At 38.3% G+C, this 286988-nt stretch overlaps 5 protein-coding genes across 14 annotated transcripts; 3 read left to right on the top strand and 2 right to left on the bottom strand.

The window, feature by feature from the left end:
- Positions 1-9522: 9522 nt before the first annotated feature.
- On the bottom strand, positions 9523-13596 carry BTG4 (BTG anti-proliferation factor 4). The gene is made up of 4 exons (XM_019715260.2): positions 13407-13596; positions 12797-12934; positions 11750-11948; positions 9523-9774 (listed from the first exon to the last, which is right to left on the bottom strand). Exons 1-4 carry the CDS (start codon positions 13577-13579, stop codon positions 9592-9594), a joined length of 693 nt encoding a protein of 230 aa, XP_019570819.2. The 5' UTR covers positions 13580-13596; the 3' UTR covers positions 9523-9591.
- Positions 13597-24058: 10462 nt separating this feature from the next.
- Positions 24059-62452, top strand: HOATZ (HOATZ cilia and flagella associated protein). Of its 3 annotated transcripts, none has more exons than XM_019715328.2 (7): positions 24059-24285; positions 28984-29127; positions 30675-30713; positions 31192-31262; positions 59502-59561; positions 60162-60214; positions 62270-62452. In XM_019715328.2, exons 2-7 carry the CDS (start codon positions 29037-29039, stop codon positions 62325-62327), a joined length of 372 nt encoding a protein of 123 aa, XP_019570887.1. In that variant the 5' UTR covers positions 24059-24285; positions 28984-29036; the 3' UTR covers positions 62328-62452. The 3 variants fall into 3 exon arrangements, with proteins under 3 accessions (XP_019570887.1, XP_074191611.1, XP_074191610.1); XM_074335510.1 differs by lacking the exon at positions 24059-24285 and adding an exon at positions 28512-28749; XM_074335509.1 differs by lacking the exon at positions 24059-24285 and having other exon boundaries at positions 28823-29127.
- A 2813-nt stretch (positions 62453-65265) lies between these two features.
- Positions 65266-83990, top strand: LAYN (layilin). 2 transcript variants are annotated; one of them, XM_019715326.2, is made up of 8 exons: positions 65266-66585; positions 67205-67228; positions 69432-69729; positions 73260-73417; positions 77785-77817; positions 78977-79060; positions 81288-81390; positions 82986-83990. In XM_019715326.2, the coding sequence occupies exons 1-8, from the start codon at positions 66501-66503 to the stop codon at positions 83347-83349; spliced, it is 1149 nt and encodes a 382-aa protein (XP_019570885.2). In that variant the 5' UTR covers positions 65266-66500; the 3' UTR covers positions 83350-83990. The 2 variants fall into 2 exon arrangements, with proteins under 2 accessions (XP_019570885.2, XP_019570886.2); XM_019715327.2 differs by lacking the exon at positions 67205-67228 and having other exon boundaries at positions 65269-66585.
- Positions 83991-125276: 41286 nt separating this feature from the next.
- On the top strand, positions 125277-251811 carry SIK2 (salt inducible kinase 2). Of its 2 annotated transcripts, none has more exons than XM_019715263.2 (15): positions 125277-125583; positions 136805-136921; positions 139315-139378; positions 210161-210322; positions 223004-223128; positions 223567-223690; positions 225046-225266; positions 226826-226978; positions 232809-232973; positions 241686-241914; positions 242381-242665; positions 242809-242972; positions 243725-243832; positions 244449-244540; positions 245258-251811. In XM_019715263.2, the coding sequence occupies exons 1-15, from the start codon at positions 125449-125451 to the stop codon at positions 245868-245870; spliced, it is 2757 nt and encodes a 918-aa protein (XP_019570822.1). In that variant the 5' UTR covers positions 125277-125448; the 3' UTR covers positions 245871-251811. The 2 variants fall into 2 exon arrangements, with proteins under 2 accessions (XP_019570822.1, XP_074191609.1); XM_074335508.1 differs by having other exon boundaries at positions 232884-232973; positions 245258-248562.
- PPP2R1B (protein phosphatase 2 scaffold subunit Abeta) lies at positions 248558-286033 on the bottom strand. 6 transcript variants are annotated; one of them, XM_019715267.2, is made up of 17 exons: positions 285875-286033; positions 284977-285067; positions 284477-284577; positions 280712-280944; positions 280236-280383; positions 275335-275490; positions 275006-275120; positions 274514-274584; positions 274024-274158; positions 273216-273389; positions 270925-270985; positions 266932-267086; positions 266429-266571; positions 265964-266055; positions 258007-258128; positions 249628-249788; positions 248558-248706 (listed from the first exon to the last, which is right to left on the bottom strand). In XM_019715267.2, the coding sequence occupies exons 1-17, from the start codon at positions 285986-285988 to the stop codon at positions 248682-248684; spliced, it is 2097 nt and encodes a 698-aa protein (XP_019570826.2). In that variant the 5' UTR covers positions 285989-286033; the 3' UTR covers positions 248558-248681. The 6 variants fall into 6 exon arrangements, with proteins under 6 accessions (XP_019570826.2, XP_019570832.2, XP_019570828.2 ...); XM_019715273.2 differs by having other exon boundaries at positions 249688-249768; XM_019715269.2 differs by lacking the exon at positions 249628-249788.
- Positions 286034-286988: the final 955 nt, after the last annotated feature.

The raw sequence follows: 286988 nt of genomic DNA, 5'->3' as shown, positions 1-286988 counted from the left end.
AGGAAGATCTGCTCAGAATCAACTCACTACACCTAATTCCTCCATTTCTCCCATCTTACACTGACCTTCAGTTCTCATTTCTTCGCTGCTAGAGGTTGGTCACTTAGTCATCTTAAGCAGTCATTCAGGTTAAATGATTAGATTCACCATCAGGCTAAGTAAGTACCAAATCTGTCAACCTTAAAACTCTTTCATTTAGTTACTATCTCCATGAAAATCACCAGCTGCCTTCATAGCACAGATACCAATAAAATGTTACTTGCCCATAAGAATGAACTACGAACTGGGAATTCTTATACAAAGCACATCCCCTAATCAATGCATAATAACTTTTTAAGATTAAAGACTTCTCTAGTACTTTGAGAAGAAGGTAAATCTTTGTTGTAATAAATACTGAATGTGTGTCCTCAAGAATTTTATTTAGTTATTCACATAAATTATGAAATATATTTCCTCGAGATTAGAGTGAAGATTAATTATGCCAGACATACAAGACTATTTAGGACATTTAGGCCAAAAGCCCAGGGCCTCTGAGAGAGGTGGTAAAAAAAATGTCATGCAGAAATTAAAGATCTTTCTTTTGTATTCTTATTCTTGGCTGAACAAGGCATCTACAAAACCATGATTCTATTAACTTCCTGGCTGATTTCTTGGGTCTTCAGTCTGATTCTATTAATACACTAACAGCTGTAGGCTTTTAATAAGCACATGCTTTCTGATGGAAATGCCAGATTACAAGGCAGGGATCATGTTCTCCTGCCTGCTGCATTATGTATATTTACTGCTGAATCTAATCAATAGCAATTTCTTCTTTTAAGTTTTGAGATTCTAGTTATCTTTAAGAAATTAGCTTGTATGCACATACATATACACACACATGCACAGCCCACTGACAAGGAAAAGGACAAGAAAACTTTAATAGATACAGAAGCCATATTTTACCAACTATTAACAGAAAGGATCCTTCTCCCCAAAATATAATAATTGTTTTAATAAAATTTTGTTTTTAATTTCAAAAGTGGTAATATACTTCTGCTTCCAAGAAGGTGAAGTAGGCATACTTTTCCTTCCTTCTCCCACCAAACACAACTGAAATCCCTGGACATTATATAAAAACAAACAAGAATATTCTGAAAGGTATAGAGAAGAAAATACACCAACTAGGGAACCTGAGAACCCAAGGCAGGATATGGTCGTGAACTCCACAGATTTTCTTTTTCCCTCATGTATTCCAGACTTGGAAATCAAAAAGCCAGCAACCCATAAACACTAATGGGTACAGACCAAAAAAGTTCCCCTAAAGCCTGCTTTCTCTAACCAAAGGAATAAGAAAGGAGCAGCCTAGCAAAGCACAAAACTTTTAGACAATAACTGCTTTTCTCCAGCCAAACATCACAGACAAACAAACAACCAACAACAAAAAAGAACTGTCTCCACCCACACCAGCAAAAGATGAGTGGGGAGTCTAGACTTTCCACCTTGTCAGCCTGTAACAAGGCATCCCAACCTCCTTCTATGGTACCAAGCAGAAAGATGGGACTTTCATCTTTTTATCCCCAGAGGGCAATAACAAACTCCCTCCACTCATGATGTCAGTCCACATGGGAAATCTAGACATCTATCAACATATGGAAGTAATAAGTCCCCTCACCACCACCTCCCTGCTGGAGTGGCATCAGCAGAAGCCAAGTGAAGAGTCAAAACTTTCACCATTGCTCATTGGTAATGAGGTCACCTCACCAAAGTAGTATTGGAAACCACATGGGGAGCTGGAACTCCTATACCTGTCCAGCAGGTCTGAGGAATCCCTTCCTTGAGTATTAATGGAAGCCAAGTGGGGAACATGGACTTTTATCTCCCATCAGGCAATAACAAGTCAACACCTTCTGGTTCTGCCCCCCTCACTGGAATGGTGTCAAAGAAAATCAGCTTGCACAAAGTTTAAATAAGATTCCAAGTCTTATAACATAACATCAAAAATGTATTTATACAAGACAAAATAAAAAAGGATATAAAAGAACTCAATACTATCAATCAATAGTACTAATTAATATTTATGGAACATTGTCCCAAACAACAGCAGAATACATTCTTTCACATGTCCAATGAATAGTATCCAGATAAACTATATCATCGGTTATAGAACAAATTTAAAAGACCTGAAAACATATAGAGTATATTTTCCAACCAGAATGGAATCAAGTCAGAAATCACTAACAGAAAAATACAGATAAATCTCAAAACAGTTAGAAACCAAACAATACACTTCTAAATAATCCAAGGGTCAAAGAAGTCTCCTCAAAAAAAAAAATTTTAAATACATTGAACTGAATGACAATGAAAAGTTAACATATCAAAGTTTATGGAACACAGTTCAAGTAGTGCTGAGAGGGACATTTATAATACATATATTAGAAAAGAGAAAAAGTCTCAGATCAATAACCTAAGCTTTTCCCTCAAGAACCTGGAAAAAGAAGAGTAAAAAGCCAAAGCAAGCAGAAAAAAGAAAATAATAAAGAACAGAAATCAATAAAATTAAAAAGAGAAAAATAGGAAAAAAATCAACAAAACAAAGAGCTGTTTTCATTTGAAAGGTCAATAAAATTGACAAACCTTTAGCAAGACTAACAATGAAAAAGAGAGAGAAGATACAAATTACCAATATCAGGAATCAATGTAGGCATATCACTACAGAACTTGCAGACATCAAAAAGATAATAAGGAAACATGAACAACTCTACAAAACATAAATTTGACAGATCAACTGGACCACTTTCTCAAAAAACACAAACTACCACAACTCACCCAATATAAAACAGATTATTTGAATAGCTTTATAACTATTAAGGAAATCGAACTCATAATTTTGAAATTCCCAAAGAAGAAATTTCCAGGCCCAGATGGCTTCACCATATAATTCTACCAAACATTTAAAAACAGAATTAACACCAATTGAAAACAAACTCTTCCAGAAAATAGAAGAGGGATCACTTCCCAAGTTGTTTTATGAAGTGTTTATAATGTGTATATATATTATATTTATGTATATTTATAACATGATGATATTACGCTTATACCAAAGACAGTACAAAAAGGAAAACTACAAACCAATATTATTCATGAGTATAGATGCAAAAATCCTTAAAATATTAGTGAATAAAATTCTGCAATATATAAAAATAATTATATGTCACAATCAAGTGGGCTTTATTTCATAGATGCAAAGTTGGTTCAATATTCAAAAAAAATCAATGTAATCACATATCAACGGATTAATGCAGAAAACCACAAAATCATATCAGTGGATGCAGAAAAGGCATCTGACAAAATTCAAAGAAGCATTTGACAAAATTTGACTCATTTATGATTAAACTTTCAGAAAATAGAAATAGAAGTGAACATCCTCAATCTGATATAAGATCATCAACAAAAATGGTAAATATCTGCTTAACAGTGAAAGAACGACTGCTTTCCCCTAAGATTAGAACAAGGCAAGGATGTCTGTTCTCACTATTCTCATTCAGCCTAGTGCTGGAAGGTCTAGCCCCTTCAACAAGACAAGAAAATAAAATAAAAGGCATCCAGATTGAAAAGGAAGAAATAAAGCTGTTCCTATATGCAGATATCATTATTATCTACTAGAAAATCCCAAGGAATCTACAAAAAAATTAAAAATTAAAAGCTTTTGGAACTACTGAGTTCAGCAAGGTCACAGAACAAGAGGTAACCATACAACAGTCAATTGTGTTTATATACAGAGGGTCCAAAAAAATGTATACACATTTTAAGAAAGGAAAAAAACTATTAAAACTGTAATACTCAATACATACCAATAACAAAAGATGAATACAAGTCACGTTTGACTTCTGCAATTACAAGAGGTGCTCCAGACACTTCTGATTATGGCAAACTACTACTTGAGCTACGTTGACCAAAGTGTCCATTTGTATACATTTTTTTGGCACCCCATATATTACCAATGAACACGTGGATAAATACCAAAATTAAAAATACAACAGGACTTAAAACTACTCAAAAATGACATTCTTAGATGTAAATCTAAAGTACATGTACAGGACTTGTATGCTAAAAACTACAAAATGCTGATGAAAGGAATCAAAGATAATCTAAATACATGGAGAAATGTATTGCATTCTTGGACTAGAAGACTCAGTGTAGTAGAGGTGTTGATTTTCCCCAAATTCATATACAGGCTTAAAGCAATTCCTTTTAAAATTTCAGCAAGAGATTTTTTTATAGACATAGACAAGATTATTCTAAAGTATTTATGGAAAGGCAAAGGAACTAAAATAACTAAAACACATTTTTAAAATGAAGAATAAAGTGGGAAGAATCCATCCACTCAATTTCAAGATCTTTATAGCTACTGTAATCAAGACTGTGTAGTATTGGCACAAGAATAAACACACAGATCAATGGAACAGAATATAGAAGACAGAAATAAACCCACACATATACGCCTAACTGAATTTTCACAGATGCTAAAACAATTCAATGGAGGAAAGATAGCTTTTTCAGCTAATGGTACAGGAGCAAGTGGACACTTACAGAAAAAAAATAATGAACTTCACTAAAGTCTCATCACTCATATAAAATTTAACATTTAACATTTTAACAGTTTGGATCACAAACTTAAATGTAAAACTATAAGACTTTGAGGGGGGGAAAAAAAACAGAAAATCTTCAGGATCTAGGGCTGGTTGGAAATGTCAGACTTGATACCAAAGCACAATCCATAAAAGAAAAAACTAATGAATTAGAGTTAATCAAAATTAAAAACGTTTGCTCTGCAAAAGACCCTATTTAAAAGGTAGAAAGATATGCTACAAACTGGAAGAAACTATTTTCAAACCACATTATCTGACAAACGACCAGTATCTAGAATAAAGAACTCAAAACTCAATTGATTAAAAAAGTAAACAATCCCATTTTAAAAATGGCCAGAAGACATGCACAGTCATTTCACCAAATAAGCTATACAGACAGAAAATAAGCACGTGAAAAGATGTTTGACATCACTAGCCATCAAGGAAATGTAAATTAAAACTACAATGAGGTGACACTATTTTTTTTACTTTAGCCATTCTGATAAGTGTGTTGTGATAACACCAAAGGCTGGTACAGATATGGAAAAACAAGATCACTCATACATTGCTGGTGGGAATATAAAATGGTACAGCCACTCTCTAAAACAGTTTGGCAGTTTCTTAAAAATCTAAACAGTACCATGTGACCCAACAATTATACTCTTAGGCATTTATTCCAGAAAATTAAAAATTATGTTCCCACTCTATGTACATGAATGTTTATAGCAGCTTGATTCATAATCCACAAAACTAGAAACAACCAGTTATTGTCCTTCAATAGGTAAATGGTTAAATAAATCATGGTATACCCATACCATGAAACACTACTCAGAAATAAGAAGGAACAAACTACTAATACATGCAACGACCTGGGTGAATCTCCAGAGAAATATGCTTAGTGAAAAAAGCCAATCCCAAAAGGTTACCTATAGTGTAATTCTATTTATAACATTCTTGAGGTGACAAAATTATAGAAATGGAGAACAGATTACTGGTTGCCAGGGGGTTAAAGAAGGGATGAGAGTGGGAGGGAAGTGAGTGTGACTATATGAGGTGTGATCAAACAATGTGGTGAATGTTTAAATAAATAAAAATTATTACAGTAAAAGATACATCACCATTTAATACCCCTCAAAATACTTCCGCTCATTTTGAACACACTTATCCCGTCATTCTTGGCACTTTCTGAAGCAGTTCTGGAACTCCTCTTTCGTGTCTTTAGTTGAGCTGTCATGGCTGCCTCGATGTCCTGAATGAATTCAAAAAGTTTACCTTTCATGGTCATTTTGATTTTGGGGAAAAGCCAGAAGTCACACGGTGCCAGATCTGGTGAATAAGGTGGATGAGGACACACCATAATGTTTTTATTTGACAGAAATTGCCGTACCAGAAGTGATGTGTGACACGGAGCATTGTCATGATGGAGGATGAAGTAAAGACACTCACAAAGACGACTTCCAGAACTGCCTCAGAAAGTGGCAAGAATGATGGGATAAGTGTGTTCGAAGTGAGGGGGAGTATTTTGAGGGGAATTAATGGCAATGTGTCTTTTACTGTAATGATTTTTTTAAAAAACATTCACCATATTGTTTGATCCCACCTGATAAAAGGGATGTTTGTGGGTAATGGAAATGTTCTTTGTCTTGACTGAATCAATGTCAATATTACTATGGTAGAGTTTCACAAAATGTCACCATTGGTGGAAACTGGGTAAAAAGTATGCAGGATCTCTTTATTTATTAACTGCATGTGAATCTACAATTCTCTCAAAAGTTTAATGTTTAAAAAAGAAAAAAAATAGTACATACTCATAGAAAATCTCAAAATGCAGCTTAGGAAGATCTAATTTGGTTATTATACTGATATACTAATAGATACTAATATTCATTTATTTGGGACTTTTCAACTGTATTGACTACTTTTAACCACAGCAAAAATATATATATGGTTCATTATATTTTCTCCTATACATTTGCTTCAGGGCCAAATAACAATTTCTAAAGAATTATACAGGGCTCTAAAGCTTTGGGCCAAATCCTACAACAGTGATGAAATTGATTTCTTCCTGAGTACCAACTTAGAACAATTCATTTTAATGGCTATCTCTAGTACTGTGTTGCATAGAATTTTGAGGCAATCTCTGCACCCAATTAAGAATATTGAGATTGATTAGCAATGTCCATCATTGGCATGGGGTAGAGGAGTGGTAAATATTTACCACAGATTTATCATCTCTGTTGGCTGGAATAAGGTTTTTTAAAACCAACCCCACAAACTTCAAGAGACACTTTGTTAATAAAATCCTCTGTGCAAAGGTTCTTAGAAATCCATAGTTCTGTTACAACTAAGTATTTTGTTACATTTTACATATAATAACTATTTTATACAGTTCTTTCACTTTTCAGTCCAATAAATTGTACATGTGAATAACACCTACAGAAAAAAATCACTAATTGAAATCCAAAATAACACCATTATGAAATAAATAAGGCAGAAGCAAGAAACGCTAGACAGGACTGAGAACCAAACTGGTGGAATGAAGGCTTAAGACAATTACAGTTTTTAAAAAAAGATGAACGATATTAAGGCAATGGGATAAATTATAGTTATAACAGACAAAAAATGATCCAGAATAAAAAGAGTTGGTATTCCTAAAATGAATGGACAAAGAAAGTATTCAAAGATAATACTGCAGAAGTTTGCTCTAGAAAAATTAAATCTGCAGGTCAGAAAGTGGCACAATGTTTCAGGAAAAATTGATACAGGATGATTGACTAAGACATAGGCTCCAAGTATAGGCATACCTTAGAGATAGTGCAGTTTTGGCTCCAGACCATGATAATGATAAAGCGAGTATCTCAACAAAGGAAGTCATGATCTTTTGGCTGGTGGAGGGTCTTGCCTTCCATTTGTTAAAAAAAAAAAAAAAAAAAAAACGGCAACACCTGTTAAGCATGATAAAGTGAAGCTCAGTAAAATGAGGCATGTCTGTATAGACAGTTTTTCAGACTGACAGTCAAAGGAAGTCACCTAAAAATGTAAGTGTACATGTTTGTTCACATGGCAGGGAGTTGGGGAAATCAAGGTGGTCTCGGACGTCTCCACAGCAACGTATAATGCCAGAAACATAAGATTAGTGTGACGTCTACGAGTTTTTGTTTCTTCATGTGTTTGTCTCTTTAGTTGTTAGTGGTTGCCAGAGGGTAAGGGGGGAGGGGGTGGTAGATGAGGGTAAAGGGGGTCTAATATATGGTGATGGAAAGAGGACTGATTCTGGGTGGTAAACACACAATGTGATATGTAGATGATGTATTACAGAATTGTACACATGAAATCTATGTAACTTTACTAACAATTGTCACCCCAATAAACTTTAATTAAAATAATAATAATAATAATAAAAGATTAGTGTGATGTCTACAAAGTTATAAGGGAAAGAAAGTATGACCTAAGATTTTAGTACTCAGCCAAGTTGTCTTTCACAAGTATTAAAGGACAGAGACCATCTCAGGCACAAATAAACTCCCAGAATATAACACCTATGAGCCATTTATGAAAAAGCTGCTTAACAATAAAATCCAGCTAACGAAAGATGAATCAAAATAGATTTCACATACACAAAAAGTTTATTGTTGAGCACTGAATCAGTTTAAATATAGAACTAAGAAAAAAAACAACTGTAGGAATAATTGTTTTAAGACAGAACATAAACGTTAAACCTTGACATTAAAAATGTTACATATTTGAAAGTTGCCAAGAAAATGAATCTTAAAAGTTCTCATCACAAGAAAAGAAACATTGAAACTGTATGGTGATGGATAATAACTAGACTTATTGTGGTGATCATTTCACAATCTATGCAAATATCCTAATTATGTTATACACCTGAAACTAATAAAATGTATGTCGATTACAACTCAGTTTTTTAAAATGACAGGAAATAAGGGACAAAGAAAAAATTAAGAGTGCTAATTTCTACAGCTTACCTAGCAACAAATAATCAATACTTTATTAAAAAAAATAATTTTTTTAAGTTTTAAAGATTGTTCCAGCCTCCTGGTGTTTTCCTTTAGAAAAAAATAAGCATAAAGAAGTCTTTTAGGAAATAAAATACTTTGTGATAGAAAAGCTTATGAATATTTCAACACTTCTTTCAGTTTCACTTTAGGTTTCTTCCAAGTAAAATAACATTCTTCCAGGAGCTCCTGTAGTATGGTTTTCTTATTAAATTATCTGTATATAGTTTCTTACATCTGTATATATAAGAGGATGACTGGAAAGATGGTCACCATTTAATGTTAATGGCAATTTCTGGCTGGATGGGATCAATTTTTACTTGCTTGGTGCTGTTTTTCTGCTTAGCTTGAATTCTTCATGATGAGCATGTATCACTTATAAAATTTTAAGTCATAATTATTAAGGCTATGAAGAGGTTTAGAAGTAAACTAATTTTTTAAAAAGGGAATTTTGTATCTTAAAGAGTCATTTTCAAACAAGCTGTCACTGCCCTTACGAAATAAAACAGTGACGGTACATAGGTAATAAGTAGAATGAGAATACTATATTATGTGGCTCACTCACTCCTAAATGAAGATTTACTTTTTTTTAATGGCTAATGAAGAAACATAAACTTGTAAAATTTTCTTGCAATAAACTGAAGTAGGACTATATTAAAAACACAGCACATTTATTTAAACTATTACTTTTCATAATTCATTGAATCTTATCACAGGTCAATATCTTCATTCTATCACCTTATTGGGTACACTCATTAGTATTACATAAAACTTCATATAAAATTAAATAAGAATTAAAAGTACAGCTAAGAACATAGTCATGATCTGTGTGAGAGGATTCACCACCATGCACCCTAGTCCCTAATGTGGTTATTTTTTCTGGGCCTCTCAACCTTAGACTAGTTTTGTTTTAGAGAAAATAAAGTGGCTCCTCTGAGCTCTTTCCCACCAAGTGCCCAGCCGCTGCATTATCGATTTGTGTTGACCCAGTGGTACCTGTCCACCCGGTGTACAGCAGCAGGCCTCTGACCCTTAGGATTCTTATGCAACGCAAGATAAGCATTTGCTAGGAGGCCCATATGGCCATCCACCATTTTCTTTTTGCAGGGGATTTGGAACCAAGATTGAAAGGGTTGTTTCAAGTTTTCAACCTGGAAAAAAAAGGGGGGGAAGGTGTATGAAGATCTTTTGTAAACTAATAAACTAGCTCTAAGGATTAAATAAAGCCCGTAACTCAGAAGTTAAACTTTTCAAAAGCATAAGAAGTACAAATGAATAGAAATAAAAGTGGATAATCATCTTTGGAAAATTAACTAGTATTGGGGGTGGGGTATAAAGTAAGTCACTTCATACCTTTTAATAAAATCAATTTTTTAATCCAACTAAAATTTTTAAAAACACATTTATGCAAATTTCTATATATTCTTGAGTTCTTCCCTACCTCACTCCACCTCACTGACCCAACCCAAAACTGCCTAACCATGATCTCTGGGACTGAGGTCTAGAAATATTCATTTTAAACATCTGAAACGTTCAAAACAATATAGATGTTTTGCAGACCATATTTTGAAAGGATATTGCTCTAGAAGAATATAGCTGACTATGGATCTGAGCTCTAGATGGAAGATGTGCTTTCTAAGCATAAAAATAGAATTAAGGGCAAATACTTCACTACCTAATTTTAAACTTGTAACACATATAGAACTATATATAAACTACACACACACTCACACACACACACATATATACATATTTATGGTTTAGAAAACTAAACAAGCTAGAGAAGAAATATGTGCCAGTAATATGACAAGGAGTTAAAATATTCCTAAAGTATTCCTATAGGAATATAAAAAAATATTCCTATAATACATTCAGACCTCAAATGATAAGTGGGTAAAGAAGACAAAAGTCATAAGACAGTAAATACCTAAAACATTTCGGGACATAGAGATTTTTTTAATGTTCAATTTAATTAATAATATCTGCAATAGATAGTATTGTTATCAAACTATTTTTAAGTGAGAATACCCAATTTTAGGAAAAATGGTAAAGATTATCACACAAAGCTTGTTACACTACAAATAAATACAACTTTCTAGGAGGTACTTTGGCCATATATTGAGAACGAGTAAAATGTCCATACCCATGACCCAGTAATTCCATGTCTGAGAATCAAGTCTCCAGAAATAATTTAAAATTCAGACATCTCTGTACAAGTTATCAGCTTTTTTATATCACAACAACGTGGAAACAATCTAGATATCTGCCAATAGTCGATTAACTAAGTAAATTACTAGGAAAGTAAATGAATATCAAAATGTTAAATAAAATTGCTTTAACATGTTAATACATAGGTATTAATTTAAGAAAACATATAAACAAATATTAGGTTGGTACAAAAGTAATTGTGTTCTTTGCAATTTTTTTAACCTTTTAAATTGCAATTACTTTTGCACCAACCTAATATATACGTACAAAATGTCAACAGAGGTTCTCTCTAGATCAGTGTTTTTCAAACCATGAGTTGCCGCCATTAGTGAGTCATGAAATCAATTTAGGTGGTTGAAGTCAATTTAATTTAATACAAAGTGTCAGGGGCATTGTACCTAGCAAGGACAAGTATTGTTTCATGAAACCTATTTCCAAAATATAGCTAGGCATATCTTTCTATGGTTTGTGTTGTTGTTTTATTTTTGTTTTTTAGCAAAACTGCTCTGTTAATGGGATTGCAGACTTTTGACCATTTCTTAATATTCCAAATTTCCTGTGAGAGGTATGCTATTTTCTATTGTCAAAAAAGCCCACTGATTTTAATATTTAATTCTGAAGAAATTTAAATGAAAGAAAACCTGTTCAAATACTATATGGAAAAATAGGCCTGCAAAAGATGAGATTGATCCTGAGCACCCAGCCAAGTAAAGGAACTACATATAGAAGAAAAAAACAGAAAAATCATTTTGTCAGAATATTAATATTGTGATTTTAATCTTTACAGTTTTGCTGTTTCCATGTTTTCCAATTGTTTGTTTCTTTGCTTTTATAGTGAGCATATTCTTTTCAGAATTAGAATAGAAAATAATTAGAATAGAAAACAAAAGTATAGAGAAGAACTGGAACACACTTTACCTGATAAATACTCTTTGGATTGCTAACTTTAGGAATAATCTGAGGTTCTTTGTTACAAATTTCTTCATCGGAGGAAGTGCCAGAGGAGTAGTCCAGTGTGGCTCTATTAACAGCATAACTGATTTGTTGGGAGAGTTCCCATTCTTCCCACCTGCCTTTGAAAGAAGCAACTGTAAATGGACGATTTTTCTCACCATACCTAAATAGGAAAGGAAAATAAAGTATTCAATAGGGATTCAACTTCTCAGTTTTCTCTCTAATATTTTGTGGCGATAACTCAATAACTTACAAAAAGTTATTTTTAAAAACAAATTGAAATGACTTGACAGCAAAGAAAATTGAGAGACATTATCACCTTCAACTACTACACTGTCATAATTAGTGCAGGTATTCTGTAAGAGCTATCTTGGTTAATTGCTCAGGTAAAAACAAAGACTAGTTTGTTTGTTTTTAATTAGTTTCAGGTGTACAAAACAACATAATAGACATTTACACCCCTCTCCCAATCTACTACCCCTCTGACATCATATATAGCTGTTACAATTCCATTGACTCTATTTCCCATGCTGTACTCCACATCCTGTGACGATGTATGTATTAAATTATAGTTGACATTTAGTGTTATTGAACTTCAGCGTCAGGTGTACAGCGCAGTGGTCAGGCATCTACACTGCCGATTTGGTAAGATTAGTTTCTTTTGATTCAGGTAATGGACTCAGTTGCCCTGTGGTAGATAACTCCTCTTGCCCTTTGATTCTGCCTATAATACTTAGACATTATAATTTACTCTTGGCAATAGGGTGCAGGCATTAAAATCAAATTTAAAATATTATGCAAAGTCTTTGTGCTTCCCACTCCATCCACTTCTACTGGAAGTTTTTTGTCTAATAAAGTTTTATCTAAAATCTTAATCACCCAGTGCCCTCAATGCTAATCCAAGGCTTTAGAGCATCATGTTTCACAAAGTTGTACAGAGCTGACTAAATAACCTAAGGTTTTCAGGTGTCACAGAGCACACAAACTCTTAACTCCAATGAGAATACTCACCTACAGCAAACCTCAAAGGGATCTACCCATATGGTCATCTCCTCTGGAAGTCCCAGGTGGGAAAAATCCACATTACTTTCAGCACAAGCCCTTTGTAGAATGGGATCTTTATTCTGATTATGGTTTATCCTGATACACCTTTAAAAACAAAGAAAGGGAAACAAAAACATGGTAACTGATGCTTTAGCAAAAGAATCATGTTGGAGGCATACTGCTCCAATATACACAGCTCCCACCTCACCCCTACCTTCTGCTGATCCCTTGCCCACCCTCCACAATTTTACAAGAGTAAAACATCCTCAACTTTTCTCACAGCAACTCAGAATGTGGGTTGCATCACTAAGTCACACAATTAGTTCACCGAATGTTCATTGCATATCTTTCATGGTAAATACAAGTTAAAAATTGTTTAATCCACCTCACATAAGGGTTTTTTTCTTTAATTTCAACCACACTGTCACCTACTGCATCTCTTTCTTTCAAGCCCACCTTCAACCAAATAAATGTAAGCCCATAAAACTTTCATTACTTATAGATTGCCAACACAATCATTGCTGATGGCATTACTTGGTTGTTACTTCCCTTTGCCATACTACATACTAGCTCTCACCTGAAGGCTTGCCCTTTAGAAGGGCAATCAAAGTGCCAGTGACGTCTGTATGTTTCAAACAAGATAGTCATCAGCTTTTCTGCAAAGTTGTCTATTTGCTGTTTACTCAATTTACCATGTTTTTTCACCAATCTTGTGACAAAGCAAACTGTTGTTGCAATTTCATCTCTCATGATTCAAGAAAAATCTATGAGGAGGTCTGCAACCATTAAAAGGAAGCAAGAAGAAATTAAAAAGAAACAAGGGTCTAATTTATCAACATGTAATTGCCATTTGGAAATTTTATAAACCTTAAATTTAAGACAAAAATCATTTGCTCATCCTTAATGAACTAAATAAGCACATCAATACTATCAATCAACGAAACAGCCAAGAATACCAATTCCTCAACGAGCCAGTTTTTAACGATTTTCAAAGGAAAAAAACCATATTTTTTAAAACTTTAATACACTTAAGAAACAAATGAAACATCATTATGCAACTTACATTTTAAAAGTCCTGATATAAGACAGTAATTACACCAAGCACCACTGTTTAAAAACGTAGTTGCAGAGAGCAAAAGCATTTCAGGATACAGTATCGTTCTAAATTGTGGCTCTTGGGTTGCATGCTTTAAGTAAAGATTAAGATTAATCAAACATATTATACTTGCTAGCAAAAACTCTTTAGCCCCAACAAAAAGTGGGCCAGAGTTAGAAGACCAACTATGCTTTAAGTTTCCAATTCTCAACCACACCTGTTTGTTACTTTTAGGCTGAAATTTATATAAGCCTGAGCCCCAAAGCGTGATAGGTATTTAACCTTACACAGGCGCTGTCTTTTAGGATAATCAGATAGTTTTTTCTAGGTCTGCGTGAGAGTGCCCCTTGGTATATGCAGAGTGGGTTCTTGAAGGTGTTTAAAGATTTTGAAACCAGATTAGTATCTTCCATTTTTTTATTAAAGTCCTATCTTTTTGACAGAGATTGAGAAGCAAGCCTTCTCCTTCCATAACCTAATATCCTACATTCCAATAATTTCATCTCTAATTGTAACTGTCAACATATTAAAGAATTTTGTCTTGAATCTTTTATAAAACTTAAGACAACTTTCTTTGAACAGTCATTATGTTGACTACACACATTTTTTACTAAATGTTTATTTGTAAAATAAATAGATTTCAGAGTTTATCTAAGTGTGGGTCACTGACCACCTGCTTTGGACTCACCAGGCTGTTTGTTAAAAATGCAGATTCTTGGATATTATCCCAGATCTACTGAGTCAATACTTCTAAAAGTGAGGCCCAGAAATCAGTATTTAACAAGTTTCCCCAGGTGATTCTTATACCCACTAAAATGAAGAACCACCACACCTAACATATAAGTGTTTGACACCCACAATAAGTGGTCATTCAGGTTCTTAGACGGTAGAAAAGAATTCATTCTCTTATAAGGAAGCCCATTTCATCTCTAAAAAGCCGCAAACACCAGGCAGTCCTTCCTCCCTACAAGGAGCCAAATCCACCTCTTTTATTCTCTATATGTGCAGCCTTGTTTTTCCCTCTGGATACATATGGATTATATCTAATCCTCCACCACACAAAGGCAGTTCAAATACTATTCAGCCTTCTCTGAGTCTCCTCTTTGGGGGGCTAAGTATTCTCAACATTTTAATGGTTCTTCCTATAGAATTTCCTATAGAACTGAGACACTTTACCATACTGGGCACTCACCTTGGGCTGAGTTTCAGGTGTGTCAGTAATGCTCTTTTAAAGTGTGGAGCCCAGCATCACACACAACGCTGCAGAATCACACACAATCACCTACTCTGCCATTCCAGAACAGAGTGGGACTGGCCCCTCCCTTGCTTTGAAGACTCTATTTCAACAATGCAGCCTCAGGTGGGCAGTCACCTTGTTGGCGGTGGTGTGACACCACTGCCTCACAATGAACAAATGCTATTGTTTTGTGGCATCTTTCCCTTCCTGCACAGCACGATGTTTAAGAATATGGGCTTTGGAGTCAGAAAGACCTGGGTGTGAACCGCAACTTCCCAACTCACTATCTGTGTAAACTTGAGCAAGTTTCTTAACTTCTTGAACTTTCAGTTTCCTGTCTGTGAAATGGAGGGATAACAGCGACCTCATAGGGTTGTTACCAAGATTACAACCACTAATGTATTAAAGCATCTGACCTAACTACTAGTTACCTAGTAGTTGTAATAGGAAGGCAGTATAGCAGAGCACACAGTTAAGAAAACAGCTATGAAATCAAGCATCATGGAATTAAATTCCAGTCCTTCCGTTTACCAGAAATTTGGGTAAGTTTTTCAACCGCTCTAATCTTTAAAATCTCATTTGTAAAAAGAGGGTAAGAAGTATACCTAAGGCTTTGGAATTAGACTGCCAGATTTGTATCCTACATCAATCTACGGTGTGACTTTAACAAGTTATTCAACTTCTCTGTGCCTCAATTTCCTTATGTATATAAAGAAGAGAATAACAGTGTCCACATTATAGGGTTGTTATGAGAATTAAGTGTAAAATGCCTAGAACAGCACCTGGTACTCAGTAAAAGCTCTATAAACGTTAGATATTACTACATTAGTAGTAGTACAATTACTGTACTACTACTATTATCTTATGAGGATTTTGTCAATGTTAAATTATAAAATTATATAATGCACTTAGCAGAATGCCTGGATATAGTAAGTACTCAAAAAGTGGTGGTTTTTTAATTAATATAAGTTTATAGCTATCATTTTAGTATAAATCTTTTCTAATGCTTTGTGGATTAAGTGGAGCATAAAAGTACATATTACACCTATATCTATCATATTTCATTGTGTTAAATTTAAACTATCACTATAGGGAACTGAAATTATTTGTGACCCCGATTTTGTCCTCCAGTAAATTCTCTTTTTGGCTACCTGATGTTTGTAAATTTGACAAGAAATCCACCTGTGTCCTCCCACAAGTAATGAATAAACAGGTGAATAGGATAGAGATCAAGCAGTGTGCTTTGACAAAATCCTAGGATATGTTCCTTAAACACAGTCACTTCCACTCAAACAATTCATTCTGTTATCACCCAGTGAAAGCTAGTCAATGGTAAAGATATCACCAATTGCCTTGCTGCAATCCGCATACACTATTCCTTTAAACTACCAGTATTATAAAATCTAATTGAATAAAAAAGAAGACAAGTAGTTTAACCTGGTATGCCCCGTTCTTTAAGAGCCCATGCTGCTCCAAGTAATCCCAACTTCCATAATAATTAGAAACCATCTATTTGGCAAGATGTTTCAAAATTTTGCCCCACTTGAGGTCAAGATCATTGGTCTATAATTTAAGGTTTATATCATCTTCCCCTTGTGAAAAAGCAAGAAAATATGTAAGTATCTCTAGTCTTAGTGCATCACTTTATGAAATATTCATATTAGAAGAACATCATTAATAAAATGCGTAGTTACTATCTACCAACAGGTCAAAATTTAGGTACATTTACAGTGGCATACATGTATGAATCTGGCACTTAAAATCAAAGCTCCATATCTTAACATCTGAGACTAGAAATCAGAGCCACTTTGTTTTCATATACTTATATAAGTTTAAAATCTTGTACTAATATAGCACAGTCCACTATTATGTATGTAAAGTTAGCATTCATTTATAGGATTTCAAACTCGAATGTAATATTTACAGTCTGCACCCCATAACTCAATTGTTTTTAAATTTTCATTTGCTTTCATGAAATGAAGTCAAAAGACATAACTTATAGTATATCTCCACTGTTCCCTGTGGTTATGGGCAAATTAATTAATCTTACTGTATTTCTGTTTTGTCTAATCATCCCTGTATCAATTTAGCTGCTCTGAATTTTTTAGAAAAAAACTAAATAAGATGTCTCAGTCTATAATATGAGCAAATATATAGCATGAAAGACAATGGTAAAATAAATTTCTCCTTAGAAGTTCAAAATGAATGAAAAATCAAGTTAATCTTTAGGATTTACTATGCTTATATTCTACTAACAAGATGAAAATGATATCTAAAAACAACCACACACACAAGAAGAAATATTTCAGGTGCCTCTAGAACATATTGGAATATGTTTATTTTTAAAAAATCATTCTGTAGCCCAATTGTTTACAGTAGTATTAGTATTACTATTTTGAAACTATTGTCTATAATATATAATAAAATGTAATTATAATATTATATAACATATAATTTTGATTGTTATATATAAATTTTTATATTTATAACATTTTATATATTATAGATAATAGTTTCAGAATACTAAAGCTAATATTACTGTAAACAATTAAGTTTACTAATTGTATTTACTAATTAATACTATAAACAGCAAATACATATCTAAAGAGGGAGAGAGAGAGAATAGGATAGGGTAATACAGATATTTATTTTAATATTTTATGAACTAAAATTTTCAACGTAAGGAAAAAAGGATAAAAGTGTAATATCAAAGAAATTAAGTAAACTCCTATAATGTTAAATTTGAAAGGGCAATATTAATATGAATTTGTAATATTTTTTCTTTTCAAAAATATGTATTCGAGTTTTGTCCAGTGAAAAGGCCTACAATCGACAAACAATCCTAACACTCATTTTGTGGTCTCTAAATACCATTTCCCTCTTTTAAAAAAGAAACTCCTTAAAGAAATAGCTGATTCCAGTTCTAGTTCAGGTAATATATTAGATGAGCCTGGAATGTATTTTACCAGAAAGCAAGGAAGCTATACAAAATCAAAAGGTTATGTCAAAAGACAAAGGAGCCTACATGAACCACTCCCATAGGCCAAAGACAAGTCATTCTGAACATGGTTATAGACACTGTGGTCCTTCGACCAGTTCCCCTCTTCAGGGTCAACACAGTCATCCTCCAATTTCTGTAACAGTCAGATACTATGGTTCATAGCTGCATCCCTCACTGGGAATTCCTCTCAGAAACTACCTCAGAATAAAGTTATCTGTCCCTTCCCCAAGGGGTAGCTTGCAGTCCTTGACTGGCCATTGTGGGGATACAAATATCTGGCCCCCTTGCTTCAATTTGCAACAATTCTGAAGGGCCATTCATCTCCAGAGCTTCCCCGAAGATAGGCGGAGGCCTCAATTGCGACCATGTCACTGATCCAGGTGTTTCTCTGCTCATTTTTATCTTTCTCACTCCCTTTTGGGTAGATCTCTCAAGAGGACTCCCCAGTAAAACTTCTGCATGCAACTCCCATCTCAGAGCCTGTTTCTAAAGAATACAATCTAAGACAGTTTGTACCATGAAAGATTTAAGAAAGCTGACTCTAAAATGGGATTTTGGAGATGGATTACTCACCTGCTGACTGGAATACAAACCTTATTGCTAGTGGTAGTAGAATATATGGATATGGATGGCTCCTGGCATGCTGGAGTGGTGTAACTGTTAAAATTTTCATCAGTGATACAGATGAAGTACAGATATTAGGGGTGCATTGGCTAGTGTAATATCTTTGATGCTTAAGAGGTATGAGAAATGGTAATATAAGAACTATGGAAATGGATGGCTGAGCACCTTGATATCTAGTAATGACATGATTTAATAAGGCTAGTTCAATTCAATTCAGTAAGTATTTAAGTATCTCTATATACCCAGAACATATAAAAAGAAAATAAAGTTGCAACTAGGACCTTAATGATCTTCCTCTTTCACTGTATCATTTATTTCAGCTTTCCATGATACATTTCTTACTCTCCCCATTCAATTACAGGAATTCCCAAATTGCTGCACTTTGGAATTACCTGAATATCTTTTTAAAATGCTGATGCCTGACTCCTACCCCCCAGACATTATGATTTAATTGGGGTGAAGTGCAACCTGGGCATCAGCATTTTTAAAAGCTCCCCAACTGATTATAATGTGCAGCAAAGGCAGATAATCATTAAGATAGATATCGCCTAGCTATCAAGGAGATTTTAAATTTACACTTTTGATTGCTTAGTAATGCCTTAAGCTTAACAAAGATTATTATGACAAATTTGCATCATTTATTCTCATTTTTTCTAGCCTTTGCTGGAATAACTTTTGCAAAGATTATTTTTTAAATTTATGTTAGAAATAACAAAATTGGAAATCAGGACAATTATATATTGCTGAAATAAAATTTGCTTCAGAACTAAAGGCAACATATGAATTAGCACATACTCAAATTTTTCCTTTTCAAATGATCAGTGTTTGCATTTATATTATTAAAAAGATATCAGGTATTTAATAATTCTTTCATTATTTCACCTTCCCGGATGACATACTATTCTATTGCACTTTGAATTGGTGAAATACGTCAGCTGACGAGGCTTTGAACCCTCTCCTACCATTATTTTCTCCAACAGGCCCAGGCAGGCCTTGGAAGTTATGAATAGAACAGTAGGATAACAATGTACTTAGATTTCAAGAAAGAACAATCAAATACAAACTAAACATCATGCAAGACTTCCTTCAGTTACTTGCTTATATTTTAAACTCCTTATTTAAATCACCTCCTACACATTAATGACAACTATACCTTCTGTTATAATTAACATTCACTCAGTGACTATTTACTGACCATGTATTACATATTAGACACTGCTAAGTGGCCACTGAAATTGGTTACTGAAATTTGAAGGTAAAAAACAGCTTTTCCACTGTGTTTATGTGGTGTCTAAAATTCCCATTACAAGACACTTATTCCCTTGATTAAGACATAATCTTTCCAGGATTTCCCTTTGAAATTGTCAAGTGAGTTATCCACAGTAGAACAAAAGGATCATGTTCTGTCTGGAGATGTTTGTAAGAGGGGAGGAAGCCTGGGGGAGACACCACAGAAAACGGGAAACACGAGGTGTCTGGCTTTTAGGAATGAGCAAGAAGAACAGAAGGAAAGAGAACATCAAAGACATATTTTACCTTCTTATTAAGCCTGTAACAGAGAATCAAATGGTACTAAACGTGAAAATGACCAAAATGACCTTGTACAAATAACAGTTTCCAGAATTGCATTTCTTCATTTTAACTGAGGGAATTCAACTTGATCGCTAAGGTATCTTCAAGCCCCAAGGTACATCAATGACGGTAAACCTTGAAAATCTGATTCTACATTTGTCTTCTTGATTTTATCTAAACGTCAGCTATAAAATGAAAATATTTTTGCATATAAGAGTTTAAAATAGGCAAATAATTTATAATTTAAAATATCATCTACATTGAACAATTAAATTCACTAGGCTTTCGATGTTATAGCCAGTCTTATAATCAGACCTATTGGATTTCATTAGCTTTACTTCCTTAAGTTGCAAATTACATTCCTAGGCTCATCTATCCATTCACTAGTGCATGTCATTGTTAATGAATGAAAAAATATAGACGTTTTAGCAAAAATCCCAGTTCTGACACACTGTATTTTTTTGATAACAGCAAGTATGCAGCACCATTTTATATGGCAATAAACTATTCTACAACCCATGCATGAACTCAGTCCCATTATGTTCAAACCACCTTCAGTGAGTTATATTAATTAGTGAAACAAAATTCATATGCCAAAATGTTACCTAACAAAATTGTACAGTCATGCAATATTGAACCCAAAAGAAATTAAGTTTACAGCTGCCTAATCTACTAAGTGAAACACATTTACTGATAAATTAAATGAACCTTAAACTATACGATGATTCTTTTTCATAGTTACCACACAAGTGCTTTATTTACAACAAGCATTTTTCCTACTTTATTTGTATTTCCCATGTGCATTACTGTGCACTCATAATGTAAGTGGCATTGTGCTAGAGAGTGCAAATATGTATATATATCATGCACCAACCTGGAAACCAAGATAGCCCACTAAAGATAATTCAGGGTATAAGAAAATGCATACACAGTGCTCTGTACTAATACAATAAATGTGTTATATGTACCAGCACACTCTGTTATTATAATAAAATGCTTTTCTTCAAAATGCAATTAGATGTTGGGGAATAACACTCTCCTACTAATGGAAGACACCAATTGTAGAGTGAATAGATTAAGTGCAAAGGGAGTTAGAGAATAATTAAGATGAGCTAAGGTACCAAGAAGATTTTACCCAAGAAGTAAGATTTGAGCTAGAGATTTAAACAAGCTATAAATGAGCTAAGAGGGGAAAGACAATGTGATGAAATGAAATCCTTGAGACATATTCTATGGATATAGAGGAAATAAAGATAACAAATGAGAGCTATGTAATTTTTTAAAACTAAAACATATAAATTTCACCTAGAAAAGAAAAAGAAATAAATGAGGAGAGCAAAAATCAAAACAAGAATAAATAGACATAGAATGATGCTTTAAAAAAATAGCATAAAGTATTTTTGTTCTTGTAAATGAATTCATTAACAAGATAATCAATCAATGTCTTCATTTTGGCTTCATAGAATTACAGAACACATCTGAGAGCTCTTAAGGAGCTTTTTCTTCACTGTGCACTACACTTTCAACCGTGCACCAGACTACTTGTTTGATGTACTGAAACCCTTAAATTATCTCAATTAACCTTAAAAATCTAGTCGAGGTCTTTGGGAAAGGTGACAGAGGCAGCCATGTAGTGAGAGGCAGCCATGAAAGTTATTCTATTTATTAATAGCCTAGAGAAGTTCATGGACACTTTACCGACTCATGAATAAGGCACTGAGACAAAACGTTCTGGCAGAGCCAATGCAGCCATCTGCTGCCCTGTGGCGAATTCCACTGACCAAACCTTGTGATGAGATGGTGCCTAGGCAGCAGTTACCCTTGAATTCATATGTGTATATGACCCCATTTAAAACAGCTTGGCTCTTATGAGAGTCCTCTCTTCTGCTTCTCCTTGTGGGCTAACCCTTCTCAAGGTTTACTTCTTCCTGCCAGCCTCTAAACAAGAGATGGATGCTTCAAAGTTGGTCCTGAGCATTCTGCTTTCCTCACTCTGTTCCCTATTCAAGAAGAACACATTGCTGTGAGTCGCCTACTCTGTCATGAGTGAACCATAGCAGGTGCTGGGGGCTCAGTGAAAAAGAAGACAACGTAGCTGTCTTGGAGATCTCATTTATCCTAGCAACTTCAACTATTAAACAGCTTCAGAAAACTGCGAAATCTCTGTTTTCAGTTCTGGCCTCTTTCCAGAGTTCCAGCTCCATATATCTAATTCCACCACAATGCCTTTCCCTTACCTAAAACTAAACATGCTTAAACCTAAACACATCATAATTAAGTACCATCTTGGTACTTAATATAATTACATATAACTATCTAAATAATACCTAAAATTATATTGTACATATTAATAATAATTAATAGACAGTCAGCCCTCCATACCCATGGGTTCTGCATCTGCAGATTTACCCTACCATGGATCAAAAATGTTTTTTAAAAATGTTACATTGTTGCTGACCTGTACTGTGTAGTTAGGCCTAGGATGCTTATGTCTATACTGAACATGTACAGACTTTTTCTTGTCATTATTCCCTAAACAATACAGTATAACAACTATTTACATAGTACATTTTAGAGAATCCCTACACTGGGTTCTCTAAAAATGTAAATATGCAACATGTTTGCTCCTACTGCTAAGCCATACATAACTAAGGACTCAAGCAACTTTAATTATAAAGCCTAGTTTTAGATTATCTCTGATTTACTAAAAGATTAATTTAATATTTTCATGTTGAAAGCTACATTGTTGATTAATCAATAAGTATATACAAGAAGTTAATTAAAATCCGGTGCACTCTTCCTAATGAGAGTACAATGAAATGAAATCAGAAGTATAAAATTATAAAAACTGCTGGCAATTCATTTTAGCTACAAAGAAAATCTCCTCTCATAATTAAACAGATTCAGTGATGTTTAGTTCTTCAAAGGCACTTAGCTGACTTCAATCTAGTCTTTCTTCAACATATAAACTAGTTCCTAAATGTATTATCATGAATGTTAATAAGATAATCTGACATTTATTGATCTATATAAAAACCAAAACATGGTTTTATATTTCCTAAGAAAATATGGCTTTAAAAACAGGTTTAAAAGAAGCCACTAAACTCCAATAATTTCTAATCAGTCTGATTCATCATTTCTTACTCCCTAACAACATCCTTCAAAAGCTATGGAAGACAGAAAATGTTCAGATGGTGTGTTCGTATGTGTTGAAAGGAGAGAGCGTGTTGTCTCCATCTTTTATAATTCCCAACTCGCACCACTCTAGTCTTTTATGTATGAGTGGTAAGTTTAGCCAATATAAATTTGCCAAAGCTAAAGCAGAAAGTATTCATTTTCTATACTCTTCTTGGTTTCCTCCTAATCACTAATCTCACCTCCCTTCCTTAGTGCCCCTTCCCCATCTTCCTATTCACCAAAAGCCCAGAAATTAAATAAAACAGTAAACAATTCCACTGCAAGGTACCTTCCTGGTGCTGTCTAAAACAAACACAGTCTTCTGTTTGGGCATTTTAAACACCACAAGCATTCTTACTTAGATTAAAATCATGGGTCTCCCTGGTCTCCAGGCATGCCTAGACATGAACCATAAAGGGAATGAGAGCCTTGGAGTTTCTCTAGTAACTGCAGGCCAAATCAACAGCAACCCTAAGAACAAGCATTCTCTCTCTCTCTCTCTCTCTCTCTCTCTCTCTCTCTCTCTCTCTCTCTGGGCCACACATATTTTTTCTCATTATTTCACTTTTTTGTACTACATACAAAATAAACTGCATTTCAAACAATTTATTGCAGTGGGCGATGCATCTTGATGATTTTTATATATGAGTTTTCTTTATTTTTTATTATCTTTGAAGAAAAGTTTTAAAAATCTAAATTTCAAGGCATCTACTGCAGCTATTGCCTTGGATGGCAACAATCCAGTTCAGGTAAGACATGTAAGATGCAATTAATAATCATAGAACATCAATCAGGAAGAGATATTAAATCTTGTATTGGATAAAAATGACTAACAATTTGAAAGAATAGAATTGTTTTTTGTAACTATGTCCTAATCAAGAGTTAGAAGTTGGTATGTTGCTAATGGAATGGAGGCTATTTCATCCCTGATTTTATTTATATGTGTATATTTAAATATAAAATACAAAATTGGCTCTACAGTTCTCTCTAGAGAGCTCAGAGGTTAATTAGCTCAGATTTTAGTGTTGCCTGGTATGGCTTGCTATATTGCCCATGTGAAAGGACAGTGAACACTTATGTAATGTGCCGTATGGTACTGTGCCTCGCCCAAACACAAGGTGAATACAAATTATTGCTAGTTGTAAGTAACCTGTCTTTTGCAATTTAATTTTACAAGTTAATTTTTACAATTAACATTTTCTGTACTGTACATTCTATACTTCACTTTGGTTTCTTACTCTTCACTTTGGTGGGCACAGAACAAACGATGAATTTGGCAAAAAAAATATGCCTTCATATTCAATGATAATGCTGTAACTTACTCAAACTCATCCTTGGGCACTTCTGGTGTTTTAATAGTGTGAGTTTGGAATCTGTGTCGAGTGATCTAGATCACCGGCCCCTATCCATGTTACTAGTGGCATCTATGGGACTATTTGCTGGGTTTAGGGACTCAATCTACCAAGGATGTAAAAAAAAAAAAAAAAAAAATGTATACAAGTAGACACTTTGGTCAATGTTGCTCAAGCAGTAGTTCACCATAATCAGAAGTGTCTGGATGCTGATGGTAACGACTTTGAGCACCACTTGTCAAACGTGACTTGTATTCATCTTTTGTTATTGGTATATATTGCGTACTACAATTTTAATAGTTTTTTCCTTTCTTAAAATAGGTATACAGTTTTTGGCACCCTATGTATAGCTGGGAAGTTTTCCCTTGTGGAAATAATTTAGAACTAAGCTTTCAGGGTCAACAATGGGTGCACTACACTGGTGAAGATTTCCAGTTGAGTTCCACAAAGTGTGTAAGCAAAGAATATTCTTTATCCTCTTGTGATTCATTCATTGAAGGAAAAAGGAGGGGAGTAGAGTAACTAAAGGAAAGAATTATTAACAGAAGTCTCCCAGAAATCTTCTGCAACTGTCTTCTTTGCCCAATCTACTCCAAATACACATATATAAACACATCTACATCACTAAACGTGGAATTGTGAGAATAAGAAACCATAACTGGTCACAAGACATTGTTTCTCTGGCCTCCACAGTCCTTACCCCAAATATCCAAATTTAGTCTTGCTAAAGGACCTACTCAGTGTCACCTCCATGAAACCTCACTGACCAATTACAGTTCTCAATGCCCTACCCTTCTATTTCTACCCAGGTTGGTAATATATTATGTACTGTCTTGATCGGTAAAGTGTTCCCTTTGTGTTACCACCTAGATTGTACATATGGAGGGTGTAATGTATGACCTTGGGTGCTGAACACATAGCAGGTATTTAAATAAATATGTATTGGATGTAGGAAGAGTTTTGTCTAAAGCAGACCTTGAGAGTACAAAACTGTGACCTTGATCTCAAGAGGACCACACTTTGATCCAACTAATGGGCTGGATGGTTCACTATCTGACTAGCTGATCCAGCCTTCCACCTCACTGCATAGTCCTCCAAGACTATAACGGGAACCCAAGGGGAATGCAAGGGTGCAGATGGGGCTTTCAAAGGCAGTCCTCTGGCATGTCACAGGGTACCCAGATCTATCGCCATTTGGAAAATTCAGTCTACAATTTGGTGCCTAGCAAGCTGTCTTCCCCGTGGGCATGAAAAGTGGGCTTGTGGGGCTTCTTGAGGAGGGAGGAGGGGAGAAGGAGCTCTTTGTCCTTAGCCATATCAGGTAGAGAAACTTTTCAAGAATCTGTGCCTTGGTCTCCTGAGCCTCTTCATTACAGGGACCCGCCCTCCGCCCCTTCTCGCAGCTTCCTCCCCACCGCTATTCCGCCCCTCCCCCACCCTACCCCAACACGCCCGCCCCGCCCCTCTGCCCGCGGGGTTCCAAGGGCGGTTGGCCGGCGGAGGCCAAGATCACTACGCTTCTGGGAGCTGCGGGGAGCACGGGGTTGAGAAAGCCGGCTCTAGAGTTTGGGCTGGGAACTAACTGCAGAGAAGTTGTCTGGAGCCGATGGACTGGGAGTGAGGGAGGTGGGAGGCTGGCCCGAGAAAGCTCACGGGAAAGGAACTGGGAAGGGAACCTGGCGGGGAGGGCCCTGGGAGGTGCGGGAGACTGCGGGACAGCGGAGGCCGGGAGCCGGGACTCCGCGGCTAAGATGAAACCGGCCAGCTGAGCGCGCCCGGGAGTCACCTGGGGCTGGGGTCCGGCCCCGGGGGTGCAGGTCCCCTCTGAAGCGCCGCCCGCTGGCCGTGCCACGCCAAGTGTGAGCGGCGAGTCCTGCGGGGACAGCGCAGCCTGCCCGCCGGGCGAGAGCCCCCAATGGGCCCGGGGGCGTCCTCCGAGGACCCTTGCGCCCAGGCACCGGCGGGCATCGCCCAGGTGAAGTGTGGGGGCTAGGCGGGCCCCAATCCAGGGCTTGCGGCTTGGGGACACCGCGTCGGCGCTGCGGACCGTCAGGGAGCTGCAGCCCACGGGCGCCCGGTGCTCGGTTTGTAGGCAGTGTAATTAGCTGATTGTACTCTGGTGCTTACAATCACTAACTCCACTGCCATCAAAACAAGGCACAGCATCATCCGTCGCCCCGCCGGGAGGAGGACGCCACCCTCGGTGACATACGGCCGACCCGAAGCGTTTGAGAGGAGAAAGCTGCCCTTCGGGATCTGATGCGTCAGCATTTGGTCGGCATTGCGCCGCTCGGCGAGCACGTTGTCCAAGTGCGAGTAAACGCTCTGCAAACTTCGGCGGGCTGCTGCTTCTACATACACTTAAACTGTTCCCCTCTCTAAGAGTAAAAGCAAGAGTGTGCAATCCCGTGTAAGGAAAGCGAAATCTGTGGAGTTTAATGGCTTCAATTGTAAGATATTAGACTTTTAAACTGCTGGGAAGAACCCCCAGGTAACGTTTAATGCTGTATAGCTGTGATTTATTGTGCCTATTTTTATTTAGTAGGGCATTCACGAACCCACCAACTAAAGTGAGCTACAGCTGAACAACGATTTGTCTCTCACAATGCATGGGGGCACCAATTTAAGACTGCAGTTTGTGATGAAAGTAAACCTTTTTTTTCCCCCCTGTGAGTCTAGTTACTAGGCAGTGTAGTTAGCTGATTGCTAATAGTACCAATCACTAACCACACGGCCAGGTAAAAAGATTTGGGAGTTCATCCAAATAAGCTACCTGTGCACATCAATGTGTTTGGGGGTGGGGGTGGGGGTGGGAAGTTTGGAATAGCTAATATTATCGTTGCCTATTTATCAATAGCTCAGCCAAGAGAGAAATCAACATTTTAACTTCTAAATATACAACATATGTAAGATATACGTATTTTTATATATTTTTTCAATATTCCTTCAGGCTCTTAACCAGAAAATTTTCAGATTGGGGAATAGGAAATTTTCCTTAGCTGATCTATGCTGTATAAACTTGTGATTATCAACTTTTGAAGCATCTTTTCTATGAGACTGTATTAATATTTTCAAAGAATAAAGTGCCATAACACCGTAAGTTGTTATTATCCTGTGTCCATTTCCTTTCCTAAGTTGCCTTTTGAGGATCGCCTTTGAGGATCATCTCAATTCCTGCCACAGTAATTACAGCTTTCTTTTGGCTGAAATGGTTAAATCGTTCCTAGATTAACAAAATCTCCTGGGAAAGCTATTCACAAGCACTTACTAATATTTTTATAAAACTACATTAACAAAAGTTTTCATAATTTATTTTCACGAAGGGACTGAGTCCACTCATCAAATATGTTCCTTCTTTTAAGTAATCATTTCCAACTGTTGCAGTCTAGGCAGCTTTCAGTGGGACTGATTAGTAAATACAGTTACAATCTAAATCAGCTTCTTTCCTAAGATTTGTCTTTAAATGATTCAGGGGGGAAATGTATAACAAAAACTGTATTCATGGTTACCTATTGGCCCAGTTCATACCTCCAGCTCCCAATCGGATGTTAACCGCCCTATTCTTCATCCGAAGCAGACCCAGAGCTTCCCTGTAGAGGGTGCTGAGCTACGGCAATCTGGTGTGGAAGGGGAGATTGCAGCGTGGAGCTAAGGAATTGAACGCTTTATTAGATGTTTTTGGGGGTATGGCAGCTGGAAAACAGGGAAAGCGAGTCGAAGAAGGCTGACTAAGGATATGAGAGCTGAAGTGCTCCCCCACTGACTCTAACAGGACAAGACACGCCCCCGAGTTGATGTTTCAACTCTCCTATCTCGACTCCAACGCTAAAGTTGGTCCCAAAGCCTGTGATCACTGCACAAGTGGGTTTCAGATGGCCCACCAGTGGTAGATGGACGCAAACATCTATCGAGGAAACTAAGGGCTTCTGGGCGGTTGTTGTCAACTTGGCGGTTCTCCAAGGGGCGGGGCTGGGAGAGGGGCGAGGGAGCTTGGAGAAGCGTCCTGAGTTGCCATGGAAACAGGGCCCAGTGCAAGTCCTAGCAGCGGAAAGGAGTCCTGTGAAATTTGTCCCCAGGGATTACTGGTGTTCACAGGTTCTTCGGAAGAGGACACCAACTTGGCCAAGCAGTTCTGGATCCGGGCGTCCATGTACCCTCCTAACGAATCCCAGTTGGTGCTGTCCAGAGGTAGCACTCAGCGCCTGCCGGTGGCACGGTCCTCTAAGAGCAGTGCACATGGTGAGTAGCTCCCTCTAATTGATGATTTCTACTTCCGTCATAACGAACTTGGAAGCCCCTCCCAAGAAAAACTACTCAACATAATCCTTTTTTCTGTCAATTACAGTTGACATACAATATTATATTACTTTCAGGTGTACAACATAGTGATTAGACATTTATATAACTTAGGAAGTAGTTACCCCATAAGTCTAGTACCCATCTGACACCATGCATAGTTACTATAATATTATTAACTATGTTCCCTATGCTAATCTCGTCACCTTTTTCACCCAATAATCCAGCCCACTCACATCTGGCAACCACCAGTTTGTTCACTGTATCTATGAGTCTTGTTTTTTAGGTTCTGCAAATAAGTGAAATCATATGGTACTTGTTTTTCTATGTCTGAATTATTTCACTTAGCATAATACTCTCTAGGTCCATCCACATTATTGCAAATAGCAGATTTCATTCTTTTTATGGCTGAGTAATATTCCACTGTATATATGTAGCACACATCTTGATGCATTTGTCTAGTGAACCTAATTCTAAAACAAGTATCTTTCATTTCAAGTATCTAAAACCCTATAGAAATAGTTCTTAAACATTCTCAGCAATCCTTCCACCCCCAAAAAGATCAGTGGTATCTTTGTTACATCTAAAAGTATAAGAGATACTTTAAAATAAAGTATCCCTTAGGTTATGGCATCTATTTGGCCAAATGGTATAGAATAATCTGAGGAAATGTTTTATCGTGGCTGAAAGGATATTAAGGATAGTTGTTTACATAATTGAGTTCAAATATGAAATACCTAAGGAAAGTTGAAGGCAGAGTCAACCTTAGGAACCAAGTTCCCTGACCTGTAAGATCTTAGTAAGGCCTAAGATGTGAAAACTGTTATGCCAAAATAGTATTTCATTGTGTATATATACCACATCTTCTTTATCCAATCATCTATCAAAGGACACTTTGGTTGTTTCCATGTCTTGGCCACCGTAAATAAACCTGCAAGGAATATGGGAGCACATATATCTTTATGGATAAATGTTTTCAGATTTTGGGGGCATATATATGCAGGAGAGGAATTGCTGAGTCATATGGTAATTCTATTCAAAAAGATGAAATAGTGCCATTATGCTAAACGAAATAAGTCACACAGAAAAAGTCGAGAACCATATGATTTCACTGATATATGGGATATAAAACTGAAAGCCACAAAGGAACAAGACAAACAAAGAAACAAAAAACTCAATAGACACAGACAATAGTTTAGTGGTTACCAGAGGGTAAGGGGGGCGGTGGTAGATGAGGGTAAACAGGGTCAAATATATGGTGATGGAAGGAGAACTGACTCTGGGTGGTGAACACACAATGTGATATATAGATTATGATATATAGAATTGTGCACTTGAAACCTATGTAATTTTACTAGCCATTGTGCCCCAATAAATTTTAATTTAAAAAAAGGAAATTGTTATGCAATTTTTATAGGTATAGAAAGTTTAAATACCTTTAATGCTGTGGTTTTCCAATGATTTCTTTACTTTACTTTTATATTTTTCAGTGAAACGTTATTTGCAGTCTTTTTTCCTTGAGAAAAACAGTAAGTACCAAGTTTTATGCCTTTCAACATCCCGATTCTTAAATTCTTCAGGAAATGAGTAGAAAGTACAAGGATACAACTCTATATGTTGGCATGACTTTCTGAATTGCATACCAACACCCTGCCTCAGAAACCGCCCTATTTATCCAGAGGAAAATGCCTCAATTCCTATAACATGTTGAATAGGAATGTGGAAATTAGAATCTCTGATAGTGCTAGTATGTTCTCTTCAGAGACCTTTTCTTGTCTCTGAACTCAGGCTTACTTGTCTTCTAACATGATCGGAGTTTCCCTGCAGCCGTAGCTAAGTTCATATCCAATTATATATGAATCTGGTTTATAAAGTTTCAAGACAGTACGTATTTGTGTTTACCTTCCTGCTATATCAATCTTTCAATCTTTGTCCAATTTTATATCAACATTATTGTAAAATCATGATAAAATCACTTCAGATTGAATTTGACTTTATTTCCTTTAGAGGGCACAGATGTCATTACTGAAACCCTAAAGATTCAGGAATCTGAAGAGAAAGAAAAGTATCTCCGAAAGGTAAGCCAATATTTCAGAAGGTCATCTGATTTTCATTAAACTTTGTAAATAATCCCAATTATTCTTTTTTAACATATGTATATAAAAACTTTTTACTTCTGGTGTGTCTGCCTGAGCAAATGGAAAAGATTTATTCAAATTTTAATTAAGAAAGATTAAGAAATTCTATTAAACTTTGGCTATTCTCAGTCTCTGCAAAAGCCCAAGGATGTATAGGAACAACAGAATTAGAGGAGAAAGATGGATTCACAGACTTTCCATCCAATAAGGCCCCGAACCATATACGATGTTCTAAGACCAGAAATATTATAAGAACAGGAAAAATTTAATAGAATTGACTGTCTTAGTATGTCAAAATTAAATGATCAGAGGAATGAGTCTGTCATCTAGAACCATTTTCATCGCTAAAGGCTGAAATCAAACACATTGGTATTGTCAAACCAAGTGAACATGTCCTTTTTGGGGGGCAATATCCTTTGTTTGCTTTTCATGATGCAGGCACAGCCTTTAATTCAGCAATTAATGCAGTGATTTATAGAAACACTTTGTTTAGTTAATGGACAAATTCCATTCCTGTAACTGTTCCTGTGCCATAAAAACAAAGACAGAGGATTTGCTTTGGCCTAATGTCTTTAATCATTGGACATATTGGCAAACACTGAAAGACTTATCGGGAATTCTACATAAATTACAGAACAATACATTTAAGTTTACTGATCATATTAATTCACTTTGTGGACTATTGGTGATTCCTCCAAACAAATTAGGTGATTAGAAATAGTCAGCATTTTCTTCTCTCTTGAGGATATTAGGTACTTGAGGATAGAGATATTAGTTATATTTATACCAGGACTTGACAGGAGGGAGGGAGCCTAAACTTCAGTGAGGTAAAAATCATTAAAAATTACTTTTTCAGCCTTTTTTGAGTTAAATTTTCATTTAATTTCATTTTTGGAAGGGATTAGAAGTAAAAGTTAAAGACAAACTGCTATCAATTTTTATCATCTTTTGTCACACAATTAAGATAATATGATATGAGTTACAGGTAGATGTTCTGCTAATGGACTATTATATTAGTAGCCTAAAATTTGGGTTCCTTGCCTCAGAGTCTTCTATTCACTTACTGATTACTTAATTCCACAGGTATTTATTGAGAACCTGCTCTGTGCCAAGTACTGTACTAGGTTCTGGGAATGCAGAGATAAGGTGTGATCTCTGGTCTCAAGGAGTTTACAATCTGGTGGGAGAGATAGCCAATTAAAGTCAATAATTATGAGATATTATTATGATAGATTTGCAGAACATCAAAATCAGGCTTGAGGAATCAAGAACTCTTCCCAAAGGAGCCGAGTTGCAAAGACTGTATAGAGTTGACCAGACAAAAAATAAGCAAAGCAATTCTCCACACTGGTTATCTTCCTACAACCCAAATCCAATTATGCTGTTCTCCTGCTGTATTAGTCTACTAGGGCTGCCAGAACAAAATACTACAGAGTAGGTGGCTTAAACAACAGAATTTTGTTCTCTTACAGTTCTGGAGGCTGGAAGTCTGAGGTCAAGGTGCTGTCACAGTTGGTTTCTGATGATGCCTCTCTGCCTGGCTTACATAGATGGCCACCTTCTCATTTTGTCCTCACATGGCAGTAGAGAGCTCTGGTGTCTCTTCTTCTTCTTATAAGGACACCAGTCTTACCATATTAGGGCCCCACCTTTATGATTTTATGTAACCTTATTACCTCCCTAAAGGCACTATCTTCAAATACAGCTACACTGGGGGGGGGGGGGGTTAGGACTTCAATATTGGAATTTGGGGGGTGACACAATTCAGTCCATACACCTACTTTCAGTTTTTTTCTATGGCTCTCCAATCACTCTCTTCCCCTATACCTCTCCCCCACCCACGATGTAATATACTCTGTACAGTTGGTTCTCAACCACCAAAGTGGTGAATGGGTAAAATATAGTTTTGCTAAACCTAAACATATATATTATTCTGTGGTATCTGCCAAATTATACATTATTTTAAGTGGGTCCTGCAATGCAGTATAGAAGATTCTATTTTGAAAGTAAAAGAAGCCTAACAAAACAGCCAGCCAGAGGGGAAGAAAGAGAATGTTACTGAAACTATGCCTTGTGAGTATATAGGAAAGCTTAGTCAGTACTGCACAACACAGTTCTCTTCAAACAATCCCATGGTGCAAAGAGCAACCAAGAGAATCCTGCAATAACTGAATACTTTTATAGATAGCCTCAGATATTACTGTGATATAGTATTCCTACCGTGTTTCCCCGAAAATAAGACCTAGCCGGACAATCCGCTCTAATGCGTCTTTTGGAGCAAAAATTAATATAAGACCCAGTCTTATTTTACTATAATATAAAATCGGGTCTTATTTAATATGATAATATGGTATGATATGATATGATATGATATGATATGATATGATATGATATGATATGATATGATATGATACTGGGTCTTATATTAATTTTTGCTCTAAAAGACGCATTACTGCTGATTGTCCGGCTGGGTCTTATTTTCGGGGAAACACAGTAACAGTCAATTTAATGAGGGCATGCCATGTGCTATATAGTAAGCTGAGAAGTTTATATGTAGCAACTCATATTCTCCTTAACACAGCCTCATGATGATTATCCCCATTTGATCAAACAAGGTTTAAACGACTTTCCAAAGTTCCCACAACTAGGAAGTGACAGAGCCTGCATTCAGAGCCTGTATCCTAACTCCAAAGCCCATGACACTCGTTGTGTGTAATGATTGCTGGCCATGGCATTGTTCAGGTATGCTGCCAAATATTCTAAAATTCAAAACTGCAGTATGAATACAAGTGTGAGAAACACCAATCCCAGCCCTGCAGGACTATAAGCTGTTTCTTCAACATGCAATGCACTTTGATGTCTCTACCTAAAACGCTCCCCCATTTATCTTCAAGGCCCAGCTCAAATACCACATTCTCTGTGAAGACTTCACAGAAGTGACCTAGAGACGAGCAGATGAATAACTTCCTTCTCTATGCTCCCATAGGAGGTCCCATATACCTCTCTCCTAGTATTTATCACAGTCTCTGATCTGTGTTACAGGTAATTGTGTATGTTTCCATCTTCCCTGCTTGATTACAGGCTCCATAGTATAGAGGACTTTGGAGACAAAGTAGGTTTGGAAGTCTAACTCTGCCACTTACTATTATATGACTTTGAGCAACCTATTAAACCCCTGTGAGGTTCAGCTTCCTCAGATAAAAAAGTAGGCATGATAAAAACATCCACCTCATAGAGTTGATATAAGATGTAAAGTACCTGGCCACAGTTTTCCCTCAACAAATGTTCATTTTCTTTTCCTCTGTTAGGACAGAGGTTATTTCTTATTTGCTTACCCCTAGTACCTTTCCAATTGTTGAAACTCAAATATTTGTTTATTGAATAAATATATGAATAATTGAATTAATGAGTGAAGGTATGCTCTATAGTGATAGTTCCCTTTTGTTTAGCCTTTCAACATATATATCCATCTGGCAAATTTTATAGACTGATAATTTTTGCAGGAATACTCCCAAAAGCTAATCTATTTGCAAGTCTGCTTTAGGACCATTTTAGCGCATCACCTCTCTTCTCAGTTTTGTGTTTATCTAATGGGTCTATGTATGATGAGAGGAAAGGTAACTCCCTGTAATTATTAAAACATGAAATCTATTTTTGAATACCACTATTTTTCTTAATTCATAGTACTCTCTCTGCATTGCTACCACCCCATTCTAGAAGTTTTAGCTTTAACTAATAAAACATTTATAATGATTTATTTAAGAGAATCTACATGTTTTGACCATCTACATTCACAAGTAAATTCCTGGTATAATTTTCATTTTTAAATGGGAAAAAATATTTCCCATCACTTCTATTAAAGGTTTTTTCTTCCACTATCTCCTTAAAATTAATGAAAATTTTAAAATGTATTTTCCATTTCTCCTAAAAAGTACCTTTATAGCTTTTTCTCCTCAACTGACATTGATTTTTCAATTGTTGAAATTGTTTGAAACTTTAATGTTATCCTCCATTTTGGAATATTTTCCAGGTATACATTATAAATGCTTTTGGTTAGTGGACAAAATGCTATTAATCACAACTTCTATTTCTGTGATGGGTGTTCATGGCAGAAAATCAAAAACAATTGAGTCTGTCAAGATTAGATGGCTTACTCTGTCCATAAAGGGAAACTTATAGCACTACACTGGACCATTATTCTTCCTTTGAGAGTTCTAAAGTAGTCTCAAAACATTATAATAAATGAATAGTCAGCTCATTCTTTGAAATCATAAAACTAATTTGCTTTCTAGTTTTGCCACCTTTAAGAAAGCTCTTTAGATGATTATCTCATTATAAAAAGAATTATAAATGATTCATTTGCTGGGAGAAAGAAAAAGAGATGAAAGCAGTATTTTAAGGCATATCTAGGTGACATATTTGGAAATGTCCATCTGTAATCAAAGTTTTAACAAGAGGGAATATAAACTAAAAATATTTACAAGGAAGTTATTCAATCTGCAGATCAACATCTCAGATAAATAATCTGTCCTACCATACAACCTATACAACCACTACTGACCATAGTGTAAGTCTAACACAAAAGTGAGTTTGCTTTATGGAACTGCTGTGAACCAGAAGCAAATAGTGCTACAATGAGGACATTCTTAAAAGAAGAATTTACAAAGCTTCACAAAAGTGCATTTTATGCACTGAATCATGAAAGTGGAAAACTTTAATGTTGTCCTTTGTTATCCTACACTTTCAAAGTAGAAAGAGGGATACTCAGAATCACTATAAGTCAGTGTCATTGAGCCAAACCATATATGTAGGGAATTTCCTTAATGTCATTGCCAGGATGCCTAGATAAAGAAAATCCTCCAAGACGTCATCAAAATGCCAGTGTGAGGTGAGCCTTTGTAAATCTCCCCTGGAATTTACAACTAATCGGACAACTATAACTCGACAAAGGACTCCCTGCACAGCAGACGGGCAAGACGAAGAGGCCCACTACTGAATTCACCTAAAGGTGGGCGAATCGCACAAGCGGGAGAGGTGGGAAGGGAGAAGTGCAGGAACGGAGCCGAACGCGGGTGCAGGACGCAGACCTAGTTCAATGCTCCGAGCTCGCTGCATCCTGGAACTACTGCAGCTGCGGGAGAGGGAAGAACTCGGACTGTTAGGGCACCATTTATGGCCCACAGGGCTGAGGGGGCAGCATATAACATGGCTGAACCCAATGCTTACAGCAGAGACCTCAGAGAAAAGCCTGAGGGAAGAAAGCTGAAAACAGTGGTTTAAGCCCTCACTGCCGAGCAGAGAATGGAAGCCTTAGGCACTGAGACTAGCTGCCCCCTCCTTACCCTTCCAGAGCTTGCCCGACCCCACCTGCCCAGTGCTAGAAGCAGAACAGTAGCAGTGTCAGATCAAAAGAACAGAATATTTGCTGTTCTGAGAACTGTGGACGGCAGACACAGATTTGCAGCCCAACTAGTTCCGGCAAACTGGAGGGAGTTATGGAAACAGGACCAGCTGTGGTGGTGGTAGCCGCCATTGCTCTGGGCCACCTCTCACAACTCACCCCTCCCTTGTCCCCACCTATCTGGGTGAATCCCTGCAAGAGTAAACAGAACTGCTGAAACACACGGGCTCTGAATCTGGTGCAGAAAGAGCTTTGGAACTTCAAAAGCTCTCCGCATACCCACATGGACACAGCACCCTGTGACCCAGGTGAACTGTTAACAGAGGAGAAGCCTGTCACCCAGGGAATCCCCACATTATGTGAGAGGCTGGAATAGTGCAGAGAAAACATAGCACTACCATGTGAGAGAGAAAATAAGACTGCAGTCGGAGAGAAAATAAAGCATTCTACCAACAAGTACTGGAAAACAGAAGAAAGACTTCTTCCTATCAACCTGTTGCAGAAGCCACTCCTGTAGATGTCTAGGAAGATAAATAATAAATCAATAATTGTCATGAATGACCAATGCAACAAGACAGCTCAGAAAGAAAGTGAAAAGTCTCCAGAAAAGGAGCTTAAAGATATGGAAATATGTGACTTAAATGAAAGAGAATTCAAGATTGCAGTGCTGAAAAAACTCAACAAGATGCAAGAAAACACAGAAAGGCAGTTTAATGAACTCAGAAACACAACCAAAGAGCAACATGAGCATTTTACGAAAGAGACTGAAATTTTAAAAAAGAACCAAATAGAATATCTGGAGATTAAGAACTCAATAGAAGAAATTAAGAAAGTCATGGATGGACCTAGAGAACATTATGTTAAGTAAAATAAGTCAGACAGAGAAAGACAAATACCATATGATCTCACTTATATGCGGAATCTAAAGAAAAGAATAAGTGAATGTACTAATCAGAGACAGTTTTGGAAACATGTAGGAAAAACTGAGGGTTGCTAGAGGGGCGGGGGGTGGGGATAAGGGGAAGGTGAGAGGTTTAGAAAATAGTCGGTAACCACAAGATGACCACAGGGTTCTGAAAATTAATTTGGGGAACGTACAGAGGGATAGTGGATGGGGGGAGGGGGGTTCACACAGTGTGAGGGATATAAATGAGAAACGTCTAAGTTTTGCTTTGTCTTGTGCACCTGAAACTAATAATATAAATAAATAATTAAATAAATAAATAAATAAAATAAAGAAATTAAGAAAGAAATAGCCAACTTAGATAGTAGAGTTGACCAGATGGAGGAAAGAATCAGTGACATCAAAGATAGAAACCTGGAAATGACACAGATAGAAGAAGAAAGAGACTTGAGACTTAAAAGAGATGAAAGAACTCTACAATAACTTTCTGATTCCATCAGAAAGACCAATATAAGAATAATGGGCATACCAGAAGGAGAAGAAACAGAGAAGGGAACAGAGAATATATTCAAACAAATTGTCGATGAGAACTTCCCAAACTTGCGGACGGAACTGGACCCTCAAATCCAAGAAGCAAATAGAACACCTAATTACCTCAATCCCAACAGGCCTTCTCCAAGGCACATTTTATTGAAACTGTCTAAAATCAATGACAAAGAAAGAATCCTCAAGGCAGCCAGGGAAAAGAAGACGGTAACCTACAAAGGAAAGCCCATTAGATTATTATCAGATTTTTCAGCAGAAACTCTACAAGCCAGGAGGGATTGGAACCAAATATTCAAACTATTGAAAGAGAAATTATGAGCCAAGAATAATATATCCAGCAAAGGTATCCTTTAGATATGAAGGAGGAATAAAGACCTTTCCAGGCATACAGAAGCTGAGGGAATTTTCTAATACACGACCTGCACTACAAGAAATACCAAAGGAGGCTATTCGACCACCATCAACAGGGACAATTTGTGGCAACCAAAACATAAAAAGGGGGAGCAGTAAAAGCCTGAACAGGAATATGGGAATGGAGACAGTAAGCTTGCAGAAGAAAATGGAATACTCTAAATATCAAACTTTCTTTTACATAAACTTAAGGGTAACCACTCAAAAAAAAAATCCAGAACTGAAATATATACTGTAATAAAAGAAGTAACAGAGGGAAACATCGTAGAATACCACCACACAGAAATAATAGACAACGACAAAATGGCAAAGAAACAATGGAGACACAGCCTTACCAGAAAACTAAAGATAGAATGACAGGAAATCCTCACATATCAATAATCACCCTAAATGTAAATGGACTGAACTCACCAATAAAAAGGCACAGAGTAGCAGATTGGATCAAAAAACTAAACCCAACCATATGCTGTCTCCAAGAGACACATCTCAGCTACAAGGACAAGCATAGACTCAAAGTGAAAGGGTGGAAATTGACACTCCAAGCAAATGGTACCCAGAGAAAATCAGGTGTAGCCATAATGATATCAGATGAAACAGACTTCAGGGTGAAAAAGATAACAAGAGACAAAGATGGACATTTCATAATGGTAAAGGGACTATACAACAAGAAGACATAACAGTCATCAATATTTATGCCCCCAATCAGGGAGCACCAAAATATACCAAGCAACTACTAACAGAACTAAAGGGAGAAATTGACCAAAACACAATTATACTAGGGGACTTAAATACATCATTGACAGCTATGGATAGATCATCCAAACAGAAAATAAATAATGAAATAGCAGCCCTAAATGACACATTAGATGAAATGGACATAATTGACATATATAGAGCACTTCATCCTAAAACATCAGACTATACATTCTTTTCTAGTGTACATGGAACATTCTCAAGGATAGACCATATATTGGGACATAAAATCAGCCTCAGCAAATTTAAGAAGATTGAAATCATACCAAGCATATTCTCTGATCACAAGGCTTTGAAATTGGATATCAACTGCAAAAAGAAAGCAGGATATAACACAAATACATGGAGATTAAACAACATACTTTTAAAGAACGACTGGGTCAAAGAAGAAATTAGAGGAGAGATCAAAAGATACATAGAAACAAATGACAATGAAAATACATCCTACCAAAATTTTGGTGATGCAGCGAAAGCAGTTTTAAGAAGGAAATTTATATCATTACAGGCCTATCTCAAGAAACAAGAAAAATCCCAAATAAATAACCTCATGTTACACCTTAAAGAACTAGAAAAAGAAGAACAAGTGAAACCCAAGGTCAGCAGAAGAAAGGAAATAACAAAAATCAGAGCAGAACTAAATGAAATAGAGAACAAAAAGACAATAGAAAAAATTAATGTGACAAAGAGCTGGTTCTTTGAAAAGATTAACAAAATTGACAAACCCTTGGCTAGACTCACTAAGATAAAAAGAGAGAAGACACTAATTAACAAAATCAGAAATGAGAAAGGGGAAGTTATCACGGACACCACAGAAATACAAAGGATCATCCAAGAATACTATGAAGGACTATATGCCACCAAATTCAATAACCTAGAAGAAATGGACAAGTTCTTAGAAATATATAGCCTTCCTAGGCTGAACCATGAAGAACTGGAAAATCTAAACAGACGATCACCAGTAACGAAAGTGAGTCAATCATCCAAAACCTTCCCAAAAACAAAAGTCCGGACCGGATGGATCTAATACCAATCCTACTCAAACTCTTCCAAAAAATTGAAGAAGAGTACTCCCCAACTCATTTTATGAGGCCAACATTACCCTAATACCAAAACCTGGTAAGGACAACACAAAAAAAGAAAACTACAGACCAATATCTCTGATGAATACAGATGCAAAAATCCTAAACAAAATTCTAGCAAGTCGAATGCAACAATGCATTAAAAAGATTATTCATCACGATCAAGTGGGGTTCATCTCCGGGGCACAAGGATGGTTCAACATCTGCAAATCCATCAATGTGATACATCATATAAACAAAATAATGGACAAAAATAATATGATTATATCAACTGATGCAGAAAAAGCATTTGACAAGATACAACATCCATTTATGATTGAAACACTTAATAAAATACGTATAGAAGGAAATTACCTTAACATAATAAAGGCCATATATGACAAACCCTCAGCTAATCTCAAAATTAATGGTGAAAAACTCAAGCCCTTTGCTCTATGTTCAGGAACACAACAGGGCTGTCCCCTATCACCTCTGCTTTCAACATAGTATTGGAAGTCCTTGCCAGAGCAATCAGGCAAGAGAAAGAAATAAAAGGCATCCAAGTTGGGAATGAAGAAGTTAAATTCTCACTCTTTGCGGATGACATGATGCTATATATAGAAAACCCTAAAGACTCCACCAGAAAGCTATTAGAAACAATCAACAAATACAGTAAAGTTGCTGGCTACAAAATCAATGTACAAAAGTCCATTGCATTCCTATATACTAACAATGAAATCTCAGGAAAAGAAATACAAAAAACAATTCCTTTTGCAATTGCAGCAAAAAGAATAAAATACCTAGGAATAAACTTTACCAAGGATGTGAAAGACCTATATGCTGAAAAGTATAAGACATTTTTAAAATAAATTGAAGAAGACACAAAAAATGGAAAGACATTCCGTGCTCATGGATTGGAAGAATCAACATAGTTAAAATGGCCATATTACCCAAAGCAATATACAGATTTAATGCAATCCCCATCAAAATCCCAATGGCATTTTTTAAAGAAATAGAACAAAAAATCATCAGATTTGTTTGGAACCACAAAAGACCCCGAATGGCCAAAACAATCTTAAGAAAAAAGAACACTACTGGAGGTATCACACTCCCTGACTTTAGCTTGTACTGCGGGGCTACAATAATCAAAACAGCATGGTATTGGCAGGAAAATGAAAACATAGACCAATGGAATAGAATTGAGAACCCAGAAATAAAACCACATAAATATGGACAGATAATTTTTGACAAAGAAGCTAAAAACATACAATGGAGCAAAGACAGCCTCTTCAATAAATGGTGCTGGGAGAATTGGATAGCCACGTGCAAAAGAATGAAACTGGACTGCTATCTGTCACCATGTACCAAAATTAATTCAAAATGGATCAAAGACTTAAGCATAAGACCTGACACAATAAACTGCATAGAAGAAAACATAGGTACTAAACTTATGGACCTTGGGTTCAAAGAGCATTTTATGAATTTGACTCCAAAGGCAATGGAAGTAAAAGCTAAAATAAACAAATGGGACTATATGAAACTTAAAAGCTTCTGCACAGCAAAAGAAACCATCGACAAAATAAAGAGGCAACCAACTGAATGGGAGAAGATTTTTGCAAACAGTGCCTCCGATAAGGGGCTAATATCCAAAATATACAAGGAACTCATGAAACTCAACAACAAAAAAACAAACAACCCAATTGAAAAATGGGCAGACGACCTGAAGAGACATTTCTCCAAAGAGGACATACAAATGGCAAATAGACATATGAAAAAATGCTCAACATCACTAATCATCAGAGAAATGCAAATCAAAACCACAATGAGATATCACCTCACCCCAGTCAGAATGGCTATCAACAACAAGACAAATGGTAACAAGTGTTGGAGAGGCTGTGGAGAAAAAGGAACCCTCATACACTGTTGGTGGGAATGCAGAATGGTTCAGCCGCTATGGAAGGCATTGTGGAGGTTCCTCAAAAAATTACGAATAGAATTGCCATATGACCCAGCAATCCCTCTCCTGGGTATCTACCCAAAAAATCTGAAAACATTTATACATAAAGACACGTGTGCTCCAATGTTCATTGCAGCTTTGTTTACGGTGGCCAAGATATGGAAACAACTGTCCTTCGATAGATGAATGGATAAAGAAGTTGTGGTATATATACACAATGGAATACTATTCAGCAGTCAGAAAGGTGATATAGGAACATTTGTGACAACATGGATGGATCTTGAAAGTACAATGCTAAGCGAAATAAGTCAGACAGAAAAAGCAGAGAACCATATGATTCACTGGTATGTGGTATATGAACCAAAAACAACAAAAGAACAAGACAAACAAATGAGAAACAAAAACTCATAGACACAGACAATAGTTTAGTGGTTACCAGAGGGTAAGGGGGGTGGGGGGTGGGAGATGAGGGTAAGGGGGATCAAATATATGGTGATGGAAGGAGAACTGACTCTGGGTGGTGAACACACAATGGGATTTATAGATGATGTAATACAGATTGTACACCTGAAATCTATGTAATTTTACTAACAATTGTCACCCCAATAAATTTTAAAAAAAAAGAAAAGAAAATCTTCTTTGGTGTCAGCATTGATCAGGACTGGCTTCCCAGACAAAGCTAAATTTTCTCAGTAACAGTGTTATCTGGCTTTGTTTTAATTTTGCTGTCCTGCCCTATTGTAATATTAACAAAGTTCCTTTTTGCTCATAAAACATATACCGCTAGGAAGTGGTGGATTTCTCCTTCACCAACAAAAGATACTTAGTCATTTAAATTCTTTTTTTCCCTAGTTTGTCAAAAAATTCAATTGGAATAATCGTAAAAGCAGACTGTGCATTCATCGTAAGAAGCAAATATTTTGGTAGTAAATGATAAAAGATTGTATAAATATGAATTACTCTTTTATATCATCTACAGTACGACTTTGTTTTCAAACATTATTTAATCTTGGGGAATGTTTTCAGTTGACAGATGAGGTTCCCCTCTTACTCTTTAGTCACATCTGCAGTCCATGAAAACTTACTTGGGAAAAGGAATGAGATTTGGGATCAAATAGCTAAATTCATTGCCCCAGAGTTGGATAAGGCCATGCTTCCAGATGCATCTGTCTTTTTTCCAAAGATCTGTATACTTTATCTTCTGTACACATTCACCTTAAGAACAAAATTAAAACCCAAGGTGCAATTGGACAGGGACCCATACTGATTATCTGCTTATAAAACATGGTTGAATGAAACTATTAAATGCAGAATGAAGCAAAAAAAAAAAAAGGATTATGTATTTTTTAAAATAAATGCAGAACTAACAATTTGATTCCAGTTACTGAAACCTTATTTTTCCAATTAGTAAGCACCTTAAAAGCAGTAGGGCAAATCAAATAGGATTTATTGGAGAACTGGATTATTCTGCGGATCAAATGACTCAGAAAAGAATCATGACATACCTGAAATCAAAACCATAACTACCTGTTCCCTTTGCTTCTTCAAAGGCAAGATGAAAAATCTGTGGACAAGCTATATTGGAGCCAGATAATAAAGTTAAACAATTTCTGTATCTATATTTACTTCATCATTTTATCATTTTTTTATGATAAGTATGTTAGTCACGTGAAGTGTGGTCAAGAATGCCCTCAGTCCTTGAAGTGATACAGTCATTTGTCTATTTAGCTCTTGAGATTTTACAGTTCCCCAAGCCACTGTGTTGGTAATATAGTCAATCCTCATTTTTCACGGGCTCCATATTTGCAAATTCACTTACTAGCTCCAATTTACCTGTAACCCTCAAATTAATCGTCATGGTGCTTTCATGGTCATTGCTGGATGCTCACGGAACAGTAAAAAGTTTGAGTTGCCCAACACACATTTCTAGCTGAGGTTGAACAAAGTGATGCTCTGCCGTCTTCTTTCAGCTCTGATACTATGAACAGATTTCCTTTCTGTGGTTTATTTAGTGCCACATTTTTAGCTTTTTAAAAATGATTTTGCTGTTTAAAAAATAGCCTCCAAGTGCTGAAGTGCTATCTAATGTTACCAAGAGCAAGTTGTGATGTGCCTTATGGAGAAAATATATACATTAGATAAGCTTTGTTCAGACATGAGTTATAGCTCATGGCCATGAGTTCGATATTGATGAATCAACAATGTATTTTAAATAAGGTGTCTTTAAAGATAAACACACATAAAACAAAGTTATATATTGATCCATCAATGAAATGTGACCAAAGGCAGGCAGGAACCTAGGAGCAATGGTTCAGTATTTGCTAATTCAGTGGCCACAGAAACTTTATAAACCATAGCTACCACAAATGAGAATTGACTGCACTAAAATTGGTTGAATCATAGTTTAATAATAAAGTCTTTCACTGTCTGACTGCTGCTATACCTCCTCAGCCTCATTTACCACCATTCCCCTTTAAGTGCAATTCACACTATAGCCGTTTTGAACAACTTGTAGTTCCAAGAACCCACCAAGTTGTTTCATACCTCTGTGACATTGAGCGTACCATTTCTTCTACCTGAAAATGCCTTTCTCCCATTCTTCCCATTTAGCTAATGCCTACCTGTACTTAAAAGCTATTCAATGGTCACGTTCAAGTCTTTTCTTACCCTCACCTATTCCCCGGTCTGATACAAATGGCCCTTCCTGTGTCCCTAGGACCCTGTACATTCCCCTGTCATAGTCTTGACATATAGTACTGTGGTATATTTCTCCTGCAGGTTCTGCATTCCTTAAGGAAAAGGATCATGACTTCTTTGACTTTATAATCACAGGGCCTTGTAAATAGTAGATGATCTTCTAACTTACCAAATAAATGTTTACAAAGAAGTAGGTGGCTGATTTAACTTAATCTCAGCCAGGATCCTGCATGATAGCCCAGTTCCTCAAGTTAGATGGCATATGAGGTACTGATTTAATAGGAGGACAGTTCAAAAATAGCGTTGACCAAAACTCAGTCATTTGTCTATTTAGCTCTTGAGATTTTACAGTTCCCCAAGCCACTGTGTTGGTAATATAGTCAATCCTCATTTTTCACGGGCTCCATATTTCACAGACTCATAGGTACTAAGCAGACATGTAGTCAATTGTGCAAAAGGATGTGCAAGCAACAGACAAGAGTGAAAACACAGTCTGTTGGTCACAGAAGAAAGTCACAGTAGATGAACATTGTATGTTCTTTGAAGGAAGTGATACCAAGAAAAGACAAAAGACAGAAATATAAGGTCATGGTGCCCAGGTTCAACAGCATGTAAGAGGAACCTTGACATAGGAATTTGGATACAAGGTCATGAGTGGAAAATAAGACAATACCACTGTCCCAGAGTAGCTGGGATACTGTACAAGGAAACAAGACAAAGAATTGACATGGGACAAGACAATATTCCATATACCAGAACTTTGGTATGAGAGAGGACTGATTATACATAAGAAAGAAAAGTCCTAGAAGCATATACCTTTCCCCCAAACTACAGTCACATTCCTAAACAATTGTGTATTTCCTAGTGCCATATCCAGAAAATTACTTTAGAGTCATTGGTATACAAGACAAACAAATTGACAAACTATGGTAATTTGGGGGATGGGGGCAAGCCAAAAAATATTGTTCAAAAATCAATTTACAGTTGATTCTATTGTTGAGATAAGCTCTGTTAAATAACTTTTTTTAAAGGCATATTTTTTCATTGTAATAGTAATTCAGTAATTTATTCAAAAAAACTTAGAAGTTATTTAGGATAGTACAGTAGTCCTCTCTTACCCATGGAAGATGTGTTCTAAGACACCACCCGAAACCACAGATAGGTCTGAACCTTATCTATACTGTTTTTTCCTATGCATACGTAAATACCTATGATAAAGAGTAATTTATAAATTTGGCACAGTTAGAGATTAACAACAATAACTAATAATAAAATAGAACAATGATATCAATATACTGTAATAAAAGTTATGTGAATGTGACCTCTCTCTCAAAATATCTTATTGTACTGTACTCATCCTTCTTATGATGATGAGGTGAGGTGATCCAATGCCTACGTGATGGATTAAAATGAGGTGAATGACGCAAACATTGTGACACTGCATTAGGCTACTATAAGGGTTACTTGAACACAAGCACTGTGATACCATGACAGTCAACCTGATAACCAAGATGGCTAAGTGACTAACGGGAGGGTATCGTATACATCATGAGTACACTAGACAAAGGGATGATTCACGTCCCAGGTGGAACAGATTGGGAAGGCACAAGGTGTCATCATGCCACTCAGAACAGGATGCAATTAAAACTCATGAACAGTTTATTTCTGGGATTTTCCATTTAATACTTTTGGCCCAAAGTTGACCGAAGGTAACTGAAACCATGAAAAGCAAAACCACAAATAAAGGGGGACTACTGTATATCTAAATTTTGAAACTTTCATTATAAAGGATAAATTTTTAGAGAACTGAATAAGTAAAAACAGAAAGGAAAAAGATTGTGCTAGGGACTGGGGTATAATGATGAACAACAAAAAACATGTTTTAAAGATACAAACTCAGCCCTTACATGAAACTTGCAATCTAATCAGAGAGACAGGTATTTACGAAAGAATTATACATGAAGTCATGCGAACATTTACTAGGGCAATATTGATCTAATCAAGTGAATCAGGGAGGATTTCTGCAAAGATTAAGCTGAGATTAGAAGGAAAAGTGGGCATTAATTAGGCCAGGAGGAGGGGGTGGAAGGAGCATAGGGAAAGCATTCCAGGCAGAACAAACAGCCATGCAAAAACCTTGTGCTTTGAAAAGGCATAGCTCATTTCAGAAGCTGAATGGGCAGTGTAGTAATGTGAAGGTTCGGCAATAGTAAGGACAATAAGAAGCCATGGAAGGGTTTTAAGTCAGAGGATGACAATATCAGATTTGGTTGAAAAAGTTCAGGAGACTTAATATGGAGAATGGATTGAAAGTGGGGAAACCAGAGTGGAGGCCATTGCAATCATCCAGTTGGGAGGTGATGGTAGCTTGGATTAGGAAAAAGTAGACAGATGTGAGACGTATTTAAGAAGTAAAATAGCTAGGACTTGAGTAACATTGGATATGGAAGGTGCGGCATACCAAGGTATCAAAGATAACTCCTGGTTTTCTGGATTGCTTAACAGGATGGATGGTGCCATTTTTTGAAACAAGGAACATTATGTGAAGGTCAGGTGTTGAGGTTTTTTGGAGGGGAGAAGGGGTTAAAAGTTCATTTTAGATTTATCCAGTTTGAGGTACCTTTGAGATAAGCAAAGATAAGCGTATTTCAGCTGTCAAATAAGCCTATAAATATATGGGCTTGAAAAGTATGGGCCAGAGATGAGATGGAGTCATCTGAATGGGGAATCTGCCACCCCCTCCTTCTTACATCCTAATGGGCAAGACAGGAAAGATATATCTGAAAAATGAGGTCAGTCCATTTCACCCATTCATCATATCTATGTAACCGTTAACATGATGAAAACCTTATTTATTTGTTTGCTAAGGACAAGCCTTGATAATTACTGCAGACTGAATCATCAATAACATATAATTCAATCATATATAGAAGTATCCTTCAAATATCTATATTTAATTTAAAATGTAATGTTTAATTTATGCTCATATTTTTTCAACATTAAAATTTAAATCTCACTGCTATTTTTAAAAAATGTTCCTTTAGAACAGCATTAAAGCAATTTTTAAAATCACTTACACTTTTACTTTCATGCATTTGTTCTGTGTAAGTATTTTAAAACAAGAGCTATGCTCTTCAGGTAATTATTATTGGTTTTCCATTAATATATATGTAACAGAACTAAGAAAAAAATGTATAACATAACCAAGAAAATACACATTTTTCTCCTTCAAAACAGATAAATTCATATTTTATTGAAACCTACATTTAAGAAAAAAATATATCAACTCCCTCTTATGTAATGACTGATATGTTTTTCTCATTTTAGTAAGCTGTCATTTTTTAAATGAAAATTACATATGACAGAGCTGGGAATTGAGCCAGGATCAAGCAATTTCCAGTAGGTATGGAAAGGTGCTTAGATATGCATTTTTTTCCTGCAAGTCAGACTTCTTCCTCCCTCTGATTAATAATCCTCTAGTATCTTTCATCAACTCTCATGGATAACTGCATTAGGTCTACCTTCTAAAACTCAGATTACTGCTGGAGAAAGCCGTTTCAGTGATTATTAGTCTGCCTTTTAAAGTGCATAGTAGATCATTTAAGACCCAACAGTTCTGTATCTTATTGTAGTAGATATACAAAATTTACTACATGGAAATTATAGAATCTACATAGCAGATTTCAATTAATAGACACAGGGAATGATATTAAATTCACAGAGGAAATTCATAGTTAAAGCATTCTGTTATCAGAATCAACAAGCTACAAGGTCCATACTGCCTGTTGGAATCAATCTCAAATGTGATAGTTTTTATGAATACATAGTTTTACCTTAAGCCAATAGTAATTCTCACCTTCCTCAAGATTGCATTTGAAACAGAGACTAGAAATGGAACCTATGAAGAATTAAGACTCTGTGTAGAATAAGAATTAAAATTTCCTAGTGATCCTATTGGACATTTAACCCCCAATCAATGGCATAGAATTAAAAATTAAATTCTGGAGCCGTAAGAAAAAAATTAGACAATGTTCTCAATCTTTGTGAAACCATAGAACCTTGGTTCTGTTTAGGTAATATTCTAAATTTAGGGTGTAATTCCCATTTTATAGTCAACTTATAATCAAAAATCCTATCATAAACATTTAGTTTATATTAAATAAGATCATAGAAAGCTCATCAATTTACAAGTACCACCATAATTCAACTATTGTTTACCCTTTAAAATGTCTTTTTAGTTTTCAGTTACTGTTGACATTCAATATTATATTAGTTTCAGGTGCACAGCATAGTGGTTAGACATTTATGTAACTTACAAAATGATCCCCCCAATAAATCTAGTCAGGTGGGTACTAGTCTAGTCTAATACCCATCTGACACCAAACACAGTTATTACAATGTCATTGACTGTATTCCCTATGCCACACTTAACATCCCCATGACTATTTTGTAACTGCCAATTTGCACTTCTTATCCTTTCATCTTTTTAACCCAGCTCCCAAACCCCCCTCCCATCTGGTAACCATCACTTTGTTCTATCCATAAGTTTGTTACTGCTTTGTTTGTTCATTTATTTTGTTTTTTAGATTCTGCATAGAAGTGAAATCATATGGTATTTGTCTTCCTCTGTTTGACTTATTTCACTTAGCATTATACACTCTAGGTCCATCCCTGTTGTCACAGATGGTAAGATTTCATTCTATTCATGGCCAAGTAATATTCATATATATATATATATATTTCTTTATTCATTTGTCCATCAATGGACACTTAAGTTGCTTCAATATCTTGGCTATTGTAAACAATGCTGCAGTGAACATAAGGATGCATGTTTTAATTAGTGTTTTGGATTTCTTTAGATAAATACCCAGAAGTGGGATTGCTGGGTTATATGACAGCTCTATTTTCAATTTTTTTGCGGAACCTCCAGACTGTTTTCCATAATGGCTGCATCAATTTTCAAGACCACCAACAGTGCACATGTGTTCCCTTTACTCCACATCCTCGCTAACATTTGTTGTTTATTGATTTATTGATGATAGCCATTCTGACAGGTGTGAGTTGATATCTCATTGTGGTTTTAATTTGCATATCTCTGATGATTAATGATGTTGAGCATCTCATCTCTTCATATGTCTATTGGCCATCTGAATGTCTTCTTTGGAGAAATGTCTTTTCCTGTTCTCTGCCCACTTTTTAATTGAATTATTTGGGTGTTTTATTTAGTGTTAAGTTGTATAATTTCCTTATATATTTTGGGTATTAACCCCTATTGGATGTATCATTGGCAAATATCTTCTCCCATTGAGTAGGTTGTCTTTTTGTTTTGTTGATGGTTTCCTTGGCTGTGCAAAACTTTTTAGTTTGATATAGTCCCATTTGTTTATTTTTCTTTTGGTTTTCCTTGCCTGAAGAGACATATCCAAAGAAATATTACTAAAAGCAATGTCAAAAAGTTTACTGCCTATGTTTTCTTCTAGGAGTTTTATGGTTTTGGATCTTACATTTAAGTCTGTAATCTATTTTTAGTTTATGCTTGTATATGGTGTAAGAAAGTAATCTAGTTTCTTTTTTTTTTTTTTTTGGTATGTATCTGTCCAGTTTTCCCAACACCATTTATTGAAGAGACTGTCTTTATCCCATTATATATTCTTGTCTCCTTTGTCATTGATTAATTGATCACATATGAGTAGATGTGGGTTTATTTCTGGGAGCTCTATTCTGTTCCATTGATCTAGGTGTCTGTTTTTATACCATTAACATGCTGTTTTGACTACTATAGCCTTGTAATATTGTTTGCTATCAGGTAGCATGATATCTCCAACTTCGTTCTTCTTTCTCAAGATTGCTTTGTCTATTTGGAGTCTTTTATGATTCCATGTAAATTTTAGGGTTCTTTGTTCTAGTTCTGTGAAAAATGCCATTGGTGTTTTGATAAGGATTGCACTGAATCTATAGATTGTTTTGGGTAGTATGGACATTTTAACAATGTTAAGTCTGCCTATCCATTAGCACAGTATATGCTTCCAGTTATTTGTATCTTCTTCCATTTCTTTGTTCAATGTCTTGTAGTTTTCTGAGTACAAGTCTTTCACCTCCTTGGTTAAATTTATTCCTAGGGTTTTTTTGGTTGTTTGTTTTTTTATGCAATTGTAAATGGGATTGTGTTCGTAATTTCTCTTTCTAATAGTTTGTTATTGGTGTATAAAAGTGCAAGCGATTTCTGAATATTAATTTAATACCCTGCTACTTTACTGAATTCATTTATCAATTTTTATAGTTTTTTTGGTGGAATCTTTAGGGTTCTCTCTATATAGTATCATGTCATCTGCAAATAGACAGTTTTACTTATTCTTTTCCAATTTGGATGACTTTTATTTTTTTCTTGTCTGATTGATGTGGCTAGGACTTCCAATGCTATGCTGAATAAAAGTGGTGAAAGTGTACATCTTGCCTTGTTTCTGATCCTAAGGAAAATATTTTTAGTTTTTCACCATGGAGTATGATGTTAGCTGTGGATTTGTCATATATATGGCCTTTATTATGTTGAGGAATATTCCCTCTATTCCCACTTTGCTGACAGTTTTTATCATAAATGGATGCTGGATTTTGTCAAATGCTTTTCTGCATCTATTGATATGATCATATGATTTTTTATCCTTTATTTTGTTTATGTGGTGTATCACATTAATTGATTAGTGAATAGTGAACCAAATATGCATTCCAGAAATAAATCCCACTTGATCATAGTGTATGATCTTTTTAATGTATTGCTGATTTCAGTTTGCTAATATTTTGTTGAGGACTATTCTTTACCCTTTAACCACTTTTTGCAAAGTGCTCCATGATACCATAAAATTAGTAAATTAACTTTGAACTAAATTGACTGTAAACTGGATTAGCTACCGCCACTGTGTATTCCATAACACACATTTTCTACTAGAATACAAATTTTTCTGTGACAGTAGAGACTGTATTTGTCTTCTTCACTATGGTTAATCCCAATTAATTCTTCATTTTCAGAATGACTATTGAATGAAGAAACTATTCTGTCAATGCCTTTGTTTAGGTGTAAGTGTACCAAAATCTCTAGTATGTGTTTGAAGCAGTATAGCCAAAAAAGCATATGGAGTCAAACAGAACTGGGAGGCCAGGTACTAGTTAGTTAATAGTTAAGTGACCCTGAGGAAGGCTGTTAATTTTTATGTGGTTGAGATCCTTCTATCTGTAAAGAGGTAACAATAATGATATCATATCTACCTCACTGTGTTAAGATTAAATGAGTAATCCTTCACACAGGCCTGAAATCCAGCAGTTACTCAATTAAAGTTTGTTTTTATCTTCTCTGTGTTCCCTCTTTTTTTTCACCCATACTGAAAAAATAAAATTTTAGCAGGTACAAAACAAGCTTTAGTATTAGATTAAATGTTTTCACCAAATTGGTAAATCTCAAAGGGTGATGAGTACATTACTAAAGGCATGGTCACCCAAGTATCCACATCCTGATTAAAGACAGGATCAAGATTGACTTGCTCATACTGTTCAAGAGACTCTCATGATATTTTCCCTTAATCCTCTTTGTTTATGAACTGCAAAAATAAAAATTAACACTGAAGATATATTTTGAAATTTCAACTATGGAGCAAAAATGTGTGGGCAAAGTTAATTTAACCCTTGCAGGTAAATAAAAAGTAATGGAATTTATCATAATGCCTCTCTCTACAAGTGTAGATTAAGAAGTGAATGTCATAATGATTCTGAAGGTCTGGATCAGTGGTTCTCAACCAGAACCCTATCAAAAATCAAGTGTCAAAGGAATATTTTCAACTACACACAACCTTTGCAACAGTTCTTGGAAACCTAGAAAAAGATTCTAGTATAGACACTAACTTACTGAAGCCAAGGCACTATTAGAAGTAGTGAATCGTACAGCAAGTAGACCCAAGTAAACACAGTTGATAAGCTAAATGGTGAGTAAAATTAGTTGAAATGATTAATATGGCCTTAATCTACGTAAGTGCCATACGTTTGATTTGCTTATTTATTTTGGTTTTGTGTTTGAGTAAATGGGATGGGTCTGTTTTTTATTTCTTGAAATAATTTGGTAAGTTATTTTTTTCTAGAAAATTGTCTGTTTCATTTACATTTTTAAATTTATTGGTGTAAAGGGTTCATAGTGTTTTTTAAACATCTTTTTAATCTCTACCAGCGCTCTAGTTATAACCCTTTTCATTTCTAACCATTTGTATCTTTTTTTCTTAAGTAATTATGGCAAAGCGTTGTCTATTTTAAGTCTTTTTCCAAAAACCAACATTTGGCTTTATTATCCTCTATTGTATTTTGGGGTTTTATATTATTAGCTATTGATTTTTATTGCTTCTCTCTTCCATTTTGGGTTAGTTGTTTTCCTTCTACCTTCTTTCCCTTTTCACTTGTTTCTTAATTTTCTGTTTTATCTCTTTTCTAATATAATCATTTATAGCTATGAATATCTCTCAAATTACTATTTTAATTGTACCTCATAAACTATATAGTATTTTCATTATTATACCATTTTAAGTATTTTTAAATTTCTGCTTTGATTTATAATTTGTCTCATGAATTATTTTGAAGTATGTTCTTTAATTTTCAAATGTTAGAAGTCTTAAGTTATCTATTTTTTATTTCTAATTTAATTATATTGAGATCAGAAACATAGTTCCTATCTTCTACTAAATTAAGTTTAAACAGAGATATCTTTATGTCAAGGTCCTCAATATGATACCATTCAACTGTCCTACCCTTTATACCCCTATTCCCCAAAACACACATTTTATCCTTGTCAAGCCAGGCTTATAACTATCTTTAAGCACCTTTAAGTTCATTTGTACCTCCATGTCTCCATTTATTTTTAATTGGACTGCTATTTCCTTTTCATCACTGAGCATGCTTTTTGTATTACCGGTATGATCATTAAACTAGCCCACTGCTTCCCTAGCTGCCTTTTTCCCTGTGATGCATTATTTTTAAATCCTTAGAAAATTGTTTATTTTGCAGCTTCTTTAATTCTTCTAAAGTTTTTATGTTTTAAATTTTTAAACTTATACTAAGATTCAACAATGGATTTGTAGAAATATTATCTCCTTTTATGTGCTTTCTTATTCACATTTTCTGATGTTTGTGCCAAAAGCATATATTGCATTTATATTCAATGGTAAGAATAAATATATTTTTAAATTTACATTTGAATTAACGTATTTCTCCCAGTGCTTCTTAGTCTGTTTTCTTCATGGTTTTTTTTCCCTTCCAGACCATCTGCTCCTCTCACTATATAATAATATTTTTGAGAACTAGCTACATAGCATGTAAACTATAAGTCCTTTACTCACATTCTCCTTTAATCCTCAGAACAATTCTGCCTGAGAAGCATTATAATTATCTCTATTACAGTTAGGAAGCTGAAGCTGAAACATGTAAGTGACTTACTTATTTAAAGTCACACAGCTAAAATATAGTGAAGACAGTTTGAACCAGGTCTATCTGACAATGGAGCCAAGGTGCTTAACAACTATACCACACTGGTATCAAGATTTCTAAATTCTCTAAGTACTGGGATGGTTGCCAAGTAACTAAGCAAAGAGCTGATTTTGGAATCAATGCAATACTGCTCTAAGGTATTCTTAAGATTAAATTCAATAATTCAGCTTTTATACTATAGTCAAGAGAAATTTTCTTTTGGTAATGTAGATAAGTAATCAGAGAAATAAACACTACCAGATGCTATTTTTGATGAATGTTTCAGTCAAAAGATTTCAGCAATAATACAAGGAAGAAATGCATTTTTCATATGCAAACCAGGTCTTAAGAAGAAAGGACCTTTCTTTTAAAGTCTAGTGTGTATTAAAAGGTTTTTTTATACCTGAAGATTAACTAAGGAGACAGTTTATAATATACTAGAGAATTTGTAGACAGAGGAATTTGCACTTCATAACTCAGGGCAAATAATATCTTAGATATCTCTCCTTTCTTCCTTCCAACTCTATTCACCAACTCACCCATAGGTCAGAGGTTGAATCATCAGAAATCCTCCATGCCTGTACACAGAAGGTGAGCTATCCATCGTTCTCTTCTTCTTCCCACTCTTCCAAAATTTGAAAGCACTGAAAGAAAAAATTTCTCTCATCATCATCGTCACCACATAATATTATATCTACATTTATTAAATATGCACCATATGTCATGCATTAGGTTAAGCAACGTTTGTATGATTTCCAATTTTCACAACAATCTTTTTTATAGATGAGAAATCTAAGATTCAGGGAAGTGGTTCTTAGATTTACCTTAGATCACAAACTTTTAACCTGTGGATTGATTATTGATTACAGGTGGAGGGAAGAAAGGAAGAGCGAGGAGGGATAGTTAACATATTATTTGCCATCAATCACATGGCAGAATTGGGATTCAAACCCAAATGTATTTGACTCCATTAATCTATGTTTTCCCCCAAGTTGTTTGGGTCTGAATAGCCAAAAGTAGAGAACTAAGCAATTTAATTGTAGAAGTGACACTAAAATTCATTATCCTTCTATGAGACACTAAATTTATAAATTATCATACCCTAATTTCCTGGAATGAATTTTTATTCCATAATTTACTTTTTCAAGAATAGTATATAAATATAAATTAAATGTATAGAAAATATCCAATATTAAAATATTGTAACTATGAGTTCTGACCCCCTTTTAGTATTATTTTTAAAATTAATATATTAAATGAGTAAAATATTATAAAATTCCACTAATGAACACAACTAAAACACTATAATTAGAAATAAAAATTCTTTTTTTGTTTTGAAATTAACAATTCAATTATTTATCCCTACTAATAAGGTAAATTGTAAGGATTTTCTCTTACCACTGAATTTAGTTATCCTAGCAGAGACTTCTTAGAATAGACAGCAGTGTTTTAGTTCTGATGACACAGTTGTTTACAGTAGTTTTATTATTCATTTCCAGGAAACATGTCCAGGAAGCAAAAATCAAATCATATTTGAAAGCTTTGTTTCTGGTATATTACATTATATTATGTATATTATATTATGAAACTGATTAGACACTAAAAATCATTATAATAAAAAAGAATCTGAAATAAAAATAAAAAATTATTTTTTATTTTATTATTTTAGAATTATCTTGTAACTAAATATTTGTCTATTTTTATATTATTATACAAGCATTATGACAACACAACTTCCTATGGCTACCCAATGGTTGCACAGAAAATAATCATGTAGTTTTGTTGATAGGGGATTTTCAAAACTAAACTTACACCTGTTTAATTTCATTTTATAAAACTTTTTTTTTTTTTGCTTAGGCTAATGATTGCATATTAGACAATGTAATGATTTCATTTATACATCAGGACTCAATTCAATTCAAGAAAAATTCATTGAGTATCATATACAAGGCACGACTAAGCTCTAAGGAAGGATAAAAAGATAAATAAGATTCTGAAAGGGACATGGTAGCAACTATGAGATAACGCAGGGAAAATAAGATCAGTACCATAATAGAGGCATACTCGTAAAGAGCTACGTAATCACTGTATGGGGGCAATTGATTCTAATTGATTACATGTGTAATGGAAAAGTTGGAAACAAAACTAACATTGAATACATACATTGAAAATATCCCAAGTCTTTATCTGCAGACATAATTTTTTTAAATCCACAGCAAGTTGACAAATATTGTGAAACTTAGTTTTAAAGATACCTTGAATTTTTTTCTTTCACTAACTGATGTATGATGGTGAATATTCAAGTAAACAGTAGAAATCTTGTCCCAAAATGAGTAAAATAAAAACTCTGTAGGCTCATAAAAGGCAAGATTAATATGACTTGAACAGAATGATGCAAAGCCAAGGCACTGGTGTACCTGGCCCCGCTGCTGGTCACTCCTGGCCCCCAGCATGGGCTCTTCCTCTCATGTGCCTCAGTGGAGCATGCCTGAGGTTTGCAGCTTCTCTCACAGGCATCAGGACTGAAGAATCATCTTGAAGAATAACTTAGCAAGGCAGCACCTTCTAACAGGGTTTTGTACACCCTGTTTCCTCTGCCTCAAAAGCTTTCTTCCCCATTCTGTCTTTATTGTTATCTGGTGACTACCACTTTCAGGTCTAACCTTGGACATGACTTCCTCTGGGACATCTTCTCTGAGTCCCCCAACAGATACTTATGAGGTGTGATCAAAAAAAATGGTGAATGTTTAAATAAAATTTATTGCAGTAAAAGACACATTGCTATTAATCCCCCTCAAAATATTCCCCCTTGCTTTGAACACACTTATCCCATTGTTCTTGCCACTTTCTGAAGCAGTTCTGGAAGTCCTCTTTTTTGAGTGTCTTTAGTTGCACTGTCATGGCTGCCTTGGTGTCCTGAATCATTTTCACTTTGGGGAAGAGCCAGAAGTCGCACGGTGCCAGATCTGGTGAATAAGGTAGATGAGGACACTCCATCATGTTTTTATTTGACAGAATTGTCATATACCAGAAGTGATGTGTGACATGGAGCCTTCCCGTTGTGATCACCTTATTCACTGGATCTGGCACCGTGTGACTTCTGGCTCTTCCCCAAAGTCAAAATGATTCAGGACATCAAGGCAGCCATGACAGTGCAACTAAAGACACTCAAGAAAGAGGACTTCCAGAGCTGCTTCAGAAAGTGGCAAGAACAATGGGATAAGTGTGTTTGAAGCGAGGGGAAGTATTTTGAGGGGGATTAATGGCAATGTGTCTTTTACTGTAATTTTTTTTTATTTAAACATTCATTGTATTGTTTGATCACACCTCGTACGTACTGTAGTCTGAATTAGGATCACTCTTCCGTTCTCTAATTGCACTCTATGCTGACCCCATCGTAGCACCTTTAAAACCATTTACTTGTCTTTTTCTCCATAAATCTGCAATCACTTTGCAGGCTGGAATTGTGTTTTTTCAGTCCATTGCACTGTAATGTGAAATTGTAGGTGCTCACTGTAGATTGAAATGTGTCCTTCAAAGAAAAATATATTGAAGTCTTAACCCCCTGTGCCTCACAATGTGATCTTATTTGGAAACAGAGTCATTGTAGATTAATTAGTTAAGAAGTTAATACTGGAGTAGGGTGGGCCCCTAATCCAATAAGACTGGTGTCCTTATAAGATGGCCATGTAAAGACAGAAACACACAAGAAGAAATCAATGTGACAACAAAGACAGAGATTGGAGTTATACAGCTGCAAACCAAGGAATGCCACAGATTGCTGGCAAGCCACCAGAAACCAGGAGATAGCAAGGAAAGACTCTCCCCTACAGATTTCAGAGGGAGCATGGCCCTACCAACACCTTGATTTTGTACTTCTAGCCTCCAGAACTGTAAGATAATAAATATCTGTTGCTTTAATCCTCCCAGTTTATGACACTTTGTTACAGCAGCCCTGGGAAAATATTGCAGTGCTCAATAAATTGGAATGGACGGATGGATGACTTAGAATTTTTACCTGGCTATGACAAATCTATGTCTACTCTCAGTTATTTCTTGCTTCTAGCCGAATCTAAACAGAGCTTCTTTCATTTTATTTGGCCATTTGAAGCTACAAGTTTTATTTTTCAGATTCTTAGGTTTTTCTTTTGTTCTCACCTACTCCAGATACAATTTTCTGCCTGGCTGTCTCCAAAACTGAACATAACTGAATTCTATAAAAAAAAAATTTGTTCCTATATTTGCCTCTTTTTATATAGTCTATGTCTTGATAAATCTTCATGCCTGCACTAAATTAGTTGTTTACACTTAGGAAAACTTACCTCAGAATGTGCATATTTGTTATCTAAGACAGAGGAGAGGTGAAAGAATAAGGCTGTGTTCCATATGCAAGCTACTAAGAAGAGCCCTGTTGTCGTGGACTTAGGCGGTGGTATGCTGTTTGAGCTTGCTGATTTTGTATCTTGCTACTAACTTAATGGCAATTTAGTGTGGCGGTCAATAGCTTGGGCTCCATTGTCAAATACAGCTGGTATAAAATCCAGCTCTGCCACTTAATAGGTTGGGTAAGCTATTTAACCTTAGTAAGTTTCCGATTCCTCATCTGTAAAACAGGATAATAGTAGTGTCAGACTTCTGAGTTATTGTAAGAAAATAATGATACAATGTATATGAAGTCCTTAGCAGATTCCATATAGTAAAGTCTTAATAAAAGTTAGTTATTGTTAAATGGGAGGAAAAATAACCTTCTGAATTATATTGTAAAGCAGCATCCTTTGGAATAAAAACTAGATTGTGTTACAAATGAAAAGTACAAATCTATCACGGAAAAAAAAAATTAATTCTGCCAAAAAATACAAGAAGGAAAATGGAAAAAAAAAAATTCTACCTTCGATGGACACAAAGCTTTATTAATGCATCAAAAGACTCACCCACTTTTTATTCCCCCTTTAAACAGGCTACAAGGAGAGACGAGATTCTTCAACTCTTAAGAAAACAAAGAGAAGAAAGGATCTCGGTGAGACATAATGAGGCATTTGGATAAGTCTATCTGGGGCCAGTGAACTATGGCAAATTCTCAGAAGTTTTATAGATTGACCCCTTAAATCTAGATACCCATGGTCTAGAGCTTTCTATATACTAAAAGGGCGCAGGCTATAGACATCAGAGAATTTTCTAATCCTTTATAAACACCAAATATATCTCCAGAATGTGTAGTTCTGCTGGCATAGAAATGAGGTGTTACTGTCAGTGGGCGTATTGTCACATACTATAAATCTGTAGTTTATTAACATGAGCTACTTCAGTGTTAATATTTGTTTTTCAGTGATTGATCTTACTTAGATCATACAAAAACAAATGCTAAATGAAGAGGAACAAACAATAAAAACAATATAGCACCCCGTAAACTTATGAATGTACAAGCACACACTCTCCTGAATGAACCCCAAATTCCCTAATCTGGGACACTTCTGACCCCCCACAGTCTCCAGATTTAAGAAGCTAATCTGTATAAACTCTGTGATAATTTTACCTCAGGTTCTTTTCAAGTAAGTTAATTTTAGTCAGTGCAAGAAGTAAAACTTCCTTTTTCATTTTTTTGCTTTGTTTCTTTTAGAAAGAACTGGTTTCCCTTCCTTATAAACCTAAGGCCAAAGTACACAAAGCAAAGTAAGTTTACTTCTGTCAAATATTCTCACCTTTCTAGTTCCCCCATAAAGAAGCACTTTTTTCTTACTCATTTTGTCCCCTACCCTCAAATCCTCTAAAAACCCACCCTCTGTTTTAGAGATTTCTTTCCTTGAATAAATTTTCTTCTCTTCGTCTACATTAATATTTGTGTGCCCACTTCCATATCTGGGCAATATGCAAGCACAAGTTGGTATAAAAAGGAAAGTAAATCAACCTTGAATCTCTGACACATTCTCTTTCCCTCCTTTCTCATCCTGGGTTATTGTATTCACCTGTCATCACTCCCTCTCAGCTCCCCTCTTCCCTACCCACACCTAGCCACACCATCTTTAGCAAATCAGCAGGTCTTCTAGATTATCAATTCTGATATCACCAGTGGCATACCTAAGGTTGCTAAATCTAAATTCATGTAGCAAAGGCTTTAGCCTCACAGTGACAGGTTAATAGCCTTATCCCTGGAATAATGTTAGAACAGGACCAGGCACATGGTCTAGAAGAGTTTAATCAGCTACCGCTAATAAAATTTTTAAAAATCTGTCCATTTTTGTATTATGACTGAAAACCCATATGGCTGACTCAACATTAATTTGACAAGTATTTATTTGCATACTACCTTAACGAAAAAATAGAAAGTAATAGAATTTTTATTCTTATCTCATTAGTATAGAGGCTTGCTCCCTTTATCAAATGTTATTAAAGAAAAATGAATGTGTCTATACTAATTTTAATAACTTCTAGAAAAATGGAAAAATCATGTAATCACCTGGCTAAATTGTCTACATAATGCTCAGTAACTTAATTTTGTACTTTTTAGGCAGATGATTAGACATAGCTTCTAAGGGTGGAGCAACAGTAGCCCACCTGAAAGATTCATTTACCTGATTCAAACAATGCATGAAGAGTGCTACGTGAATAGCATCAACAGATATGTCTGGATGCCTTGGATTTCTGTGCATATTTTTATAGGAATGATCAGAATATTTCTGCTGTTATGCATGGGGATCCACCTAAGAGTAAAACACTACTTCACAGCTTGAACAGATAATGTCCTTAATGATTTAAATGCTTACCTAATTCCTTTTGTGTATCAGCTTGCCCATTCTCTCTCCTCTTGTCCTGAAGCCTTGACTTTCATCCCATTATACTATGAGATCTTCTTCCTCTGAGCTTTTTACACAGTTACCATCTGTATCCTTCTTTTGGCAATTGACCAGGCACTTCTTTCTGCCCATATTTTATAAGTATTTAATTCTTATTATCTCCTGAGTTGTTATTTAACTTTTCACGTGGTTTTAACTCACAAGCTCCAGGAGAAACTAGGTCACCAAAGTGCCTAGCACACTGCCTACATGTAGGAATTCAGAAAATATTTGTAACAAAAAAAAATTATTTCAAAAAGATCAGGTAGTTGAGTATTAGCTAATTTAGGAAATGATGTTTTTATAGTGCACATTCATTTATAAACTTTTTCATATTTTGAAATATTTTAGACACAATTGTAAAAGCTTTAATTTGCCCTCTTTCCTCCCTCCATTCTTTCCTGTCTGCCCCAAACCCCCCTACATACACAGATACACCCTTATCATTCCTTCTCCAACAGATCTTAAGACAATCCAGGTCCCCTTCTGTCAGAAAGAAAGAACTAGAAAGTGTGTATATAATAAGATTTTAGTAGCAATATGTTTATTATCCACCCCAGGAATATTTGCATTATAAAGAAGGCTGACTAGAAGGAACAATGGGTAATCCAAAGAAATCAATTACCAATGATGAACTCTCCCACGTTTGACTTTTTGGAGAGTAAACTATATTTAGGGTTAGGCGGTCTTCTCCCATGCCCTTCAAACCACACTCCACAGTACAGACTGCTTCTCCGTATAAGTTTATACACTTGGTTGCAAAATCTAATGCATATTCAGAATCCAAGACAGTAAATCTTTATTGGGGAAACTTTCAAAAGTTGTTTTCATGCTACATTGTGTTCACAACTACAGAGTTCTGTGTCTTGGAACTGATTCATGTTACTGCCAACAGGAAAGTGATTCCAGAGTCCGATAAAGAAGACCAAGAAGAAGTCAAAGGCTTGGATTAATTTGATTGACACATGGTAGAGGATGGTTCACTGATCTTCACTTTTGAAACAACCTGCTCTTATAGCAGGATTATTGGAACCACTTAGTTAAAATAGGCAAAGAAATAAAAGTGAAATATGCAACACTTCTAGGAATTTTACCCGTTATTGGATACTGGTGTCTATTTTACTTATTGGGTACTACTAAATTTGACGCCACACAATAATCACCTCTCATTTTATACATTCTTAAACTCCTGTTTATCTTGTTTTCATTTTAAGGGTATTTCCAGAATTGCTATATTTGATCTATATTATGAATATCAGATAAACAAGAAATAGGAGCTTTATGTACCCCAACTTGTAGACCACCAGTAAAAACAATTAGTAAGGAAATAGGGATGAAAGGGTAGTCCTGAAAACTTGAAAGTCTTCTTACTATTAAAAAAAATTACAAAATTTGGTTTATTCAGTTTCTGGAACATGTCTGAAGTCAGAAATGAATTGCTTCTAGGTCTGTAAATAGCTGGCTTAGCATTCCTATGTCTTACACACATGTACGTAATACCAATGCCAACCTCCCTCACTTTCAAAGGTCATTCCCTTTGGTATATTTTGGAAAAAAGAAGGTTAAGTATTTCTCCCTTCTGCATTGTCCAACTGGCAATCCTACTCAGGGTTATATGCTCTGCTCCAATGCTCGCAGCTCTATTTAGAACAACCATTCATTTTTCTCCTGACTGCCACCTTCAACTCCTGGACATAACATCCGTAAGTGCGGCTCCCACTCCACAGTGCCAACAGAGGAATGGGTGACCCACTGGTCAGAACTTAATCACAGGGACACACCAAACTGCAAGGAGGCTGAGAAATAGGCTTGAAATGGGTGTGGAGGGGTATTTGTCTAGTTAAAATTCAGGACTCTATCACTAAAGACGTTTAAAATGGATATTAGTGGACAACTAACGGTTTCTGCCACAACACTATTTGAAGAAAAAAGTCTTTGGAACATAAGGAAGGCAGTCAGGCCTAGAAAAGGGAAGTTTAGAAAGTTATGAAATGACAACTCATCTCAGCAGTATCAAGAATAAAAGGTATCCCATCAGGATGATGTGTTTGTTTGCCAGACAGATAGATCTCTAATGTAAAGATGGACATAGCAGATTTTCAAAGCCTAAACTTTCGAATCATGTAACTAATTCCCTTTGTTCTGATTCCATGCTCGCTAAGAAATCTTCTGCCCAGAGGGAGAGTATGCGCTTAACAGGCCAATGCAAACATTGGTTTACCTGATAATTATATTTCTCAGTATGTAAATATAATAATCTCTTAGATTGGGTGTAAGCTTCTCAAACTAAGGATTGGACCCTGGACCAAGATAATTTTACCAAGAAAAATTCCACTTTGTGAGCTTTCTTGGCAACCAGCCTTCCCCTGATAGCCCTTCTCTGCATTACCAAGTGTAATGGTTAGGTATTACTCAACAACACTTCATGGCAAAGTGATGTAAAACAAACATTTATTGTTGTTCACACATCTGTCAGTCAGCTGGGGGGCTGGCTGATCTAGGCTTGGCCAGACAGCCCTGCTTCAGGCTACGGCACCTAGGGCAGGTCTGCTTCCCACTACGCATCCGTTGATTGAGGCAGTTCTGCTCTTTGTGTCTTCTTTGGGAAATGCATGGACCAGTGTGATATCTGAGCTATGTTCCTCTCAGAGAGTAGCAGAGAAGCAAAAGAACAAACAATAATATGTGAGGCCTTTCCTAGCCTCAGAAACTTCTTGTTGATTCTATTGGCCAAACAAGTCACGTGGCCAAATACCAAGACAATAAGTGGGGACATATACTCTGCCCCTTTAGTGAGAGGAACTCAAAGTCACGTAGTAAAAGGTATGGATACAGGGTGGTGTGAAGAATTGGGGTTATTACTTCATAGACTGTGTAGATGACTGACCAATATGCTATATAGCTGAAGTTGAAGTAGAATAATATTGAATGTCAACTGTAATCAAATATATATATATATATATATATATATATATATATATATATATATCCATGGGTTGTGGAGTACAGCATAGGGAAGATAGTCAATGGTATTGTAACAGCTGTATATGATGTTAGAGAGGTAGTAGATTGGTGGGGGAGGTTATCACTTTGTGAGGGGTGTAAGTATCTAACTATTACATTGCTTTGTACACCTAAAACAAAACAAAAAAAATTGGAGTTGTTATTGTAATCTACCACACTAGGTTGACTGCATACCTTAACAAAATCTATGTGGACCAAGGGCCAGGGTATCAAAGGGAGAATTCAGGGCACAATCTAATTAATTGGGCCAAGGAAAAGCTTCTCAAAAGCTTCTCTAACTTGTAATAAATGTTGTAATATTGGAACTAAATATTTTGCACTTGACATTAAGTGCCCAGCTGTCTACATACTTGACTATTTCTTTGCCTTATCAACCCTTCACAAAACTCTTAAGGTAACTTTTAGTCTTAGGCAAAAAAAAGAAAAAGTTTGAAGAAAAGCGGGACTGGAAACATATCAGATGCGAATTCAAGGGCTGCTTTTCACCATAGCTACTCTCTTTGATTGTTGTGATAATCAGGAGTTTCTAGAAAGAATGTATGTTGGATAAGAGATATTCTAATTCAGACATAAAGATAGGCTGTAAATGAACTTGCCATAAAGTGAGTTCTCAGCATGCTGATGCTACTGTTTTCTGCAGTAGCAGAGCTTCCCCATATTACAGTGTTTCCCCCAAAATAAGACCTAGCCGGACAATCAGCTCCAATGCATCTATTGGAGCAAAAATTAACATAAGACCCAGTATTATATTATATTACATTATATTTACTATGTTAAATACTTGGTCTTATATTATAGTAAAATAAGACAGGGTCTTATATTAATTTTTGCTCCAAAAGATGCATTAGAACTGATTGTCCGGCTAGGTCTTATTTTCAGGGAAACACGGTATCAGCTGGTATTGAAAAAGATTCCTCCTCCCCTCCATCCTGTATTCAGGCCTGTTTGTCTAGAACTGCAGGGGTTCAGGTGAGACCCAAACCCAGTAGTCAGCAGCCCAGATGGACTTTCTGCTATGCTTCATAAGAGCATGGTGTGGGGGAAAGGCAAGGAAATCACACCCACCTTCTGCCACTTATACCTTTAGTTTTTGGACAGGAGGCTCACACTTTATTGTCTTAATATATTTGAAAATGTTTTGCTTACTACTATAAGAAGCAAGTGTAGAATGCAACTACTGTGGGAGTTTAGAAGGAGCCCACACTGAGGGCTGGGTTGCTGAGGAAAGCTTTCCCAGAAGAACTGGGATCACTATTTGGGCAGGGGGGAAAAGGCGGTGATTCATCTCCCTTCTAATCACAAGTCCAAGGCTGAACAATCACCCCCACCTCCTAACATGTGCCCCCAAACAGTAGTACAGTATTACTTCCTTGCTGATTTCAGGGTCACCCTTTGGCTTCTGGTGGAGCTGCTGTCCTCTCAGCCAGAACTCCAACTTAGCCTCCTTCTCTGGACGCTATCGGAGCTGTCCCATAACTTGCCTGGCCAGTAGGCATATTGCCTACCTCAGCATCTCATTTCTCAGCAGCACTCCTTACTCAGGGGTAGAGCTGAGCGCCTGGCCTGCAGCCTACCCAGCCTCAGCTAGGAGTCAGTCCCTTGCCTCTCCCGTAGGCCCGCACTGCAGAGCCTGGAGGGCTGGGTGAATTTGGCTATGCCCCCAGGAGTGGGGGTGAGATGAGGTCCTGTTTTTAGCCACAGTGCTCTCTTCCTCAGATTTTAGAGAAGTCAGACGGGGGTTTCCCGGGCCCTGCGCTCTAGGCAAATGCAGGAGCTGCCTGGAAAGCTCGGAGTGGGGCGGGAAGCTGGCTCCCCTCCTCTGCTCGCTCCCCTACCGCGGGTTGGGTGTCTGGCGCCTTGCTTGCTGGAGTAGGCTATCGGGGGCGGGGCAGCCCGAGGGGCTACCCTCTCCGCAGTGACGTCCCAGGGGGCGGAGGGGCGACAGGCTGGCTCCGCGCCCTCCCCGCCTCCTCCGGGTGCCGGGCCCGTCGGTCCTCCCGAGATGTTGCTGCCGCCGTTGCAGTTGTGGTGCATGCCGCTGCCTGTCCGCCGACTCCACCGGGGTAGCGCCCGTGTGTCCGAGGGCGCAGTAGAGCCGAGCCATGCAGCTGGGAGCTGCGCTGCAAGCCGTGCTGCTGGCGGTGCTGCTGGCGGAGCCTGGGGGCGCGACCGGTCGTCTGCAAAGTGGTGAGTGCGCGCGCTGGGGAGGAAGGTGGTTCCCGGGAGGGCTCGGCTGATACACCCACGGCACCCCAGCTGCTGATGACCGTTTTCAGGGATGCCGCGCCTTTTCTCTGGTAGTCGGCAGAGAGAGGGGCGCCCCACCCTACTAGTAGACAGCCCTCCGGCGTCCCCTGCTTCTAGAGGAGCAAACTCCCCGCGAATGTGACCCGCGCGGGTTCCCTGTATATCCTGGATAGCTCGAAGTGCTTTCCCAGCCCAGGGTTACGGGAATTCCGGAGACGTAGGCTGGGTTGGACAGTGAGTAAATGTGCCCAGTAGGCGCCCCCTCGGCCCGCTCCACTGAGCGGCGAAACAAAACCGCTACCCCAGCGCGGGGCGGGTTCACCAACTCCCTTGTCCTGCCCCCTGGAGACGGAGGGTATAGTAGGGATTCTGGATCGAAGGTGCCGTGGGAACCCAGCCGGTTACTCCCGGTATCTTCTGTGGGGAGGATGGCTGCATGCAGCGCCTGGAATACGAGCGCTTAGAGATCGAAAAAGTAACCTGGTTAGCGCGGGATATGCCCCGCCTGACTCCGGGAGGTGACTCTCTCTGCTTCCTTCCTCTTGTCGTGTCACTGCAGCCTCGGACTTGGACCTCAGAGGAGGTACAGTGCTTTGACTTCTTGCCTCTTCCATTCGTTCTGCATGTCGGGGAGAAAATGTCCGGGCTCCTTTCTCAGGTCCGCCTCGCAGGCGGCAGGCTCGCGGAAAGGGATGGAGAATGAAAACCTACACTCGGTGATCCATGCTTCCGCTGCTGACTAAAAGAATCTAAAGCTGGTTTCAGGATAGGGTGGGGTGCGGGGCAGCGAAAGGGGAGGGTAACTGAATTAGGCTGCTTGGGTTAGGGCTGCATGGATTCTGTCCGTGGCGGTGGAGGACCTCCCGCCCTCTCGCCCTTCCCCTTCCTGCAAACGAGAAGAGAAAGACACTTCCTGAAGGCAGGGGAACCAGATGTGGCCCTGGGCCTCCTTCCAGCTCTGGCACTCACCAGCTGACTTGGGATGTATGACCAGGCTGGACCCACACAGGAAACTCCCTTAAGGTGTTAGGTTTTCCCTTGGTAATCCGACGGTGGGAAAGCGGGGACTGCCAGTAAATTTAACTCCAGTTTATGTTTTGCTGGTGGCCGGGATGAGGGTTCCTGGGACTCATTCATTTGTTGCTGCCCATTTGGAGCCACCTCTAAGCATTCATAGAAGCTGGGCTGACCCAGCCTTCTCCGTAGACAGTAGCCCAGCCACAGACTCTTTGGCGGGTGGTCGCAGTCTCTCTGGAACACTTCTTTAGTGAGAATGTCCCGCTTTTGAGGCCTTCTATTTTCCTGGTGGACCAGTCATGTTAAGTATTCTCTACTTAGCAATAGCAGAATGACAGACCAATGAAGAAGATGCAAACCTCTTATAACTTGTTGCTTATTGAGAATTTCTTTACCAAAGCGATGAAAGAAGAAATAGAAAATAAGAAATCACAGGAGCTTTCTGGATTATTTGTAAGTGCTCTGTTCCCATTTAGCACTGAAAATAATGAATGCTATCTGGCTCACTGCACTGCTGCAAAGCAAGTTAGGAAAATGAGAACATTCCATGAGTGCTGGGAAGAGGTTCCCAAACCAAAATCCTTTATCCCTTGCTCTATGGCAGCAATTCACACCCACAGCCTACGATTGGGCTCTCCAATGCAAGGGATTTCCCTTGTTGCAGTTTGTTTTTCACTTTGTACATCTGGATCCAGAAACATATGCTGTCTGCTCCTGTGGGCTAGGAACTGGCATTTGTTTCTATATTTCCAGCACCTAGCACAGTGCCAGGCACAGTGTACATTCAGTACATGTGATTAAACAAAGGAATAATGAGGCTAATGTTTCAGGTGCAGCAAGGCTTCAGGCACCCAGACACAAGCCAGGTGTGTACCAGTGAACAATTTATTTGCACCTCAATAGAATCCCATCTATTTGAAATGGTCTTCTGCCCTTCAGGTGTCAGTCAGATGAGACACGTTGCATGGGCTCCCAGAGCAACCTGAGCCTGGGGTGGACTGGGAAATGGGCCATATAGTTCAGTGGTTACCGGCATGACTTTGTTATTAGATCTGTGTTCTGACTCGGGCAATGCTGCTGAGTGACCTTAGCCAAATTACTTAATTTCTCTAAGCCTCAGTCTTCTCTTCTATAAAATGGGGCATAAACAATACCTACACCAGAGCATTACTATGAGAGTTCAGTGAGATAAAGAATGGGTGTAAATGTAAAAGCCCATAGCATAGCTCATGGCACATACTGAGAGTTCAGTAAACCTTAGCTGTTGTGTTTAGGCAAGACCAGTAGCAGAAAACCCCACGGATCTGATGCTCATAGTTTCTGCTTATACCATAGACTAGGTGAATTCTCAGTCCTGCCACATAGGCAGAGGGCTCCAGGGTAGAGAAGCCCACACCCAACTTCAGAATGGCTCTCTTACCTGAAGGAACAACCAAACAGAGATAACTCACTTTTAGCCACACTGTCACCTGATTTGTATGCCTTCCTCTACCTCTCTTTTAAAGGATAGTAAAAAAATGTCTGCTTTTCAAGAATTTGTAATGGAACAAACAAAACATAGAGTCCCTACACAGTATAGTTTAACTCACGCATCTCCAGGTTGAAAGGGGTATTAACTTGTTCAGAGAACCCTTAGGGACATTGTAACAGTCCACTGGTGAGTAATCAGAATTCCTGCCCAGGGATGGCTTCATTCACAGGCTTCTAAGCACCCCTGCCCTGGTATATCTGAGGAGACACTGAAATATATTGGCTTCCTTTTTCTCTAGGGCAGCTGGTCTGCCGGGGAGGGACAAAAAGGCCTTGTTATAAAGTCATTTACTTCCATGATGCTTCTCGAAGACTGAACTTTGAGGAAGCCAGAGCAGCCTGCCGGAGGGATGGGGGCCAGATAGTCAGCATCGAGTCTGAAGATGAACAGAGACTGATAGAAAAGTTCATTGAAAACCTCCTGGCATCTGATGGTGATTTCTGGATTGGGCTCAGGAGGCGTGAGGAGAAACAAAGCAATGGCACAGCCTGCCAGGATCTTTACGCTTGGATCGATGGCAGCACATCAACATTCAGGTAAGTATGTTGAGCCCACAGCAGCTAACTCACTTGACATAACTCGAAAAGGAGGCAGGCTGGATCACTGCCAGGTCAGTGAGGAAGAGGAGGACTCACTAGGCTGATAATAGGCTGGTTGACATCAACTCGCTGAGTCATTTTGTCTCCCTGATTGCTTAAGGCCTCTCGCTAGATGCTTTCTGGTGGCTTTAATATGTGATAGAGTCTCATACTTTATGCCTGCTGCCATATCTATTCACATCACTCTGTCCAATGGCTCCCTGTCTCCAATCTTCCACTCTTTCTCCTTTAAGAAAGATTTTTTTCTGCTGATCAGCCGGCCAAGCTCTCTGCCCTACTCCTGAGTCTATCTATTCTCACCTCCAATAACTACTCTTCCCATACAAAGAGGTTAACTAGGTGCACTAACCAAGCTCTGGCCATTGGGAGAATGTCCCCTTACCACTTCGTCTTTCAAGGCCACCTCTGAGTGGGGCTATAGTGCAGCTGTTGTCCATTTGGAGTTGTACTCCCATACTTGGCTGACCTACCCACAAAGCAAGCTCAGGCTGCGTCTATCTGCTGGGTGTAAGGGATTCCCTTATGCAGCTGTAGGTGTAAGCTGAGAGAGAGGCTCTGGTACAACAGCGGTAGATGTCACGGCCATCTGCTCTGCCCATTCGTACAGTGCTCTTTGGTCCTGTATATACCTCTTCCATCTTACAATGGACCTATGACTAGGTGTGTCTGACTATACCTCACTCATGATGGGCAAATTGGATTGCATGGTCTCTTGGTGCTCCTTACCTCGTGGTAAGCCAGGAGTTGTTTTACAAAGGGTGATCTTTCTCAGTTACAGATGACATGGCCTTACTGCAGAATCCTAGGTGTCTGTATTGTGATTCTCTCACTGGGGCTTGTCACAAATTCTATATGACAGTCATTATTTTCCCCACCACTGGTACTTCTAATAGTCGACTTGATCATATGGCCCAAGTGACAAGACAACTTGCACCACAGCCTAGGCCTGCTTCAGAGTCCTTTTCTGCTCTGGACCCCATTCAAAGATAGCTGTCTTTTGTGTCAGCTGGTATATGGGCCGGAGCATTATTTCCAGGTGTGAAATATGCTGCCTCTAGAACCCAAATAGGCTTACTATGTGCTACGCTTCCTTCTTCAAGTTATTGCATGAAATCCCTTTAATCCATAAGGGATGCTGTGGCATTTCCTAAATCACTAGACATGTACACATTTTCATGAAATGGCAGGCCCCTAAATTTTCACAGGGTTTATCCCCAACCCTTGCAGCACATGAGTCTTACTTACTAAGGCCTCCAATGTACTAGCTACTTCTTGTTCATCTGACTAAATTAGCATGGTGTCCACAAGATAGTGGATGAGTGTGATTTTCTGCAAGATGTCTAGGCAGCCCAGGTCTCTTCACACCATATTCTGACATAGGGTAGGAAAATTAGTATAGTCCTGAGGCAGGACCATAAATGTATACTGTCGCCCATTCCAAGTGAATGCAGACTATTTCTGATTATTTTTCTGATACTGGTTGAAAAGAAAGTGTTCACCCAATCTACATACTAAGTACTGCTCTAGCAAAAAGGTAGGGTGCTCACAGCTACAACTAAGACTTCTACTTGGTTGAGTTTATGCTACTCCAGTATCATCCTTCAGGATCTGCCTTTTTTTCTGCAGGAGCCAGACTAGTGAATTAAATAGAGATATGAGGGGGAATACCACCCTTGCATTCTCTAGATCGTTAGGGGTGGCACAGTAGGGGTGGCACTGTCATCTTCCCCTGGATAAGATATTGTTTTGATTTTACTGTCTTGGAGATGGTGGGGAAGAGTGCAGTTTCAGAGGCTTCCACTTGATCTCCTCCACTATTTTAACCCTTTCCACATAGGCTTTCAATTCATATATTTGGGGACTGGGGAATTACCACTAGGCAGAGTCCACTGTGAGCTGGTCCTGGGCCAGAACTCCACTTGATACCTGGCCTCAATTGGTGCTCACTCTAATGGGTAGCCTTGATGACACTTCAAGTCTTTGGGCATCAATGTTAACTTATACCCTGTGTCCAACAGTCTTTATAATATTGGGTATTCCTCTTTCCCCAGTGTATGGTTATTTAAATAAGTGGTCCTGGGTCCCTTTGGGAAAACAGGGGAAATCATTACCAAGTGCATCTGCAGGGTCCTCCCTCCCAAGAACTTAGTCTCTCCTTCCATCTGTAAGTTCTGAGCCTGAAAACTGGCTCAAGTCCAGAAACTAGGTGCCAGGTATAATATTCCATCCATTCCATCATCTGTGAAATGAAATAGCATGAAGGCATAAGGCCAGTGGGAAGGAAAATGGGCAACACAGGGTAGGAGGCCCACCAATGGGATTGTGAAATGGCCTGGAGGTAACTAATGAGAGCCCAGCTTCAGCCAGGGCCCCCAGCTATCCAGGCATAGTGTCCAAGCAGCTTTGCAAACTCAGCTGTTGTTCAGGCACATTCAACCCAGTGGGTAGAGCAAAGGATCTTCCTTTTAGTGGACAGCAACACAGCACTCAAACAGAGCTATAATGGGGTGCTACCAGGAGAACTATCTCTTAGCTGTCTCCTAAGTGGGGGCTCTGACAAGAGTTAGGCAGAGCAGCAGGGCCCAGCTAATAATCTGAGCATCAGATAAGATCTGAGTGCTAGAAGGAAACAGCTCAGGTGGATAACCAGGCAGACTAGAGAGCCCAGCACTGGGTCAACGCATGTGGTGGGTGCTCACAGCACTTAGACTCTCTATGGAATCCAAAGCCTTTTACCAGCACTCACATATCCAACTGAGTGGCAGCATCATTTCATTCCAAGTACCACTGGATAGTGGAGCTGAGGCTGCTAACGCATCCATCCAGGAGTTAGGGAGACAAAGACAAGAAATCTATCAGTGGAGGTTTACAGAAGGGCTCATGAGCCTGACAAAGTGGAAACAACTGCAAAAGACTTTGTGGGCCCCCTGCTCTTGTCTCCACCCCCTCACCTGCTTTGACAGCCTCTACATTTTGGAAAGTCTTGCTCAGATGCTTGAATTTTCCATCTGCTTCCCAGGGCTGGGAAGGTAGTTATAAACAATTAAAAATGGGGAGATGGGTAGCAGGGCAAGCTCTGGGTGAGGTTAAATCATGCCTCTTCTCAGTGCATCAGTTTCTAAAAATAGAAAAACAAACCCAGTTATCAAAAAGCAAGAAAGAAGTAATATCGTCCAGATAGGACTGCTAGCTGCTTCTTCTCATAATTACTTTGCAGACATCATATAGTAATATATTCTTCCCTGCAAAGAGTTTGAGGCAAATGTCAGATGATTGACTGTGATGTCCATATTAGAAAGTGTGTGATTCTACTTACTGGCAGTACTTCTATTCCTCTCTTTCTGTGTATTGTGTTCTGAAGCAGAATCTTAAGTTCATGGCACAGTGGAATTTTGTGGGAAATTAAAGGCTTTGAAGTCCTGTGGTACCTTCTCCAGTTGCCTCTATTGTTGACTCCCTTCCTACAGGAACTGGTATGTGGATGAGCCTTCCTGTGGCAGTGAGGTCTGCGTGGTCATGTACCATCAGCCATCAGCACCCACCGGTATTGGGGGCCCGTACATGTTCCAGTGGAATGATGACCGATGCAACACGAAGAATAATTTCATTTGCAAATATTCCGATGGTAATGAATCCTCTCTCAAGTTATGTGGCTGAATTCTCAACTTCCTCTCTCATTTCTCAAGCAACTGCTAGTTCCCAGAATTTGTTAAGTAGTCCCTAAGAAAGCTTGCTGCAAATGCCAGCAGTGTTAAAGAATTGGGAACTCTTACAGAGGGAAATGTAATAACACTTTCTCATTGAGGAGTAATTCTAGCACAGTGGAGGAGTATCAGATGCTAAGAGAAGGGATGAAGAAAAGAAAGGGGCTGATTTATATATGATAAAGCAAGAATTATGAGAACTTCAGGAAACAAAAAGCCCTCTAAGTGTACGATTACAAATTCTTATTCTTTCCACATGTGAGGTTGGCTGTAGGAACTTGGAATAAAGAAGAAATATGAGAGGAAGCTGGCCATTGTTCCTGCAAGTCTTCTAACAGCCATATGAGATTATTTTCTGGGGCTTTAAGGAAACCAGAGGAGGTCGATGATAAAATACACCAGTTTCACTGAGACTGCGCAGAGAGCAGACAATTTAATGATCAGGCTCAAACTCCCAGGCCACCTTCTATGTGTGCCTTGCAAATTCAACTGGCATTTGCTTATAGATCTGTTAAGGGTTTGGGCTACAAGACTGTAGTCTCATTCTACTAGAGTTTCCCAAATTCCTCCATTATAACTGACTATGATCTAATGATTTTTGATCTGTTCCTGAAGTTTCTCATCTCCGTGAAGCCAACTGCTTGGCTCCAATTCTGCATCCTTTCCTGACCGGAGTAGAATGACTTGTTAGTTATATCCAATTGGTGATTAAATAATTCTATCATTTAAATATTGTTTGAATTGGACTATGCTTTTGCTGAAATTTTTGCTGCTAAAAGGTTTCTTTCCTCCCTTTTCACCCCCCTCGGATGAACTCTTTTCTCCAGAGACTTGGCCCTCTCCACCACACAGAACTGTCTTAGGCAGGGAGGTTGCAAAGACGGAGGCTGGCTTAGTAGGTTACCTTTCAGAGCAATGAAAGCAAGATATTTGTTACACACTGGCTTCCCATCACTTTGGTTCATTATATCCTATTAGTGCCATAATTTTAAATTTTGTACTTTTTAAACATTTTTTAAAATGTGAGATTATGACAGTTGTTTTCATATCCTTTTTTCTCTTTTTTTTTTTTTGGATTCTGAACCTAGTTCAGTTTTTTGTTTGTTTGTTTGTTTGGTTGTTTTTTTTAAAATCAGATTCTTCATTACTTTTGCTTTTACCTGTATTAGACTGAGTCCTGGCAGGAAAAAGATGTAAGGGTTTAATGAGGAGAGTATAGTAAAAGGATATTTGCAGAAGTATGGGCAAAGAGCAAGAGAAGTGCCCGGGGACTAGCTATGATTGAAGCTGTTACTACCCATAGGCCTAAAGGAGTGAGGGGAGAGAATGGCTTTAGCAGAACCCACAGAAAGCTTGGAGTCATGAAAGAGGAGCCACCCAAACAGGAGCTGTAACCATACAATGCAGCTACTGTCAAAGCACAGTGAAGTGAGAAGGGGACCTGGGGAATAAATACTGCAACCTCTCTCTCCTCCTGCTTTCTGATCTCCTGCCTCTGCCTCCCTTTGATTAAGACCAATCAGAAGCCAAAGGACAAGGGAGCCCCAATGACACAATCCATAGAGGTCAGCCTTCCAGGACACAGAGAACAACTAGAATAGATCTGGCAGAGGGAGATGGGCACATAGCAAAAAACTAACACCTTGCCTTTATCTGGCCCCCCCATCCTCAGGTTAAGTTCACACACCTTAGCCTGCCATAAAAAGATCTGTGATCAGACCCTTGCCAATCTCCAGTGTCATTTCTCACCACCTCTTCCCCCATCCCACCTCCTCTGCACTCTGTGAAGTTCCCCAAGAGTTCTTAATTGCTGTTTCCTGTGCTTGAAAACCTCTTCTTTCTCCGTGAACTCATTCTCACCTTTCAGGTGTAGGTTAAACATCACCTTCTCTCATAACAACTGAGTGCAACAGGTGATTGTGGGTTGGATTCTGGATGATGATGATGATGATGATGATGATGACGTGTATAAAGGGCATTAGGAAAATTGGGAGAATTTAAATAAGGTCTGTAGGTTAGATAATAGGATATCAATGCTGATTTCTTAGTTTTGATCACTGTACTGTGGTGATGTAAGAGAATGCTTCCCACCCCCACCTTCTAAAATAGACATTCAAGGGCTGGCCCGGTGGCTCAGGCGGTTAGAGCGCCGTGATCCTAGCTCCAGGGGCTGCCGGTTCCATTCCCACATGGGCCAGTGGGCTCTCAACCACAAGGTTGCCAGTAAAATACACATTGAAGTATTTAGGAGTAAAGTGTAACCATGTCTTCAACTTACTCTCAAGAAAAAACTTATGCATGTGTCTGCATATGTTTTTATACATATATGTGGCTCTATGTAGACATAAATAAAAATATATAGAGAGATAAATATAGATATATACATAAAGAGAATAATTAAATAAATGAAATATGATGAAATGAGAACATTTGGGTGGAAGACACATAGAAATTCTTTGTACTATTCTTGCAAATTTTCATAAATCTGAAATTACTTCAAAATAAGAAAGTAAAAAGATAATTTCTTCCGGGAAACATTCAAGGGCCCCTCAAAACGAGGTTAGGTGTTCCTCCTGTGAGGATCCTAACTACACACACACATACACAAACACACACACACATGGTACTTTAACTGCCAGTGTACAAGTTTGCTGTTTACAAGTTTGTCCCCTTCACTATAGGGTTGGCATGAGGTCTGGAAACATACATGCTTGACCAACTAATCCTGCCACTTGATGGGCTCAGGGAAGTTCATCCAGTGTGGTTCCAACAAGATGGCACACCATCCATTATGCTAGAGTGGCAAGAGACCAGTTGAATAACATCTAAAACTAGATTTGACAACCATGACCACATGAAGTAGGTGGCATGCTAGCCAGATCTGAACACTTGATTACATCTGGGATATGCTAAAGGCACAGGTGGACACAGTGAAAATCAGAGGCAAGTCATCAGAGGTAACCCATTGCAGATGCATTGCAGGACTGAAGGAAATGATGCATTAATGTGCTGTTTACTGAAGTTGTTCCCAATGAATTGAACCATGAATGATGACTAGATCATACATGTAATTGAGTATACTATACATTGTAACACAATATCACAAAATCTATATTTATTAATATTGTCCTGCATTTCCATATTTTATGGCCAAACTGTAGTATATGAGAGTCTTAGAGGGATGGGACCATTTCTCATTTGCTATTGAATATCCACTACCTAGCACAGAGTTTGTCTCCTTGTGATTTTAACTTTTATTTGAATATTTTGTTCAAATCCCAGTTTAGCTGCTTATTAGCTGCAAGATTTGGACAAGTTATTTAATCTCCTTGTACCGCCGTTTCCTAGTGTACAAAGTCAGGACCTAACTCAAAAGGCCATTAGCAGGATAAATTGTGTTTATTTTTATAAAGCAGAACGTGATGATGTTTCCATTAGATAGTATGCACTATGTAAGTGTTTTTTAAATAAATTAATGGATTTGCATCACCTCTACAAACTCACACACTTGTGAGAAGATGATTGCGTTTTCTCTTGAATAGCCTTGGCATCCTGGCCTTAGGACTATGAATTCTAAAATCTTGCCCTTAAGAACCTCATCCCTATGAATCCCAGGGCATCTGATTAGCATAAGAGAGTGACTGCCACTATAAGAGGTTGACACACTCCCAGCCAAAAGTGCAAACATTTGACGTAAATTGTCTGTGCAACCTGACTTTCCCAAGGCTCTGAAATATTTAAAATGACTCAGGATTCTAGATCACCAGTCTCTGCCTTGGGGCTGGTTGGTGATCTATTTAGCCCCTCAAGTGTTTCCATGGCTTGGAGATTCATGTTTGTCACTTTCTAAAACATCCCCAGCACGAATTGTTAAAATGTCTTGGGTTGCTTTAAAATAATCCAGACCTCAGTGTAGTTGGGGAGAAGTAGGGATTCTTGTTGAAACTATGTTAGCCATATGTTGATAAGAGTTGACGCTAAGTGATGGTACACAGAAGTTCATTATACCAATCTCTCTATTTTGTGTATGTTTGGAAATTCCCATATTTGAAAGTTTCAAAATACTTTTAATAAAGAAAAAAGTGCCAAGCAAAGCTAGGGGAAGGCTAATTTTTGCGCACAAGTGATTCTTTTGACTTACTAACCCCATTCCTGGCATCAAGTAACACTAAGATAGTTTATTGGATGACTGAATGAGCAAATAAATGGATGCCACGATCGGGCCTATTTCATTCAGATGGCATGGAAAGTTAATTATTATCTTCATTTTTGTTTCTTTCTACAACAGAGAAATCAACAGCTCCTTCTACGGGGCCCGGAGGTAAGCCTGTCTTTTGAGATTTGCATTAATTTGGGCTATTTCAAAGCCCTTCTTCATAGGTTTAGAACCATATCTCCTTTAGACCAGATTATTCAACAGAAAAACCACTGGTGTTAACCCAGACCATTTGGACAGGTATACGAGGTCTGACAATTAAGTTCGAGAACTCATCCTAGAAAAAATGCTACCTTGATCACTATGGTCACCTTTGAAGTACTCCCCTTGGGAAGCTATGCACTGATGCCAGCACCTAGTCTACCCTTCAAAGAAATTTTGGAACTTTCTGGAATGGCCATCAGAGCTGTCAACGTATTATCCTTGATGTCCTGAATGTCATCAAAGTGTCTTCCTTTCAATATTTCCTTTATCTTCGGGTAAAGAAAGAAGTCACTGGGAGCCAGATCAGGTGAGTAGAGAGGGTGTTCCAATACAGTTATTTGTTTACTGGCTAAACACTCCCTCACAGATAGTGCTATGTGAGCTGGTGTATTGTCGTGATGCAAGAGCCATGATTTATTGGCAAAAAGTTCAGGTCGTCTAACTTTTTCATGCAGCGTTTTCAGAACTTCCAAATAGTAAACTTGGTTAATTGTTTGTCCAGTTGGTACAAATTCATAATGAATAATCCCTCTGATGTCAAAAACAGCAACATCATTGCAACAAGTTCGCAAACTGAATTGTCAGCCCTCGTATGCCACACCCAGCCATGGTAATCTCACTCTCTACTGTTGTCTATTTTTCAAAGCTGTAAAGGAATAGTTGAAAATTTGATTTGGAAAGTTACTCATCATTATTGACAATATGAAAGGAAGAATTTGATCTAATTAAACAAGAAGTGAGCCAAACTGATAATTTATGGTTCTAGAAGTGAGTCATTGGCTCTTCACCTTAGCACCTCAGTACTTTGTGTGCCTTGATGTCAACTGCTGCTGGATATTCCAGTACATGATTCTTGGCAGCAAGAGTCTCACCAGAAAGATGAAGATAATTCAACCTCTACACCAACAAATTCTACCCTTTACTTTTCTATGTTTATAAATGGCACTGGTCACATTGCTACTGCTTTTTGGCATCCCACCTTGAACATGGTAGGACCTCAGGGAACATCTGGATTATGATGCCTTTCTCCAGGTTCTCAAGTCCATGTGTCTGTCTCCAGGTGAAGGAACAGAGCCAGCCATACCTATACTTCCAGAAGACATAGAGAAAGAAGAGGCCAAAGAAACATTTAAAGAAAACAAAGGTATATTCAGAAGTCGCCTGGGAAAAATAGATAATGGGACTCTCTTGATCACAAATTACCTATGGTTGCATTCCCTATTTTCTTCTTTCCCACAGCTACTTAATAATGGAACTAGACGACATTTATGACTTTGCAAAAATTCTATTAAATGTTAGATTTCATCAGAAATATGCAAATGAAGCTATCCTAAGATATTGGGGAGATTAGACTAAACAGGGGGTGAAAAATCTATGTGAAGTCAGAGCCCTGGGAACCACCCAGAAGTGATGGGGAGGTGAAGGGGGCAGATACTGAGAAAACGGACATAGAGAAATAAGAGCAGAAAGACCCAGGCTATGATGCATAACATCCAGGGTTAATATTCATTTGTGAAACAAATAGAGAAAGTGGGCAAAAACATTTTAAAAGTTAAATCACAAAAGATTTTTTAAAAATGGGGTGATAAATTGGAGTGTTAATCGACTTTCAAACTTGACTCTCATCTTGAGTTTCAAGAGGAAAATCTGGGTTTCTGTCACCGGACAACAACAACAATAACAACAACAACAACAAAAAACACTTAATTTCTCTGTGCTTCAGTTTAATCATTTGCATAACAGAAGTAATATTTTTCTCACCTACCTAAGAGATTGTGTCCATAAAATGAAATAAGATATTGCAATACTGCAATTACATTCTGACACTAACCACTCCAAGTTATTGCAGACCCTATAGGTTAAGGGGCTCAGACCCCAATAACAATGCCTTCATTTCAGACATCAGCCACAAGTTCTGAGGGTCCCCAGGCCACCCACACTTCTGATTAAGTGGCTATAAATCGAAGGGGTGCCCACAACCCCCTCAGGTCCATTAATTTGGGAGAACAGCTCAGAGAACTCAGGAAAATGCTATAGTTATGACTACATTTCAGTATAAAGGATACAAATCAGGACCAGCCAAATGAAACACATAAAATGAAGTCTGGAAGGGTCCCAAATGAGGAGCTTCTGTGTCCTCTCTCTGTAGAATCAGGATGCTTTTTCATGCTCCTGACACATCGATGCCTGCCCCAACCAGAAAGCTCCATTGAGCTTTGGTGTGCAGACGTTTTATTGAGGTATCAGTACACAGACATGATTGATTTGATTATTGGCCATGTAATTGAACTCAGTCTCTAGGCCCAACTCCCGTCCCACCAACCTCCATCCTGAGACATCTCTGTGGGCATAAACTCTGATATGGTCTGAGGGGCTCATGAATAACAGTCACTCCTATTATCTGATAACTTTCAAAGATTTAAAGCCTCCCTCCCAGGAACCAAGGGCAAAGGCCAATCAAATTCATTATAATACAACAAATATGTGAAATATGTGAAATAATATGTGAAAATGTTTTGATAAAAGTATAAAGTGCTAGGCAGAGGTGGCAATTTTATCTTGTTATTAGTGTATTTAAAGTGGGTTTTGTTTTGGGGGTCTTTTGTTGTTTTTTGGTTTTTGGGGTTTTTTGGTGGTTGTCAAGTTTGCAGCCTCACAGAAAAACAAAGCAATAGCCTCTGAATGGCCGGGAATCTTGGATCAGTGGGAGTAGAAAAGGGGTCAGTCCCCAATCCATGATTTCTCCCAAAGCCACTTGTGGAAAAATTCTCTGGTTCTAAGACTTAAAGGATAGGAAAGATCAGGAAAGCAGACTTCGAAGCATCCACCACAATCACTGCTCATGCACCCAACTGGATGCAGTTAGCCTTAATCAGAAATGTTGGGAAGGTTCTAGTCTGATTCATGTTCTTCATGTGACCTTCCTTTCCTGGTAAAAACTCTAAGACTTCTGGCTTGCTTCTTCTTCCCCCCCTCTCTCCCCACCTTGGGAACTATCGTTTCTGGCCTTAGAGTCAAAGATATCCACACTGCCCAAGCAGACTGTTTGTTAACGGAGAAGAAGGACAAGAAAAGAGAAAATCTATTTCCTCTGGAAAAAAAAATTTAATAAACAAAACTGCCCTTCTGATATTTTGCATGAGACCCAAAATTTTAAATTTCTTTTCTCTACTATTTAGGATATTGGAACAGGTTATTTAAAATGCTCATTTATTGAAACTGGGAAGACTTTGCTAACTGGGTAATTGTGTATCTCTTTCCTTCTAGGAATGTGCTCTTTGGAATACTCTATATTGATTATGCTTTTTGAAGACTGTTTTGCAGCACACAAAAACATTATTAATACTGATAATGTGTGTTTTTCTTTTCAGAAGCTGCCTTGAATCTTGCCTACATCCTAATCCCCAGCATTCCCCTTCTCCTTCTCCTTGTCGTCACCACAGTTGTATGTTGGGTTTGGATCTATAGAAGGAGGCAAGTAAAACCTTCATCGCGTAAACGTTTGTGTCTTCTGAACTCTTTAAGATTTGGACAATGCCCTGTTTACTTCATTAAAAGTCATGGCAGCTCCAGGAGAACCACCACTGCAGATATAAGAGTAAATTCTCTGCCGTGCGCAAGGCATTCAGAAATATGAAGCATTTGTGTTTAGTTGTGATTAAGAGAATGATCTTACATCCTTTCATTTTTTGTGTGGAAGATTTTAAATGACTTGAGGAGTGAGACTGTGTTATTCACCTCCTGTGTATCCACTCATCACTCCTCAAAGTTCTCTCACGAATGTATGCTTTCACTCCAAAATTTTTATTGGGTGAGTGAAGGAATGAATAGTGAACCATAGGAAAAATGACTGTTCAAGGCATTCTGGCAAACATCTGAAACTAAATCACTTTATTCAAAATAAAATAGCCAAATCCTTTTCATTGAATTTTCTTTCAATTGTATACATAACTATAGATTGCTACGAAATAGCTACACTAAGTAACCTAGGGCATCTCTGTTTATGGATCATGTGCCACCATTTTTGAGGTGCCCAGAGCTCTTTTCACCTACCTTTTTATTCCCCATCATCATGGTATACATAGTAGAAGAAGGCTGGTGTGCTCATTCTACACCAGGGAAACTAAGGTCCAATTTAAGATTTGACACCCTTTGATGACCAATTGAAGATGAATTAGTAAGATTCTGGTGTAGAACCTACTTCATTTAATAACAATTTCCTTATAGGATTATTAGAGTTAAAGCAGTTAGTACATGCAGAATAGGCATGTAGTAAGCACTCAAAAATGTTAGCCCTTCCTATGATCATTTTTATTAGGTAATTCCTTTTAATCAGAAAATAGAATTTATTTCAAAAAGCTACAAATATATTTTCCAACTGCTTACTCTGCAGTTGGTTCTTGATTTCTCTTCCTTACTATTTAGCATCTCACCAGGATTTGGGAATTGTGACTCAGAAACTGAAGTCTATCTCAGAGGTTTTTAATTTTTTGTGTGTGCCACAGATCCCTATAGCAGTCTGGTGAAGCCTATGGCCTCCTGCCCAGAACAATATTTTTTAATGCATAAAATAGACTACATCAGATTGAAGTCGAGATGAGTATAAAGTGTGTTAAGGCATCTATTATAAATGTGATGTGATGAAATATCTATGATTTCTGTTGGTGATAAAGTCAAAGATATTATTAATTCTACTCTGGTTTGTTGCCTACATTTAGAATTGAAGGGCACACTAAATTTCACTTAGAGATGGGTTTTTAAATGTGATATTTCCTCCCCATCCAATCCTATTCATGGACCCTCTGGGGGCTCTGGGGAATCCCAGGATAAGCACCTCTGCTCTATGCTCTGGCAGCAGTGAATGATAGAGACACAATGGCTTTGATCATAACCACACTTTCCTGTTTGGTTACCACGCCCCACCCCAAAGCCCTGACTTGTAAGTTCAGGTCGGTGAGAAGGGCAGCATAGTGACTGCGGAATGGCTTCCTCCCGCCTGACCAGGAGGCACAGGGACAGTCTGAGTCCCCTTGTCTGAAATCCTCAGCCCTGGTTTTGTTTTGTCCTAGGAAACGAGAGCAGCCAGGCCCCAGCACAAAGGAGCAGCACACCATTTGGCCCTCTTCTCATCAAGGAAACAGTCCGGACCTAGAGGTTTACAATGTGATACGAAAACAAAGTGAAGCTGATTTAGCCGAGACCCGGCCAGACTTGAAAAACATTTCATTCCGAGTCTGTTCTGGAGAAGCGACTCCTGATGACATGTCTTGTGACTATGACAACATGGCTGTGAACCCATCTGAGAGCGGATTTGTGACTCTGGCGAGCATAGAGAGTGGCTTTGTGAACAATGACATTTATGAGTTCTCTCCAGACCCAATGGGGAGGAGCAAGGAGTCTGGATGGGTGGAAAATGAAATATATGGTTATTAGGACACACAGAAAACAAGAACTAACAAGAATGGGAAAGAAAAGAAGCAAAATTCTCCTATTTTCTATAAGGAAAACACTCAGATAGCCTATTAAAAATGCTAAGATCAGGTCCTGGGGGTGAGCATGTGATCTCCATTAGCCCCTATTGACTCCCAAGTTTGGGCTATAGCCCTTATTCCAGTCCCTTACCCAGCTCAACTTTATGAGGAAGTTCCTTGCTGAGGGTCTGGCACATAGTTGAAAATAAATGTCAATTGATTGGTTGTATCTCACGTTCAAAGGACAGTGCTTCCATTGGCAGAGATAGACTATAGATGTAGGACTGGAAACCCATCCCTAGGTTCTGTTTTTCTTGCTCTACACAGTACCACACATGATCACAGAGAGATGAAAATTAGAGAAGCTTTCAAAGCCCATGTATGCTAGCACTGGGCTGGCCTGTGCATCAGCAATTCTTATATCTTTTTTTTTTCTTCAAAGAATTGAATCAAATAAAAAGCAGGAAGCACAGTGTTAGTCAATCTGTGTCTACAGTCCTTCCTCTGTATATGGTCTCAGGGGACCTTTTTTTCTTTCTCACACATCCAAACTTGGAAATACGCAACTTGTAAATACTTTAGAAACTAAAAATGAAATTTGAATCTTGGCTTCTAGGCTTATTTGTATTCCCAACCCTGATATTGTACATTGTTCTGTTTGTGTTTTTTCCAGTAGAGCATCAACATAATATTACTAATAATGAAAATAATTCTTCCTTTTTGTTTTAGGGACCTGACTATTTCTAATACCTTTAGACTCAAATCCAGAGAAATGTTTCATAGCCTAACATCAGTTATTCACCTTTCAAAGGTCTGAAAGCCATTATTTAAAATTACTAGCAACCTCTGTCAGTTGAGTAATCCTATTATTTTAACCATTCTTCACATATCTTATTTTTGAAGAGTTTGTAACCTTGCTTCACATATGGAGTGCCAAGCTAGATAAAATGGACTAGCCTGGGTCAGAGCTGTATGGAATGCAGTGGATTGTATTCACTGCCCGATAACCCTGCCCTACTAGGGCAGGGAACAGGGTGGATACAAAAACATCATGTACGCCTGCTTCAGGGAAGGGTGTTTTGTGGAATTACAACATTTCAAGCAAAAACAGTGACCATGTGGTCTAAAGGACTAATTCATTGCTCTAAAACACCAAAGTCCCTATTTTGTGTCACACATCTTGGCTCTGTGATCTGTCCCTTTATCCTCCTCTGTGCCCCTCAACTCTGGCCCCTATTAGGCTACAAGCACCATGAGGGTAGGGATTGTATCCACCCTGTCAGCACTGTACCTCCTACAACCAAGAAAAACAGTACCTTGCACAGGGTAGACAGTTAACACCTGTTGAATGGATGAAGAATTCATCTTTCAGGCTGATACAAAAGTCTAAATATTTTAGCTTAAAAGTTTGTAGGACCTGTTTTTCACAATCCACCGGATGGGGGAGGCAATTGGGTCATTTTAGTTTGAAAAGCACTCCTACTGCCTAGGAAGAAGGGGGCGCAGTAATAAGTAAACGAAGCTGGTGAATTGTGTTAAGAACTTATGTTAGTCATGTCACTAAAACTTGAAATGAGGACCCATTCTTAAGGTTATAATCAGAATAACCCGTTCAACATCTTCCCTTTGTCATTAGTGTGGTATCTCCACTGGGACCCACAGATCTCTTCCTTCTGGGTTTGCACACAGTCAGGCTTACCCCGTATTTAAATTATTCCATTTCTTTTTCCTCAGATTTACTAGCCTGAATTTATCCAACTCCATTTATATCTCTGATAATTGCACTTCACTAATTTAACTCACTTTATTAAGTGTTTGTTCTGTTCAAATTAACCCTGAGCTTATTCATCCTGGTATGGTTTTTAAATTTTGTAAACCTGTTTCATCATTTAAAGAACCATAGTTCCCAGTTTTTTTCCCCCACTGTGACACATACAACAGAAGAAATGTATGCATCAAATAATGCCTTGGGTCTATCCACTTAAATTTATTGACTACTTACTATGTGCCATACACTGTGTTAGATGTGACACAAAGCCAGCTTTCAGGCCAAGGCTTGGATAAGTTTGGTTGCAGGTTACATACATTTCCCGACATGTTAGCTATAAAGCTCTTTGTTTTTCTCATGCTATTCATTCCTTTATTCACAAAGTTTAAGCATACCTACTTTGTGTCAAAAAATATGCTAAGTGCTAGGTGTGTAATGGTAAATAAGATAGATACAGGCTCTATCTCATGGAGCTTACATTTGAGTAGCAAAAGAAGATACATTAGCACATAAATGAGTAAAAAAGAATTTGCTATAATGTGTTTTTTGGGTTTTTTTTGTTTTTGTTTTGTGTTGTTTGTTGTTGTTTTTTTTTGGTCTGTATGCAACTCTTTCTATTCTTCCTCTCTTTTCCCTTCCCTTTCCTTCCTCTCTGTTCCTGAACAGAGAGGAACTTCAGTCCCAAAGGTATTAGGCAAGTCACAGGAAGGTAGGCGTCCATATCCAGGGAGGTGAGGGGACGTGATAGCTCAGAATGCGGGGCCGACCTGAGCAGGATGAGAAAGCGGTCCATGCTGAGGACAGACCTTGCTCGCGTGTGACCGGAGTGCATGAGGAGACCATCTCGCAGGGCGTGGAGCAGCAGCCACAGCGGAATGTTGGTTGCAACAGGGGGGTTGATGAAATAAGTCAGCATACTAAGAAGGACAAGTAGAACCAGGTTTCTCACTGTCACAGAAAGGAATTGCAGATGTGAAAAGGGAAAAACTAGAGTGGAATCTGTGGCATTATACTGAAATTAGAAACACTGTTGTGACCTCATGATTTTCCATATAGAGTGTATATCGTATATCACATATATGTGTATACATACATACACATAAGCTAGCACTGAGATCTTGGCTTCTAAATAACATTCTTCATGAAAGTAAACCAGGACTCCTTGGGAAAAAAAGGCTGATTCCATGGGTGATTCCATTGTATCTAATCAGATACAATGAGATAAACTCAGCATCATATCTGTGATATTTCTGTCAAGGATGCATAATCTGAATCAAATTATGAGGAAGCATCATGCAAAAACAAATTGATGGACCTTCTATAAAATAATTGCAAACTTTAAAAGTCTCAAGGTAATGAAAGTCAAAAAAGACTGAGGAACTGCTTTAGAGTGAATGAGACTAAAGAGAGTTGACAACTAAAAGCACTATTTGATCTGAACCTAGTCCTTTTGCTATAAAGGAAATTATTGGAACATCTGGCAAAACTTGGATGGGGTCTGAGGACTAAACACCAGTACTTTATCAGTGTTAATTTCCTGATGTCAATGGCTGTATTGAGGTCATCTAAGAGAACGTCCTTGTTTGTGGAAACACACATGAGAATATTAAGGGATGATGAGACATCAGGTTGACAACTTACTCTCAAAGGGAAAAGTGTTCTTTGTACTGTACTTGCAACTTTCCTCTTAGTTTGAAGTTGTTTGAGGGAAAGCATTTGCAAACAGTGGCGCTATAATTATTAGTAACGTATTACTTGCAGTATGCCTTGCATCTAAGCTCAACACACCAGTTTGTCATGATGTTGTGTTTGAAAGCATTTGATCAAAGACAAAAATAAATCATTGTGAAAGCTGTCCATCAATACCCCCACCTCGGCCTCAGGGTCAATGCCACATCCCACCGTGGCCATGTCCTTGAAGGCTACAGGAAGCCATAATGAGTACTTTCTGATTTGGACCACTACCACCCCAAAAGTCAGTTCAGGAATTCTGTTCTTCCAAGATTTCCCATAGTTCCCCTGTGAAAACACAAACAAATAGTGTGATCTAGATTAGAAAAGCTCTCGGGTGTCTCCCAGCTCTAAAATCAGTTGATTTCAATGTGATTTTTTTCTGGTTTATTGTTGAACATGTTGTGTTACATTACTTCTGAACTTCTGGTAAGACATACTGAATGGTGGATAGCAAACTATAGAGAGAGGTGCTAAACGAAAGTCAATTGCATGTCAGTAGATGGAAAAGCAACAAAGCCAATTTTTCTGTACAGCCCCTCTTTTTTTCTTTCGAAGAGTGGTTAATGGTTAGTAATTGCTAATTAATCTTGAGTTATTTTTGAATCCTGAGTTTGAACAGCAGAAAGAAATTGGTGTCTAAAATGAGTCATCACAGCAATAAATCAGGAAAAACCAGTTTTTCAAAATATAATAAGGCCCAATTAGGTCTCAAAAATATATAGGTTTTGAAAATGTATAGTTGTTAAATATATATTATCACAAAATAGGTACTCAAGAGTTTCCTATGGTAGGTTACATTATTTTATTCAGCAAAATTTAGATCCCTTCAGGGGCTCAACATTCGTACTGTTTTGCTCTTATTTTTTTCTTACATTACTTGTGTTTGATTGAAAGCAGGATCAAACAGAATTCATAATTTCTTGACTGTATTGGCGTAATTAGGGGAAAAGGCCAGTGAGCATTTCATTCAACTTTTGCTGGGAAGTTGGAAACTGTTTTACCACCAGGTGGCAGTGTTAGGGCACCATAGAAAGTTTACTTACTATCAATGCTCATTAGTTTCCAGCAAGTAACTTCCTGCAGTTTTAAGGAAAGGGGCAGTAAAAAGTGATGTAAGGAGAAATAAGACAGTATAATGAAGTAGTTAAAATCCTGGGTTCTGTAAGCAGAGTGTCTAGGTTCTAAATCCTGTTTCTGCCACTTACTGGCTGTGCAATCATAAACAAACTACTTTATTATTTCCTCAATTGATTGGACATATAACAATAAGAAATGTCAAAAGGTGAAGGGATTAAGAAGTACAAATTGGCAGTTACAAAATAGTCACAGGGATGTAAAGTACAGCATAGAGAATATATTTAATATGATTCTAATAACTATGTATGATGTCAGGTGGGTGCTAGATTTATCAGGGGGACCACTTCGTAAGTTATATAAATGTCTAATCACTACTGTGTACACCTGAAATTAATAAAATATTGTATGTCAACTGTAATTGAAAAATAAAAAAAAATTTAATAAATAAAAAGTAAGAAACGACAATCATAACCTGGATGGCCAGCACAAAAACAAAAACAACAACAAAAACACCACACACAAAAAAAAAAAAAACAGAAAAGAGGGAGTCACAGAAAAAAATAGTGATTGGTGTGTAATACCCAACACTACATAAGAGACAAGGCCCTCAAATTTAACCAGTTTATTCCCAATGGTAGTTCCATTCATATTCCAGAGATGCATGCAGAAGCAATCATAGACTGGGAACCTCTGAATCATGTAAGTAACCCCTAATTTGGATGCTTGGATTACAAAGCAAGTTTAATAAGCATAAATAAGCTTCTCACGTAGATTTATCGACTGGGAGAAATACTCAGTCCATGGGCATTCTAGTCTGCATGATATTTATTTCATTACAGATAATCAATTATTAGTCTGGTGCATATATAAGGCCATCATGATTTGATTCCTGTGACTCTATCTCCAGACTGAGTCCAGTTCACTCTGAGACCCTGGAAAGATAATGTTTCTACATCTGCAAATAAACAACACAGGCTCTTTTCCATCCCAGGACCTCAATGTGCATTTACTGTTCCCTCTCCTTAAGAGATGCCTTCTATGCCATTCCACTTTGTCTGGCTAACACTGATTTGTCCTTTATGACTCCAGCTTCAAGGTTATTTTCTCCACAAAGCTTCTCTAATCTCTGTCTATCTTGATTATGTGGGGCAACATGAAGTCAGGAACTTTGCATGTTCACCTCTACATCTCCAGCACTTAGCTCAATACCTGGCCCATAATTTGTCCTCTTTACAGGGTTGAAAGTACGCTGAGATGAGAATGCTTATTGGAATCGTTTTTATATCTTTCCAGAGAGCAAAGAAAAAGGCCACGTAACAGTAGATCCATAAATACTTGTTAAATATATAAATGACTAAATGTAACAAGTGAGTTCTTTCTTTTTATATTCCAAGGGAAAATATAATAAATAATCATGATACTAGAGCCAAACAAATCCAAAGGAACCTCCAGGAAACAAAAATGCAAATGTACCAAGAGGTTTTACAAGGTAAGTCCATATGGGATTTTTAAAAACAACACAAGTGTTGTAGGACTTTATTGTGAATTGGATCTGCCAATATCAATACTGAAGAAGCCAATCCTGAAGCCAAATACAAGCATTTGTTTCCCAAACACTGATTAAAACAAATATTTTTCAGTTGCCATAGCTTTGGATCTATTTTTGACATGCACACAGAATGTAGCAAACAATATGGAAAGTCTGGCTCCTTTCATTGCTGTTTGACATTGAGGAACCTAACCTCATTAGTGAGACCAGAAAACACCAGCTTTACAACCACAAAAGATAACTTTCCTTGGTTCCAGGCAGCCAACTCCAGTACAATCTTTGTTGGTGGTTTGTCATTTCTACTGGTAGCATAGTCTTTAAAATTGAACACAGCCTCAAAGTAGCCTTCAAGTTTGGAAACTAGTTAAATTAGACTAAGCCCTATGTCATTGAATAAAAGTACTGACAATATCTCTTTGATACCGCGTGTAGCCCTTTATATTATTATTATTTTTTAATTATGGAAATATTAGAATATACTGCCAACCCTCTGTATCTCCAGATTCTGCATCTACAGATTCTACAACTGCAGATTCAACCAACAGTGGATCAAAAATATTCAGAAAATAAAAAGTTACATTGTGGCTGATGTGCACCGTGTAGTTAAGCATACAATTGCCTCTGTACTGAGCATGTACAGACTTTTTTCTTGTCATTATTCCCTAAACAATACAGTTAACAATTATTTACATAGCATTTATATTGTATTAGGTATTATAAGAAACCTAGAGATGATTTAAAGTATATGGGAGAATGTGCATAGGTTATATGCAAATACTACGCCATTTTATATAAGGGACTTGAGCATCCTGGGATTTTGGTATCTGTGGGAGAGTCCTGGAACCAATCCTCTGCAGACACCTAGGGATGATTGTATACAGAATTAGAGAAAAGGGTAAAAAGACCTGAAGTACCTTTCACCCAGCTTCAACAATTACCAATTGTGAAAGGAGAACTCAGACACAAAGCCATTAATTAAAGAATGTTTTCTTTCACTATTCTGTAGGAGAGACCATATTTGAGAACAATTATGCTCTCCAAACAAAGGACACAGCAGGTATTTAGAGAGAAAAAAATTGAGAAGTTGCTAAAATAGTCAGTTTGTTCCTCACATAATTATAATATTGCAGGGGTTGTCATAAATCTGTGAAAATCAATTTTGCAGGAATAAATTTGTTTGCCTTAGGTTGTTAGCAGCATATACCGTGTTTCGCTGAAAATAATACCTAGCCAGACAATCACCTCTGATGTGTCTTTTGGAGCAAAAATTAATGTAAGACCCGGTATTATATTATATTATATTGTATTATATTATATTATAAGACTGGGTCTTATTTTTTACTATCAAATAAGACCCGGTCTTATTTTATATATTATATTATATTATATTATATTATATTATATTATATTATATTATATTATATTATATTATATTATAGATCCGGTCTTATAGCAAAATAAGACTGGGTCTTATATTAATTTTTGCTCCAAAAAATTCATTAGAGCTGATTGTCCAGCTAGGTCTTATTTTGGGGGAAACACAGTAAGAAGGGTTCAGGCCTTCATTTAGAGGCTCATACCATGTTTCCCCGAAAATAAGCCCCAGTTAAGATCGTCAGCCAGGCGGACACATTTAGTACTTTATGACGATGTTCCAGAAGAAGATGACATGACTGTATTTGAAAAAATGTAGATTGTTGTACATGACAAAATAAGACACCCCTTGAAAATAGGTCCTAATGCATCTTTTGGAGCAAAAAATATAAGACTTGGTCTTATTTTCAGGGAAATGTGGTATAAGACCTGGTATTATTTTGGGGGAAACACGGTATTAAACAGGGCATTTCTGTCTTTTTAAAATTTATATAAGAATGCCAAGTGTTTGTAGGGTTTTTGTTGTTTTATTTTCTCTTTTTTATGACTGTGGTACATGATGTGCTAAGTCAAAATGGCAGCAGGGCAAGTATCATTCCTGCTTGCTTTGTCCCTCCTTCTGGCCACTTCCTGCCCCTTAAGCATAGACCTGACCATAAAAGTTTGTTCTACAATTTTCTTATTTATACCGTTAACTTGGTGGTTTTTTCTATTTGGCCACTTTAATTTACATAGGAGCCACAAGAGGTGTTAATTAATATACAAAGATTTCCTTATTGTATGGTTTTAAAAAAAACAAAACTAAAGCCATACGATACTAATGCTTGGCAAATGAACTTCTAAAGTCTAGAGGCTTCATAAAGTCTCTTGTCATACTTTCATCATATCAGCATTACAGAAGTATTTGAATTGCTGTTATCCATTTATCCTTTCTAAGTCTAGGAACAAAGACTTCCAGTTTTCCTTTACCATGCTTTCCTGCAGCAGCTATATAACTGGAGTGTCCTTCCTTCTCTGAACATATCTGTCAATGTTCTTCATCTGTCAGGAAGTAACATTGTTAATTAACTGTAAGGCTGAGATTTCAGTAGCCATAGAGCATGTACAAGATAAGTTTTCTGGGAGGATTCTATAGGCAGCATTTCCGCATATGAAGTACAGTCCTTGTTTCTTAATAGTGAACTTATTGTATCTAATTAAATGAGATTTGGTTTTGATTATGATATTTCTGGCATCGTCTCTGTTACAAACTTTTTTATTTAATCATATCTCAGTGGGAAAAAGACAGGTTTGTTTTGAACCCATGTAAATAAAGATATGGTCATGGAAAAGTAAAGAGAAGCAATAAATGGCACTTTGTATAGAAAGAATCATTGTTCTGTGTAGTTTCACAGACAAAGCCAATCAATGTGTCACTATTTTCCTCAGAATCACTTCTTAGTTACCATTTCACAATATATACAAATATTGACTCATTATGCTGTATCTGAAACTTATATGTCAATTTTACCTCAATTTTTAAAATATATAAATCTAAAGAAAATGTTTATGTCAAAAAATAATTTTTCTTAGGTTTTCATCTTAATTTATTAGCTTATAATCTATTTCCTAAGATATTTTATAGATTTGTTTTTCTGAATTCTGAGAGATTAGTTGCAATAAGACATCATTTAAAAAGTGGTTTGTGGGGTGGCTGGGTGGCTCAGGTGGTTGGAGTGCTGTGTTCTTAACACCAAGGTAGCCAGTTTGATTCCCACATGAGCCAATGAGCTGCGCCCTCTACAGCTAGATTGAGAACAACAGCTGGACCTGGAGCTGAGCTGCCGTTTGCTGCCGTGAGCAGCTGGTGGCCAGTGTGAGTGGCCGGCCAGCGGCAGGAGACTGACTGGCTCAGCTGGGTAGAGTGCAATGCCCATAATACCAACATGGGCCAGTGAGCTGCATCCTCCACAACTAGACTGAGAACAATGTCTTGACTCATAATTGGGAGGGGGGAAAAGGAAGGGATGGAGGGGGTAAATAAAAAAGTGTTTTGTTCCACTTTGCACAGAGCTAGCTTGTTAAGTCGAGAATAAGTGATAAATCCAGTAGAAAGAAGTGTTCTTATTTACCCAAAATAATATAGAACATTATACACAAGCTAATTTTTCACCTTAATTTCCTTCATTCCAAGAGATTCAAGATGGCAGAGCAGAAAAACACTGTGCTGGCATTCTTCCGTGAACACATAAAAATTACAACTAAATTATAGAACAATCAACCTGGAGAACCAGCTAAAGTCTAGTTGAACAGAAGTCCTATAAATAAAAATATAAAGAAGAAGCCACCTCGAGACTGGTAGGAGGGGTGGAGATGCGGAACAGGCCCCACACCTGTGTGTGTCAGTTGAGAATCAGGAGGGTTATCTTGGCTGCCTTGGTTCCCCCCAGAGTAGTGAGGGACCCCAGGCCCCCACACGAGGCTCCCCAGCCCAGAGTACAGGTGCCGAGAAAAGGAGTCCCCACAACATCTGGCTGTAAAAAACAGTGGAGATTCCAACCATTCAGGTGGGCTGGAAGGCTGTGGGAAAATCAGACATCCTCTTAAAGGGCCCATGCATAGAATCACTCGCTCGCAGGCACTCACCTTGAGCTCCAGTGGAGGGATGGTGACTCGGGGGTCCTTGGAGACATACAGGGGACAGACTGAGGTGTGTGTCTCTGGGGGGAGAACTGGAGGAGAGTTGGCATTTTCCCAGTGAAGGGTCTACCTTCCATGCAGCCAGCAGGTGGGCACCATCTTTCCTATGTTGAGCCCGGCCAAATCTGAACCTGATTGGTCTGGTGACCTCCACTGCTCCACTCTGCTGACTCACTGGGACCATGCCCCACCCAACTCAAGCAACTCCGGAGGTACTTTCTCTGCAAGCATCCAGCTCCAAGGGAATTGCACTCTTTCTTGAAAAACTATCAGATTCCGGCAGGCCCCAGGCAGGTGGTGACAGGCCTCGGTGTGCTCTGAGACTTTTGCTGAGTTGTTCCAGGCTCAGCACTGGCACCGAACCAGAATTGACATTAAGTCTTCCCAATCTAGTGACCCCTGAGACCCTGCCTTACCCAACTCGCATAGGGCATGAGGTGTTATCAATGGCTGAAATTTAAGGGAGCTAGCAGCTGGCAGCAGGCCTCAAGGTGTCCTGGGTTTTTGTGGAACTATCCCAGACCTGATACTGGTGGTCCTCAGTTCATAGCGTGGCCTCTCCCATGTGCCTCCCAGTCTAGCACAGGTAGTGAATTACTGCAGATCATTTTGTAGCTCCTACCAGGCAGCCCCTGGCCAATCATAGGCAATGGCTGACCTGGGCCTTCACCAGAGCCCCTTCCAACAGGCCCCAGAACCAACATACTTGGAGGTTGGCTTCAGACCACAGCAGAGCACTGCCCAATCAGCTTCACAGGCAGCCCATAGAACAGGTGGTCTCAACAGGCACCAGAGCCCACTGGGGCAAATCCCACTCAGTGGGGTAAGCCCCCTGCATAGCAGCCCATAAGCTGTGGACGTGGCCAAACCCCACAGCCAGTAAGCATAAGGGTCAATCCCACCCACTGAGGTGCCAAGAGCAATCAAGGCTCAACTATAACAGGAGGGCACACACAACCCACACAAGGGACACTCCTAAGAACCCAGCTCAGGTGACTGGGGAGACTTTGTCACTGGGCCCCAGAGGACACCTACTACATAGGCCAAGACTGGGAGATGTAGCAGATCTACCTAATACACAGAAACAAACACAGAGGCAGCCAAAATAAGGAAACAAACAAACAAAAATATGTCCCAAATAAAACAACAGGAGAAAACTCCAGAAAAAGAACTAAATGAAATGGAGACAAGCAACCTATCAGAGACAGAGTTCAAAACAATGGTTATAAGAATGCTCAAGAAACTTTGTGAGAACTTCAACAAAGATAAAAAAGGACACAGAAACCATAAAAAAGAACTAGTCAGAAGTGAAGAATACAGTAACTGAAATGAAGAATGCACTAGAAGGCATCACCAGCATACTAGATAAAGCAGAGGATCGAATCAGCAATTTGGAAGACAAGATAGCAGAAAACACCCGATCAGAACAGCAAGAAAGAAAAAAGAATCCAAAAAAAAAAAATGAGGATAGTTTAAGAGACCTCTGGGATATCAAGCATTACAACATTTGCATCATAACGGTACCAGAAGGAAAAGAGAGAAAGCAAGGGACTGAGAACATACTTGAAGAAATAATGACTGAAAACTTCCCTAACCTGGTGAAGGAAATAGACATATAAGTCCAGGAAATACAGAGAGTCCCAAACAGGAAGAACCGAAACAGGCCTACACTAAGACACATTATAATTAAAATGGCAAAGGTTAAAAACAAACAGAGAATCCAAAGTTATCAAGAGAAAGACAACTAGTAACTTATAAGGAAGCTCCCATAAGACTGTCAGCTGATTTCTCAACAGAAACTTTGCAGGCCAGAAGGGATTGGCATGAAATATTCAATGTGATGAAAAGTAAGGACCTACAACCAACACTACTCTATCCAGCAAGGCTATCATTTAAAACGGAAGGACAGATAAAAAGAGCTTCCCAGACAAGAAAAAGCTAAAGGAGTTCATTACCACCAAACTATTAATACAAGGAATGTTAAAGGGACTTCTTTAAAATGAAACAAACAAACAAAAAAAGCTGGGGTAGCAATACTTACACCAGATAAAATAGACTAAAACAAAGGCTATAAGAAGAGACAATGAAGGACCCAGTAATCCCACTTCAGGATATTTATCTGAAGAAACCAAAATGCTATTTCAAGAGGACGTGTACATCCATATGTTCATTGCAGCATTGTTTACAATGGACAAGATGTGGAGGCAGCCAAGGTGTCTGTTGATGGATGAATGGAAAAAGAGTAGGTGATACATATATACAATGGAATATTGCTTGGCCATGAAAGAGAATTGGTTCTTTCCATCTGTGGCAGCATGGATGGACCTGGAGGGTATTGTGCTAAATGGAGTATGTCAGACAGAGAAAGACAAATGCAATGTGATTTCACTTATATGTGGATTCTAAGAACAAAATTAAGAAACAAAACAGAAACAAACTCATACAGTGTTTCCCCAAAAATAAGACCTCACCAGACAATCAGCTCTAATGCGTCTTTGGAGCAAAAATTAATATAAGACCCTGTATTACATATTATACTATATTATATTACATTACATTACATTACATTACATTACATTACATTACATTACATTATCCCAGTCTTATAGTAAAATAAGACCGGATCTTATATTAATTTTTGATCCAAAAGACATATTAAAGCTGATTGTCCAGCTAGGTCTTGTTTTGGGGGAAATATGGTAGGTACAGAAAACATTTTGATGGTTGCCAGATGGGAGGAGGGTTGGGGTGTGGGTGAAAAAAGGGGAAGGGATTAAGAAGTATAAATGGGTTGTTACAAAGCAGTTATGGGGATGTAGGGTATAGCATAAGGAATATAGTCAATAATATTGCAATAACTATTATAGTGTCAGATGGGTACCAGATTTGTTGGGGTGATAAATGGGAGGGGGTTGGGGGCAGGGTGAAAAAGGTGAAGGGATTAAAAAGTACGAATTGGGGGGGCCGGCCTGGTGGCTCGGGCGGTTGGAGCTCCGTGCTCCTAACTCCGAGGGCTGCCGGTTCGATTCCCACATGGGCCAGTGGGCTCTCAACCACAAGGTTGCCGGTTCGATTCCTCGACTCCCGCAAGGGATGGTGGGCAGCGCCCCCTGCAACTAAAGATTGAACACAGCACCTTGAGCTGAGCTGCTGCTGAGCTCCCGGATGGCTCAGTTGGTTGGAGTGTGTCCTCTCGGCCGCAGGGTTGCCGGTTCGACTCCCGTAGGGGATGGTGGGCTGTGCCCCCTGCAACTAGAAAATGGCAACTGGACCTGGAGCTGGGCTGCGCCCTCCACAACTAAGACTGAGGGAACAACAACTTGAGGCTGAACAGAACCCTCCACAACTAAGATTGAAAGGACAACAACTTCTGCACACTGTTCCCCAATAAAGTCCTGTTCCCCTTCCCCAATAAAAAAATCTTTAAAAAAAAAAAAAAAAAAGTACGAATTGGTTGTTACAAAATAGTCATGGGGATGGAAAGTAAAGCATAGGGAATGTAGTTAATGAAATGGTAATCACTATGTAGTGCCAGGTGGGTATAAGACTAGTCAGGGGACCAATTCTTAAAACTAACCACTATGCTATACACCTGAAATTAATATAAAATAATACTGAGTGTCAACTGTAATTGATACATTTAAAATAGGGGGAGGGAGGAAGAGGAATACGATTTCCAAATTTCCTGGTGTAAAACAAATAAGTCACGGGGATGTAATGTACAGCATGGGGAATATAGTCAGTAATATTGTGATAGCATGGTATGGTGTCAGGTGGTTGCTGGACTTATCATGGTGACCACTTCTTTAGGTATATAAATGTTGAATAACTATGGTGTATACCTGAAACTAATATAATACTGTATGTTAGCTATATTTTTAATAAAAATCTTTTTAAATTTTTCCTTTATTCTAGATAGTTCTTGTTTTCTAATCTTAGTATAATTGGTATACTATCACAAAGTCATCTGCTTTGGGACTAAAAAAAAGTCCTGGAAATCTCCAGTCACACCGTCCAACTGTGTGCTTCGTGACATTAGGCTTATACTGGAAAACCTGTACTTGTGAATCTATTGCATTTAGTGTCAATAGTTAAGAGTACCTACTTCAGGCCTTTAGTGAGGTTATGACTCTTTTGATGTTTCTTGCAAAAGACGCCATTACTAGTATACAGCCTAACAACTGGAGTGTTTATGCAATTGTTAAGGAAAGAAAAACCCACCTATTGATGACAGAACTGAATGGCTTGGGTTAATGTACTATAATAACTAACAATATCTACAAGAAGAAAAATGAGACATAGTGCATAAATGTTTTATAAGGGTTTAATCAACAATTGCCCTGAGAGTAGTAACATAGTATGGACTACTAGGGCATTGACTGATCTCCAGAGCTTTTTACTTTATCCCATTAAGTGTGTATTTCATTGTAAGTAATTGACACAGATATTTTAAAATAGAAAACTGTGAATAAATTTGTTGAGTTATTGTGCCAGTCTTTGCACATGAGCATGAGTACACTGTATCCATCCTGAAGATACACAATTGCTTAAAAAAATTCATTTTAATATTAATAACATCTTACTTGTATGCCTTGTATGCAACTGACCTCTGGAGGATGATTTGCCAGCTCTTCCCACACTGTGGGCTTGACACACAGCTCTCACAATACAGAGTGCTCCTAATGATTTCTAGCATCCTTCCTTTTACAAAATGAGAAAGTAAATCTTTGGTGTTGTCCAGCAGCTGTCTGAGAAACCTCAAAAACAGTTTGGTTGCAAAAGACACCTGAGCAGTTTTCTTACTCGGAATTTGGGGCTGGATTTGTATAAGCCAATATAAAAAGTTGTCAGAAGAGACAAGATGAGAGCATATATCATAGATGACTAAACACAAGAAATGGTTACAGTCTTGGATATAGTGAATATAGACAGCAGTAAATAGCAATAGTATTAGGAGCTGTACCCTTTTTAGAAGTAGACTTTTGTTTAAAAAATTGTTTATGTACATAACCAAAAAATTTCACAAAATGTTAACAGGCTCTCCTAAAGTATATTTTAGTGACACATGGAATTTTTTCTAGCTGGGCATAGAATAATGTTTTGCTATTTCTTGCTCAGAGCAGACTGGATACTCAAAGCTCAATGTTCTTCAGAAATAGTGTACCAACTTTCTCTTCTTCATCATTTATAAGCTCCCTTTGTTTAATAATTTTAACCTTCCATCATAGGCATATATTTAGACATACAAAAATAAACATTCAGTTAAGTGGCAAACATGAAGCTTTTAATTTTAATTTGAAAACATATTGCTCTTACCAGAATATTATATGAGATAATGTTTATCCACATTAAAATTATTATCTTAATAAAACTATAACATTTCCGGGTAAAGACAGTCTATTTAATAAATGGTGCTGGGCATACTGGACAGATACATGCAAAAAATGAAACTGGACCACCTTCTTAAGCCATATACAGGAATAAACTCAAAATGGATCAAATATGTAAATGCAAGACCCGAAACCATAAAACTCCTAGAAGAAGATATAGGAAGTAAACTCTCAGACATTACCCTTAGTAATATTTTTATTGCTATATCTCCTCAGGCAAGGGAAACTGAAGAAAAAATAAACAAATGGGACTACATCAAACTAAAAAGTTTTTTTTTTTACAGCAAAGGAAACAAAACAAAACATCAACAAAACAAAAAGACATGCTACTAAGTAGGATAAGATATTTGCCAATGATACATCTGATAAAGGGTTAATATTCAAAATTCATTTTTTTAAAAAACTCATATAACTCAACACCAAGAAAATAAACAATCCAATTAAAAAGTGGACAGAGGACCTGAATAGACATTTCTCCAAAGAGGACATACAGACGGCCAATAGACATATGAAAAGATGCTCAACGTTACTAATCATCAGAGAAATGCAAATAAAAACCACAAGGAGATACCACCTCACTCCTGTCAGAATGGCTATCATCAATAAAGCAACAAACAACAAGTGTTGGCGAGAATGTGAAGGAAAGGGAACCTTCATGCACTGTTGGTGGGATTGCAAATTGGTGCAGCCACTATGGAAATCAGTATGGAGGTTCCTCAAAAAATTAAAAATAAAACTACCTTATGACCCAACAATTCCACTCCTGGGTATTTATCCAAAGAAATCCAAAACACTGGTTTGAAAAAATATATGCACCCCTATGTTTACTGCAGCGCTCTTCACAATAGCCAAGATACAGAAACAACCAATATGCCCGTCAATAGATGATTAGGATAAAGAAAGTGTGGTACTTTTATACAATGCAGTATTACTCTGCCATAAAAAAGAATGAATTCTTACTATTTGCAACAACACGGATGAAACTAGAAGATACTATGCTAAATTAAATAAGTCAGACTGAGAAAGAAAAATACCATATGATCTCACTTATATGTGGAATCTAAAGAACAGAATCAATGAGCAAACAAAACAGAAATAGACTCATAGATACAGAAAAAAAACTAATGGTTGCTAGGTGAGAGAGGTTTGGGGGTGAGGGAGAAGGTGAGGGATTAGAAAGTACAAACTGGTAGTCACAAAATAATCACAGGGATGTGAAATACAGTATGTGGAATATAATAAATAATGTTGTAAAGACGATGTAGGGTGTCAGATGGGTACTGGACTTACTAAGGGGATCACACCATAGATTACATAAATGTCTAACCACTGCACTGTACATCGGAAACTAATATAAAATAATATTGAATGTCAACTATAATTAAATATGCCACCAAATTCAATAACCTAGAAGAAATGGACAAGTTCTTAGAAACATATAGCCTTCCTAGGCTGAACCATGAAGAACTGGAAAATCTAAACATACTGATCACCAGCAACGAAATTGAGTCAGTCATCCAAAACCTTCCCAAAAGCAAAAGTCCGGGACCAGATGGCTTCACTAGTGAATTCTACCAAACCTTCAAAGAGGATCTAATACCAATCCTGCTCAAACTCTTCCAAAAAATTGAAGAAGAGACAGTACTCCCTAACTCATTTTATGAGGCCAACATTACCCTGATACCAAAACCAGATAAGGACAACACAAAAAAAGAAAACTACAGACCAATATCTCTGATGAATACAGATGCAAAAATCCTAAACAAAATTCTAGCAAATTGAATGCAACAATGCATTAAAAACATTATTCATCACGACCAAGTGGGGTTCATTCCCGAGGCACAAGAATGGTTCAACATACGCAAATCCATCAATGTGATACATCATATAAACAAATAAAGGACAAAAATCATATGATTTTATCAATTGATGCAGAAAAAGCATTTGACAAGATACAACATCCATTTATGATTAAAACACTTAATAAAATAGGTATAGAAGGAAATTACCTTAACATAATAAAGGCCATATGTGACAAACCCTCAGCTAATCTCATAATTAATGGTGAAAAACTGAAGCCCTTTGCTCTACGTTCAGGAACATGACAGGGATGTCCTCTATCACCTCTGCTTTTCAACATCGTGTTGGAAGTCCTTGCCAGAGAAATCAGGCAAGAGAAAGAAATAGAAGGCATCCAAATTGGGAAAGAAGAAGTTAAATTGTCACTCTTTGCAGATGACATGATGCTATATATAGAAAACCCTAAAGACTCCACCAAAAAGCTATTAGAAACAATCAATGAATACAGTAAAGTTACCGACTACAAAATCAATGTACAAAAGTCCATTACATTCCTATATACTAACAATGAAATCTCAGAAAAAGAAATACAAAAAACAATTCCTTTTGCAATTGCAGCAAAAAGAATAAAATACCTATGAATAAACTTAACCAAGGATGTGAAAGGCCTATATGCTGAAAATGGATCAAAGACTTAAGCATAAGACCTGAAACAATAAACTGCATAGAAGAAAACATAGGTACTAAACTTATGGACCTTGGGTTCAAAGAGCATTTCATGAATTTGACTCCAAAGGCAAGGGAAGTAAAAGCTAAAATAAATGAATGGGACTATATCAAACTTAAAAGCTTCTGCACAGCAAAAGAAACCATCGACAAAATAAAGAGGCAACCGACTGAATGGGAGAAGATTTCTGCAAACAGTGCCTCTGATAAGGGGCTAATATCCAAAATATACAAGGAACTCATGTAACTCAACAACAAAAAAACAAACAACCCAATTGAAAAACGAGCAGAGGACCTGAAGAGACATTTCTCCAAAGAGGACATACAAATGGCAAATAGACATATGAAAACATGCTCAACATCACTAATCATCAGAGAAATGCAAATCAAAACCACAATGAGATATTACCTCACCCCAGTTAGAATGGCGATCATCAACAAGATAAATAGTAACAAGTGTGGGAGAGGCTGTGGAGAAAAAGGAACCCTCATATACTGTTGGTGGGAATGCAGACTGGTGCAGCCGCTATGGAAGGCAGTGTGGAGGTTCCTCAAAAAATTACAAATAGAATTACCATATGACCCAGCAATCGCTCTCCTGGGTATCTACCAAAAAAATGTGAAAACATTTATCCATAAAGAGAAGTGTGCTCCAATGTTCATGGCAGCTTTATTTACAGTGGCCAAGACATGGAAACAAGTAAAATGTCCTTCGATAGATGAATGGATAAAGAAGTTGTGGTGTATACACAATGGAATACTATTAGATGGTAAAGAAAAAAGATGAAATAGTACCATTTGTGACAACATGGATGGATCCTGAGATTATAATGCTAAGCAAAATAAGTCAGACAGAAAAAGCAGAGAACCATATTATTTCACTAATATGTGGTATATAAACCAAAAACAACAAAAGAACAAGACAGACAAATGAGAAACAAAAACTCATAGACTCACAGACAATAGTTTAGTGGTTACCAGAGGGTAAGGGGGGAGGGGATGGTAGATGAGGGTAAAGGGGATCAAATATATGGTGATGGAAAGAGAACTGACTCTGGGTGGTGAACACACAATGGGATTTATAGATGATGTAATACAGAATTGTACACCTGAAATCTATGTAACTTTACTAACAATTGTCACCCCAATAAACTTTAATTTAAAACAAATTAAATATATATATATATATATATGCTTGTATATGTATATAGTCACGAGATACAACGCACAGCATAGGGAATATAGTTAATGGTATTGTAATAACTATGTACTATGTCAGAGGGGTAGTAGACTTGGGTGGGTTATCACTTTGTGAGGGAGGGGTGTAAATGCCTAATTATTGTGTTGTTTTGTAAACCTGAAACTAATAAAAAATAAAATAAAAGTATAACATTTCCCTGGAAAAATAGATGGCATATATCCATTATCTTGTATACATACACATCTGTATCTCTTTCAATGACTGTATACCCTCAACTAATATGCATATTAGCTCCAACTTCAATCAAAGTTACCAACTTCTGTTCTCTCAAAAGCCCAGAGAAGACCTTAGATGGGTAACTGAGAATGGTCTGTTGTAGAAAAGGAAGGCCCAGTGAAGGCCACTTGTTTCCCAGGAGCCATATTATATATCCATTTTACATTTTTTAAAGTGGTAAAGATGAACAGATGAGGTAACAACCCCAAATTTTTGCTTTCTTACAACACAAAATCAGTCTTGTTCCATCCAAAACCCCACCTACTACCAACTCACCCCCAAGTTATTTTGAAGCAACCCCAGGCATGTCACTTCACCTGTAAATATTTCAGTATGTCTCTTTAAAAGATAAATACTCTTTATTCTGTAAACATGACTATAACACAATTATCAAATGCAAAAATTACCAATAATTCCTTAATATCAGCAAATATTCGATCAGCATTCACATTTCCCCAATTATCTTACAAATATTTTCAGCTTCTCTATTTAAATAAGGATCCAAATAAGACATATAACAATTGAGTGATATGTCTTTAGGTCTACTTTATTCTATGGTTTCTTTTCCATATCTTTTTTGCTTGCAATTTTTTGTTAAAGATACCAGGTTGATAGTCCTATAAAGTTGATTTGCTGACTGCATACCTATAATGTCATTTAACATGTTTCTCTATCCCTTATGTTTCTTGTAAAAAGTTGCACCTAAAGGCTTAATCAGATTCAGGTTCAATCTGGATTTTTTGTTTTGGTTTTGCAAGATACGTGATAAAAAATGTATCTTGTCCAAAAAGGGGTCTAGTCTTTGGTTTCTGGGAGGTAATGTCTAATCCCTTGTAATATCATGCCTGATATGAGTGTGGTTTTTTTGCCTGGGGGCCTTGGGTGACACAAAATCAGCTCAATGTCAGTGGTGCTGGGCAGTCAACCAAATAAAATCTCTGGACAGGAAGACTTAGGTGAGTTTCACTGATTGCCAGTAATCTGTGCATATTCTCATACATTGATTCTGGAAAGTTAATGGTGTCCACAACTCTATGGGGAAAGGACAACTGGAACATCCATATTTGGAATTTTCCTGGACTCTGCCCTATATGGATTTTTTTTTAATCTTGGCTACTTTTATGCTTTAGCTTTAATAAACTATCTGTATGCATTAGCTTTAATAAATTATAACTGTACAACAGTGAGTTCTGTGAGCCCTTCTAGAGAATTATCAAAAGTGAGGGTGGTTTGGGGAATCCCCAAACTTGCAATTGATGCCAGAAGTGAAGGCTGTCTTGAGGACTGCCCCCTAAACTTCCCACAAGACCACTACATACTGGTGATGTCTATCCACTCTGTATCAGGAGGTACATGACTCCTGGGTATTTCTGTTTCTGATGTTATCAGCTATTGATGATATGGCATAAGGTTATTAATTCTTTAGGGACTGCAAAATGGTGTTCTATTTCTATCATTCCCTCTTTACTAATCTTTATTAGTCTTCCCCTCATTATATATCTATATCAGATATATGAGGTCAGACGATTAAGTTTGCAAACTCATCCTAGAAAAGGTGCTACATACCGCATTGCTGTATATCACTATGGTCACCTTCGAAGTACTCCCCTTGGGAAGCTATGTACCAATGCCAGCGCCTAGTCCACCCTTCAAAGCAATTTTGGATCTCTTTTTCTGGAATGGCCATCAGAGCTGTCGTCATATCACACTTGATGTCCTGAATGTCATCAAAATGTCTTCCTTTCAATATTTCCTTTATATTCAGGTAAAGAAAGAAGTCATTGGGGGCCAATCAGGTGAGCAGGGAGGGTGTTCCAATACAGTTATTTGTCTACTGGCTAAAAACTCCCTCACAGACAGTGCCATGTGAGCTGGGCATTGTGATGCAAGGACCATGAATTGTTGGCGAAAAGTTCAGGTCATTTTTCTCTTTTTCATGCAACATTTTCAGCACTTCCTAATAGTAAACTTGATTAACTGTTTGTCCAGTTGGCACAAATTCATAATGAATAATCCCTCTGATGTCAAAAAAGGTTAGCAACGTCATTGCAACAAGTTCGCGAACTCGATTGTCAGACCTCGTAGGTATATCTGTATCTCTATCTCTATTTAGATATAGACAATGATCTAAATATCTATCTAGATCTACCTATATCAGATATATGATATATGATATCAGATATATCAGATATATGATACAGATAATTTAGGAATAACAGGGAAAAAATGCTTAATTCTTTTCTTTACCAGTTTTCAAATTAAAGAGTTAGTTTCTTGCATCCTCCATCCCAAGTGGCCAGTGACTTTGGTGTTTTGTATCTTTTATGCCATCAATTTAAGCATCAATCCATTGAGTTATTGTCATTATTGATGTTCATATTTGACCATCTTTGGCCAGTGAGAGCTTATGTAAATTGACTGCTGAATCCTCCTGACATGACCCTAATATTCTTTGATATCTTCCTTGCTTTCTAGTATCACAAGATTCCAGGCTTATTTGGCATATTTCCTATTTCAGACCAGGAATCAGCCACTTTTCAGGTTGGGTTACCCAAAAAAAGACTCTGAGTTGAATATTTTCTTGAAAGAAGTTTTTGGGGGACTGCCCTCAAAATCAATCAATACCTGTGGGAGAGTGACAGAAGTAGGGGTGGGTGGAGAAGGAATTGAACTACAGTGGCCCCACAGCCAATCCCACAGCTAGTGCTGGAGATGATCTAGCCCTTCAAGTTGTCCTACTTTGAAGCAAAAGAGCCTGACCTTTCTAACCATTAACCAGTCATTGGATGTGGGCTGCCCCTGAGGAGGAGGGTAGAACCTTGGGTGAAGTGGCTCTCTTCATTTTAGAGTTGTGGTTCTCAATCAAGAGACATCTGGCAATGTCTGGAGACACTGTTGGTTGTCACAACCAGGAGTGGGGTGCTATTGGTATCTAGTGGGTAAAAGCCAGGGATTCTGCTAAACATATTCTAATGCACAGGGCAACAACCTTTAACAACAAAGAATTATCCAGTCCAAAATGTCAATTGTGCCAAGGCTGAGAAATTTTGGTTTAGGGCAAAGCCAGCCAGTGACTCAACAGAGAGCCAACAGCCACCAGTGCTCCCCGCATCATGGTGGTGGAGTGTGTGTGGGGGAGGGGCGGGGGAGACCTTTATCCTGAAAGGGGGATCTGAGTGGCACACCACAGCACCCACTGCAAGCCTTGGTTACTTTGAGAGAAAACGAGTATGTAGAGACCTTAGTCTGGGTGCCAGGAGTGCTCGTTGCTCCTGGTTTGGTGTCTATTTCTAGGCCTTTTCAGAGCTAGGAAAAAAAATGTTTAATACATATAATTCACTCATACTGATATTTCAAATTCAAAATCAGAACTATAGATATAATCCTTCTAATCTGAGAAGCTTGGAAACTCATTGACCCTAACAGAGTTTCTGAAAGCTATTTGATCAGTCTGTTTTGAATCTCATTGAGTTTACACTATATGGGGTTACAAAAGTAAAGGAAAATTTTGCGGGAAAGTGTTTGAAAATAATCCAGAACACTGGAATTAGAAGGAAATTTAGAGATCACCTAGTGATCAAAACTCTCATTTATAAGTGAGGAAAAGGGGGCCTAGCAAAGTTCAGTGAATTTGCTCCAAGTTTAATAACTACTTAGTGGGCAGGGCAGAACTAGGACTAGACCACTTAAGCCCTAACATTGTTTCTTTTCTTCTGACTTTTTGCCCTAGTGTAACCACTCTCATGTTGCAGAACTGAGACAACAGAGCAGAGAGGAACAGAAGGAGGATAAAATTCACTTGGGATTTCATAGTTCCTCTGTGGAACTGAGAACTCAGAGCTCAGTTATACCAGGGGTGCCAAAAAAAATGTATGCAAGTGAACACTTTGGTCAACGTTGCTCAAGTAGTAGTTCCCCGTAATCAGAAGTGTCTGGACACTAATGGTAAACACTTTGAAAACCTCTTATAATTGCAGAAATCAAACGTGACTTATATTCATCTTTTGTTATTGGTATATGTTGAGTATTATAATTTTAATAGTTTTCCTTTCTTAAAATGTGAATACATTTTTTTGGCACCCTCTACATGTAAGAAGCACTACTTACCCACCTTCAGTAGAAAACATTCCTTTGTTTTTCCAAAACACTTAGATGGTGCTGTGTCTTTTGCATTCTGTCTTTCACTTTTGCCAGTGAACAAGCAGTTACACACTAGGTTGGCCAAATTTGGGTCATCTCAGCAAAGTAAAAGAGTTCAATTAACCAGCCCACTCAGGAACAGAATTAATGACTTGGCTCATTAGTGCCACACACAAAAACAATCGATTAAGCGGGCAACATGCTATAATGCCTCTTCAGTGAAGGATTTTTAAAGGATTCTGTCAATCCCTCCCTAAGCATATTAATCTTGTCCAATAGTCAGTTGTTCATTACCTCTTTCAGTGCTTTTTAAACTTTTCCACTGAAGTACTAGGAGAGAAGAATGCCAGCTGCACACAACACATACACACCCACATCCCCCCCCCGCACCCCCCCACACCTGTGTGTGTGTCTGTGTGTGTGTGTGTGTGTGTGTGTGTGTGTGTCTGTGTATGAATGCACAACCCTGGGAAAGTGGCCTGACATAATCTTTAGGAAATAAATGTTTCTCCAAAGTCCTAAATTCACCTTATATATTTGTTTAAATTTCTACCTACTCTTCTTTCATATGTAAATAAAAGTTTAAAAGGGAAAATTTGTATTCCAGAAGATGTAGTATGCTTAACAAAGACTTTGAGGAATCCTTCCCCCTCCTTAACCATAGCACATCGCATATCCTCATTTAAGAAATTCCACTTGAGAAACTGCTCATATAATAGATATTTATTGCTCTGGAGTAGAATTCATATTCATAAATGCGATTTAATATTTTTTAAATTTGCATTTTATCTATTCAACCAACTTTTATGGAGTAACTGTTTTTTCACTTTTAGCAAAATCACTAACTAAGCTGTTATTATGAAGATTTTCACATAATTTGCTTTACCAGTAATAAAGATATAAAATTAAAATGTAAGTACATTTAAATTATATATTATATGTTCATAAAAATGTAAACTAAATGTAAAAAATAAAAATGCAAAGTTATGTTTCATCTATAGTCAAACAAGTTACATCTCTTCTAAATTATTCAAAAGCACCTATTAAAATTAAAAGGAAAAATATAAATTAAAATTAATAAATGTTAATTTTAAACTTTTTAAATTTTTGAAATTTTAATTAAATGTTATTAAATGGTATGTAAAATAAAACAATTCCTCATTCAGAATTTATCGTCCTTCTGGTTCCCAATGCAAAGAATTGATATCATGCTTCATAAATGTTTTAGTTAGATCTTCATATATATAATTTAAGAAGAATATCAATTATTTAATGTTGCAAAATACTCCTCAGCCACCATGTACAACAGTTGTGAAACCACCCCAAATTTATGAACACAAAAGAAGTAAAACAAATATACACTTAGCACTACTGCAGAATAACAATTGAATATGCAAGGATCTGTTCGTTCTTGTTGAAAGATTTGAAGAACTGATTAATTTGCCTTTTCTAAGCATTTCCATCACTCAAATGCTCTCCACATTTCAGAGCTGTGTGAGACTATCTTTGGGAACGGTACAACCCACAAACCTTTGTAGCATTCAGAGGCAGCTATCCTCTGTTTTGATGACATAAGGCAAGAGATATGGAGAAAGGTTTTCCTGGGGCTTAAACAGTGTTAGTTATATAATAAAAGGAGATATTTAGGTTTGTGGTTATGTTATGTCAATGCTGAATGCCCAAGTGAGGGAGGAGCCTATGTGTTTTTTAATAATTTGGGGATGGAGGTGGGTGGATATGGGGGTGGGGTGCATTGTGACATGTAAGACCCTCTACAGCCAGTGCAGGCCTTGCTTGCTCTAGACTGAGGACAGTCAGCAGTTTTCAGCAGACAGGTGCATAATGAAATAGAAAGAGTGGATGTGATGTAACCCCCTCTACTCTGTTCCAGAGAGAATACAGAGAAGTGGACCTAGGAACAGACTTTACAAAGTGCTTTCTCATACATTACCTAACTACCCAGTGAAGTTAGCATATAAAGCAGCTATGATTACAGTATTACTACTTTACAAATAAGAAAACTGAGGCAAAAACTGAACTGAAGTGACTATCCAGCAGTTACCTAGCTACAGCTTGGTGGAGCCAAAACCAGAACCCAGGGCTCCTTGCTGGGTTCCTCCGCACACACAGAAATTTACTGCCTTGTATCTCGCTTCTGGGTGTTCAGAGTTGCTCCTAAACTTCTGGCAGGGTTTTGTGTCAAGTATTATGTGAGTCAAAAAGAACAACAACAACAACAAAAAACCCATCATATTGTTTTGCCCTCTTTAGTGCTTAAGGATTTGGAGGTGTAAGGAATGGAGGAAAAGGGAAGTCATTTTAATAGATGTTTTCTTAACTTTATTATTGAACTTCCACATCTTAGAACCAACGTACCCTGAAATGTTTCTGGTCAGATAGTGATTATGGGCACAACAATAAAATTACTGTATTTAGTCTCCTGGGGAGTGGTCAGTATCTTCTTTCATCCTTTTGATTTGGATTTCCTTGGGCTACTGGACGGGGATGTTTTCTGTTCTTACATGGCAATTTGAGAGGGATAGCTAAGTAGCATAATTGTTATTTACTATGTGGTGTGCACTATTTGGGAATTTGGGGCTGAACCTGACAGAAAATTAAATGTGATTTCTGCCCTCAGAGGTCCTTATTTTACTCTGATGAATAGATTTGACATGTAAACACAGGAAGGAGAAGAGAACAGGAACTTCAGGGGAAATGGGGTAGAAACACACCCAAAAAAAACCCCAGACGTCTGTGAGAGTAACTAATAAGTTTAATTTGATGAGTTGAAGAAAATTCATAGATCTTTCAGCTGTAAAGCAAAGGCTGTAGATGCTGCCTCAAGCTGACCGCCACACCTCCAATATCCTTCCCCAAAAGTTTTTGTACAAGTTATTACATGGCATCTGCCCACAAACCAGGTTCTTGGTGACATTCTGTCTTCTTCACAAGAAAAGACACATCCCGCTCTATCTCACTGTCGACTCTGCCCTCCAAAAAAAAACAAACAGCACTATAAATATCAAATTATCTTTACTCACAGGGCTAGATGGATGCTATTTAGGAAGACTTTTATGACAAAATGTGGCTAACCAGTAGAGGGGGCATGAGCTTCAAATGGGTGTTCTTTAAAGAAATAAGAAACCAGAAAGAAGAGTGCTTGGATTTGGGCAGAAAGTAGAATAAATTATGTGTAGACCAAATTTACAACCACTAAAAAGATTTTGCGAACATTCTCTCGATACCTTTCCATTCTTGCGTGGCACATGAAAAAGGAATATTATGCAGACTAGGGAAATGAATCACTCTTGATCCGATTGTGTATGGCATTTCTTACTTGAGCTTTCTTGCATTCAAATTTTTATTACTCAATATGATATGTGACTTCATTTTAACACAGCTTTTCCATTATTACATGCATGTACAAATTCCTCAATTTGTCATGGCATACTTGTGCGGCAAAATATGTAAATGTTAAATGAACTCTTACTTTCACATATTTAGAGATTGTTATCCTCAGCAGAACAACAGCTCTTGGTTGGTATACTAGAGTCAAACAGATGAGACTTCAAATTCTAGATTGTACCACATGCAAGCTTTGTGGACTTGAGCAAGTTTACAGAGTCATCTGTAAAAAGGGGTTATAGTAGTAACCAAAAGTAGGATTGTTGTGTGGATTAATGATGACTAATAAAAGCAAAGCATGGTGGGGAAGTTGATGTTGTCTGTTTCCCACTCAAGTGCACAGTTGGATTATCTTTGATTTATGACACTCTCATCATTGGCCTACGTATGACCCACTTTGTTTTTATTTATACATATTACGTAGTTATTTGTGTATTTGTTTCTTCTTATTAATAATATAAATACTTGTGAACCAACCACCGAACATAAAAATTAGAACATTAATAATCATTTACACCACCTATGGGCTCTCCCCAAGCCATTCCTCTATTTCCCCTTCCTTGAATCTTTTTATTTTTTTCAAAAAGAACAGGTTTTAATGTGGCTATATGGATACATCAGAAACTGAAACACATAAAGCAATCTTCATCTGAATTTATCAAAAACAAACATATAAAATAATATCAACAAAAATGTCCACTTATTTTGGAAATATATTACAATGTAAAACCAAAATTCTCACTCTGACAGCACCTTGGTTATAAGATTGTTAGAATAGTGCCAACTATTTACATTTTAGTAATCAGATACCCTAAGGCATATTATTACTAATGACAAATCATTTTTAATATTCAGCAATATATATAGGAGGAAACAGAAATAAAAGAATTTAGAAAACAGTATTTTGAAAACGGGACATTTTATGAAAGACTAGTAAACAGAGTAGATTTCAAAGTTTTTGATTTTTTTAGTGTGCTACCAGTCTTTCTTCTGAATTTTCATTGTTTTTTTACAAATCTGTACAGCTCACTTTACATAATTTCTAACATAAATGTTTGTGGTGTTATAAACTTTGGGTCAAATAGCATAGTTTGCTCTGGCCCCTCTCACCCTCTTTTTTTTTTTTCCTTTTGCTATGACAAGTTTTTATTAGCATTGGCAAAGACTGACATTAAAGCATTTAAATGCTTATACTGTATATATTACATACAGTCACAAATAATTTAAAATTATGTTTTAGGACATAACTTTTTAAATTATGTTTTTCATTTTTCAGTTACAGTTGACATACAATATTATATTAGTTTCAGGTGTACAAATAGTGATTAGACATTTATATAACTCACAAAGTGATTACCCTGATAAATCTAGTAACTATCTGACACCATACATAGTTATTAAAATACTATTGACTATATTCTCTATACTGTAATTTACATCCCCATGACTATTTTGTAACTACCAATTTGTACTTCTTACCCCCTTCCCCTTTTTCACCCATCCCCTCAATCCCCACCCCACCCCCCATCTGGTAACTATCAGTTTGTTCCCTGTATCTATGAGTTTGCTTGTTCGTTCACTTATTTTGTTCTTTAGATTCTACATATAAGTGAAGTCATATGGCACTTGTCTTTCTCTGTCTGACTTGCTCCATTCAGCATAATAATCTCTAGAGCCATCCATGTTGCTGCAGATTGCAAGATTTCATTCATTTTTTATGGCTGAGTAATATTCCATTGCATACTATATGTACCACCTCTTCTTTATCCATTCATCCACTGATGGACACCCAGGTTGCCTCTGTATCTTGGCCATTGTAAATAATGCTGTAATGAACACATGGAAGTACATGTTCCTTTAAAGTAGTGATTTTTGGGGTTTCTTCAGATAAATACCCAGAAGTGGGATTACTGGGTCCTTCTTTGTTTCTCATTATAGCCTTTGTTTTAGTCTATTTTATCTGGTATAAGTATTGCTACCCCAACATTTTTGTTGTTGTTTCCATTTGCGTGAAATATCTTTTTCCATCCCTTTACTTTCAATCTATATGTGTCTTTCGATCTGAGGTGGGTCTCTTATAGGTAACATATGTATGGGTCATTCAGCTACCCTATGTCTATTGATCGGAGCATATAATCCATTTACATTTAAAGTGATTTTTGATAGGAACATAGTTATAGTCATTTTATTATTCATAGTTTTGATCTTCTTTTGTTTGTTTGTTTTCCCCCTTCTTCTTAAAGAAGCCCCTTTAACATTTCTTGTAATACTGGCTTGGTGGTAACAAATGCCTTTAGCTTTTTCTTGTCTGGGGAAGCTCTTTCTCTCTCCTTCAGTTTAAAATGATAGTTTTGCTGGATAGAATAGTCTTGGTTATGGGCCCTTGTTTTTCATGACTTTGAATATGGTGTAGAATATTGTGTAGTCTATTATAGACATACTTTCTCATTTTGTTTTCTTTAGTTTTTGCCAGTTTTTGAAAGACAACACCAAACTTTCTCCAGGTATTTATCTTTACTTCATATATCTCTAGTAGCATTTCCTGAATTTTCTTTTCTTGAGTACCTTTCCCAATACAGTTTTCAATATGGGTCTTTGTGTGACAAACCTTTTGAGGCCTTATATGCCTGAAAATATTTTTATTATGACCTCACATTTAAATGAGAATCTGGCTGGATATAAATCTAGGCTCAAAGTTCTTTTGTCTTTTCAATACTTTAAAAATATTACCATTGTCAATGGAGTATTACGCAGCCATAAAGAAGAAAGAAATCTTACCATTTGCAACAACATGGATGGACCTAGAGAACATTATGTTAAGTGAAATAAATCAGAAAGAGAAAGACAAATACCATATGATCTCACTTATATGCGGAATCTAAAGAAAAGAATAAGTGAATGAACTAATCAGAAACAGTTTTGGAAACATGGAGGAAAAACAGAGGGTTGCTAGAGGGGCGGGGGGGTGGGGATAAGGGGAAGGTGAGAGGTTTTGGGAACGTACAGAGGGATAGTGGATGGGGGGAGGGGGGTTCACACAGTGTGAGGGATATAAATGATAAACGTCTAAGTTTTGCTTTGTCTTGTGCACCTGAAACTAATTAAAAAAATAAATAAATAAATAAAAATTAAAAAAAAAAAATATTACCATTGTCTTCTTGTCATTCCTGAAAAGTCTGAGATCCTGATGCTTTTTGTTTCCTTATAGTTGATCAGCTCTATTTCTCTAGAAACTTTTAGAATTTTATCCTTGCCTGTAAAACTCTAATTTCATTATAATATTACCAGGGTTCATTTCTCCTTATTGCTCTTGTTTGGTACTACATAAATATGGCATCTTTCATCTTTCTTTAATTCTGGAAAATTTATTTCCATTTCTTCAAATAGTTCCTCTTCTCCATTTTTATTTTTCTCTCTTCCTGACATTCCTATTATCTGTAAGTTGAAGTTCGCATTCCAATATGATCTTCCTTGTCCCTTAGCTTTTATTTTATATATTCTTTTTTCTTTATTCTTCCCTGCTTCTTTCTAGAAGAGCTCCTTAATCTGATCTTTCAGCTCACTAATTTGTTTATTAGCCATGTCTATTCTACTATCTATCTCATCTGTTATCTCTACTATTACATATTTTTCATGCCTAGTATTTCATGCCTAGTATTCTTGTCTTTTACAATTTTCTTATCAATTATTTATTATTCTTATTTTATATGAAGTCTGACAATTAGGTTCATGAATTCATCCTAGAAAAAGTGCTACATACCTCATTGCTGACTATCACTATGGTCACCTTTGAAGTACTCCCCTTGGGAAGCTATGCATCGATACCAGCGCCTAGTCCACTCTTCAAAGCAATTTTGGAAATCTCTTCCTGGAATGGCCATCAGAGCTGTCGTCGTATTACCCTTGATGTCCTGAATATCATCAAAATGTTTTCCTTTCAATATTTCCTTTATCTTTGGGTAAAGAAGTCATTGAGGGCCAGATCAGGTGAGTAGGGAGGGTATTATAATACAGTTATTTGTTTACTGGCTAAAAACTCCCTCACAGACAGTGCCGTGTGAGCTGGTGCATTGTCGTGATGCAAGAACCATGAATTGTTGGCAAAAAGTTCAGGTCATTTTTGTCTTTTTCACACAGCCTTTTCAGCACTTCCAAATAGTAAACTTGGTTAACTTGTTTGTCCAGTTGGTACAAATTCATAATGAATAATCCCTCTGATATCAAAAATGGTTAGGAACATCATTGCAACAAGTTTGTGAACTTAATTGTCAGATGTCGTATTTGTTCACCATCAGATTTGCTTGTGGTGGCGTTTGTAATCCAGGTTGTTGTTTGCTTTTGAAGTAGCTTTGCTCTTGAGATATCTCATTACTTTGGCTTGTGAGCGTATATTTCTCTGATAGTATCAGCTATTGTGTCTGGGCATTTGGTATGGGAAAAGACCAAAGGGCAGATCCCAGGCTTTGTCAACATCCAGTGAGATCAAGGAGAGAGGAAAAGATAACCTTAGGGTGGAGAGTTCCAAGCACCAGACTAACCACCATTAATTGTTCAGGCTGGGTATCATGCCACCAAGTAATTCTTCTGGTCAGGGCCCTACCATGAGGCCCAACCCAACCACCCATTAAGGAAAAGCATCCTTAAGAAGGAGGGACTCCTAGATAGTAATTCACCAGCCCTAGGAGCTAGAAGGAGTTGGGGAATGCGAGTGAGTAAATGATCAAGATCAGTCAATCCTCACCAGTTTTCTACACTCTAGCTTCCTTCTGCCCTGATTATCACTGTGGAGGACACACACCAGCAGTCGGAGCCTTTGTTGATAATCTCCGTAGAAGTCTCCTGCCCCCAGGCTTCAGATGCACAAACAGATATACACACAAATGCATATACACATACATATACACACCAGTTCAAAACAGGCTTCTCTGTCCCGGAAATTTCTCTGTTTTGTTTTTCCCCCTATTATTTCCTAGTTTCATGATGATTTTCCTCTACAGTTCCTCCAAGACTGATCTTCGGGTCAGCAGCCAGCCCACAGTAATTCTCTATCTTGGCAAAATTGGAGGTTTTATGTAGGTTTATATTAGACAAAATTGTGAAACAAGTATTTCCTAGGACCTTAGTTGCACCAGTACAAACTGAGATTCAAAATCTCCATTACAATGCTTACCTACCTGAGCCTCCCTTCCCCATCATCAGTCAAAGGTCTCTGCGCTATTCCTTGCCTTCTTGGAATCTCATTAATTGATGCTTGTTTTTTCCCTATGCAAATACTTAATTAACTCAATCATAAAGCTAATGGAAAAAAATCAGAATAGCAGAGAGGAAGGAGACCAGAGATTCTTCAGGTAACCAAAGTGCATTTTAATGGTCTTTGGAAGGCATTTGCTTTGTTTAATCCAAAGGAATAAGGCTTTGTAGAAAGGAAGTAGGAGGCAAGTGCAAGAAACATTTTAGACAAATACAATCTTTCAGCTTTCAAATTTCACTGTGTAGAATTGCATATCCATATAATAATTCCTTTAATGTTTATAAACTAACAACAATAATTATAAGTCAACTTTTCCCATTTCAAATCTAATAGGTCAAAATGCACTTCATGATTTAGTATATATGGAACCTTATGTAATATGGTCCTAGCATACCCCTTCGGCCCCATCCTTATACCTCCATTGCTACTACTCAGTTGGAGTATTTTCAGCTTCTTCCCACCTCAAGATATTCAAAAATCTTTTTACTTTCATTGGTAAGGCTCTCCCCACATCTCATCCTCTGGCTTACTCCTACTGATTTCTCAGATCTCACCTTAAATGTCACTTCCTTGGGAAAACTTCTTGACCCTCCACCCCCCAGACTAGATGAGGAACCCATGTTATGCAATCTCATAGCACAGAGTATTTTCATTTTAGAGCATTTTCCATAATTATAATTAACTAATGAAATATATGGGGAAAAGGGAAATCAGTGTAATATACTAGAAAGTAGAAAATAAAGCATTCTGATTCATTTTTTGAACAAACATATACTGAAAACTTATTACATTAAAGGCATTGTGTTAAGTAACTGGGACTATAGCGGACGAAGAGGCAGACCACTCCTCTTCACTTCAATCACCAATTCTTGAAGACTTATCATCACCTAAAACCATATCTAACTTAAATTATCAACATAGACATCATTCCTTCTCAAGATCTTTTACGCCCTTGCTTTATCTATCTCATTTATGCTCCAGACTCTTGAGCACTCTGTTCCCGTCAGTCTCCCTGCCCCTTCTTATTTTTACTTATTTTTATATCGAGACTACATGGTACTTGTTTCCAGTAATTTTCTTGCTGAATCCTCAACTCCCTTGCCCCTTTGACATTCTGTAGGATCTACCCAGCAAACTCCAGCCCTGTATCGGTGACATCCAGGCTACCAAACATTGTTGCAAAAAGTCCCATGACCATGCGAATTGGTATTTCTACCAATTCATAGTTTTCCTGCTTCAGCTGAACCCTCTTGGAGCTTCTTATTGCCCTGCAAGTTTTTCTATACGTCCTAATCAATGTCCTCTCCCATTCTCATAGCAGATCTTCCAAACCTTCACAACTCATCAAAAGCCTCCTACTCCTCCACTCTTACGTTCTGTTGAAGATCTGCTTCCTACTTCACAGAGGAAACTGATGCCTAGTGTAAACTTCCTGCACTGCAAAGTCCTCACTTACCTGCAGCCAAAGCTGCTCTTGCTTTCTTCCCCAACCACATCAGAGTAAAGGAGGCATCTCACCTCCGGACTAAAGAGTCCCTTTTGTTCTAGATTTCATTACCCTCTATAGATGATTTCTAATCACCTTTGTTTCAATCTTTCCCTCCTCTGGTTCTTTCCAAAAATGCTCAACTCTCTACCAACTGAAAAAACAAAAAACAGACTTCTCTTGACTCTACATCCCTTTCTATCTTCATTCCTTCGCAGACAATTTCTTGAAAAAACAGTCTACAGTCTTCTTCATCACTTCCCACTCATTCCAGTTTGACTTCCGCCCTCAGTATTCTGAAATCCTCTGCGAAGGTTATTAATTATCTCTTCATGCCTAAATGCAATGAATTATTTTCATCTTCATCTTGCTTGACATTTTTTCAGTGATTGAAAGTACACCCTCCTTCTGACATTCTCCTCCTTTAAACTCTCTTTTCCCTTGATTTTAAAGATACTTTCCCTCTCCATTCTCCTTCTATTTCTCTGACCTCTCTTCCTGGGCAGGGAGAGGATACTGCTCTTTATTTGCCCACTCTCCTGAGTCCTGAACAAATACTGTAGATATGATTCTGTCTTCTTCACTTTTTTTTTTTTGGGGGGGGGGGAGTGAGGAGTTTTTATTGGCTTGTTTTTCTATTTTGTTATCTTTAGGCCAATTAAGTAAGCAAATAAATATATTCCTCAGTCTTGGAGACTAGAAATACATGTGATTGAGAGAATAATTTTTGTAGTTACAAATATAAGAAATTTAAGTTGAACAAACACTTAATATAAAAGTATCTGCTAAAACTAGGTTAAAATTAATAGTCACCAAAATTGGATATAATTATACAAAAACTGAAATTTACCTATTAATAGCTCCTAAAATATACCTACAAAAACAAAAGAAACAGGTCCATTAGTAAATTAGTAGTTAATAAGGCTCCAATTTTCACAGTATAACACATTTTCTGAGACTGAAGATTAGAAAAGAATGACTATTTCCTTCCTTGTAATATTTGTTTCCTTCAGAGATGGTCATAACAGCAAAAACTCATCTGTCTGTGGGCGTATCCCCTTGAGCTGTAAGTAATAGGCTCCTGGACTAGCAGAAGGCAAGGTAGCCGCGCGTTCTTCTCCTTCACTCCTGATAACACCATTGCGTGATACCATCCATACCCTTGACTTCAACCATCAGTACTATCAATCTCTAAATTTGCAGCCTTGATCTCTCCACCAAGTTCCAGAGTTATATAGCCAGAGTTTGTAAATGCCAATGCAGAAATTTCACTCCTAGTACAACTCATTTTGCTCTAGTACACAGACATAATATATATTGATTTCTAATTATTTACTAGTCTTCGACAATATATACAGAGGGTGCCAAAAAATGCATACACATTTTAAGAAAGGAAAAAACTGTATTAAAATTGTAATACTCTATATATACAGAAAACAAAAGATGAATACAAGTCATGTGTATACATTTTTTGGCACCCTGGTATATTAGAGAAATAAGGACTAAATGTCTGAGTGAAATAGATTATGTGCTCTTTAAGGCCAGGTCCATATTTCATCCACCTTTGTATGTTCAGTGCCCAGCAGAGTGAATGGCACATGTTAAGCTCTCAGTAATTGATTTTATCTGTTCACCTCGGTCAAAAACCTGGAAGCAATCTTTGACATTTCTCTCTCTCCCATCCCTTACATGTCATCACTGCCACAATTGGAAGCTACCGCTCCAGCAACTTATTACCCAGTTATAACTTCAGAATTTCTCTTTGGAAGGGTTTAGGAGCAACAGTTTGGCTGGAAAGGGAAGAGGAAGCCCTCCATGACCTGGTGCCATGTAGCTTTCCGTTTTAACTGTGGACACTCTCATTACTGAGTCTCAATGTTCACAACTGACGGTACTTACCTGAGCACATCATGACTCTTCATATCTTCAGAACCATTGCTCGTGCTGTTTCTTCTTCAAATGCTCATAAAATCTTTTTTCACCTGGCTGACTCTTATTAGGCCTTTACAATTCTGAGGCAGAGAAAGGTTAAGCAACTTTGCCAAGGTCACCAGCTTGTATGTAGTAGAGCCACGGTTCGCACTTAAGCAGTTAGATTTTAGAGCTCCCATTCTAACCATGAATTCTCCAGGGCAGGGACTATGCCTTATTCTTGTTTGCATCCCCAGTGTCTACCATGGTGTCCAGCGTATGATGCAATAGCTGTCAAACAAAACTGCATTTTGAATTCTGCTAAAATGTTTAGGAATTTCAAAAAAAGACTAAGATCTTTTCCAAAGAAGTTCACGATCTCGTGGGGTTGGGGAAGATGAGTAAAATACTCCAATAATAAAAGAGAATGAACTAAAAGGAAAGTAACTGAGAGGTAACTTATACATTGAAACGTTTGTATTAGAATGTTGAGGACACTCTTTAAAATCTTATCCCTGCAGCATAAACATAGAATCTTCCTGGAACTCATGTAAAAAAACAAATCAAATTAAATGAATGTTGACCAATAAATTGTTGGAAGTAAACCTGGAAGATGTCTATTAGCAAGTTTTAAAATTTGGCCCAGGTTTTGCCTTATTTACCAGTTTACCAATCTAGTCATGAACCTTCCAGGAGCCACACACTTGCCCTAGGAGAGGTGATACAAAGAATGACTACAATCAAGATATAGAAGGTGTGCTGGTCAAATGTTCAGCTGGTCGAATGGTCAGATGGTTCAGAGAACTAAAGATTAGTTAATATAATAGATGGCAGAGTGAAGAAACAAAATGATTCTATTATCAGGAACAAGGAGCAAAATTAACAAGATGACATTTTAACTATCAGAATTTCCATTTATATTTTAAAAAAACCAATTGCCCAAGAAAATGGTAACAATAATTATTATTTTGAAAGACCCAAGGGTTTTAGTTGGCCTTGATCTTAACACGTTGCGTACAGCGGGGTTTAAATCCCTCATACCCCTCTGTTCTGGCAGGTTTTTAAAAGAAACTACTTTAAAATGCACTCTTCTCTTTAAAGCATAAATGCTTCTATGTCATTTATTATTTTTCTATGGAATTTTTTAGGATTTACTCACCTATGATGTTAGTAATCCCTCCTGGTGTGATACTGTAGAAAGCAGCTTCCTTTGTTATTAACAAAACACAAATAATTCAATAAAATGTGCAAAGTAAAAAGAGTCAACAGTAAAAATGAGAATTCTCGTTATCCATCATTAACGCATGGCTCAGAAAAAACGAAGATTCTCGTGATCCGTACGCAACGTGTTAACCGTGGGCTACAGATGCTGAAAAGAAAATTAGCACAATCTTTGGCTGAATTAGCATGACTTGAGTGTCTGGATTAAAGGAGGGACTGGTCAATGGCCAGTATTCTGCACTGCTTAGACTACACCTAGGCTAATGAATTCAGTTTAGGGAACAACATTTAAAGAGGGACATTGACAAGTCAGAGACCAGAGAAGCACAAGAAGAAAGGGTAGACTTCCAGAAAAATAGTCAGCTTGACAGTGAATTTGGGAATGTTTTGCTTGGAGAACTGAAGAAAGACTGTGATAATAGGTGTGTGTCTACTTATTTGTAATGTCTTGCACCAGGGAAAAAACTAAAACTATAGACAGGAGTCAGAAAGATGTAGCTATGAAGCCAATATGAGGAAGCATTTTCTATTAATACAAACTGTCTCACATATATCACATGTGAGACATGTAATGAAGCATGAAGCAGTAAAACAAGGCTTGATGCCATCTGTCAAGTGTCTAGAGATTTCTGTATCAGATGGGAAGATGAATTCGTATGATACGCTCTAAGATCTCTTTCAAATTTAAGATCCTAGGAAAATCTGTCATCTGGGAGGAGATACGAAAATTTTGAAATTATTTTCAAAGTTTGGAGAGAATCACACGTTCTTCATTTAAAGAAGGTCTATCACAGCTAAAACTAAACTTAGAAAAATTTAAACCAGGGCATGGTTACCCATCATTTTAAAGAACTAAAGAAATTTTCTTTAAATTACCTCAATCCTCTAGTTTATCATCTATCCATAATAGTACCTTAAACACTGTGTGTCACCAACATTAATGCATGTTTCAGGATTACATGTATTTTATAATAAAAAGAAGTACTTGTACTTGGCATGGGTCAGTGATTTGGATTTTCTCATGTACTTTCTGCCTTTTGTAATATAAAAAGCTAAGTATTCATTCTAGCTTTATAATCTTTTTTTTCTAAGCAAAGTCCTCTAATACAGAGTTCATCAGTTTTCAATTTGAACTAAATCCAAATTCAGGCCTAAGCCTACTGGTACATTGACTTTCATTTAGTCCTGAAATAATAAAACAGTAAAAATGTAGACATTGTTCATGATCAAGGAAACATATGGCACACACCTTGTTTTTCAAGTTCATGGGGTGTCTGCTTCACAAAATATGTATAGCACTGTGAGTCATGAAGTTTTATTTCCTCGCAATTCAAATTATTCTTTCGTTACCTCTTTGCTAACTACTCTCCTCATTCCACATTTTTGTTCTAAGTCCATTTTATTCTAAGTTAAGGATGCTACAGAATTAATTCTTATTTTAGTCTCTTATAATCTTTCTTAATTATTTCCATATCTACACCCTTTTGCTTTTTGAAGTGTTATCTTAACTTTTCTAAATCAGCTCAATGGCAAATATATCATTATACTCACAGCATTAGCTAGAAATGTTACATTTTAAAGGTCAAGCAAATAGGAAATCTGGTGACTACAGCACTCTACCTCAATGATACAAAAAACCCCAGATGAAAAAGATGGGAATTGTATGAAGCCTCTTTTCTTCTTCTCCCTCTTATCTTTTATTCTTTTTCCTGAGAGGGGGTGGTGGCGGTGGTGGTGGTGGTAGTGGTGGTGATGGTAGTGGTGGTGGTGGTACGTGTGTGTGTTTGTATGTGTCTAGGGAGAGAAAAAGAGAAAAGAAGATGAAAACTAGGGAGAAAAAAAGAGCAGAAGAAAGTAGGAGTTGGATAATATTAATAAATGTCAAAACGTATTTAGCTAACATTTAATTGAAGAAAAAGCACATAAGATACATACAGGTTGAAATTGGAGAGGGAGCAGTAGATCTTTTGGATTGAGGAAATAGAGCTGAATCGTGGATTCCAAGGCTGCAATATTATAACAGTCCCCATGTATTTCTCCAGAGTCACATTTACAACCTACCATAATGCTCAGTGGCACACCCACTGCATTTCCAAGTAGCCAAGGTTTGTTTATGGCATAGTCCCTCCTACCTTTCCCTAATCTCTGGCTGCCCTTTTTGTAACCTCTAGACACTCAGCACGTTCACAATGAACTGTGGTTTGCAGAAAACATTTTGGTCCTCCGTGCCATTCCCTTATTTCCAGCCCTAAGTCAAATCTTACTCCAAGATTGTCCACATAGGTAGTTGGCCTGTTATCTGATAAAAATAATCAGCTAGAAATGAGTCAATATCTGTTCAAAAGACATACTTTAAAGGAGGAGGTTGTTTGCTCCACTGGGTCTCTGTGTGCATTTTCTGGTTCTTGAGGAAGTAGCTTTTCATCAGAGTCTCAAAGGAACCTCCAAAGCAATTAGAACTCATCAATCTAATAGGCAAAATGTATAAAGGAAAATTTTTTTAACTGGGGTACATATGTGGGCTCCTCCTGGTCAGTTAAATGAGCTCTCATATACCACTCCCAAATCTTATCAGTCTTAAAGCCTCTTCCCACCTTCCTCGACTTTGCAAACAACATAACTCACAGTAGAATAAGGTGTTGCTTGGGGAGGGTGAAGGGCAGAAGCACAGTGAGCAGGTGGAGGGCTCAAGAGTCCGTCGATCTTACACAAGGAATGTGAAATAAAACAAAATTAAATTAAAATAAGAAAATAAAATGTATACATATATATTACTTCATTAAAAAATTTAAACTCTATAAGAATTGCAAGAACAATACAATACACTATTATATACTCTCTACCTAGATTTACCAATTTAACCTTTTGCCACATTTGCCTTATCTATCTTTGCTAAACCATTTGATAGTAAGTTGTATATATCAAAACCTTTATCCCTAAATACTTCAGTGTGTATCACTTAATAAGGGTACTGTCTTTCATAACCACAGCACAATTATGAAGTTCAAGAAGCTTAATATTTAAATAATACTATTATCTAATATATAATCCATATGTAAATCTCAACAATTCTCCTGAAAATATTCCTTTACAGAACTTATTTTCCCCAATCCAGGATCACACTTTGTCTGTAGTAGTATGTCTCTTTAATTCCTTAAATCTAGAATAGTTCCTAATCCTTTCTTTGTCTTTCACAACACTGACATTTTTTAAGAGTACAGGCCAATGGTTGCATAGACTGTTTCTCAATTTGCATTTTTCTGATTTGTTTCTTTGTGATTAGATTCAGAATACGTATTTTTAACAGGGATACTACATAAGAGATATGTCCTTAGTATCTCACATCAGGAGGCACGTCATGTCATTTTATCCCATAATTGGCGGCATTAACTTTGATCATTTTGTTAGGGAGATATTTGTCATATTTCTCCACTGTAAAGGTACGGTGTTTATTCCTTATTTTAATGAGTAAAAAAATCCAAAGGTGTTTTGAGATTATGTAAATATCTTGTTCACCAAGCACTTTCACCCAATGATTTTAACATCTATTGATAATCCTGTCTGAATCAATTATTGCTATAATGGTTGCAAAATGGTGATTTTCCTAATTTCATCATTTCTTCTATGTGTATTATTAGTTGGCATTCCACTGTCAGGGAGAATTGTCACTTCCCCCTTTATATTTATTTAAAATTTTTAGGAATAAGTATGTACTTGTGGATTCCTTTTAAAAAAACTCATTTCTATCATTAGTCATTCATGATGCTCAAATTATCCCAGATTCGGTAAGTGGAGGGACACTCAAGCTAGCTTCTGTTTCCTTTAGACATTCTTTGAAAATCTTGCTTTAGACATTCTTTGAAAATCGTGCTCTCTCATACAAAATCTTTCAAGGGCATTTAATACTTTCCCTCTCTCTGCCCCGGAATCAGCCATTTCTTCAAGGAGTCTGATTCCTTTCAGTGGAGAATGGTATTTAGAAATCAAGATCTGGAGGCATATATTTCCAAATTTTAAAATAACACTGTACCTGTTTCCTTGAGTCACCATGCGGAAGACTGGTGTGATTTGCAATCCTAACTCTAGCATTACCTGCGTGACCTTGGCAGTTCCCTTCATTCCGTGGGGCTTGAGTACTCATCTGAAAAGAAATTGGATTAGATAAATACGTATTTCTTAACCTTTTCGTGGTCACTCACACGTTTGGGAATCTGATAAAAGTTATAGTCCTATCTCCTCAGAGACAAGTATGCCAAAATTTGCATACATTTTAGGGGGTTCAAGGATCCCAAGCCCATTTGAGACTACGAATTCCTGCATTAAGTGATCTCTAGGGTCTCTTCAACGCTGACATTCCGTGAGTCTATAAGCGACCTGCTGCTGTCAGGAGGCTTCCTCAGTGACATCAAAATGTGGAGGGATTTATATAGAAACAAGATGAGAAAAGGATACAAAGAAAGGAGCCTGTGAGCAATGCATTGCTCAGCCACTGTTCTTTGCCCGTGCCAAATTTAGGACGCACTGTAGTCATTAGGTGAGAGGTTTTGGCGGGAAGGTCCCGGGGTGGGAAAACGCTGGCGCTGGAGAAGGAGACCTCAGGCCGGGTCCAGGTCGCTGCACCCCTCCGCTCCGCCCACCAGGGCTCGCTCTTGGCCTTCGGCTGCGAGGACGAGGAACTGGGCGGGCCAGGGGACCACCCCGCCCCAGGCAGCCGCAGCGCAGAAGGGAGAGCGGAGGGCGCCTGAGCCCGGAAAGAACGCACCGTCCAAGCCCCGCCCGTCTTCTCTCCCTCCCTTCCTCCCTCCCGCCGCCGACGTCGACGCTGCTCCGGTCGCCATGGTGACCAATCAAGACCCGGTCCCACCCCCGCCCCCCTGCTCCGGCCCCCTGACGTCGGCGCACGTCAGCAGCCGCGCGCGCCTGGCTGGGCCCTGCGGAGCGGGAGGGACGGAGCGGAGGAGCGAGCGGAGCGGCGGTCGCCGGAGCTCAGCCGCGCCACCCGAGCTCAGCTGCGCCGCCCGCCCGCCCGCCAGCCCGCGCTCCAGTCCGCCGTGTCTAGCAGCGGGGCCCAGCATGGTCATGGCGGATGGCCCGAGGCACTTGCAGCGCGGGCCGGTCCGGGTGGGGTTCTACGACATCGAGGGCACGCTGGGCAAGGGCAACTTCGCCGTTGTGAAGCTGGGGCGGCACCGGATCACCAAGACGGAGGTGCGGCTGGGGGCTCGGCGGGAGTGTCCGAGGCTAGGGTTCGGGAGAGGAGCTGTTTACAGAGAGGGGCGGCTGCAGCGGGGCCTTGGGAAGACCCGAGAGGCCGGGTCATAGCCGAGACCAGAGGGCCTGGGACTGTGAGGACCCAGGAGGTGCAGGGGATCTGTGAGCGCCTAAGGGGTCGGAGTCCGGTCACCAGGATCCGAGTGTCGTCTGATTGGAAACCCCACCAGCCGGGGCTTTGCCTTCCCCCTACGCCACCCACGGTGGCCACACAGAATTTCGCCCAGAGCCTTCCACCCTGGCCCTGACCTGGTCTGTGGCCTCCGCTCTGGAGCCCAAGTTCCGCGTCTTCCCAGCTTTCGGCTGGGGGTGGGGTGGGAGGGGAAGTCTCGGTGCTCCCGGGCAGCGCGGTGAGAGACGTCGCCAGCCCCGAGGACGGGACCGCCCGCGCTCGAACTCCCGAGACGGGGCATCGCGCATTCCCTGTGACCCCGGCGCCCCTCCCGGCCCGGTGAGGAAGGGGGCCCGGTGGCCGAGAATGCCCCAACGGCCACTGTCCACCTTCTTTCCCTCCTTTTGCCCGACTCTGTCTCTGATTTGGTGTCAAACTAGCTTGATGTTGTGCCTGAGGCATTTCCCTCTAATATTCCAGACAATGGGACTGGTTAAAATGGTCATCTCTGCATTTGCATGGTTGGTAGGTTGGCCTTTCTTATCCTAGCTTGTCTCTTTACCAGGTGTACCTTCTGGCTGTGAATACTCGTTCCTTAAGCCGCGCAGATTCTACCTCTCTACTCTTAGAGCCCTCAACTGCTTCCCGACGGTGAATTCAGTCAGCATCATCCCCCCTCCCCCCCACCATTGCACATTCTAGTGTACGGCACATATTTTCTCCCAAGTCTCTGTTCTTACCTAACCCACCCCCTTCCTTCACTGCCTCAAGCTGCTCTCCTCAGGGTCTCTATTTTAAGACTCACAAATTAAATACTTTAGAAAACGGTAGAAACAAAACCATTCTTTAGAATAAAACCTCGTGTTTTTGACATACTCTACTCTGCCTCATTGTAGTTGTTCTGGAATTTCATCCTTTTTCAGTTTTTTTTTCCCTCCAGTTTTCATCCTTTTCAGGTTCCCCCCCTAATTGTGAATGCAATAGAGGGTGAATATGGAATAACATAGGGCTTTTTTTTTTTTCCAGAATGGTGTAAGGTGAAGGGCATTTGAAAACTTGAGTGATTTTTGTAGCTGTTTTTCTTATAAGTTTTGCTTAACTTTGTTTATGCTTTGTTTTTGTGAAAGGCTCTTATTTCCAAAAAGAAGAGGTATGTGTCATTGTGTCATCTTCACTTTTTGCCCTCCCCTATTGATCCTGAAACAGTCCAAATATGACTTATTTTTTAGCATCAGGACCAAGGTCATAAGTTTTCCTCTCAAAAATTTCTCAGGGTTAGCAATTTAGATTAAGTGTGTAATGATAAATACTGTGACTATAGTGAAATTACTCCGATCCCAGCATTTTTGAAAATGAAGAAATTGGTACCATTCTTAAGAACCATGGCCTAATGCCATGGCATTTCCCCTTAAATTATATGAAAAGAAGCCGTTTTCAATGTGTATTTTTGTATGCGCCCTTTCTTAATGACTGTCTAAAAATGTAACAAAATGCACGTTACGGAGAGCTTCTACAGAAACCCTTTAGTTCGTAATATTTTTTTCTTATCAGCTCTTATCAGTATTAGTAGCACTATTTTATGAAGTCAGCTGTTATTTATTAGGTCAAATTTAGGTAGTACAATGTCTATTTAAGAACTGCTTAAGTGGAGCTGATAGTGACTGACTGATACTTTCTCTTGCGGTTGACAGTTCAAACCGAGTCTCTCTTAAACTGACATCTCTTGTAGAGCTAGGGGGCACTGTGGAGTAGTATCACGGCTTGGCTATGTGAGATGGAGTGAGATCAATTTGTAATTGAAGGCACAGGTCAGGTTATGAAAGAGCACCCAGCTCCAGAATTTTGTGTGTAGTGTATGTGTGTAAAATGATTAAGTTAAAAGTTAAATTTCTAGTCCACAGAGCCCATCTCCCTTGTGCTTTTCTAAAAAGGTGTCCTTAACATATAAAAAGAAAGTGTGCATTTAAGATGGGTGAGTGTTTGTGAAAATTTGGTGTGATTAAAGATACTACAGTTGAGAGGGGTGAGTGAAATAGCCGGTTAATAATGAAAAGTTCCTATAGATCTCAGGTTTGTAAAGTTGCTCTGTGAACTTTTATGGTAATTTCCACTTAGGATTGTTTAGCTACAGCGCAGATACAATTATTTGTTAAAGTATACTGTTTGTTGCTAGTTTTTCTAAAGCAGTATTTGTTATCTTCATGCATTCATTGTATACATATTTACGCCTTTGACAAATACAACAACTTCTTCAAATACTATAAATATGATGGCTAGTGAAAACTTTCGTTTTATTTAACATTATTTGAAGTTTTCATTGCTGAACATACTACAGTAATTACAGTGAAAACAATGTATAAAGAACAATATCAGCAAAATATTATTTTACTTACTGCTTATAAAAGTTTCTTCAATATACTGTAACATCAGTATAAGTTTGTGTGTTTTAAAACCTATAGGTCTTTTTTCCCAAGTTTGAACCCAAGGCAAATTTTAGGGCTTAGCTTAAACATCTATGTCATAAACAATTAGACTCTTATTTTTAATGGGCTCTTCTCTATCTCTTGTTCTGTTTTTTGTTTTGTTTTGTTTTGTTTTTTCTTTTACAGAACTTCGGAGATCCAAGACTGCTTGCCTTTTAGGAAGGAAAAAAATCAGTAGACAAAAGAGATCTTGATTTTGGCTTAATATAGCAAATAGCTTAACATTGTTTAATAAATATAATCACATCATCATCTGAAGTGGTATTCTCATATTAGATCTCTGTAAATTTTGCATACGGAAGGGAAAGCAGGTGGTGGTAGAATCCAGCTTCCTAATATAATACTTCATAAAAGCTTTGTAGTATTGGTTTATGGTTTATGAATTAGAGTAGCTAATTTTATAAAATTAGCATAATGGGAAAAGAATAATAGCAGTTAGACTGTTAAACTATTTTAGGCAGTAGTGGTTGCTAGTTTGCTATGCTATACATGTCCTTGAGTAATGTTTTATTAATACTGTACTAGCAAATAACTTTTTCCTTCTATAGCTAGTTTTTTGTCTATTAAATAAAATTTCAGAAAAGTCATTTGTGCCTTTAAACGTTTTTGTTTTCTGACTTCTAAAGAAATACAGTCTTAATGTAGAAAATCTAAAGAATAGTACACGTACAATTCCTCCAATGGGAATAAATAATTCTTAACATTATGGTATATTTCCCTCTAGTTGTCTTTTTAAATACATTTTCCATAGATGAGATCACATGGTAGGTACATTTATATAAATTGTACCCTTTTTCCACTTATCAGTATAGCCTGATCATTTTGTTTAGTATATAACTTTATAAAACTTTTTTAATAGCTGTAGTGTTCTGCCTTGTAGATGAATCCTATTTTACTTAACAATTTCATACCACTGGACATTACATAGTTTCTAATGTTCACTTATAATAAATAATTTGCAGTGAATAATTTTTGTGTATATGAGTCTGTGTCTACATTTTTAATTTTTTCAGGGAGGAGGAATTAGGGGTAAATTCCTAGAAGGGAAATTACCAAGTGAGAAGGTATTATTTTTACATTAAAGAGTAATATATATTCATCAAATCTGTCATGTTTATTATTGAAAATCTAAAAAGTATAGATAAATGGAAAGAATTACCCGTTATATCTTCACCCAGCAATAACCATCATTAGTTATTTTCAGACCTTTTCTATGACAGATAATTGAGTTTTCCTCAATACCATGCCTCTTTTATTAATTAGCTAAAGAGCGTATAAATGTGTTGCCCATGGACTCTTAAGGAAATTTCACAGAGGTTCTGAAAATTACCTTATTAAAATGGCACTTAGGTGGTGGGAGAACCTGGACTGCAAAACTGATAGCAAGGACATTCTGTAAACGGCTTTGATTCACTGAATAGCTTTCTCTGTGCATTTGAGGGCTTTTTTATTTAGGCACAATTCTGAAACTAACTACTATCTTTAAAAGTAAGTATTTTTTAAGCTTTCCAACTAGTTAAAGTATCAAAATTGCATTTTTAGAGCAAGGGTAGAAACCAGAGAAGGGCATATTATACCCTGATTGCAATATTTCTTGAAGAGAACTTATTTTTTAATACAATTGAATTTTATATTTTGCTTTAAAATTTTAAGACTCCTCTTAGTAGTCTTAGTATTAATCTTGTGCTCTGAAATATTCCAGATTTCATCTTACCATTTGCAACAACATGGATGGACCTAGAGGATATTATGCTAAGTGAAATAAGTCAGACTGAGAAAGAAAAATACCATATGATATCACTTATATGTGGAATCCAAAGGACAGAATAAATGAGCAAACAAAACAGAAATAGATGATTGCTAGATGAGAGGGGGTTTGGGAGTGGGGGAGAAGGTGAAGGGATTAGAAAGTACAAATTAGTAGTCACAAAATGGTCACGGGAATGTGAAATACATTATGGGGAATATAATCAATAATGTTGTAAAGACTATGTAGAGTGTCACATGGGTGCTGGACTTCTTGGAGGGATCACTTCATAGATTATATAAATGCCTAACCATTGTGTTGTACACCTGAAGCTAATATAAAACAATAATTTTTAAAAAAAATACAGCAAAAAAAAAAATTGCAGATTTCAACAAGTAACTATTATGTGCAACAGAAGGACTTGTTGCCAAATCATTTAATCACTAATATTTGTATCTAGGTCTATTATGATCTTTAATTGTGTGTTGAAATAAAAATTTTATTTGTCGTGAAGTATATATGCTTTATTAGAAATTGTTCCCTAGTTTCTTGGCTCTCAGACAAGTAATATTAGCAAATTATTCTGTTCAAATGCCCTGTTCTTTTTTGGGGAGTCGGGGGAGACATACATGAAAAATAAGAGTTGTGTAAATTTTTGTATTCTGTAGAAATTTTTAACTTTGACAGAGTTTAATGTGTTTTGATTTTAATTCCATTGGGAAAGTCTATCTCAGTATCAAGCAATTAAGAAAACATTTATTTGGAAATAACTGAAATTGGCCTCAATTCTTGGATTCACATGATGACATTTGATTTATGGCCCTCTGCTGATGACAGATTCATTTCCTTGGAGCCAAATGGATTCCAGAAATTCATTAAAATACTTTTTTTCTCTTTAGGATACCTGGTACCTCTTCTGCCTTCCACTTCTATATTTTTTAAATAAGTTATTTATGTGAAAGTTCTGTTATACAGAACATTTGTGGAGAATGCTTTTTCACCCATCAAAGAGAAAGAGCCCACGTATCCAGTTTGAGATTATTAGAAGAGTAAGAGACAATTACATTTGGGAATGTCATCAGAAAAATCTTCATTTTAAAAAACATTTTAAAAATACTTTAAACAAGTTAAGAGATGAATCTTGGGTGAATTAAATGAAAAAAAATTGCTAAAATTTGTTTTAAGTTTTTTAAAATAAACATAGTATTTAGGTGTTATTTTCCTCCAATTTACAAAAGGAATTATAAACATTGCTTATTTATTGTAGACATTGTTAAAGAGCTCAAAGAAGAAAATAAACATCCTTAATTCCACCATCCAGACCAAGAGATAACCACTGTTAATATTTGCTTCAGATCCTCTTAGTTATTCACTTGTATTTTATATGTAGGTAATAAAATTGATGTCATCTGTACATATAATCTGTGTTTTTTACTTAGTGTGTTATTGACATTTTTCCCAAGTTTAAAAAACTGTCGAAAGCATGGTTAAATAGTATCCTTGCATATGACGCTCTGTATGTTATTTAATGTATTTCCTGTTATTAAATGTTTAGATTATTTCTCTTGCTGTTTCTCTTTCTGAAATAATGTTTCAGAGGGCATTCCTGTATATACATCTTTGCGTACCTATCTGATTATTCCCTCAGGGTAATCCTATAGCAATAGAAATGCTTGGGTCAAGGGGTATATCCTTACATCCATATCTTATGGCATGAGATGCTAAATTATCTTCCAGAAAAAGAGTACCTATTAATCCTCACCAGGAGGAATGCATATTTACCAGAAATTTGATTTTTAAACATTTTCCAATTTGATGGGAGAAAATATTATTCTAATGTGCATGTCTTTGATTACACAATTTCATATGACTATTTACATTTCTTTTGTAAATTGCTTTTTGTTCTTTGGCCCAATTTTTAAGTGAGTGTCTTTTTTGTTGATTTGTTTAAATAATTTTAAGATAGGAGGTTATTTTTAATCAGTTCTTTCATAGTCTTTTTATGGATATAAAAGTATGCTGACATTTACCTTTCTTCCAATTTTCCCTTACCCAAGCATTATAATAATCAAATCCTTATATTTTAAAAGTCAAAATTTAAATTAGAAAACGTTTAACTTATTTATTATTTTAAAGGGTAGTTGAAGAACTCCCATGTCATTATTACTACTGACTCTTACTGCTTTCAGAAATGCGCTCATTGTAGTCTACTCAATCACATTCACTTTTCAATCAAATGATAGGCTGGTATGTTCTCATTCCACCTGTGATTTGATGTATAAGTTGTAAAAGTGTATTTAATCTTTAACTTCAAAGATCTAATTGTATGGTGAGCATATGCTCCTTGGTACTTCAGAGGGACAGTGTAGAATTTGTGTATTAGTAGTAAATGTCACTGAAGCAGGTATTATTTGAGGTAGCAAATATGTTAATGCCTTCTGATTTGTTACTAGAAAAATATTTCTTATTGTGTAACTTCCTTATAAAGTCCCCCAAAGCCACTTTTATATGTGTGGTTCAAAGAAAAATTGCACAGAAAAGTATAAAGCAAAAAAATAAAACAATCCATTATTTTTTCACCCACTGATAACATTTTTGTCATATTTGTATCTAGTTTTTCCTGATCTTTTTCTATACATACCTTATATTGAGACTGTACTGATATCCTGATTTTTAATTTATTATTTAGTCTAAGCATTTATCCATGTTGTTAAAGGAACCATTTTAATGGTTGTGTAATAGTTATAAAGTTACCATAATTCATGTAGTTACTTCCTAATTACTATTTCTGTTTTTAATACCCTAGTGAATATATTTACACATAAATACTTATCATCATTTCAGACTATTTCCTTCACATAATTTCTCAGAAGTAGAATCTTTAGGCTAAATGGGATGGATGATTTTTAAAGTTCTTGATAAAGATTGTCAGATTACCTTCCAGAAAAATTATAACCTATTTTATATTCTTACCAGCAATATATAAATGTGGCCTTCTCATTGAACCTTAACTCACAAGGGTGTTTGTTTTTTAATCTTTGTAGATATAATAAGTGAAAATGGTATTTTTTTTAGATATAATTAACATATTAGATATTTTAATTCACATTTTCCTATTTATGAGATTGAATATTCAATGCTGCTACTTTACGTGGGATTTAGTTTGACAGTAATCATTCTAGCCTATGCAGTATGCTCGGTAAAGTTGTATAGGGATACCTAGAAGAAGGAATATTAATTTTTCTATCTCCAATAAATTCACTGAAGGCTTTTTTTTTAAAGATCATGCATAATTAGGAATTAGAGAGTTGTATTATTTAGATGAACAATAACAACAAAGGGATCCTTCAGTTTACAAAGTCCCTTGCTTGAGTTTGTTACCACCATGCAGATTTTGTATTTGGCACTGTGTTTGAAACTAAATAGAGAAGGGGTGTGGAGAGGAAGTTCCAAGAAATCTAAGTTCATAGTTATCTTCAAAATGAACTGTTGGAATACAACCCTTTTGTAAGTTCAGACTTTTGTACACCATTGGGGAAATCCCCAAATGCAAATCATTTTTGGATAAAATTTGTTTTCCAAAATGTATTCTCTTTGTTCTCACAGGTCTATTAAGTTCCTTGAGGATAGGAATCAGATTTCGTTCATTTTTGTATCCCAGGTGTAATTCTGGGCACACAACAGGTGCTCAGTAAATGTGTGAATAATAGGCTCTTTGAAATAGTGAAAAGATTGAAATTATAGTTAGAAAGTCTGCGGGTTTTTTCCCCATTAATTCACGTGAGCTTTGGGACCTTTGTAGATTATGAAACATCTTTTGAACCTCACTTTCATCAACACATGGGTGTACTGCTTGTTCTATATATAAAGTTGAGAAATAAATGAGATAAACCTTGTTAAAATATGTTAAAGTATTTTGTTTAAAAGTGCTGCGCAGTTGTGAAAGACGCCATCATCATTATTTTATTTCTGAGAAGTACTTGGTAGGATCCCATTGTTAAGAAATTACCTGGAAGAGTATGGCAGAGACTGCTAGCTCACCCGAAATTCAGTTTCCTCTTCTTCCTGGACCTGCATCCCGACTGTTTCTTGGCCTCCCTTGCATTTAGGTAGGGACATGTGACTAAGTTCTAATTCATGAAGTGAACAGAAATAATGTGTACCACTTCTGGACCTGGCCCATAAAAACCTCTCATGAGGGATCCTCTGAGCTTTTTTCTCGTTCTCTCTGGCTGGAACGGAGACAGCCTTTAGCGTAACCATAGAAGCCACCCATTAAAGGTAGTTAGGCCTCCTAGACTCTCCAATGCCTTCATGGAAGAGGGCCACCTGCTATCTTTTCACCCATCCAGTTCTGCTATGTGAGCAAGAAATAAGCTGCTTTTGTGTTTGAATCATTACTTGTGGGATCTTGTTGTTACAGCGGCTTCATTAGCCCTAACTATGATAAGGAACATGCTAACTAACACGTTCTACTTTTTCGTTAGTGCTTTTCTTTTTCATAATCTTATAGCAGCCTTATCAACAAGGGGTAACAATATAAAGATATAAATATAGAGGCCTGTGGTCTACATATATATATATATATATATATATATATATATGGACCATGTGTATGTGTGTTTGTGTGTGTATATATACATATACATATATATGTATACATATATATACATATATATATATATATATATATATATATATATATATATATGGACCCAAGATAAAATTGAGAGAATTATATTTTGTCATTTGAGATTTTTTTTGGCTGGAAAATGTTAAGTAAAGTTTATAACTTCTTAAAATTTAATTAGATAATTTATATATTTTTCACTTTTTCATTGAGGCCAAGTTTCCAAAAGAGTATAAAAGAGAAGATAGCTCTTGGTAATATCTTGCTTTAATTGGTATTTAGTATCTGAACTTTTTCTTTAACATCAAATACGATACTCAAGATACATATAATGAAAATTTTTCTTAATAACAGTAATCGAGCAATTTTACAAGTCATGATTCTTTTTACTTCAATTCTTTTTCTATTTATTAGATGGTTATGACCCATTTTGTTATAAAAGCTTTCTTTTGGGGAGGGGTTACTGGTATCTAGACACACCAAAAATTGTAGGGCAACACATTTTCTTCAAAGTATGCCCTTGTACCTTCCTAAGGAATATTGAAGAGATTCAAGTATACATTTATGTTTTTATCTGTCAACTTTTACCCAAAGTTACCCGAAGTAAATGATAATACTGTGCTATATTCTCTCATTTTCTTAATTGGACAGGGAGGTCATTTTAAATGTATTAGGTCGGTGCAAAAGTAATTACGATTTAAAAAGTTAAAAATAATTGCAAAAACCGCAATTACTTTTGCACCAACCCACTATTTAGGTTTGAGGTGGTCTCATAATATCCCTAATAGCAAGTACAATGTCAGTCTACTTTCTAGCAAAGTTTAGTACCTTTTGCTTTCTAGAATATTTTGATTACAGAAATAAAATACCAACAAACAATGAAAATAACAGTCATAAAACTTACGCACTTTACTGCCTAGCACAGGAGATACCCCCCTTCTTAGGCAAAATTTAATTTTACACATTGAATTTAGTAATCTGGTTTCCCCTGGGAAGCTTGAGTTCTTCTGTGGGTTACAATTAATTCAAATCAGGAAACAAGCTGTGACAGCAAATTAGAAATAGAGAAAGGTAAGAAATAAACCTTACAGTAAAGCTGTAAGAGACAACAGCGAAGGACAGAGTAGGCGTAAGGAAAAAAGAAAAAACTAATTGCATAAACAGGAGTCTAAGGGAATGAAGTGAATTGACGAGCTGAGTACTATTTTCTTGGATACCTTTTAGGAGTATTGAAGTATTAAAGCACATACAATAATTGATGTTAAAAATTACCCTGAAACAACAACTTAAACCTGGATTATGTTCAGAACGCGTTTTGGTAAAATGTGAAGTACATTTTCAAGTTTCTTCAGATCTTAACTAAAGTTTGGGTGGTTCCTAATTATCTGAAATTTTTATTTAAGTCAGAATGGCTTATTTTCTAACCAAATACTTACTAATTTTAAAAAAATGAATCTTTTGGTTGCATGAAAAAAATACATGATTGTTGGTTTCTGATTACCTAGTTATTCACCTTCAAATGCAGTTCTTTCTAATTAGTTATGACAGGAAAAGGCTACATTTTTAAAAATCAGATTCCTTTAAGGAAGTCAAAATTTAGTGTAACTACTAACACTTGAGTTTTTGCCCTTTCACTTTTAAAACAAAATTTAGTTCAATAGGTATCTTTTCATGTAGATGGATTTTGATACTTTATTTTTAGCCTTTTTCCAGAAAGGTTTGTCTATATTCTTTGGAACCTATCACTTGCTTTTCTAGAAAAGTTTTATTTCAGTATAATACAAACTTCCTACTTGTCTGATCATTTGTTTATAGATACTTTGTGGGGGAATGATAAGTAGTTGAAACTGCTGAGATTTTATTCTTCAATTTATAAATGGAGTGAAAAGGCATTACGGTTGTACTGTAAGAGAAATATGTTTTATTAAAGTAATTTCTCAGGGTTATTCTTCATGGCACACTAAAGACACGGCCAGACAAAATCTACCATAGTGTCTTAACATATGGTAGATGTTTAAGAAATATTTGTTGAATGAATGAATGAATGAGCATTGAATTTAAACTAGTTATCATCTTGTCATAGGAACCTGCAGGTGAAGTCTGAGATGTCATTTATTAAAAAGATTCTTAACTGGAAAATGTTAACTATTTTATACTAATTGTATTTATTTGTGTCTGGGATGCAGGTGGCGATAAAAATTATAGATAAATCTCAGCTGGATGCAGTGAACCTTGAGAAAATCTACCGAGAAGTACAAATAATGAAAATGTTAGACCACCCTCATATAATCAAACTTTATCAGGTATGACTTACCCTTACAGCTCTCCATGCTTCTCACATTCAGTTCTCTATTTTGCATCATCATTTTTCTCTTTTATATTAGTTTCTTCAGTCTACAAAAAGGATAATGACATGCTTTTATTATATTGAGTACTTCTGTCTTTCTATATTTAAATAAAAAATTAGGAAATTAAAAACTAGTAGCTTAATTTTAACTTGTCTCTCAGACTATAAGTTACTCATTTAAAAAGTTTATAGTTGTGCATTTATGATACCATGCTTCAGCCTGCTGGGTTTTGGTGGGGATTAATGAGGATATGGCAGTTTTGCTTATTTATACAATATGCTGCTTATGTTTTATGAAACACAAAGGCCAAAATAGCATATTACTTAGTGGCATACTTTGTAATACCTAGAACCAAATCTTTTATTTTTGGGGGGTTGTTTTGTCAGATAAAGTAAATGAGTCTTTAAAAAAAAATCAACATTATTAAGATATAATTTTTGTAAAATAAACTTCAACCATTTGAAGTATAAGCCATGTTTTTTACAAGGAAGATTTTTCTCAGATTTTTAAAGAGTAATTCATGTTTAAGAATGGTAATGTAATACAAAACGCTTAGTATTTCTATTTATTAATATATAGAATTTTTATATTGGAAAACTAGTTTTAAACTAAAATGTTATAGTACGCTAGCCTATGACTTTGGTCTCCAAAGTATGATGTATACACCTAGTGGTATGCTGAATTTAGCCTGTACTGGCTGATGAGAGCTGATTGTTAAATTTTTAGAAGTTTAGCAAGCTGATTAACATCATGTTAGTAGCTCAAAATCAGCGATGGCAGGAGTATTTACACCACAGAGGTTGGTTTATAAGCCAGAGCCTTTTATTTTCCCCTCAGAGCTGGTACTAGCGCACCACATTGTGCACTGAAATGGATCAGCACAAGTAATTGTCCGTTGGGGTATAATAAGAAAATATTAGAACTTCTAATTATGTTTATTTTTCAGATTTATCTTCTGTGTGCATTTTTTTCATCTTAGAACAAACTTATTTTGTGTGCTGGTTTGATCGGTCCATGGCTTTTTTTTTTCCAACTTGGATTCTGTGTGCATTTTATAATGTATATAATGTATTTATACAGTGGCACAGTATGTAATTTATGTCTCCATGTATATATTCATAAGTACATGTATATTTGACTAAAAAAAGCTTCATTGATAGAAATTTGCAATTAAAAAGGTTTGAAGACCATTAACATTACCATTAACTAAGATTAAGAGGCTGTGGTGTGCCACTCAAAACAATTCCTGAAGTTCTAAACCTGTGGAAGACCTCTTAGGTCAAATTTATGTCAGAGTATTTCTCCCTTTAAGCTTTTTTTTTTTTTTTTAATTCCTAAAGAGGATACTTATAAGAAAATAGTAACATTCTTAGAAGTCTCTAATGAGCCATAAGCCAAACTGAGGTTAAAAACTACGAGGATTCACATGATAATTCTGTGTGTTTGAACTAATAATCAGTTAAATTGATTTACTATTTGACCTGTTTAGTCCCATGTGGTAGGTAGCTCTTAGTTTTCTGGCCTGACAGGGAATAATCCTAAACCTACATGTTAGAACAAAATTGGTTTTAGCTTTTTAGTAGATAGCAATTAAATTTTATATTATTAGTTTGTATCAGTACACAAAAGGATAGTGTGTTAGAGAGAAGCAATCTAAAATTCATTCATTTTGAATTTATAAATGTATTTCCTTTCGGCTCAGTATAGTTTGAAACGTAAAATTTATGATAATGACACATTTCCTTTCTGAACCTAGAAAAACTAATTTAAATAAAAGTGCATAGCAATGGAGTTATGAAGAAGCTTTTGAACAATGTTTTGAAATAACAGTACTTTGTAGCAATATTAAAGTATAGTAGGAGGAATATCACATTGTGCTAGAATAGCTCAGCTACAGGCTAGATAAACTGAGTTCTATTTTATTATTATTTTCTTAATCAGAGTCTAACACAGGGCTAGAAAAGTCAGTGAGGGGGTGGTAAAAAGTTGATCATCAAAACTCCTGTTGCCTACATTAGTATTTCTGAAACTTAAATGTGCATAATAATCACCTGGGGATTTTGTTAAAATGTAAATTCTGTGTCAGTAGGTCTGGGTTGGGGCCTGAGATCCTGCATTTCTAACAGACTCCTGGGCAGTACTGCTGCTGCTGGTCCATGGAAGAGCGAGGGTCTAGATTTTTCACAAAAGTGTTAGCATGAGAATATTTTCAATCTTATAAACTTTGCCATATTCTGAATTGTTTATAATTTTGACACTTCGTAGTTTTAAAATAAGTAACTTCATAGAATGTTGTGGTAAATTGCAATCCTTTCCTGTCAGACTAATATGCAATTATTTATCAATAGGTAATGGAGACCAAAAATATGTTGTACCTTGTGACAGAATATGCCAAAAATGGAGAAATTTTTGGTAAGCACTTTTCCTTAACTTTTTTTATTTGAAAATGTCACTAATCTTCATGAATGGAGTATTTTCTATTAATTCTCCTGCCTGTTTAAGAATTGGTAACATGAACTAGAAATGTTTAAGCATTAAGATATAATAAAATATCCCGAAAGCTAAAAATATGGAATATAATATATTCTCTTATATTTATGATGTCAAAGCTACTGCTTAGTTCTCTTACCTGTGTTAAAGAGATTGGAGATCAAAGCTTTCATTCATATTGCAAGGGAGATTTTCTTTCCTTTGATCTTCCTTTTCACCTTTCTTTTTAGGGGAAAGATCAACAACAAATATTTATTGAACTCCTGCTGTGTCCTAGGCATTGTACTAGGTATAAGGGATATAGTGGTGACCCAACTAATATAATCCCTGCCGTTATGGACCTTAAACAGTTTAGTAAGCCATTAGCTCTAACTGTAATCCCTAGGGCAAGTCACTAACTGTACTTCTCTGGGACTCAGTTCCTTTATCTCTAGTAAGGAAGTATTTGACTAACTGGTTTCTTTGATCCATTCTAACCCTTAAAAAAATTGTAAATATATTATTAGTTCTTGCTTTCATCTATTTTATTTTTACTTGTGGAGCCAGAGCACTGTAGGTAGTCTAAGTATTTTTGTTTTTTAACCTAAATTTAAGTTCAAAATTGTTTTCTAAACAGCCTTATTGAGGAATAATTCATATACAATAAGTTGCACATATTTAATGGATACAATATAATAAGTTTTCACACGCATGCACACTGTGTGTGCATCCGTGTGAAAGAAACCACCACCACAATCAAGATATCCATCACTCCCGAAAGTTTCTTTGTGCCCTTTGTAATCTCTTTCCCCACCTCAGCACCACGCAACCATTGATCTGTCTTCTGTCACTATAAATTCGTTTGTATCTTCTGGAATTTTATGTTTAAATGTAATCATATAATATGTACTCTTTGGTGTCTTTCTCTCAGTATAATTATTTTAAGATCCATTCATTTTGTTGTATGTATCAACATACCATTTCTATTTATTGTAAGTAGATCCTGTTGTATGAATATATCCCAATTTACTTATCTATTCATGTACTGATGGACATTTGGGTTGGTTTCAGTTTTTGGCTATTACAAATGAATTGCTCTGAACATTCATGTACAGATCTTTAACTTATAGTCTACCTTCAAGTAATATTCAGCACTTCACATATAGTGTAAGAAGCTTACAATAATATACCAGTACTTCCATTTGTCTTTCTGACCTTTGTGTTATTGACATACATTTTTCTTATACCTATTTTATATAGCACAAAATAGTGTTGTTATTTTTGTATAAAAAGTCAACTATGTTTTAAAGAGATTTGAATCTTTAATTAAAAATTATATATTTACCAGTGGGGTTACTCTTAACCTTTGCCACATCCCCATATATAGATGCATGTTTTCATCTTCATTTCTTTGTATAGATACATATTTTCATCTGATGTCATTTTTCTTCTGCCTGAAGGATTTTCTTTACCATTTCTTTAGTGCAGATCTGTTAACGATACAGTCTTTCAGCTTTCATATGTCTAAAATAATTGTTATTTTGTCGTTTTTGAAAGATATTTGCACTGGGTATATAACTATAGGTTGACTTTTTTCCCTTCAGTACTTTAGAGATGTTGCTCCACTGTCTTCTTACTTGCATTGATTCTGACAAGAAATCTGCTATCGTAGTTTTCATTACTTCTCTGTGTATAATGTGCCTTTTTTCTTTGGCTACTTGTAAGGTTTTCTCTTTATCACTGGTTTTAGCAATTTGATTATGGTGTGCCTTTGTGTGGTTTTCTTCATGAGTCTTATGTTTTGTGTTCATTGAGCTTGTTCGATTTGTGAATGTACAGTTTCCATCAAATTCAGGAATTTTTCAGCCATTATTTTCTTAAATAATTTTTCTGGCCTACCCCTCTCTCTTCTTCAGAGATTCCAATTATACATATGTTAGGCTGTTTGAAATTGTTCCACAGCTCACTGATGTTCTTTTCCAGTTAAAAGAATTCCTATTTCTCTATTTCATTTTCGATAGTTGCTGTTTCTGTGTCGTCAAGTTCACTAATCTGTTGTTCTTCAATGTCTAATCAGCCATTAATCTCATCCAGTGTAATTTTTTTCATCTCAGACATTGTCATTTTCAGCTCTATAAGCTTGAGGGCCTTTTTAAAAAACATCTTCCATGGCTTTGGTTAGCTTTTTGAACATACTTTTAATAACTTTTAATGTCCATGTCTCCTAATTTTGCATCTCTATCAGTTCTGGGTCAGTTTTAAATAGATAATGTTTCTCCTCAGTTTTGGTCATATTTTCCTGCTTCGTATGCCTAGTAGTCTTTGATTAGATGCCAGACATTGTCAACTTTACCTAATTGGTTGCCACATGTTTTTGTATTCCTATAACTCACCTTGAGCTTTGTTCTGGGATGTAGTTAAGTTACTTGGAAACAGTTTGATCCATTTGGGTCTTCCTTTAATGAGTGGAGCAGTGCTCAGTCTAGGTCTAATTATTTCCCACTTCGGAGTACTCTACCCGTGAATTCTGAGTTTGTTTGTTTTTTTGGTTTTATATTTGGCCTGGCCAGTAGGAACAGGCACTGTTCCTGGTACCAGGCACTGTTCTCTCCAATCCTCTCATATGGTTCTTTTTTGGCCTCAGGTAGTTTTCTCACGTGTGTGGCAATCAGTCCTCTCCTGAATGTTCAAGGTGGACCTTCTGCAGATTTTCAGAGTTTTCTCTTTGTGCAGCTCTCTGTTCTCTGGTATTCTGTTTGGTGGCCTCTATTTGGTGTGTTCTTCCTAAACTCTGAGCTCTGTCTCCTCAATTCAAGGACTTTGCTAAGCTCTGCCGGGGTTTCCCCACCTTATGTTGTGTCCTACATACTTTCTCAAGGCATTAGTTAGGGCATTCATTGGTTTTACCTCATTTATTTGCTGTCTCTCAGGGATAGCTCTCCTTTGCCTGATGTTCAGTGTCCTGTTAACTAATACCATATATATTTTTATCCATTTTTTGTTTGTTTGTTTATTTGTTGGAAGGAGAGGATGTTTTCAGGCAGGATGGTGAATTTGATTCCTATTACTCCATCTTGGTTGAAAGCAGAAGTCTCTAATCCTCTCAGAATTATTTTTCAGTTATTTTAAAAACATGGAATTACATATACTGCTGTAGTTTTTAAAAATGTATTATTTAGAGTTGATTTTAAATAAATAGCTCCAATTCAATTATTTTGTAATTGTATTTAAGGAAAGACAGTTGGCTTGCCTCTTTTACTTATTTTTTTTTTCTTTTATATGCTACTGCTTATTAAGCTTATTTAAATTCTTAGGATATGTCTTTCAACTAGAAACTTCTTTTTTAAAAAAAATTAGTTTCAGGTGTACAAAGCAAAGTAATATTTAGACATTTAAACCCCTCATAAAGCGGTAACCCCTTCCCCCCAAGCTACTACCCCCTCTGACATCTTATGTAGCTATTACATTGCCATTGACTATCTTTCCTGTGTTGTACTCCACATTCCGTGACTATATATACCTATATATTTAGTTATAGTTGACATTCAGTATTATTCTACTTCAGCTCTTCAGGTGTATAGTGCATTAGTCAGGCATCTGCTCGTCTGTGATGTGATCCCCCTGATAAGTCCAGTGCTCATCTGGCATCTTACATTATCTTTACAACATTGTTGGTTATATACCCCATACTGTGTTAACTATCAATTTGTATTTCTTAATGCCTTCACCTTTTTCATCCTGCCCCCAAACCCATTCCCCTCTATCACCCTGATAGCTCTAGTACCTATCTGGCACCATCCCTAGTTATTACAATGTTATTGACTATATTTCTTTGCTATAGTCTACATCCCCATGACTACTGTATAACACCCAATTTGTTCTTCTTATTCCCTTCCCCTTTCACCTGTCCTTAACCCCCCTCCCATCTTAAAGAAGTCCCTCTAAGAGTGCGTATAATACTGGTTTGGTGGTAATGAACTCCTTTAGCTTTTTCTTGTCTGGAAAGCTCCTTATCCGCCCTTCAATTCTAAATGACAGCCTTGCTGGATAGAGCAGTATTGGTTGTATGTCTTCGCTTTTCATCACTTGGAATATTTCCTGCCACTCCCTTCTTGCCTGCAAAATTTCTGTTGACTAATCAGCTGACAGTCTTATGAGGGCTCCCTTGTAGGTAACTAACTGCTTTTCTCTTGCTGCTTTTATGATTCTCTCTTTGTATTTAACCTTTGGTATTTTAATTATAATGTGTCTTGGTGTTGGCCTCTTTGGGTTTATCTTGTTTGGAACTCTCTGTACTTCCTGGGCTTGTATGTCTATTTCCTTTACCAGGTTAGGGAGGTTTTCTGTCATTATTTCTTCAAATAGGTTTTCAGTTCCTTGCTCTCTCTCTTCTCCTTCTGGTACTCCTGTAACGCTAGTGTTGGTATGCTTGGAATTGTCCCGGAGGCCCATTAAACGCTCCTCAATTTTTTGGATTCTTTTTTCTTTTTACTTTACTGGTTGGGTGTTTTCTGCTACTTTATCTTCTACGTCGCTGGTTGGATCCTCTGCTTCATTTAATCTGTTGATTCCCTGTAATATATTCTTATTTTTTCCATTATTGTATCCTTTATTTCTGGCTGGTTCTTTTTTATGGTTTCCATCTCCACTTTTATGAGATCATTGAGCATGCTTATAACCAGTGTTTGGAACTCTGCATCTGATAGATTGCTTATCTCCATTTCGCTTAGTTCTTTTTCTGGAGTTTTGTTCTGTTCTTTCATTTGGGACATGTTTCTTTGTTTCCCTATTTTGGCTGCCTCCCTGTGTTTGTTTCTATGTATTAAGTAGGGCTGCTATGTCTTCCAGTCTTAGTAGAGTGGCCTCATGTAGTAGGTGTGCTGTGGGGTTCAGTGGTGCAGTCTTTCTGGTCACCTGAGCCATGCACTCCAGGTGTGTCCCTTGTGTGGGTTTTGTGTGCCCTCTTGTAGTTGAGCCTTGATTGATAATTGCACATCAATGTGAGGGACTGACCCTTGGGCTCATTGGTTGTGAGGACTGGCCTTGACTACAGTGGAAGAGTTGTTGTGCAGGGTCCGATCCTACAGAGCAGGATCTGCCTCAGCAGGACTCTGGTGCTTGCCCAGTCTGCCACTTGGGTGTGTCATACTTGGAGGTGACTGGGTGATGCTCCAGCTCATTTTGAAGCTGGCCATTGGGAGCACCAGCCCCAGGAACACTTTGGAGGGGATCCGCTGTGGGTCTACTTCAGCCACAGCCCATGCCCCACCTGGGACCACCTAGTGGGATCCAGAAAGAAATCCGCAGACAGCTGCTGCCCGTGCTGTGCATAGAAATGCCTTGAGAGGCCAAGCCACAAACCAAGGCCGGCTGCCACTATTGCTGGCTTAGGAATGCTCAGCCAGAGGTACAGGACACGGTCAAGCCAGATGCTGCTAGTCTGGGTTCCGCAAACCTTTAAGAGACCCTAGGAAAGTGCAACTTGAGCCAAGGCAATTGGTCTGCATGAAAAAGCCACTGAAAGCAGCCTGAGTGTGCCTGAAAGTTGGGTGGGGCCAGGTCTCAAATTGTCAGGGCGGGGTGAACGAACTGTGGAGACTCAGATATGGTGGCTGCCTGTGTTCGCACGCCAGGAAGGGGGAGGGCTCAACAAAGAAACAATGGCTTCCACCAACTCCTCTGCCCAAGAGAAAACTGCCTCTCCAGCCCCCGTCCCAAACCAGACAACTCAGTTCCCCACCATATGCCCCTGCTGCCGTAGCACTGGAGTTCAGAGCGAGTGATGCCACTGGTGGATAAGTCCGCACACCGTCTCTTTAAGAGGAGTGCCTGTGAGTGTAGCTGTACTATCTCATTCAGTCACAATTTCCATTGTTTTTCACAACCAAAAATTTCTGTTGACACTGGAACATGGAACCCTGGGCTGAGGTGGGGCTTCTATCTCTTACCCCTTTAGAAAATAGGGGACCCCCACAGCCAAAATAGCCCTCCCAATCTTTAATGGTCACACACAGGTGTGGGACCAGCCCATTCCACATCTCTGACCTTCCTACCAGTCTGGAGGTGGCTTCTTCTGCAAGTCCTTAGTTGAAAGGCGTCAGTTCAGCTTGAGTTTAGGCGATTCTCAATAATGGTTGTTTTGTACATTAGTTGTAACTTTGATATGGTTGTGTGTGAGAGATGGTAAACACAGCATTTACTTACTGCGCCATCCTTGTTGTCTCAACTAGAAACTTTTTAACTGGTGTAATAATAGATTGGTATGGGCTTTGAAGCCAAGCGGATCTGGTTTATGATGTTGGCTATACCATATTGATTGTTGCATTGCTTTGAGCAAGTTTCCTCCTTTCTTTCCATTCTTCTTTCTTTTTGTTCTTTTCCTTTCTCTTTCTGTCTTTCCTTTTCTTTCTTAAAATTCACTCATTCAGTCAGTCATTCAGTTTTTCAGGAAATCTTTAATGAAAACCAACAAATCTTGAATGAAAACAGTGACACACTGTTCTCTGTGAAGAATAGCATAACAAAGAAAACAGACAAAAATCCCTGTTCTCAAGAAGTTTACCTACTAGAGTGGGGAGACAATAAAATAAATAAATTATGTAGTATATTAGATCACGATAAGAGTTATGGAAATAGTAAAGCAAGCAAAGGGACATGAGGAGTGGAGAAGTTGATTACAAAATAAAATAGAATGGTCAGGGAAGGCCTCACTGACATTTGAGCAAAGACTGGAAAGTGCATTCATAGAGATATGTGGGAAAGAAAGTGATCAAGGGAGAGAGAAGAGTAAATGCAAAGGTCCTGAGACAGCAGTGTGTTTGGTGTGTTCAAGGAATAGCAGGGAGGCCAGCATGGCTGAAGAGGAAAAAGCAAGAGAGAGCAAAGAAGAAAAGTAGTAGGAAATGAGGTCAGAAAGATAAATGGGAGACAGGAGTGGGGCCTATTTGTAGGTCACTGTAAGGACTTTAGCTCTTACCTTGAATAAAATTGGGAACCACTAGAGGTGTTTGAGCAAAGAAGTGATTTCATCTAACTTAACATTTTAAAAGCATCCCTCTGGCTGCTGTGTTGAGAACAGATTGTAGTGAGCAAGGGTGGAAACAGGGAAAACAGGTCGAAGGCTGTTGCAGTAGTCCCAGCTTAGACTGCAGAAGTAGCACTGCACTAGTGCTAAGTGCTCAGACTTATGATATGCTTTGAAAGTAGAATCAGTAAAATTTCTTGACAGATGGAAACGACCTAAGTAGTATGATTAGGGAAGACACCAATGTCTGATCCCTGAGGCACTCAATGATTAAGAATTTGGGGGGTCAGCCTGGTGGCTCAGGTGGTTGGACCGCCGAGGTCATTGGCTCTATTCCCACATGGGCCAGTGAACTGCGCCCTTTACAGCTAAGGTTGTGAACAACAGCTCTCCCTGGAGCTGGGCTGCCGTGAGTAGCTGGAGGTCGGTGTGAACTATGGTGGGCTTCCGCAGGCTGCTGAGTGCTTCTGTGGGCTACCATGCGCCACCTTGAGCAGCCAGCAGCCAGCATGAGTGACAGGCAGCCAGCGTGGGCTGCCGTAGGCTGCTGTGTGCTGCCGTGGGCTACCGTGTGCTGCCATGAGCGGCCGGTGGCCAGTGTGAGTGGCCGGCAGCCAGCATGAGTGGCTGGCAGCCATCGTGAGCGGCTGGCAGCCGGCGAGAACTGCCGTGAGCTGCTGTGAGTGGCCGACCAACGACTGGCAATCAACTGCCTCAGCAGGGGGAGCACAAGGCTCATAATACCAGCATGGGCTAAGGGGCTGTGTCCTACACAACTAGACTGAGAAACAACGGCTTTAACCAGAGTGGGCGGGGTGGGGGCGGGAGGCGGAAGAAGGGGGAGGAAAGAATTTGGGAAAAGAGGAGGAACCAGCCAGCAAAGGAGACAGAGAAGAAAACCAAGAGAATGCAATATCCTGAAAACCAGGTGGCATTTGGCTACAGAGGTGTTTTGGGGTGAAACACTAGGAAGATGAGTGTTAATATAGAATAGATTTAATTCATTCTGTGATGTAGCAGATGAGACATCAGGGAAAGAGCAGTACATTAGACATTATCATGTGGGGAAAGGTTTAGAGCAGCTGGTGGTGCTCATATGATAGTCAAGGGATGAATAAAAGCATCAGGAATGAGCGAGAGGGAGTTCATGGTAGACTCACAGTCAGCAGTCCTTTCCAACCCAGGAGGAGAAAAAGAAGACAATATGAATGACCCAGGGTGGGGATTGGAGTGGTAAAAGGCCAAGTGCACATAGGCGTTGCTGTGGCCAGAGTGGTCAGAGTTGAAATGGCTGACAGTGAAAACCAAGTTCAGGAGGGAGATAAGTGAAACAACAAAGGCATCTCATGAGGTGAGAAAATAGAACAGTGGATGGATAAAGGTTATAAAAAAAAAAAATGAAGTACTTTTGGGAAAAACATTCATATACAAAAAGTAAAAACTCTAAAGTTGAGCCTGTACATAACTTCCGAGCAGCTTGCCACTTTCAAGCTCTCTTCTGCTCCTGGCACTGACTGCCCTAACTATCCATGTTAATTCAGGAAGGGCCTTAGGTCTTTGCACTTTACTCAGCTGCTGCTTCTTTGCACAGAGAGAGGTTTCCTGTACCATCTGGTGTTCTTGCTCCATCTGACTAGGTTTACACCAAAAGAGTGATTTTGGTGCCGTGCTGGGACTGCGTCTACAATGCATGATTTATACATTGTGAAGCTGTAGTGTTTATGCCCTTTATTTTTGTTTGGTTAATTAGATTGCACCTCATTCCATAAACAGTTGAAATAAGGAGAATAATACAAAAACAATAATTCTAAAATATAAATAAGAATAAAGAAGTGAATCAGTAAATATATAGAAGAGTAGAACACAATCAGGGGAGGTGGGGGAAGAGAATACAATTGTGCAGGCAATAAAGTAAGGTCCTAAGAGCTTCAAATTTGGCTCTAAACTTTCTGGCTGTCACAGTGAAAAGAATATTTAGTTATTTACAGAATTTTATCTAAGAGAACTACAGGTATCTGTCCTCAAAGAAAGCAAAACTTTTCTTAGTAGTAAATTCTAGATTAAATTTTTCCTTTGGGGATTCTTATAAGAGGCACTAAGAGCGCGAGCTCTGAACAACAGGGTTGCCGGTTCGATTCCCACATGGGCCAGTGCGCTGCGCCCTCCACAACTAGATTGAAGACAACGAACTGCCACTGAGTTTCCAGAGGGGCGGTCAGATGGCTCAGTTGGTTAGAGCGTGAGCTCTCAACAAGGTTGCTGGTTCAATTCCCACATGAGATGGTAGGCTGCGCCCCCTGCAACTAAAGATTGAAAACAGCAACTGAACTTGAAGGTGAGCTGCACCCTCCTCAACTAGATTGAAGGACAGTGACTTGAAGCTGATGGGCCCTGAAGAAACATACTGTTCTCCAATATTCCCCGGTAAAATTGAAAAAAAAAAAAAAAGAAAAAAGGCACTAAGTAAGCCATATCTTTAAAACAAAAGTCTGATTAAAACTGTTAAAAATTTTGCAGGGACTTCAACTGTTTTAGGAATAAAGTCCAGAATCCTTAACAAGGCCAACAAGGATTATTACACTCTACACACCCTAGCCTTAAAAACAATAAAAATAAAGATGATCATTTCTTGAACACTTACCATGTGCTAGGCATTGTGCTAATTCCTGTACATATACAATGTCATTTTGTCCTTTCAAAACCCGTATAAGATAGGGGCTATTAATATCTCTATTTTACAATAGAGGAAACTGAGGAACAGAAAAGTTAAACAATTTGCCCAAGTCACAGAGCAAGTAAGCCAGATAGTGGCATAACCAAGGCTTGAAGTCGTAGTCTGATGTCAAAACCTGAGCTTTTAACAACTCTACTATGCTAACTATTTATATGCCTCCTTAAAGTTCTTTGAATTTAACAAGTTTCTTCTGTCTCTGACTCTGCACATTACTCTTTCTTTTGCCAGAGGTATTCTCTGCCCTCCCTTCATCCCCTTAAGCATGTCAGTTAATTGAATTGAATCTTGATAGGTACCATTAATTTAATGTTATCATTACAGCTAGAAACAAGCAAAGCACATTAACAGTTTTGTCCACTATGGTGGGTAAACTATTCTTGCTATAGCTTCTTATGTCACTTTGGTCCTGTATTTCCTCCTTATTTTTCGTGGACATAGGAAGCACTTGGGCCCCTGTCTTCAGGGCTTTGGAAACTGGCCAGTGGACTTCTTACCAAATCTAATGACCAAATCTAATCTAATGACCACAAAACCCATACATAACTAGGCTGATCTCTATATTGGTTTACAAAGTAGAATATGTAAATTTCTGATTCCAAATCTGTGCTCACGTTGATCTGGAGCCTTAGAAAAAGCGCTTTGCTCTCCACATATTCAAATATGCCCCTTTTTAAGGGCCTAGCTGAAGTTCCATCTCTTCAATAAAGTCTCAATGAATTCAATCCACATTAATTTCCTCTTATGAGAGGATCATAGTTCTCTTGCCTGCATAACTCATTTTAGAATTTATCTAATACTGCCTTTCCTTTCATTGTTAAAGTCTTCATGTGTATCTTTTTATCTCTAGTAGATTGTAGGCTGAGAACTTAGCACAATATACAGCATTTTATAAACACCTGTTGAATGAGTGATGTAATAGTCTACTTTGGCCTTATACTCCTTATTTACTCAGTGAAACCAACAGGAGAACACTGCCAGGTTAAAGAGTCTGAGGTACTTCTTTGTTCAGTTTTTGAAAGGAATTTTCTGTTGGTTTATACTTCCGGAGATAAACATGAATGAGGAAATGCTAACTGAATCACGGGAGAAGAAAATTGGCTTCCTCTTGTGTACTAAGCAGTTTTGAGTTCTTATGAGTTCTTACTGGTAGTTACCTCGCTACAGTTACATTCTTTCTTCCAACTCCCTAAAATAACCTTTTCAGAGTATAATGGTAAGTGAGGACATATAAATTTAATCTGAGTGATTTTTGTTTTCTAATTCTTGTATAGTAGTTGGTGCTCATCTCTGAAGGATATTATTTTCTTGATCTGGCAGCATGGAGTATGTAATGGCAAATGAATTTGCTAAAAAGAACCTTGGGTTATTTATAAATATAAGGTTTTAACTCTGAAATTTTCCTTTGAAATCATAGGTGAGATTAACAAAAGTTGTTCAAGATTCCTACATTCTTTAGAACTACTTCTCATATTTGTCACATGCAATAAATGGTGCAAAAATCTTAGGGTGGTCACCTCATCAGACAGTTTGAGCACTATTCAAACAATTAAACCGGCAGTCAGCAGATTCCGGCCTGGTAATTAAATTACCCGGGGCCTTTGTTTTCAGATTTCTGCGGCTTGATATGGTATGTCTTTCCAAGCCAAGCATGTGCCTGAGGTTTATTGATTCATTTCCTGTCTTTCCCTTTCAATGGTAACATATTAGGACGCTGGTTGTGGTGACTAAAAAGGGGCTTTGTTTTAGCCAAAATACCTTTAGACACTTTGTTACTCAGAGAACCTAAAGGACAATTTTTGTGACCTTTGGTTACTATCTTAACAGTAGGAAGGTAGTGGTGGAAAAGTTGTTCATTTGCCTTTCATTGTGAGCTTAAATAAACTTTGAAGGTTTTAGTCACTTTGTAACATCAGTATTACTCTAGTTTAAGTTTTAGTTCTTTGAGTTTTTAAACTATGAAGCAGGGTCCCAGTTGCAGTACTGCTTAAATCTGTACTCATTTCTCCAATTTGTTCCATCATTCTTTTAGTTTGGACCTTCATCATTTCTCACTTGACTTACTTCAGCAAGCAACGTAAGGTCTCTTTGCTTCCAGATTTGTCCGTCTTCTAATCTATCTTCCATGCTGCTGTCAAAATTATCTTTCTAAAATGCAGATCTGATCTTTGTGTTTTGTACTTAAAGTATTTCTGTAGTTCCCCACTGCCTTCAATATAAAATCAAGTTAGTATAGAATTGATATAATGTTGCAGCCCCTATCTACCTTTCCAGTCACATCCCCTCACATGTTGTATGAGTTTTATTAACTGAACACAAAAGATATGTAGGAGAACGTTGCTTTCACATGTCTGAGGATGGTACATGTCAGTGCAGAAAGATATTAAATTGGTGTATACTTCAGAAGGGGTATGCAAATGTTGAATTCATGCAAATTAAATTGGACTGTCTTTGGATATAAAATTTAGAATCTTTCCTTTTGAATTTTTGTTAGATGCCTATAATATAGTTACCTTTGAATAGGGCACATCTAATTAGATTATTTGTAAATCTTCCTGGTTAACTTTTAGGGAGACTAGTCACTGCATGAAAGAGCCAACATGATTTATGATTCAAAAATTTGTTGCTCCCCCCTCACCTTTGTTTAAGTCAGACATTAAAAGAAAAGTCTGGAGTGAGGTCTGTTTGCTAGTCCTAGATCTAACTTCTAATACAAACATCTGGAGCAAGCCACATGTTTCTGAACCACAGTGTCTTCTAAAAATGAGGGAGTTGTATGAGTTTATTAAGTACTATGACTAGTGCTGGGGATTTAAAAGAAGAAAACAAATGAGTGACTTGGCCACTGCACTAGGAGAGATAACAGTCAATTTTCTAGGTCTAAAAAGTTGATGTCTGTAAATCTCAGGAAATAAAGTTCAGTTTATGAATATTTGATGAATGAAATGGATTTGTCAAAGATGACTAAATAAATTTTTTTTAAGCTTCGTATATTTGGAAATATAAGCATAACAGGCCTTAATTGAATAGACACTTTTGAAAAGCTGTCCAGTTTTCCTGTTAACTTCTATTTTAATTTCAGCTATCTCCTGCTGATTATTGGCAGCCTGCCCTTAGTGATGGTTCAAAGCTGACATTCTGTGCTGTGAGCAGTGAGCTTTTCCCATGTCTGGCAGCTGCAGCTAGGCTACAGTGAAGGGAGAGAGAGAAGCATCAGCTACTCTCATCTTGGCCATAACCATTCCCAGCCGAATTCTATTCATGTGAGGCTTTTGGCAGCCTGTGTTTTCTGTTTCTTTCAGGATAAATTTCCATTAAGTGAATCATACTATTAAGGAATTTCAATAAGGTTGAATTAATTCAGAGAAAGCTACTTCTTTGTTTGTGAAAGGGGAGAACCAGAGGTAGATTTTATCTGCTAATTAAGGTGGTAAGAGGGATAGATTTCCCACTTAGGATAAAATGGGAAAACCATAGTCCACATAGAGACTGATCTTTTCTTCCCCTTTTGGAGAATATTCTTTCTGCTTTCAGAAAGAGGTCTCTCAGTGAGACCTCGTATTTCTGAAAATGCCTGCATTTTATCCTCATACATGAATAGATAGTCTGATTGTGCTATCGCTCCATTGTCTACTTAAATTAGTTTTTTTATTTCTATCAAAGCAATGCGTTGTTTATTGAGGGTATATTGTATATGAGACATGGTTCTAGTTGCTCAGAACACATCAGTGAACATATAGTCCTTGCCCTCTTGGAACTTATATTTTAGTGAGATTGTTTCAGGTTGGAGGGATTAAAAGAAAATGTATTACGCCAGTGCATCAGAGACGGAGGATAGGGAAGCCAGGATGGGGTTGAAGATTTGTTCTTTTATAAAAGGTGGTCAAGGAAAGCCTGACTGGTACATATTTGAGCAGAAACCTGAAGAAAGGATAATAGTACATTTTTTTGAGACCTTACATGGCTTGAGATCTTCCATGTTAACAATAATACTTCATAGTTAGTCTTAGAATAGAATTTTAAGTTGGAAATAATTTCCCTTCAGAATAAGGACATTGTTCTGTTGCCTTGTAGTTTCCAGGATTGCTTTTAAAAAAGCTTAAAGTGATCCAATTCCTGATATTTTGTTGGGAATTATCGTTTTCTGTCTGTGAGTTTGTAAGATCTTCTCTTTGCCCCTAGTGTTCTGAAATTTCACAGTGATGTGCCTTGGTTTTAGTGCAGGTCTGTTTTCCTTCATGGTGCTGGGCTATTGGGAGGCCCTTTAAGTCTAGAAACTCATATCCTTCTGTTCTAGGAAATTATCTTGAATTACTTAGTTGGTGGTTTTCTTTCCTCATTTTCATTGTCTTCTCTTTCACAAATTCCTATTATTCAGATATTGACATCCTGGACTGGCCCTCTAGTTTTTTTCTTTTTTTATTCTCCTCTTTTCCGTGTCTTTGTCTTTTTGCTCTGCTTTCTGGAGGACTTCATTAAGTTTTTCTCTAACTTTTCTTTTGCTGTCGTGTTTTTAGTATCTATGAGTCAATTTTGTTTCCTGATTGTTCCTTTTCAAATCACATTTCATTTTTTGTTTGATGATTTTAATGTCTTAGCTCTCTGAGAACAACAATAATTTTGTCGTATTTTCTTCTTTTTATATAGTCACTTTTTTTTCCCTCCAAGTTGATATTTTTTCTGTTGGTGTATATGTTTTGGTCTATATATTTTATGTTAGGATGTTTCTTTAGATAATTACTGGACATACTTGGTTGTCGATTCCTAGTTAAGAGTGAGGAACTAAGAGCCAGTGGATGGGATCTGTCAGCTATGAAATTTAGAGTAGGAGCAACCTGACTGTGTTCTTTTATTGAAGATTCCCAGTGTTTGTATCTTTATTCTTGAGTTAACAGAGTCCTAGGAGAAGACTTCTACCCAGAAGGTAAAGGCCTGGTTGCCATAGTTTTGGCTACGTGGGTAAAGAAGGCTGAAGCATGTCAGTATCCAGAACGCATGTGTACTTAATCCCCGTTTTCAATGTGGTATCCCTGTGCTCACCTATATCTAGTCCTTAAGTTAAGAAACCCTCTGTTTTAGTCTCTGAAGAGACTAAGCCTTTAGATTTCTTCTGGAATGTAAGTCAGGGTACTCACCCAATTGCATAGAATGAGATATGAGATCTAGGGATGAAAACATCTTCAACTGATCACCCTTGTTTTAGCTTCACTCACACCAACTTTCAGCGTTCCTTGTGCCATCAGTTCCTGAGTCTTTGCAGGAGTCTGCTGGGATAATTATATTGATTTAAGGCAGTTTTTATTTTATTTTTTGCTGAAGATTCAGGTTTCTCAAGTCAATTGAGGTTTGTTTTTCAATAGTTAGTTTTTTTGTTTCCAAATTGTCTAATGTTTGTTTGTTTTTTCCGATTTCCTATACTTTTTTTCTTAGATGGGGTATATTCCCTTATTTCTGGGATGATATTAAACACAAATGTTAATTTCTAGATGTTCTTTTTTTCTTATCACTATGTTTTCCTTTAAACATTTGAATATGGTTATAATAACTTTTAATGTCATTGTCTGATAATTCCACCATTACTATCATTTCTGGGTCTGTTTCTATTGTCTGTTTTTCTCTGTATTATAGGTTATAATTTCCTGCTTCTTGGTATGTCTAATACTTTTTTTGTTTTATTGGATGCTGTACATTGTGAACTTCATATTGTCATGCCTCTGGATTTTACTGTCTTTCTTTAAAGAGTATTGAGCTTTGTGAGGCAGTAAAATTACTTATAATTCTGTTTGATCCTTCTAAGTTTTGTTAGGATGGGTGTTAGAGTATAACCTTTACACTAGAGATAATTTAGCATCATTATTAAGGTATGGTTTTTCTAAGATTGCTATTGAATGCCTTGAATGGTCAATAAGAACCCTCCACTTTGTCTGATAGAAATTTGATGATTCTCAGCTCTGTGTGAGCTCTGGGAACCATTCAGCCCACAGCACCCTACTCATTCTTTGCCCAACCTTGTAAAATTTCATCCTGTGCACACTTGCCTTAATATTATATTTAGCGAAGACTTAATGCTACCCCCATGCAAATTTGTGAGCTCTTTTCTGCTTAGTTCTCTCCTCTAGAATTTTGCTTCACGTCTTCCAGAAACCTCAGGCTTCTTGAATTCTGATTTCTATCTCTACTGAGCAAGACAGCCATGCTCAGCTTTGGATCTCGTTCCCTGCTGTGAAATCAGAATGTGCCTCCAGACAGAAAGCCAGGAGATTGGAGGTCTCACCTCATTCATTTCCCCTCCCTCAGGGATCACAGTCCTGTGTTGCCTGTTGTCCAGTATCTGAACACAGTTGTTTTGTATATTTTTTCCAGTTTTCTAGTTGTTTTAAATGAAGAGTACATCTGGTTTCACTTACTTCATTATGGTTAGAAGTGGAAGTCAACATATTTATTTTAAAATCCTATCATGATTATATTTTAACTCTTTCTTGGGGTATGTTCTTCATTTGTTAAGCTTGTTTTCTGTATTTAACGGTGTTTACATTCCTCAAATGTAAGAATGAGAGTTTGCTCATTCTTTAACTATATATGCATCTTTATAATTGAAATTCCTTGTTAGATTCTCTCCTGCCTCTCTTTATGCAGCCTACTTGGGAGAGGACTAAGACCTGCCTTTCGAATTTTCACTCGATTTTCAGTGGAAGTAAAGGAGTGAGTAGAAAGTATTTCTGGGCTGGATATCCTGGTGACTGATCTACTAGGAATGAACACTTCCCTTTCTTCCTAGATGTCATTAGCAACCCAGGACACTGCCCTGTCACTCTAAGATGTTATACTCATTACTCCTTCCTGGGGTCATATACCCTCTGTCACTGCCAGCGGTGTTGTGCAGGGGATGAACATGGGCTGATTTGACTTGGCTGCACCCATTGTGGTATTTCAACTAATAATGCTGTTGATTGCCACTTGGCCCTTTTCTGTTTCTATATTCCAGGTGGGCATGGACTACCTGGTAGTTCTGTTGTCATTTTTTGTGTCTGTATTACCTTTGAGGATCCATGTTAATCTTAACCTGTGATTTGCCTCTTTAATTTGGTTTAGTCTATTGTAGATCACAGATTATTCCCAGTTTCTACCTCTTCAATTCCTTTATTCTTGTGTAAACACTAATTTTCTGTCATTTCCAGGATTTGATGGAGGAGGAGAAAACTAGCCAGTGCCCAGGCTGCCATCTTGAAACAGGCAGAATAATTTCTTTTGACCCTGTCTATGTTTAACCATTTTTAAATACATTTGCTTTTCATTAAATATCGGTTTGTTTTTTTAAATGAATACATAGTTTTACTGTTGGTAAAGTAAACATTAAATAGTGTAACATTTTCTCTGTGCTTCTTCATCCCATTGTGGGCCATTTGTTTGGGGTTTTGTTTGAGAAATAATTATTGAGCTTCTTCTCTAGGTATTTGAGGGAGAAGGTACTGTCTAAAAGGAGAATTAAAGATACAACTATGCCATAATATAGTGTGTGATAGTGCTATTAGAAAGTATAAGAAAAGTTCCGTAGAAAGTCAGAAAAAAAAGTAGATAATCATTAACAAGCAGAGATAATATTTGCAGAATGTAGTTACAAACTCAGTGGCAATATAGCATCTGACAAAGGTCACCAGTGACCCAAAGGCCAAATTCTGTGCTTCTTTTTTGTCCTCATTCTGTCTTCACTGCAGCAACTTGACACGTATCAAGCACTCCTTTTTTCTTAGAAATTGTCTTCTGTGACAAGTTTCTGTCCCTCCTTTTAAGATTTGCCTGTCTGTCTCATTTTCCTGTCCCCTAAAAGAAGGAATTCTGTGTATTCTCTCACTGTGAGCTCCTATATTCCGAAGGCTTCAGTGCCTCCACGAAGATGATTCTCAAGTCTTTGACCTGAGTCTTTACATTAGCCTGAACTCCAGAGCCTTACTTTCTGCCTTGATATCTGGGAAATAAATTACAATACAGAACACATTCCTTTCCCTTCTAAGTAAGCTTTTCCTATGTTCAAAATTCTGTCGTAGTTCTTATCACCACTGAATATCTTTTACTCACCTTCCTTCTTTGTGTTTATATTTAGTTATTTGCCTAGTCTTGCAGATTTTTTCTGTGAAATATCTCTCATTTCTGCTCTTTATTTTATATTTCCATTGCCTTAACACTAATTTAGGCCCTTATTTATTTACTTCTAGCTCATGATTAAGCATTGCAAGTGCTCTCTTGCCTCTAGTGTTTCCCTTATCCCTATCTTGCCAGTTTAATCTAAAGCTAATTCATTCACATTCTCCTGGTTTTGTCTGTTGTAAAGTACCTTTATCAGTTTATGCATCTTTCTCCTATTCCACTGTGATTTTCTCTAGGACAGGGGCTGTGTCTAATTCATTTTCTATATCTTCGGCATCCAATAAAGTATCTGGCACATAATAGGCACTCAGCAGTTAATGAATGAGGTAGGACTTGTTTTGATTTTAAGGTATATTACATCTTAAAATGTAGAGTAGGTAGGTAATCATTACAAATATCAATAGATTTTATTTTTTATAACAATTTTTCATAGTGGACTAATAATTTTTGGATATTGATTTTATTGCTTCACAAAAAGTAGGCAGTACCTTGAGGAAAACAAAACCCCTGGGCATTATAATAAGACATTATTATCTGTTACCATGTCAAACAAATATAGAAAATACTATTTTCCCAGAAGGAAGTGGGAAAAAGGTGAAATTTTTCCTAACATATTAGCCACATGGCCTATATCTTGTTTTCTATGTAACTGCTCTTAACATTTCTACTGCTAAGAGCAATATTATTATCACTGATTTGGGGAAATTCAAATTTGCTTAGAATGAGAAAAACTCTGCTACACATTCACCTGTTAGTTTATTTCCAAATTTATATTCTAAATGTATGATATGACTCATGCTACGAAAAGTGAAGAAATCTGAAAAAGAGGAAAACTAAAAGACTCAGAAACTCTCACCAAAAGGTTTTGCTTCTACATGGTATGAAGAATTTGATTTACAAATCTAACACTGCTTTCTTGACTAACATACTTAAAAGCTTTCATTTATTTTAACTGGAATACAGACAGTCTGGTTACAAAATATTGGTTTTGTTCCCATCCAATCATTGTTCTTTTACATGTCTTTCCTTTTTTTAATTACAGCATAATTTCTGTACAATAAAGTGCACAAATCTTAAGTTTATAGCTTGATGAATTTTCCATATAGGTACCGTCTCAGGTAACCATCTCCTAATACAGAAAACATAGAACGTTTCCATCACCCTGGAAAGCTCCCTCATGTCCCCTCCCAGTCAGTATCCTCACAAGAGTAACCATTAGCCTTATCTGTCACCATAGATTAGTTTTGCCTGTTTTTGAATTTCAGATAAATGGAATAGTACCCTTTTATGTCCATTTATTTACTCAACCTTATATCTATGAGAGTCATCCATGTTTATTATATTTATCAGTAGTTCATTCTTTTTCATTGCTATTACATATCTTAAAGTTTATCATTTTTCACAAATGTAATATATTTATTGAACAAATTTTGGAAAATATGTAAAAGTTATAAGTGAAGATGGGGAGAAGAGAGAAGCAGATCCTGTAGTGCCCCAAAACAAATATTCCTATGTTTTGGTTTGTTTCCTTTCACTTTTATTGTTTGTATATACACATAGTTTTCCATAGTTAGAATCATGATATGTAAATTATTATGTATCCATTTTTTATTATATAATATGTAAATACTTTTGGAGTCACCAAGCAAAGCCAGTTGGCCTTCTGTTTAATCCTGGCTGAAATTACTAATGGGCTGCAAATTTCATTTATTCATTTAGTAATTCAACAAATATTTGGTCAGCACTGTTCCAGTCGCTGTTCTAAGTGCTAGGAGTAAAACAGTGGACAAGACAGGACAATTCCCTGTTTTTACGGAGGTTACAGTCTACCCTGGGGAAAGATGGACATTAAACAAGTAAAACAAATTTTTAGGTAGCAGTAAGTGCTATGAAGATAATACATGGATATGAAGCTATGGGAACTTTCATATACTGTTGGTAGTATATAAATTGTAAAGTCAAAAATAATGTCCACCAAAGTAGAATGGATAAATACATTGTAATATATTCATACAACAGAATACTATATAGCAACAAAAACCAATGTTAGTACACTCTCTCAATGATTCTTAAAAATATGTTGAGGGAAAGAAAACAGACAGAATACATTCTATTTATATAAACTCAAAAATATGCAAAAAAAAAAAAAAAAAACCACTAAGTTATATTGTTTGGGGATACATACTTAGACAGTAAAATTATTTTTAAAAGAAGTCATTACCATAAAAGTTAGTATAGGGTTACCTCTGGGGAGAGGGAGGAACTTGTGAGTATGAAGGGGAATGTGGGAGAGGTCCTTCTGGGATGCTGGAAATATTCTATTTCTTGACCTTAGTGGTGGTTATATGTGCATGTATAATTCATTAAACTACAAGTAGGCACTTTTCCATTTGTGTTTTATATTTCAAACAAAGCAGTGGGATGATAGCATAACTATTGTGTGTGGGTATAGGGAGGAGGATATTATTTGACACCTTTATGGAGGTACAATTGACAAACCATAAACTATACATTAAGACTATTCAATTGGAAAATTGGGGCAGAGGGTCCACAACCCCCAAAGGTTTCCTCACTTCCCTTTGTAATCCTTCCCTCCCATCTGTTCCTCCTCATTCCCTCACCCCCCGGCAATCACTGATCTGCTTTCTGTCACTATAGATTAACTTGTAGAATTCTCGAATTTTATATAGATGGAGTCATATAGTATGTACTCTCATGTTTTTGTCTGGTTTCTTTCACTCGGCATAATTATTTTGAGACTCATCCTTGGTGTTGCATATATCAGTAGTTTATTTTAATGCTGAGTTGTATTCCCTGTTTGAATATACCACAGTTTGTTTATCCATCAGTTTGTTTTTCCATTTAATGTTGATGGATATTTGGGTTGTTTCCAGTTTCTGGCTATTACAAATAAAATTGCTATAAACATTCATGTACAAATTTGTGTATAAATACAAGTATATGCTTACTTTTCTTTTGGTTAAATACCTAGGAATGGAATGGCTGGATAATATGATAGATGTTTATTTAACTTTCTAGTAAATATAAGTATACTTCTATACCCCCTAATAGCATGAAAATGTTTTAAAGTCAATAAATATATTCCTGTAAAATTATTGTAAATCACTATGGAATAGTCCATCAATTAAATAAGAATAATGTATTTAACCAGTTCTTTGTAGGTGGACATTTAGATTCTTTCCACTATTTACACATTATCATGAACATCCTTGAAACTAAGTCTTTGAACATGTTCCTAATTATTTATTTAAGATAAATGACTAGAAATGAAATTGCTTGGTCAAACATTCAAGGTTTTGTTACAGATTGCCTTCTAGACAGATGACAAATTAAATCTTCATAAATCAGATTTATTTCATTTGAATGCTAGATTTATGTCAGATATAATTAGTCAAAACTATATGTTAGATACAGTTAGTCAAAATATTCCTTTTGTGTAATGAAGCATTTTTACTTTACTTTCTTTAGGATTTAAGGTGAAAATAACTCTAAAGTCTTAAAAATGGTTTGTTCTTTTTGTACCTGTTTCTCCGAAAATAAGTCCTAGATGGACAATCAGCTCTCATGTGTCTTTTGGAGCAAAAATTAATATAACACCCGGTCTTATTTCACTATAATATAAGAGTATAATATAAGACTATATAAGACTTATTTGACTATAATATAAGACTATAATATAATATAATGTAATGTAAAATATAATAATACCAGGCATTATATTAATTTTTGTTCCAAAAAATGCATTAGATATGATTGTCTGGCTGGGTCTTATTTTCGGGGAACCATGGCATCATTTAGTAAATGAAATTTCTCTTTCTGATTCAAAAGTAGCTGTGAACGAATTAGCCTTGGAATTAGGGAATATGTAAATTTAAGACATAAATTATTAAGAGAAAATAAATTGCAGAATAGTATGTATGGGATTTAGGTTATTCAAATACATTATTACTATGTATTACTGTTTAGTCCTTAAAGCAGTTTATTTAATATATGGTTCATATTGATATGATGTATTTATATAACGAATTTATTCATACATGCAACCTTTGTATTTCATTAAACATAACATTTTCATAGACATACGGAAAAGTTTAGAAAATATGAAGTGAGCTATACAATGGTGTGTCTGAGGGGTGGGTTTATGGGAGGGTTTCATTTATACTTTGTGTGTTTCTGTTTGAAGTTTTTTCCACAATGAGTAAACACCGCTTTTTGTATTGGAAAAAATAAATAAATTTTCCTTTGGAAAAATATGAGACAGCTCTGCACTTAAGGTCAGAAGACATTTTAGAGTGTAGATCTTTTTCTATTAAAATTTATTGGGGTGACAATGGTTAGTAAAATTACACAGGTTTCAATTGTACGATTCTGTAATACATCATCTGTATATCACATTGTATGTTCATCACCCAGAGTCAGTTCTCTTTCCATCACCAAGTATTTGACCCCATTTACCCCCATCTACTCCCCTCTCCCCCCTTACCTTCTGGTAACCACTGAACTGTGGTCTGTGTCTATGAGTTTTCATTTCTTTGTTTGTCTTGTTCCTTTGTTGCTTTCAGTTTTATATCCCACATATCAATGAAATCATATGGTTCTCGACTTTTTTTGTGTGACTTATTTCGCTCAGCATAATAATCTCAAGATCCATCTATTTTGTCACAAATGGCACTATTTCATCTTTTCAGAGTGTAGATCTTTTGGATACATTTCAATTAGATGGGAGGCTAAGATGGGAGCATCCTCTTGCTGGAATATATGTCTTGTTTACCAATGACGCTCTGCCAGTCAATGTTTGTGTTCTTGAATTTTCAGTCAGCAAAACGAATACTTTTTTACTCTTCCCTAAATTCTGTCAGGCTACACATATTCTGTAATGGATATGTTATGTAGCTTGTCAGTTCCAGTGTTCTAGTGCCTATTATATTTCAGCATACTGCAGCTGGTTAGGATAGTGTGACATAGTTTCATTCCTTTTTCCTGTGCTTTTGTCTCTCCATCTGTGAGTACAGCATTTTGTTGATCCTTGGGCATATTCCTTGTATCTGTCTATACTTTGACTTTGAATCTGCTCATCATACATTATACACTTTAGCTGGTGACCACTATGTTCTAATGTATTATTATTGCAGTTGTTTTCCCAGAGCAGTTAACATCTTATCTACCAAGATAACCACAGGTAACAAAGTGAAGGTATTTGAATACTGGATGTCTATGGTGTTATAAGTGGAAAAGTCACTTAACTAGATACCAGGAGACCCATGTAATTATCTTAGCTCTATTATATACTTAGGAAGTTATATCATCTACATGAGGCTCACAATATTTGCTTGCTGATGTAATCTAAAAAGGAATAAATGTTCATTCATTCATGAGGATTAAGCGATGTAATGTATGTGAGAGTATTTTATAAATGATAAAGGACAATGCAGATATAGAAACACATGACTATCGTTATCATTATTTGTATATTCTACTTGCTGTTGTTTAAGACCCTGAGAGATTTTTGACCTCTGTATTGGAAGTCAATAAGAAAAAGCTCTTAATGAAAGTAGTGTTCCCCTAAAAAGCAGAAATACGTCTTGCTTGTCATTTTGAAAATATTGATTGTGCACTTATTACAGAAATTGCAATTATATAATGCTCTAGTTATAAAATCTTTGGCATAATTATTAATTTGGGGAAGTAAAAGCTAGTACCAATATTTTTAAAATATTAGAAACATTTTGTTGATCTTAAGTAATTCTCAACTTCTTCCTTTTTTCTATTCGGACCTCTAGTAATTCAAACACCAAAATATAAATTCTTTGAATTAACCATGTTGCTTGTTTTTCCTAAATTATTTTATGTTTAAAATAGGAAAAATGCTTTTCTTAAAATTATAATATGTAAATGAAAGTAAAAATAATAAGCTTAAAGCAAAATGTATTCAACAGAGCTAAAACCAAAGTGAGCTCTACTTTTATGTTTACCTAACAATATGACTGGTCTCAGTAGGCATGAGTGTTCTAGAAATAGTACCCTTTCTTTATGAGATTTAGCATCGAGGAAAAGTTATGTTTTCTACCTTTGATTTTATATATAAAAATAAAATTGATTTTTACTGCTTTTAGTGGCCTCTTTTGTTAAGAGCACTTCTGAGTTCAAGTTAGATATATAATATTGTTAACTTGCCCCAAATACATATTCTTTGCTAAAACACTTAATCTTTCACATGTCATCTGCATGGAAGATGGGTCTTTAGTTCACTAGAGTAAATTAAAATTAAATAAAGATAATTTAAATTTGAGTTACTAATGTAATGATCTGTAGGAATTAGATAAGCTTTAACCGAGATCTAATGGGAAACTTATTTGTTTTCAGTTTGGGTGTTTTGTTGTTGTTTTTTTAAGATAAAATTATGTGCTTCATTTTAGTCCAGTTGATGTATATAAAGGTAACCGTTGTTTGTACATTCATTCATTTGTTCAACAGATATGCATTGAACACGTACATTATGGCAGGCACTTCAGTTTGATTAATTTGCTTCAGTATAAAAAGTTGTGGTTTTGGGTTTGTCAGTAGCAAACACTCATATATTACTCTGGCCCGGATGGATTCACAGGCTCTGTAGCTTTCTTTTGGTGGGCTGATAATTTTAATGGAAGTAATTTATATAACACCTAAAGTGTTACATAAATGTTATATAAGAGTAATTATTAGCTGTACCAAGAAGCCAATATCAGCTTTTTATACAAATGTGGATCCCATATAGCTTTATAATTGAAGATGACACATGAGTGCTTCTAAGATCTCATCTAGACACACTGTTTCTTTTCAAAGCTGTCAAAATTATTGAGTATATACTAAAAAACTTACAGTAAAAAGGGGATAAATATTATATATAAATGTGTGTATATGTATAGTTATATATACATTGTTTTATATATATATATATATATATATATATATATACACACACACACACACACACACACACATTGTTATATATATAAATGTAATCCTGAGTTAACACAAAAAACACATATAACTTGTCATTGGATACATTAAACTATAGGAAATTGGTGACTAGAGAGCTATGGCCAAAATTAATCACTTCTAACTTTTTAACATCTTTAAAGTCAAATGGGCCACTCATATGTGGAGGTGATTGGAGGTGGGGAGAGAATGACAGAAATTTGTAAAGCGGCAGAATCAAATGTCCTGATCTGCAGCTTTGCCAAGAATCCTGGTGATAGATGATATGTCATTAATATCATCTTGGGGTGATGGGCTGCCTTGGCCCATCACTCCAATTTTAAACAAGTTATTATGAAAAATGTGGACCACTTAGATGTGAATGAGAGTAACTTGAATTCATGTGACAGGGCATCTAATTAATATAAGTGCTTGGAGAGACAAAACCAGCCAGATTCAAATGGCCTTGATTATAAAAGCTAAGTTTTAAATTATTGTTTAAAATGCTAATAACAATAACTGACATTTATTGAATAATTATCATATGCCAGGTAATCGGCTGATTGCTTTCTACATCTTGTCCCGTAGGTGGATATGTTATCATCATCCTCATGTAGATGAGGAAAGGGAGACTCATGGTAAAATCAATTTGTCCATGGTGACATAGTTAATAAGTGGAAGAGGTAGGATTCAGATTCTTGATGCTGTTAACCGTTCTAGTAGTGTTTCTCAAAGTATATTTTGTAGACCACAGACATCAAAATTATATTGGATAACTATATAAAAAGGTTTCTAGGTCCCATACCAGACCTGCTGAATCAGATTTCTTGGGAATAGTGTCCAGGGCTCTGCATTTTTAACAGACTTCTCAGTGTGATTTTTATAAACACTAAAGTGTGAGAACCACTGCACTACACTATATTGCTACATAGTTTGGGAATGTAAAGACAAATAATAAGGACTTAATAGGTAGGGTATTCCTATTATGACATGTGAAATCATGGACATGTGAATAGTTCCATAAGGGCTGGCAATATTGGTAATATTGGAATACATAGGTTGTGTTATAGAGGACTTACAGGACTCTGAGGTCTAAATTAAAGATTATGATCGTGCTTTAGACAAGAAGGAAGTTCCCAGTAGATGGAACAGAGTTGGGTGTGAACTTATCCTGCTCCATTAACACCTTGCTCACATCTGTATAGTAGTGCTAAAACACTGTATTTCAGCTGTCTCTTTCTTCGTTAGACTACGTCCTTAAGACTGGATATTCTATTTACTCGTGGCTGTGTTCCCATCTCTTAACCTAGTCCCTAGTACATACAGATCCATAATAAATGTGAAAGTAGCTCACTTTTTTTAAGCTCTTGGAAGGCCCAGACTGGTCTGGAGTCCTTTCTGGGCCAACTTTTAGCAATTTGACAGCCTTGAGTATCACCTTCATGTCTAGACCCTCAGATCCAAGAAGGAGCTTCAAGCTGTGACTTGGCTTCCGTGAATCAACCACTGAAATTTAACCAAACCTGAAATCTATTTCCAGAGGCCCCAAGAAGAAAATTCGAGGAGCACACAGCAGCCTCTCTTCCCTCCTGCTCAGCAATACTGATAGAGGGCTCAGTAACTTGACCCTCAGCCCTGGGACCAACTACCCTTCCCCTCCACCAGAAAGAAGGGCCACCCCAAGAACAGGACAGACAGGAAACCATCCAACAATAGAGGTAATAGGAAAAGACATTATTACTTCAATTCTGAAAAGACAATTTAGAAATCCTTCAGTCACAGTATACGTTATAAAAATAACTTCAGACTTGAATTTGAGTGTTGTTATTTCTTGAATCATTCTGGGAAATGTAGAGAAAAGTAGCCTCTCATTCTTCATCCTCAACTCTGAAATGCTTAGAAACATGTCCCTCAACCCCAGTACCCTCCTTCCTCTGCACTAGAATAGTTGTTCCAACATCAGGAGAGAAAAAAGAAAATCCAGCAAGAGGGGCAGTGGAAAAGGAAATTGGCATTTTCAGAGAGGCTTCTAACACTGTGGTTTAATGGAGGTTTGTCTTTCTCACAGGATGGAGTTCAGATTGGATACAGACATAAATGCATATAGCTTTGCACAGAAGCTTTCTAAGAACTTAAAACGGTGAGGAATGGTCAGTCATAGCAACAGGATGCAGATTTATGCCAAAGAATCATATCAGAAGGTGGTAGATTCCATCCAGTTTCAGTCCCAGTACCAAAATGTTCCACAAGTAATGTTAGGATCACTGTGTGGCAAGCTGGGAGGTTTCTGGAATGCGAGTTGTCTTTTTCCCTTCTCAGATCTGTCTTTCATCCCCTTCTATATTATCTGCAATTTATAAGTTATCTATATAGATTGAACACCTTTCTGATTTCACTTTGGTTTATTCCATTTTATTGATTAGGGATTCTTTGGCACCTGCATGTGTGTTCTAGAATTCTAAAGTCAATTATAAGATGGGATCCACTGTTAAGAATTTGAAACAAAAAACTGGGGGGAAAGCAAAAGTAGAAATTGTTTAAGTGAAACATGATTGTGATAAAGTATATGTTAGTAAATATTTTTGCTCCATAACAATGATCTTATTATGCCCTCTTAAAGGAGTTTCTACTGTTTCATTTCAGTGTTTTTTGGTACAAAATTAACATGGTTAAAGGGGAGAAAAAACTCCTAGAAGCTCCAATGATGGGGCTAATTCTTACGGCCCTGGGACCTAAGAATTTTTGTTCTTGATAAACAAAAAGGAAAAATAAAAAATTAGATGGCAGGGTTAGAGTAGATGATTTCTGATTTCCTTTTCTCTGCTAAACATTATTTCATTTTCTTGTTGAAATCTCTGATTGTTATATATTCTCCTATGCTGCAGATTTTTACTCTTTGCAATATAGAATGGTCCAAGATTTGAGTCATTATTATTCAAACAGTATTTGGCCACTGTCAGCCTGTTTAGCCAAAATAGGTACCGTTTACCTGCCTCTTCACTTATTTCTTGACTTAGTTGTATGATTTTGTTATTTGGTACCCTGTATAGTTGTTATGTATATAAAAACCCAATTATGAGTTATTTCAAATAAAACGTAAATTCTTTAATATTGTGCTACATTTAATTTGCATAAAGTAACTTTTTTACATGTTGTTTTACAGTTCTAAGACAGGCATCTCAAGTAGCTTTTAAATTAATTCCCCACACCTAAATGCAAGTGAGAATTGTACATTTTTCTGCTTGTCATCAGCTGCCTTTTCTCCTCAATCTTATCCATGTTTCACTAACCATGTCCATCTGTTGTGTCTTATTAAGAATCTGTACACCCATCAGCTTCACACTTTTAGAGGAGTACATAGTACAAACGCTTCATGGAGAACATGACTTTATGTTTTACATGAGGAGAAATTTCCCTTCCCAGGTAAAGACTGTTTTTATTTTTCACTATAAATGCAGACCCTTTAGAAGATAATTTTGAGTCTGAAATCTCATGTCAGAAAACAAATTCCTTTGAGGAAAAATTTAATTAAAATACTTAAAACATTGTGCAATGCAGCAATTTATTAGATGTATCAGTGGATCCTTCATATATTAATATGTATTTATAATATATATAATGATGTATAAGGGACAGATTTTAAAATATTTTACACTTAAGTATTTAAATTTTAGAATTTTTTTTTTCTTTCTTTCTTTTTTTTTTTTTGGTCACCTTATCTGATGTCTTAAACTTCTCTATATAGGTCAGGGGATATCAGTAATTTTTTTCATTTCTATATTTTATATTAACTCTTGCTTTAAGTCTGTGTGGGGAATCTGCTGCTTTTTTAGCTGTGTATGCAGAGGCTTTTTTTTATGATAATGTTAGTGGTGATAGATGTTATTGAAAGAACAATGGCGGGGGATGGGGGGTGGGAGATGAAGGTAAGGGATATCAAATATATGGTGATGGAAGGAGAACTGACTCTGGGTGATGAACACACAATGGGATTTATAGATGATGTAATACAGAATTGTACACTTGAAATCTATGTAATTTTACTAACAATTGTCACCCCAATAAATTTAATAAAAAAAATGAAAAAAAAAGAAAGAACAATGGCCTGAAAAAGCCTTTCTAACTCCCTCATGCTAGGGGAGTTAGGCAGAGGTTGCTTCTCTGTGGTTTTGTGATGGCTTGTGCATCTCTCTCAATGTTGTACTTCCCATTTTATAATTCTAGGTCTGTCTCCCCTACTAGACTGAATTCCTTGGGAGCAAAAAATATTTTTTATTTATATTTGTATTTTCAGTTCCTGGCAGAGTGCTGCCATCAGCATATTATAAATACTCTGTAAATGTTTATTAAGGAATTGAGAAAATTGACTCTCTAACATTTATGATTACTGTTTTGAACTTGATTTTGCTTCTGTGGACCAAGATAGTCAGACAGACATATTTATACTGCGTTTAACAATTTCTCTTATTAATAATTCTAGTTTTCATTTACTACAGAATGTGTTATTTTTCTGTTTATCAAGGTTTAATATCTTAAGTGTATTCATGTGTAGATAATTTTGTTCAGTATAGTTGAGTGCTGATAGGCCTTAACATAAAGATACTGCATCCTGGTTACTATTTGACTTCAAGCTAGTTTGTTACCCATTCTCCAAATGCACAACTCACCAGTTTCTAGTTTACCACTCTATGAGGATAGCTGACATAGTAGTTGTCACCATTTTTTATCTCTTTTTAGAGGAACTCGTTAGTGGAAAGAAACAGGGATAAGTTATTCATAATGCAAAATAACTTACTCAATTTGTTTCTGAAATGCATTTGTTAACATTTTTTAAATGTCTAATCTGAAATTGTGTTTTGCATTGTGCCTTACATGCACATAATATGTGATCGTTATTTACTGTTAGTGATTTCGGCATTCCAAGTAAAATAATCATGTTATGAAACTATGACTTCAGTTGCTACTAGCCATTTCAGTTCCCATTCAATTTTCCCACTTAACTTTTCTCAGAAACTTCTATTCCTCTGTTAACACAATATCATCACACATTTTAATTGTGTTTTTATACTCTAAACTAGATATTTAGCTAACTCAAATTCCTTTGAGAGAGAAATAGAAAGCCTTTAAAAGGCCTTTCCTATTATTTTAACCTGAAGATAGAAAGGGAAACCTCAGGGTCCCTTTTGTTCTCCAATAGCCTAAAAATAAATTTATGCAAATATTTATTGAACATCTATCACTTATAGGTCACTGTTCTTAGTGCTGTGGACTACAAATTGAGTAAGATGTGGTTTTCTGCTTTCAAATCTATTGGAATAAGTGAGACATAGATATATAACAATGACAAAGCTTAAATGACAAAGCTTAAAGATCAAGGCAGGATAATTGTTTCATTTTTTAATTGCAGTTAACATACGGTATATTAGTTTCAGGTGTACCACATAGTGATTAGACATTTATGTAACTTACAAAGTGATCACCTTGATAAATCTAGTACCTCTCTGACACCATACATAGTTATTACCATATTATTGACTATATTCCTTATGCCTTACCCTACATCCCCATGACTCTTTTGTAACTACCAATCTGTACTTCTTAATCCCTTCCCCTTTTTCTTTTTTTTTCTTTTTATTTTCTTTTTTTCTATTTATTGGGGTGACAATTCTTAATAAAATTACAGATTTCAGGTGTACAATTCTGTATTACATCATCTATAAATCCTATTGTATATTCACCACCCAGAGTCAGTTCTCCTTCCATCACCATATATTTGATCCCCCTTACCGTCATCTCCCACCCTCCTCCCCCCTTACCCTCTGGTAACCACTAAACTATTGTCTGTGTCCATGAGTTTTTGTTTCTCATTTGTTTGTCTTGTTCTTTTGTTGTTTTTGGTTTATATACCACATATCAGTGAAATCATATGCTTCTCTGCTTTTTCTGTCTGACTTATTTCGCTTAGTATTAGACTCTCAAGATCCATCCATGTGGTCACAAATGTTCCTATATCATCTTTTCTTACTGCTGAATAGTATTCCATGGTGTATATATACCACAACTTCTTTATCCATTTATCTATCGAAGGACATTTTGGTTGTTTCCATGTCTTGGCCACCATAAACAAAGCTGCAATGAACATTGGAGCACAGGTGTCTGTATAAATGTTTTCAGATTTTTTGGGTAGATACCCAGGAGAGGGATTGCTGGGTCATATGGTAATTCTATTCGTAATTTTTTGAGGAACCTCCACACTGCCTTCCATAACGGCTGCACCAGTCTGCATTCCCACCAACAGTGTATGAGGGTTCCTTTTTCTCCACAGCCTCTCCAACACTTGTTACTATTTGTCTTGTTGATGATAGCCATTCTGACTGGGGTGAGGTGATATCTCATTGTGGTTTTGATTTGCATTTCTCTGATGATTAGTGATGTTGAGCATTTTTTCATATGTCTATTTGCCATTTGTATGTCCTTTTTGGAGAAATGTCTCTTCAGGTCGTCTGCCCATTTTTCAATTGGGTTGTTTGTTTTTTTGTTGTTGAGTTTCATGAGTTCCCTGTATATTTTGTATATTACCCCTTATCGGAGGCACTGTTTGCAAAAATCTTCTCCCATTCAGTTGGTTGCCTCTTTATTTTGTCGATGGTTTCTTTTGCTGTGCAGAAGCTTTTAAGTTTCATATAGTCCCATTCATTTATTTCAGCTTTTACTTCCATTGCCTTTGGAGTCAAATTCATAAAATGCTCTTTGAACCCAAGGTCCATAAGTTTAGTACCTATGTATTCTTCTATGCAGTTTATTGTGTCAGGTCTTATGCTTAAGTCTTTGATCCATTTTGAATGAATTTTGGTATATAGTGACAGATAGCAGTCCAGTTTCATTCTTTTGCACGTGGCTATCCAATTCTCCCAGCACCATTTATTGAAGAGGCTGTCTTTCCTCCATTGTATGTTTTTAGCTTCTTTGTCAAAAATTATCTGTCCATATTTATGTGGTTTTATTTCTGGGTTATCAATTCGATTCCATTGGTCTATGTTTTCGTTTTCCTGCCAATACCATGCTGTTTTGATTATTGTAGCCCCGCAGTACAAGCTAAAGTCAGGGAGTGTGATACCTCCAGTATTGTTCTTTTTTCTAAAGATTGCTTTGGGTATTCGGGGTCTTCTGTGGTTCCAAACAAATCTGATGATTTTTTGTTCTATTTCTTTAAAAAATGCCATTGGGATTTTGATGGGGATTGCATTAAATCTGTACATTGCTTTGGGTATATGGCCATTTTAACTATGTTGATTCTTCCAATCCATGAGCACGGAATGTCTTTCCATTTCTTTGTGTCTTCTTCAATTTCTTTCAAAAATGTCATAGTTTTCAGCATCCTTGGTTAAGTTTATTCCTAGGTATTTTATTCTTTTTGCTGCAATTGCAAAAGGAATTGTTTTTTGTATTTCTTTTTCTGAGATTTCATTGTTAGTATATAGGAAAGCAATGGACTTTTGTACGTTGAGTTTGAAGCCATCAACTTTACTGTATTCATTGATTGTTTCTAATAGCTTTTTGGTGGAGTCTTTAGGGTTTTCTATATATAGCATCATGTCATCTGCAAAGAGTGACAATTTAACTTCTTCATTCCCAATTTGGATGCCTTTTATTTCTTTCTCTTGCCTGATTGCTCTGGCAAGGACTTCCAACACTATGTTGAAAAGCAGAGGTGATAGGGGACAGCCCTGTCGTGTTCCTGAACGTAGAGCAAAGGGCTTCAGTTTTTCACCATTATGAGATTAGCAGAGGGCTTGTCATATATGGCCATTATTATTTTAAGGTATTTTCCTTCTATACCTATTTTATTAAGTGTTTTAGTCATAAATGGATGTTGTATCTTTTCAAGTGCTTTTTCTGCATCAATTGATAAAATTATATGATTTCTGTCCATTATTTTGTTTATGTGATGTATCACATTGATGGATTTGTGGATGTTGAACCATCCTTGTGCCCCAGGGATGAACCCCACTTGGTCGTGATGAATAATCTCTCTAACGCATTGTTGTATTCAATTTGCTAGAATTTTGTTTAGGATTTTTGCGTCTGTTTTCATCAGAGATATTGGTCTGTAGTTTTCTTTTTTTGTGTTGTCCTTACCAGGTTTTGGTATCAGGGTAATGTTGGCCTCATAAAATGAGTTAGGAAGTACTGTCTCTTCTTCAATTTTTGGAAGAGTTTGAGCAGGATTGGTATTAGATCCTCTTTGAAGGTTTGGTAGAATTCACTAGTGAAGCCATCTGGTCCTGGACTTTTGCTTTGGGAGGATTTTGGATGACTGATTCAATTTCATTACTGGTGATCGGTCTGTTTAGATTTTCCAGTTCTTCATGGTTCAGCCTTGTAAGGCTATATGTTTCTAAGAACTTGTCCATTTCTTCTAGGTTATTGAATTTGGTGGCATATAGTCCTTCATAGTATTCTTGGATGATCCTTTGTATTTCTCTGGTGTCCGTGATAATTTCCCTTTTCATTTCTGATTTTGTTAATTAGTGTCTTCTCTCTTTTTATCTTAGTGAGTCTAGCCAAGGGTTTGTCAGTTTTGTTAATCTTTTCAAAGAACCAGCTCTTTGTCACATTAATTTTTTTCCATTGTGTTTTTGTTCTCTATTTCATTTAGTTCTGCTCTGATTTTTGTTATTTCCTTTCTTCTGCTGACTTTGGGTTTCATTTGTTCTTCTTTTTCTAGTTCTTTAAGGTGTAATGTGAGGTTATTTATTTGGGTTTTTTTCTTATTTCTTAGATAGGCCTGTAATGATATAAATTTCCCTCTTAAAACTGCTTTCGCTGCATTCCAAAAATTTTGGTAGGATGTATTTTCATTGTCATTTGTTTCTATGTATCTTTTGGTCTCTCCTCTAATTTCTTCTTTGACCCGGTTGTTCTTTAAAAGTATGTTGTTTAATCCAATTTCAAAGCCTGTGATCAGAGAATATGCTGGGTATGATTTCAATCTTCTTAAATTTGCAGAGGCTGATTTTATGCCCCAATATATGGTCTATCCTTGAGAATGTTCCATGTACACTAGAAAAATATGTATAGTCTGACGTTTTAGGATGAAGTGCCCTATATATATATATATATATATATGTGTCAATTATGTCCATTTCATCTGTGTCTTTTAGGCCTGCTATTTCGTTTTATTTATTTTCTGTTTGGATGATCTATCCATAGCTGTCAATGATGTATTTAAGTCCCCTAGCATAATTGTGCTTTTGTCTCCCTTTAGTTCTATTAGTAGTTGCTTGGTATATTTTGGTGCTCCCTGATTGAGGGCATAAATATTGATGACTGTTATGTCTTCTTGTTGTATAGTCCCCTTTACCATTATGAAATGGCCATCTTTGTCTCTTGTTATCTTTTTCACCCTGAAGTCTGTTTCATCTGATATCATTATTGCTACACCTGATTTTCTCTGGGTACCATTTGCTTGGAGTGTCAATTTCTACCCTTTCAGTGTGAGTCTATGCTTGTCCTTGTAGGTGAGATGTGTCTCTTGGAGACAGCATATGGTTGGGTTTAGTTTTTTGATCCAATCTGCTACTCTGTGCCTTTTTATTGGTGAGTTCAGTCCATTTACATTTAGGGTGATTATTGATATGTGAGGATTTCCTGTCATTCTATCTTTAGTTTTCTGGTAAGGCTGTGTCTCCATTGTTTCTTTGCCTTTTTGTTGTCTGTTATTTCTGTGTGGTGGTATTCTATGATGTTTCCCTCTGTTTCTTCTTTTATTACAGTATATATTTCAGTTCTGGATTTTTTTTTTTTTTTGAGTGGTTACCCTTAAGTTTATGTAAAAGAAAGTTTGATATTTAGAGTATTCCATTTTCTTCAGCATGCTTACTTTCTCCATTCCCATATTCCGGTTCAGGCCTTTACTCTCCCCCTTTTTATGTTTTGGTTGCCACAAATTGTCCCTGTTGATGGTGGTCGAATAGCCTCCTTTAGTATTTCTTGTAGTGCAGGTCGTGTATTAGAAAATTCCCTCAGCTTCTGTATGTCTGGAAAGGTCTTTATTCCTCCTTCATATCTAAAGGATATCTTTGCTGAATATATTATTCTTGGCTCATAATTTCTCTCTTTCAATAGTTTGAATATTTGGTTCCACTCCCTCCTGGCTTGTAGAGTTTCTGCTGAAAAATCTGATGATAATCTAATGGGCTTTCCTTTGTTGGTTACCGTCTTCATTTCTCTGGCTGCCTTAAAGATTCTTTCTTTGTCGTTGATTTTAGACAGCTTCAATACAGTGTGCCTTGGAGAAGGTCTGTTGAGATTGAGGTAATTAGGTGTTCTATGTGCTTCTTGGATTCGAGGATCCAGTTCTGTCCACAAGTTTGGGACGTTCTCATTGACAATTTGTTTGAATATATTCTCTGTTCCCTTCTGTTTCTTCTCCTTCTGGTACGCACATTATTCTTGTATTGCTCTTTCTGATGGAGTCAGAAAGTTCTTTCATTTCTTTTAAGTCTCAAGTCTCTTTCTTCTTCCATCTGTGTAATTTCCAGGTTTCTATCTTCGATGTCACTGATTGTTTCCTCCATCTGGTCAATTCTACTACCTAAGCTGGTTATTTCATTCTTAATTTTTTCTATTGCGTTCTTAATCTCCAGAAATTCTATTTGGTTCTTTTTTAAAATTTCAATCTCTTTTGTAAAATGCTCATGCTGTTCTTTGATTGTGTTCCTGAGTTCATTAAGCTGCCTTTCTGTGTTTTCTTGCATCTCATTGAGTTTTTTCAGAACTGCAATCTTGAATTCTCTGTCATTTAAGTCACATATTTCCATATCTTTAAGTTCCTTTTCTGGAGACGTTTCACTTTCTTTCTGAGCTGTCTTCTTCCCTTGGTTATTTATGGCAATTACTGATTTACTATTTCTCTTCCTAGACATCTACAGGAGTGGCTTCTGCAACAGGTTTATAGGAAGAAGTCTTTCTTCTGTTTTCCTGTACTTGTTAGTAGAATGTTTTATTTTCTCTCCGACTGCAGCCTTTTTTTTCTCTCTCACACAGTAGTGCTATGTTTTCTCCGCACTATTCCAGCTTCTCACACAATGGGGGGATTCCCTGGGAGACGGACTTCTCCTCTGTTAATAGTTCGCATATGTCACAGGGTGCAGTGGCTTTGTGGGTATGCCGAGAGCTTTTGAAGTTCCAAAGCTCTTCCTGCACCAGATTCAGAGCCCGTGTGTTTCAGCAGTTCTGTTTACTCCTGCAGGGATCCGCCCAGATAGGTAGGGCCAGGGACCGGGTGAGTTGTGAGAAGTGTCCCAGAGCAATGGCGGCAACCACCACCACAGCTGGTCCTGCTTCCACAGCTCCCTCCCCTTTGCCGGAACTAGTTGGGCTACGAATTTGTGTCTGCAGTCCACAGTTCTCAGAACAGCAAATATTCTGTTCTTTTGCTCTGACACTGCTACTGTTCCGCTTCTAGCACTGGGCAGGTGGGGGCAGGGTGAGCTCTGGGAGGGTAGGGAGGGGGCGGCTAGTCTCAGTGCCTAAGGCTTCCATTCTCTGCTCGGCAGTGAGGGCTTAAACCACCGTTTTCAGCCTTCTTCCGTCAGTCTTTTCTCTGAGGTCTCTGCCATGAGCGTTGGGTTCAGCCGTGTTAGATGCTGCCCCCTCAGCCTTGTGGGCCATAAGCGGAGCCCTAGCAGTCCGAGTTCTTCCCTCTCCCGCAGCTGCGGTAGTTCCGGGAAGCAGCGAGCTCGGAGCACTGAGCTAGGTCTGCGTCGTGCTCCTGCATGGCTCCGTCTCTGTACTTCTCCCTTCCCTCCTCCCCTACTCATGTAATTTGCCCACCTTTAGGTGAATTCAGTAGTGGGCCTCTTTGTCTTGCCTGTCTGCTGTGCAGGGAGTCCTTTGTGGAGTTATAGTTGTTCGATCAGTTGTAAATTCCAGAGGAGCTTTCAGAGGTTCACCTCACGCACCCATTTTTCCCCTTCCCCGTTTTCACCCACCCCCTGAACCCTCTTCCCAGCTGGCAACCATCAAAATGTTCTCTGTATCTATAAGTTTGTTTTTGTTTGTTTGTCGGTCTGTTTGTTTTGTTTTTTAGATTCCACATATAAGTGAAATCATATGATATTTGTCTCTCTCTGTCTGACTTACTCCACTCAGCACAATACCCTCCAGGTCCATCCATGTTGTTGCAGATAGCAAGATTTTATTTTTTTTGGCTTAGTAATATTCCATTGCATATATGTATCACCTCCTTTTTATCCATTCATCCACTGATGGACACCCAGGTTGCCTCCATGTCTTGGCTATTGTAAATAATGCTGTAATGAATATATGCATGCACATGTCCTTTTGACATAGTGTTTTCAGTTCCTTTGGATAAATACCCAGAAGTAGAATTATTGGGTCTTTTTTTGTTTCTCATGATAGCCTTTGTTTCAAAGTCTGTTTTGTCTGGTATAAGTATTACTAGCCGAGCTTTTGATTGTTTGTTTCTTTCCATTTTCATGAAATATCTGTTTCCATCTCTTTATTTTCAGTCTGTGTGTGACTTTCAGTCTGAAGTAAGCCTCTTGTAGGCAGCATAAGTAAGGGTTTTCTTTTCTTCTCCATTCAGCCACCCTATCTTTTGATTGGAGCATTTAATACATTTACATTGAAAGTGCTTGTTGATAGATATGTAGTTATTGCCATTTCATTATTTATATTTTTTGGGGTTTTTTGTTTTGTTTTTTGTTTTGTCTTAAAGAAGTTCCCCTAACATTTCTTGTAGTACTCGTTTGGTAGTGATGAATTCCTTTAGCTTTTTCTTGTCTGGGAAGCTCTTTATCTGTGCTTTGATTCTAAATGCTAGCTTTGCTTGGTAGAGTAATCTTGGTTGATGGTCCTTACTTTTCATCATGTTGATTATTTTGTGCCAAACCCTTCTGGCCTGCAAAGTTTCTATTGAGAAATCAGCTGATTGTCTTATGGGTGCTCCCTTGTAGGTAACTAAGTACTTTTCTCTTGCTGCTTTTAAAATTCTTTTTTTGTCTTTAACTTTTGGCATTTTAATTATGTGTCTTGGTATTGGCCTCTTTAGGTTCATCTTATTTGGGACTCTCTGAGCTTCCTGGGCTTATATGTCTATATCAGGGGTGTCCAAACTGCGGCCCGTGGGCCAACTGCGGCCCATGATCCATTGTTAATTGGCCCGCAGCAAATTCCAAAAATATATTTAGTTTACTTAAATAACCCAGGTGAGGCAATACGTACTTCATCTCGAGGGAGTGGCCCGCTGTTTGTGTATTTTACCGTATATGGCCCTTGGTGAAAAACATTGAAAAAAGTTTGGACACCCCTGGTCTATATATATCCTTTGCCAGTTAGGGAAATTTTCTGTCATTATTTCTTCAAATAGGTTTTCAATTCCTTAATGTTTCTCTTCTTCTGGTACTACAGTGATGCGAATGTTGATGCAATTGATGCTCTCCGAGTGGTCCCTTAACACGTTGCGTACGGATCACGAGAATCTTCGTTTTTTTCTGAGCCATGCATTAAGGACGGATAACGAGAATTCTCGTTTTTACTGTTGACTCTTTCTACTTTGCATATTTTATTGAATTATTTGTGTTTCGTTAATATCTAATGGGCAAATGTCGTTAATGAATAAAGTCTGCATCATATGTACACTTTTTAGAATTCTTTTTTTTTTTCTAAAAAAATAGTGATTTTGAATCAGATACATTTTTTCACCCATGAGTCATTTCACGTGTTACATTCACAACAGTGGATGTACGAATAAACAGAGTTTTCCAGAACTGGAGTGATTTGTTTATAACATTTGGAACCTTAGTATCCCTTAGGCGATTTTGAATTATGCTATTTTTGGAAAAACACCGAATTATTTTATTTAACTCTTCGGTGATACCTCATGAAATACATATTGTCCCACTGCACAAAGGAAGCTGCTTTCTGCAGTATCACACCAGGAGGGATTACTAACATCATAGGTGAGTAAATCCTAAAAAATTCCATAGAAAAATAATAAATGACATAGAAGCATTTACACTTGAAAGAGAAGAGTACATTTTAAAGTAGTTTCTTTTAAAAACCTGCCGGAACAGAGGGGTATGAGGGATTTAAACCCCGCCATACGCAACGTGTTAAACTAAGCTCATATTTTTGGATTCTTTTTTTGTTTTTGCTGTTCTGGTTGGGTGCTTCTTGTTACCTTAACTTCTAAATCTCTGATTTGATCCTCTGCTTCATTTAATCTACTGTTGATTCCCTCTAATGTATTCTTTATTTCATTTACTGTGTTCTTCATTTCTGACTGGTTCTTTTTATAGTTTCTATCTCCGTTTTTACATTCCCTATCTCTTTGTTAAAGTTCTCACTGAATTCATCTGCTCTTCCCGTAAGTTCATTGAGCATCCTTATAACCAGTGTTTGGAACTCTGCATCTGATAGATTGCTTGTCTCCATTTTGTTTAGTTCTTTTTCTAGAGCTTTGTTCTGTTCTTTCATTTGATACATGTTTCTTGTCTCCCCATTTTGGCTGCCTCCTTGTGTTTGTTTCTATGTATTAGGTAGGGCTGCTATGTCTTCCAGTCTTAGTAGAGTGGACTTATGTAGTAGGTGTCCTGTGGAGCACTGTCTCCCTGATCACCTGAGCAGGGTTTTCCAGGCGTGTCCCTTATGTGGGTTGTGTGTGCTCTCCTGTTGTACTTGAGCCTTGATTGCTGTATGAACGTCAAATGGAATGATTGACTCTCAATCTGATTGGTTATGAGGACTGCCGTGACTACAGTGGAGGAGCTGTTATTCGGGGGTTGATCCTTGATCCTATGGAGCAGTATTAGCTTTAGCAGGGCTCTGGTGCCTGCCCAGTCAAGGGAGGACTTTTTTACGTGAGGTGGTGTTTGAGTGGGAACTGGAAGGACTATTGAAAGGTTGTTGTCTCTCTGACTGAAACCTTTGGATAGTACTTGGATTGCTGCTGATCTTGCTGATTAACTCCAGTTTTGGTTGCATTCTGTCTTCCTGTTTTGGTAAAGTATTGCTGACTTTGTAGTCCTTAAAGTGATTTTTCATATATCTTCTCTGATCCATTCATATGCTGATTTTATTAATTAGAAGATGCAATTTCTAAAACAATATTTCTTCTCTGTGCTACCTACAAAGGTGGAAGAGAATTTAGGATGGGTGGTGGTTAGTTGCAGATGAAGGCAGCAGTATGAGCTAAAGCACAGAATTAGAAAATTGTGAGGTTTTTATGGAGAACAATGCAGTTCATGTTGACTAAAGCAAATGTGGGAGGAAAGGTGGATACTAGGAGATCGTAATAGAAAGAGATAGTAAGGACATAAAAAATATATTATGCCCTTACTGTCTCTGTGTACTAACTAGGCTGGGGGCGGTGGTAACACAGGCTTACTGCCATAAAGATGGAAGAGCCATTGAGAATTTTTAAGTAGAGGGATGACATATTCAGAGTTCTGCTTCAGAAAGATTAACTTGTATTGGAATTAGTGATTACCATGACAAGTATTATAGTAACCCAAGTGAAATGTAATCAGAACTAATGTGGGGTAATACTAGCAGAGCTCAGGGGCTGGATAGGGGGAGTGGAGGGAGGAAAGAGGCACCAGATAGGAGAGAAGTTGCAGAGAGAAAATGTCAAGCCCTGGCCTTCTTTTCCAAAAACATAAGAATAAATGAAAGGTGAAATGTGTCAGGAAAGGATTTGAAAACCTAATGCTGACCTGAATACCTTTTTTGCAATATATAGAACATCTTTGACACTTACATGATTTATTCTTTTAGTGGCCAATTTGTTTGATACTGATTACATGATTATTTTCTTCACTTCTTATTTACTTTTATAATCTTATTTGTTAAATCTTACTGTCATTGGAGCCATTCTTTCGTCCCTCATCCATTATTTTTGTCCCCTTTAATTTGCAATTTTGGTCTAATTTGACTTTCCCCTTTCTGTCTACTCTCATGTGTTCTAAGACAGGGGTTGTTAAGTAGCAGAAAACACACTCAACATAACTCTCATGAAGGAGAATACAGTGTGAGGCTATAGAGATATCTCATGGTAATTCATGGGGAAGAAAAGCTTGGCTAGGCATCCTGGGAACTAGGAAGCTATAAGAATGTTTTTTTTCTTAAAGGAACTAGTATTTTCTCTGCCTCTTGCTACACATCTCTCTATCCCCGTTCTCTATCCTAGCTTCCTCTGTCTGCTTATTCCTTTTCTAATGGTTCATACAAGTTCCCTGTTTTTATATACTTATTCAGTTCAGTTCCTCACAACTAACTGGCAGCTTCCCTCTTTGTCTCTCAGCCCTAGTATTTCCCAAAAGAGGGAATCTGATTTACCCAACTCAATCCAAGTTGTAGTACCCTTGGGTTAATAAATACAGCAATCTTTCAGCTAGCAGTAATAAAAACCTGACTCAACTTGGCTGAAAAATGAGGAAATGTATTATCTACTATAACAGTAAGTCCAAAAGAAGGGCAGCCTTTAGAGTTGGTTGATTGGAAGCACGAAAGTGTCATCAAGAACCTCAGGTTCTTTGAATCCCTTCACTCTACCATCCTCAGGATTGGCTTTATCCTTAGTAAAGTGGCTACAGCCTTTCTAGGGATCACATCCAGGTACAAAATTCAGAGAAGGAAGTGGCCATTTCTTTCTTCCTTTGGCTTTTTCTTAGGAGTGAGAAACATTTTCCTAAAATCTACTCTAGAAATGAGCAGATTTCCCCTCGTGTCTAATGGGCCAGATTTGCAATTAGAGATTTGTTTGGGTTAATAAATTCTGTTGATAAAAAGAAGCCACCAGAATATACCATTCTTAAACCCATCACTGGCACGGGAAATGGAATTACACAGAGACTAAATCAGGCTCATCTCTGAAGTTGTAATGGAAGTCATTTTCCAGTGTAGTAAATGAAACCTTATATCTGGGGGGTGGAGATGAATGGCAGACTATTGATGGGGCCCAGAAAGTCCTTCTGTTCAGAGCTAGAAGTCCATATACATTGGTGTATAAGCTCTTCTTTTTTTTTTTTTAATTAGTTTCAGGTGTACAAAACAATGCAATAGTTAGACATTTACACCCCTCACAAAGTGATAACCCCCCTCCCAATCTGCTTCCCTCTGACATCGTATATAGCTGTTAGAGTCAATGGAATTATAAGCTCTTCTTTCAAAATGATAATTGCTCTGGGAATTTTACCTGACTACAGTTATCTTTGGGTCAAGTATGTACCCCTTTCCCAGTTAGCTATGGCCTGGAGGGGAAGGCACAGCACATAGTAGATACATAGTAGAAAACAAAGCTACTTTATATTATGAGTGAAGACTCTCCCAAAAGGGCATGGCAGACAGGTATCCTGAAATATATCTGGTATATACCTCTTTTAGATCCATTTTCGAAATTCTTATAGACACAGTACTTCCTCAGAGATTTTCAGTAATAAATACATTGATTTCAGTGAAACAGTACTTCTTACTACTGTCATAAAAAAATAATGAGTATTCAGTTACATAAAATTTTTGCAATGTATGGAATATAATTTAGAGAAAGTCCCTTTTCACAGTGAGCATACCATAGAAGGTTATAGTATCAGTAAAGACATTCTTTCCAAAACCTGAACCTAATAGATTTAATATCCACGCTGCATTATCTAATATGATTTTCATGATTAATTTCTAGTAGGAAGTATCCAATTTCTAATAAGTGTGCACTTTGCATGGTATTGTCTTGCTGAATTTGTGCATACTAATTGTTACGATGAACCTAAAAACTTTGAATATCTACTATGAGATTCTCTTTGCTTGACACAGTATGCAGGCAAAAGATTCAAAATATATGTTCATTGAAGAACAAAATTATTTGTGGATCAAAAGGGAAACTAATGTAGGTTAGAAGCACAGAAAGGCTCTTCTTTTTATAAATATGTGCCAATACATATATCTGTAGTTTGAGATTTTTGTTTTTTCTTAATAAACTCTGTTGGTAAGAAAGAGAACCCACAAAATATGGAAGAGGAATGGGGAAAGGATGCAGGAAGGGTGCCAAAGACAACTGTATTCTTTCATTTTTACCTAGAGGCCCTGATAGCCACTTTTGAAAGTGGTCTTGCATACTTCTACAGGCCGGTATTTCCTACAGCATATTTCGCAAAAGCTAGTCCTTGGCCTGCTCCTTAAAAGAGGGTGCATTCCATTGTCACAAACAGTGGGAAATAACAAATTCTTCTCCAGGAGATTTCTGCTGCACTTTAATCAATTAAAGACCCTGAGAAGTTCTATGGTAAAATGACAGCCTTCTCTAATCCTGCATTTTCCAAACGTTCCTAATCACCAAGTCTGTCTTTTCAGATAACATCTATTATCTCTGACAAAGCACACTGAGGAACTAACTGGGGTCAGAGAGGAGTGTTCTTGAGCAGAGGAATAACATGATGAAAGCAGGGTTTTAGTAAGAATAATCTAGTGGTCTGTAAGATGAATTGGAGACAGACTGGATGCATAAAGTCCTATTTGGAAGCTGTTGGAATAATTTGGTATGAAAAAAAATGTTACAGATAGGATAATAGTGAATATTTATTTGTTAATTCAACAAATATATATTGAGCAACTATATACCAAGTATTGTTCTAGATCCAAGGGATACAGAAAAAAAAAATCAAAATCTTGAGCGGGCAGTTAGCTCAGTTGGTTAGAACGCAGGGCTCTTAACAACAAGGTTTCCAGTTCGATCCCCACCCCCATGGGCGACTGTGAGCTGCACCCTCCACAACTAGATTGAAACAGCTACTTGAGTTGGAGCTGATGGGTCCTGGGAAAACACACCTAAATAAATAAAATTTTAAAAAAATCAAAATCTTTGTCCTTGTGAAGTTTATTGACATCCTAAGAGAGGAAGAAATGCAATAAATAAACAAATGTACAAAATGGCAAGCGATAAAGAGTGCTAAAAAGAAAACATAAAGCAGAAGAGAAGAAAGGTAGAATCCCTGGGCAATGGTTAGAGGGAGGTCTTACTGATGAGTGGACATGTAGACAGAGACCTCAGTTAGGTTAGGAAGAAAGGTTGGATATCTAGGCAGAAGGAATGGCAATGCAAAGACAGTTGAGGTAGGAAGCCAGTGTGGCCAAGAACAGAGTGAGGTGGAAGATGGTAGGAGATGGGAAAGCAGAGGACAGGAATGGGCCAGATCATGTTAAGGCTAATCAACCACAGTAAGGACTTTGGAGTTTACACTGAATAAGACTGGAAGCCATTGGAGAATTTTGAGCAGAGTGACATGGTGTGACTTAGTTTTTAAGTGTCACTTAACCTCTATCTGGAGAAGAGACTAGAGTAGAATTGAAGTGGAAACAAGGAGACTGGTTAGGACTATTGCCAAGGTCCAGATAAGACATGGTGGTGGCTCAGACTCGAGGTAGTGGTGCAGGGAGTAGGTAGTTAGCAGTCAGCTGCAGGGTGAATTTTGAAGAGTTGACAAGAATTACTATTGATGAGATCATGTACCAGGCTTTATTTTCAGTGTTTGACCCTAATTATTTAATCTTCATAGAAAACTTTTGATGTAAGTACAGTTATGATCTGTGTTTTACAATTGAGAAGACCAAGGCACAGAAAAGTGCCTTGCCCAAGGTCATGTAGCTAATAAGGGGTGGTACTGGTTTTGGAACCCAGGCATTGTAACTCCAGAGCCTATGCTCTAACCATTATGCAATTCTAGCCCCGCAGCCACCCTACCTCCCCTCATCCCTGGGGAGGAATTGGGGGGAAAATTTGGGCCGGTACCAGGCAAACACTACGTAATGCCTTCTGCCTTCCACCTTCCATCCAGTATGTGCAAAATTCATAAAAAATAAAATAAAAGTTTTTCTTCTTTAATATGCTTATCAAGTTTGAGCTAGTTCTGCATAACCTTGCCCTTTTTCTTGTTTTTCTATGAAACTGTTTTTGAAGACTTTCGGTTTCTCAGGGAAATCATGTTTTCTGACTATTTTTCACCACAGGAAAAGGTTAGGCCTGCATAAGCTGGTGCTGGGCAGATTGGAGTGTGGGAGACAGTGAGATAAGATTCCAGGTGTTCTTTGGGGTTAATTCTGACAGTTCTTTGAAACATTTCCCCCACACACACATCTCCTGTTAGAGAACTGGTGTGTTGTGAACTGCCCTTGTTTCCCTGCTCACGATGGCCTAACTAACGTGACTGATTCTGATGGGCATAATTGAAACAGGAGAACTCTTATTTACCTGTTCATCATCTTACCTTTCCTTATCTTCCCTTTTTCCTCCTTGGCTCAAGGGATTCAAAGCACTTTCTGGGAGGGAGGAAACAGTCTTAGGAATTTACACATATGAAATTGTGTTTTCTGGTTTCTGGTCGGGCATGTAAGGAGCTTGGAAGTCATCACCTTATCTTAACAACAAGTAAAAGGCTGAACAAACTGAAAAACAATCACAGGGCAAACTGATGCCCCCCAAAATTATATAGATGGGCAAATGCAGAGAATCACATCTTAACCGGAGCAGGAGCCCACAATCAGAAACCTGTGTGGGAACCATTACTGGGGTAGGGAAACCTGAATATTGAGTTGCCAGAAGCTCAGTGTGGACAAGTCTGAGAGTTAAAAACTCCAGGAAGGGGAGGTGGACATGGGGGACTCCACACTTTATAGTTTTAGAACTATAAAAATGCTTCCCTTTCCTCCCACACCTCACCACCACGCCACTAAAGGCTATTTACCTGAGTTCCTTTTATCCACGTCTCACTTTCAACAAAAATTATAAGGCATATTAAAAGGCAAAATACACAGTTTGAAGAAACAGCAAGTATCAGAACCAGACTCAAATATGACAGAAAGGTTAGGATTATTAAACTGGGAATTTGAAACAACTGTGATAAATATGCTAAGGACTCTGATGGAAAAAGCGGACAACATGCAAAACAGATGAGTAATTTAAGCAGAGAGATGGAAATCCTAACAAAGATTTAAAAAGAAATGGTAGAGATCAAGAACACTGTAACAAAAATGAAGCATGTAAGGAAAGAATCTCTGGGCTTGAAGGTATGTCTGTAGAAACTTCCCAAATAAAAGTCTGAAAAAAAATGGGACAGAATATTCAAAGACTGAGAAAACTACAAAAGGTATAATATGTGTAATGGGGAAAGAGGAGGAGAAGGAAGGAACAGAAGCAAAATTTGAAGCAATAATAACAGAATTTTCCCACAAATTAATGTCAAACACCAAACCAACAGATCCAGGAAGCTCAAAGAACAGTAAGCCGGATAAAAGCCAAAACAAAACAAAAAACCCTGTACCTAGGCATATCGTATTAAAACTGCAGATCAAAGATAAAGAAAACATATTTAAAGAAGTCAGAGAAAAAACACCTTAACTGTAGGGGAGCAAAAATAAGAATTACATTCAGCTTCTCAGAAACCAAGAAAGCAAGAAGTGAGTCGAGTGAACTATTTAAGTGTTGAGAGAAATATTTTGCTCCTGTTGCATTGTTTCTAATCTAACCAACAAATCAATGTTAAATTAAATCGAACCCTTCTACCACAATTCATTGAACCCTGTTTCTAAAATAGTGGTCTTGGGAGAATAGTTGAACAGCAAGAAAGGAATAGATCCAGATACTGTAGGAATTTCATAGGATATAATGATGTACCAGGAATGCTATGAAGCAGGTGTAAACCAGAGATGGAATGAAATGATCAGAGTAAAGTCAAAATGAGTGTGAGATATTAGAATTTAGAAATGGCAGAGGACCACTGAGCCTACCTTGTTTTCCATGGACTTTGGTTTTCCAAGTACTGCTCTCTGGGTTACTAGACCACCATTAAGGGTCAGAACCTTGGAGAGTTCCAAACGGAGCGGGGCTGGAGAAATGTGACTGTAACGGTTGCCCAGGCATGAAGTAGACAGGATAAAGACTCTTATAATTGATGCTAAAGTGACCCTCTTGTTTGCTTCCTATTGGAATCTCCAGGATTTAAAAGACTGGCATCTCTGCCTCCCACAACCTCATGGAGATGTTGGTGGGGCTAGAGATGTCAGTCCATCTTATGGAAAAACCACAAAGCCATCTTAGGGTCAGTGGGGTTTCCCTTAAATTCTGATGTTAACAGAGGGATGTGGGGCTTTCAGATACTCGTGCTTTCTCCCAAAGATTCTCCTGAGGTATGGAGTTGCTTCTCTATGTCATTTCCTGACCTATTATAAATTAATCAAAAACCTTGTCAGGGTCGGAAGGGTGGATTTGCCTAAAAGTTGTTTTCTGGTAGGCACTTATGTTTATAATTGAAAGATTAAAAAGATACTGTACATATTAGAGGTGTTTTATAAAAACTGAAGTAAGTTCAGGCTATTGCCAACAACAATGGATGTTTGCAATAGAGTTGCAAGTTGGTTAGCCTCCTGATTACAATAATCTGGTTTGTTTTGTTGTTTGTTTTTAGGGCACTGAAAAATCCAAGCAGTTATATTTTCATTGTTCTCTCTCTCCTCAGTTTTAGGACATATTCATGATTTTCACATCAGATTAATAAATTTCTAATGCTTCAATTAAAGCTTCACCTGTTTAAAAACCTTTTTTTTTTTAAACCAATCTACGTTTATGATGCCCTATCAGCTAAAAATAAGAACATGAATGTAAATTTCAGGAAACTCCTAACTAGTAAATCCTGGGGGTAATAATAGCAAAGGGCAAAAAATCTCATGAAAATAGAACTTATTGCAGAAAATAATTTACACTCTGTTACAGTTCTAAGATGTATTCATTATCTTTTTATTCTACCTGAGAGAACAGGAGAGTTAGAACAAATTCCTGAATGACTAACTGATTTGCAGTGCCAAAAATAAATAGTTTCTAACAGGTGTGTGATGAAAAGGGACTCTCCAGGATTGCATTAGCATTCAAATCAGATTTTGGAGATTAGAAAAGTTAGATTTAGTTATGGATAACAATAATAAGTATTAGTGAGAAAGATACAAAATTGTACCAAGGGTTTGTGTCTCCTTCAAGAGGCATCTTTTAAAATATTTATTAAAGGCTATTGGTTATCTTAATAAAAGAGTATTAGCAAACTTATAGAAATTAGTATCAATAGTAAATTTTGGGTTTTAGAGAATGTCGCATTTTGTTTTTTAAAAAGATTTTGTAATAAAATTATGTATATTAAAAATATATATAAAATAAAATAAAAGAGTATTATTATTTTTTTCTATGATGAGGTAGACCCAGTTTGTGTTTGTGAGCTGAGTTTGGACTGAATCTTAAACTTTTACTTCACACCACATGAATCAAAACACCAAGAGGCTATAACTTCATGAAAGTTTCAGGTGTGCTGAATAGAGGAGGAGAATTATGTCCTGAGTGTGAATTTGTAGCTGTGAAATTAAAAGTAAAAACTAGAGAAGATGACAGAATGAAGGAGAGGCAGATATCAAAAATGACTATGAAGGAAATACTGGTGCCATTAATAGGAATTGAGGAAGTTCCAAAAGAAACCAGTAAGTAATGAGTTCCGTTCGGAACATGCTGAATATGAAGGATTTGATGATACCCAGCTGGAAATATTTACTACATAGTTGGAAATATAATTCATTCAACATAGATTTATTGAGCTCTAGAGATGCCTTTTTTTTTTTTTTAATTTGAGGAGATTGAGAGTAGTACACGTTTCTTTCCTACTCCTATAAGCCCAGTAATGTGATCCCAGAGGGATTTTCTTAAGGAAATATTTTAAGCCAAATATATAAGATGTAATAATTGCTTTTTTTTTTTCTTTTTTTACCACCTCTGTGTTACATCTTATGGTAATCACAAATTGATGATTTCCAAACTCAGGGACTGTTTTCAGTGTTGTTAAAAAAAATAATCTGGGCGGGCCCAGTGGCTCAAGTGTTTGGAGCGCCATGCCCCTAATGCCAGAGGGCGCCCGTTCGATTCCCACATGGGCCAGTGAGCTGCGCCCTCTATAATTAAAATTGTGAACAGCAGCTCTCCCTGGAGCTGGGCTGCCGTGAGCAGCCGGAGATCTGCGTGAGCTGCTATGAGCTGCCGACGGACGACCAGCGAATGACTCCCTTAGTCAGGGGGAAGCGCAAGGCTCATAATACAGTGGTACCTCAGTTTTCTAACGTAATCCATTCCGGAAGACCGTTCAAGTTCTGAAACGTTCAAAAACAGCCGTCAGCTAGGCCTCAGGATCTTGCACTTAGCGGAAGCCACGTGACATGTTCACCTTCCGAGATGTGTTTGAAAACCGAAGCATTTATTTCTGGATTTACGGCATTCATAAACCGAAGTGTTCGTCAACAGAGATGTTAGAAAACTGAGGTACTACTGCACCAGCACGAGCCAGGGAACTGTGTCCTACACAACTAGACTGAGAAACAATGGCTTGAACCAGAGGTGGGAAGGGGAGGCAGAAGAAGGGAAAAAAATAATAATTCTCCCTCTTTATGTATTAGAAAACATTGAATTGTGTGAGTTGAATGGGTGAATTGTATATTTTGCTAGTTACTTCTCAATAAAGCTATTTAAAAAGTTATTCTTCACTGCACACATTTCCAAGTAGATGTTGTTTAAGATCACTAGGGAAAGACCGTAGTTCCATATCAATGGTAGAAATTGTAACATACAAATTACACTGATATGAGGGAAAGAGAGAGTAGCTACCACTTAATTTTTAGAATGAAGTTTCAGGCTAGTTTTTAGAATAGAGAAAATATAGGTGTTTTTCCTTTAGTCAACAAACATTGAGCACCTGTCCTACCCAGCCAGAGGAGTCAAGAATGCTTCCTTAAGGAGATGACACGCTGAGATGAGTCTTGAAGGATGAGTAGAAATTAGGACTGTGAAGAGGGTGGAGATGTTCAGAGGGAACAGCCTGTACAAGGGCAGGTATATGTGGGAACTGCATTCAGTTTGGAATTACTAAAGTGAGGGTGTGTGTGTGTGTGTGTGTGTGTGTGTGTGTGTGTGGTGTGGTGTATGACTGACAGGGAGAGAGCTCATCACACTTTTAACAGCTTCATAGTATTCCATAGTATGATTATATGCCATAAGTTATTTAACTATGACTCTGTTGATGGACATTTAGATCACTGCTTGGTTTTGGCACTGAACTTAACTTGTATATGTGTCCTTGTAAACTTGTGGATGTAATTCTGTGTCAAAGGTTAGGCCTTGGTTTTGATAGACAGCATTGACAAATTTGAGTACATACTTTAGTTCTGAGCAATGACCAGTCACATTTCATTATACTGAATAATTTTGGAGTCAACTATTTTGATTAAATCAAAGATGTTTTCAGTTTCAGATCATTTATGGCCTTGTTCGGCATGGTAAGGACTTGGTTTTTACTCTTGAGTGTTATGGGAAGCTATTGGGGGATTCTGGGCAGAGGATTGACATGATATGTAAAAATGTTTCTAAAGATCACTCTGGCTACTATGTCAAGAATAGAAGACAAGGTAGGCAAGGATAGAAGTAGGAAGAAGTCAGGCAGGGGATAATGGTGGCTTGGACTAGAGGAGGAATGATGAAGATGAAGAAAAATGGTGGGATAGTAGACATGTTGGAGTTAGAGTTGAGAGCATTTGCTGATGGATTGCATGTGGGGAGAGAAAAAGACTCTCAAGATTAACTCTTAAATTACAGTGGCCTTTTCCTGAGTTAGGAAGACTGGAGAAGGTGCAAGCTTAAGGGAGATGATCAAGAGTTCTGTTTAGGTCATGTTAAGTTTGAAATGCATATTAGATATCCATGTAGAGTTGGTGAGTAGGCAGTTCATAGATGAAGCGGAATGAGGGTGCCCAGTGTCTTATTAATGAAGGAATGCATTGTTGATTGGTTAATCAGGAAAGAAATGTATAAAACGAAAGTTTGAAGTAGAACACCAATGACAGTTAACTGCTATATTATGACTCACATACATGGTCCTTTTCTCTCCGCTTCCGGGTAGGTCTCATTTTGAATGGAATAGAGCTAAAATGCTAAGAGTTTCATACGGGTGAGACACACTTGAAATAAACATTAATATATTTATTTCTCTCAGAATCTACCTGTATCTAAGAAATGACAGTCCTCAGAAAAATAGTTGCTATTAGTAATTCTACATAGAGATATTCTGGCTTTATGGAATTGCTATATTTCATCAAAACGATTTTAAAGAAAACCTTTTCATTTTGACTTTCATATAAAATGAGAAATGTTTGCACACACACACACACACACACACACACACACCCCTCCTAACAAAGTTAGAAAACTTCTTAGTAAACTAAATAGTAAACTAGCAGTTAAGATGTGAATCATTTTGTGGTGTTCTGGCTATGGTAAGTTACCCAGCCATAATGATATTATGGTTAATAGACCTTACCTTTGATTTGCCTTTTCAGTGCATCATTTCCTTAATCCCCTACCATCATTTCTGAACTTGCCTATTCCTTTGTCAGTGACCACAGACTACACTTCCAAACCCTGTGGCACATTCTCAGTCCCCAAAGTATCTTTTCTGCCTTTTATCTGTGTGTTATGGGGATGCCCATATTTGGTAAAGCTTCATTCCATTCAAGACACAAACTGCAACCTAATTATAGTAGTTTAAAATGCTGTGAATTAAGTTTTTGTCACTTATCTGCATGATGAAAATTTTGTTAGGAAACAAAGTCAGAAACTTCCTGCATGTGAATGATAAATCCATGTTGGCACTCATTGCTTAATCCTGTAGATTTCAAAGGAACAAATCCAAAGGTAATGACAGATCTCACTGGCTTTTTCCAATTTGTTTGATTAATAGACATCCTTATTTATAGAAAAGCTTAATGGTCCACAAATATTTGAATAGTACATAAGGTATTCTGTTTGAATTGTTGGTGATACTAACACATGATGGACTTTAAATTAAAAATATGGCAAGCTCAGAATTTCCCCAAGGCTCTAGCTTTAGTTCCTCTTGGAGTTACACAGCTCTAAAAGGCCCTAGTATTATAATATATGTTAAACTTACTCTTTGACTATGCGTACTAGGGTTTACTAGGGTGTTTAGTAAACCTTAGAGTGGAAATTTTTCAAGTGCACAATAAAAATTATAAAGGAATCAGTATTTTTTATTGTTAACATTCGTATAATAATTAGCTCGTTAAACAATGATTAGATTTAGCATGTCTTAACAAATTCCTAGAAAGCATGGGCTTACCATTAAATTCTTTTTTCTTTCTGCTCAAAGAGGATGGAAAAGGTTGATTAGAAAGATAGGTCAGAGACTACTGAAAACTGTTAATTAAACAACAACAAGGTAATCGGAAAACTCTTGCTCTGAAATCTATAGACAACAGCACCTGCAAGAGGATACAAGGACTATTTTTCCCCTTCACCTTCCCCCTCCATTTTAATTTTTCAGTTACACTTGACATATAATATTACAGTTGACATTTATATTAATTTCAGGTGTACAGCATAGTGGTTATATAATTTAAGAAGTGATTCCCTGATTCGTCTAGTACCCACCTGGCACTATACATAGTTATTACCATATGATTGACTATATTCCCTATGCTTTACTTTACATCCCCATGACTATTTTGTAACTACCAATTTGTATTTCTTAATCCCTTCAACATTTTCACCCTGTCCCCCAGCCCCCTTGCCACCTGTCACCTCAATAAATCTAGTAACAATTTGACACCATACACGATTATTTCAATATTATCGACGATATTCCTTATGCCATACCCTACCTTCCCATGACTACTTTGTAACAAACAATTTGTATTTCTTAATCCCTTTCCCTTTTTCACCCACATGCCCAACCTCCCTCCCATTTGGCAACCATCAAAATGTTCTCTATCTATGAGTTTGTTCCTGTTTTGTTTATTTGTTTTGTTCTTTAGATTCCACATATAAGGGACCTCACATTGCATCTTTATTTCTCTGTGTGAAATACTCCATTCAGCACAATACCCTCCAGGTCTATCCATGCCACCGCAGATGGTGAGAATCCATTCCCTTCCATGGCTGAGCAATATTCCATTGTATATATGTACTACCTCCTCTTTATCTATTCATTTATCGACACTCAGGCTACCTCCACATCTTGTCCATTGTAAACAATGCTGCCGTGAAAATATGGATGTACAAGTCCTCTCAAAGTAGCTTTTTGGGTTTCTTCGGATAAGTACCCAAAAATGGGATTACTGGGTCCTTCTTTGTTTCTTGTTATAGCCTTTGCTTTAAAATCTATTTTGTATGGTATAAGTATTGCTACCCCAGCTTTTGTTTATTTCCATTTTCATGAAATATCTTTTTCCATCTCTTTACTTTCAGTCTCTGTGTGTCTTTTAATCTGAAGTGAGTTTCTTGTAGGCAGCATAGATAGGGTCTCATTTTCTTTACCATTCAGCCACCTTTGTGTGGAGCATTTAACCCATTTACATTGAAAGTAATTGTTGATAGATATGTAGTTATTGCCATTTTATTACTCATTTTTATAAAACTTTTTTTTTCATCTTGAAGTTCCTCTAACATTCTTTGTAATACTGGTTTGATGGTGATGAACTCCTTTAGCTTTTTCTTGTCTGGAAGCTCTTTATCTGTCCTTAGATTCTAAGTGAGAACTTAGCTGGGTAGAGTAATCTTGTTTGTAGGTCCTTGTGTTTCATCACTCTGAATATGTATTTCGTGCCAGCCCTTTCTGGCCTGCAAAGTTTCTCTTGAGATACTAGCTGACAGTCTTAGGGGAGCCCCCTTATAGGTACTAACTGCTTTTCTCTTGCTGTTTTTAAGATTCTCTCTTTGTCTTTAACATTTGGCATTTTAATTATGATGTGTCTTGGTGTGGGTCTCTTTGGGTTCATCTTGTTTGGGACTCTGTGCTTCCTGGGCTTCTTTTCTATACCCTTCACCAGGTTACAGAAATTTTCTGTCATTACTTCTTCAAATAGGTTTTCAATTCCTTGCTCTATCTCTTCTGCTACCCCAGTGATGTGAATGTTGGTATGCTTGATGTTGTCCTAGAGGCCCCTTTAACTATCTTCATTTTTTGGATTCTTTTTTCTTTTTACTGTTCTGATCAGGTGTTTTCTGCTGCTTTATCTTCTAAATTACAGATTTGATCCTCCGCTTCATTTCATCTACTGTTGATTCTACTAATGTAGTTTTCATTTCTGTTGTTGTAATCTTTATTTCTTTTTTTTTATTATTTTTTAAATTTATTGGGGTGACAATTGTTAGTAAAATTACATAGATTTCAGGTGTACAGTTCTGTATTACATCATCTATAAATCCCATTGTGTGTTCACCACCCAGAGTCAGTTCTCCTTCCATCACCATATATTTGATCCCCCTTACCTCTTCTCCCACCCCCACCCCCCTTACCCTCTGGTAACCACTAAACTGTTGTCTGTCTATGAGTTTCTGTTTCTCATTTGTTTGTCTTGTTCTTTTGTTGTTTTTGGTTTATATACCACATATCAGTGAAATCATATGATTCTCTGCTTTTTCTGTCTGACTTATTTCACTCAACATTACACTCTCAAGATCCATCCATGTTGTCATAAATGTTCCTATATCATCTTTCCTTACCGCCGAATAGTATTCCATTGTATATATATACCACAACTTCTTTATCCATTCATCTATCGAAGGACATTTTGGTTGTTTCCATGTCTTGGCCACCGTAAACAAAGCTGCAATGAACATTGGAGCACACTTGTCTTTATGTATAAATGTTTTCAGATTTTTTGGGTAGATACCCAGGAGAGGGATTTCTGGGTCATATGGCAATTCTATTCGTAATTTTTTGAGGAACCTCCACACTGCCTTCCATAACAGCTGCACCAGTCTGTATTCCCACCAACAGTGTATGAGGGTTCCTTTTTCTCCACAGCCTCTCCAACACTTGTTACTATTTGTCTTGTTGATGATAGCCATTCTGACTGGGATGAGGTGATCTCATTGTGGTTTTGATTTGCATTTCTCTGATGATTAGTGATGTTGAGCATTTTTTCATATGTCTATTTGCCATTTGTATGTCCTCTTTGGAGAAATGTCTCTTCAAGTCCTCTGCCCATTTTTCAATTGGGTTGTTTGTTTTTTTGTTGTTGAGTTGCATGAGTTCTTTGTATATTCTGGATATTAGCCCCTTATCAGAGGCACTATTTGCAAAAATCTTCTCCCATTCAGTTGGTGGTGTAGTCTTTATTTCTGACTGGTACTTTTTATTGTTTTCTATCTTCGTTTTTATGTTTCCTATCTCTTTGTTGAAGTTCACCCTGAGATCATTGACCATTCTTGTAATCAGTGTTTTGAACTCTGTGTCTGGTAGATTGCTTGTCTCCATTTTGTTTAGTTCTTTTTCTGGAGCTTTGTTCTTTTGTACACGTTTATTTGCCTCCTCATTTTGGCTGCCGCCCTGTGTTTGTTTCTATGTATTTGGTGAGGCTTCTCAGTTTCCCAGTCTTAGTAGAGTACCCTTATGTAGTAGGTATTCTGTGGGACCCAGTGGCATAGTCTCCTTGGTCATTTGAACCATGTGCCCCAGGTGTGTCCCTTGTGTGGGTTGTATGTGCCTTTCTGTTGTAGTTGAACCTTGGTTGCTGTTTGTACATCAGTAGGAGTGATTGACTCTCGGGCTCATTGGTTGTGAGGACTGGCTGTGACTACTGTGGAGGAACTGTGGTGCAGGGGCTGACCATACAGAGCACCAGAGCTTTAGAAGGGCTGACCACCAGAGCTTTAGCAGGGCTCTGGTGCCTGCCCATTCTGTCCTTTGGGTGTGTTGTCCTCAGAAGCAACCAGGTGACGCTTCAGCTCAATCCAAAGCTTGTCACCAGACATGCCAGTGCTGGGCCCTCCTGGGAGGGGCCCCACCACAGGCCAAGTTCATCCACAGCCTTTGCCCTTCCTGTTGCTACCTGGCATGAGCCACAAAGCAATCCACAAATGGCCTCCAATGGCTCTGGGCTTTGTGGTGCCTCAAAAACCAAAGCTGCTAACCTAGGCTGGCTGCCACTAGTGCCAGGCTTGGAGCTGCTCAACATGAGGTAGACATGCTGAAGCGCAATGCTGCTTGTTTGGGTTTTGTGGACCTTTTAGAGATTTTAGGAAAGTCCTCAACATGAGCCAGGGCAGGCCGTTTGTTTGGAAAAAGCACTGGAAATGGCTTGGGTGGGCCTGAGAGTTGGATGGGGCAGAGTCTCAGAATCACCAGGGTGGGGCGAAAGAACAGTGTTAGCCAGGCTGATGGAGACTCAGATATGGCGGCCGCCTGCATCTGCACGTTGGGAGAGGAGAGGGTTCAACAAAGAAACAGTGGATTCAACCAGCACTTTTGTCTGCAAGAAAGCTGCCACTCCAGCTCTCATCCTGCAGCCAGATAACTCAGTTCTTCCCCATATGTCCCTGACACCTTTCAAGTTGCTACCCCAGCTCTGCAGCTCAGAGCGAGTGAATCCATCAGTGAGTAAGTCCATGTGCAGGCCCTTTAAGAGGAGGGCCTAAGAATGTAGCCACTCTCCATCTCACTCAGCCATAATCACTGGTTTTCACAACCAGGCATTGTGGGGACTACTCTCCCCAGCACTAGAACCCTGGGCTGGGGAGTCTGGCTTGGGACTGGGACCCCTTGCTCCTCTTCGGGGGGACCTCTACAGCCAAGATAGCCTTCCCAATTTTTAATGGTCACACGTGGGTGTGGGACCAGCCCATTTTGTGTCTCTTCCCCTCCTACCAGTCTGTAGGGGGCTTCTTCTGTAGGTCCATAGTTATTGGGCTTTGGTTCAGCTAGGTGATTCTTAATGATCGTTATTCTGTAGTTGTAATTTTGATGTGACCATGAGAGAAGGTAAGCACAGCATTTACCTACTCCACCATCTTGATGAGGATAAAAGGACTTTTAATGTCTTTCAAATCATAAAGCCATGTACTAATTTCAGTGTATATGGAGCTTTGACATAAGGATACAGACACTTTCTAAACTGTAAATCGAACCACTATTAGTTAAACTCTGACTTTAACAAAATTTAGGGATTAGTGAGAAAGGTACCAAACTGTGTCTTAGAGTGCTTTATTTTAACCTTTTTTGTGTCAGCAGTGCATGGTAATACTGTGTTTGGTTTTCCTAAGGATAGTAGCTAGAAACCCCTGCTAATCTCTTTCCTGGTTAACCACACCTGTAACAGGACTGTTTACTTAAACCAAGTGGAGACGTCATGAAATATAAGAGCTGAATCTGCAAACTCAACTTTCTGAAGTCATGTCCTTTGTCAAATAGTACTCTTCCAAAGGCCACAGAAGAATACTGTGCTCAAGAATGCACCCGTTCCTCTCGTATTCATGATCATCACTTCTAAGTTCTTAGAGCCAGCAGGTTTCATAAACTTTTGCAGTTTCTTTTTCTGCTGTAAAAAACAAGCATTTATTAATTGGCTACATGGTTAGAGTCCTTATGTCCATTCCTTCATTTAGTTTTATTTCTGTCACTGGGACCACTCTTGTTTTGGCACACTACTACTGGCTTTATGAAATGTCAGATCTTGTTTTGTAAAACTCCCAGAGGTAGAGATATAGGCTGTCCTGATTACTGCCCAAACTGGAACCATCTATCTTTCATCTTTCCTGTGGGCTTCTTGGATTTGATCTGTTTTCTTCTCGCTTCTAGCAGTCTTTTTCCACCTAAGATTCTGTTCTTTCAGCCTCACTGCTGAACGAGTAGTAGCTTCACAGATGCCTCCCCAATACATCTGACTTCTCTCCTGTTCTGAAATAAGTGCCCTAGTGATTTTTGTACCAGAAATTACAGGGAAGGAGATGAGGTAAACATAAACCAAGGGGAAACTGTACACTTAAAAACGGTTAAGATTGTTAATTTTATATTATGTGTATTTTACCACCACAACAAAAATTTTAATAAGTAAACCAAAGGGAAATTTGAAGTTGCATTTTTATACAAAACTGATAGCTTTGAAGTATTAATATTGAATTAAAAAGCAACCTTAGAACTTATATTAAGTTATATTAACTGTATGTAGAAACTGAGACCCAGAAAGATTAAGTGATTTGCATAAGGGGAGAATAGAGTCCAGTGTTTTCAACATTAGTCCATGTTGTTTTGGAGCTATCTTCTTTAATTACTCTCTAGACTTAGGAGTTAGCCATAACTAACTCCTCTATTTTATCTCCCTTTAGAATTGAATCATAATTGGTTCTTCAGAACCATGCCTAATAAGTTGCCCCCGTTTCCCAGCACTCAACCTGGAAATAGGAGGCATGGGTAAATCTAGGTGCTAATAGTGGATAAACTGACTTGGGAAAAGTGATTAAGAGACCACCTTCTGAAAGAAAATCAGAGTATTTTTTACATCATCTTACATAATAAAGCTAATAATGATTAACTTAGTCTACATGAGAGAAATTCCCACCCAGTTGTTCAAAGCCAGTAAGGTTGATTTTGATATCTAACTATGTCATCCAGATGTGTAAAAAATAATACAAATGTATGTGTAAATATTAACAGAAAAACATTATATAAATTGTGTGGCAAAAATGTTCAAAAGATTTCTTTATGCAATTGTAGTTCATTTTATAGCTGAGCAAACCTCTCTTTTCTAATATTGGAAACTTCATCCATCATATTTCTGCTGTGAAAATGTTATATAACAAACAACTCTATGATTCAGTGATTTATATCAATAAATATTTTTTGTCTGTGGATAAGCTTGGGTGGCTCTATTTCAGGTTGTAGGTTGGGTTCAGTTCTCCATATGTCTAGGGCATGGTATTCTTATAGTAGAAACACAAGAGATCAAGTCAAACCACACACATTCCCCATGACCAAAAGCAAAAGGCCAGGGATATAATCACCTATTCTACTGGGAGGTATTGCAAAGCCACTCAACAGAGGATATGGATAAATAATCGTGTTACAGGGAGGGTGTGAAGAATTGGGAACAAAAATCTACCACAGAAACATTTCAATCTTGTAATATCAGTTTGTTACTGAACTAACTGTCCATTTTGATTTTTGAAACGTTGAGCAGATAGGTAGAGTGTTTGTTTGTTTGTTTGTTTGTTTGTTTGTTTTTCCAGCTAGCCCTTCCTTTTCTGTTATCTTTTCTCCTGTCTGACAAATGACTTCACAGTGTCACTATTACTTAATGTGTTTTGTGAGACCTCAGGAAACATACATCGTAGTCAAGCCACTGGCTAATAAACTAAGGAGCCTGACTTTTCCTGAACTTGTTTACCCAAGAAATTTGATTCGTTGTTTAACTAATTTTATTGCGGGAGCTTCATTGAAAAATTGTTCTTACTCGGCGCAGCTTCATCTACATGTTGATCTCTCTGTGTCCATTTCTGAATGAACCAGTCTGGCCTGGTTTCATTGTTTTCCACTCTCAACTCACCTAAAGAACTCAATGAAAAAAATGAAACACATATATTTGTCCTTTGACTTAAGAATGAATAATGACAATGTCTTAGATCTCAGTATTTGCTGAACACGTCTATTTGGAGTACATGTATACAGAAACCAAAATATTAAAATTAACAAATTTGCTTTCTTCATCATCAGCATCTCATTCCTCAAGTTTGGTGTTTCAATCCTAATTCCTAAAAATTGCACGGTTTGGCAAAATAGTCTGTTCTTTGGACTGTATTTCTTTCCTTCTTATGAAATAATCGCATATCAAAATAGCTATCTGGAGTATTTATCTGTAGAAAGAATGTGTTAGAAGTGTGACCAGATTGCATTTATAAATATTATTATAACACTACCACAAATTGGGTAAATAGCACACAATATCGGTAGTTCAGCTTAGAGTGACTCATTTATCAGTCCAGTCATAGTCATTACTCAGAAATAATTCACAACAGACTTTGAGGTCCTGTAGAGAAGATAAAAATAGGTGGGATGAAAATACCTATTTAGGGAATTGTCTGGAATGTTTTAATGCCATTGAGATGACATCATCATCTGGTAGTATTAAATATGACTCTGGGTGCTTTCCTAGGTCATTCAGTTGACATAATTTAAAAAAAAAAATCACTGCCTAAAAAACAGTTCTGGTACAGTTAATGAAATGTTACTACATATATCGAAATCAGTAAGAAAACCCAGCTATTGTTCTGGAATTAAGAGTTTATGATGTTTCAGACAGTATCTCATCTTATGTCTGTAAGCCAGTATTGCCTCATGACATCTATTATTGTCTGGAAGGGCTAAGTACAGTTTTTAGTATTTAACCTTCTTTTCACATATGTCTTGTACGTTTGTTTGCATTAGGGACTGAATTTTATTTCCTTGTGTTTCTCACATCAGCTATCAGGACCATTCTCATAGCGGTGCTTAAATTTTTGTTTGGATTTTTGCTTAATGGAACTATACAGCTGATTGACACAGAGTTCATAGTTCAGATTATTTTTAAGTGCTTTTAAAATGTAAATTAGATCAGGTCTCTCACCTACTCAAAACCATTAAATGGTCACCCAATATTTTAAAATACAGACTCCCTCTTTAGGCTTCCAAATTCCTCTTGACTTGGACTTTCACTTCTGCACTTTCATCATATGCCTTCCCCTCTTCCTTGTCCATTATGCTTTAGCCTCATTTCGTGTCCTTTTGGTTCATGAGTGTGCTACATCTGTTCCTTGAAAGCTTTTCTCCCTGCTATAATAAAGGCCTCTCCTGATCACCCTATCCAAAGTGGCCTCCCCCAGATACTTTCCAGCTCCTCACCCTATTTCCCTGGCATTTATTATGTTCTGTAATTTTTATTTTTCTACTTATTTATTGTCATTTCCTCCACCCAAATGGAAGTTTCATGAAGGCAAAGTGCTGAGCACAGTGGCTAACACAAAGAAGTCATTCAGATATTTGTTAGATGAATGAATAAATGGATGACTCTTACACTTTAAATTCACAGTAGAGTTTAACTTTCTTCCTTAATTTGATTCCATGGAGGAGAAAGCATTGTGCTTTGAAATTAACCTGAGGAGAGGCAGTACAATTGAGGGCCCAAGTAGTCATATTCTGCTGTGCTCATTATTCTTTTGTAATTGATTTTATTCTGATTCATAACTGAGGGGGGGGTGTGTGTGTGTGTGCATATTTGTGTGTGTGTGTGTAAGAACTATACACACCTACGATACTGGGCCAAAAATCCTGTTCTCGGTACATGTTCATTTTAGTAAGCCTTGTTGCTTGATTTGCCCTATTAAATATTTCAAAATTAGAAATATGAATTTTTTTTCCTAATGCTTGTTTTTGTATTGTAACTGCTAGATTCTTATTAGACACTGCAGACAGCATGATATTTTCATGCAACAGGATAAAGAAATTGCTGTGTATGGACAGAAGCCAATAGAATACATGTAGAAATGAAACACTCTTAAAAAATTATTTGCTATCAAGTTAGAATTCATGTGTGCAGCAGTTCAAGGTAGGAACCTCCCACAAAGAGCAAAACTTGGGGTTTATTGCTGAGAAATCAGAGTTGTCCGGCACTGAGAAGTAAAAAACCATTCAGAATTAGGCTTGTTTGACTCTAGGACTTCTATTATGTTTCAAAATCTCCCTAGGCACTAAGAAATCAGAAATGTACTTATGTGTTTTATTAAAGATATGAATATTTTTTGAAATTTTCTATTTGATGTCTATTACTAGTATCAATAGATATTGCAATGTATTGGCTTCTACATGGGGGTTATAAATAATTTTAGAAAAGTGTGACCATATTTGCTTTTAATTGTTGCTGAAAATATAAACAGATAGTCACAGAAGTCAATTGTAAGTGATCTTTAAAACTTTAAACTATGTAACTAAAAACCCATTTTATTCTCAGAAGGCTATGGTTTGCCTCAATAGTTCCAATAGCTTGAAGAAATGATTCAGTCTAACAGATGTGAACAGTCTAATGTAGGGAAATTGCTGAAAGCACAAATTGCCAGAGTATACCACAAGCAGCAATTTCCTTTAATTTTTGTCTGACACACAATTTGAAATTATTATATATTTACAAAAACAAACAGAAAAAAATAAAATGTTTTAAAATCTATAATTTCGTATTCATAAATATGTCTCAGGTTTAAAAGTTTAATGTAATTTAATGTAATAATATTACAATCTAATATTTTAAATTAAGATTAACCCATGTTATCCTAATTTAATACAGATTATATACCTAATCCATTTTTATGTGTTCAGAGTGTAAGGTGATACATATAGTAATGTACTAAAACACTGTTTTTCAGGTTTTTATTTTATTAACGGACATTTTCTTCTTAGTTATATTTTATCCAAGAATGATTCATTAGAGTCGGCAAAATCTAAGTTAACAAAGACCAGAATACTGATCTACAGTGAGATAGAGTTTTATTTTATAGCAACATTTTGTACAGATTAAAGGAAAGAAATGTTAGAGGAAAAGATAAGTAGAAATTTGAATCTGGGGATTGAAAATTACGGATCTTCAAAATATCTTGAAGAGAACAAATAAGCCAGTTTTGATTAACTTATTGGTGTCTCAGAGTTTATAGTGTTTATAAACTATTCCTCTTCACTATTCCTCTTCAAATTTAGTAATTAGAAGTACGAAGTCTTTGTAATTTTGTGGATTAGGAACCTCTGATCAGGATTTAATTATCTGAGATGGGATTTTTTTTAACCTTTTTAAAAGGCTGGTTAAGCATAAAATATTAAATTGGTATCAGCCTTTTTACTTTATTCCCAAATTACAAATTGATGAGATTACAAATTTAATCATTTTAACATAACATTAAATAATTAATTGCATACATTATTAATCTTTTGGACTGTTACTCAGCTCCAGCTTTAAGGGTTGCTAATAATTTCTGACTAAAGAATATGAAGCTTAAAGGTAATCTTTCAAAGATTCTGATATCCCTGAAACTTAAGGAAACTCAACTGGCTGGGTTTCCCTACTTCTTTAATAAGATGCTGGGAAACTGCCCCTTATCCCTGGGGGAAGAGAAGGGATGCCATGTTGTAGTAATGGAGGTGATGATGGTGATGATAATGATGATGATAGCAGCTACGTTTACTGAGCATTTATTGTGTGTCAGGCACTGTGCTATGAAATCTAGACTTACAAACACAGGACAAAAACATTGATTAATTATACTACATTAAACTTATATCTGTATAATTTGAAACCTACTTATTGGGGCTTCAACTCTACTTAATTTAGGGGTTGGTAGAAGATGACTCTTGAATTTTTGAGGTTGCGTGACTGTAAGATGATAGTTATAGTAACTTAGAAGGTGGTAATGAAGTTTATAAAAAGAAAGATGAACTCAGTCTTGATAACACTGTAGTAGCAGAAAGAAAATCTGTGTAGATACACAGTTGACTAACTGTTGAAAAGTCAAATGCATCTCGCAAATCTGGAAGTTATTTTTATAAAAATTCTAATCAATGAATGAAATCCCCCTATGTAGAGTTTATTAACCTTGATTAAGCCTAAGATTTTATAGATCCCTTTGAAATTGCATATAAAATTTTATGTGTGAGTTTGCATGTAAGTATACTTTTCATTAAATTCTCAATAGAATCTGTGAGCAAAAGGCCCCAGGCCAGAGTGTTAAGACATGTCTTGACTGGAGTGACTAAAGCACCCTTGAGACAGGCACTAAATGAGAAGAGTGCGAAAAAGAACATCATGCAGCTAAGAATAAAGCAGGTCACTGGTTACCCTATCCACAAGAAAGTGATCATTTAGATTAATTCTATGAGGGAAGAGTTTAGAAATAGAAAGGCAGAGGGCCAGAACTAGACTATGGTAGTTTTATGTGGTAAAAAGAGAATGGAGCCAGTTAAGTAAAAGGATGGAGGAAAAGTTAAACAGAGTCAACAGGGAGATTTGAAACCCAATTAAATGTAATTGAAAGGTCATGAAAGGTGAGAACTGAGAAAAGGTAATTGGCTTTAGCCTAGTGAAATTGCTGGTCACTCTAAAGAAATTTCAATAAAATGGGAAACATAGAAACGGTATCATAAGGGGCTAATGGGTAGATAGTAGTTAGGAAAAGAAGGTAGCTTGAGTCAACCCATAACAATATAGTAACAACAGTAGTAATTATCAAGTTGAAATAATAGAGGCTAACATTTTTGAGAACTTAACATATGTCAGGCCTCATGAAGAGGTTTTATTCTTTTTCAGCTGTTTTTTTACCATTTAATTGTCACATATCCTTGTGAGATGGATACTATTATTATCCCCATTTTGGATTAGCATATGAGGTTTTTGAGTAATTTGTTGAGATCTCTGTAGTTAGCAAGTGTGAAGACAATTTGAACCCAGGCAGCCTGACTCCTGAGCCTTCGTTCTTAGCACCACACTACTAAATCCTGAAAGGATCTGCAATAATGCAAAAGGAATGTGGAAGATTTCTATGCACTGCTATGAAGTGGGGGAAAGAAAGGATAAATATTTTTGTGTAAGAAGTAGGGAGAGTACAATTACATATACATATTTTCCCATATAAAATGAAACACAGAAGGGTAAACCAAAAACTAATAAAAACAATTACCGATAGGCAGAGGAAGGGAACATTGATGGAAGAGAGACTTCTCAGACTCTGTCGTGTTACGTAGTTTTATATTTGTCATTACATTAAACATCAGGTAAGTGTTCTACATATTCAAAAAATTAAATCAAACAAGAGAAAGAAAAATAATCCCTAATAATATTTAAAAACCAACATATAAATGCACTATCGTTATATCATGTTGGCAACATACCATACAGAGATAGCTTTTCAAGTAATTTAAAACACAGTATTTGGACTGTATGTTCTTAGGATTATATAATCTCAAGATAAATAGAACTGCAAAGAAATGTTAACTTTTAAACTTCATCCAATAATGTTATTGTTAGTGGTAATACTTGTATAGCTATTTTGAATATATCGGGGGTACCAAAAAAATGTATACACATTTTAAGCAATGTTATCTAAAATGTGTATACATTTTTTGGCACCCTCTGCATTTTATGAGTATTGTAGGCTAGAACAAGTAATGTATGTTAATGTTAAAAAACAGAATATTTTATGTAACAGAAAAAGAAATACAAATATAAAAATCAAAAATGTAATTCCTATAATTTTGAATTTGAAATGGAATGAATTCATTATTTCTTTTTCCTTTTAAAAATACGTATTTCTTAGCTCTGTCCCTGAGAAGGCTTAGAATCAGTACCAACCCATTAATTAAAAAGCACCCCAAGTGGGGCCGGCCCGGTGGCTCAGGTGATTGGAGCTCCGTGTTCCTAGCTCCGAGGGCTGCCGGTTCGATTCCCACATGGGCCAGTGGGCTCTCAACCCCAAGGTTGCCAGCTCAATTCCTCGAGTCCCTCAAGGGATGGGGGGCTCTGCCCCCTGCAACTAAGATTGAACACGGCACCTTGAGCTGAGCTGCCTCCCGGATGGCTCAGTTGTTGGTTGGAGCGCGGGCTCTCAACCACAAGGTTGCCAGTTCAATTCCTCGACTCCCGCAAGGGATGGTGGGCAGCGCCCCCTGCAACTAAAAATTGAACACAGCACCTTGAGCTGAGCTGCCGCTGAGCTCCCGGATGGCTCAGTTGGTTGGAGCATGTCCTCTCAACCACAAGGTTGCCGGTTTCGACTCCCGCAAGGGATGGTGGGCTGTGCCCCCTGCAACTAGCAACGGCAACTGGAGCTGAGCTGCGCCCTGCACAACTAAGACTGAAAGAACAACAACTTGAAGCTGAACAGAACCCTCCACAACTAAGATTGAAAGCACAACAACTTGACTTGGAAAATAAATAAATAAATTAAAAAAAAAAAAAAAAAAGCACCCCAAGTACCCAGATACCATTCCCCAGTAAAAAGAACCAAGGCTTCCTGGAAAAATAACTGATTCCAGGTTTGGAGCAGGAAGTATTTAAGATAAGCATGAAGCACTTTTATTATGTCAGAAAGCAGTAAAGGTATTTAATATTTCTGTGGTCATATTAAAAAACAAAAACAGTGTAAAGGGGTTCCCACTGGTCAAAGATGAGAAAATTTGAGCATCAAAAAAAATAATGACTAGGTGATTGAAATAAATTGAATATGTAAAAATCCATGTACTCGTTATTATACTTAAGAGAATAATAAAAGAGAAAAAAGAAAGCTAAATATAGGAGAAAAAAAGCTATAAAAAAACACACTGAAACATACAAATCTTAATAGATACCATTGGAGGTAGTAGCCAGTGTACCAACCCCTTACTCTGAAAATTGGTACTTGAGGAAAAATTAAGCATTCATCCTTCCTTGCCTGTTTTAGTGTATTTCAGGATAACTAAATAGCCCTAACTGACAAGAGAAAGTTCTTCTCTACGGAAGAATTTCATCTAGTAAATGTGGCCAGAATAAAAAGTTAGAAATCACAATTTTGTAACCCCTAATGAAATAATTGATTCGGATATGACCACCAGTGTCTACTAAAATTAGTTCTGTGGTTCTCAAAGTGTGGCCCCTGTTCCAGCATCTTAAGTATCACCTGGATACTTCTAAAAAATGTATTAGTTCTTGGGCCCTTTCCAACACCTACTGTATCAGAAACTCTGTGGGTAGTTTCCAGTAATCCATTTTAACAAGTCTTCTAAGGGTTCTAATGTAACTGGAGCTTGAGAACCATATTAAGAGAAAGAGTGATGAGAATCTTTTATTGAAGCATCAAGCTATCACTCCCAGAACTCATTTACTCAATCTTGGCATTCCTAAAAGTGGGAGAACCAGATATTATATTCCTCCTAGTAGATGCACCTAGGACATATCCTTGCCACCTTCCAAAATAATTACACCTGAATCTATTCTATTCCTTATACTTGAATTCCAATCTATAGGAAATACAGTAGACAGAAGAATAAGTTAAACAATATTATGAGAAAGCAAAGGACAAATCCAGAAGGTAGGACAGCCAACCTAGTTTCTTCAACAAGTCTGTGGCACAGGAAAAGGGGTCGGGGGCGGGGAAGAACTGTTCCAGAATAAAAGGGCTCCAAAGACAAAATAAATAAATATAAAATGTACACCTTATTTGGATCCTGATTCAGGTAGCCAACTGGGGAGATTTGAATTCAGACTGCATATCGGATGATATTAAGGAATTGTTAACTTCGTTAGTTATGATAATTAGGATTGTGGTTATATAAGAAAATGTCCCTTGTTTTTAGAGATACAAACAAAAGTATTTGGTGTGAAACAAAATGATGTCAAGATTTGCTTTAGGTTACTACAGCAAAAAAAAAAAAAAAGAAGAAGAAAAAAGGGATAAAAGGAAAAAAGGATACATGAAGCAAGTATGGCAAAATGTTGGTAACTCTTGAATCTGGGGGATTCATTATACTATTTTCTCTACTTTCATGTATATTTGAAACTTTCATAATAAAAAGATAGAAAATTTAAAATGATCTGTAAAAATAATACATTTATTAGGATATATTTATTCCTGTGCTAGCCTTTATCACAGCATATTGTAATTGCCTGTTTATTTGTCTGTACCACTATTTCTCAAACTATCAGTATTGAAAGACCAATTTTTTTAATTGTCCAATCTGTCACAGACCATGACTTTTGCAATGTACTATAAAAACCAACTACCAGAAAAACAAAATGGAGGAAAAAGGACATATAAAATATAACCTTAAAAAGTTTTGTTACTAAAGACAACAAAAATGAAATCACTTTTCACTTAATCAGAACAAATGCAAACGGGAAAACAATTTTTGAAAACTGTATCCATTTGTTAAAAATGCACACAGTCAATTAGTATAAAGAATTGCTACGACACTCATAAGTTTGTTCTATAACCATAATTCGTTAAGGTTTTATTTTTTTTTATTTTAAGTGTGTTTTTCTGGGACCCATCAGCTCCAAGTTTCAATCTAGTTGTGGAGGGCACAGCTCACAGTGGACCAGTGGGGAATCAAACCGGCAACCTTGTTGTTAAGTGCACTGCACTCTAACTGAGCTAACTGGCTGCCCCTCATTAAGTTTTCAAAGTGAAACATGAGTGTGCTTTTTGCATGTTAATTTGAGGTCCTTATGCATTAACTTGAGCTTGGATTAATAACAGTGTCCTTCACAGAGGATGATGTGTACCTAAACTGATTTTATTTGCAGCCACAGGTTTTTGCCTCAGTAACTTCTGTTACTGATTTCTCAGTAGATTATATCATTTTGAAGGATGCCCACACTGCAGAAATAATTTGAAAAATGGGAAAGACAATAGATATGCTGGACTACTCACTGAAAATTTTGCTTAAGGAGTAAAAATACCACCTCTTTAAATAGTTGATCTCCTAGTCTCTGGATCGCAGATGTCATTTTTCTCGCACTGTGTGTTATATATTTATTGACATGTGATGCCCGTGGCTTTACATGTTAATTTTGGGTTCAGATATACCATGCCTTTGTGTTTCAGACAGTACCCTTCTTGCCACGCTTCCAAGCTTTTCTTTCCCCTTGTCTATGGTGGTACCAGTTTGGACTGTTTGCTTTGAAAAAAATATCAATTGCTATAGTGCTTCCCAGGTCTCATTTTGTACACAATAGTTTGGGATCTGTTTCCAAATATGTTAACTTGTACTTGTTCACATTGGATCTGTTAGGTTTCTCTGTGTTGCCAAAATCTCAAAAATCTCTTCCACTAATGCGTGAGTCTTCCTGTTGACTCAGCATTTTCAACAGGAAGAAATTTTGTCTATCTGGGGAAGCCAGTCATTTGTCTATGAAAAAACTGTCTCACTTGGTGATACAGTTTAAGTAGCACTTGGTGTGGAATCATAGGAAAGATTACTACTAACTAGCCAAAAGAGATCCCCTCACAGAAAATGCTGCATTCCTCACATTGTTGTGTTTGCCCAAGAGTCCAGCCCTTCATTATGGATTTCCCAGCTCATTCAAGCTAGAAGGAGACTTTGATTTACTCTTATGAATAGAGAGCACATTGTCCACTGCCAGTTTACTTAGATGTAGTCATTCTGATGACATTTTGGACATGTTGATTGAAAATTCTACATATTTGTTCTTAAACGATGGCTACTGTGTGGGCTCTGTAAAGGCAAAGGGAAGATGAGCTGATTATCTCAGTTTGTGTCATAACAGCATATACCGAAGAATATACATGTCCACGTCAATTTAAAGCCTGTAACATGTCCAGTATAACACTATTACTCCACATTTTATAGCACTGTTCATGGAAAGGGTCACGATAGCATCCATGATACTTACGCAGCTACGTATTTGTGTATGGTACCTATGATGTTTGTGAAGCATTGTGGGGAATGTGGAGAAGAATGATATGGTCCCTATCCTCAGGAAGCTTAAATGAAGGTACCTTTTATTTTCTAAAACACAGTATGTTAGAATTAGGGCCGTGTGTGTGCACACATGCACACACACTCGCACGGGCCCAAACGTGCACACATTTGTTGGGATATTTCTGATATATATGCAGATAAGTGTGAGATAGTGTGTTATAAGTGATAAGGAGTTCAGAGAATTGAGATTACTTCTACTTGAAGTGATAAGGGACTGTTTAAGGGCAACGTGGCATTTGAGTAGTGTTGTAAAAGGGTGGTTAAGACTTCAGCAGGAGTCTAGTAAAGAAGCAGCTTGATATAGGGGAAAAAAATCAAAGTTTCTAGTTCCACTCACTAAATGTATGAATTCAGCGAGATTGCTTAATCCCTCTGATCTGCAGCTTCCTCAAATATAAGACGGGAGTTAGACTAATTGTTATCATAGAGGAGTTTTAGGAAGATTAAATGAAATACTGTGATATGAACATGCTTTCTAAGCTGTAATGTGCTGTATGAATGTCAGTAAATTTTATAGTAAATATTGAAGATGAGCCAAAGGCATGGAATTTAAAAACCAGTAAATCACATAGTCTAGAGCAGAAAATGTGTGAGGATGACTGTGAATATTGATTCACCCATATAGTTCTTTACTTGGGAAAATAATCTTAAATAGAAAAGGCTTTCAAGAGTTATGCTGACCCTCTCTCCCTCAAAAGATCATTTCAGAGGCCTTTTTAGATCTTTAGGTGAAACTTACGTGAGTTGTAATATTTAGTTTTTTGAATTCATGTAAATATATGCAGATACAATTTTCAAGTAAACTGCTTCAATAGATTATAACATTGCACAAAGATAGCTAATGTATCTTGCAAAGTATATTTGTTTAGAGAACAATGGCTATAATGACACTGCTTGGTTTAGAGAACAAGTCTGAGTAATCTTGGGTAGATCAGAATTGCTCCACTGAGCAGGAGAACAGGGTGTGAATTATTTAAGCTACTTCCAGGGACCACCATATCTCATATTACAGGTGGTTTGTATAGTAACTACAGGAAATGATTGTTTAAAAGAAAGATAACCTTTGTCTGACGCGATGTCAGAGAATTGATTCACGTTCTTTGTTTTACATAAATTTTATTTTTAAAATGTTAAGAATATTCAATATTCAATAAATTTTTCAACAAAGGAACAGAGGGAGTGCTTGGGCATAAAAGGCATTTTGAGTTGTACTGTGAATATTATGCCACTTGCTGTTGTCTGGTCTTGGACTCTGGTCTTCGTTTGTCTGGACTCCAGTGAAATATGATTGGAATTACTTTTCTCAAGGCAAGGAACTTGGAAAACAGCATTTTTTATGTGTTGTTGTTGTTTTTTATGCACACTAATCTTTAATCATTAAAAAAGCTTTTTAATCGTTAAAAAATCCTGAATACTACTAATAGTGGTGTCATTTTATTTTTGGTGAATATTCTAAATTCTCTTTTCTTCTACAGACTATCTTGCTAATCATGGCCGGTTAAATGAGTCAGAGGCCAGACGCAAATTCTGGCAAATCCTGTCTGCTGTTGATTATTGTCACAGTCGGAAGATTGTGCACCGTGACCTCAAGGCTGAAAATCTCCTGCTGGATAACAACATGAATATCAAAATAGCAGGTAACTGGGACACAGCCGTCTCTTCCATGATCGGTTGTGCCATTGCTCTGGGTGTGTGCAGAAACAGACCTGTAAGCAGAGGTTCAGGGGCATGTCTACCTATGACATCAAGCTTTCACCAAACAAAAAAAAAGAAAAAGAAGTGTATATTTTATTCATTTCTTTAGATCTATGTGTAATGAAAAGTAAGAGAAATCAGTTCATTATTAATCTACAGAGTGGCAGGGTACAGCTGGGATCTGATTTGTGTCCAGGGCCCTTTGTGGGCTCTGCCAGGGGAGGTACATTTGTCTGAGGGTGTGAGTGGAGGCACTGAGAGGCCAGAGGAGCACTGCAGGTTGCTGGCTCTATACCCTGCTCCTAATTTTGACTGGTAGCTGCAGGGAAGTTACAGACAGGAAAGAGACAAAAGAGGAATGTAGATTGATACAGGAGGAGCAGGTAGGCAAAGACCAGAATACGAAGGGTCTTGACTACAATGAAAAAGATTTGAGTTTATTCTGTAGGTTATAGGGAGTCTAATCTATTGAAAATTGGGAATAGGAGTGAAGCGGGACTGGTATCACAATTACATTTGCATGGTAGAAAGATGTCTCTGGCATCAGAGTAAAGACAGGTGGGAGATGTGGATATGACTGAAGACAGGAAGATTGATACGCAATCTAATACAATAGTCCAATTAAGAAAATGTGGGTCTGAACTAGAGCAGCCGCAGTAGAGGTTGTAGGTGTGGAATGGAGAGACGGAGATATATTTTTTTCAGGGTTTTGAAGAAGGTAAGGAGCACAAAGCAAAAGCTTAGCAAAATTGCAAGTAGTCGTGTTTTGTTCTAGGATCCTTAAAGTATACGTTAAAAGCCTCTGATGTGTGCATTTTAACTGGTTTATTTCTGTGCCATTTCCCATTGGTTTTTATCTTGAGCATTTTGAGGAAGGTAATTAATTTTTACTTTAACTTTTATTTACTTTTACTTTAATTTTAATAATTACTTTTAAATGCCAATGTTACATATGTTACAGGGAGTTAACAGATTTTCCCATTCTGTAGTCTGTGATATTTTTTCTAATGGGATTGCCTGACTACTAAGACAAAGTGTTTAATAAGACAGTTAATTTGTTATATTCCCAGTATATGTAAAGCTTTGTTTGATTTGTCATTTTTTCTTGAAAATGCAGTCTACAGGATTAATGTTCCCATAGTTTATGTCTGCTCACTTTTCCTATCTGTTTTTTTTTTCCTTCTTCTCCTTTTAGCCCTTCCATTTGCTCTCATTCATTTCGCTCCTTTTTGCCAACCTTTTCTAATACACGTCACTGGAATTTTTGTTTACTTCTCATTGAAAGCATCTGCTGCACTAAGATTGTCCTCTTCATAGAAGGCTCTTGTTTTTTTGAAATTCTTAATTCTATAGAAAGAAGGCGGAAACCCCTGCTTCACCTGTGCATTCCTTTATCACCAAAACAAAAAAATACCTCAGAGAAGTTTTGGGAGTGTTTTCAGACAGAGAAAGGTTAGAGGTGTGAACCACATGCTCTAGGAATTACAAAGTGCTCTATCACTAACTTCTCAAAAAAAAAAAAAATTTCCAAGTAGAACACCAAGGAAACTTGCAAACAAATTATACTCAGCTTTGCCTGGCTGTATATACTATGTCTACTATAATATAGGTAGGTAAACTCAGTATTTCTAATGTCATTATGAGATGCCTAGTTTTTGTTTGTTTTTATTTTTGGTTTTGAATATCTAAACTTCAAGGCCTTCTAATTTTTATCTAGAAGACAAGTAAAATGTCAGAGACCTAAAGTGTTATTCTCTCTGTTTATGCTAGTATAATAACTAACATTTATGGAGCCTTCATTATTTTCTCTGCTGGGTACTTGTATCATTTAATCTTCACAGCAACCCTAGGAACTGCATAGCTCTTGCCAGTTTTTCGATGTAACACAAAGAGATTAAACAACTTGCTCAGGTGACTCAGATAATAAGTCGCAAACCTGGAATTCAAACCTACGTCTCTCTGACCACAATATCTTGTGTTTCTTCCACTACACCATGTTGTAGTTTCCAAGCATTTTATTTGTCAGTTATTCCTCAAGAGGTACTCACTAACTGAATTTGGGGTTCCATCATTCTGTATTTATACATTTAGTGTCTTTGATTCCACACCTCCCAAGTATAGACACACACACAGTATAGCTAAGCACTCGGATACCTTCTTGCCCACATTTTTTTCCTCTGTCATCCTTACCACCATTTACCCCAAATTTTAGTAAATGTTTATTAAGCATTTACTATGTCCCAGGGCCAAGTCCTAGAGATTTAAATATTCCAAGACAAAAACAGCAACAATGCAAAAAAGCTCAACTCTGCTCTCACCTCAAGGAGTTAATCCATAACCAGATCTTTAAGTAAATATAACACAAAGAGACAATTAGAAACTAACTCTGCCTGCAAGAAATATTGATTAAGAAGATGATGATCGTGGTGGGATGTGGGGAGAATGTGTTGAGGGGTGAGGTAGGGATGGCAGCTCCAAGCAGATGGATAAGCATGTGCAAAGGCAGCCAGAAAACTCAAAATATGTAGGGAAATTACAGAGCAGAGATGGGGGACAGAAGTATCAGTGAGGAATGTCAGGAAAAGAGCCCGACAGGTAGGCCCAGCCAGATCATAAAGGATCCCACATGCCATCAAAAGCTTAGATGTATTCCAATGATGTTAAAGCATTTCTCCAGGATATTTATCTTTATCCATAGATTTTATAACTTTTTTATGTCCCTGCTTCCCTTTAAAAATATCATCTTCTGGTTTCAGAGGATTCTTCTTGAATTTGAAGGAAATCTAACACAAGTAGGAAAGATGGGGCTTCATGGAAAAATTGCAAGAACCCAGAATAAAATATAAAATTATTCCCTCAAATTATACTTTCTCTGTTTATTCTACTTATTAAGATCTCTTTAATTGCTAGATGGGCTGAATAAATGAACTGTTTTAGCCATCTTGTATGTTGAAATTGAAGAGAAGTGCAAACCAAAACTAGGCTTAAATTAAAATACTTGTTTCTATAAGACAGAAAATGATACAGTTCATTTTAATAAATATAGAAATGTGGCTTTGAAATCAGCATCTAATTTATGCTACTCCCGTGGATAGAGACGTCAGACACTGATGAGCCAAGACTCCCCCACACCTGTGTGTGCTCATTGCCTCAATTAGGAGACCTCCAGCCTTTGCAAAATACGAGTGTTAGAACATTCAGAGTAAGAGGCAGAATACGAAGAAATACTTGCTTTCTTTAGTTTTAGTATCTGCAGTATTGATTCCTCCTGCCTATTTTGGCTATGATTATTCAGGCATTAAGGTGAGAATAAATAGATGAAGGACATTTAGTTTTATTCTTTAACTTTCCTAATCTGAAATGTTTATAATAAATACTTAGATGGGATACAAATGTGTGAATTACTCAGAGGAAGTTTTCACAAATGTCACATTTCAAACAAGGCTTCACGTAAAGAATGTGGAGTTTGATATCAGACAGTTATAGGTGCAAATTCTGGCTATGCCTCTTAATGACTGTGTGACCTTGGGCTGATTATTTAACCTCACTGAGACTAGATTTCCATATCTATTAGGCAAAGATTACTGTTTCTCAGGAGCATTGTAGGGATTGGTGATAATGTTAGAAACAGGGAGGGTAGGTAGTAAGTAGGTGAGAGTATGGGCTCCGGAGGCAGGCTACCTGGGTTTGAATCCTAGCACTGGCACTTACTAGCTGCATGACCTTGGATACATTACCTAATCTCTCTGTCCTCAGTTTCCTTATCTGTAAAGAAGGAATGACAGAAGTTCATATCATGTGGTGGTTACTAGGTAATATTTGTCAAGTACTTAGAACAGTGCCTGCTACATAGTGCCACTTAAGTGTTTGTTAAATAAATTGTTCCTGGCACCATGTAACACTCAATAAAAGGTAGCTATTATTTGGATACAATGTGTAATTGATTCCACGTGAAAGCAAATCCTGAAATTTTTGATAGCCCTATAACCCATTTCACCATGATATTTTTTTAAATTATCAAGTCCTTAAAGCCTTATTAATACAAAGGAATAAGGAAAGTTTATCATTCATATTTTAAATTGTCTCTGCTTGATGCAAATTAATTTTTTTCTGAGTGTCCTTCAATGTAATTAGTACTGTGTAATGGAGCCTCATTCATCTGACCTGTGCATCATAAGTCCCTTGTCTTTAGCCGAAGAGCAATGCTTCCTTTCTGAGTTGACTCATGATCCCTGAGTGGCCCATCGTCTCTCATGGCTTCTAACAATCTTCTGGCTTACAAGAAGACCTGGAGACAGGATTTCTGTGTATGAAATTCCATTTTTTGTGTCCTGGAACGAAAAAGAGTGGGGTGGGGGGCCTAAGACAGGTTTTATTGGTAAGATATTTATTAAAAGTCTTTTCATTTGTTATCTTCCTGCCACTAATATTAGGTAAAATGTCAAAACAGCTTTGCATCAGCAAGCACAATGAGATTTTGCCTTTATCCTTCAAGCCTAGTTAGCACTAGCAGCACATTAAGCCTGGCATATGGAACCATTTTCATTTGGTTTTGTTTTTCCCCTCATTGCCTCCCCACTCCATTTTGGGCTAAAGAAGATCATTTGTTTGTTTCTTAGCTCACTGAACTCTCATTGGACAAATAAATGTCTCACACTGGTCAGCAAGATCACATTTCATCTCAGCTGTGATGATTGTTCTTGTGCCCTCCTGTCAGGTAGGAGGGAGTGACTGACGTTTGGAAGTCAGCCGTCCAGCTGGCCTTTTCTTGCTGGTGGGCAACAAAGTATATGCATTGACGTCAGTGCTGGCTGATGGGTATTCAGTTTGTGCAGTGGGTCAGCTTCATCTCTGCCACCTGCCTACTTTTCATTTGTCACCTTTCACTTCCTCATGGCTGTCTTCTTCACTCCTATTATAATTACAAAAGATGTGTGACCCTTCAGCGAGACTTGATATCTGAATTCTACTGGTAATTTTAGAAACAAGGATAAACTTAACCCTAAAGCCGTCTGCTGGCTCTGGTAAAAGGATTTTTTAAGTTATAAATTAGACATTGTAACACACTGCTGGAGTTTAAAAACTGTCTTGGTTGTGTTGATTCTTAGAAATTGTTTACTTTTTCTTAGCTTTAACGACTGGTTTTCAATGTTTTGTGTGGGGGCAGAGCCCCAGAAAGTAGTTTCCAGGCTCTCAGCCTCACATAGACAGGTGCTGGCTCAGGTAGTAAATGGCCATCAACTGTGATTGCATGGCCATCAGCTGTGGCTAGTTGGCCGTCAGCTGTAACCAGTGAGCCATTGGCCACTAATATAACTGCTGTGGCTACGCTAGCAGGAGGAAAAAAAGTGGGGGCTAGCAAGAAGATGGTGGCTGAGCCTGCAAGCAGTACAATGAGGGTTGAGAATTGTGTGGCTCCTGTTTCCTGTTTCTCCAACCCAGCCACCAGCGAGAATATAGTGGTATGACTCCCCTACTTATGGCTCCGTGGGTGTTCCTTTTTGGCCTCACCATATCCTGCGTTCTTATGTGGGGAGCGGGAGCAGAGACCCCGCAGGCCGCCCCGCACGACAAATGGCGCAGCGAGCAGGGTCTCCCGCACGACATTTGTTTGCTTTTTTCCTTTTTAAAAAAATGACTTAGTTTACCTAATGACTTTGTCTATTTGGTCTTTATGTCATTTAAATAAAAATCCAGAATGTGTTTAGTAATTATAACCATTTTGCAACAATAAATAGTGACAAGCTGTTAACATCTTCTTATCTTTTTCACAACCTCTGTTTTGTTCTCTTTCTCCTGAACCAGGAGCATGAGCATCACCTTGGAGCTTGTTAGACGTGCAGGGTCTCAAGCCCAGGCCTAGACCTACTGAATCAGAATCTGCATTTTAGCAGGTTCCCAAGTGGTGTGTGTGCATGCTAATGTGATCTATTTCACTCCAGCAAACAACAAAATTCTCTCATGTGCTTCATTCCCAGCAGACATGAGCAACAGAATCAGCTTATTTACTCTGTGCAGGACCCTGTCATTCCTAACACATTGGCCCTTTGCTAATGATGTTTGCGCACTGATGATTTATGTAATTTAATGATGACAGTCATGATAATTGGGTTTTGTTATCAGGAAGATACAGGTCAATCAGTCACTTTCAAAATACAAAGCAGAAAACAATAATAGCCGTTCTTGCACTGTTTTCAAATGTATTATGGTCTGTTACTGGTTAGTTAGATAACAGGTAATTAAAGGATTCAGCTTTCGAAGTCAAGTTGATTTCCATGAGAGTCAGTCAACACTAATTGATCTTTTCTGTGGTTCAAGACTCTATCCCAAGCCCTCTCTTTTATTAGTGCCTACTTTGTTGCCCACCAGCAAGAAAAGGCCAGCTGGCCAGCTGGACGGCTGACTTCCAAACGTCAGTCACTCCCTCCTACTTGACAGTAGGCCACACAGAAACCAGGAAAGAGAATATGGATATATCGGGAAATCTCAAAAGTATTGTTAGAGTAACCTTGGAGTACATGCCTTAGTGTTGTGGGGATGGGAGCATGGATCCTCTTTGCATGAAAAAGACAAGCAAGGTGTGTCTATTTAACACATCATGCATTCTTAAAATGAATATAGATATCTAAAATAAATGTAGGTATGTATTTCTGACATTTACTTTGTATAGATATTAATTATTCCCATTCAGTTATTAAAGATGCTGTTAACATAGCATCCTGTGTTGTAAAGAAGAGAAAGCCCTCACTTGTCAAGTTCTGCTGCCAGAGAAATAAATTAGAAAATCTTTGTATTTAATGTAAAGGATTTTTGCTGAGTTTATGACAGTCTTACCTCCAATTTAAAGTGGGATTAAACTTCTCTGATTTGTGGTGTTCTTGGAACATCTGTGGTGTAGTAAAAAAGAACACCTGGCTTGGAGTTCAAAGGACCTGTATTGGAATACTGGCTAAACCACTTGTAGCTGTAGATACTTGGGCAAGTCAGTTAACCACTTTGAGCTCAATTACCCCCTTTGTAAGGTAAGGACCATGATACCTCACAGGGCCATCATCACAATTAAATGATGTAATAATGCAGAAATACCAAGTATGTAATGCCTAGCCCAAAGTAGGCATGACATAAATGTTTTTGGATTTGATTATAACTCATCTAGACCATGTTGAAGGACTAGTCGTTTTATTTCTAAAACTTATTATGATTTCATATTGAACTTTCTTAAAATTGAGAAGCTAAGAGATTCTTTGAGAGAGTTTTGTCTTTTCCCTACTATGTTCAAGAAATGTTGGAAATTGGTTGATCTGACAAATTCAAGGTATGTTCTGAGGGGGAGTTCAAACAATTACTCCCACACAAATGACAAATTACTGCAGAGGAAAGAAACTTCTTTATACCTTCAAAATTTTGTCAGAGTTGCTCAATCACGTGTGAATAAAAATCATATCAAAATAATGCCAGACTGAACCCTGGACTGGTGTGAGAAGTATCAGTATGAACTCAGGGATTTTTCTTAATACATATACATATACATATACATAGGTACAAACGTAAATATAGGGTCATACATGTATTCCCTAATTCTGACTGCTGACAGGGCCTAGAAGCAGTGACATCTCAGTTGCATTGAGCACGTCTAGGTTCTAGTCTTGGTTTCTAAATATCATTCCTCTGTAAAAGGAACCAGGGCCTTTTGGAAAAGTAGTTGATTTCAGGGCTGGGGCAGGGAAAATTCAAGATGAGACTGGAACATCTTCTGGTGCCAGAAAATAAGGAAATACTTAAAATGAAATTTTAAAAAGATGGGGCATGTTGAAAGGATACAGGAGCCAACCTGAATTAGCTCCTAATGGCCAAAGCTGGAACTATTTGAACATCAAAATAAATAACAATATAACAATAGTATTGAATTATAACCCAACAATAAAATAAATATTCATGAATAATATAATATGACAGTATTATAAATAATAAATAAATGATTTAATTAATAAAAGGGGAAGAAGGGACAACTCTTCCTTAAAGAAGAATTGTAATAAGTGTAGAAGGAATGAGGGAAGTGAAAACTCACCATTGGAACACCTCAGTAACCACTGCTGCAGTCAAGATCGACCAATGAATGCTAATTTAGTGGGTGAAAGTTTAAGGAGAAACAGGGTATGTATAATCACAATGTATTTTTTCTAAAATATTACAGGGGGAAAATAGTAACTTTACAATAGGGCAACCCAACAGATACCATCTTTAAGAGATCAAGGTCATCCCCACCAATAATTAGACATAATACCACACACCCTGATATGATGCACCAAGAAGAGCACTTCCCCTCTGTGGTATTCGTCCCCCAAATTCACAATCTTAACCTAATCATGAGAAGACGTCAGCTAAGCCCAAACTGAGGGACATTCTGCAAAATACCTGCCCTGTACTACCACTTCATGATCATGAGGGAGAAGGAAAGACGGGGGAACTGTTACAAACTGGAGACGAGACTAAGGAGGCATGACAGCTAAATGCATTGTGGAGTCTTCAACTGAAAAGGGACATTAGTGACAAAAACTGGTGAAATCTTAATAAAGTCCATGGTTGTATTAATAGTAATGAATCAATGTTGCTTTCTTAGTTTTGATAATTGTACTACTAGAGTTGGTAAAATGTTAACATTGGGGGAAGCTGGGGGAAGGGCATGAGGAATTTTCCTTTACTGATGCAACTCTGCCGTAAATCTAAAATTATTTCAAAATTAGAAGTTAAATAATATCAATGAATTCAACATTACATGGCATAAGTTTTATGACAAACGGGAAGCAAAATGTGTGCGGGACATAGCAGCCATCATTTTAGGTATTAACTTGCAGATCACAGCATTACGGAAGACATTAAACTGGGAGGGTGTTTCCTTTCCAGCAAGGCCAGGCTGGATCTGGGTCTGGTATACAGAGGAATACCCGAGAGATGATTTTCATAATGCTTTCTAAAAGTCAGATGGGAATGTGGGGTCTTCTGTTATTCTCTGTTGTAGTGAGACTCTCTTCTGTGTTTGTACAGTGGTTGACACATGTATGCACTCAAATGTTTATTGAAGGAATGAATGAATTGGGTTGGTGTGATGAGCCATTAACGCATTCCATCTGTACAAATAGCGATAAGAAATAAATCCTGCATAACTATACCACTTTCATGTTTTATCCCTCTTGCTCACCCTGCATTTCACTGTGTGCTTTTAGGCAGAAAACTGCAGACTGAATGAAGCAAATTATCCAGATTCCTGTGAAGAAATAAAAAGGCTTTTATTTCTAAGTCCCTTTCCATTGCCACTACTTAAACCTGACCATTATTAACTTGCTCAAAAACAGCTGCGTATCACTGTGACGGGTTCATGAAGGTGGTGGGTAACAGTGAGGGTGAGGATTCTGCACTCAGATTTGGTTTCTGGTCCAGTTCTGCGACTTAGGATAGTCTCTAGCAAGGTACTTAGCTTTCTACCCTCACTTTCTCCTAAAATAAGCATACCGAATAGGATTATTAAGAAAAATCCTCCCTCTGGGTGCTTAGATCAGCTTCTGACACACAGTAAACACTTTTAAAAGAGATGAGCACAACATATTCATTCAGCAAACCTTTATTGAACAGCCACTGTCTGCAGAGAGCGTGCTAAGTGCTAGGAGTGCAGACATACATCCTGTCCACCTCTGTACTCTCAAAGAGTTTAGTCTAAGGGAGACAGATAAGTAAAACAATAAGAATTACTGTTCTCCTGTTCTACTGAGTAGCTTACTCAATGGCTACAATTTATTGAGCGCCTATGAGGCATGTTCCAATAGCATGCCTCAAACATTATATATATTATATACTTATTAATTATTTATAAGTAGTGACATAATATAATATATAAATTACTCACAATAACTTTATGAAGTATAGATACAGTCCCCATTTCACAAATGAGGAAACCAAGTCTCTAAGAAGTAATTTACCCAAAATCATAATGGCTAAGTGGGAAATGCAGGATTTGATCCCATATCTGCCTGACTCCACAGTCTTCCTGAACCCGTACATCAGATTACAAATACAATGTGTATAAGTGTTTTGGGAAGCTTATTGAAGACATCTGCATATATGCTGTTATAATAACCTTCATGAACCTGATTGTCTCTTGGTGTGTTTTTTAATGTTCCCACAGGCTGAAGTTCCTATTTTCTCTACTTCTGGGAAATAGAAGTAAACATCAGCTTAGTACCAGTCCTTATAAGTTAACGGACGCTTCCTTTGCCCCAGACACGTAAAGCCGAAGTTGAGACTGGGAAGCCATAGACACATAATGCTTTCCTCACTCTTGCTCTCTCCTTGCCTGTGAAGTGTACCAGTGAATAAAGAGGCCAGGCCACCTTCCTGACAGGCCTGTCCCAGTCACTCCTTTAAGTTCATTCCGCCAGGGAATTTCAGAATAAAGAAGTTCTATAATGGCTCTTTGCGACGTTAAAACTTTATAATGCTGTTTGGGGAGTATCCTCAACTTACATGTGCTAAAACGCATCCTGTGATTATGGTTTAAAGTACAGCAATTATTGGACCTATTTCAGGATCTCCAAACACAAATCCCAGAGCTTCTTGTGCTTTTCTGTGTGAGGGAAATTAAATGTTATTTGAACACCTAGTCCTTGACTCATTTGAGAATATATTTTTTCTAGATTATCAGAAACATGTTGATATGGTCATGTGGTATAATATGAGTGGTTAGCCATAGAGGTGGAATTGAGAAGATAAGGCCCCTCTGACAGTCATTTTGGAAAACGAAATACATGACTGAACTGTAGTCACATTGTGAAGGGAGAGGTTCCCATCACCTCATGCTCCTGGATGCCAAGCACAGACCACAGTGTTGTTCACCCAGGTTTAGCCAGTACCTGAGGCTCTTTCCCCACAGCACCCTCTTTTTCTCTTCTGAACCCTTAAGCTTCTCTGTGTTTTTTTTCCACCCTTTCTGCATATTGTCTCAGGACTTTTTTCTCTGAAAGGCTATAGTTGGTAATAATATTTCACCGAAAAAGGGAGCTGACATTTCTCATCTGCTATGTTCCAGGGCTTTTACATTCTTTATCTCATGTAATCCTCAGAGCATCCTATCTCAATAGGTGGACTATCCCCACATTTATAGATAAAGAAACTAAAGTTCAGGGAAGTTAAATAATTGACGTAGAGGACCTGAAGCTAGAACACAGCAAAACGGGGAATCAGCTCTCGTTCTCCCTAACTTCATAGGTTGTACTCTGCCGCGTAGCTGTGGTGTTGGAGGTTGTGACTGTTGTTACTGTTGCTGGTGCTTGCCACCAGCTTTTATATAGGCTAGCTAAGAGAATGCGTCGCCTCAGGTACAGGTGGATGTGTCGTCTCAAGGTGTAAGTATGTGAACCCATTGACTTCCCGCAACAACCTGCTGACTGCACGTATTTATTTTTTCAGCTTTAGAGATGGGGAAACTAAGGCTCACCAAGACTTATCCAAGTCACACAGCCAGTCCGTCTGGCACTGAAAACTTGACCCAGTCCCATTGGGCCAGCTATTAAAGCTCACTGTCCGTACAGTGCTATACACTAGCTGGGTGCACGGCCAGCTCCTGTCCCAAAGGCAGTATCCTCCAATCTGGGGTGCGCTCTAACAGAAGCCAGTGTGCTTTATCACTTACAAAATAATAGGAATTTGTTTCTTCAGGAAGAACATGAGGCCATGTGAAGGCTTAGCAAGTGGGCACGAGCTCACATTTATACCAAAGCTCACTGAATTCCACTGTAGTTTTCATGCATATTGAAGGCATCTGAGTGTGGTATTTCCAGAGCGCATGCAGTATATCAAAGCTATAGATTCAGTATGACTAACGTAGGGGGAGGACATGAACTGTTTTGAAGTATAATGCCACTGCATTCCATAAATGAGTAAATACTGGTGACAGGTGACCTATGGCTGGACCATATAGCTATCCCATGTTAATGAGCAATTCAGATAGGTGTCTGCCTAAATCAGGATGCAAAAGGGAGATCAGCTCTCCTTCTCCCTAACTTCATAGGTTGTACTCTGCCACGAAGCTGTGGCCAACACTTAGACAGTTATTACTTAGGAAACACTGTACTCAGTTGCCTTAAAATGTTATATGTCTTGCTACCCTGGGGTCATGGCTGTAAGAGCAGCCCGTCAGTCAGTTGTGTTTAGGTACATACCTTAGTGTTTACTCATTTTATTCTTTCCTTATAGACCATGTAAGACAAAGAACTCTTAATCATGGAGTAATTAAAATTCTAAGACTATCAAATTCAAGTTGGTTGTCCACACCACTAGATTTTCTTTCAGCCTTAAAAACACATTACTTAAAGTCTTTTTCCATTCTCTTACTCATTCTCTTCTGAGAAGAAAACTTGATTCATGTATACACTCATTCCAGAAATATTTATTGAATACTTAATATTTGCTAGTCTTTATGCTAAGTGCTTGGGAACCATCACAAGGTAAACGTCATCCCATTCCTCACAGTAGTGATATTGTTAATATAGCATATTATAAAATTTATTACAGAGAAATTCAGTGTAGTTTGAGAGCATAGATGAAAGTAACATTTATTTCCATCCCAATAGATTTCGGTTTTGGAAATTTCTTTAAAAATGGTGAACTGCTGGCAACATGGTGTGGCAGCCCCCCTTACGCAGCCCCAGAAGTCTTTGAAGGGCAGCAGTATGAAGGACCACAGCTGGATATTTGGGTATTTCTTTGCTTTGCTGTGTTAAATGCATCTATCGTGATAATACTTGGTACCCTGGCCTGTCTTTGAAGTTCTTGGTACCTAACACAGAGGCAGTAGTTCATACTTTCCCTGTCCACTGGACTATAATTATATAATTAGGTCATCTTGAATTGGGTTCTAGGAATTTCTAAGGACAAATGTTATCATCCTAATATCCGCAATATTTAAATTTAAATGGTAATCAAAATGGTTAAATTCAGATCTTTTGGTATTCATTATAGCATACTTTATTGCAGTAATCAGGGTTTCAGTTGTTGTTTTTTCAAATTCAAGAAAATAGTAAATTCAAACAGAAATGTTTCAGTCCATATGATTTTTAGAGCTCTGGGGATGTTTGGGAAACAGGGTGTTTCAAGTTTTTGTTCAAAAACTGACCCCGTTGTTTTCTTCCTCTAGAGCATGGGAGTTGTTCTTTACGTCCTTGTCTGTGGAGCTCTGCCTTTTGATGGACCGACTCTTCCTATTTTGAGGCAAAGGGTTTTGGAAGGAAGATTCCGGATTCCATATTTCATGTCAGAAGGTAAACAACCTGTTCATCTTACTAATCATGCTATATAGAATTTACGCTCCGAATGAAATACCTATGCAAAGCTTCACTTTTTCTAAGAGTTTGGGTGCTAAATAAAGTGACTGAGTTACTTTAAAAGCCATAAAAATAAGCAACCCCATCCATGTAGGTGAGAAAAGTTCCAGCCTTCATCCTTGTAACTGAAAACAGAAAGGTTCCCAGATAAGAACAGCAAGTCTTCCCATTTACTCTCCGTCTATAAATGTCCCATGTTTATTGCAGACTTAGAGAAGCTCTTTGTAGATCCAGATTCATAACCCTTTTACTCTAAGTATGAAACGGATTTTTCCATATCCTTTGACAAGAAGTTGCAAAATTAAAATTTTTTAATTGAATTTAAAAACCAACTGTCCAAACTATTGAAATAAGATGAAATGCCATAATTCCTACCAGTCTTGTATTGGTTTGTAACATTAGGCAGCAGGTAAGTTTACTCCTGAGATTCGTTTTTGGTTATCATCCTTAACTCCTGTGTTCCTAGTAACAATAGGAAAAATGCTCTCATAGTTAAGAGTGTAGACTTTGGATCCAGACTGCCTGGTTTTAATCCTGAGTTCACCACTTACTGGCGGTCTGACTTTAGCAAGTTCTATCTCCTCTGTGTGCTTCAGTTTCCTCAATCTATAAAATGGAAATAACCATAGTTCCCAGTAGGGGTGTTATGAGGATTAATTAAATCAATCTGTATAAAACACTTAGCATGGTGCCTGGCACATAGCAAGTAATCTAAGTTTAGCTTCTGCTGGCTAGAAAAGAGCATGTCAGCTCAGAGAATAAGCTAATGCCCAAAGTTGCAGCAGTCTGGTTTTCATAGTGTAATCAGAAGTAAATAATGTTTCACATACATTTTTCTCAGCTGCACTGATATGGAGAAAGCAACAATCCACTGGACAGCCCTTGCCTCACATACACAGCCTTAGTGTATCAGCCTTAGATGTGACTGAGACCCACTTATTTGCTTATTCTAGGAAGAAGGGCTTGTTTTTTCCTTTGTCTAGGTAGTTTCTGTTGAGAAATTCAATAGAAAGTTTCACTTAGCACAGAATTGGATAGACCTACAGCCTCCTGTTTTTCTTAAGTATTCATTCATGGTGATGGTTAACTTTATGTGTCAATATTCACCATGTGAACTTGACAAATAGAAGTAACCTTCATGTATTCACTTAATTCATTTGACCTTCTGCTTTCCAGGGGGCACCCTGGAGGATACAAAGATAAACACCATTGTACAAAGTCACATGAAGCAGGCAAATACTCTGAAGTACAAGGTGATTTACCTCACTTTTGCAACATTGTGTTTTCCATAGATTGTGAGCACCTTATTCGAAGGATGTTGGTTCTAGACCCGTCCAAACGGCTGACCATAGCTCAAATCAAGGAGCATAAATGGATGCTCGTAGAAGTTCCAGTACAGAGACCTGTTCTCTATCCACAAGGGCAAGAAAATGAGCCATCCATCGGGGAGTTTAATGAACAGGTTTTGCGACTGATGCACAGCCTCGGGATAGACCAACAGAAAACCATTGAGGTAAAGCGATCCGAGATTCGACTAAAGCTATTTTAGGATTCTGTTGTCCTCGGTAACTTGTAATTTCATGCTCATACCTGTTATCCTGGTCTTTTAGCATAGCCATCCCCAGCACGTAGGCGTACTGTCAGTTTTCCCTGAAGATAACATCGACTATTATGTTTGCTTTTATTCAGTGTATAAATTACTCCCTTAGCCTCATCTGCCAAAAAATTCAAGAGGAAGGGTTTATATAGGACTGAGTGAAGACAAAATGGAAGCTTAACAAATACTAAGTGGAAAGTTTCTTCTAAGATGAAGCATAAAGTTTTTTGTAAGTGGTAAATTAATTTATATGGAACATAAATGTGCAACTAGGGAACAAGGCTAACGGCTGAGCAGAAAACAAGAATGGTAGGCACCCTAAAGCCAATGGGATTTAGGGTGTGAACGGGAGAAACTGAGAAGGCAAAAACAGGTGGATTCCTAGTAGTATGGAAATATTATGGGTCATAGAACTGAGAAGGTCACGAACCTGGGAAATTCCTCATCGCTTTTATTTCTGTCTTTAATACATGGTTAGCATATTCATAAGCTATGCGTATCTTTAATACCTCCACAACAGTAAAAAAATAAATGGTACTTTTAAGGCGGAACCATAACAAGAAAGACTATGAAATGCTCCCTTGTGAATACAGAGTGCTCCAAACTATGCTGCCTTTTCCTCCATTGCAGCCATAAGTGAAACCAGACTGGCTTTCCCGCTCTGCTCATCATGTGCTCAGTGATGCTATTCTGTATTTGTCCATGAAGTAGATCCAGAATGGCAGCTGCGAGCACAGTGATGCTGGCCCGGGATGTTTCCTGAGCGGGCGCTGCCCCTGAGAGCATTGCACAGTGCCCGTGCAGACTGTCAGGTGGAACCCCGAGCCAACCGAGCAATTACTGCTCTGTTCCCTTAGTGTCCTGGGAAAGCTGGCCAACGAGGGATGTGAAAAATTGGGAAGCAACTTTCTTTTCAAGGTTTCAAGAGGGTGGGACTGCAAAAACAAGAGGAAAAAATTACCTAAGAACGGAGACACAGTGTCTCTCAATCTAGCATCCAAATGCCATTCTCCAGCCCAAAATAATCACTAGGAAGCTCCCCGAAGACTTTAATCATTCACTTTAGAGTTTGCAATGGTTTGGACTTGGCGTTGAAGTTGTGGAATTGGAGCCTCAGGGCTCAGGCTGCTAACCGGCCTAACATCGCAGTTACAGCTATGAGAGGAAACCATATGACAGTGTTGGGAAATGTCCACATGAGACAATGGTGGCATTGTCTCTAAATGCAGAAAAATGAGCAGATCCTGTTAATGTAAAAGGGCCAGTCCAGTCATTTAAAGGTGTCACCCATTATATAATTCACGCTAGAAACTTGAAATGATCTTTCATTCTAAGTTCTGGAAGAGCTTTCATTTTGAGGCACTCTGTTATTCTATTTTTAAGAGCACATGATTTCTTCGGTCTTTTTTTAGAAAGATAGAGCATTGGATTAGTTTTTATGGTTCTCTGCCTTCAGCACTTGTTTTCTCTTTCAGTCTTTGCAGAACAAGAGCTACAATCATTTCGCTGCCATTTATTACTTGTTGGTGGAGCGCCTGAAATCACACAGGAGCAGTTTTCCTGTGGAGCAGAGACTCGATGCCCGCCAGCGTCGGCCCAGCACCATTGCTGAGCAAACAGTTGCCAAGGTAACACCCCGTTAGCCAATAGTCTTATCTGCATGTGCCTATTCACATGGTTGACACATTTTTCATCTTGTAGTACAAAGGGTTAGGATTTCATCCACTGCCTCTGTTGTTCTGTAAAGTTTCTGCCTGTCATTCACTAGATTCTCAAATGTTTTAGCCCCTTCCTATTTCTAAGGTTCAACTTTATTTCCAACATTTTTTTCTTTAAGATATTTTTCATTGTTTTATCATTAACTTATGTTGAGGATTAATGTAACTAACTTGTCATTCAGTTTCTTTTAATAAGTTTTTATTGCAGATTTACTCTTGCAAGCTTCTGTTAATACGCACTGCAGGGGATAAGGATGGATGAAATACAGTTTTTGCCCTCAGAGACATTGCAGTATTGAAGCAAAATAAGGCACTATAAATAACCATGAGTCAAAATAGAGAAAGACAAATGCTGTAGAAGAACTAAGGGCAAAGAGGATAGAATGGGAAAGACATTGTGGGAGAGATGGCATTTAAGAGAGATCTTCACAGATGTGTAGGGCTTGTCAGGGAGAGGCCGTAGTTAAAAGCACTGTGTGCAGGCAGAAGGAGCAGCGGGAGCAGAAGTACACAGTGGACAAATGCAGGCCTTGTTCAAATTAATCCACTTGAATTAAGTATAGGGAAATTAAAAAGTTGAAGTGATAAATTGAAGCCATGCTATGAAGGGCTTTGAATGCCGAGTTTACTTATAATTCAGGAAGTAGTGAGGAACAACTGACGGGCGTTAAGTGGAAAAGTAATATAATTATATTAATGCTTTAAGCTAATTAATCTGGTAACAATGAGAAGGATAGATTGGAAAGGGAAAAGGAGAAATTTGGAGAGACCAGTTAGGAGATTATTATAGTAGTTGAAATGAGAAATACTGAAGGCTTGAACTGTGTAGTTCTGGTGGAAGTAGAAGGAAGGGGTAAGTATAAGGGCCATTTCAGAGGTAGGCTCTGTCTGAACTTAGCAATGGTTTGGAGAGGCAGCTAAGCGTGGTGTTTAAAAGCAGGGACTTTTAACCAATTTATGAGAAATTCTGGACAAATTGCAGATTCTGCCGTTTTCCTCTGTGTGACCATAAAAAGTAACCTAAGGTCTTTCTGTGCCTTGGTTTCCCAAGCTGCAAAATAAGGATAAGTATAGGATGTTATGACAGTTAAATTAGTTAATAATTGTGCAGCACTTATAACAGTGCTGTGTGTTTGTTATATTAAGTAATAAATAAATGTTGGGGAGGAAGGGGCAACAGTGAGTTAAAGGTGACTCCATTCCTGAGCCCAAGGCTGAGAGCACAGTGGTGGCACTGATTCTGTCCCTTAGGAGGAAGAGTGGGTCTGGGTGCCGGGAGAGGGGCTGGGGCTAAAGAGCGTTTGGAAACCATCTGTATAGAGGCTGAGAAGACAGTGGTTCATTCATATGACCTATTAGGATTTCCATATACACGTACCTCTCTGAGTACTAACTGTTCAAAGTGCAAGGAAAAGCACAAGAGTTTTTTCTTGTTTGGTAGTTTTACAATATTTATAAGATCATGATAGAATTTTGTATTGGTTTCTATAGAACATGTGAAAAAAAACAAGGAAATTAAAATCTTGATTTTACTAGGCAAATGGTATACTTTGTTACACATACTATATAAAATAATGTGAATATTGATACTAATGTGGGTAAAAGAATGTGCAATCAAGTTCCAGGTATTTGGCTTAGAGTATCCTGAGCACTTGGATTCATTCAAAGTTGAATGGTACCACTTTCGAGAACGAGAGGAGGAGGATAAAATGAGAATTCCTAAGTTGGGGTAATACTAGTGAGATGTTGTGGTACCTCTTCCCTCTTGAAAGTGCTGCCAGGCAAAAGGAGAGGAAGCAGCAGAGTCCCAGTGCTGTAGCAGGCTTCCCTCCCAGCTCTCTTTGCTCTTAGTGAGTGAAGGAGGTTACCTAACTGATAGCTCCTCATCACACACATGTTATTGTGCACAATTTTCTTTTGTATCTAAACTTGAAGCAAGTTCCCTGGCAGATCTCAAATTGTATTTAATTTGGCTTGGTGTTCAGATGTAGAACATGGCTTCTTATGTTTGATAACTTTTATTACCAGGTACCCAATGCATTCTTTTCAATTCATGTGTTGACCTAAGTTGTCACAGAAAGCTACTTATTACTGTGACTTAAAATGTATGTAATTCAATCAAGAATCTTCAATATTCATTCACAAACTTGTCTTGAGTGCAGCACCTGGATGCACTGGAGCTGACATTTTCCTTTCCCTCCGAGATTTCATATTCTCTGTTTTTATGAATATAAATGTGCTTAAAGGTTTAGTAGAGCCTTCTCCCTTTAATTCTTTGTTCTAAAATTTTTTAAAAGAAGTGGCAAATCACTTATTTGATACAGCAATAAGAAATTGGGGAAATGACATGCTCCCATGCAAAGATCACGTGAGCCATCAAATCTTGCAGACCTTGGGTGACTTCGGCAAGTCAGAATCTCTGAGCTCCAGTGTCCTTAAATATAAAATGGAAACAGCAATACCTACTTCCTAAGTTTGCTACAAAGGTAAAATGAGTTGAACTCTACCAGCAGATCAGTTCAGCAGATAGAGCGCCGCGTGCCAGGCACAGTCCCTGCCACTGTGGTCTGAGGTACCTAGGAGATAGTCCCTGCCCTGAAGGAATTTATGGTCTAGTGATAGAGAACCCAGTATTACTACTTAGAAACCAGTGAGATTCCCATCTTACATAGATTTAGAGTACTTATATTTGCTGTGTAATATACAGGAAATGTCACATCTAATTGACTGCAAATAACTATTTAGAAAAACATGTGTCATGCCTTTTTCTTGTGAATTCTAACTACTAGTTCCTAACAGCCCTTCCACTCCAAGTTTCTATCAACTGTAAGCAGACAATAAAGATTCTTCCCAATTCTTCTTTAATTACTGATTAGAGGTCACCCTCCACAACTATAAGAAAAAGCGTTGTATTAGTCGACTAGCTGCCATAACAAAATACCACAGACTGGGCGGCTTAAACAACAGACGTTTATTTCTCATATTTCTGGAGGCTAGAAGTCCAAGATCAAGGTGCCATCACGGTTGGCTTCTGGTGAAGACTCTCTTCCTGTCTTATAGACAGATGCCTTCTCTCTGTGTCCTCACAGAGCCCTTCCTCTGTATGTGTGTGTTGGAGTAGGGAGAGGAGATATCTCTTGTGTCTCATCCTCCTCATATTAGAGGGACACCAGTCCTACTGGATTAGGACCCCACCGTTATAACCTAATATAACCTTAATTATCTCCCTTAAGGCTCTGTCTCCAAATACAGTCACACTGGGGGTTAGGGCTTCAACATACAGATTTGTGTGGGACACAGTTCCATCAATAAGAAGCATATTCCTATTGGAACAATAAAGATTTTCCAGTAGGAGAGAACGCAGTTTTCATGTTAATAGTTCTGGAAAGCACAAAGTCAGAAGAAGAGATTCAAAACAATAAACATGGTTTAAAAAGTCATTATAATTAGTTAGAAATGATCATTGTTTATTACCAAAGAAACTGTTAATATCTGCTTCCTTGGGATATTAATCAGCCATCTATTCATTATAACATATTCTTTAGTCGTCGGCTCTGTAGTGTTGAGCATGCCATTTGAATATTTATACCCTACCTTGTTCCAAACAGACTTCTTTAATCACCTCCACAATTGCAGGAATCCTAAAAAGCAGACCCTTAAAACCTACCATGAAGTGCGTGTCACAGTAAAATGTGTTATTCCTCTGTCCTTACCAAGTTCACGGTAAGTTGTTGTCGCAGTCCAGGTTGTGAAAGTTGTCAAGGAAAGTGTGCTGCGCTTGCTCTGGCATAGCACACCTGCCATTTAAGAAGTCACAGCTAATGAGATGCAGGGACTGCGAAGGGACAGCACATCGTAGCGATGGTGCTGGCTTCTCACATCCAGTGCTGCATCTTCAAGCAATGCTTTGACCAAGTAATGTAGACTGCTTTCATATAGGAGCAGTCTGATAATTTTGGAAAACAGAGATCAAAGTTCAGCGTTATTCTTTGATTGAAAAGCTGATGATGAGGGTAAGAAGATTATACCTAATATACTTTATTAGGAAATTTAAATTTTACATTGTGACATGGGGGCTAAAAAAATTTATTTAAATAACTAATGTTTGAAAGGAAGAAAAAGTTGTTTAGCCTCAAAAGTGGCCCAGAATATAAGCCTGAGGAATGATGATAGAAGCTATTTCTTTATCACACTCAGAGTGGTATACCATGTATTTTTTGTTTTTACCATCTATATAATAATCTAATACTTTGCTATTGCTATTTTATTCTTTATCTCACGTAATATATTTAATGAGTATAGCAAATATAAAGTATATTCTAAGTATATTCAAATATAAAGTATATTTCTAACATATCTCCCCATTTTTGAAAACCATCAACCTGAAATTTTAACTAGAAACCATTAGATAGTGTCTGAGAACAAAACTGCATTTTCATTTTGCAGTCTAATTCCTATATTAAATTCTTGTGATCATTTTAAGACTAGAAAGAAAGAGAAAGGAGGAATTAACATTACTGAGTGAAGGACTTTACATGTTACCTTTTACAATCCTCACTTCACTGTGGAGTAGATATTATGCCCTTTTTTACAGGTAAAGAGAATAAAATTCAAAGGGGTTAGGTAACCTGATAAAGTTTACACAATGAGTAATTGATGGAGCCAGGAATTAAACCCAGGTCTTGGGAGAGAAGAAGCTAGAATCATACTATTTGTTCCTTTTCATTTGTTTGAGTTTAAAACATCATCCTGTACCCCTTGAAGTGATTATAACAGAAAAAAATATAGGCCATTTCTCTGCCTTTTAGAAACTAGTATGATGATTGTTCGCTTAGATGTTTTGGAATGTCTGTTATGTTCAAAAGGCATCTAATAAATTATTCTCCTAGTTTGGAAGAGATGGGGAGGAAAGGATTACCCAACAGTTTCATCTTTAAAATCAATCCATGCCAACTGTGATAAAGGAAGATTGTCTTTTAAATGATTTTTTTAAAAGAAGAGTTTGTAATGCTGGTTTATTTAGCATTCTTATCAAGGGAGACATGAAGAATGGCCTTAAAACCATCAGGTGCTTTCTATAGTAGAAACATTACTTGCTCAGCAATTAGCATCTGTCTTTCCACTGGGCCGGCCGGCTCTGTCCAGGCTGTGCGTCTCCTTGATGGGACATTCTTGTCACCTTTACGTAACTGCTGCTTTTTTCATCCTCTTTACACACACGCTTGCCAGGAAATACATACCATCTCTCCCCACCAAAAGGGGGGTGGTGGGGGAGACAGATAGATAGCACTTCCTGCAGTGTACTTTGTAGTGCAGCTCATTGTGGGGGCGGTGTCCATCCCTCGTTCAGTTTTGAGCTCCTAGCGTCAGGGACTTCTCTTTATAGCTTTCCAAGGTAATACACGTAAGGATGTAGACAGTATGTTTGTTGAATTGAAAAAGCATCCTTAGATTTCTTACAAAGACTAGCTTTCTTGTCATCTCTATGAAAGCTATGTTCCCCACCATGGAACAGGAATGAAATTCTGTGCAACCTATCTCAGAATAATTGACTGCTGAGCCTGCTTCAAATCAACACCTGTACCATTTACATGTTTCATCAAATCTTCTCAGGAGTTTCCACCAAAAACCAATTTATCCTTGAATGGTACCAGGAAGAATTATTTTACTCTAGGAAGTTTGTGTATTGATATGGAAAGTATTAATGTTCCCAAACTGTCTCTTCTTGCCGTATTTACAGGCACAGACTGTGGGCCTCCCAGTGAACATGCATTCACCGAATGTGCGACTGATGCGATCTACCCTCCTCCCACAGGCACCCAATGTGGAGGCCTTCTCATTTCCAGCCTCTGGCTGTCAGGCAGAAGCAGCATTTATGGAGGAAGAGTGTGTCGACACTCCAAAGGTACGTGTGTGTTTGAAAGACTCTGAGCTTGCAGGGCGGCTGGAGACTTCACTTTGGTCCATAGGTGTTGTACTTTGCTTTGTTGAACTTTGTCATTTGTTGAAGTCACTCAGGAGTGTTGTTTTTGTGCAGAAGAACCTGAGAGAAGAATTCAGGGGTAAACTCTGCTCTCATCGCCATCTTATCATTACGACCGTTGTGTCACTTGTCAGGTCGCACCGCATATGTACTTTTCAAAATCCTTTCTCTTTCCTTAACCAAATCCTTCTCTCTTAAAGTTTCTAGATCCCTTTTAAGTTTTGGACATTTTTTTTTAAAAAGTGTAATTCTGAGAGCAAAAGTCTAACTACGGTGCTTCCTTAGGCTTTGTGTTTTTGTTGCGTCTCTTCTGCAGCCGGTGCTGCAGCTACACACGATGAGGCATCTTTTTGGCTCAGTTGTACATCTCTTTTTGTCCAGTTTGGACATGCTTAAAGGACATAAGTTCATCCTGGTGTACTGCATAAAGTTGGCTTTTAGGATATGGAAGATGACAGCTTCTCTCATTCGATGGATATTTACTTCTAATATGTGTTTTATATACTCAGCATCAAGTGGCGTACAGAGGATCAGATGAACGGGCAGGTCTTGGCACATAGGTCTTGGAGTAGTGTTCAAGGTAAACCCTTGTTTCCTAGCTCCGTGAGCTTGGACGGAGTGACTAACTTCTTTGAACCTCCATTTTCTCTTGTGTAAAGTGTAACGACCAAATTTATGAGACAGTTGTGAGAATTAATTGAGATAATAATGTGTGTGAGGTTCTGGCCAAATTGTAGATACTCAGTAAATATTGCTTTCCTGTCTCTAGCCTAGTTAGGTAATAAAAAGATGAGTCAGACATGAATTCTGCCTTGAAGTTTATAGTCTAGAAGAAGAGACATGATGCATAACTAAAGACAATGTGCCACGTGCTGAATAAATTGATAAAACATAACTGGTCCTTTATTATTTTTTTCCCCATCTCCTCTCCCTCTCCCCTTTAGCAGCCATTAGCTTGTTGTCTGTACCTATGAGTCGGTTTTGTTTGTTCATCTGTTTTGTTTAGATTCCACATATAGGTGGAATCATATGGCATTTGTCTTTCTCTGACTTATTTCACTCAGCATAATACCCTCTAGGTCCATCCATGTTGTCACAAATGGCAAGATTTCATTCCTTTTTATTGCTCAATAACATTCCATTGTATATACGTACCACATTTTCTTTACTCTTTCATCCATCGATAGATGCTTAGGTTAATTCCATATCTTGGCTGTTGTAAAGAATGCTGCAGTGAACATAAGGGTGCATATATCTTTTTGAATTAGTGTTTTTGTTTTCTTTGGAGAAACACCCAGAAGTGGTATTGCTGAGTCATATGGCAGCTCTATTTTTAATTTTTTGAGGAATCTCTGTACTATTTTCCATAGTGGCTGCACCAGTTTACAATCCCACTAACAGTGCATGAGGGTTCCCTTTTCTTCACATCCTCACTAGCACTTGTTGTTATTTGTTGATTTTTTGATAATAGCCATTCTGACAGGTGTGAGGTGATATCTCATTGTGGTTTTAATTTGCATTTCCCTGATGATTAACGATGTAGAGCATCTCTTTATGCCTGTTGGCCATGTGTATGTCTCCTTTGGAGAAATGTCTATTCAGGTCCTCTGCCCATTTTTTAGTTGGATTGTTTGTTTTTTTCATCTTAAGCTGTATGATTTCTTTGCATATTTTGGATATTAACCCTTATGGATATATCATTTGTGGACATCTTAATTCCATTAGGAATGTTGTCTCTTCATTTTGTTGGTGGTTTTCTTCACTGTGCAGAAACTTCCTAATTTGATGTTGTCCCATTTGTTTAGTTTTTCTTTCGTTGCCCTTGCCAAGGAGACATATCCAAAAAGATATTGCCAAGACTGATGTTTACTGCTTATGTTTTCTTCTAGAAGTTTTATGGTTTCAGGTCTTACATTTAAATATTTAATCCTTTTGAGTTTGCTTTTGTATATGGTGTAAGAAAGTGATGCAATTTGATTTTTTTATATTTATCAGTCCAGTTATCCCAGCACCACTTATTGAAGGTCTTTACTCCATTGTGTATCCTTACTTCCTTTGTCATAGATTAATTGACCATGTAATTGAAGATTTATTTGGGAGCTATTGTATTTCATTGATCTATATATCTGTTTTTATGCCAGTACCATACTATTTTGATTATTGTAGTTTTGTAGTATATTTTGAAATCAGGGAGCTTGATACGTCCCACTTTGTTCTTTCTCAAGGTTTCTTTGACTATGTGGGGTCTTTTGTGGTCTGTATACATTTTAGGATTAGTTGTTCTAGTTCTGAGAAGAATGTCATTTGTATTTTAATAGAGACTGTGTTTAATCTGCATATTGCTTTAGGTAGTATGGACATTTTAACAATATTAATCTTTCCAATCCATGAGCATGGCATATCCGTCCATTTACCATGTTTCCCCAAAAATAAGACCTAGTCGGACAATCAGCTCTACTGCGTCTTTTGGAGCAAAAATTAATATAAGATCCAGTCTTATATTATATTGTATTGTATTATATTATATTATATTGTATAAGACTGGATCTTATAAGAAAATAAGACTGGGTCTTATATTAATTTTTGCTCTAAAAGATGCAGTAGAGCTGATTGTCCGACTAGGTCTTATTTTCGGGGAAACAGTATTTGTATCTTCTTCAATTTCTTTCTTCAGTGTCTTATAGTTTTCAGAGTACAGGTCTTTCACATCTTTGGTATTCCTAGGTATTTTATGCTTTTTGATGCAATGGTAAATGAGATTATTTTCTTAATTTTCTTCTGATAGTTCATTATTGGTGTATATAATAATTGATCCTTTAAAGAAATATAAATCAGAGCACTGTGAGACTGGAAGGAGGAAAGAAGTGAGTTGCTTTTAGCTGGTTTAATCAGGAAAGTCTTTGGGTTAACTGCCCAAGCTAGGAATGGAGAGGGGGGCAGAATCTGGGTGGATGGAAACTAGGGTGTGATACCTTGGTAGAGGGAAATCCTGAGGAACAGCAAACATCAGGAACGCGTAGGTCTCAGTCAGAGCAGTAGCTCAGTGTGTCTGAAGAAAAAGGGTCTGAAGGGGAGTCGTACAAGTTAAAGATGTATAATTTAGCTGTGAATGGCAAGCCAAGGACTGTAGGCTTGTTCTCCAGGCCAGGGTTCTCAGCGTGGGAACATGTGTCAGTATCATCAAGAGAACTTTTTTAAATGGACTTCTCCAAGGTAGTAGGAAACAATTGAAACTTTTTGTTTAAAGAAGCACTGTGATCCATGTTGTAGTTCAGAAATTAGCCAGGAAGGATACATAGACTGCATTGGATGGGGAGAGACTGGTGACAAGAACGATACAAGGTCAGACCATGTGTCCAGGAAGGGAGACAATGAGGGCCAAAACTAGGATAGTGCCCATGAAACTGGAGAGGAGGGAATGATATAAATGAGCTTGCACAGAAAAAACTGATAGACTATTGGGGTCCAAAGTGGTAAGAGTATGTTGAGCCTAGATGATGGGGAGGGTGAGTGCCATTATCAGAAGTTGGGAGTTCTGGAGGCAGAGCTAATTCAGAAGTTAAATAATGAGTTTAGCTAGAGCCTAGTCAGGGCAGCTTGATGCTGGGCTGCCACAAACAGGTGTGAAGCTGAGTTGTGACCACAAGGAGTTAGTGTCCATGCCCCGAGGACGCTGCTTCTTGTGGACAGGCTTTTTACTCTGCCTGCGGTTGCCTGGCATGTTCAGTAGCCTCATCCATGGCTACTACATCCTCACCCAGAAATTTAGACATAAATTGGAGTACCATAATTCATTTATTTTTAAGATCTAAGTCCCTTGAAGAAATTAAAGTGCAGTCTGCTAAAATCTTGTCTGTGAGGGCATCAGGCCCAAAACACAGATTGGGCGCTGTCTGCATATTATATAGGGCAGGTTATTTTTAAAGCTTGTGATTGTTACCGTAACTAGGAAACAGACAGGAAATGAATGATTTTGTGAAAGATATAGATAGTAGCTAGATGGTGTATTTGCATTTGTAGGAAGAGCCGTGCCACGCTGGAACTGGCCACCCACACTGGCAGTGCCACCGTGGCACTTAGCCAGGCCTTAGACATCCGCTGGTCTTACCCGTGGATCATTTTGTTTATGGCAGCAAGAATACTTTTCCCTTTTCCCTCCTTAGTACCTCTTTCTTTGGGGCCCATAAATAAATGCACACACACACAAAACGATCAGACAGAGATACTGTTCCTTTGTTGTCCCTGCTGCTCATATGCATTTGCTATTGTAACACCCATTGTTGTCTTCTGGAAGATGCTTCATAACTGCATGTATTGCTCATTCATTTCTGCTCTCAGTTGGTGGCAGGTATTGTACATCTCAGAGATCTCACCTCTCTTTGCCTCCAAGAAGTCTTCCACTTAAAACTGTTAGTAAAATCCCTTAGGGAGTTTGTGTCGAGGTGGTGGTTTGGGGTTCTTCCAAAAAAGGCACCTTTCTAAGATAGTCATCCAACTCTGAGCAATAACTGAGACCCCCAGGTGACAAAGAGACATATGGAGGACAGCTCACAAATCCTATAGTGTCAGACTTTCTCTTTTAAGGGTTTCTTTGGGAATCTTGAATTTTTTACACACACACACACACACACACACACACTTCAGTCAGTTTTAACATTTTATTAGAGATTGTAATAACTGGATTTTTCAAGTTACCACCTTCATAGCTAGATAACAGAAGGGAACTGCGAAGGTAAATTGAAAAGGCAAGTGTAGCAAGGGTGTTCCATGTCTGTTTATATGTTTAATAACTTTCGTTATTATAGAAGTACTGCAACACATAAGAGAAGGTCTGAAAAGGCCACACAGCAAACTCTGAATAATGTTAATCTCTAAGGCTTTGTAAAAGGAACAGATTGCACTTTTACTTCTGAATATGAATTAAATTTATAATTTAAAAAAATCAGAATGACAAATGGAAAATTCAGAGAAGGGTAAAAAAAATAATAATTTATCCATAATCCCACTACCCCAGAGATAAACATATTTTGGCCTATTTCCTGAGAGTGGGTTATAGAAAAATAGACAGGTGAGTGGGTGAGTATAGGGGCATTAAGTAGGTAGACTTTTAAAAACAAAATTATATTATATTATATGTCATTTTGTATCTTGCTTTACATAATATAACATAATGAGCGTTTTTATATATCAGGAAATCTTTGAAAGCATGAACTATATTTAACAACTGCCTAATATATTGTATTAGATATACACTTATTGAATATGTACTCTCCTATTTTCGGAAATCAGGTACTTAAAATGTTTTGCGTCCTCATATGTGCTTCAGGTGAATGTCCTTGTGTCTAAATCTTTGACTGTACTTCTGATTATTTCCTTCGGAGAAATTTCTAGAAATAGGGTTATACAGTTCTTCCTTCTTCACCTGGTTGTTTTATTTTAAGTTGCCTCAAGATGGTAAAAATGCTTTAAAAGAAAATGTTGTAGTTTTATTTTCATGCTTTGAAATGTTTTACTGTTATAAAGCATTCTCTTTTGTCAAGAAAAAATAATAGATACAATACAGAGGGTGCCAAAAAAAAATGTATACACATATTAAGAAAGGAAAAAAACTATATTAAAATTGCAATACTCAATATATACCGATCACAAAAGATGAATACAAGTCATGTGTATACATTTTTTTGGCTCCCCCTGATACTGAGTACCTAAGGTACTGTGCTATTTTATATATATTATTTTAGTTAATACTCCCAAACAACTTTACTTCCATTTTACAAGTGAAAAAAAATTGAACTTTATAGAAGTTAAACAGCTTGCTAATACGTGATAGAGCTGAGGTTTGAGCCTACAGCACCTACTCAATATATGCCAAACTTGCTAGGCACTTAGGATACAAATTAAATAAGGCACATTCCCAGCCTCCAAACTCAACTGGCTAGTAGTGTGTACTGGTCTACTAGGCAGCCATAACAAAATACCACAGGCTGGGTGACTTCTACAACAGAAATGTGTTTTCTTACAACTTTAGAAGTCCAAGATCAAGGTTCTGGCCAATTTGATTTCTGGTGTGGGCTCTCTTCCTGGCTTGCAGAGGGCAGCCTTCTTACTATGGCCTTCCATGGCCTCTCCTCTGTGCTCTCGTAGAGAACGCTTTCTTGTGTCTCTTCTTATAAGGACACTAGTCCTGCCAGGTCAGGGCCTCACCCTCACGACCTCATTTAACTACACTTCCATAGAGGCCCCATTCCCAATACTGCCACACTCAAGGGTGGGGAGACACAAACCTCTGCGTAAGGCTACCAATCTCCCTCCTACAGTGCAACAGTCTTGTTTGTGGTAGGTGCGGGGACGTGGTATCACTTAGTGGCAGAGTCTCTCAGAGTTTGACTACTGCATGTATGTGAGGTCTCTTACTAGAAGTGAAGTGAGATTGAACTTGAAGGAAAGACAAAAACAATGTATTGGCAAATGTACGTATCACCCATGTTGTATTCTGAATTCCTGTAATTTATAGTTAGCCTAGATTATTTCTTAGAGCAAAAGATCTTACTCCTAACAGCCTAGTTAGATAAGCCCAATGTTTTGGTCACAAAATCCTATAACTGAATTTCGCCTCTTGTCATATCAAGTCCCTGGGTAGTAAGTAAATTGACAGGCAAGGGTAGCATGATTATCACCTGTTTTAGGAAATGAACTTGTAGCTGAAGGTGTTCACACCTATGAGCGGGCCCCACTGTGCTTTCCGATTTAATCATAAAACATCATCTGAAGAACAGTCATTGTTTTCTACCTGTCCCAGGATGAAATTGAGTTCAGCAAACATTTTTTAATAAAAGACACAATTCCTCTTATAGTCTAGATGAGGAGATAAATTTATAAGCAGACAATTTGAGGGGGGAAAATTATAAATTAGGGGGACTGAAAGGTTTTTTGAGTACTCAGAAAAAGGTAACTTTTCTCTATTGAGGATAAAAGGACCTTGTAAGACTGTATTACAAGAAATATCTGATATAGGCTGATAAATATCTGCTATTTGACAGAGGCTGTAAGTGTAAAGATAGACAATTACTTAATAACACAGTCTTTTTTCTGTTGCTTTATTCATTTCTAAATCATCTTTGGCAGTCTTAGAAAATTGTATTAGTTGGCAGTTAAGGAACCTCGAGGTATGAATATAAGTTCCCAAGCAGCCAGCCTTTCTTACAAGAAAACTGTTAAGTGTAGTCAAAAAAGAAAAACTTATCTAGGGAAGGGCCGAGGGGAAGATAAGAGTCACTGGCCAGACTTCAGAATTTTTGTTTTCTGGTGCCGTGGGGAAGATTGGTCTTAGTCTGGGAAGGAAGCATTTACCACGCCTCCTTTTAAATGACCACCCCTCACTTTAAAACCCTGTAATGCATTAGCCACATTATCCAAGTAATGGCTACAGCCCCAGAACAGATTTCATGGAATCGCCATCCCCTCCCCCAAGCAAACAAAGATCTGAGTCACCCAAGTCTCCCTCTCCAAATAAAGGGCCTTGCAGCGCCTTCAGATTGGTTGCCATAAGAGGAAAGTTTCCTGTGTCTGGCACAGGGATGTCCCACGTCACCTCTCACACACATGAGCTTCTGCTGCTTCCAAAAGAAACAATAGCTCTACCCAGTGTATCCAGGTGAAAGTGCTGCTTAGAACTCAGCGTCTTATGACTGGCCGGCCCTCAGCAGCAGTTCACAGGAGAAAACAGATTGACTGCCACAGGGGAATAGTTAAGGTAATGAGGTAAATAATTGCCTCCTCATTGGGGCTTTTACCCGCCAGAAGAACTCGAAACCACAGCTCCCCTTTGTCTGCTCATTCTGCTGCCATTAGGTGGTTTGTGTGGCAGCTGCCTCGGAAGGCAGAGTTCTCACTCAGGAGCTGTGCTGAGCTCATCCCTGCGGGGTAGGAACTGTAGACAGTGTGTGTGTTGCTGCAGGACAGGAGCCAGTGCACCGGCGCTCGTTAACCTGCTGGAATCCGGGGCCTGTGAGCATTTGTTATTCTATAAGGGAAGGCTTTGGCTGCTTGCCATTCGGATTTTTTTCAATCCTTTTTGTGGTATCAGTCCATCTTTATTCTTTTTTCCATTCTTCAGGCACACAGAACCAATTAAACACTAAGTCAAATGGACAGGTACTTAAATTATAAATATAAAAGTATGTCTAAAACCTTACAGTATGTTTAGTGGTAGAAAATGAAATGAATGCTGGTGACTACTCTTTTTTCTTAGCTATGAGCCTTGCAGGGTTTTTGTTTTTGTTTTTATCTCCCCCTTTTCATTTCTCTTATTTAAAAAAAATAAGTGGTAGGCATCAACCTAATATACCCCTGTTCATCGGAAACCACTAAAAAAAATTGTTTATTGTAATAATGGTGACTCAGAGAAACCTGGGAGGCAGTGCCAATTTGGGTCACAATGGGCTTCTGTCTCCAAGTGCTGCAGTTGACTTGCCTTAACTTCTGATCTACATGTTGTCATCATTAGTAAGAAACATGTACATTTTTAACATTTTACTTCTAATTTGCCTCAAGTATTGACGTTTTTTCCTTGTGGATTTTTCTAATGTCTCAGCAGAGCAGCAATTGATGGTTCCCTCTCACCCTGACGTTTAGGTAAATGGCTGCCTGCTGGACCCTGTGCCTCCTGTGCTGGCGAGGAAGGGGTGCCAGTCACTGCCCAGCAACATGATGGAGACCTCCATTGATGAGGGGCTGGAGACAGAGGGAGAGGCTGAGGAGGACCCCAGCCAGGCCTTTGATGCGTTCCAGTCCGCACGCAGTGGGCAGAGACGGCACACTCTGTCAGAAGTGACCAATCAGCTTGTCATGATGCCTGGTTCAGGTATGACATCCGGTGAGCTCCAGGTTAAGTGTCCACAGCATCAGCTCGTACTCCAGTCTCCATGACAAATGATGGTACCGACCAGTTCCTGGAATGGAGTCTTTTTCCTTTATGGACCACAGTCGGCAGGCTGGAGGGTTAGGCCTGCTCAGGAGCTGCAAAGATGGAAAGGAAATGTCTCCGAGTCGTCTCCTTTAACTCCCAGAATTCATCTGGGTGCTGTGTGATTCCTCAAGGGCCCTGGCTCTTTTGGAGGGGCAAAGATCTGAGGAGTACAGATTCTAGAGTGTTCCCCACTAAATACGAAGCTGATTAGATTGACGAGTTAAAAGGTTCTGAAAAGATGTTTTTGTTGGAGATTAAGGACATTGTAGCTGTGAGAACTCAAGCTGGCTACGCTTTGTGTCTCATGTTCAAAGAAGATGCTCTTTGCTTTTGGTCATAATTGTTTTGTTTTCTCTTAAAGGGAAAATTTTCTCCGTGAGTGACAACCCCTCCCTTGACAGTGTGGACTCTGAGTATGACATGGGGTCTGTTCAAAGGGACCTGAACTTTCTGGAGGACAACCCTTCCCTTAAGGACATCATGTTAGCCAACCAGCCCTCACCACGCATGACATCTCCTTTCATAAGCCTGAGACCTGCCAACCCAGCCATGCAGGCTCTGAGCTCCCAGAAACGAGAGGCCCACAACAGGTCACCAGTGAGCTTCAGAGAGGGCCGCAGGGCATCGGATACCTCCCTCACCCAAGGTGACCAACTGCTTTCCCTTCTGGCTTTAGCACTCTTACCTGGTAGGACCTGACGGGGGTCGTTGCCACGCTGGTGTCCTACCTGTGGTCACTGAAAGGCCTTGTGTCTTGTTTAAATTGTTGGTCATTGTCCTTTCTTCCAGGAATTGTAGCATTTAGACAGCATCTTCAGAATTTGGCTAGAACCAAAGGAATCCTAGAGTTGAACAAAGTGCAGTTGCTGTATGAACAGATAGGCCCAGAGGCAGACACTACCTTGGCGTCAGCTACTCCTCAGCTCCAAGACCTTGCTAGCAGTTGCCCTCAGGTGAGTACTCTGGGCCCTTCCCACGGTGGCTTTGTGAGTATGAGGCATGAGTTTGTCCTGAAGATGTATCATTTCATTTAGAGGATTAACTCCAGTCCTGGAGCAAACAGGTTCTTTTGGAAAGCTTTCCTTGTTGCTGCCACCTGTCGCTGAAAGGTGACACCTGTCCACACGGGTCCCAGTTGATCAGTACCACCTGGAGGCCTGGACACTGCATCAAGCTCAGTTTGGTTCACAGGGTGGATTTTATCTGAATTACCTCTTATAGTCTCCTTTGAACTCCTGTCCCCCTGTGCACGCACACAAAAATTAAGAATAATAGAATTTACCCAAATGAGAAGCTTGTTACCACTACTTTTGATGTGCTGTCACTTCATTAAATATTATAAGTGGATTATTTATGTTAAAGGTACAAAAAATATTGCTGTTTATCCAATAAATGTTATTTTGAGCCTGTTTGTAGAGCATCAAGGATATGACAGCATCTGAGGCCAACATGAAGGTAATGGCCTCCTGGTGACAAAAAGAGCCTTTGCTCTAGTACCGACTCGGTAATCATTTACTACAGGTAATACATGTATGGACTTTCTGCAGAGTAATTAACCCTCAGCCTGCTAGTGATGTAAGAAGCTCTGAGCATTATGCTGGCAGAGTGGGAATTCCTCTTGGACATTTGCCAAGGTGCTTAAACTCAGAACTGAAACTTTCTCCCACATGGAGAATTGAAAATGTTTCACCCTCTTGCTCCTCAGGAGGAAGTTTCTCAGCAGCAGAAGAGCCCTGCCCTCCCCAGCAGTGCGCGCCCGCAGCTGCCCCAGCGGCAAAGCCTGGAAGCCCAGTTCCTGCAGCACAGACTCCAGGTGGGACCCTCCCCGCTGCTGCTCCGGCTCTCTGCGCTCGTCCAGAATCAGCCTTTCTGTGCAGCAGAAGCCTGCTTTGCTTGGTTTGGGCTTCTTGGGCTTTTATTTTTAGGGTGGCTGCCTGATTCATTATAGGCAGGTACGTTTGACTCTGCACTTTTAGTTTCTAGAAACATGTGCAGACTTAGTGTTATGTTCTGTGTTAGAAGAGGATTTTTCGTCAGGCCCCAGGAAAGGGTAACACCACTGAATAGCAGGAAAAGGAAATATCAGCTGTCTGCATTGGTGCCTGAAAACCTTTTAGAAAATGGTATTACAGAGAAGCAGTGCTTCAGCCTTTGTTACCAGGATTGAACCCCACCTTTCTCATGGTTTTTAATCTCCATGAACGTCACAGTGCCAGGGGACTTTTAGAAATGGGAAACTGAAGTGGGTTAGAGCTGAGACAGCCCAGGCCTGCTATGCTGTTGGTCCCTAGGGCTCTACAAGGGTCGGTCCCTTCACCTGGATTCTGGAGGCCACAATTGGCTTCATCTTCCAGGCAGAGGTACAATGTTATGGCTGCATCCTAGCTGACAACACATTTCATGCTTATGTTGTTTCTCTGCCCTTCCAGAAGCCCAGCCTTCTGTCAAAAGCCCAAAACACCTGTCAGCTGTATTGTAAAGAACCACCACGGAGCCTTGAACAGCAGCTGCAGGAGCACAGGTGAGAAAAGGTCTTTAGCCGAAGACGTCACTCTCTTTTGTGGGAGACTTAAGAATGCTGGGTGATGTTCTTTCGCCCCAGAGGTTTGCCTCTGTTAGGAAAGTACATTTTTGATGCATGAGCCAGTCTTCAAGACGTGATCGCTACTGCGGATATTTCAGTGTCTGTGGAATATGGGCCTGTTGGGGAATAGCAGCCCTAAATGTGCTTTGCTTACCTGTTCTTCTCACATATGCCCTCTGAGTTATGAATAGACCTAAGCTTTCAGAATCCATGACCTAATGCAGTTGCCGTTGGTTATGCTGCAGGAAAGGGCCTCCGTCTTCCCTGCACTCATTCGTGCCCCTGCCTCACTAGAAGCACCTTGATCAAGGTAGAATTACCTAGTTCATTAACCTACAGGCACCCGTACAGGCCAAGGTGTTACCCTCTTCGAAACTTTCTGGATGGGAAATCAGCCTCTCTCTTCATAGGGAGAAAAATTGAAGAATCTTAGAGAAAATGAGTTAGTGTTCACTTTACCACTGAGGAATCAGTCCGAACTGGGGAACAAAAAATAAGATTAGGTTTAAGAAAGCAGACGCGATTTGTACCTACCCCCACTTTGTTTTTCTGCCATGGAAAGAGAAGTAAGAGGACTGAAGCTAGTGCATGATACTGAATTTACATTAAAATTGCCATCAAAGATTTATAATTCTTTTGGTTTTGCCAATTTAGACTCCAACAGAAGCGGCTCTTCCTCCAGAAACAATCTCAGCTGCAGGCCTATTTCAATCAGATGCAAATAGCAGAGAGCTCGTACTCACAGCCGAACCAGCAGCTGTCCCTTCCCCACCAGGAGACACCACCGCCATCCCAGCAGCCAGCGCCATTCAGCCTGACCCAGCCCCTGAGCCCCGTCCTGGAGCCTGCTTCTGAGCAAATGCAGTACAGCCCCTTCGTCAGCCAGTACCAGGACATGGAGCTGCCGCCCCTGCCCTCTTCACCAGGCCCCCAGGCACACTTGCAGCAGCCGCCCCCACCCCCACCCCCTACGCCGCCGCCACAACCGTCAGGAGCCGCCCCGGCGCCCTTGCAGTTCTCCTATCAGACTTGTGAGCTGCCGGGCACTGCCTCTCCTGAGCCAGACTACCCCGCTCCCTGTCAGTACCCTCTGGACGGAGCCCCGCAGAGTGGCATAGCCGAGCCAGACTGTCCCAGGAGCTCCGCACTGCAGGAGGCCCCCTCCAACTACGACCCTCTAGCCCTCTCTGAGTTCCCTGGACTCTTTGATTGTGAAATGCTGGAGGCTGTGGACCCCCAGCATAGTGGCTATGTCCTGGTGAATTAACGGCACAGGAAGTGAGGCAGGTCAAGTGAAGGAAGAGTGTGTGTTTTTATTTTTATTCCAGCCTTTTACATTTAAAGCCTAGTTTCCTGCCACCCCCACCCCCCCCAAGGGGGAAATATCAAGTTGCCCAACTGGAATCAGAGGGCCTAGCCTGGTGGATATCGCTTCTTCCTGGCTCTGTCCTGCCAGTTTTCTGTGGCAAGTGCTGGAACATAATTGTAGGCTGAAGTTCATGCCCTTAGGTCAAGTGAGGCAAGCTCTCATGGGAGACACCAAAAAATGTTTTTATAAAAAGACATCCAGACCTAGGTTTTATGCAGAACCATACCAATTCATTATCGAGAGAACCCTTGGTGAAAACAGGAAAAATGCGTGCCATTGTATGTGGGGGAAAGAAAAAGGCAATGTTTTTCACTGAAGCCAAGCCACAGCATGTTGCTTAAAGGCAAATCAAGAATGCATAGTGAAATTTGATGCACAGGAAATAAAGGAAAGCTGTACTTTCTTGTTGAAGCATAAGTTCTAAGCTGCTCATGCAAGTTGTTTCCAAGACCATCACCAAGCAGGGGAGCATGAGCTTTGTTTCAGGGGCCTCTAAGTAACAGCTGGTACTGACCCCTGAGACTGGCAGTCGTCTCCATCTGGGAGCAGGCAACACACCTCTTCAGAAGGTGCCCTGGTTACCCAGGTGATAGAGTCAGAGTGTATTCAGGACTCCAAAGATGCCTGGAGAACTGACAGGAGATGCACCGGAGTGGAGACTGGGGGTGAGAACCTCGAGAAACTATCCAGAGCACCAGCCCTGGGCCAGGGAACGGCGGGCTCTTCCCAGTCTGTTGTGGACACTTCTGGGTCCGGGCAGTCGGTCTTTAGAGGACCTAGCGTCTCTTTTAAAATGTAATAACTACTTTGACTTTACACTATATGTTGCTAGTAGTTTATTGAGCTTTGTATATTTGGACAGTTTCATATAGGGCTTAGAAATTTTAAGAACAAGCAGAATGAACTTTTATCTCCCATGTGAAGTGGTAGTGCTGTGCCTTTTCCCCGCCCCCCGGATCATGCTTTACTTATTTCTTTTCTGTAGAAACCAACAGTTTTTCCTTTATGTCAATGCTAAATCCAAAGTCACTTCAGAGTTTGTTTTCCACCATGTGGGAATCGCATTCTTAATTTCCTTAAAACTTGTAATGAAATGTTCAAGTATTACAGCAATATTCAAAAACCACAGATGTGTTAACCATTTAAGCAGATCAGTCTATCAAATACATTATATTACTAGTAAAACTTAACCCTTATAATTAATTCATCAAAGTAAGTAAAAAGTAGACGCTATAGCTAAAGTTAACTGTATACCTAGAAGTAATGAGGCATCTGTCCTTTGGACAGTAACATCCAAATGTTACAAATTCAGTATTATTTACAAAGATTATCATTTCTGTCTTTTAGAATGGCTTGTCCTATCAGCAGATGAATGAATGCGTTAAGCACAAAGCATCTTCCTTAAAGCACAAAGAGAAATACATTGATGCTGCACTAGAAACACCTTTAAGTTGCCTTTCCTCTTTGTAGTAAGTGTCGAGGCGGCCAGGAGAAGCATGGAAGGTCTGAGGAGCTGTGCCCTGCACCCCTAGCCCAGCCCCGAGCAGCGCTGCTGGCGTATTACCGGTTCCACTTGGTGCAGGCCCTTCGCAGGGCGCTGTGCGTGGGGCTGGACTCTGAGTGGTGCGGAGGACTGTTGTTTTTGTGAGTTAATAACACACAATGAAAATCCAGGAAGAGTGAATTATGTTCCTTCTATGGATTGTTTATTCCTCCTCGTGCTTAAGATTGATGATTTCGTGAAATAGGTAACATCATTTCATTTAACAGATCCTTTCATTAAGATCTCTGATCTGTTTTAAGTCTGCAAAACACAGGGCTTGATGTGTTTAAACTAAAGGATATTTTCCCAAAATAAACTATTAAAGTGCTGTAATATTTATGAAATTAACATGCCTTCCAGATTGAAAATGGAGGCCGCTCATTTCAGAGTCACAGTAATGGCACAGTTACAGATCGGCGTAAACATCTGCCCCCAGCAAGGCCATGAGCCGCTCAGCCAGGGAAACCTAGGAGCGATGGCAAGACACTTAGGTCGACAGATGAGGGAGAGCAGAGAGACTGCTGAAGTGAAAGGACCCCAAGGCAGACATAGGGAGGCACCCGGCGCTGACACGTCTGTTAGGAAACCACAGGCTAGTGGCACAGCACTCCCCTGGCCAGCAACACAACCTGTCGTGTTCACCTGTGTTGTAAGCTGTTTGCTTTTCTCATTTATTTCAAACAGAAATCAATTCCATAACCATCTGTATTTACTGAAAGGTAAGCTGGCGAGTGGAGACTGGTTCTGTTGGTCAGTCAGGTGTTTGCCCAGCCCTGTCTGATCACCTCCATTGCTCTGTCCCCTATCTAGTGACCTATGTAAGCTTCCAAGCAGTTTTCTCTTTACAAACATTAACACTAAGAAGGCTTAATACCACTCTTTTTATGAGAGGCTACTTTGAAATAATGACTTTCCAGTCTGTTTCACGTTAGCAGTGTGTACACTACTGTATAATAATCATTAGCTTTATTATGTAAACCAGGCTCCTCTGAAGAGACTTTGGTGAGATGAACGTGAGGTAAAAATTTCACTTGACAAAAAGTGCAATATGTGTGGTACTTTATTTTTTGTTTATGTTCTTTTTTTAATCCTGGGGAATTAGTCTCTACTTTGGGAAAAATGCACTAGTTCTGCAATTTCCAGTTGGGCAAACGTGTCTCTAGTATTTACATGCAACTGATATGCTGGTCCCTGTAAGGCAAAGAGAGCACGTTAACACAACATAAAGAGGGTGGAAGTTGCATCCCTCGCCGCCCCCTCGCCACCTCTGCCCCTCCCAGGCCTGCGTTGCCTGCTTGCTACCTTGGGAACAGAGAAGGGGGCAGAAGGGTCTCTGCACCAGCCACCCTCTAATATCACAAAATGGGAAACATCTGGGGCCCACGGAGGAGAACTAAGAAATGGGGCTGAAGGACTCTGTTCTGATACGAAGAAAAGTCAGGGTCCCTTCCCTCCTCAGAAATGAAGAACCCCTAGTGTTTAAGCTGTGTCCTGAGTCGGTCAGGTGGGACTGGCAGGAACCTGGGATCAGGAAGTCAGCCATCACTTCAGAGGTCCCAGAGTAATGGGGGGCCCTGTGCCCTTACAGGGAGGGAGGACCAGCTGGTGGGAGTCCCGCCCGCCAGCCAACGAGAGGCCTCTGCAGAAGGGACTCCTCATGGCACTGGCCTCTCCCATCTGCCTCCACACTGTCATCAGTGCCTAAAGGGAACTCCTAGAGAAAAGAATTCCACATAATTGCTAGAATTGGGAGGAAGGGTGTATTCTCAGCCAGAGAAGGTGGCCAACCAGAAAGTAAAGAACTGAAAAGCAGCAGCGTTCCATTATAGCTGCTCAAAGATCTAGGTACACAGCAACTAGAGCCGCCTCTGGTCACGTGCAGCCAGTTCAGACATGTGGACATAATGAAATGAGTGGCTTTATCTGCAGGTCTCTGATCTCTAGTCAAGCCCCAGGTCCTTAAATATTGGGTTCTATGTTGGGGTCAGAATTCTCAGCTGAGTTACATTTAAAACCGTGTATCAACAGTTACACTCAAGTTCCCTATTGCTTTCAAGAAAATTCACACTCCCGATAACTTCACATTCCTCCTCTAGAGACAGTGCACAGTACCATTTGACAACATTGGTCCCAGTGATCGTTGGTGGGATCCCTGTGCTGTGCAGGGCTGACCTTGGCTGCGCCTGCGCCCCTAAGCGGGGCTGCCTCTCCTGCCTCCTTGGAAGCCACCCGAGCCGGTCGGTCTCTTTGTGCCTAGACATCGAAGGTGAAAACTGGAGAACAGGTAGTAAGTTGGAGTCACTGTATAGGCAGGGATCTTTGATCATGTTGCTGCTTCTGGAAATTTTTACAGAGCTTATCTTCAGAGTGATGTGTGGAAGGTGAGCAGTATTATCTGCCTCTGTTTCTAAACTGGACCCCCCCAAAATGTTTTCAATTCGTATGTCCCTTCTGACAGGTCCAGTGGGACTGTCCTTCCCGGGCTGTGGTCCCAGGGAGGTGACTGATCACAGGACTCCTCCCGCATCTGCCTGTGGCCTCTGGAAGGCAGCGGAAGGAGCTAGGGCAGACCTTCCAGGGGCCATTAGCCCAGAGTCTCTGGTCTCACAGTGCCCCTCCCATACTTGTTTTATCATTTTCCCCCACTATGGTAGCCTGGCTCATCTTGGATGATTGACAGCCACTCTAGTTGCATCACGTCTTATGTCCACATCTCGTGTGGGTAAATTTTGACACATTTGGCAGAACTGGGCACATAAAACCGCATAGATGAGAAACAGCGGCAGCACTGCCTGTAGACTTAGCCGGTGACCGTTAAGATGGTTCCTGCCCACGTGCTCAGCTTGCCCGTCCAAAGGAGCAACCGCTGATATTTGTACATTCATTTGCCAAGCACTTTCACAATCTCTTCTAATCCTCACAGCAATTCTCTGAAATTAGTTGGGCAGATACAGTCCTCATTTTTTTACAACTGAGGAAACCAAAGCTCTCAGAAGCTTGTGTGACTTGTCTGAGGACACAGCTTGTGAGGGAGGAGCCAGAACAAGCTCTTGTCTTCTGGCTTCTCGCTCCGCTCTTTGCCCTGGTCAGTAGCAGCTGACTCTTCACGAACAAACAGCTTTGTTAAGCGCCGGGTGAGGGTGACATTGTCCCCTCAACCTTATTCTCCACTTGACAGCTATCTGGCTTTGAGGGAGAGGTGCCCTCCAGGTGACAAGTACAGGTGTCCAGGTGGCCCTCCATGATCAAGGCTGAGGGAGACAGGCCCCACATGCTGCCATCCTTCCAGGGGCCCGTTAATGACACAAGTGTAGGTTCACGTTAAAGATGTCTAGTTTTTCCAGGTTATATACGTAATATAGTCATTTCCTACAGAAGTCTATGATTGCCAAGGGGCCAGACTGCGCTGCTCAGCCCACCACTGCAGGCCAACAGACTCGACCCCAGGAGATGGGGCTACTCACAGAAGAAGCCGAGCTCAGCCTGGTCCTGAGCAGGGGCATAAATTTTTACATTTAAGGCCCAAGTAAAAGTGCTGATTAGACACTTTTAGGGTTAAAAAAATAATATACTTTGGTTGAATACTTTGTCTTTTCAGAGGCAGAGTGGGTAGTTAAGCGGGGAGCTTTAAAAATAGAAGTAAAGAATAGCATCCTGGAAAAATAGGGCCCCAGGTTGGAATGATGTTACATTAGTAAATACAGATAACTGGGATTTGCCGCTGGCTCTGTGATGCCTAGCTGTTCAAATTTGCTCAATCAAGGAAATTTCAAGGGGTAATACCTTCCCACTACTGACAGTAAAAGAATCTGTCTCCACTGAAATCTCTGAAAAGAAGCAGAGAGAAAAGGAGGTTTTCTTCCCTTTCGGGACTGCAATTTAAGAAATAAAAGTGATGTGGAGATATTTGCACTTTGTAGGGAGGGCAAGATTCCTTGCTTATTTCTAAAGGGAAAAGGGTGGTCTCTGCCGGATGTTTGGTCCATGAAGAGTTACTTTAGATAAAGTTAATCTAATTGTAGTTATTCTTTCTGTGTGCTTTTTTTTTTAATTACTAAGGGGAAAAATGGTGAGTTCAATAGTTTCGGTATTTTGAGTGCAAATCATAATAGCTCCAATGTGAAAAATCAAAATGTAAGCTGTCACTCAATGTTAGAAAATTGCCTAAAATGCAGTTTAATAAATGATCTTTGTATCAAATGCAATTTAAATGGGGTAATTTTCTGCAAGGAAAATACACTGTTCTTATGTTTCCATCCCTCTTGAATTAAAATAAAAACAACTTGTTTTCTAAGAGCCTGGGTGATACGAATGTCAAGCGAATGACATGGGCCTTCACCTCATCAGGCCCTGGGTGGAATTTTTTAAAGTATGGAAGGTGGCTGTGTTCCCTGAGCTCTGGTGCTCATTTCAGGCTGCAGAGGAGGACAGTGGATAATATGTTCTCATTGACGTCAGCAGGGTAAGTAATACCTTGCTCTGAAATTGCCCGAGTACACGTTAGCTGCTGCAGAACGCTGCCGGAAGCACTGCTAACCGCAGCCTGCACACGGACCAGGTCCGGCTGGGCGCTGCCTGGTGCTCCTGGCTTCTCAGGGCGGTAGTCAGGCAAGGGCCTGCAGCAGGAGGAGGGAGTCAGACGTGTTGGGCTCCCCAAGGACACGCAAGCTACAGGCATGGGCTGGGAACCGGGGGGCCAGCAAGATACCTCTGCTTACTCATGACAGCACGTCTTCAAAGGGGCCTGCAAAAGGCCTCAACACGCACATGCATCTGTGGACCCCCACACAGAGAGGCACCAGCTCACTGCCCGCAGGTGCTGGGAGATCCCATTTGCCGAGGCATTTGATGCTGCTCTCATACGTTCGGGACTTGTTTTAGTGCCAGACCCTGAGTGAAAGGGCAGTACTGAATCCTACTTTCTGGCAGCAAATTCAACTGAGATTTGGTTTCACTCCAGCCATTCCAGTTGAGCCTGTGCTATAGAACTGAGACCGTCCCCAAACAGGGACCACCTGTGGGCTGCAGGGTGGGGAGGGAGGGGTGGAGGGGACCACTAAGGGCAAGAAGAGGGCTGGCGCGCTCCATCAACTTGTCCTGCTGGTCCAGCACTGCTTATCAGGCACTCAGTCCTGCCCCCAAACGGCTGTTACCACCATTTGGCTACCCAAGAATTCGGTAACAATGAGTTTCAAATACGCCTTTTTTTTTTTTTTAAAGGCAAGCACTCAATTTCACAAACGATGTTTTGCAAACTTTCTCTTTCCCCACCAAATTTCTCCAACATTTTTGTATTGCCAAAAACAACCCCTCTGTCCAGGGTACAGGCAAAAATAACAGAACTGCCAGCAGAAACTGGCCAGAACTTCAGCAGCCAGTCAGGCCCCTGACCTCCTTCAGTTCTGTGGCCTCAGGGTGGAGGAGAGGGCCTGGGGGGACCGGAGCCCCAGACCTGGGACCTCTGCCTGGCCGGCCGGAGGACTAGAGCTGACAGTGCCCACACTTCCACAGGGATGCAGTGCCACTACCCAGAGCCCACCTCCATCATGGCCAGTCAGGGGCCTGCCCAGGCTGGGTTCTCTTGTTGGCCATCTGCTCCTTTCTACCGTAGTTCTTAAACTGAGGTTTCACAGATCCGTTTGACACGCTGCTGAAAGCTTTGGCCCCTCTTCCCAAGAAATATGCATAGACACACAACTTGGGACAGATGTTTCAGGGGAGTAGTTGCCGTGTTTCGCCAAAAATAGGACCTAGTCAGACCATCAGCTCTAATGCGTCTTTTGGAGCAATAATTAATATAAGACCCAGTATTATATATATTATATTTTTTATATTGTATTATACTATATTATATTATTATTATATTATATTATATTATATTATATTATATTATATTATATTATATTATATTATATTATATTATATTATATTATTAATTACCTGGTCTTATAGTAAAATAAGACCGGGTCTTATATTAATTTTTGCTCCAAAAGATGTATTAGAGCTGATGGTCTGGCTAGGTCTTATTTTCGGGGAAACATGGTGGTTCCTGGGCCCCCTGAGGAGCATTAGTGTCTCCAACAATCCCTCATGCTTTTCAGTTATGGTTCTTACAGGGCCCCTCCGCACTGACAGTGTTCCAATCCCTCCCCAGTTGATCCAGGTAAGGGAGGGAGGCCCCCACTCTGCCTGCAGCCCCAGGACACTATGGCACGAAATCCTGGGCACCACATGGCTACAAAATAAGTGTCATCTGCACAGGCTACAGTTCTGCCCGTCTCACTTTAACCCCAGCCACTGTGACTTTACAGAAATGAAAGGGTTGAGCAGCTGTGGTGGGAGGGGATACTGTGCATGGCTCATACTTTGCTGTCAGATGTGGGTCTTAACTGAAGTAAAGGCATTGGACCCTCCCCTCAGAAACTAGCCATCATTGGCATACCTGCCCCCACCCGGTATGAAGCTATGACCTCAGTCACTGAGGAGGCCAAAGCCAAAAGCCAGGTCAGGCAGAGGGGGGAGTTTTACATGCCTCCAGACATTCAACTCTAACTCCTCCTGCTGCCACGTCCCAACCCACCGGGCAGCTGAATTCCTCTGGACCCGTAGTTGCAACTACCCCTAGGGAATATTGATACCTCCCTTTGTGTAAGTTTCTAGGGGACTTTCCTAGGCATGACTGACTCAGAGCTGGTCTGAATTGGCAGAGTCTGAAGCCTGGGCAGAGTGGGTGCAGGGCTGAGCCACCAAGCAAGGAGGCTGGATGGAGGCAGGGAGGGAAGACACAGCACCATGGAAAGCAGACTCCCCCTGCAGCTGAGTCCCCAAGAGCTGGCTGGGCAGAAACCTCAGAAAATCTGGACCCAGAAGAAATGAGGCATTGGGGAATTGGCTTCTCAAAGGGAGAACTGAGTCACTCTTCCCATGAGGCACTTTGCGAGTTTCTGACTCAATCTCCCTAACTCCCAAAGAGGAGGGAATAATGGGGCCAGACATGCCCAACAGAGGGCCTGAGAACTCTGACGCCCATCACCCCAGCAGGGCCACACAGGTCCCACAGCTGGGCAGTGGGACACAACTGAATCGAGAAAGAGCCCCAAGGCCTTTCCTGGAAGCATACTGTGCGAAGGACCCTGAGTTCACAGCCTTGGCTAACTCTCAGTTTGACCCTCTGGTCACTGGAGAAGCCTAAGGTTTAGCCAGCAAAGTGAGGGCCGAAGGGCAGGCAGGCAGTCGGAGGCCCCAGGGATGAAAGGGCCGGGCAAGGAGGGCGCAGACAGGAATGAGGCCAGGAAAACAGGCTTGCCTTCCCCCAGCCCATCCCCTGGAGGAGCCACCCTGGCCAGAAAGTCCCTCCAGACGGGGTGGTGCCTATCCATTCTCTGCCAGGGACAGCCCAGGAGGCAGCAAAGAACCTCTGAGTCCTCAGCCACTGGCACCTCTCCCAGCCCTGCCACGAACCTGGGCAAATCACTGCAAAGGCTCGCTGTCCCCACCGGTAACCTGGAAACAGACTGACTGACTTAGCTACCAGGTTTACTGTGAGGTTCAAATGCAGCCTAGCATAACACTGCCCTCGAACAAGAGAGCACCCACAAGAGTCCCCAACTCCTCTGGATGGCTTGTCAGAGTATCTCACTTCGACTTGTCTTGCTTTAACTCTTAACTGTCCCATCACTAGCCATAGAAAAAGATTGCTTGGTGCCTATGCCATCTCTTCTCTCATTTAAGAATGGCTGTCCTATTCTGAGCACCAGCTCCAGAACTGTGCCAAAGATTTCTTCATTTTTCATGAGTTCTGAGCAGCACCAGCCATGGGTGCCACAGACGTAAGAGCACCCGTGAGAATCCATGTCCCACCTTTTTCATCAGTCTCTAACTTTTAGGCCAAGCTCCTAGGTGGAGAGGGATAACAGGGTCTGGGGGTCTCTCTCTGCAGAGATGGCTGCCCGGTCCCCAAGCTCCCACAGTGGAGAAGGTGCCAAGAGGAGGCTGGAGCCTGGGTCACCAGCAAGTGCTGGTTAGAGCATGGAGGAGAGACAGATGCTAGAAGGCAGAGGCCAATGATCCTAGGGGCTCCGAAGACTGAGTTTGGGAAAAATAAGGAAAACTGGGAAAATTAGAAGTAGAAACAAGAGTAGAAAGAGCAAGAGGTGCAGACAGTGAGATCTCAGCAGAGACTCAGGGTGCAGGGCCGGGCTCTGGCCAGTGTCCGTGCAGAACAGACTGTCTGGACAGAGAAGAGGAAGAGGAAGAGGGTGGGTTCGGTACGTCGGGGCCTGCAATCATGATTTATGGATGCTTCACTTGATTTCAGTCTCCAAACCTGGGCTCAGCATGGAGACTGAATGTCCCTCACAGCTGCTCCTTCCTGCAATAACAAGACTGACATCACTGTTGTCAGGGAAATGGTGTTTTGATTAAAATCATGTGACAGCTACTTCATGATTCAATAAACAAATCCTCTGTTAACCCTCGCTTGACAGGCCCACCAGCAGCTGTCATCAGACAGCTACCTTCGGACTGTCCAGGAGGGCAGCCCCACCTGGCTAGGAGGGGAGACCACCCATCCACACCAGGAAGGAGCAGCTGGGTTGACCCAGGGTTGACAAGGGTGTGCGTGGTGACCACACTGCTCCCTGGCAGGTCCTACATGGGGGACACATGCAACATCCAGAGCACAGGCGGCTCTGCAGACCCAAGGGCCAGTCTCCAAGGGACCAAAGAGGCCCTCTTTGCCAAAAGGAACTGGCTCCCACCCCTTGGGGCTGTTCTCTCTTGGACCAAGTGGCAGGCCCAAGCTGAATGGCTCCCATAGGGCCCTGGAGCCAGCCAAGACCTGAGCACAGTTCCCAGGGCTCTGAGGAGCCAGGGTTCACTCTGACCCCATTTGGACAGATGGATGAGTTTGCTATGAACCACAGACAGTGAGTGAAGGGTTAAGAACAATTTCTGGTTTGCAATTGGATGACTTCCTGGATCACTCACTTGGCTGCTGGCCCCTGACACACAGGGCTCTGCCTGGCAACAGCCAATTCCCTTTCCATCTTACCCCCGGGTCATTTTCCTTAAGTGAAACAAATGCAGGGAAGGCTCCCTGAGTCACGGAGCAGGGGATTTTTCTCCGTGAAATGAACTGCAGTGTCAGAGGCCTCGCACAGCCAGGCCTCCACTGCTGGAAAAGACCCCCAGGTAGACATGACAGCATTGGGGGGGTCTCACCACCACCTGAAACGGAGCGGAGGCCGCCCACCCCCCAGGGCTGTTGTGAGGGTTGAGAGGTTCTGCCAAGTGCTTGGCAAGGTGCCTGCAGTTACAAGGCCCGAGGCTCAGGGGCAGCCATGCTCTTTCCACCATGATTCCACGCGCAGATTGGGGGCATGCCATGCATTTAATGGCATGGCCAGTTGACCCTGAATTTGTAGGAAATTCCCAAAGAAGTCTGTGGTTTAGACCTAAAAACATGTAACTATCATTCCTGGTCCTTCCGTAAGGCCCAGCTGGGTGAAACAGACCTAAGGACACAAAGGGCTGACCGCCTCAGGCAGCTACCAGGACCGAGGGGCTGGCTGCGGCTGTGAGGGCACTGTCACCCCAGCACTTCCTCCCGCATCAGGGCCACTGCACAACAGCCCAGAGCTGCCTAAACACGATCACCTGACAAGCATGTGGCACCACGGCAATGCGTGAACATTCTAAGAGAAAAGACTGCCGCTCGGGGCCGGAAAATGGGAAGGTCTTTGTGGCCTCAGTTCACATAACATGAAAGAAAAGCCAGGGACATTTAGAAGGCAGTCTTTTTTGATTTTAAAATCTCCACCAAGCAAACCCACTGGAGGAGGTGTAAGAATACAAATTATCTTCCAAATAAACCAATGCAGCTTGAGTTGAGAACAAGGCAGCCAAGCCCCTGTGTGCTGTTTCTGAACGTACTTATGTCATAAATCGCCCTCCTGAGAGAGAGGGGTCGGCACCCACTTTGATGGCTGAACTTAAACTTTGGCCTACCTCCTCCAGAGTGGCATCAAACGGGGCTCATAAAACATTTGGACTATTACACAGTAAAATTGACAGAAATGGTTTTTTCCTTAAGTGGAAATGACTACCAGAGAGTAGTAGTAGCAAATAAAAGCTGTGTCTATTCGGTGAGGTAAGTGGGAACAGCCTGCAACTCTACCAAACCACCCCTCGGTCCCCTGCATGGGCCTCGCTGTCTCTGACGGGGAAAGACCTCAAGCCATGGACTCATAGAGCTCTGGAAAGTCCACTCCACCCCCTCAGAAAGCATTCCCAGAAAAAGGACAAGGAACAGGGCAACAGGCTTTCAAAATATACTGTTGACCCTAAAACCTGACTCTCTCCTCAGGGACAGAGTTAACAGCACTGCTTCTCGGCTTAGCCTGATTTAGCACCAGGCCATGCTGGCTGCGCTCTGCCCACACCCACGCCCATGAGAGGGAAGGGCTCAGGTCATGTGTCTGTGGCACTTACCTGCCCGGTGTCCTCTCTAGGCTCTCTGGGTCTCAGGAAGTGGTTCTTGTTAGCCCCAGAGGCGCTGGACTCTTCACTGTCCTTCACAGGAAAATCTAGCTTCCTCAGCCTTTGGGCCACCGCTAGAGATACAGACAGCAGCACCGTAACTGTCCCTGACCAGGGCATGTCCCTCTTCAGCCCACCTGTGCTTCCTAGCCAGGATGCCCTCAGTTGCTCCAGCATTGCAATGGACCCCTGTGCAGAAAACGCTGGTTCACCCCAGGCCCTCACTGAAGGTGTCTTTCCTCAAGAGCCATGGAAAGTGCCACCCCATCCAGCCTTACGGTACCAGCTGGAGGTTCCTCCACATTTTGGACACTGACAGCCTACAGAGCCCCAGACAAAAACGACCTGGCTGCATTGAGAACCGGTAATATCAGTTTAAAAGAACAACTCTGGAGAAAGAAATGACTTGGCTTTTCTACCCAATGAGTAATTAAACTCTCTTCGTCCTCCAGAAGATTTCCATTTCAACTGAACATTATGTAATTTCCTGGAAACAGCAGGCTTGTGCAGGCAAATGGGGAATAGAGAGACTATTCTAGGTACAAAAAAGAATTGGAGACATGTGAGTGAACAGGAAAGAGAGGAGCAAGGAACTGGATGGAAACAGGAATAGAAGAATCAGACGGAAACAGTTACATAACATCAGACCATAATCATTTCATCCGTTAAACCAAGGGAAACAAGGTGACAGCTCCTTCTCCCTTCAGAGTGTTACATCCCAGCAGTGGAGAAACAGGCTTAAAGATAATAGTGCCAAGAGGAAAAAAAGTGTCAGAGGAATTTAAGTAAAAGGCAAAAGGGCAGGACAAGCACTCAACTTGTTTTGGCTACCCTGCCCTGCCATCGCTAAGGGGATGGAACCAATGTGATTTCTACAGGAAAGCACCAGACTGTCAACTCAGTGACAATACAGCAATTAATAAACAAAATTGCAACAAGGAAACATTGCCATAGCTTAACCTCTGGGTCAGGAATGACATACTTCTTTCCCCTGGAGGTCTACGCAGTGATCTTGCATGCTTTGATAAGACAGCTCAAAGGCAGGCTGCTGTCTCTTTTGATTCAGGACAAGTTGTCCAGCAAAGATCCCCAGGGCCATGCATCACAGTGGCCAAGCTGTGGTATTTTCACGAGCTGAGGGCTATTATTTCAACAAGGCCTCATTAAAAATCACACATTAACCGAGAGAGAGATCCAAGATGGTGGAGTAGATAAACATGGTGCTTGCCTCCTTCCATGAACACATTAAAATTACAACTAAATTATAAACAATCAACCTGGAGACCATTTGAAGTCTAGCTGAACATAAGTTTTACAACTAAGGATACAAAGCAGTAGTCACACTGAGTCTGGTAGGAGGGGCAGAGACAAGGAACGGGCCCCACATCCACGCGTGGCAGTTGAGAACCAGGCAGGATATCTTGGCCACAGAAGTTCCCCCTGGAGGATCTAGGAACCCCAGCCCCACACCAACCTCCCCAGCCCAGAGCACTGGTAACAAGGAGTTCCCAAAACATTTGATTGTAAAAAACAGTGGGGATTCGAACAGTTCGGGTAAGATGGAGGCTGCGGGAAAGCCAGGAGTCCTCTTAAACAGCTGGCACAGATTCATTTGCTTGCAGGCAGAGGAAGACTGACTCAGGGGGTGTCAGGGGAATGTGGGGGGCAGACTGAGGTGTGTGGCTTCAGAGCAAGGGCTGGAGGACTATACCATTTTCTCTTGTGGGGTCCTCCTCTTGTGTAGCCAGCAGGTGGTGCCACCTTTAATATGTTGAGTCCTCCCCCTACACTTATGGCCAAAATGGAATATGACTGGTCTGGTGAGCTCTGCTGCTCCACTCTGCTGACTCACTGGGCCCCACCCCATCCAACACTGGAAGCACTTTCTCACGAGCAGCCAGCCCTGCCTGCACTGCACTCTTCTTGGAAAACTATCAGAGTCCGACAGACTCCAGGCGGATGGCTACTGGCCTCAGTGTGCTTAGACTTCTGCTAAGTAGCCCCAGGCTCAGCACTGGCACCAAACCATAATTTACATTAACCTGGTGACCACAACTCGTCCCACTCTACTGACTCCGAGACTCTGCCTCACCCAACTTGCATACACAAGGTTTTATCAGTGGCTAAACCTTAAGGAAACCAGCAGGTGGCAGCTTGTCTCGGGGTGTCCTGGCTTTTTGCGGAGCTACCCCAGGCCCAGTACTGATAGCAGACATCCTTGGTTTGCAGCATGGCCTTGCCCACGCACCTCCAGAATTAGCACAGGCAGTGAACAACTGAGGATTATTTTGTAGTTCCTAGCAGGTAGCCCCCAGCCAATCACAGGCAGTGGCTGACCTGGACCTGATCCAGAGCCCCAGACACAACATACTTGGAGGTTGTCTTCACATCACAGCAGAACACCACCCAATTAACCCCACAAGCGGCACACACAAAAGGTGGTCTCAACAGGCACTAGAGCTCCCTGCGGCAAATCCCTCTCAGTGAGGCAAACCCCCTGCACAGCAGCCGGTAAGGTGAGGATGTGGCCAAACCCCACAGCCAATCAGCCTTAAGGTCAATCCTACCCACTGATGTGCCAGTAGCAATCCAGGCTCAACTATAACAGGAGGGCACACACAACCTACACAAGGGACACTCCTGAAGCACCTGGAGCAGTTGATCAGGAAGACTGAGCCAGGGCCCCACAGGTCACCTACTACATAAGGCCACCCAGCCAAGACTGGGAGACATAGAAAATCTACCTAATAAATAGAAACAAACACAGAGAGGCAGTCAAAATGAAGAAACAAGAAATACATCCCAAATGAAAGAAAACTCCAGGAAAAGAACTGAACGAAATGGAGGCAGGCAACCTACCAGATACAGAGTTCAAAACAATGGCTATAAGGAAGCTCAGGAACCTAGTGAGAACTTCAACAAGGAGATAGCGAGCATAAAAAAGGACACAGGAACCATAAAAAAGAATCTGTCAGAAGTGAGCAATACAATAACTGATATGATGAATGTACTAGAAAGAATCACCAGCAGACTAGATGAAGCACAGGATCAAATCAGTGATTTGGAAGAAAGGATAGCAGAAAACACCCAGTCAGAACACACACATACACACACACACACACACACACACACACACACACACAAAGAATCCAAAAAAAAAAAAAAAAATGAGGTTAAGAAACCTCTGGGACATCAAGCATAAATTTCGCGTCATAAGGGTACCAAAAGAGAAAAAGCAAGGGACTGAGAACCTATTTGAAGAAATAATGACTGAAACTTTCCTAAGCTGGAGAAGGAAATAAACACTCAAGTCCAGGGAGCACAGAGTCCCTAACAGGCCCACACCAAGACACGTTATAATTAAAATGGCAAAGTTTAAAGACAAAGAGAGAATCCTAACAGCAGCAAGAGAAAGGCAACTAATTACTTACAGGGGAGCTCCCCTAAGATTGTCAACTGATTTCTCAACAGAAACTTTGCAGACCAGAAGGGATACACACAAAATGTCCAACGTGATGAAAAGCAAGGACCTACAACCAAGACTACTTTAGCCAGCAAGGCTATCATTTAAAATCAAAAGACAGATAAAGAGCTTCCCAGAAAAGAAATAGCTAAAGGAATTCATCACCACCAAACCAGTATTACAAGGAATGTTATAGGGACTTTTTTAAGATGGGGGAAAAAAAAGACCAAAATTATGAATAATAAAATGGCAATCGCTACGTATCTATCAACAATTACTTTCAACATAAATGGATTAAATGCTTCAATAAAAAGACATAGAAGGGATGAATGGATAAGCAAGCAAAATCCTTACATATGCTGCCTACAAGAGACTCACTTCAGATTGAAAGACACACAAAGTACAGGGATGGAAAAAAATATTTCATGAAATTAGAAACAAAAAACAAAAAAGCTGTGGTAGCAGTATTTATACCAGACAAAATGGACTTTACAATAAAGGCTATGACAAGAGACAAAAAAGGACCCAGTAATCCCATTTCTGGGCATTTATCCGAAGAAACCCAAAATGCTACTTCGAGGGGACATTGTGCATCCATATGTTCACTGCAGTATTGTTTACAATGGCCAAGATGTGAAGGCAGCGTGGGTGTCCATCAGTGATGAATGGATAAAGAGGAAGTGGTACATGTATACAATGGAATATTTCTCAGCCATGGAAGGGAATGGGTTCTTTCCATCTGCGGTGGTATGGATGGACCTGGAAGGTATTATGCTGAGTGAAGTCTCAGACAAAGACAGATGCAGTGATTTCACTTATATGTGGAATCTAAAGAAGAAAATAAACAGAAACAAAGTAATAGATACAGAGAACATTTTGATGGTTGCCAGATGGGAGGGGGTTTAGGGGTGTCACTGAAAAGGGGAAAAGTACAAATTGGTTGTTCAAAATAGTTATGGGAATATAGGGTATAGCGTAAGGAATACAGTCAATAATACTGTTAATAACTACGTATAGTGTCAGAGAGGTACTAGATTTGTTGGAGTGATAAGATGGGGGAGGTTGAGGAGCAGGATGAAACACGTAAAGTAACAATAAGCACAAACTGGTAGTTACAAAATAGTCATGGGAATGTATAGCACAGGGAATATAATCAATAATACGGTAATAACTGTGTATAATGCCAGGTGGGTACTAGACTTATCAGGGGGATTACTTCTTAAATTATATAAATGTCTAACCACTATGCTGTACACCTGAAGTTAAAATAATATTGAAAAACAATAACAAAAAAAAGCATTAGAACACACCAAAAAAAAAAAAAAAAGAAGAAAAGAAACCACACATTAACCTGTTTATTCTTACGAAACAGGATGCATTTTCAGGTTAGTATCTTCTTGGCAGCACAGAGACAAGATCTGGTCTCTTAAACGTGTGAATGATGAACCCCATGCAAATTGTAGAAACAAACACTGAAGTGAATTTCATTGTTGATGAGACTTTATTGACATAGGTTTGTATGTTTGTCTCTGCTTCACTATCTTAATCGACCAAACAACTGATATAAACTGCCTAGGATGAAAAAATTACAGCAATCTACATTTGAGGCAATTGTACAAATCTAAGTGGAACTGTTGCCTAAGATGCGGGACTAAAGAAAGGTCACATAAAACTTATTTCTTAAGAGCAGTAAAATCCTTTCATTGTGTCAGTAGGAGAATGTAATGTAGTTTGGTACCTTTGATCACTTGTTCCATGAATGCAACACATCAGAGGACAGATTTTAGAAATTCATTGAACACGTATTTATTGAGCACCTATTATGTACACCAGACACTGATCTAGGCGCTGGCGATACAGAAGACAAAACAGACAAAAATCCCTGCCCTTACAGAGCTCCTGGAGCTTACATTCTAGTGAAATCAAGGTAGAAAGCTAACTCATGGAGAAAATCACCAAGTTATGAACCAAAGAACTTCTCTAGCAGTAACTAAAGGGATTCCCTACTGTTTAATTCAGAAAGAAGCAATGAAGTCCCTAAGGAGTCACTTAAGAAGACAGGCCCCTACTGAAATCCCTGACCCATGCCTAAGAAAGCAGGGGGCTCCCCTGTACTACAGTCCTAGGGCCAAAGGTTAATGCACAGGGCTCCCAGGAGAGTACAGAAGGGCATATCCCAAAACCAACGGCATTTCTACTTAAGAGTAAAGCAATGGTTCTGTAAATTTGTTTCAAGAATCAACAATAGTCTCTCAAATATGAAATTCAATGAAGAAGAACACAACCTACAGGTAATAAAAAAATAAAAAGAACCATGAAACAAATTAAATGTTTACAACATAATAGCTTAAGATATAAAATGAGAATGTAGAAAAGATTTTTGCTTAGGAAAATATTTAATCTTTTGCTCAAAAAGCAATAAAATAGAAAATTTCTATAAGGTAATTCGGCCGTTTTAAATACAGGCAGGTAATTTCTGATTTAAAATGTTTTTCTAAGTAGGACAAGCTTGAAAGTAATTTGCTCAAACTTGGCTTTATGTACTTGTACGAAGTTTTACAGGCATCTTTGAGACTTCACAAAACAGAACAGGGCTCCCTGGGTTTAAAAGAGGCTGTGATTGGAAGAAACAATTCCAAAACAGAAACAAGGAAACTACAGAGGAGGATGCACTGAGAGAAAAATGAGCAGCAATGAAACCTCATTAATTAAAATTCATTAGGGACAAGGCAAGCGTGAGTAGGTAAAAATGCAAATAAATTTAGATGAAAAAATATTTAACTTCTCCATGAAATACAAATGTGTGTATTTCAGGGATAAAGAGTAAACTGAATGCATCTTTTGAAAAAAGGTGTGGCCTTATAAAAATTCTCAGGAATGGTATTTTAATATAATTGAAAAGAGTGATTAGTAACTGGCATATCAAACTGGTAAAGGGTGATTTTTAAAGAGAGCTTTAAAATTGTTTTAGTTCAGACCCAACAGGCTTCCTTACATACTATTAATTTGCTTCAGCAAACCCTCCCTTCAGCTTAATTCATTATCTTAAGTTCCAGGAGGAATTAATGAGGTTTTACTGTAACAGCAGAAAAACAAAGATTTCAAATGATAAGATTCCAGCATCACCCATAAACGAAACTTCAGCTGGAAAGCTACTTCTATACAATGTAGCAAGGACCAGATGTTAACACAGCTGGAAGCAGAACAACATGAAGCGCAGGAAAGCCTCACAGTGTTAGACCAGTGGTTACAAATACAAAACTGCGGTTTTATACTGATTAGGAGGCACTGAATTTTAAGTTTTCTCAGGGGAGAGAAGTATTTTTGAATGCACTCACAGTGGTAAGCTGTGGAAATTCAGTTTGATTTCAACATCACACATTAGTAGCAAGATACATCTGTACTTCAGGTTTCTAAATGACATGATTACAGTCAAAAGCAAGCAAATAAAAACCAAAACAATCAACACATGAATTCTGAGCTTCCACATTCCCCTTTTATGTAAGACACTGATGCAGATCATCCAGGAAAATGTGTCTCCCAAATAGAGTGCTTATAAGTTATTCTAAACCATGTACATTTAACTTTGGAATGATGGAGAAACACACAGATACATGTAAACACCAAGAGAATCACCGCACTCCATGTCTGGGTCCCAACCCATTCAGGCGTGGTCAGAAACATTAAGTGGCCGGGGCCTCATGAAACAGCAAGGATGCAGGAGCCCCGATGGTGCCAGACAATTCGTTAGGAGACATCAAGAAATGATTGTACTGAGTGTCAGGAATTGATCACAAACAATAAGAATGGTTTAAACATAATTATCCCAACAAGGAAGACAAATAAAAACAATTCCATTTCATCTTCAGAAAGAATCAAGTCACAGAAATTTGATTTCTTTAAGTTGTTCCATTTGCTTAGATGAGGTCTTGAAGGTTTTCCATTTTTTCTCCACCCAGTTTAAGAACACATTGACTAGAAACCTCTGATAAGAATTTAGTAAAGTCTTTTCCCTCCTGTTCCTCATCATGCCAACGCCAGCACTGGAAAATTCCAAACAAAATCAAGTTAGTGGTACAGAAAGTTCATGGACTATCTATGTGACTATTAGGCACGACAACAACGATCCAAAAGGATGAGACTATGAACTTCTCATTGTGGTCAGTTTCTTTACTCTGCCAGCTAATCAAAAGTTAAACTTTAAAAACTGATTAAAATCCAAACAAAAAACTGTGTTCACCAGTTTAGAATCACATTCTTACCCAGCCCTAGACATGGACCTGAGAAAATGGCCTGCTCAATGGTGGGCCAAGAAGAGAGGCACAAGCATTCTGGGAGCTCCCCACCCTCCCTGCCGCCCGCATGCTTACCGCCTTTCCCACTTAACACCACTCACAGCCTGTCAGCCAAAGCAGAAGCTGCAAGGCAGAGCACAGAAGGACATACCACTTATAGCTTCCTGTGCGAAGTATTTGACATCCATGTCTTCATCTTGGCCTAACTTCTGTAGTACCGGCTTAACTTCCTCCTGCAAAGCACTAAAATCCAACAGCATTATCTGTGAAAGTCTCTGGGCCAGAAAAATGTGTCATGGTTTATACGCCCCATGGTAATTTTTAAAGTTTAAAATAAAAAAATATTTGAAAACACCTATAAGTTTGACAAGTACTAAATAATTTCTAAAGTGCTCAGCAGAATTAGTTTCACTGATCTACATATATACGAGCTTAAATACAGAAGTCAGAGTAGATACCCTCAAAAATGATTGTTGAATTACTTTATTCTTTGCTTTAAACAAACCCATCTCTTAGGTAAAGTGAAAATCACTCAATTTAATTTTAGCTATCATTCCCCACTATAAGGTAAAAATTTAAATCCATTTTTAAAATAAGAATAGTATTAAAATCTTACCCAGAATCTAGAATTGGTCCAATTTTCTGTAGAGATTTGGCCACGTTGAAACGGACATTCGCTACTTGGTCTCCTGCCATTTTCAATACGATGGGCAGCATCTGCTTAGTAGTTATTTCCTGACCACAGGCTTCAGACAGCGCCTAGAAAAGGAAGGCACATTTAAAGCACTTTCATTTTTAAAAATATCTCAAAATCTAAAGACAAATAATATTTAATAAGTAAACTGATCAACAGGAAAATGTTTCTACTTTGAGCATCTGAATGATACAAGGTTGCATTCAAAAAACCCGAATTAGACCAGAATTCACAACTGACTTCACTATTGTAGATTTTAATATGATTTTAAAAACTGACCTTTTCTCTCATCTCTTAACTGTCCAAATTAATCAGTATAAGAAATAAATTCCAAATAGAAGACAATATATTCAGAATTCAGAAACACAGTCCTGAATAATTGCTTTAACACCAGAGCACAGCAACAATAGCTGTGTAATACTTACATTAATGCAGAATAAAGTGGTCATTCTATGCAAATAATTAGGATCATTTGCCATTACTAACACTTTGGGAACGATGGTATTTTGGGCCCACTCGGTACCAAACTTCTGAACTAGTTTCATGAGGTTGTTGGTGGCAGCTTCACGGATGGCATATACTACAGAAGAGGTGAAAAACATATTGTCGCGCTGCTTCCATTATAAGCATAACCTAGTTTACTTACATCATCACCAAAACCCAAATTCTGCACACACACACTCCAAATTTAGCCATACTGCAACAGCAAACATGCTCAGCTACAACTTATAATATACTGGTTTGGTCTTATAGTTTCAAAATATGTAGTATGTCTAAAAAAAAAGGAGGTAAAGAGCTCATTAGAGACGTCATTAATTAATTAATAAATATGAGTGCCTACTATGTGTTATGTGTTAAAGGAGGAACACATAAGATACTTCCTCACAAAGATTTTACACTCTGTCAGAGAAATGAAAGCTAAGGCCCTCCGAGAAGTCACATGGTATAAGACTGATGATAATAAAGTATGAAATTGTGTAGTAAAGACCATGAGGGCTAGAGGAGTTTAGAGAAGAGAGAACAGGGAGGTCTGAGAAAGCTTGGGAAAGAGAGGCCTTGCACTGGGCCTTGAAGATTAGAGAGGATTTATGTAAATAGAGAGAAGAGGACATGAATTCCTGGAAAGGGCCAAAAAAATGTATCCAGGGCACAAAGGAAAGAACTGAAATCTAAAAATGTGAGGTTGGACAGTCAGGGTAGACTCAGAACACAGAGCTTCTTGAAAGCTAAATTTACATGTTGTAAAAAACACAATGATGGGTTTTGAAAGCAAAGTTGTGACCTGGTGACCAGTGTGGTACTTTAGCAGTATTATTCCAGCAGCGGCAATAACAGCTGAGGAGAGAAATACAGTGAGGAAGTGGTTTAGAGGCCACTGTGGTCATCTACACAACAGCAAATGAAAACTTCAGACTCTTAAAAATGTTTATGTTGAGACACGTCAAATGTCTTCTGTGAATAAATATACCTGCTTTAACATCTAGTAATTCCCTACAAGATCATTCATCAAAGATATCATAAATCTAGATAAGAAAGGCCTGAACTATACTACCTTCTCAACAACTGCTTGCTACATACAGCACTGAACAAAGACAGTGCTACTTCATTTCACAGGTCCAATACAAGTCAAAATTGGGGCATAGATAACAAATCTAGGGTGAGGGGGGTACTGATTCCTTCTTCTCTCTCCAGGTAGGCCCAACCCTGCTTGGTGACAGGATGGACAAGAATAGCTATCGAAGCCACAGCCCCAATCCTGGACAATTTATACAAAGCTTCCTTCCAGACAAGAAATATCCAACTCTTCCCAGTACATAGAGGCTTTCAGGCAATTCCATTGATGAGATCAGGCAAGAGAGCATAGCCAAGGAACTATATATTACCAACATGCAACCTGACCCAAGTCTGCGGAAGAATCAGCCTGTCGGTTTTATCTAGAAGCATTCTATTCTCTAAGGAGTAAGCTCACGTCAACTGTTTCATCCACAGTACAGATTCTCTCCCTTGCAATTCATAGTCTTCGTCATTGGCACAACCCGTCCACACCGCCTCCCCTAAGGAGGGAGTAACTAGAGCATATGTGTGATCTTTTTTAATTGGCTTGACATTTTTTTCATCCTAATGCCATTACCATAAGAAGGGATGTCACTACAGAGAAACCAGAGGCAGTGCACACACACTTGGCCTTCACCCATTACCTGAAATGCACTCATCTCTACTTGGCCAGATGCCTACTATGTTCTTGGCTCCTCTCAATTTTGTTGCCAAAAGAACGCAAACCATTCCCCAGTTCTGCCTGTTCTCTCTCCTTGTTTTGTCTCTCTCCTTCTTTCCCTCTCCCCTCAAGGTCTGCCTGACTTGCAAGGTTCTTCTGAATGTCTAACACACTCCACCTGCTCTTTAACTTTGATAGTTCTTCCTTTCTCTATAAAAATTAATTCCTCTTCTAAATTCCTCCCCATGGTCAATAGTGTCCACTCAACCATGAGAACAGGTTTCTTCCTTATACTTCTCTGGATTTTTCATAATATTCTTCTAGTAGTTTAATAATCAGTTTCAAAAAAATTCCAAAAGTTCCAAAAAAATTCATTGATCAGTGATCAATTAATACATGTTATCTAAAACGTAAAAAATAAAACAAAAAAATCTATGTGATTAAGTATAGAACAATTTCAGAGATGACATTTCATTGGTTCAAAGAATGTCTGTAATGCCCACTTTAGCATACTGCTACTAAACCAAACAAATAAACAAACAAACGAAGACCAGGGTCTCTCCTGCTCCCAAATTGGAAGAAAATATAAGAGAAAGAGGAAGGAGTAAATAACTTACACAGAGCAATCTTACATAGAAAAAGTGTCAGGAATTAAATTCTTTGTGGAAGACTAGGACTTTAGAAGTTCCTCAAAATAAATCTAGAATGCCAGCTTTCCAAGAAAGTATCGAATGACATTCTGGGATATGTCATTCCCACTAACGTTAAATATGTATCAAAAATAATATAAGCACTTTTTTCCTAAAAAGCAAAGGAATTTCTTTCCTATGATTTGTCAAACTTAAGTTTCATTTAAAAAGAAAAAAGTTTGGCCATAAAATGGTAAATTTAGAAAAGCAAAAAGAAATAGTATTCATAGTATAGTTTGAACACATTGAAATTATCTACATATAGATGCTTTTACAGTATTTGCATGTTTTACTCATACCCCTCCTCTGCACTCTTAACCATATGACCTCCCATATGATCCAAATATGCCCTTAACAAAACCACCAACATGTCTAAGCAGATATCACCACTCCTCCCAAATACCCAGGCATAAGCACCCAGAAGAACAGAGATACACTCAATACATACGTAAGATGCTGTGGAACTACCATATCCATCAAAATATGAAACTGAAGGTCACAGGACATTATGTTCTGAGCCCCCAGAGCCCTCAACTGACAGGTCTCGGACCACACTGAATCTGCCAAGTCTGGACCTGGGGCCTGGCACTGGACCTCACTGGTACAGAGGGCGCCCTTCCCACCCACCACTGTCTGGCAGACAAGAGGAGACACATAGACCTGAGACCTTGTCAAAAAGTCAACTGCTAACAAATTAACATATAAAACTGTTTTATGTAAACATCAATAGTCTTGTATATTATGATAAACAGCAGTACCAGTTTTCATTTGTAACACAGTTTGTGGCATTCGAAGAAAAGCATGCTGTGATTGCTGAAGCGAATTATGTTATAAATGCAAAGAGAAGATAAAGTATTAAAAGCTTGTTTTCTAAATGTTGTCCCATCTGACCTGCCCTGAGTTCACAGTTTGCCATCTCTTCACATTACAGCAGCAGTAGCCAAGGGTGCAGGCAGTGAGTTTGCCTTTCATTAATTAAAACAGAAATCTGGGCCCTCTTCGTCTTAGGTCACAGCTGACATCTCCCACTCCTAGACTCCTTTACTGTGACACTGTATACCTCCTTCTCTGTGTCACCTCAAAGAAGCCAAGTAGCCATTTCTTCCCCGTAGACCTTTCATCTGAGTCCAACCCAGTCTAGAGTGGCTAAAGACACAAAGAGGGCACCAGTCAAGCAGAAGACCTTGGGATAAGAAAGGAGTGAGTATATGTATAAAAGAGGTAGTCTGAAAATAATGTAACAGAGTAAGAAACAGGGCAAAAAGATTGTTTAATGGAGAAAATAAAGTTTAAGATCGAAGTAAACTGGTAGAAAATACAAATGTCAAACTTGTGTTCAAAGGAAGCTAACTGGACTTTAATCAGTCTTTCTTCATCCCTACATTGGTAAGGCAAAATATCTGCTCAGGATAGGATTCCTTTCCAAAAAAAAACAAAAAAACATATAAACAAAATGCGATACATGCAAAAACATGAGCCTTCCATTATAACCTGTTTTTAACTTATTTACTTACCATGGTCCACAAGCCAGGCCATACATAAAGAATTCAACTTTTCATCAAAGAATTCCACACCCTATGGATACAGAAGAGTCCATTAATACACACCTCCAAAATTTAGACATCAGGACAATCTATTTGTATTATACCAAAGTGACCTGAGAGCTAAAAAAAACACACACAAAAAAACCAAAAAAACAAATACTTGTTTCCAAATAAGCTGAATTCACGAACCAGTCAGAAAAGGAATACCATGGCATTTGATTTACAAATTGTAAATCTATTTTATTGGCTAGAAATCATAAAGGAAGCAAAGCAAAGTGAGTGAGATGGCCCAGACCCTGCTAAGTGGGAGAGAATGGGGTGGCCAGGAGCCAGATACAATACTGCAAATTGAGCAGAAAGAATGCAGTGTGGATGGTCTACCAAGTAATCTGTACAGTATTTGTAAGACTGAATTACCCAGGAAAACACCTGTCAATAATATTGATAATTCTCAAAATTTTCCCTTTTAGGTTAGTATCATCCTTAATAAATTATTAAGGATAAAGAAAATGACATCAAGAAGTAAAGATATTCCCAACTGCGGAGTATTTCTGAGATGATGGGCAAAACCAGAGGAAGGAGAATAAAGCAGGCACAAGACTACAGGTGACAAGGCCCCAGTACAAGGGCACAGCTAAAGGCAAAGTGGCTCTCCCAGTTTTGCTCTTCCTGTCAATGGGTGGCCACTCTGGCACAGGCTGGGGACAAGCTCCTGGCGCTGATTTACACAGACCTGTTACTGTGGGTCTTCTGCATCATGTGTGAGAATGTGTGATATATGCTCTCCTAACACCTCCCTTTTGGGCTCTACATGTTTCTTTGGATCCTAAGAAGTCCAGCGATTACATATTTTAAATTAAAAGATATGGTATAAGTTTCAGCATTTTGAAAATAGTGATTTAACAGCATAAAATGGTTTTATAATAGATTATAAACAAGTTTTAGTATACACTTAGATTACCATGTCAGCTCTCAAAGATTTCATTTTCATTTTAAGTTATGGATTTTTCTTGAGTCCTAATTAACTTTCTTTTCCTGATTTTTGTGATTCAACTTTACATTTACTCAAGATGGCCCACAAGCCAGGCCATACAAAAAGTCATATAAAAGACTTTCATAAATTGACTACCTGATATAAAAACCTTTACAGATAGGGGCGGCCGGTTAGCTCAGTTGATTAGAGCATGGTGCTGGTAGCACCAAGGTTGCCAGTTCGATCCCCGCACTGGCCACTGTGAGCTGCGCCCTCCTTAAAAAAAAACCTTTACAGATAATAAAATAAAAATAGTATATATAATTCTAACATGAAGTTGAAGTTGTATAACAAATGTTCCTGACCACTGCATGTGACCCTTGCCAGACAGCAAAGTCACCATTTGCCTTGCTTCCTCCATAGAGCTACCAACTTTTACTGACCTCCCACATCTACAAGGAGCAGAGGTTAAAAAAAATAGTCCTTAAATTCACCTTCCCTCTGGACAGTTTTTTCAGTCTTTAGCAAATCAGTTAGCCACTGCTGCTTTCCACTCTGGAAAGGTGAACCATGAGAGTAACCAGTAAAGAACAGAAGGTGAACCTCAGCACTTGGAAGTGACAGAGGGAAAGGAGAGATAACCAGATGACTTCGTCTGACCCTTTTACCTATATATTGATCTTTGGCATTCATTTTGAAGAATGGGACACTTCAAGTTTCATAAAATATATGATGCCACAGACATGCAAAAGATGCATTTCATAAACTAAATATATCTAAATTAGCAATACAAATTCAGTGGTCCAAGAAAGGAAAAAAATAAATCCCATATGCTATGATCTGAAAGGAATGGAAGTGGGGGTGAGAGAAGGGAAACAAACTGGAGTACAGTAATGTTAGCTGTAAACTGAAATGATTTTATGAGCTTTCTCAAAAAATATTCAGGTATTCATTTATTCAACATTCCACAAATGTTAAGTGCTTGTGAATGCCAGGCACATGAAATAAATCACTGAACACAGTCCCTACCCTAAAAGAGACATTGTCCATCTCCCCAACTTGATTTGTAAGAGATAGTTACAATACTGTGTTTCTGTAATTCCTTTTTGTTCGAAGTTACTGCACTAATGAAAATGAAAGCCATCCTACAGGCAACTAGGACAGGCCACACTTAGATGTGTCTAAATGAACATAATCATACAAGTTACTGGGGCCTCTTACTTGCTTGCCTGGTAAATGTGCTCTACTACCTGTGTTATCCTTCACTTCACAGAGCACACATACTCACCAGCTGGCCCGCCAGCAGTGGCATATATTCAATGATGGCCAGCCGGACCCTCCACTTGGCATCTTCAGCCAGCTCCACTATGGCAGGAAGGAGAGACTGAGAGAGCTGACGGATTCCAATCACTTCATTTACACAATCCAAATTAGAGATGATATTCAAGCGAACTTCAGGACACTGCAAGTATACAAGCACCAAAAGAACACATATAACAATCACGTTCTCTGCTCAGTATTTTCCTGCTGTTATAAGGTAAAAACTGCTAAATAAAGTTTAAGAAAGTATTGACTCAGGTGAAAAAAAGTATAGTCTTAGAAGAAATACTGAATAATGAATGAGTACACTATTCAAAGCACATAAATGTAACGGATCTTAAGCAGAAGTTTCAATGAAAAGTCTATAGGATAATAAAGAGTATACATAGGCTCTGGATTCAAATCACATGTATTCAAATCCCAGATCTGCCACTGCCGAGAATTTGGGTGAATTATTTTATCTCTTTGTGCCTCGACTTCCTCATCTGTGAAAGTATAACTGTATATTAAGTTTAAAGAGAAGAAATCAGTGCATGTCAGCAGAAATCAGGCAGCAAATGGAGAGACACTTCAAAGTCTGTATCAATAGCTCCTTATGCCCATTTCCTGGGGAATTTGCAACCTCATAGTCAAACACAGGGATTGTCACTGGTTTAAAATAAGTTACTTTTTTAAATCCCTTCATCCCTGTTTTGGATTCTATTTTAGTGAAACCCCAAACCAAAACCAAAGCAAATCACCAACTATTAAGCAACAGAATTTATAGCCAAACTCACCTCATCCTTTAACTGAGCTAAAAAAAGGGGCAGAAGATGTTCAATGGTATTCTCTTTGCCCAAAATGGTACACAATCCCATAATTACAGATGCTAGAGCCGATTTGACATGTTGATTTGTATCAGATACTAATTCCTAAAATAAAATCAAAATTAAAAGACTTTATTTTTTGCAAGATAACAGAAACTTCAATATAATTTCCCAAGGAATTTAAAAAGACAGCACTATTTCGATATTGATTTAGATGATCATGTTTCTTTAGACCATTTGTCAGATAACATAAACTTATGTACCAAAGAGCATTTTACAATTACAACGCACTAATAAGTGATAAATGACAATGTCACACATTAACATATCTGTCCCATTCATCCCTTGTCCACCTTTAAACTCGAAGAACTTTAAAGTAAAACAAACAAACAAAAATTAACTGAGCGAAGGTTTACCTCCATAGAGGGCAAAGTAAAACAAAAAATAAAGTTAGGTTTACCTTTATGTAGGGTAGAATTTGATTCATAATAATGGTCTCTCTACCTTCAATAGGCAAGTTCTCACAAAGTTCTAAAAGAGATGGAAAAAACAAATAGAAAAAAATAATGCTTATATAGAGCCATTTACAAGGAGCCAAATGAAGAAATTTAACAAGGTTTATCAACAGTTTCAAGTTCAATCAAATCATATGTTTAAGCAAATAAGCTCCAAGGAAGAAAAATGGCTCTTAGGCTAAACGCACTTTTTTGTCAATCTATAGGCCATCGTGTATTACACTAATTCAACCTTTTTTATAGAAACAAGATAAAATGGCTGTTTGGTTTTAAATATAATGGAAGTAGATTTATATGATATTGTAACATTTCTACACGATGAAATCATTTCTATTAACTTGAAAACATGTTCTAGAACAAAAAACATACAAAATTCACTAACATAAGATAATGCACCAAAATAAATGACACGTGCTGCAACATAAATTGAACTCCACCTTTTACTTTATGGGCAGCAGCTGCTCGGACTTCAGCTTCACAGTCTTTAAGCAGGTTCTGAAAGGCGGGGATGAGGTCATTTAAGGTGATCTTAGGACCCACAGCTTTCTGGAGCTATAAAAGAATTTGCACAGCTTTTAATATATACTAACAAAATAATTAATATGAACAAAACAAACTACTATAATCCTTAGGTACATATTTTATTCACAAACATTTCCAATTCAGAAGAATTAATTCAGAAACTTTTGATACAACAGCAAATCTGTGGGTTTGGATTTTTTTTTTTTTCTTTAGTACTAAAAAAATGTCAGTGCAATCATTTTACCTCTGAAAATTTGTCAGCTACCATATAGCGAACTCTCCAAGATTTATCTTCCGCTGCTTGTCGAAGTGTAGGCATCACCAAAACCTCAAGGTCATCCTGAGACAGTAACTGGGCAATACTGACACAAGCTTCCACAGCTAGGAGGCGCACTGAATCCTAAAGGTACAACATTCTTTGTTAGACTATATTTACTGACGGCCAGATTGCATGGTGTGGGGCAGTGCTGTGGGTATCAATTAAAACACACACACACACACTAAATGCAGCGTCAAGTCTTTATGTTTTGAAATAGCTGCTCCCTTGGCCTGAAATGGCACATCAAAGCCGTAAAGGTAGAGACCACGTGTTCTAGGAGTGAGCAGCAAAATAATTACATTGGCTGGAGTACAGACTTTTTATTAAGGAAAATGAAGTGAAAATGTAAAATGAAAAAGCGAGACCATTTTAATGTCTTCAAAGCCTCATTATACGAAATTGAGGGATAAAAATGAAAACTATGCTTGTACAAGTTTATTAACAGATCAGAACAGAGAAAGAGGCTACGGGTAAGGCAATCACTTAGTTTTCAAAATAAAGGTACCCCGCCCTCACTGTTTTTCAACAGTTCACTTTATGCCACTTTGCTTTTGTAAAAGACCTACATTATTAATACCCGTATTCACTACCGAAAAGAAATCTGAAAAGGATTTTCACTTTTACAAAAAAAGGTGAAAAGCAAAAATAGCATTCAGCAGTTGTTTGAGCCGTTATAGAGGCAGGACACACCCCAAGCAGCAAGAGTGGCTCTGCCAAGCTCCTTTCCAGGAACCACACTCAGCATCTCAACAACAAGCTGCCATAGCTTCGCACTGTGTCTGTGAGCATCCGTGCTTTATATCTCAGTTTATTTTGTGCATCTGTTAGCAAGACGTGTCCTAAGGTAATTGCTTCTGCACTTTACACCATTTCAACTTATGAAAGGTTTCATAGGAACGCTCTACTTTCAGATAGCAGGGGAAACCTGTACTCAGTTTCAAAGGGCAGAAATAGAAGTTTAGGAATGAGACGATGACTTGGAAAGAAAAGCAAATTAAAATAGTAATAAAAGAAATGTTGGATTTAGACGTTGAGGATCAAGAACAGAATAACTTTGATGTAGCAAAGCCTAGAAAAACACAGCAAAGAAATTAGAAAGATGGGATTAATGAACTCAGCTTTCGAAATGTAAACTGCAAAGTGTCAATGTGATACCTATGTCCTTTGAGCAAGTAGAAATATACAACTAGACAAATCAATGAGAAATTAGGAATTGAGACTACAGATTTGAGAATCATAAATATGTAAATAGAAACTGAAAATATGTAAACATATGGGCACCAAGGGGGAACAGGACCGAGTTTTAATAGTATATGTATACATATATATATAGAGAGAAACATATATATATTTTATATATATAAAACATATGTGTATGTGTATGTATATATGCACATATATATACACAAGAGATAACAGTGACTCCAACTTTCCAAAATATTACAAATTTTAAAAATTGTAGATCAACAATAACTTACTACTATATGCCCAGGACTCCTTTATCCAATGAACAGTCTAAAAAAGGCAGAACGAGGTTCTTGGTAGTAGCTATAGATATTTTTAGATTCCAAAAACAATAAAAAAACAAGGGACTACTATCACCTATGGAAATATATATCAATAAATATTTGTTAATCAATTACTTCTCTTCCAGTACTCCCTATACCTGCTCCTCCTCCCAGAATCTTCTCCATCTCAGCAATGACACTACCATCCACCCAGTTGCACAAGCCAAAAATCAAGACCTTCTTGATGCCTTTTCCCCTCATCCGATCCAATCACCGTTCGACCAACTCTACCGCCAAACGTAACTCCTGATTCTCTTCATCTTCACTATACCTCCCTGGTTCACCACTGTGTCTTACCTGGGTTATTCACAAGCTCCTAACTGGTCTTCCTGTTTCTACTCTCGCCCCTCACCTTACAATTTAGTTTCCACCCGGAAGCGAGAACGATCTTTAAAAAATGGAAACTACATCAAGTCACATCCCTGCTTAAAATTCTAGATGTATCCTCGTTGCACCTAAAAAAAAAATCTAAACTCTGCACCCTGGCTTAAAGGCCCTCCATGATCGGGCCCATTTTTGTTCTTCAGCTTCATCTCTTACCAGATCCCTTTTCACTCTGTTCTAACCATAGGGTCTCTACACCAGAGTCCTCTCTTCCTGGAATTCTCTTTTCCTGGAGCTCTGACACTCTAAACAAGGGTATGGCTGGCATTTTTCTTTCTTGTCTCAGTTTACATCACCTTCTCACAGTCCTTCTGACTAGCCAGTCTAGAGAAAATGCCCTATAATAAATCACTCCCTATTATGCCACCCTACTCTATTCTCACCATAGCATTTATCCCTGATACTCTGCTGATTTATCTGTTTTCCTTTGTTAAAATATAAACTCCATTACAGCAGGGTCCTTGTATGCCTTAACACTGTATCCCAGCACTAAAACAGTGACTGATATGTATAATACCACATTTCCCCCAAAATAAGACCTAGCCGGACAATCAGCTCTAATAAGTCTTTTGGAGCAAAAATTAATATAAGACCCAGTATTATATTATATTATATATTATATTATATTATACTATAATATACTATACTATATAAGACCTGGTCTATTATAGCAAAATAAAACCGGGTCTTATATTAATTTTTGCTCCAAAAGACGCATTAGAGCTGATTGTCCGGCTAGGTCTTATTTTTGGGAAAACACACTAGTAAGTACTCTATAAATATTTTTTTCAGTGAATGAATAAGCCAGGAACAGCAATTCTATCAGTGGTCGAAAGGAATATACATACACATCTTTCACAACTAAGCACTTCATATTTTTTTGAGCATCAATTGCTAATATCACAACTAGACATTAAATGCCTCCTGAAGGATGAAAAGTACACCCCACTATGAAGTGATCATATCACCCCCAAAATATCAAACTAAATCTCACTGAGCCTCTAGATCCGGGGTGGGAGAAACACTGGCCGAATCCAGGACACAGCTAGTTTCTGTAAATAAAGTTCTACTGGAATACTGCCACGACCATTAGTTTACATATTATGGTGCTTTTGTGCTACAACAGCAGAGCTGAGTTGTTACAACAGAGACTGGCCCACAAAGCTGAAAATATTTACTATTTGGTCTTTTACAAAAAAAGTTTGTGAAAACCCTTTTTTAGATTCAACCATCATTTTGCAGGAAATAGAGAGGGCAAAAGAAAATGTTGAATTATACTCTAGGAAATGTAATCAATAAAATCACAAATAAAGATTCTAAACCTGTGCTGTCTGTCCAATGTGATAACCACATGTGGCTTCTGAGTACTGAAAAAGTGGTAGTGCCACATGTTCAAATGGTAATTATCTGGGGTATACTGGGTTAAATAAAATATATTATTACAATTATTTTCACCTTTTTACTTTTTTTTTTTTTTTTTAAGGGCACAGCTCACAGTGGCCCATGCGGGGATCAGACTGGCAACCTTGGTATTATCAGCACCACGCTCCAACCAACTGAGCTAACCGGCCACCCCGTTTTTCATTTTTTGAAATGTGGCTAATAAAAAACTTAAAATTAATAGGTAGCCTACACTACAGTTCTGTTGGACAAGTGCTGTTTTAAACTATAACATTTGAGTAATAAAAGTGCAAGGAGAGTAAGGAGATGGTAACCATAAAAGTCAAGATACAGTGTTAATCTTAAGTGGGTGGGGAGTGAGGAGTGGTGAATGGAGGGGACCCTGTGTTTGGGAGGGAGCCCGGGGAGGGCCTCTGCGTTAGCAGCTATCAAAGTTCTGTCTCCTTCCATGATGACAGTTATAAGATGGCATTACCTTATAATAATTCATTAAGTTGTCTATTTTGTGCTGTTTCCTATATGCTATTTTATGAAATTTAAAAATTTATTTTGAAAGGAAGATTTAAGATCTTTCGATTCAGAAGTGAAAAATGAGACTATCAGTATGTGCCTGGTGCGCTTGGTCCCGGACACAGGTGATTCTAGGGCAGACACTAGGCAAATTAGAAACCCAAAAGGACTTTCTCGAGTCCAGAAATGCTGGGGGCTGACCCTCCGAAGCACTATACAGAGGCAGTATAACACAGCCGTGAAGGCTGTGAACTCTGGAGCCAAACTGCCTCTATTCCAATCCCAACTCCACCACTGTTAACTATGCAACTTTGAGCAAGTTACTTCAATTTTTTGTGCCTCTGTTTCCTAATATGTAAAATGGGGTATCTACCTCATGGAGCTATTGTGAGAACTGAATTACTTCATATATGTAAACCACTTAAAACGAGCTGAGGAAGGTTATGTACTTTATTTAGGTGCCTGCTATTACTATTATTATTGTTATGTCTACACCAAAGAGATCTAGATCCTTGGATTTAAAATTGCTATTATATGTAGTCATCCTATACATTCATAGAGAGGATTCAAAGGGTCAAATAGCTTTCCTAACACATGTTATGCTTGTTATCTGAAAGTCAAAAATTCCAGGAATTTTTACCCTCCCTTCCGACAATCCAGCCTAGCATGCGCAAAGGTGTGTTACCCCTTAACGCAGTCCTGATCTTCCTTTCTAAGTATGGCTCCCGTTTCCTGACTTCCCCTTCTTTTAACAGCTGCTAATGTAAGAGAAAATCATGGTCTGATTATGAAAGAAATATAAAGACACTGAGGTGGGTCATATTAAACTTTATCCAGGCCAGAATTAGGTATGAATTTTGTAAAAAGAATCCTAATATAAGAACCAAACTCCCCAAAGAAATTTTTAAAATATTAGAGGAGAGGAGCATATCTGTGTACCTTAAATTCTAAGAGTTAACTTACCTGTTCATCTGAAGCTAGATTAGTGAACAATGGAACAATTTCACTTTTCACACTCTCTAATTCTAACACTTTTGCAAATTCACCCAATTTGGAAGCAGCAGCACGGCGTACCATTGGTGTGTCATCTGAGCACAAGGAACGGAAGTGCCTGGAGCAAATAAAATAATGAAGGTACTTTCTGTCAAATACCACTGATTAAATACCTCCAATACACACACACACACACACACACACACACACACACACACACACGCAGACATTTTAGAGGTTTTTTCTTACATACATCAGTGATTAGGCTTCAATTCATAGAAGTAACAAAGCTAAAACCACTGGTATATTCAACTGGACAAAAAAAAGTGACATCATTAATCCTACTACCCTGATATCAGCCACTCATTGCTAACAGGATACTGTGTCAATTGTCAGCTATGAGTTCCCATAACCCCAAATAACAACAAAAAAATACCATATCTTACTGTCTAATTTCTGCTTTGACAGCATTCGAAGCCCTGGGATAGCAAACGCTGAACAAACCACAAGCAGATGTGCGAGAAGTGAACCAATCCCCACTCGCAAGGCGTTTCACCAGAGGTACAAAATGAGCTTCCAGGGCAACAGGAGTATGCTCCTGGGAGATCTGCCTTAGGGATTCCACAGCCTTGTCTCGAACCACAGTCTCTTCCACGGTCGCCAGACTTTCCAAAGGAGGCTAAATAGGCCAAAAAGGAAAACCAGAGAAGAAAACTTACTGAATCAGGTTAGATACAGATTCTCACCTTTTAAAGTGACTGAAGGGAGGTGGTACATGTAACCAGAATGTTAGCTACATCACACCAAATGGTTACTTTTAGTTCACACAGTGATGACATATGGCGTGTCCAACCTGAAGACACGACTTCTGTAGGACAGCCAAGATCTCTTGTCCCAGATGGCAATTCCCAGATGGTGTCTACAAATGACACAGTGGAAGAGACTTGACATAATATTAATATTATTGTGAGCTGAATCACCAGGTTTAAAAGATATGTAGCCAAATCCAGACAGGAGCATGTATATTTCCTTACAGGTAAGTGCAAAAAACATGAGCAACACTGGGCACTACAATTACATGATGACGTCTCGTCAGGCCACTCAGTCCACAGCCTTTCAAGTATTATTCTACCACTCCTGGAGGCGCAAGCAACCTTTGTCCACTAGCTGTACACCATCAACTTAGCCAACCTATAAAAGGCCGAGTGCAAAATCACTTTTTTTCAGCATATATCCAGAATCATTCCATGAACCAGACAGATGTACAGCAGTAGTTTCTAACAGAACAATTAAGTGAAGAGCACAGAGATGGTCGGAATCCTTGCTTGCAGCTTTAGGAACAGAAGAGACCAAAGGGGTTGATCTGGACTAGGATCAGTAACTGACACCGCCCGGTGAAAAGTGAAAGCGGGCTGGTTCTCTCACCCTCGTCCTTTCTGGGTTTATATTTGGTCAGGTAGATTCAGCATATGCCATGAGATGCAAATGTTAAAGACAAAATCCACATGTAGAACTGACCAAGAGAATAAAACATAATTATAATGAGTCAAAGGAAAGAAGCATGTCTACTTAATCTATTTCGAAAATTGTTTTATACAAAGGTAGAAAGTACTCAGCTTTCGTAAGAGGTATTTCAGAAGCCCTTTGAAAAGATACTCCTTCCTTACATGATCTGCCCGTCTTCTGACCTTCTCTCATGCAGTATCATTGGATAATCTCTATCACTACACTACAGGGTAAGACCAAGCTCCTGAACATTGCATACGAGTTGTCCTTGATTTGAACTCTGCCTATTTCTCCATGCTCTTTTCCTACTGCCCCCGGACCACCACTCCTACCTACGCCAGCCCAATACTTTATATTCCAGCAACACAACCTGTCTCCAAGTTCTGAAACACCAAGTCTTTCATGAAGGATTATTGTTATATTCTAGCACTGAGGATAGAGAAAAAACAGGAAGACAGGTTCCTAGTGGAAGACAGATGTTCTAGTGGAGTTTATATCTAATGGAGGAAGACAACTAATCAAGAAAACAATTAGATGGTGATGAGAACTCTACAAAGAAATAGAATAGGATATGATAAGGGGTGGTCTTCTCTGATAAAACATATTGAAGTTGATATCTGAATGACAGGGAGCCAATCCAGGAAGCTCAAAAGAACATTTTATTAGAGGGAATACCTAGGTCAACAGTCTTAAGGCAATAATAAGCTTGGTTGGGCCGGCCCGGTGGCTCAGGCGGTTAGAGCTCCATGCTTCTAACTCCGAAGGCTGCCGGTTCGATTCCCACATGGGCCAGTGGGCTCTCAACCACAAGGTTGCTGGTTCATTCAACTCCTCGAGTCCCGCAAGGGATGGTGGGCTCCGCCCCCTGCAACTAAGATTGAACACGGCACCTTGAGCTGAGCTGCCTTCCAGATGACTCAGTTGGTTGGAGCGTGGGCTCTCAACCACAAAGTTGCCAGTTCAATTCCTTGAGTCCCACAAGGAATGGTGGGCAGCGCCCCCTGCAACTAAGATTGAACTCGGCACCTTGAGCTGAGCTGCCGCTGAGCTCCCAGATGGCTCAGTTGGTTGGAGCGCGTCCTCTCAACCACAGGTTGCCGGTTCAACTCCCGCAAGGGATGGTGGGCTGCGCCCCCTGCAACTAGAAAACGGCAACTGGACCTGGAGCTGAGCTGCGCCCTCCACAACTAAGACTGAAAAGACAACAACTTGAAGCTGAACAGCACACTCCACAACTAAGATTGAAAGGATAACAACTTGACTTGGAAATAAAAAAGGCCTGGAAGTACACACTGTTCCCCAATAAAGTCCTGTTCCCCTTAAAAAATAAATAAATAAGCTTGGTTAATTCAAAAAACAGAAAGAAGACCATTGTGAATGGAGTGAGGTGATCAAAAGGGAATATGGTATGAGATAAGCTCACAGAGGCAGGTTTTGTAAGCTAAGGGACAAGCTAAGGTAGGAATTTGGATTTTCTATGAGCCATGACAGGGAGTGATCCCTGCAAAGTGAAGAGTGAACTCGGGGGGGGGGGGGGGGGTAGGAGACAAGAGTAGCAGGCAACTAGTTAGGAAGTTACTGCAGTAATCTAGAGGAACGACGAGCTAAGTAATAGGAGGGATGGAGGAAAGTGGACTGATTTAAAATATAGAGAGAATCTATATAAGTTACTAATGGACTAGATGTGGAAAATGAGGAAAAGAAGATTCAAGAACGTCTTCTAGGTTTTAGCTTGTGTAACGGGGTAGACGGTGATGCTATTTCCCGAGACGGGACAACTACATGAGAGGCGTATTTTTGGGGAGAAAGCTGAGTTCTATTTTATGCATGTTAAATTTGAAATGCCTGTTTGACATCTATGTAGAAAAATCAAAGGCAGATATAGAGAGAAACAAACAGATATTTGTATCTATCTTTTCTATATCTATATGTGGAGTTCCGTGGAAAGGTTTGAATAGAAACAGAAATCATGAGAGTCAGCATCATACAGACAGTATTTAAGCCTTTAAGCATACATCCTTATCTGTCCAACTGTGGAATTTCTAGTCCTTCAAAACCTAGTTCAGACGTCATCACCCAAGAGGTTTTCCCTGATCACCCCAGGTTAATCCCTTTCTCCTCTCTATTATTTGGGTACCTTGCACGGACTTCTATTTTTCCACCTAACACTGTGTAGTAATTATTTGCTGACACATAAGAACAACGACCTCATTCCATTCACACTGATCTTCTTTAGTATCAACATTGTAACTTCAGGGTGTGATACAACAGGCTCTCAATAATTGTCAACTAAATTGAACTGAACTCATCAAATTCACAAAGTAAGTCAGAAATAAAAGTTATGTTTACAATCAAAGACAAACAACTAATAAACTTTTTCAAAGTCATGACATTACTAGATAAGAATTAATATTTCCAATTTCAAGGGGGAAAATACCATAAAAAAAAACAATCAAATCTTTTTTCTCCCAACCTCTAAACTAACAAGTCTACAGAGGCAGACAAGAAAAGAGGAAGATCTTATATTTGTAGTCAGAAAAAATAAGAAAGGGTTAATTGAGTCCAAAGTTATTCTCTCCATAGCTAGCACTAGGACTATCCATAAAAAGATCTGCAATAAAAAACACTGCAGTGTGCCTATCACAAAACAATGTATCATTTATACTGCAAAAATTCTAGAAGGAAGGTAGGCAGAATGCACTCACCAGCAAACAGTGGGCAAAGTCAGGACCTCCAACCAGGCCGGTGAAATTTCCCAGCTGCTCAGCAAGGGCTAACAGTACTTCATCTTCATCATAAATTGTATCTGGAAATGACAACAACCCAGTACTCATCAATAAGGATAGCTGGCCCAGCGCTGGACACACACAAAACTAGAAATAGATTCAATATGTAACCAGATGGTGCGGTCACTATCCTAACAGCATTTTCTTCCTTCTCAATCAAGAGTCTTCCTGCATCTGTTTTACACAATGAATTAGAAATTCATAATCCCATTATCAATTACTTTCCTATTAGCTAAATAGTTCATGTTTGAATACCTCTGACCACATTACAATATGCTCCATCCTGTTCCTTTTGCACAGAAAGCATCACACTCAGTTTAGTACTTAACACTGTGGGTAATAAATTCTAAAAAACAAAGTTTTAAAAACCACTGGAAAACAGTAATGCCCGTGCCTGTCTTTAAACAACATTCACATACCTGTAAGGAATGGCAGCAGTTCAGTTCTTGTTCTTTCTACTCCAAGTGCTAGAGCAATTGTTGATAACTTCTGAATACTGTTGAGACGGAGCTTTAAAAAAGGAAGTGGAAAGAACAAAGAAACAGTTGTGATTTAGACCAAAGAAAAAAGTTGCAAACAGGTGAGATAATGACATGATAAAAATTAGGAAAACCTTTAATTTAGATTTTATTCTATGAGAACCCTCTGGAGCAGTGTAACACGGCTTCGTTAGCCAAAGGAAGATTTCTTAGTAGAAACATTCTGAAGGGCCCATTGGAGAAATGAATGAAAGAGAATTTAATGTCCAGGAAGTGAGGCAATCTTACAAAGAGAACTTTGGCAGCGGTGAAGCAGGTAAAACGGTTGACTGCAACTCCTGCCTTTTCAAAGAAGAGTTCCATTAGAGCTGACACACGGGCTCTTCTAGGTTAATTAGCTATCCCTCTCTTTCTACCCAACCAGCCTGGCCAGTCTCCAAGGCAAGAGGATGGCATTCATCCACGGGCACTTAAAAGGGCCCCTTGGCATCCCTGTAGCCTGCTCCAGCCACCTCGCCGCCCGCTCATCAACAAGGACTACCGGCCCAGCTCAGGACTCCCACCGCACAACCACATAGGGGTGCTTAGGCGGAAGCCGGTTCTCCCACAACCGCCAACGCCCCCGAGGGTCGGGAGCAGGAATACTGGAGAGGTCCAAGGGAGGGCCGGGTCGAGACCCTCACGGGTCTTTCCCACCCTCCGCCTCAAGTTTCTGCTCAGAGTCCAGCTCTTTCAATCCCCGAGCCTCCCCCACTTGGGCGCCGGCCTTCCATTCTCTACCAGACGCTCGGCCCGGCCCGGCCCGGCCCGCCTCCGCTCTCCGGCCCGATTCCAGTACCTGTACGTCCTCGTTGCGGAGCTCGTCAATTAAAACCGCGATCGGGTATAGCGAATCGTCTCCATCTCCGCCCGCTGCCCCGGGGCCGGTCCCGGGCACCGCCGCGCCCGCCATGTTCTTTCTCCTCCGCCGGGTCACCGCCGCCCTCCCCGCACCCAGGCCCCGCCCCGCGCCCAGGCCCCGCCCCGCGCCCAGGCCTCCGCCCCGCGCCCAGGCCTCCGCCCCGCGCTCCGGCTCTGCTGAGGCTGGAAAACCGAGTCTCTATCGGTTTGGTGGAGGCCCACTCCCAGTCCCCCCTGCGAAAACTGTAGTTCTGAACTCCAGAAGGAGAGTGGGCTGGGACAGCAAATGAAGTCCCCGCGTCGTTTATCCAGCCGAAAGAAACAGGGGCAGGGATTCAGCTTACTCGTGATGGTCGGAAAGGGTCAGGGACATACGTACCTGAGTGATCTGTGCTGTGTGACCTCTTTAGGACTCAGGCGAACCAAAGAGGATGCCCAAGGCCAGAAGGAAAAATGATTTATCGCCTCCCCTAACTTCATCCTGGCCCAGAGCCACTGGGTCTCCAGCCCTCATTTACCCACTAGCCTCAAGCTTCCACAAAACCCCTCCACCACTTCCTTCTGCTTTTGCGCCAGAGCTGTGTATCTGGCTCCTGCTCCGTAAGACAAATAACGCGGGCGGTGAGAGAAAATGAACAGTGTTATCCAAACTCCCCAGTCAATATTTTTTCTGCTTTCTGCATGCAAGCTGTTAAAAACATGCTGCTCTCTTGTTTTTGTGTTTCTTTTCAGTTTGGGACTGGAATGGTGCCTTCTGTTGTATTTTTTTCTCCCATTTTTTAGGTCTTTAGCGTGCTAAAAGTACAACAAGCAAAAGTAGGACAAGCTTGAATACTTCCAATTTGGGTGGAGTGGCTACTCCAAGAGTCCTCAAAGGCAGCAATGGGAGGAGGTGAGGGTATGGAATTCTTTCTTACAAAACAATGGAAAGTTTTTATTTACCCTTGTTTGGGCAGCACAGATTAACTAGAATATCCTGCCTTTTCTGTTTGTTTTGGACTATAAGCAGCTTAGAGTAATAACTATATATGGTGATCACAAGCACTGAAATG

This window comes from Rhinolophus sinicus, linkage group LG06 (genome assembly GCF_036562045.2).
Source record: "Rhinolophus sinicus isolate RSC01 linkage group LG06, ASM3656204v1, whole genome shotgun sequence".
NCBI classification, from domain to species: Eukaryota; Metazoa; Chordata; class Mammalia; order Chiroptera; family Rhinolophidae; genus Rhinolophus; species Rhinolophus sinicus.
This window is presented reverse-complemented; position numbering and strand designations above follow the sequence as displayed.

Excerpts from the sequence above, each read along its gene's own strand:
- LAYN (XM_019715326.2), top strand. The coding sequence starts at position 66,501 with ATGCAGCTGGGAGCTGCGCTGCAAGCCGTGCTGCTGGCGGTGCTGCTG. Across the intron at positions 66,586-67,204 it reads GACCGGTCGTCTGCAAAGTG|CCTCGGACTTGGACCTCAGA; the intron begins GTGAGTGCGCGC and ends GTGTCACTGCAG. Across the intron at positions 67,229-69,431 it reads GGACTTGGACCTCAGAGGAG|GGCAGCTGGTCTGCCGGGGA; the intron begins GTACAGTGCTTT and ends CTTTTTCTCTAG.
- SIK2 (XM_019715263.2), top strand. The coding sequence starts at position 125,449 with ATGGTCATGGCGGATGGCCCGAGGCACTTGCAGCGCGGGCCGGTCCGG. Across the intron at positions 125,584-136,804 it reads ACCGGATCACCAAGACGGAG|GTGGCGATAAAAATTATAGA; the intron begins GTGCGGCTGGGG and ends TCTGGGATGCAG. Across the intron at positions 225,267-226,825 it reads ACCAACAGAAAACCATTGAG|TCTTTGCAGAACAAGAGCTA; the intron begins GTAAAGCGATCC and ends TTTCTCTTTCAG.
- HOATZ (XM_074335509.1), top strand. The coding sequence starts at position 28,902 with ATGGAAACAGGGCCCAGTGCAAGTCCTAGCAGCGGAAAGGAGTCCTGT. Across the intron at positions 29,128-30,674 it reads CTCTAAGAGCAGTGCACATG|TGAAACGTTATTTGCAGTCT; the intron begins GTGAGTAGCTCC and ends TATATTTTTCAG. Across the intron at positions 30,714-31,191 it reads TTTTTTCCTTGAGAAAAACA|AGGGCACAGATGTCATTACT; the intron begins GTAAGTACCAAG and ends TATTTCCTTTAG.
- BTG4 (XM_019715260.2), bottom strand. The coding sequence starts at position 13,579 with ATGAGAGATGAAATTGCAACAACAGTTTGCTTTGTCACAAGATTGGTG. Across the intron at positions 11,949-12,796 it reads CCCTTTGAGGTTTGCTGTAG|GTATGGTGAGAAAAATCGTC; the intron begins GTGAGTATTCTC and ends TTTCCTATTTAG. Across the intron at positions 9,775-11,749 it reads ATCCAAAGAGTATTTATCAG|GTTGAAAACTTGAAACAACC; the intron begins GTAAAGTGTGTT and ends TTTTTTTTCCAG.
- PPP2R1B (XM_019715265.2), bottom strand. The coding sequence starts at position 285,988 with ATGGCGGGCGCGGCGGTGCCCGGGACCGGCCCCGGGGCAGCGGGCGGA. Across the intron at positions 273,390-274,023 it reads TAGCTCAGTTAAAGGATGAG|TGTCCTGAAGTTCGCTTGAA; the intron begins GTGAGTTTGGCT and ends GTATACTTGCAG. Across the intron at positions 270,986-273,215 it reads CACTGCTGGCGGGCCAGCTG|GGTGTGGAATTCTTTGATGA; the intron begins GTGAGTATGTGT and ends CTGTATCCATAG.